The 288,358-nt window shown below is 37.4% G+C and overlaps 1 protein-coding gene across 7 annotated transcripts; it reads left to right on the top strand.

Moving 5' to 3' along the window:
* The first annotated feature begins 34,007 nt into the window (after positions 1–34,007).
* On the top strand, positions 34,008–197,970 carry CDH8 (cadherin 8). 7 transcript variants are annotated; one of them, XM_039327587.1, is made up of 13 exons: positions 34,008–34,566; positions 54,939–55,390; positions 102,993–103,287; positions 122,953–123,072; positions 132,393–132,560; positions 141,458–141,639; positions 145,380–145,633; positions 154,588–154,724; positions 171,512–171,633; positions 180,391–180,508; positions 192,148–192,399; positions 194,454–194,636; positions 197,312–197,970. In XM_039327587.1, exons 2-13 carry the CDS (start codon positions 55,139–55,141, stop codon positions 197,329–197,331), a joined length of 2,103 nt encoding a protein of 700 aa, XP_039183521.1. In that variant the 5' UTR covers positions 34,008–34,566; positions 54,939–55,138; the 3' UTR covers positions 197,332–197,970. The 7 variants fall into 7 exon arrangements, with proteins under 7 accessions (XP_039183521.1, XP_039183522.1, XP_039183520.1 ...); XM_039327588.1 differs by lacking the exon at positions 197,312–197,970 and adding an exon at positions 196,366–196,401; XM_039327586.1 differs by lacking the exon at positions 197,312–197,970 and adding an exon at positions 195,651–196,350.
* Positions 197,971–288,358: the final 90,388 nt, after the last annotated feature.

Below are 288,358 nucleotides of genomic sequence, written 5' to 3' on the forward strand. Positions count from 1 at the left end.
TTCTCTGCTGGAATGTAGTCCAGATTTTCAGGAGAAAGTAAACCACATCTTTAGTGGCAGTAAAAGAAGTGGCCATGCCATCACATAAGGGAGGCAACTTCCTCCAATCAGATGGCGCTCTGTGGGCTTAGTCCCACCTACCCCCTCGGCCATCAATCACTGTACTGAGGCGGCTTTCTGGGGCCTCTTGTGGCTCCAGCCGGATGAAAAATGGGTCATAGAAGGCGGCTTCAGTGGGACTGGCAGCATCCTTGGGACTGCGTGATCCTCCAGCACCAGGCAGCATCTAGGGCCTGCTTTGTTGCCATCCAGACGGCATCACGGGCCAGCAATATCCTCCTGCATCAGGGGGCATGGCAGCAGCATGTAAAGAACCCACACAGGCATGCCCTGGGCTTCGGAGGTTACCATTATTTTTTTGTGTATAAGATGCTGCACTTGTCTAAGAAGCACCTGATTTTTGAACAGGGCGTTTGCATGAAAAAATAGTGTCTTCTACACGTAAAAATTTGGTAATATCATATTAGCAACAAATGTCTAAAGAGCAACTGAGGAAAAGAAGACGCTTGGAAGTGCAGTGCCAAAGATTTTATAATTGCACTGATCAAACGTGTTCCTTTAAGGTGATAGTATAATAGTTCTGTGTTTCTCCTCCTTGACATTAATCCCTCAGTTTTATCACATCAGTATAACTTCCTTTTTTCCCTTGTCATGCCAAAGGAGTGTCAAAATTCCTAGAGTGTCTTGTTTTTTATTAATATTTCACTTGGTGAATTCTCTACTAAAGGCAGAAATTACGCACATGGTAAAATTAGTAGTGCCATAGGAGAAGATATCATTGCATACTTGTGATTAAGAGAATAGGAACATTAATGATACATTTCATACTTGGCAAATATTTGTCTGTATTTGCTTTTTGGCTGGAAGGGAAAAAGTGAAATGCAAGCCATGCATTTTTCTGGTCATTGTTCTACCTCTAAAACATTGGAGAGAATTTGGCATTTAATGATATGCAAAGTGTTGTTCCTGCTTGATTGTTGCTTAGTATGTATGCCTTCGAGCATGACTTGAAGTAATTTAACAACGGGAATAACAGGCATTTGAGAAGAAACTAATTTCATACAAAGGCAGACTGCAAGCACAAGCTTTGTTCATTAAAAGTTTCCTTATTCTATAAAATGTTGGGTATCAGCAGGATGGCCATGCAGTCTACTTTGTAGACGGTAATGTATTGACCTCTACAGATAATCTTCTTGTTAAGTGACCTCCAATCATTGGTTTGAAAGTTATAGTCAAACTTCTGTTGTGCTCCATCCTAAAAGTGCTGTTCCATTGTTACCTGAAGTCTAGTTCTTCCTTTCTGAAAGGATGTCACGGAACTCTCTGTTTTGGATTGACATTTTAACACTTTGACCAAACGAAAATCATTGTGACCATGTCACCAACTGAGATGTGCACTGCTGCCCTGATGGTCTTCCATGAAATTACTTGGATATTTTAAGGTGACATTATGGTACATTCCAATTGCAATGTAAAAAAAAAATCAGCCAAATAAGACTACAGATAATGACTGCATCCTACTGCTTTCCAAATTCATAATAGTGGAAATGTAGTGATGAGGGTTATCATTCCTGGACACCTTCCCCAAAAATACCTATTATAGTAGAACATGATGAGCCGAGGTGGCACAGCAGTTAGAGTGCAGTACTGCAGGCCACTTTAGCTGACTGTGTTCAGCAGGTCAGCGGTTCAAATCTCACCGGCTCAAGGTTGACTCAGCCTTCCATCCTTCCGAGGTAGGTAAAATGAGGACCCAGATTGTTATGACGAATGAGACTTCGTCGAAACGTTGCCAAGACACTTCCAATTTTACGCGGGAGAAAACCCGAACAACCAAAGACCTACATATATATATATATATATATATATATATATATATATATATATATATGTTTTCTGAGGTTTTCGCGGGTATTTGTATGTAGGTCTTTGGTTGTTCGGGTTTTCTCCCACGTAAAATTGGAAGTGTCTTGGCGACGTTTCGACGAAGTCCCATTCGTCATCTTCAGGCTGGTGCTTTCAGCTTCGTGCCTCGAGCAGCTTCGTGCTGCTCGAGGCACGAAGCTGAAAGCACCAGCCTGAAGATGACGAATGGGACTTCGTCGAAACGTCGCCAAGACACTTCCAATTTTACGTGGGAGAAAACCCGAACAACCAAAGACCTATATATATATATATACACATTGCTTACTGGTGTACACCACTTAGAGAGTGCTTGCACTTAAAGCGGTATATAAGTCTCATAAATAAATAAATAAATATGCAAACATAGATAGAATGTATAGATTCATCCTTCTGACTTCCTTGAGCAGAAGTCCTTAAATTCCTTTGTTACAATCCCTACTATATCACACCACTCTCCTGGAGACATCATTTTCAGTATTCTGCCATCAAACATTTTTCCAAAGCAAATCTCTCTGCAAATTACTCAGAGCAATATGAGTTCTTCTCCCCTTTTTCAGTTTTAGTAACTGAATCAACCAACCGATTAGAGTCCTTTCAGAGTGAAGGTGCTGACTCAATAGCAATTCAAACCTTTATTGTGTATATCAAGTGCCAGAAACTAAGCCAGAGATGAAAACTAAAAAATGTTTTGTTTTTTTGGACAGACATATCAAACTTTAGCTTTCCTACAACTCATTTCCATCTAAACATCTTGGGACAAAGTTTCTCCCTTTTTACTAAACTGGGGAACAGTGGGATGAGATTGGATGGCAGAGATTTCTAGCTATCTTGTGCTTTTTGTAAAATTTTAAGTTAGTCAGTGCTAGAATCAATATCCAAGACAGTCTCGAGCATCCAAAACTGAACATGAAAGTACATAGGAGTCTAGGATCATAGTTTTTTTTATAGACTTTTATATATTCTGGAATTCTCCATGATCTAGATTCTACATATAGTAGCATGAGATCTTATGATTTCTAATTCAAAGCTCTGTTTTCCTTCTGTATATAGTAAAATGGAGATTGATGAGTATGTTATGATCCAAGCCGATAGGAATATGTGATGCAGCTTTCACTGAAGTTTTATAAAGCCCAGCTATAGGGTTATTTATAAACTGGACTATTTAATCTCTAGCCAAGGTTAAAAACCTGTATCACAAGGATAATAATTTCTGTCTGAAGCCCATAATAATTAGCTAGCATACCATTGATTTAGTTATTTAATTAGATGATACATGAGCTACCTGTTTCTTTAATTCCTTGTTTTGCAAATATAAGACATCCAGCACTGTAAATATAATAGACAGGCAGCAAAAGATAGGCAAATGAATTACTTTTCGATAACGTTACAAACTGTGACAAAGAGAAACATTTCTTCAACTTGAGTGGCAGTTTTTTTTTTCCTACAACATGAGGCCCATCTACTGTATATTAAGTTTGACTTAAGTTTGACTAAGGTTATAGAACCTCAATCAACCACTAGACGTCAATAGAAGAAGAGAGAGCAATCTTGCCATCTCGTGTTTGCCTGGATTTTTACAATCCAGATCTGGTTCTTTAGTTTAAAATATTTATTTATTTTTATTATTACATTTATTTGCCACCCATCTCATTTCATATGACTCTGGGCAGCTTACAACAAAAATATTTGATTTAAATTAAATTTGTTTTGGGTATTGGGATAAATGTACATAATGAGAAGTTAATAAGAAAATATTTCAAAGATTATTTTTTTTAAATGAAGATCTTTATATTTAAGCTAGAAGAAAAATCTACAAGTTTTAAGAAGATGACTTAGAATTCAATTTATCCTTTTTCTTTTCTTTCTTTTTTCTTTTTCTTTTTTTTTTGAGTGCAACATTTTGCAGTCACTTAAACAATATCTGATTTGCTGGTAGTTTTCTTCTTTGTTCATTAAATTACCATCCTAGATCTTCAGCAACATGTCTGGATAATAGCTGGGAATAAAAAAAAAAAAGTGGCTCTACATAATTATAGTAATTCAGACAAAAAGTGTGTTATTCCCTCAAAACCAAATTAAGTTTAAAAAAATTAAGTAGGAAGTTCAACTGCAAAGCAGCAGTAGAAGTTACTGGACAGAATTTATACAGTATGATAGAGAAATGTTAACAGGAAGTAAACAGGATCTGTAGTGCTCAAATGGGAGGAAGGAAGGAAGGAAGGAAGGAAGGAGATAAAAATATAATCTTATCAATCAATAGTGCATATACCACTTTGGATTAAAATCGAATTCTTCCAAAGATGGGAACACAAAGGAATAATCAAGTAGAAAATCCAAGATCAATCCAGAGTTCACATGTACTATTCTATTCATTTGTTCATTCTACACACTGGATTGCCACCTCTGTGCAATGGGAGAAAGTACATTAAGAAAATTAAGTTTGGTATGCCACTGGCAGGCAACACATGGGAATCTCCTTGTCACATTCCACTGAACAAGAAAAACCAACTAGCAAACAAAAACATGCATAGGTTATTCTGAAGGACACAGATTAGAGACAATATAGTACGACATAATACACCAATTATAATGCTAGTATTCAACTTGCTAAAAAATCCATTAGATTTAGAAGACTGGGAAATTTGTGATCCCATATCAATTGCTTTAGCAGGACATTATTGTCTTTGCATACAACCACTAGTTGGGGAATATAGAAAGATAATCTCTTCATTTGTTTGTTTGTTGTATTACTTTTCAAAGTCATCTTCTCATTGCAAAAGCAATTTTAAGCAGCCTTGGGAAAAATATAGAACACAATCCTTCTTTTCAGGCAACAATTGCAAAGATCTCTTGATTTAATAAAAGCCACTCCCCATCTCCAGACTCTAAAGATTTCTTTACCCATAAGCCTCATACATCTGTGGCAAGTTTTTGGCAGGCATTATCCCCTTCACTGCCTGCAAACATAGTCTAACATAGAACATTGCCATGTAAACTATGTGTCCTCTTTGAATGAGGCTATCAGATTGATATAAATCAGACCGGATTGTTGTCAAAAGCAAAATGCCATAATGATACAAAAATGACAAGTAGGTCATAGCATTCTGATATTACAGTATTTTATTGTCTTCCCCCATTAACAGATGGCCACAAATCAGATTCTGAATAAGAATTTTGGATGGCATAGAGTGAGGAATAAATTGATCTATTTATGTAATAAGTCTTGCAAACCATTGGAAACGGTTCAAGCTTTTTTCATATATAGGACAGACATAATTGATTCAGTACTATTTGCCTATAAAACAATGCATATTTACGATATACCTAGAAGAAAGGTGTTGAAATAGTTGCCTCATCCCTGTATAAGTCTTGCTTTGTAAAATCCCACCCTCCTGCCTTTGCACCAATATTTGGCCTTTTAAGAAAGCATTGGAAAGCATTTATGAAAACCCTGAAATGATTTGTTCTTAACCTTCATATGAATTTTTATTTGACTGGTAATGTCCAAAATCTGTTGGGCAAAATATAAAGTCTAATGAATAAGTAAGTTAAGAATTGTTGCATGCAGAAAGTTGTGTATATTGTATTTTCAAATGCATAAATAAATGTGTTGAGTTCATACACACCCCAAGCTATAAATCAGTAAGTACAAATTTAGAGGTGCTTGTTTGTACGAGAAAGGGAGGCAGAGCTTGGGGTGGAGTCAAGAAAGTAATCAGCCTAGAGTCCTTACATTCCCACAAGCAGTCTAATCCAATGCCTCCTAAATTCTATTAACTCTTATCTAGTGCCATCAATTGACTAGATCCTTGTGTATAGGCATGAGTAATAAATCAACTTAACTACAACTTAATGTGGTCCTGATACTTTGCATCCAACATTGTTATTATTAAAGGTACTGAAATAAATTAAAGAAAGGGATTGGATTTCATTACAACTCCAATCATTGTTACAAACAGGGGCACGTGCATTTCACAGCAGAAAACAATAAAATTAATACAGTGAATACCAAGAATGACTCCTGCTCTTTATCTCTCAATAAACCATGCAATTCTTTGCAAATTCACTGATACATTTATTCCATTTTAAGTATTTATGTGGGTGAAGTTCTCTTATTAAAAGTTTGCCCCACCTTTTTTTTTTTAAAAAAGATAATACTTTAAAAATAAATGATATTTAAATAGGAATAGCATACCTCCTTGAAAACTGTCATAAGCTTGTTGTAAACCTACCTCCACTAGGGGGCAAGACTATCTCATTTTAGTATTGTAAGTAAACTATGAATACCATTTCTTAACTTACTAAGACTTTCCAATCCAGAGGCATGTGGACTAAGTTAATCAAAGGAATTATGTTGCTAGATGGAGGCCTGTTTTTGTTTTGATCTAGTAGCAGTTTCAAAAACTGTTGCTGTAGTACCAGAACAAAAACTTGTCTAGATGTGTCAGCTTCTACCAGTATCCTCCACTGTGAGCATGTAGATTCACTAGATGTTCCAGATATGCATGAAAAACATACATGTTGCTAATGTTGATACAAGGAAAATGAATTTGTTACTCCTTCTTTGTAGTTGTATTTAATTTTGTGCAAACTACTGCAAGGAACAGAGATTGCAAAATAAGTTTATGACTCAATAAGTAATATCTTTAACTGATTTATTCACTGTTTATTCTGTCTTTTGACAACCCCACCCACCCTCCACCATCAACAAGCAAAAATATGCAATTATTTGCCCTCTGATACGCTTCTGCTATTTTATTCTGATCCTTGGCTCCTGACCACAAAGAGGTTTGTGGCTGTGTTGTTTGGTTTCATCAATAAAACAACTCTGTAGTCCAACTCTGCTTCTGCTCATGAGCCTGAAGCAAAAAGATTCACAATATATATGTATCCAATTTTAGAAAAGCTTTAGAGGTGTACACAGACTCTTCATACGAGGGCTGGTCATGACTGGGACCTGTTTGTGCAGGATGCTGTTTTGATGTTGTGTTTATGGAGGATCTTGCTAATTCTGTCTGTGGTGCCTTTTATGTATGTCCTGTTGCTATAAATGTGAGCCAGTTGGCAAATGCCCAAAATGTGATCATGTGATCTGTCATAACTCTGAAGCAATTGGTTATAGGTTAAATACTACCTGAATTAATCATGCCAAGCAACAAAAACAAGGAAAGGAATTAAGGCCAAGTTGCACACATGGTCAGAAGGCCTCTTGTATATTTCCTTGAGCGGGGGAACCGAAGTAACATGAAGATTGGCAAGCTGCAGGATGTCTGTTTTGACTTATTTCAAATTTGATCATTTAGTTGTCTCCCTTCAATGTTTACTCGTGTAAAACAAACAAGCAAAACTGCTTTTCACAACGTCCCCAAGAGTCCCTCTGAATATATCCACACAGAAACATTTTCTATACTGCTGGAGCTGTCCAGAGGCACCATATGTTCTAACAATTGCTTACTACTCTCCAGTTTTCTTGCAGCAGTCCCAGGTTACTCACTGTTCCAAATTGTTTGTCTTCTGGGGATCACATTTTAAACGTTAACAGGCAAGTTCCTAATCTTATTTTTTTTTCCCATGCTTTTATGTTATTATTTTCAGTGAGTACTCTAAAAATTAAGGTTGTGGTCCTATATCAGGATTTTGAGGATGTTAGCTTTGCAGCAGCAGCATCACAGGTCCATGAGGATCTAGGAAAGAGAAATTCCCACCACTCCTGGTTCATTAGAGTTTCTCATGGTCCTTTCACTTGAGATAGTTGTGTTACCGCACTGTAACTCTTTAGGAGTAAGAGAAAGAGATACACATACTTTGCTACTATCAAGTCACACCATCAAATATGTTTGTAAGCATGGAAGATGACAAAAGCATGCATTGTTATACAGAGAGTGAGATAAAGCACCTCCTAAGTTAGCTGGCACTTTCTGGAAAATTGCAAGAAGTTAGTGGGAAGTAGAAAATGGGAAAAATGTGTTTATTTCATCTCTTAATAAAAAATTGAATTAGATTTACATATGCTAAATAACCACTTCAAAAGAAAGAACTGGCAAGTTTTCTGAAAGTTACAATTGCCTATTCTCTCCCTCCCTCCCTCCTTCCCTCCCTCCCTCCCTCCCTCCCTTTTTCTCTCTTGAAAAATTGGTGCATTCATGAAAATAAATTTTCAAAAGTATTGCATAAGAAGGGGGGGGAAGCCTTTTTTAAAAGATATTCTTGGGAGAAATGGATACCAAGACCCATAATAAATATATATAAATATATATTTATATAAATATATAAAGATAAAAGATAAATAAAAATAAAAAGAATTAAAAAAAAAAGACAACTGATGAAACAAACATTACAGACCTGCCAAAAACAGGGAAGGGGAGAGGCAGAACAGAACATTCACTCATTTCAACTAAGGGAAAGCATTTTTACTCTTTATGGTGACACCTATTGTATTGACAGACCAAATACAGTTCCATCTATTTTAGGACAATATTTTGAAACCCATTGTGTTGCATTATGAATACATATTCAGCAATTAGTACATGTATGTGTGTCTTCCTCCATTTAGAAATAGCAGACTACTGAATTTTACCTATAGGATAGAATTATATAAATCTACCCTTATGCCTCTATGCATTTTCTTATTCATAGAATGCAAAATATCTTTGTGTATTCTCCTTTCTCCTAAACCAAACTAATATATATTAAAAATTTGCTTTTAAAGTCCGAATAATATTTTTGCTTTGGATTTCCCTCTCTGAAAAAAAACACACCCATAAATAAAATTGAGTATTCATAGCAATAAGCCTTATTTACTGATCACCTGCTGTGATGAAAATAACCTTAATATCCTCTGCTGAAAAACGCATTTCCATTTTGTGATTATTTTTCTTCACCTGAATATTCCTGACTCTCTCAGACAAAACGCTTTATTTTGTACGATGGGACTTAGAAATCCAAAAAAATGATCAGAAGCTGCAGCATATAATTTTGAGTCCATTTTTATGTATATTTATGCTAAGCCTAAATCATGTTCTTGATTTCCATAAGCAGCCGGCATGAGATGGCCACCTTCTGCCACATTCCTTTTTTTTTTTTTTTAAATGTAGACAGCTTTGATGAACAAAATTGATAGGTACGGGATGAACAAAAGAATACTGAAGACATACGCACCAAATGATGTTTGATCAAAAAAAGTGGAGAGCATGTCAGGTGGTCAGTCCAAAACTTCAGCTGCTTTGCAAAAGTTTGCAGGATATTAAAAGGAAAAAATAAAAGAAAGAAAGAAAAAAATATGGGACGTGTGTGTATGAAGGAAATGTCCAGCCTTTTATATCTCATAAATTGGTTCTGATAAGTATCAATGGTGCTGGGCTTATACCTGCCTTTATTTGAGGAAGCAGGAGGATGGTCAGTAATTTTATCAATGGATTATGTGTTACAAAATTGTTGGTCCATTCACTAACTATGAATAGATCTTAGCTCCTTTCTCTGTTTCTCAGACTGTTCTATTAAACCAGACATGTCAAACACAAGGCCCGGGGGCCGGATGCGGCCTGCGAAGTGGTTTCATATGGCCCATGAAGCCATTCTGGAAACAGTGAGGGAACGGCCCCTGCTGCCTTGGCCCTGGCCCAGGTCAGCCGGGAGCCAATGTACAATTTTGTGGTGGCCATCTATGCTGAAATGCATTCAGTCTTAGCTCCACAAAGCCGTCTGGAAACAGCAAGGAATCAGCTCCTGCTGCGTTGGCCCCACCCCCTGGGTGCATGCTGGGGAGGTGTCACCCTTTGTGAGGAATGAAGAAATGGACCATGCCTTAGCGCTTCCCCCAGTCCCACCCCCTTCTGCCAGAGACCCCCAGATCTGTCCCACTCCTGCCCAGACCTTCACAGGCACCCTTGACACGAACAATATAGAGCTGGCCATGCCCACCCAGTAGGCCACATCCACTCCATCCATGCCCACCCAGTAGGCTGCCCCACCGTGGCCACCCCCACCCACCCACCCTCCAAGGGCAACCACAGTGCTGATGCGGCCCTCAATTAAATTGAGTTTGATACCCCTGTATTAAACGATCTCTTGAATTCACGTCTCAGAATGAACTTCCTATGACTTGGCCCAATACTGTAAACAGGCTTTGTAAGAATCCCTACAAGTCAGCTAACCAGGAGATCCACGCTCCTAATTGGCTACCTTACTGTCAACGCTGCTAACATAGGATGTTCTTGCTTTGACAACATATGAAGATGCAGCCTTTTTCTTATGCTTTACTCTTAGAATTAGATGATGCTGGGGGAAGAGGCAGAATGTGATGGGAGTTAGTTAGACATAACAATATTGTACTAGTGTGTGAATTCAGAGCTTGAAATAAGAAATGATAAGACTTGGCAGGTTGGAGAACAGAAGGGAAAACCTGCATTTCAAACTAATTGGAGAATGTGATTTATGACTGTTAATTAGAGGAGGGAATTGTGCTTTGATACTATCTGCTAAGGGGAGGGGAATCCAGATTTTGGCTTCCACTATGTATGTGCCACTGCTATGCTTCTCAAATAAAGATTCTTTAAGGTAAACAATGCCTCAAGTTCTTTGAAGAGTTTCATCTGTCAGAACCATGACACTTACATTTCCTTTCTTGGAAGCCACACCCATCCCACTTTGAAGACGTCTGTTGGGGGAGCTTCCTTGCCTTCAAAGGACAAATATAAGGGCTTCCTTTGGGGTTTGCGAATTCTCCTCTTATTCCTCTGAGCCAAGCTGAAATTTCATCACAGATGAGCAGAGATTATTGGAGATAGGCCAACCTTCAGATTAGAAGGGTGTTATTTCAGCACACACATTTTAGAATGTATACAAGAGAAATAAATTTGATTGATTTCAGAAACTTAAGGTAGTGCACAGAGCATTTCCTCTATTTCCTACCATAGATGATTGGCCTGAAAGAGAATGATGGGCTTAATAGTAAAAGCAACCAGACCTGCATGTCCTTGATATTAGGCCAACAGCTTAACCCCTATAATAGAATTCCTTCTGATTCTGTGCTGGGTTGATTGAAATGGATCTAGAATGCATGAGTTTGCTGTAGTTTTCACTTCCCTGCAGCATCAAATCTATTTCAAAAACTAGGGGAAGGGAGGGAAAAAGTTTGCTTTGCGATACCCCCTAAAGCGTTTTGTTTATTCGTTTAATCTTTTATTTTAATATAGGTTTTAGTGGATTGCAATCAGATTCATTAGTTGTATAGAATGTAACTCTAAAACTTTTTATAGATAGGGTTTTTTTTCCTTTTTTTAAACAACAGCATGTATGTGACTGCTATTTACTAACAGCAAAAATGTTTGCTTTCAAAAGTGTTGAGAAATCAAATTCCTCCCCACCCACCCAAGAAAGGGGTTGGCTTCTTTTTTGAAAGTGGGTGACTCAAATCAAAATTTATCTCCGAATCTAATCATTCATTTGGCTCAAAGTACCCAAGTGAATCAGTTGCTTTTAATAAATCTAATTGTTTTGGCACGTGTGAAGAAAATACTTTTTACAAATTGAATATTTTTATTCAAAAAAATTAAAAGTACTAAAAGAATTGAAATGTGACAATCTGGGTCAAACACCAGGAAAAGCAGAAAACCCAGGCACTTCAAATAGATATAAAGATTTATTGCAAGCTCAATCCCTCTACAAAAATCTGAACAACTGATGATCAAAGCATTTGGCAGTAGATAAGAGTCAAAGGAATTCAAGGTGGTCTGGACTTAGATCTCTTGTGAGTTGGAAGGGACTTGTGACAAATGACATGTTTGACCCCTCCCTCGAGCTCAGCCTGGTCATCTCCTACATGATTTGAAAAATCCATGTTTAATCTATTCTGATTTCCGCACCAATGTTCCAAATTTAATGTGATCTAACCTAATCTGTGCATTGCTGGTAATTTATTTTTATTTATTTTAAATGAGCAAAATGTTAAAAATAACACTGTACATTGTATATTTTAACACATAAAAATATACAAGAAAGTCTTTAATTTTAGTCTAGTTATTTTTCTGTCGACATCAAGAAAAGGTAATTATCAACCAATGACCTATAGAAACCTACAACTTTCCCATAGTTACAAAGGAATGGCTGCCATTTTCTAACACTTGTCATATTTAGCTATTTGAATATGTGATTAGGCCATGATAAATTAATCAGAATAGAGACCAGAAATGTACAGTTTGTATATAGATATATTATATGTAATTAATGTACAATATGGACTGAGATGTCAAAGACGATTTACCATGTTCAATGTTTTTAATCCTTTTTTTTCTTTGTACTCAATAAAAACGTATAAAAAATAAAAATAAAAAAATAAATTAATCAGAAGAGATGAAAACTCTATATCAACTAATATAGCATGTTCCAGTACACTATTTTTTTTATCAGTGAATAGTTTGCACATAGATCTTAATTTATCACAAATAGATTAATAAGATATTGATGGATGTTTTGAAATGATAGGATACAGAATCAAATTATGCTCCTTCAGAGCCTGAGAAAGAACAGACTTTAGCATCCAAATACAGCACTTATTACAAAATACATACGTATACATACATACATACATATATTTTATTTATTTATTTATTTATTTATCAGACTTATATACCGCTTTAAGTGCAAGCACTCTCTAAGCGGTGTACACCAGTAAGCAATGTATATATATATATATTTACATTGCCCCCAACAATCTGGGTCCTCATTTTACCTACCCCGGAAGGATGGAAGGCTGAGTCAACCTTGAGCCGGTGAGATTTGAACCGCTGACCTGCTGAACACAGTCAGCTAAAGTGGCCTGCAGGACTGCACTCTAACTGCTGCGCCATACATAATATATTCTACCTTAGATAGGATAATGGTTTCCCCCATCCTCTGAGAATGATAGCAGAGGGTAAAAAACATATTGTGTCCATATAATCTTCAATGAGTACCTATTTAAATCCACTTATAGATCATTCTGCTTATCCATTAAGAAATAAGGTATTGCATCTCCAGCCTTCAAGATTATGTATTAATGTGAGCTTTGCTTTCGCATTAATCGCATCTATTATGAATGAGACAACGCAGAAGTAGAGGGTGTGTAGCAAGCTGTGGCTTGGAGACTAAAGGTCTGTTTGAGGGCAACGTGGGAAGCTTTATGAGGCCATCCTGGAGCGATCAGTGTCAATCAGCCAACTGCATTTCTTTTCACTGAATTACAACAAGACAGTGAGAAAGATTATTCTCATTGATGCCAGCGTTATTTTTCTATGGGGAAAGGAGCTGGCAGCTATGTGTTGGATACACAAAGCCTCATAATGTGTGTCTGCATCATGAAGTTCTACCTGCATGAGAATAACAGTGCAGTCTCTTCTGGCTTAAATATATAAATATTACATATGTTAAGCCAAAGATCTGAAATGCATTAAATGTGCCCTCTGATTTTTTGCAATGTATGCCCTTCCTTCTTTTAGAGAAATAAAGACGTCAAGTTAAAGGGGCATTGATGAGAATAATTTCATTCCAACCAATCAGGAAGATATAAATGGAAACTAAAGTTTTGATTGTACTGTTAATACTTTGTTTTCCATTTATAGCCATCTAACCTGGTTGATTCGTATTCAAGGTTGATCATTTCCCCTGCTTATCCCATCTACTCAGTTACTGTGTATGCCATACAGTCAGGAGTGGGGGGGGGGGCGGGGAAAATAAATTTACAGTCCTCATTGTTGATTGAGTTCTATCCAGCCTCTGTTGCCCCTAGTTCAAATCACTGCAACCATGTGACTTCTCTCCAAGGTAATTACTTAAATTTAACAGCTTAATATACATTGAAGTTGTCCTTGGATGGTACCACAAGGAGGAGGCAAACACAAATCTAACACTTTTATAGTTAAGAATGCCTAATCGAGGTATTAATGTAATTTCTTCAGATGGTTTTAGCTGGATTAAACAGTTCGAAATACAAAGTAATATGAAAAGTCAAGAGAAACTAACAGGATGAGCATCTTTATTTTCCCTTATCGTTACAGTATAAGTCAACTTCCCAGCTTCTGACCACTCCTGTTCCATGGTCAGGATGGGGAAAAAAACATACATACTTTTAATACAACTCTCATACGTCTACATGTATGCCACAAAATCTGTGCACTTTGCAACATCACTTAAGGCATTATTATAATGCAACTGGGAAAGATGTTGTAGTAATAGCTAACCCTTGTTTCCTGTGAGAGCTTTCTTCCTGATATCATGGTTGTGATTTTGATCTTTCTGCTGATGAAAGCATACATTTCAGAATGATAGCCTTCTTGGGTTACTCTAACAAATGTAGATAGGCTATGCACTGATAAATTCCCGTAAATTGCTTCCTAGCTAAGCACTTAGCCTTTTCAAACCCCAAGCTCTAGATCACGTATGCTTTAATACTGGGACGCAACTACCTTTTGCACATTGTTCAACTATCTCACTATGTTAAAAATAAAGATTCCATCCCAGAGAAGGATTTAGTAAGACAGAGTGTACCTCCTCTTAACAACAAACCGTCCTGAAAATTCCTCCCTCCCTCCCTCCCTCCTTCCTTTCTCTTTCTTTCTGTTAGCATGCTTTCTTAGCATGATGAAGTTATTTTGCTTCATCTTATTTAACTATTGAATGGACATTTTTTTCTAGAATGATGGATATATATCCGTACGCAGAGAAATGAAATATTAAAGAACATATTCGATTACTATATTTCAGTCAAAGTAAAATATTTCTGTGGCTTTGTCTAGATGCATGAGACTCAGGGAAATTCATGAATAATCTCTTGCATAACACATCTTTACATATCGATATATCACCCTGTTCCATCTTAACCTAAACATGCACAAACTAATTTGTACATGAGGAACACTTATGTTTCTATCCTCTGTACCAAATAACAACAATGTAGAGATTACACAAGTTATTGGTCAGGCAAATAGTGTGGTTTAAAGAATTGATTTTTTTATTTATTTAGCAAATTAGAGAATTTAACGGGAATTATTTTTGTCAAATAGAAAAGAATACACCACTTGAAAATTTAAAAAGAGAAGGAGAGATGGGGGCAGCTTTAAACATGATGATGAGTCCTGTAGCTATGGAAGGTACAGGGGTTTTAGTGATACGTGCTAAGAGAGGAATTAAGACTGGGATTAAAACCATGTAACAAAATCTGGCTAGAATGCTACCAGACACAATAACACAACTATGATGGGAGTGAGGTAGAGTTGGGAAGGTCCTCCTTTGAACATGCAGTGTGAATGCATGCAAAAAATAATGCCTATCTTAATAAGGATCATGGAAGATGTACAAGAGGGTTTAATTCATGGGAATATTCATGGCTGGAATTTAAATAAAACTGTAAGAAAATAAAATAAAACCAGGAATATATAAATTATAAGGAATAGAATATATCCTTTTAATCTGGGTCCTTCAAAAAATTTGCAATATTACATTTATTCATAGGGTAATTTCTACTTCTGCTAAGTGGAAGCCGTTGTTTTTGTTGTCACTGTGTTTCAGGTGACAGTTGTCCAGTGTAAAACCCCTCCCTTTGCCCCCCCCAAAAAGAGGAAAGCAATATTCTTCTGCAGCACTCCAAAGAAAAAAGAAAAAAAAAAAGATTGGTTTAAGACAGCTGATTTGCAAGATACTTTAGTATTCCACACAGATCCTGCCGTGTATAATCAAAGCGCTCTCTGCAAGCCACCCTATTCATTTGTGAGCTGAGTGGGGAATAAAGTTTTCTGTGATCACAATAAATGAGATGAATCTGGGCAGGAAGGGAAGTATTTCAAGAAAAGAGGGAAGAGAGTCTCAAAAAGCAAGGTCAATGGAACAAAACTGGGGAGACACGGAGAGATTAAAAGGAGTTAGAAAAACATGGGGGAGGCATGAATAAGTCATACTAAGACCGATAAACATTGGGGGGGGGGTAAAATGAAAGGATGGTTGCCAGCTGATAGAGCAAAGTCTAGTCCACTGGTACATGCTCGCTTAGGGCATGATTTTATATTTCAAATAAAAATGGAATGACCGAGTGGCAATTGGTTTCAATGATACAAAGAAACAGGGACCGTGATATTATTTCTCTAATTTCCTTTTTTTTCTTCACATTTGCCCACAGGTGCAAGGTGATTAACAGTATTATGGTTAATAGCATTAAATATTTCTTTCTGAGAACATCATGAGTTCAATTACATCCTCCAGGAGAAAGAAAAAAGAAGGGGGGGGGGAACCCTTCCATTCAAAGGGAATTTAAAGATACTCACATTTTCTCAAAATCACAAGAAATGAGGGGTTTTTTTTCCCCCTGGTTATTTATTCCTTTCTTTGCTGTTACTTCATTATTTTTAAAACTCTCATCAATTTAGCTATTCAATCCTTAAAACCATTTTTAAGTATTTCATTTTCCCCCATTATTGCTTTCTTTTATGTGGTGGGGTGAGATGCACTCTGAAATGTGGTTTCATTTAAATACATTTTAAATAAATTACTGTGTTTCCTATTGTTCATGGCAGAGAATCCAGCTGTTCCTTCTGCCTAGGAATCCTGTGTTTCCTGTTCTTAATTTTTTTTTTTAAGCATTCTGCTTAGTGCCAGGTTGAAAAGTTCTCAAGCAATTTAAAGGAAGATTATTGCTTTCAAACTGTCTGTCAAAAGAGAAGACAATGTTAATAAAATGTGCATAGGTGTATTGGGGATATACTTGCATTTATTTCATCAATAGACATCAAGTAAGCGAGAGTCAGTTTATTGTAGTGATTAAGACATCCGGCTAGAAACAAAGAGACTGTGAGTTCTAGTCCCACATTTGACACAAGGCCAACTGGAAGACCTTGGACCAGTCACTTTCTCTCAGCCCTAGGAAGGAGGCAATGGCAAATCACTTCTGAAATTTGCTAAGAAAATAGCAGGGAATTGCCCAGGCAGTTGCATGCACATACAAGCATACACACACAAAGCCCTTAAATATCGATTCTGTATGTATAATGCACTTTTGCAAGGTATCCACAGAATTTAAGGAATGTTTTTTTTTTAAAAAACTGGGTTCAAAACAATGAATGAATGAATGATAAACACCTATTTAATGCATGGGAAAGCCAGTTTGGGGAAGTAGTTAAGGGCACCAGACTAGGAACTAGGAGACCATTTATGCCATTTAGTGTATATTCAAAGTGACAATAAACTTATTATTCTATTCTATTCTATTCTATTCTATTCTATTCTATTCTATTCTATTCTATTCTATTCTATTCTATTCTATTCTATTCTATTCTCCCCATTTTCATATTCTATTCTATTCTATTCTATTCTATTCTCCCCATTTTCATATTCTATTCTATTCTATTCTATTGTCCCCATTTTCATATTCTATTCTATTCTATTCTATTCTATTCTCCCCATTTTCATATTCTATTCTATTCTCCCCATTTTCATATTCTATTCTATTCTATTCTATTCTATTCTATTCTATTCTATTCTATTCTATTCTATTCTATTCTATTGTCCCCATTTTCATATTCTATTCTATTCTATTCTATTCTATTCTCCCCATTTTCATATTCTATTCTATTCTATTCTCCCCATTTTCATATTCTATTCTATTCTATTCTATTCTATTCTATTCTATTCTATTCTATTCTATTCTATTCTATTGTCCCCATTTTCATATTCTATTCTATTCTATTCTATTCTATTCTCCCCATTTTCATATTCTATTCTATTCTATTCTATTCTCCCCATTTTCATATTCTATTCTATTCTATTCTATTCTATTGTCCCCATTTTCATATTCTATTCTATTCTATTCTCCCCATTTTCATATTCTATTCTATTCTCCCCATTTTCATATTCTATTCTATTCTATTCTATTCTATTCTATTCTATTCTATTCTATTCTATTCTATTCTATTCTATTCTATTGTCCCCATTTTCATATTCTATTCTATTCTATTCTATTCTATTCTCCCCATTTTCATATTCTATTCTATTCTCCCCATTTTCATATTCTATTCTATTCTATTCTATTCTATTCTATTCTATTCTATTCTATTCTATTCTATTCTATTCTATTCTAATTCCTTAACCTTGCCTTAGGCACAAGCCAGAAAACTCTAAGGATTTGTCCAGACAGTCTCTAAGAATCAGCTGGTTTTGTGCCTAAGGTCCGCATAGAACTCAAGGGTCTCTCAATTTCTAGCCTAATGCCTTAATCACTACAATAAATTGGCTGTCACAGTGCAGATTAGTTGTAAATAGTGATGTAAACCCAGCAATCTTTCAAAGCATCTTTTCAATACAGATTACACAGCTAGATATGGAGGATACCCATGTAATTCTGACTAAAAAGATGGCTGTTTTAAGTTGTAGACAGGACCTGGGTCTGTTTCCCTGTGCATTCTAAAGCTCCTTTTTGGAACTGATTCGTAAACTTGGTAAAGTCCTAATAGTTAAGCAGGTCCGTTTGTCTACCACTTGTCTGAAACTAATCTCAGAATAATGTTGGTGGGCTCCAAAATAAACCTGAGGTTATTGAAATATAGGAGAAAGTGATAGAAGAACTAATTTATCATCTGTATAGCTTACATTTGTATTTATATTCCATGAAGTGGTTCATGGAAAAGCCTGATGTTTAGAACATTAAAATTAAAATCTTAATATGAGTAATTTTTTTATGAGAACATATAACAAATAATTGGAGAAAAACACTGCATAATAAAGATGAAAGGGGAAATTATCTTTGTGCATTTTAAAGCTGAAGAATAAAGAGTATTACATTAATAAGACTTAATTGTACCATTAAATATTTAGAATTACTTTTTCTAATAAATGTTCCTTTTACTTAACATATTTCTTTCCTTTTCATCTGTTACTTTGGAAAACCTGTTGCCAAATAAAAATTAAACAAAAAAAAAGCTGCAAGTTTTACTTAGAAAGCAAAGACAATACTTTCAATCTTTTCAGTGAATTTGAATCTTTCTGTTAGGATGAACAACAGACAAAGGAGAAGCTTTAGGCTTATAGATAAAGAGATACATTTTATGAGCAGATATAGGTTTTATGAGCAACAGTTTCAAGATTTTTTTTTTCTGGTGAGAATTTGAAGTTTACCTTTAATTATTTGTTTCTGCAACATGTAAAGTCAACAGTGAAAAAGCACATTATAACTTAGCATGTAGAGGGAGGTGTGTATTCAAACACAGCTGTTTATTAATATAGATCTTGGACTGAGCTGATATAGTTCAGCAAGCAGAAAAGAATGAGAGTTTCCATATCTCTTTGCTATGATCTAGTGCAGGAGTGTCAAATTGCCAGCCCGTTGGCCGGATGCATCATGCCAAAACTGCCCATCCCATTGCCGGAAAAAAAGTTGCGATACATCACAACACATCATGTGACATTGCGAGTTTAACACCCCTGATCTAGTGGTTATCTGGATGTATCTAATTCACACATGGAAGCCTTAAAAGAACATCCTTTGAATAGGAAAAAAGGCATGACTAACTAGTAATTACAGATTTTCTAGTCCTAACAGATCTCAAGAATGTGTGAAAAGGACTAATAAAGGTAATATAGGTAGTCCTCATTTAGTGGCTACTTCATTTAGCAACTTGTTTGATGAAAAAGTAACTTTGTGGCCAGTTGTGATATTTATAACCTCATCAGGTCTGTAAAGGAAAGGAAAGCTGAAATAAGTTTGTAAGCACCGTTGCGATTTAACTTAGGGACTGTTTCACTTAACAATCAAATTGCTGGTTCCAATTGTGGTTGCTAAATGAGGACTACCTGGACTCAGTTGGTAGGTCAATTGGCTGATTTAATACAAGGAAATTTCATCTTATTTCAAGGATAGCAATTGCTTTTCTTAATATTCCTTTACATGGAACTTTCCCGCCCAAGGCAGATAGGCCAATTATGTCTTTTCCTTCTCCCTGAATTATTTTTTCCTATAGGCAAAGAATTCCAAAATACATTTAGAGATATGGAGTAAAATGGGTTGGTGAGATGATAATTCATGGTTTAGCACAGAAAGTCTGCAGGCACAATCCTGAATATCTTCAGCTGAAATGAGACAGAAGCAAGAGAAGTGAGAAATGGAGTGCATCCACTGCATCAATCCATAATACATGGTTTGTTTGGTTGTAGCTTATCATGTTATGTCAAGACAGCTACTGTAAATTATCCAATAAACCATGATAAAACTAAATGTGATTTAATAAAATACGTGAATCACATCAAAGATTTTACCCTTTTAATATGGAGAGCCTCCATTAATCAGAAATGACATGGCTAAGTTAGCTGGACAAACAGAAGACACTCCCAAAAGGCAGATGGCTTTATAGTTATTGATCAGAACAAGGGAATAAAGGAAGACTGAGTTGAACTCTGTGGAGCAAAATACAAATCCTGGTCACATGCCTTAATATCTTAGAGCACTCCAGGAGCCTTTGGAAGTGACAGATTTGAAATGCCCCACTATCTTTTAACCCAATCCATCAACATAACATTTCCATGCCCTCTGACATCACACAGACTGAAAAGATGACATTCTTGGCTATAGCTCTCATACTAAGAGTACTCTTTCAACTGTATTACCATCAGTTATATCCTTCTATATCAGACCGTCGATAGCTCTTCTTAATATGCTGCGATGACATTTATAATGTCATTAGTTGACAGTGCAAAGAAGCTTAGCCCACAGTGAATAATTAAATTGGTTATTAATTTATTAAAAGTGCATCAGAGCAAAATACAATACCCTTACAATATATTGAATTTAAAAGAGGAATGAAGGAATTCTTACATAAAGTAATAATAATAATAATAATAATAATAATAATAATAGTAGTAGTAGTAGTAGTAGTAGTAGTAGTAGTAGTAGTAGCAGCAGCAGCAGCAGCAGCAGCAGCAGCAGTAGTAGTAGTAGTTGTTGGAAGGGACCTTGGAGGTCATCGAGTCCAACCCTCTGCTCAGGCAGGAAGCCCTACACCATTATGGACAAATGGCTGTCGAGTCTCTTCTTGAAAACTTCCAGTGTTGGAGCATTCACCGCTTCTGGAGGCAGGTTGTTCCACTGGTTAATTGTTCTAACTATCAAGAAGTTTCTCCTCAGTTCCAGGTTGCTTCTCTCCTTGATTAATTTCCATCCGTTGCTTCTTGTCCTGCCTTCAGGCGCTTTGGAAAATAGCTTGACTCCCTCTTCTCTGGGGCAGCCCTTGAGATACTGAACCACTGCTATCCTGTCCCTCCTCGTCCTTCTCTTCATTAAACTAGACATACCCAATTCCAGCAGCCTTTTCCTTATATGCTTTAGCCTCCAGTCCCCTGATCATCTTTGTTGCTCTTCTCTCCACTCTTTCTAGAGTCTCAACATCTTTTTTACATCGTAGCAAGACTGAGAGTTGAAAACCTCCTAGAACAGTGGTTCTCAACCTGTGGGTCGGGACCCCATTTGGGGTCGAACGACCATTTCACGGGGGTCGCCAAACAATGCAGTCCCCCATTTTTTCCCCCTTTTCCTTAGCTGTGCTACTCCCTTTTATTCTATTGGCTTTTGAAAGCCAATAGAATAGACTCTCTTGAATAGAGTCTAATTCTATTGACTTTCAAAAGCCAATAGGAATTGTCCAAGCTGTCTCTGCCCTGCTGAGCCCGCCAAAAGTCCCATTCTGCAAATGGTGCTGCACCAGTTGAGTGGTCCTCGACTTATGATCGGTTGAGTAGTCCTCGACTTACGACCGGTGGGGGGTCGCAGCATTAAAAAGGTTGAGAACCACTGTCCTAGAAAAAGATAGTAACACACCAGTTCCGTACTAATGAACATGTCTGAAAGATCATCAGAATCTGATCTTAACTTGGAGGAAACCTATCTTATGCATAACTAGAAATATACTTCTCCACCCAAATATACAACCAATTTGGCACTGCAAACTAATCTTAGCACGTTTACTTCCTACAGAAAAGTAATGCTATTTTTACATGCCTGCAAACAATTAAAATGGCAAAATATGGCATCGATATGGCTGGAGAAAAAAAAAATACATGTTACAGAGTGCTTTGGGATTTTAAAATCCTGGAATGGGAAAGAGGACGAAGATATATCAACCTGCTTAGTTATCACACACTAGAGGGCACTTGAAGCAGAGCAAAAGATGTATATTTGCAGCCAGGAAACTTTCCTCTAGACAAGATACATTGCAGACAATCAGCATAGGAGTAGATCTTTTATTTTTTTCCTTCTGATTTTGCATCCACCAAAATTAATGGGGAAGAATATGGTGGCAAAGCGTTTTGCTTGATCAATTGCTCTTTGGTTGAAAATGTTATGATTTCCCGTATTGTGTATTTCTTTGCTCTTAATACTCCACCTGACAGCAAGAAATCAAAATTGCAAATAGCACCTTAGGAATGCTATGGAGTTTTCATTACGCACCCACTGTTCTGGCACAGTGCCGCACAATATTAGCGAAAAGTAAGAAACCATCCTAATGTGTGAATGAATGTCATTCTTCATATTTCAAGAGAGCTTTCTTTTGGGACCTTGTTTCTGAGGGGTGTCAGTTTATAAAACAATGTTCCTGGTTAAAAAAAAAAATGGAGATTTTCCCTGCTCCATCAATCCAGCGGCCATCAACAAAGACATAAAAATTTTAAACAGATACCTTATTTTTATTCCTCGTTCTCTTTTCCTGCCTCTGGGGGGAAAGTAAGAACAATCCAAAGAAGTCAGTGGTGAGATTCAAAATGTGAACACAGCTGTGGCTGAAATATCACCCTGTCTTTTCCTAAGTGAAGAATAGCAGGAGAAACACTTTCTGCTCTTTTACCTTGTTTTCTCTTTGATGGCCTGGCCAATTAATTTTTTTAAAAAATTGATTCAGAATCCAAGCCATCAGCAAGCCATTACAAAGTTAGTTGAACTCAGTTTGATGCAGAGATATGTCCCAAATGTAAAATATAGGGGCTTAAGTTATACCTTTTGAATAGTACTACTTGAGAGCGACTTCAGATTAAATTAATATTCTTAAAAAATTCAGGAAAAAATGGATATTGATGGGGGTGTGTGGAAAACTAAGTAATTCTATACATAAAACCCATAAAATGTTTTACTGCTAATTTTTAACCAATAAGATGCTACAGAGTTCTAGCAAAAGCTATAATTCAGATTGTAAAGGAAGACAGTTTTCCGTAGTTCAAGAATCATTATTTCTCTTTTTTTATAGCACCTTGTGAAGTTGACAATGTTGAAGAAGAGGCAACTTGATATACCCAAATTATTGCTAAATATTCCAATAATTTATTGTTCATCACTTGGTTGACTATAATGATAATTGACTTTCTGCACCTCAGCCTTGTTCTGTCCTTTTTCCTTTTTGGAGAAGAAAATAACAGAATAACAGAGTTGAAAGGGACTTTGGAGGTCATCTAGTCCAACCCCCTGCTCAGACAAGAAACCCTACACCATTTCAGACAAATGGCTGTCCAGTCTCTTCTTAAAAACTTCCAGTGTTGGAGCATTCACAACTTCTGGAGGCAGGTTGTTCCACTGGTTAATTGTTCTAACTGTCAAGAAGTTTCTCCTTAGTTCTAGGTTGCTTCTCTCCTTGATTAGTTTCCATCCTTTGCTTCTTGTCCTGCCTTCAGGCGCTTTGGAGAATAGCTTGACTCCCTCTTCAAAAAAAGTTTATACATTCTTTCATGCACTCTGACTGACTTGAAGAAAAGGGAGGATTGGTACAGTATGAGAAAAAAAATATATCATGGTCAGTTCTGCCAGATCAAAATCTTTAAAGATTGAGACAGTTCTTAAATTTTAAAGTCTTAATAAGCTTGGAATGAGGAATGCACAAATCATCCAATATTCAGTTTTAATCACTGACTTGATTCAACAAGATGAGTCAATCTGAGTCACTGCTTTGATGTTATCTGTCATTTTCATTCAGTTCATTGGTCAGAGTCATCAAATCAAAGTGATTCACCTGGAGTACTGATTTGGTTAAAAGTATATCCGCACACGCACTTTAAATCTCTAAATTAATTCAAATGCATGCAATTCAATTTCACATCTTAAAGTGATTTAATGAATCACTTCAGAATTTTCATATTGAATCACCTTCTAATAAAGCCACTGAATCACTTTCCCACTAATAATTTTAATCAAAACTTTACATGGCATGACAGATAGTCCTCGACTTATGATTCACAATTGAGCCCAAAATTTATGTTGCTGAGTGAAGCATGTGTGAAGTGAGTTTTGCCCCATTTTACAACTTTTCTACCTGTACTTAGAACCAGGTGAGCTAACATACCTTTATGTGTTTGTGTATGTACACCTTACTATTCATCCCTCTTGTTTCAAGTGTCAAAGCCAGGTCAAGAAAGAAAATAGCAGATAATAATCTTTTTGGTGAGAGCATCAGAGCTGTGGAAAACAATTCCACCTTCACCATTTGTGCAACCTGCTGCATTGGCAACATTTCCTGGCTGGGAGTCTCCCCTGGAATGGAGACAGGAAGGAGCCATGGAGGGGATTGCTGGGAAATGTAGTCCTGAACAGGGGAAGAAAGAATCAGAGTTCTGGGGGCTGGATTTGAGCAGCTAAAGAGAAAAATCACCTGAGAGAGAGAGAGAGAGAGAGGAGAGAGAGAGAGAGAGAGAGAGAGAGAGAGAGAGAGAGAGAGAGAGAGAGAGAGAGAGAGAGAAGAATGAAACTATGAGAAAAAGAGAAAAAAAATCACCACAGAGAGAGAGAGACAGAGAAGAATGAAATATTTTACGTGGTGTTTTTTTTTTTGGTTTTTTTTTTACTTCCTTGTTCTGGAAGCTGTATCAGTTTGGGAAGACTCAGAATGATGCAAGGAGATGTAATAGAGAACAACATGAAAGAAAAACACTAACCACATCTCGCAATAGAATAAGTTTGGGTTCAGAATTTGAAAGACATTTTGAAAATAAAATACACAAAACCCACAACCTTATTTTGAAGGGGAAGAAAATCTATGAGAAATCTCAAGGCAGAATTTGGTATAGTATTATTAACTTCTGATCTTTATCCCTGTTTTCTTTACCTGCAATTTATTATTCCACTAAGTTATTTTTTGTTCTTTCTCTGAAAGTGAGAGATATTTATACTGCTATCCTTTCCTTTAACACTGCACTTTATTATTTTATTTCTTGGGAACTGACAGGTCAATATAACTTATTTTGGCCAGCCTAAATATATATGGAAATAAAATCAATAGGAAGGCAACTTTCTGAAAAACAGATGTTTCTACTGAAAATGGGTTTTGGGTTCAGTAAATGCATACTTGAAGGTCTATTTCTTTTTTCAAATATGTAACAATGGTGTCTTAAACATCAAAGATTGGATGTTTCAGAATTGCAGCTCAGTCACAACCATGGTTTGTTATTCTGTTTGATCACGGCAGGTTGGACTAGTTGACATTGGAAAATCACAGTTAGATTTTGTTTAATTAAATGACGGATCCTGTTCTAATGGCACAAAGGTTTAACTTGCGCTAGCAGACAAACCATTCAGGAGCAAATGAATAGTCCATTGTAAATTGGTTCTTAATCCAAATCAATATAAGACAATCTAAAGTAACTGCAGGTAAGTTTTTCTCAAAGCTCTACTGTCGTGATTCTATTTCCAGCAATAGTCTAACTCCAATTCCATAGCTTGATCTGCACTTTCTTTAAGCAGTAACTATATCTTCCTTATTTTTTTTATATAGATCATTCTTCTAACCTTTTAATCAGAAAAAGTCTTTAGCTCTAGTTTCAATTTCTCTTTAATTGCAAGATAGCTAGAGTGAACTTCTGCACTTCCATTTCCCATGACCACATTTCCTCTATTAAACAGGTGGGTGGGCAGAGTGAGGGTTGAGGGAATGGTCCAAGATACATTTACGTCCCTGGTGGAGAAATCACTTCTAGAGAATTGAGGACCCTGAGTATGTAGCTGTAAGTTGAGTTGGCCATAATGATTGTTCATACACCACACCAGAATATTCAGACTGTTTATTGCATGATAGTTAAAACTAAGCCACCAGAGTATCTTTTGAAGTAAAAAAAAAAGCATGCAGAATGCAAAGGAAAACTTTCACTAGAGTATCTACATCTCATTCTTATTCAGCAAGCGAAAGAATAAGTGCAGAGGGAGTTACACCAAAAGATTTTTTTTTTATTCCAATGCAAATCTAGCACTTTTTAAAAAAATATATAAAGGAAAGCCACATTCTCTGATGTTACCTGTTTCAATGTCTGATGCGTTCAGGATGGCCCAAGGGAATCAATTCAATCCTAGGAGATAATACAACATTGTCTAGTAAATATAACCACTGAACAGAAAATATATACTCTAGGTACAGATATAGAGATATACCTACATATACAGTTTTTAGAGTAGCAACAATATAAAAAATAAGAATGGAGTTTAAAAATCCAGTGGGAGATAATTAGAAAAAGAAAAAAATATTTTCTCATGTTCATAAGAAAATTTCTAATTCAGAATAATCTATTTTTTTTAGTTTCTTAAAATAGATGTTTAACTTTTTTACCTGATCTCCGTTGCTTTTATTTATTGATATGAAATATTAAGAATACATATGTTTATATTTCCAAGCATATTGCATAATAAAAGTGCTAAAACTGAACATCTGTTACAGGCAGTAAATCCATGATGTAGTTTGAAGACCTATATTTGAAGTGCAGTCATAAATTTTATATATATAAATATAAATATATAAATATATATATATATATATATATATATATATATATATATATATATATATAGAGAGAGAGAGAGAGAGAGAGAGAGAGAGAGAGAGAGAGAGAGAGAGAGAGAGATCCCTTGGTTCAGCTTTTGGTTGATTTGCATATATATTCAATGCTTTTGATATAAATAAAAGTTATTTGATTTTTTTAAAGCACATGGACCATGTAGTTCTCTTAGTTGCAGACATCTGAATTGTTATAACCAAAGACCAATCTATAAGCTGTAGCACAAAGTTAGACACTTTTCTGGAAAGTTCACTGAAATGATTGGTTGGTTCCGCATGCACTGGAAAAACTCAAAAGCTTCGGAAAAGTGTACAGGGAAAAAAAAATCTGAAAGTCTAAATTAAAAACATGCAACCAAACAATTAGGCAAACACCAAAAATAATCCCTGTTTTCTTTCTCCCGTGCTCTGCCCCTCATTCAAATAATCAACTGTCAGGTTAGATAAATTGTTCTCAATTGGAGAACACATAATTTTGAAATGTAAGCATTTGTTTTCTAAAGAAAGTACAAGCAAAAATACTTATTTTAAAAGAAAAAAAATATCTTTTAATTTTGTATGTAATTTTTTTTACTCTTCCTTGTCTGCTGCTTGTAATTTCTCTAAAAAGATATAAAAATAAAATGAAGTTGCTCTATTTTTGATAAATGTTTTGAAACTTCATTAGAGGAACCTGTTTAGTGGAAGGAAAGTTGGATAATTAATATATTATTATCATACCCAGGTTCATTGCAAGATAAAACATGTTTTTTTTAAAAAAAATTGTCTTATTGTTTGTCTATTTTTAAAAATTGTATTGTATTTTATTCTCTTTGTTTTAATAAAATTGGGAAATTAAATTTCCCAAAGGGCCACATCAGAAACTGGAACTGTTGTGGAGGATCATTGCTGCGCTGCCCCCTGATGCTGTCACCCCCCCCCCGATGGCAATGGCCCACCTCCCAACGCCACCAATGCTATGGGCCAGAGATAGCCAAAGGGCCAGATGTGGCCCATAAAATACCCAGGTTTGCTATATTGTCATCCTAGAGTCATTCAACTAGTGCAGTGGTTCTCAACCTTTTTAATGCCGCGACCCCCAATTGGTCGTAAGTCGAGGACTACTCAACCGGTCGTAAGTCGAGGACTACTCAACTGGTGCAGCACCGTTTGCAGAATGGGACTTTTGGCGGGCTCAGCAGGGCAGAGACAGCCTGGACAATTCCTATTGGCTTTTGAAAGCCAATAGAATTAGACTCTATTCAAGAGAGTCTATTCTATTGGCTTTCAAAAGCCAATAGAATAAAAGGGAGTAGCACAGCTAAGGAAAAGAGGAAAAAAATGGCGGACTGCATTGTTTGGCGACCCCCGTGAAATGGTCGTTCGACCCCAAATGGGGTCCCAACCCACAGGTTGAGAACCACTGAACTAGTGCCTAAATCGAATTAAAGTTACATTTCTTTTCTGTGTCTATGGAGATTCTCAGTGATCCAGGTCATAGATATCCCAAAGATGCTTTTTTTCATGAGGCAACTGGACTTTCTTATTTTTCTTTGGGATTTCTCTTCTTTGAAATTCATGGACTTTTATATACCATTCCCTGGCCTGAAGTGACCCAGTTGACTTCTGTGCCAATGGGAGGACATTCCTTATATAAAATCTTTGAATAAATCTGATCATACAAGAAGGACTCTTAGTAATATAAAATTATGGCAGCCCCACCCAAAGTTCCATGACTTGAAAAATCCTGATAGAATGTCAGCTCAATGGTAAGCAGGACGAAACAGAAAGAAAAGTGGAAGGGAATCGGAAGATCTAGGATATGTGAAGGTGAAACAATATGATAAGTTGGCTTTCGGCATTTTGAATGTACAGTACGTAGTCATCCATCTTATCCATCCATATCTTCTGAGATGCAAGCTCTATTAATCTTAGTGGGACTTATGCCAAGTAAGCATGAATTAGGATTTAGTCTTCACACAAGTTATGGCCAATTAATTTTTTTTACAGAACAATCCTATTCATGTTTATTTGAAAGTAGGTCTCATCAAGGTCTTTCCTAAAATTTTGAAAGGCCTAGAGGCAAAACATTTATTTTAGTCTTTTTCTTTCTTTACTATTCCTTGACTCCCACATCAATATATTTTCCATGTTTGTTCCTTCATCTTTCAGTCAGTTCCTGCCCCACGTGTTTATCCACTGTTCTTTTCATTCATTATAATATAGAATCTTAATCAATGGACATCACAAATTGGGGAAAATAAATATCAAACGGCACTTTGGTGTATGGCAAAACACTTAACAATGTTAAGCTCAACTTCTTCCAACTGAGTTGGAAGTGATTGCTTTTTAATCAGATTTCCTTCCTTCCTTCCTTTCCTTCCTTCCTTCCTTCCTTCGTTCCTTCCTTCCTTCCTTCCTTCCTTCCTTCCTCAGTGATCTGCATGTGCAATATTGCAAATTTGAGTTTCATCTTCTTCTGTTGCTGGAAAAGATATCAGTCACAAATTTTGGAGAGCCTCTGATTAGCAGTGAAACCAAAATTCAGCTAAACTCATCTCCCTTCCAGAGAATCTTTTGGACAGCCCACTTGATCCTTGCAGAAGAAAGATTTTGAAGTTACCTTCAATCAAGTTTCAATTACACACTCAAATATGATTGATATGGAGCTTAGCCATTTGCACAAAGTTGAAGAGATAACAGTAGAGAAGTAATGTAAACAAAACGGAGTCTGACAGAAGCTTGTTTCACTTCCAATAGAAACACCCCCAAAGAGAAGTCAAACCCAGTAAGAAGGTCAGATGGCCAAGTTGGATTTGTCAGCCAGTCCAAGGATAGAACACATGAGCATCACACAATAGCCAGAGATCAGATAATTGTTCCAGCAAAAGAACATGGGTCACGGCTGCCTCTTAAATCAGGCTGTAGCCAGCTGTCACTAATCAAGATTTGCAAACTTGTATGGCAAGGTGCCTCATAGAACGTCTTTGCTGTTTTCCTCTTTACCCTCCAATGGAAGGGAGAACTTACATTATTTTCATCTGAATCCACCAACTATTCAGGTGGCACCTATGACTGATCAGCCTCGTGTCATTCTTGGCTTTGTGTCCTGAGGCTGACATTTCACAAGTCCTGCTGGATCAGCTTCTTCATATTCAGAGTAATCATCTGGTTCTTGGATCATGACAAGATGGATGCTGATGAGGCAAGTCTCCAATTTTTTTCTCCCATTTTCCACACTATCCTATTACCTACGGAGGAAGTCAGATGATTGGAAGTGTCTGAAAACCGGCACAGTAGGAAACAGATATTGGCAATGGGAACCATCAATTTTCTGCTGGTATAACCTTCTGCTAACTGAGCAATGGATATATATCATTTTACTTAGTACCATAGAGCAGAGATCCCAAACTTTTCCAACTCTGCGGACCGGTGTGTGGGGGATGGCTCCGTGGGAGTGGCTTTCAAGCGCGTGTGCACAGACATCTCCATTTGTGTGAGTGGCATACACACACACTACTCACAGAAATGGAGTGTGCATGTTGCTCGCACAAGTGAAGATGTTTGTGCTCACCGGCCATTTCCAAGGCATGATTGCAAACACCTCAGGGCCCACTAGTGGGCCGTGACCCAGAGGTTTGGGAGCCCTGCTGTAGAGAAAAAAATATCTGTGAATGTGTGTAAATTGAATACATCAATGGACTTATTTAAACAGAACAAACTTTCTGTGAAATTTGTTGCCACAAGATATTGTGATAACCACAATTTAGAAAGTTTTAAAGAAGAAACTAGATAAATTCGTGAATATCAGCTCCATCAATGGCTACTCTTCAAATGGCTGTTGACAGCCTTAAAGTCAAGGCAAACATTTCTTTGAATTGAGTTTGAGTCCAGAATTATTATAATTATAATTTACAAGTTATAATGTCTGAGTTTATAAATATGCTAAGCCAAAATGAGGCAAAAATCACATCATATATCTTAGCTTGGCCCATGAGTACTACTATATTGAATATTCCAGGGAATATCCATTCCTTTTGTAATAATGGGGGGGGGGAAACTAATCCACAATAGAAAAACACATGACATAATCACAAAAAGGTTCCAAGGAATCCCTGAATTTCATGCTTTTGTTTGTTCTATTGTGTTTGGCAGCTTTGTGGTATCTGAGGCATTTAAAATAATAACAAAAAAAGATGCTAGACTGAAATTAATCTCTCTCTTTATACCTTAGAAGATATTCAAAAGAGAGTAACAATAAACTAAAAGAGGACAATGGATATTATACAACGCGCTTTTTTTTTTTAAAAAAAATAATAATTTCAGAAAGCAAGGAGATTTATCAAGGAACTCATATTCTTTTCTTTACTGGAAGCTGAATTGTATTACTTCGTGTCTCAGCAGGTGACAGAACTTGGTTATTGGAAGTGGGATCAGCCTTCTTAGTACTTGGATGGACTCATGAAATTCATTGATCCAAAAATAACATATGAATATATGAGTAAGAATAATACATATATGGGTGTATGGTTATTTGAACTTTTGTGCACTTTTTTTTCCTCTATCTCTTTTTTGCAAATGGTTATGAAGAAGGGGGGGAGGAAGAAGGGGAGGCATTGAGGGAAATGTATGCTCAATATAAGCTGGCTGACAGTTGCCTTTACAGGCAGAAGGGAAAACCTCATCAGAGCACTGATGATGTTACCCAGTTTGGGTAATGAAACATCTGCAAGAAAACAACCAAGCCCAGAGAGCACCAAGGACACTTCAAGTTAACCCTCAGCTACAAATATTCTCCTTTATGAGAAAATCTCTATCCGAACAACCCTCCTGAAAAAACTGGCACTCACTGAAAGTAAATGGCCAGATATGAAAACAAGAAGAATCACTTAAAAATAAACAAACTTTACTGAAGAGAACTTTCAGCTTATCAGAGGAGCGATTCCAGTACCAGTTTCAGGAGAAACTAGATTCATCCTATGGCCCTGCTGGGAGCCGAAAACTGAATTTTGATCAAGGCCTGAATGTTGCCCACCCATTCTGAAAATCTTTTTCCTGTAGATCAGTGGTTCTCGACCTTTTTAATGCCGCAACCCCCAACCGGTCGTAAGTCGAGGACTACTCAACTGGTGCAGCACCGTTTGAAGAATGGGACTTTTGGCGGGCTCAGCAGGGCAGAGATTTATTTTATTCTACTTGCTTTTGAAAGCCAATAGAATTAGACTCTATTCAAGAGAGTCTATTCTATTGGCTTTCAAAAGCCAATAGAATAAAAGGGAGTAGCACAGCTAAGGAAAAGGGGGAAAAGAATGGCAGACTGCGTTGTTTGGCGACCCCCGTGAAATGGTCGTTCGACCCCAAATGGGGTCCCGACCCACAGGTTGAGAACCACTGCTGTAGATGAAGTCAACAGGATGGTGATGACAAGCCATCCAGTTCTTGTTGACTCTTTGACAAAGTGTATCCATGACGATCTGCCTCTAATCTCCATCACCACTGAAGCCAGAGTCCATCCATCTTGCTACTGGTTGTCTTCTTTCCTTCCTTCTCACCCAGCATTAGAGCCTCCTCCAGAGATCCGAATCTCCAAGGTAGGACAGTCTGAGCTGGTCATTTGTGCCTCAAGTGAGAACATTGGATTGATTTGTTCAATGACCCATCTGTTGGTCTATGGAGATTCTCACTCATCCAGGTCATGGTTGTCCCAAAGGACAGCTGTTCAAAAGGCAGCTGTTTTTTTCCCCTTGAAGAGGTGTTGTTTCTCATCCAAGAAGCTTCTTGAATGAGAATAGTAATAGTAATAAAGTTGGAAGGGACCTTGGAGATCATTGAGTCCAACCCCCTGCTCAGGCAGGAAATCCTACACCATTTCGGACAAATGGCTGTCCAGTCTCTTCTTAAAGACTTCCACTGTTGGAGCATTCACCGCTTCTGGAGGCAGGTTGTTCCACTGGTTAATTGTTCTAACTGTCAGGAAATTTCTCCTTGGTTCTAGGTTGCTTCTCTCCTTGATTAGTTTCCATCCTTTGCTTCTTGTCCTGCCCTCAGGCGCTTTGGAGAAGAGCTTGACTCCCTCTTCTTTGTGGCAGCCCCTGAGATACTGGAACACTGCTATCATGTCCCCCCTCGTCCTTCTCTTCGTTAAACTAGACATCCTCAATTCCATCAACCAAAAGTCTTCCAGGGAAAATAAAGTCCACTTGCCTTTTGAAAAACCACCTTTGGGAACCCCCGGTTTGTTTCCTTGGCTGTGCACCTCAAGAGTCTTCTCCGACTCCAAAATTCAGATCCCAGATGAGAAAAAGGGGGGAAAAAACCAGCAAGCCCTAACCAGGTGTCCACACAACCCAGAGAAGAAAGCTCTCCTCCCTGTCCATCGCCGTCCTCTTGGCCTCAACTCCTTCCCCCTCTCTCTCTTTTCCGGTCCGTCCACCCCCTCCCCCACCCCTCCCCACGGCCTTCCCGAGGAAAGGGGATTCCCACCAGGCATTCCAGCAGGCGCAATTCGCCACCGAAGGGGGAAAAAAAACCTCTGCCAAGCCAGGTTGCGCGCGGCTTTCTGGCGGGGAAGAAGGTGTCTTGAAGCGCAAGCCAACCTACCCGCCATCCGCCACCAAGAGGACTAGAAAGTTGAGCGCCGGCTACACCGAGCGGAGAAGCGGGCGAGGGAAAACGGGGGTGCGGGGTGCGGGGTGCGGGAAAGCCCCCACCCCGCCTCCTCCCTCGTCCGTTCCCCCTCCCCACTTTCTCTCCCGCAGCCTTATAGACCGGCCTCCCAGGTCGGCCGAATGAGAAGTGTCAGGGGAGGAGGAGGAGAGGAGGAAGAGGAGGAGGAGGAAGAGGAGGAAGAGGAGGAAGAGAGGAGAAGTGTCAGGGGAGGAGGAGGAGAGGAGGAAGAGGAGGAGGAGGAAGAGAGGAGGAAGAAGAGGAGGAAGAAGAGGAGGAAGAGGAGGTGGAGGAGAGGAGGAAGAGGAGGAGGAGGAGGAGGAGGAAGAGGCGTCTCTCTCTCTCTCTCTCTCTCTCTCTCTCTCTCTCACTCACCCATTCACTCACTTTCCCGCCTCGCGCTTCGCCTTCGGCAGGCAGGCAGGCAGGCAGGAGCGTCGGGCGCGCGCGTCGCGGGGGCGCGGGCGCGCGGGCGCGCGCGCGGAGCCCGCCGGCGTCTGAATGAGCGGATTTATTTCGGAATCTCCCTCGCTCGCTCCCTCCCTCCCTCCCGCCAGCTCGCGTCGCCGGAGATGGGCTTTCGCAGCCGCGCTTGCTGCTGCTGCTGCTCCTGCCGCTGCACCCGCCGCCGCCGCCGGAAAGCCTCGCGCCGACAGACGAAGCAGCCGCTGCCCTGAGGAAAAGAAAAGCCGGGAAGGGGGGGCTTAAAGCCGCAACTCCGCCGCCCTTCGAGAGAGCCCGAGGCAGCCCCCGGCCAGGGAGCCTCCGAAAGTGAGGCGGGAGCGCCCGAGCCCCCGAAAGGAGAAGGAGGAGGAGGCGTCGGAGGCGTCCAGGGGAGAAGAGCAACACTTGGGCGTCCGCGAAGCCACCGCCGACGCCAAGAGGCAGGTGGGCTGGCAGCGCTCGGGCAAGCTCGCCCGGACTGGCCCCTGTTCGCCTCCCTTGGACCAAAGGAGCGGGGAAGGCGACGCCGGGTCGACGAGGCTTCCTTCCTCCCCCCCCCCCCACCTCTCCGCCGCCGTCCCAAGCTCGGGAAGCGAACCGGGTGATCCTGGGTTGAGCTGCCGTCTTTCTTTCCCCTCCCTCCGCCCCGGAGTGGGACTTAGCTGGAGGTTTTCCTCGCCTTCGAGCCGGGAAGCGAAGCAACCCCGTAAGTCCTGCTTTTGAGAAGGGTTATTGTGAGTGTTATCATCATCATCATCATCATCATCACCATCATCATCATCATGACCATCACCATCAAAGGAAGGTTCTCACGTCAGAACTAACACCCGGGAAAGAGGAAGACGGGGTGGGGGGTAAAGGGGGGGCTCCGTCGGGTGGGAAGGCGAAAGTGTATCTAACTCTGACCGCTCAGCTACGAATTTATTTTTTTTTCCCCTTGCCTCCTTCCTGGCTCTGACGTTCCTGGGCATCCTTGGGTTTCGGAGAAGATGGGGGAGAAACACCTGAAGGTGCCCGTTTTGCGGTGGGAGGTGCGCTTAGTGAAGGTGGAGGCTTTGGTCCTTGATGTTTCAAGCTAGTCTAGAGAGCACTAGCTTCTCTCTCTCCCTCTTCCCCCCCCCCCATCCCCATTTTCCACCACCTTGAAGATGGGGATTACAGTCAAATCTTGAAAGATATTGCCTGGTTGCCAGTCCTGAAATTAACCCTCCTTTCCCCCCCCCCTCACACACACACACACACATAGGAAAAGAATGAAGAAGAAAAAAAGGGGGAGGAAGCCCTCCATTCATCAGATCCATACATGTTGGAGGGAGAAAGGTGCAATGGATGGAAAGAGAGGAATTCTTTCCCTTTTCGAAATAGCAACATCTTCCTGACTACTCTGGAAGAAGAATCAGAAAATCGCAGAGAATCACAGGGACCTTGTAAGTCTTCTAGTTCAGCCTCTGCCCAAGGCAGGAGATGCAGGAGTCTTCATCCCGTTTCCGAACAAATGCGTCTCCAATATTTTCTTGAAAACCTCCAGCGATGGAGCCCCCCCCTGGCTTAATAGTTCTCACTGTCAGGAAATTCCTCCTTTTTTCCAGGATGGATCTCCTTCTGAGGAGCTTCCATCCCTTGCTTCTTGCCCAGGAGAATCCAAAACTAGCTGTCCAGTCTCCTCCGGATTTCCCAAAGCAGCATTGGAGTTATGCAACAGAGCAGCATCCCTGCAGAAAACCCTTATCTACAAGTTGTTTCTCTCCTCCTCTATTTATTCACTAGGCTGCCTACTTCAGAAGTGGAGCAGCTAATGCAAGATGAAACTTGCAGGAATCATCTTAGCTCCGGTCCCATATTAATGGCATCTTTGCCACAGAGCAAGCTCAGCAGACATTCAAATGCAGCTCTTCTTGATCTGTCTCCCTCTCTCTGCCCCCCCTCCCCTTTCAGCATTTCATTCAAGGAAGGATCAGGGCTTGGAAGAATAACATGTTCTTTTGCATTTCTGCTTAAATCTCACAGCTTTGGGAGGTAACATCCCCATCACGCTGTCAGTCTTCCCTGCAGAGTACAGCCAGCCACAGCAGAACATTTTGTTCAGTTGGGGAAATAGCAAATCAGATGACAGCTCAGAGGCTAGGGAGGGCTGCCTACAGATCTGCCCTTTCCTGTGGGTGATGATGGTGATGGTGAAAGACTAAAAAGGCTATTTAGTAGGAACACTTAAAAAAAAAAAATCCCTTGTGGACTGACAGCATTAGTAAATGCAGATTCCATGGTGATTTGAAGCTTACAGCTTCTATCTTAACTTGAACAGCTTGAAGAGCGAACAGGATGGAACCATTCCAAAGCCAAAAGAAACATGGATGCCAACAGGTACCAAACTCTGTTAAGTCTAAACCCATTTTTAAATTCCCTTTCCCTTGGCTAGACTAATGTGTGTGGTGCATGGTTAGCTTGAAAACTATTGATCCCTCAGAAGGGTCAGGAGGTCAAGAGAGATAGGAGGTTGACTGTTGATACCCAGGGATACCACTGCTTCTTTATAAGATGACCCCCCCGTACTGTTAATAGCTGGTGGTCTCAAAGCTTAACTGTGTTTGCATAAACAGAAATCTAACAGTTGTTCGCTTCAGTTGCAAGGAAACAGTGTGAGAGTTAATGAATGGAGCTGTGCCAAAACCTTTTAAAGTTCATTCACCCTTTAAAAAAAAAAATCCAAATGAATTTCTTGGGGGTGGAATAAGGCTCCTAGTTTTAACAAATGGATTGGGCTTCCTGAAAGCCTGTCTCCCTTGGCATTGTTGCAACTTCTTTGGAAGTAGACTTGCTCGGAACTGTCCTATGTGAGGCTTTGTTGAAGAGGCAAAGAATTCCACAAGGATTCTCTGCAAATTAAAATCAACAATGTGGACACTGGGAATGCCTTCCCCAGAAATGCAAGTTTGCTTAAAGTATCCAAGCCAGAATGATCCAACTGAAAGTAGTATCAGTTATGAGGCTGGTTAGGAAAGCTAATGTGAGAATGGATGAAAGATGAAGATTGTGATAGTGCTGTGCTGCAATGGCACTAAATCATCACTGATTATTCGCTAAATGAAAACACTATCAATAAATAAGCATAGATCAGTCTATGCTTATCATAACCGTTGTGTAAGCTTTTTGTTGACCACTTTGGTTTTACAGAACTAGAAGGGGGGAGGAATCATGTGGAGGAAACAAGGATAGCTAGGAAGTAGTTTAATCTTTGCATACCTATCTTGATCTATGCAGACCCAATATCAGAAAGCAGAGCCTTCCCTGTGAAATGCAGCTGATTCTCATCTTCCTTTTGCAATAAATATTGTCATCCTCTCTCCTTCCTTTGACAAGCTCAAAGTATATGTTGCATCATATCATATCAGACAAATACTTGGTTGAAACTCCGGGAGGGGCTTTTTCAGGTAGGAAATAAATAGCAGCTGTTGCCTGTCATCAACAGCTTGTTTATAGTGCTTATATTTTTTGTTTCCACCAAATGAAATCAGTTGATTCCTCAAAAGATGTTACAAGATAAATACACCTTTTAAATTAAAGGTCAGAGTTCTTGACAAGTAACAGTTTAAATAAATAAATCTCTCCAGTTCACATTTTGTCTGCATACAATCCACTTTTTTTCTGTTTCCATTAAAAAAAAATCTTTCCCTAACACCCTGGGCAAGGAGCTCTGCCATGATAACCTATAAAGGCTGTGGTCCAGGCTTATTTGAATTTCACTTTTAGATGCTATGAAAAGGTTGCCAATGTAGCTTCAGTTCAGTCTAGATCTATTTTTGGTTTGGTTTGGGTTTATATTCATATAAAATAGCCCCAACTGTATTTTATCACTGCAGTGGGTAGAATATTATCAGCATGATTGGCTTTTTCTATGAAATTGTTCTCTGCAAGTTTTATTTATTTGGAGAATCTAAGTAAAGATTTATACAGCTTTATATTATTCCAGGCATATATGTGTACAAACACATATGCATACACTAACGTTTATGTCTAGATGCTATTGATACATTTTTCTAGAACAAAGTAAATAGATCCATGCATTTTTATCACCTGGTTGGTAAAAATCTCAGTTTATTGCCTTTCTCAGAATAGACCTTTAACATAAAAAAAGTCAAAAGATTTCTGAGCGTTATATTTGTCCCATCAGAGTATTCCAGTTGGGCATCTTTGATCACAGGAGAAATTCTTCATATCAATGATCAAGTCTAGGATGTGTAAATCATGCGTAACATAGATTTAACATTTTAAGGGGGAAATAATATACAGTGTTGGTCAACCAAAATGTTATCATGACGAGAGACAAAGTCAACAAGGGAAGGAAAATCCATAAAAAGGGGATACTTTCAACGGAGTTGAGAAGATTGAAAACTGTTGCTGACACTGTAGTTACATGAATGCTTTGTTTTACAACACACCAGCACTGAAGTAGAAAACAAAACTCAGGCTGACCTTTAAGGAATGACAGCTACCTACAAAATGTTGATTGTGAGACTCGGATCTTACCTTTCTTCTTGTTAATGAACTCACTTATTTACATCAAATAGATGGTCTGGCATTGATAGTGTTCTAATCTTGCTATTTAATGTTTCAGATTTTTAAGCACAGAGAGATCATGAATGAATGAATGGAATGCGAAGAAATATAACTTGTGTTCCTCATATTCTAGTTATGTTTTTGCTTTGATCTTGAATAATTCAGGAAGATCTATCCTATCCTATCCTATCCTATCCTATCCTATTCTAGACCAGTAGTAAAAGTTGAGTGATAACAGTTTGTGTTTAGGGAGAATCCAGTTTAATAGTGACCTCAGAGCTCTCTAATCCTGTATAAGAGAAATATACATACTTATAACTTCTTTAAACACTTTGTTTTAAATACAGTGTTTAAAATGTGTATGTTTGCTTTACAGACAGTAGAATTTTAGACATGCATTTTCATGCTTTATTATTATCTATCAGAGTAATTTATGTTGAATTTTACTACTGAGAGTTTCTGTTATGTTGACAGTCTGCTTTCTTGATTTGATCGGATTTTTATTTGATTTCTTATGTTGTAAGCATTCTAGAAATTGAATAAATTTACTGTATAAATTTACTTATATAAAACTATATAAAGAAGTCATTGAACTTTTGAGCTGTTAAATTATCAGAATTTTATATGGTAATGAATTCTATATACCAATAGAAACAGCAGAGCAAATTTTGAGAATGAGGCTTGATTTGAAGGCGTTTGGAAGATGGAATAACATCTGTTAAACTATGGATATCTAAAAGTTCATTTCTATCTTTCTTCTTCTACTGCTTTACTGTGAATTTTTGGTTACTGTTTGCAGATTGATTTATTGTAGGCATTTGAATTTTATCAGAGAAAAACTCTGACTCAAATTGCATTGGAGTTTGTTTCTTGTGTTCAGGAATCCAATAATTAAATTTCTAGTGCTTAAATTTAGTTCTGGTGTTCAAATTTAACTGGGCTGAATTGGATTCTGTTTCTTTGTCTTTGCCATTGATGAGTGAATATTTCTCTGTTATATCAGCAGTAAGAATATTAAAGAGTTACTCCCACCAAAAGATAAGACATATGCCTCTGAGAAACCTAGAAGCAGATTATAAAGGGAAAGTGTTTTGTTTTTGTTTTTTTAACCATTTTGCAATTTCTGTAATTTGCAGAGCAAATTCATGCAGGACATTGATGTTGTCAGACAACGTTAAATACAGTAAAGGTTTAGAAGCCACCTACGACATACTTGTTTTGCAAACCACATTCTGTTCAAAGCTTTTCTTTCTGAGGAACCAATGTCCATTGTTCTTTACATTTTCATGCAGTTGAGATTTAGGATGTGACTGGAAGGTCACCAAGAGTTGTGATGAAGGTATATATAGGGGACAGAGAAAATGAGATCAGCCAGGAAACTAAAGAGGGAGAAACCAGTTAAAGGTCTTTCATCTATGATGTAAATCTTTTCAGAGATCACAGTCTGATCCAGAAACTGGGGGGGGGGCAATGGGGGAAAACACATTTTTCTCTCAATGAACCCTGAATAGATTTTCTGGAATCCTATATATAATAGATTTTGAAGAAATATGTATGTCTGAGCACAGACACACTCCTTGTTTCTTGAAGCAACAATGCAAAAACTTAATATATTTATACACTAGCCTGTTTGTCTTGCCTGCAATATCAGTCTCAGTATTTTTTTTTTTTAAAGCTCTGTTTCTAATCTGTGTGTTTAACACGGTCAGACGAGAGAGTTGTCTATCTCAGCTATAGAATGCATTTTTTTTAATGCAACTGGTTTAAGGCTGTTAAGTCTTCAAAACTGGACATTTGTTTCTTCTTGATCTATGGCAGAATCTGAAACCCTAAGGGAAGCTGAGACTATTTACCACCGTAATGCAGTGATACAAACTTTATTATGGATAACCTGCAATGTGTCTTGGCCTTAAAGAGAACTGAATTGTCAACCACCATCCATTTGGACTTTTCAGCAAGTAAAATCCCAGTTTCACTCATGTTAGTTTTGCAGAATGTGACGGAGATCTGTTCAATGGAGAAGAGGCAAAGCGTGGTGACTGGGAAAGATTCTTGTTGTCTTCAGTGAGCTTACCATACCCCACTTTCTAGCTTTCTCCATTTAAAATGACACACTTGTTTGGAACAATATGCTTCTGATAACGTCAGACATAGATGAGAGCGAACAGAGATTGCTAGATGCCTTGTTGCATTACTTTATGGGGAATGAAGATGGTCTATGCTTGGCCATAAAATAGGACTGCGATAATTGGATAAGGAGTGAAAGGAAGGGAAGAGGAAAACAAAGAGTTTAGCTGGATTCAGTTCATTCCAGACATTATTCAAGTGAAGCTTTTTTTCCGGCTTGATGTAGTCTATATATAATGCCTATATTTTCTGACTAGCATTAGCAACTCTAGTTAGAAATTGTAGGAGTGGTGGTCCAACAGATTTGGAAATGCTAATATGGGGAAAGCTGATGGAATGTACTATATGCATCCATTTGGAACATAAAATATCAGTGCGACAAATTTATATTTTGTGGCAACCATGGAGTTGTTATAACCATGGGACCTACTTTAAATATACAGTTATAAGCATGAACATGCTCCCAGCACTGTTTGATTGGTGACAGAATGTATGAGCGGACTGCATTTAGAAGCATTATGGCCTGATATAATGTAAGGTTCACCCACGTTAGATTTATAGTTGTAAATTCATACAATTTGTCACTTGATATTACAGTCATGCAATTGGCTGAGGTTTACTGAAGTCGGGAAGTCAATTTTTTGCTCGTGAACAAATCTGAAAGTGGGCCCTTTGACTGTGTAGGACAAAAGAACCCAGCTTGCCTTACATGTCTGGTTGAAGTGGCATAATTTGCTGAAAACCAAATTAAAATAATTCAATTTAATAATTTAATTTAATTATCGATTTAGTTGCCTCACAACTCCAGAATGACTCTGGTCAGCTCATAATATAGCAAACAGAATAAAACACAATTATTTGGAACAAATAGACCTGTTCAAAAGCTAAAAAGATACTTGGGATAAAAAATATATATATCTACAGTTGCTTTCAGCAGCTCACATAAGGTTTGCATGCCAGAAACAGCTTGCAGAACAATAGAAACAGTTGTTTTAGGTGGCACTTTCCACAAGAGGCACTGTTTCACTTGCTCCAAATGTCATATTCACTTATTTTAAAAGCAGTGGATGTTTGAGTGAAGCAGAGATGGACCTATCAATAATAGTTGTTGTCTATATCTTTTAAACGGCAAACATCATTACATAGAATATCACCCCCATAAAACTGATTGCTACCAGGCTCCTTCTGTTTTTAACACATACCTTTGTGATTCAGGTTGGAATAGCAATAGCACTTAGACTTATATACTGCTTCACTGTGCTTTATAGCTCTCTCTAAGCAGTTTACAGAGTCAGCATTTTGCCCTCCCCCCCCCAACAATCTGGGTCCTCATTTTACCGACCTCGGAAGGATAGAAGGCTGAGTCAATCTTGAACCGGTCAGGATTGAACTGTCAGTTGGCAGAGTTAGCCTGCAATACTGCCTTCTAGTCACTGCGCCACCACAGCTTTTAAATGAATATTTTTGCCAGTTACACATAAACATGTGTAATTCATTTTTTCACCAGTTACATAAAAAAAATCTCCTCCTCCTCCTCCTCCTCTTTAAAAAAACACAACAATTATGTGTGGTGGATGGAGTACATACAAACTGGATTTTTTTTTTTTTTTTTGCTTTTATTTTGGAAAGTGGACCATTACAACTTCAGTGAGAAAAATTATAAGTGACGTAGAATTGCTATGATAAGTTAAATGTTCAGATTAAAACCATCCTGAAGGACTGCCGTGGTACTTTTTCTGTAATCTGCAGAACCTATGCCATTCTCTAAAATTAGTAACATTTGTAGACTTCCTAAAGCATCCTCAGTCTCCCTTCTTCCTCCATAAATTATTAATTACAGGTAGCCCTTGGTTAATAATAATAATAATTGGGATCAGAATTTCTGTTGCTAAGCAACATGGTTTTAAAGCTCACCAACACATGATACACTGCTTATTGGTAATATGTCTGATATTTTCACTGTCATTTAAGCAAATCCTGTCCTATCATTAAGCGGGACATCACACAGTCACCGTTTACGAACTTCTGCTGTCTTCCCCATTGATTTTGCTTGTCAGTAGTGAAGCCAGCAGTGAAAGTTTCAAATGGAGATCACATGACTTCTGGGATGCTGTAATGTCTACAGCTGGGATTGGTTGAAAGATCAGTGCCGTCGTAAGTTCAAACAATTGCTGAATGAGTGGCTGCTAAGTATGGATTTCATCTTAGTTTGGGATTAACTGGTCAAACAGCATGTGGGGAAAACCAAACCCTATCAGTGAGTTTATCAATGTCTCTATATAAAAGCCAATGTCCCAATGGCGGGATGTTTATGTAAGTGCAGTTTCTCCAAAATTGTAGTTACAGATGGGGACATGTGAGCATCAAAAGGTTGAAAAAATAGTATAAGTCCTCCTCTATGGAAAACACTGTTCTCAAAGGTGAACTTTCGAAGGGCATTTTTTTTTTTTTAAAAAAAAGAGAAAAACCCATAGCTAAAAATAAGAATATTACTGCTTCCGGTAGCATCTTTTTGATAAATAAATTCTTTAATGTCTGTCCTTTGTGACCTTAAGCACTTGAGATTATCCATTTTCTTTAGTAATGGCTTCCTTTATCATAGTAAGTAGGACAGAGATGGAAAAATAACACTTTGTTGAATGAATAGTTTACATAGATATTGTGCCTTTATTCTTTGCATGCACACAAACATCCTTTCCACACACTTTTCCCTTATGTAGTAGATGGCTTCATACATAATATGAAGGACACTTGAAAGTAAAAGAACTAAGAAATAAAATAGGAGCTGGGAGGGGTTTTTTTCCCCCACACCATGCTGGGAAAGAGAAAAAAATAAAACAAGCAGCAACTTGTAACCTATCAAGCTGAACGCAGACCACCCAGCCATGCACTGTGCTTTACTAGAGCTTGACAGCCCCTGAATTTGAAGTCCCAAGTGTGTGTCAAAGCCCGGAATATATCAAGCCACTTGAGGCCATAAATGGCTGTCTACGCTGAGTTCTGGTGCATCACAGATTTCCTCTGAACTCGTCACCTGCCCACTGTCCCTCCCAGCCTTACGTTAGCCTGATCAGCATGACTAAAAAGTCCATGTTTTGATAAGAAAATGCTGAAAATGAAATTGCTTTTATATTCACTGCATTTGGCAAAGGCAACATCTGTTGCTGGCAGGCTGCAGAGTTAGAAAAAGTGGAGATGGGTGTCCAGTTTTGAGGGGTCCCTGGTGCTCTCTCAGCTTGGTTGCTTTCTTGCAATCATCTCATTATCCAACTAGGTAAATTTCTATGGAGATTCTCAGTCATCCAGGCCATAGTTATCCCAAGGATGCTTTTTCACGAAGCAACTGGACTTTCTTGTTTTTCTTTAAAGACATTTCTCCCCTTATCCATGAAGCTTCTTCAGCTCTGACTGGATGGTGGGGAATGGAAAGGAGTATAAAGCTTCTTGGATGGGAAGCGAAATATCTTCAAAGAAAAACAGTTGCCTCATGAAAAAGCATCTTTGGGATACCCAGCTAGGTAATATCAGTTGTAACAGCACTGATGATACTACCTGGTTTGGCTAACAAAACATCTGCAAGAAAACAACCAAGCTGAGAGAGTTACAAATATTCTCCTCCATCAGTGTCCAATTTGTTTTCAAGGGTCTGGATGAGTTGTGAAGCGGCTGAAGTCTGCTCAGAAAGTCCTTGTCTTTGTGGATTACCACTAATTTAATTTTATAAACACATGTATGCTTATTTATATTTTATTTAGAAAAATGTTAGGCCTTTTACCTGTTTAACAGTTCTGGACAGCTTGCAAAGATTTAGCAACATTATTAAAAAGGAAAAAAAAAACATATGTGTCATATAATAAATACTCAATGTTAAAAAAAATACAGCATTAAAAATCCTGCACTAATAAGTAAGACTTTAGTTTCTTCTTCAATTGTAACAAAGAAGATAATTAACTTGAAACCAAATAGCAATTTGTTGCATAAAATGTCCCTTTCTCGCAGAAAGAAGACATAACTAAAGGTGTCAAACTTGTTATTGGGAAGACTTGCAAAAGATCATGCCACTGATGGTCTAAGTCAGTGGTCTTCAAACTTGGCAACTTTAAGACTTGTGGACTACAACTCCCAGAATTCTTCAGCCAGCCCTGGGAGTTGAAGTCCACAAGTCTTAAAGTTGCCAAGTTTGAAGACCCCTGGTCTAAGTATATAGAGGAATTATAGGAGAGCGTGTATTCCTGTAAATAACTTGGATGAAAGCCATCTGGAGATTTATATATCATTATGGGCAGCTTGCATTGGACTTGGAAAATAACTGGCACCTAGGGAACTAGTTTCTGCATAGGAATTATGCAAGATATGGTTTACCACTCACACATTCTGGGCTATCTTCAAGGGCTGACTCACAAAGGATACATCACAACAATCCAGTCTTAAAATTATCAATTCATGAATCGCTAACCCACTTTTCTCTCCTTCTGGGTACATCTTCCTTGCAACTGATGTTAGGTAACTGTCCAGCATCAATATTGTGTCTAGGAGAACTTGTGGGCTGTAATTCTGATCCTTCGGGGAGAATACAATTCCATCCAGCACCGCGGTCTCTCGCAGGACCCCCCTCCCTTTAGAAACACTATCAACTCTGTCTTATCCACCTGGTTTTTCCACTTATGAATTGTATGCATATTTGTCTTCCTCATAAGTGGCAAAAAAAGTTAATTTACTTAATCTTTACTGCACTCCCCAATATATGACAAGTTGGAAGTTTGGAATTGCAGTTCAAATCTCACAAGTTGTATTCTTTTTTTCTCATTATTTAGAAAAACCAAAATGCCTTTCTATTTTTTCAGATCAAAGGTTGTGTTGCGTTTGTGTGTTGAGAGAGTAGGGAAAGAGGAAGGGAGAAAGACTGAACACAAAAGAGAATTCTTTCAGTGTAGCTTATCCGTCTAACACTCTTAAAAGAGAGTTATGTTTAAGTGTACCAAAGTTATTTTTTAAAAAAACATTTATTTAGGAATATGCTAATAATCTTTTACTTAGTGTTCCTTTCTCTGACTTGCATCCAAGAACAATATTGCCCTTATTTTTGCAGTCTCCAAACAATTGACAATAGGGGAAAAATGTTTTTGGGGAGAAGGGCCATCTGACCATGATACGTTTGGTCGTGGGTATCTTTGCTCTCACTCCATTGTGTTTGGTCTTCCAGCCATGGACAAAAATCAGGGATCAGCTCAAAAGCAAAAAAGTAGGAAAAAGAAGGAGAGGTTTAAAAGCATATAGTGGGGATTCCTGTGTGGTGAGGTTTTCAGCTGTGTGACTTTTTTTAACTGAACAAATAACTTGGTCAGGTAAAATTAATTAATGCACCATATATCCATTCATCTAGCATTATTTTTATCTATAACAATTTTGTTTCAACTTGAAAACACAACCAAGTCTTGTGGACTGGGATGGTGTTTGCTTTAATTGTCAATAATCCAGAAAATTCAATTGTTGCTGCTATTCTAGCACATAAACGTATACAATCTAAATGGTAATGATGGTGGTAAAAGAGACAACTTTTTTTTTTTTTCAAATCTCATCCAGCTTGTAAAAGTCCCTCTCCTTTTCTGGAGCTGTGCCCAAAAGGAGAAACATCGCTTCAGGTTACAAAAGACCTAGAGATGACTTGACTGATATTTTTTTTCTCTCCCAGCAATAAATTGCCATTGATTAGAATGGTGAAACTGTTCTGCCTTAGAGAGCTTGTGTCCATTTTCAATAGGTGTCTTGAAATCTTTTGTCTGGTGCCTTTCTTGATCTTACGACGACAATTACCCAGAATTCGGAGGTAGCATAGCCAAAAAGACCGTGCTGGATGGGCATTCTAAGTATTACAGCATAGTCCTGACACAACTGGAGGATAACAGATTGAGGAACATGGTTGTTTAGATCCTTTCAAGGAACAAAGATAACAAGTAACAGGGGGCATAGTTTGAATAAACTCTAGAAGTGAGAAGTGTAATAAGCTCATGTAATTACCGAGAGAAAGCACTTAGGTTCTTCCATTAAGGAAACTACTGAAAACATTTAAAGTTTTGCGTTTGTGTACGCATCAAATTAGCAGGCTTAATGCTGGATTGCTGCAATGAACAAGAACTATCCATTTCATCGCTCTTTAGTGTGTGTTTCTAATCTCTTCTGCTCTGGTATATACTGCCTGCACTGTTAGAAAAAGAAGGCTGGTCCAAATTCTTGAGAAGGAAGGGAGGAAGAAGAGGGAGGGAAGGAGGGGGGGGGAGAAAGGAAAAGAGGGAGGGAGAAAGGAAAGGAAGGAGAGGAGAGGAAGGAAAGGAAAGGAAAGCTATGGCTCAAATGTTCTCTTAAGGATGAGAAAAGAAAAGAATAAAAGGGAGTTCGTAAGACTTTGCACAGTGCCTGTGTATGATAATTTCTAGCAAAAGAGAGACATTGTGACTTTATTTCAGTAGCAATGCACAGTGTCTTGCCATTAGCAGGAGACACTGAGAGTTCCCTGTTTGCTGTTTAGACATGCCCAAACTATCTTCTTCATTATCCTCATCCCAATCAGTGGGTAAATTCCATGGAGGAAAACTCTTTTAAACAGAGGGCTTTTTTTGTCCAAAAGCCCTTTAAACCAATGAAGAAGGTGGCCCATTGGTTTTCAAAGTCTCAGAATAGGGAGACTTTGATTTATGGACACACTTGGAATTTGGAGAACAGAGCACATAGATGGGGGATGGATAGGAACTGAATATTCATATAAAGGTTGCCCTAATCTTCAGGACCAGCCAGAGAAAACTCAATTTGCCAGAGGATAAACTCGTAATATTATTCCCAAACACCCCCATCTCCCTTACGATATTTTCTCTGCCTGTTTACCTTATCTCCCAAGAAAATGCTGGCCTATAGCCACTCCCTGTATATGCAGATATGTAAGAATGTCTATGGGTTCAAATAGTACCACAGGCATTATTGCACATTAAAAAAAAATAATGTTATGGTTTTCCTTGTGGCGAGCCAGTTTCTTTTTTAATTTAAAATAATCTTTTGGGGGCAGAGGGCGGGAAGATTGGTGAATGAAAGAACATTTGGGTCTCAGTTTATGCATCCAGTTTGATTTCCTGCAATAACTGATATCAGAAGATATCCAAAGTGTTCAAGACAAAGAAAAGGCAAAGCCGTATGAAACGGAAGATAAGCAAAATCGCGAGCAATGATAAGCAAAGGGAGTCGGTATTTTTGTACTGTGTTCTGTGTGTGTGAGAGGATGACAGTGAAAATGACAAGGTCCTTTCAGGATAATCAAGAAACTCAAGGAGTACAATTAAGACTATGCCCAATTTTACCTAAGGAGTTGTCCAAACCTCCCATTAGAAAAAAAATCCAAGGACGGAAAAAGAAGAGAATGGCCATAGATTGTTGTCTTTCCTCTTCATTCCACCACTTGGAGTTTCCAGACACAATTTTTATTATTATGACAGCAAGATTTTCTCTAATAATTGACCAAAGAGAATTAAATGAACTACAGAATCACAAAATTGTAGAATTGGAAGCAGCCACAAGACTCTTCTAGTTCAACCATAGGCAACATGCAGAAAAAATGAATTTATACCTCTCTCCACGAAAGGTGACAGATATGGAGAGCTGTGGAAGAGTATCTTATTGCCTTCCCATGTTTTGACAAGGAAATAAAGGGTAACGAACTATAATATAATAACGGACAATCAAATGATCATGCAGAATTATAGCCCTGGTTTTAATAGCAACACTTTTAAAATATCAGACTGCCTATCCTGTAGGAACTTTGAATAACATAATAACAGAGTTGGAAGGGAGGCCTTCTAGTCTGACGCAGGAGACCTTATACCATTCTAGACAAGTGGCTGTCCAATCTCTTCTTAAAGGCTTCTAGTAATGGAGCACCCACAACTTCTGAAGGCAAACACTCCACTTAGTTAATTGTTCTCACTGTTAGAAAATGTCTCCTTAGTTCTAGGTTGCTTCTCTCTCTTCCATTTGAATCATAATCCCCTACACTCCTTCAGAACAAATAGCTCAAGTGACTCAGTTCAGAGGATATTTAATCTCTTGATTTCCTACCTCAACACTTGATAGATGTCACCTGAATATATAAACTCACTATACTTAACCGTACTGAAGTTTAAATGGTGTGAAGTATGACTCCTTATATATTTAATTTATCTAGATCTGTTTAATACCTATTAATCATTGCCTGTTCTAGAAGATACCTCATAAAGTACTTTACAACAAATAAACTTGCTTCTGAAGCACTGACAATGCCATCATTATTAATTAGTCAACTGATATTCAAGATCTCAAGGTTAAGGGCCAGGCTATTTAAAGGAATCTCTAACATTGCTTATAAACAATGTAATATAAAGATTAATTAACTATAATAATTTATGGCTATTTATATTGGCTATTTATATTGTATTCTAGCCCAAACACATATATGTAATTCTGTGTCAGTTCACAGCTATTATAAAAACATGGATGCAAATTTGCATGCATTTCCAAGCTTACATGCAGAAACAATACACTGTTTCAATATACATTTTTTCTAATAGTCACAATATTTGTGGGGGTGGGGGTGGGGGGAAATCAGCAATTTTCCCCACTCTGGCCATTTTGGACTCAGATTTCTTAAGGCATGCATTCAACATGCATTTTACATTGGAGAATTGCATTACTCAGTTTGGGACCTCAAACCCCAGTTTGGATATTAATTCCAGAATGTAAAATAGACGGATTCATATTATAATGAAGAGTATGTAAATTTCTTTCCATTCCTAGATTGTTGTTATTACTTCAAGAATGGTTTTTAAGAGAACATTGCTTTCTAAAATGTGAAAATACGGTATGCAAGTGCTCCCTTTTGTTTTAGGCTTCACATTGATTTTAATTTGAGCACTTTATATTTTAGTTTGCATGGTTAATACAAATTAAAATTCTTAAGGAGAATTCACTCCAGCTGCAAGGAATGCTGATTATACCTAGAAGGTAGATGGCTGAAAAAAACAAATCTCGGCATGAATTTTTTGTTCAGTGATATCTGGTGGGTCACAGGTCACCATCCATGCTGTAGATGACATTTTAATTCTTTGTAATGCTAAAGCATGTGGAAGCATGTGCTAACCAATGTTAAAGTGTGTGGAAGGCTCAGAATATCAGAATAGGCATAAGGTATTTAGAAATATAGGTAGCCCTTGACTTATGACCACAATTGAGCCCAAAATGTCTGTTGCTAAGTGAAATAGCTAGTTAAGTGATCGGTGTTTTACAACATTTCTTGCCACAGTTGTTAAGGGAATCACTGGAGTTGTGAAGTTAGTAATCCCATTGTTAAATGATTCTGGTTTTCCCATTGACTTTGTTTGTCAGAAGGCCGCAGAAAATACTCGCATGCCCCCGGGACACTGCAACCGTCATAAATATGAATCAGTGGCCAAGTTCCTGAATTTTGATCCTATGATCTTGGAGATGCTGCAAAGGTTGTAACTCTGAAAAATGGTCACAAGTCACTTTTTTTCAGTGTAGTTGTAACTTTGAACAGCCACTAAATGAACTGTTGCAAGCTGAGGACTACCTGTATATCATGGGAAAAAAGGTAATGATAAATTAAAACGATATTATTGCCAACAAAACTACATGGATCTAGCTTTCTAACTCCCGGAAATCAATCTAAACTCAAGAGAGAGTGTGAGTCTGGGTGTTTTGTGTGTGTGTGGGTGGGTGTGTTTGTATGTGTCTGTGACCCCCATGTGCACACATGCCTTCAAGTCAAATTTTGACTCCAGGCCAAGGCCTGAATTAGTCTCTGCAGTTATCTTGGTAAGGTTTTTTTGCATGTGGTTTTTCCAGTGCCCCCTTCCTAGAACTGAGAGAATATGACTGGCTCAAGATCGCCCAGCTGGCCTTGTGCCTACGGTAGAACTAGAACTCATTGTCTCCTGGTTTCTACCCTGATGTCTTAACCCTTTATACCAGAGGTCCCCAACCTTTTGGGCACCAGGGACTGGTTCCGTGGAAAAAGGTTTTTCCATGGACCGGAGGGTGCGTGGTTTTGTGTGCTGCCTGCATCCCACAAATGGGGCTTTGCTTGTTTGTGCAGATGGGTTGTTGGCATGCTGCAGCCCAGTACCGGTCCATGGTTGGGGACACCTGTACTAGTACATTGGTACTCAACTGCTTCAAAATTCATCATATTTGGCATTTGATGCATTTTGACACGAAAATGTTGTCCCAGTACTCGGCATTTATTTAGTACTCAATGCACTATGATAGGAAGAGGGGGAGGGTGGCTAGCTGTAGAGAATGGACAGGAGGTTGCCCATGCTGGTAAGGTCACTGCAAAAGGAGGGGAATGGACACAGAGGGCGGACAGGAACTCAGCCAAGCTGGGAAGGTTGCTGACATAGGAAAAGGGACAAACAGAAAGTTATTCTCAACCAAAAGAAAGAGTCACATGGTAAGTCACATGGTCTGTTTGGCCCTTGTCCTTTTTATTACTCGTCACATCTCCTGGATACAATTAATGGTGTGTATCAAGGTACCATTTTAATGCCCACTATTTATTTTTAAGCTAAACATTCCATGTTAAGTGTAATTCCTCCAATGTAATTATTCTGTTCATTTTCTACTTATAATTGTATGTTGGGGACCCCTGCTTTATACAGTCTCAACTCTTTATTCAGCTAAGGTAAATAAAAACCAGGGACCGAATTTGAGTAAGAATAAAGGAATCTGCCTGGAATGATGGTTCCTCCTCTTGACCTACCTTGAATGATGCTAAGCTGATGGTCACCTCAAACATAGGTCCTCTTGACCTACCTTGAATGATGCTCCTTACTGATGGTCACCTCAAACATAGTTTCTGCTCTAGCCCCATATGAAAAGAGCTATCAAACAAAGTTTTTAATTGTTTACCCTCGGCAATATAATTTATTTCAATAAAATCAATACTGCAGCATTAGAAATGTAACAACAAATGTCTGGGAATTGACCGATCACACCTTAATGAATTGTTGAGGTCAGAAGGCTTAACTATAACTTGTAATCACAATGATCGACAAGGCAGCAATGGATGTGAAATGGAATTAGCAATGGGTTACTCCTAAAGGAAGTGTTATGTGTAAACAGGTTCCAACTCCCAAGACGTAAAAACCCTGGGGAGTACAATGCAAATCAACGTGCAAATATGTGATGAATGCTTATTTGATAAAAAGGCATTTTGAAGTTTAAGACAGCCTTAAAAATGATTTTGTAGCTATTTATTAAAAGGGGTTATTCATTATGCATCTTAAAAATTACTTTATTTTTCTTTAAGTTTTTTTTTTGCAGTTCTTCCTTTTATGGAGTGAGTTTCTGAAATGATCCAAAGGAAGTTAATAATGGAATTTTTAAATGCATCACTTTTCTTATTACAACGGCCCATAAGTACAAAACTGCATTGTTTGTATATTACACCATAAAGATCAATGCACTTAAGTGCATTTTATATGACCATATGCATTGCCTTAACCTGGAAAATCAATTAGATGATATATGCAAGGACACTTAGTCATATTTCATCCTTGTGCTTATACCCTAAGCATGTTATGTAGATTTAAATCTCATTGATTGCAAGAGAACAACTACTTAAAAGAACCAAACACAGAAATAGCTTAATAGTGCCCACCTAATAGGTTTGGTCTTATAGCACAAACCTATATATGGTTATCTGAATGAAAGCCCTTTGATTTTATGAGATTATTGCTAAATAATAAATGTTCTGCACTATCACTTATGTATTCATAACCTGTGACTTATGTATGAGCATGGAAGAGATAAGATGCTGTCAATGAATATATATCTGAATGTTGACATCTGACTGGCAAATCTTTATTCTGGAATTTTGGAGATGATCCTACTGAGATCAGAATAGGACATCATCTAAGGTGGAGGTCTAGCAGAGGTAGGATAGTTAGTGACTTCCCATAGTTCTTCCCTCTAATTATATTAGGTTTACAAATTGGATACTCCTTTACCATAAATGTTTTTTGTTCTCATGTGAACTTACCAAAAAAATCTTATAACACAACTTTATAACCATTTGGATGGTATGTTTCTTTATCTCTGTCAACTGTCAGCCTGTAAACTGTCAACTGTCTTTGCTTCAAATAGAGTAGAGTAGAGTAGAGTAGAGTAGAGCAGAGCAGAGCAGAGCAGAGCAGAGTAGAGTAGAGTAGAGTAGAGTAGAGTAGAGTAGAGTAGAGTAGAGTAGAATAGAATAGAATAGGAGACCTTGGAGGTCTTCTAGTCCAGCCCCCTGCTCAAGCAGGAGAATCTGTACTATTTCAGACAAATGGTTGCCTGGCTACTGGGGGGAGGCAGGCTCTGGGGTTATGTTCAATTTGTCTTTTCGTGCACATTTGCTTCAGACTTTGCCTGGCTTTTGCTGCAATCAGTTCTTTCCTAGTAAAAGTACTTTTTTCTGAATCTATGGAGCCAAGGGTTTTCTTTCCTTGAGATTGATCGGAGGCAGTCCTGACATTGGTTACCTGGCATGTGCTGAATTAATTTCAGGTTCCTAATACTTTCTAATAACAGACCCATTTTCACATGCTTTTGCTACCAGAAAAAACAAACAGGGACCCCATTTCAGAAGCTCCTTACTATTGTTATCTGAAGAGAAATCACTCCCTCTTGCATGTGGTTGTTTGTTGTGTGCCTGAAATATAGGAAAAATGGAGTTTATAAAATAAATGAAGCAAGGACATTTCAGCCAAATGGGTTCCTTGGCATCAAAGCAAGCTAGCATCCAGACACTGTCATGTTGTGATGATAGCCCTTTACTGATACATTTTATGGTTCACGCTTGCCTAAAATAGCTCAAGAATCAAGTTAGGTTAAATGTAAAATCCATTTAAATCATGGCTGTTGTTTCTTCTCTGTTGTGGTTGATGCTGCTTTTTGTGAGTCTGGCAATACTACAGAGCTATTCCAAGACTGGATTCAATTGTGGCTAATGAATCTTGATGCATTAGTGATGGCTCAATGGAAACTTAATTGAACATTTCTGAGTTGAGAGAGAAAGAAGTCTAAATCTCCTGTCAAGTGCAGTTTGTGTGTATATGGATGCATGTGTGCCTTTAAAAGCACCTGATTAAGCATCATGTTTACAAAAATAGCACTTCTAGTTAGCTAATTCCCTTTAACTTTCTTCATCATGCTAACAAAAAACAAAAATAAATCAGGAAAAAAAAGAATACTATACTTGCGCTCCTGAACATGGCAGCTATATTTAAGTCACAACATTTTCAGTTTTCTAGTAAGGTTTGTGCTGACTTTTGTCAAGTGTCCTGGCAATACCCAGAGTTGCTGTGCAGTGTTAAAAATAAAGTTTCTGTGTCAGCTTTTCATCATTCTTAATTTGACTGGGGGGGGGGAGTTAGAGGAGAACAAAGGAGAACATTTCGATTATATTTCCATGGTGGGATGTGTAGAGCCATTCTCTTACCTCACTTATAAAGTGATTGAGAGTGTTGAAAGTGTTCTCTCTCTTCTTAGCAAATTCATCTTTCGTGTGTCTTTACACTGCAATTAAGCCCCAAGTAAAAATGTCACAAAGAAAATTGTAATGGTAATTTTCACACTGGAAGAAGGGCAGCTCAGAGGACGAGAGAGTGATGTAAAGGGATTTTAACAGACGGAAAGACAGTGATAAACCTCACTTTATGCAGTTTTCTCCCCAGAGATAGGATGTTCCCCAAACCAGCTGGTACTGCAAAACAGTTTTGTTGTGCGTGTTATCCTTAGATGTTGTTAGGATTACAGGATAGATTGGATAAATTGGATGGATGCTCCAGATTGAACATTTTCCTTTCTAAAATTATTATTATCATCACGGCCATCACTTTTAGTATCTTTTACAAGGACCAGTAACTTTTGTAGTTAGTTGCATTAAACAACAACAACAAAAGTTTAAATAATGATCATAATCAACATCATTGCTACAACCCGAAACTTATGTTCAACACCACTGAACAAATGGTATATGTGGATTGTGCAAATGCCAGCAGAGGGCTATGTGAATCCATTAAAAATTTAAAAGGGTTTAAAAAAAAATGGCAGCGCATATTGGTCAGTAAGAATGGGAAGGAAGGAAAGGTTTTCTATCCAAAGAAATGATAGAATGGTTTCCATTTTGCTTCAAAGATACAAATACTTATTTCCTGAAATACCTGGAAATGAATTGCTTCAACTGGATTGTTAAAACAGAATGTACAATCTTAGAATCTACAGATTTGAAAAAAAAAAAAAAACCAAATCACACATTCCCAATTATTTTACTGTTTTGCTAATTTCAGTTATTTCTCTCTGAATTTTTTTTTTTAGGCATCTTTGAAGATAATAAATTCCAATGGAGGGTGTTTCTACCATCTAATCAGTCTCTACTTATGCTTATATTGGTCTAAAAACATGACGGAACTGTAAGTAAATCTTCCTTGCCGCATGATGACTCGGATCACTATAATCTGGAAGGAAGCAGAATAATTGTGTCGTCTTCCGTGGTGATTTGCTTAGTGTGTGGAACAATGCCAGAAGGACTAGCAGAAATGCTTATGGATACATGGGCTCCATTAGTAATATTATGGATTACTGCATTTCCATCTATATACATGGCTCCAATGAATCATTCTCAAGTACTACCCAGTAGATCCAGCAGAGGACTAAGTGAACTCAATGAAGAACAAAGAGTGTTGAACCGTTCGAAGAGAGGCTGGGTATGGAATCAAATGTTTGTGTTAGAAGAATTTTCTGGACCTGAACCAATATTAGTTGGACGGGTAAGTCAATATTTTTTTAATCCTCTAATGAGGCTGATAACACATATTCATTCCTTAAAATTCTTCTCTCAAACTAGCCTCGTAATTCTATGTCCTGTGAATGTTTTGACATGCTACAAGTCAACTAGAAAAGGAACCCATCCCTAATTAGCTTTCTGCCTTTAGAAAGAGCTATAAAGGACAAGGCTGCAGTAAACTCTGATTATTGATTTTATGTGGTTAGCCTATTACAGTCAAGGAAAACGGTACGAGTATGTTGGGCTTGGATTTTGTTGATATGGATTGTTTGGCAGACAAGGCAGGCAGAACTTTCTTTCAGTCATTGACCAATAAGAGACCACTGAGTGGGTCTATTCAACTTATCTTGGTACTTCTTCACACTTTTGGTTTGCTTTGTGTAATATGTAGTGGAGCACATATACAATTAAACCTTTATTAGGCCTGGAAGATTAAATGCTTCTTTCTCTCTCTCTCTCTCTCTCTCTCTCTCACTCTCTCTCTCTCTCTCTCTCTCTCTCTCTCTCTCTCCTCCCTCCTCTCTCTCTCTCTCTCTCTCTCTCTCTCTCTCTCTCTCTCTCTCTCTCTCTCTCTCTCTCTCTCTCTCTGTGTGTGTGTAGGACAGACAACATGATGGATGAAAGCAGGGGTGGTTTTCTCCAGGTTGCATGAACATACTTTCAAGTTGGCTCTATGAATATTTGGAGGGGGAAAGATGTATCTCTTTGATTTAACTTCAAATCTGATAGAGAAGGATCAAATCTCAGTTAAAAAAAAAAAAAGTTTGAGACCAAAATCAAAGTACCCTACTGAAACAAACACAGAAGAGGATTAATTCAAAGGCAGGTTTAATTATCTGAAGAAGAGGTCCAAGATGAAGAAGCAAAAAAGACTGTCAAGGAGAAAAGAAAATGAGTAAGAGAAACATTTGGGGGGGGGTCTTAAATAGCGCAACAAAATGCGTCTCTCATCTTCCTCTCTCTTTGTTTGTATCTCTCTTTCTCACATACACTCTTTCTTTTCAAGCAAATAAGTATGTTTCAGAGCAACAGCTATTTAATACATGCCTTCTGCCTATAAAATAAAGATATTGTATTTGTGTTAATGGTACCTATTATGTTCCCATGGAATCGGAAGAAGACACCCCCTCCCCAAAACAAACCATCCTAATAGAAATTAATACAGGCTAAGCAGAAGACTTCATTTTATTGTCAATCACAATGTGGAATAACTACAAACCTATTATCAAGCATACTAGAAATCATAGCATAAATCGCCCAAGCAGTACAAATAGTACGCCAGACTTTCAGCATCTTCATACATCAAAACTTCCCTCATCTAAATAGCAGCTCAAATATGTATTGGTTTCCATGGGTTATTTATTTACTTGTGTTTAGATAAATACATTTTATTTGCTATAGCCCCCACTCCTTAAAAAAGACTCTAAGTGGTTTACATTAAATAAGTTTTACCGTTTGATTCTCTAGCGAAATGCAGAATGAGAAAAGTAGAAACAGCCCCTAGAAATGATGAGATTATCTGAACCACTCATCCCACAGCGTGCTTAATTCTTACTATTTCAACATTATCCTCTTTCTAATTCCTGTTTCATTCTAACTATTACCATGTAGCTACAAGGGCAGTCCCAATTAATTGGCAATGTGTTATTGAATAGGATTGCTTGAGTATCATTATGAAGGAAAAAAAAAATCCAAAAGGGGGATTCTTGGCGTTATTCTGCTGTTACCTAAAATAACAATCTGAGTTCCCTATTTATACAGTCCTGGGATTCTGGTGTTAGGTCTAGTTGTGAGGAATGGGACAACTCTCCATGGCCAATTTCCAAAGGACAGCTTGCTGTGACCGACTAGCCATGGCCAACTCATTGCAGCCAACTCACAGGAGAACTAGCTGCAGGACAATTCAACAAAAGTTAAATTAATTCCAATGGAACCATTGTCAATAATAATAAAATAAAGAAAGTCAGTCTGGAAATACAAGAGTTATAATAATTTTGATGAAAACATGGTCACCAGTAATAAAAGCATCTAAATGTAATGATTAATACAGCACTGAATTCTCCCCAGGTGACTTGTCCTGCAATGAGTTGTCTGTTGCGAATTGTCCTGTGGCAGGTTAGTTGGCCATGCTGAGTGGGTTGTGGCGAGTCCTCCTCAGTGTTTCTCAACCTTGTCAATTTTAAGGCATGTGGACTTCAACTCCCAGAATTCCACAGTCAGCAATGCTGTGACCAAGATCCTCTGTCGTGATGCTTAAAGTCAGTATCCACAATTTGTAAAGCGCTGTGTACCACAGGAGGTCAGTCCAAAAGAAGTAGAAAAAAATATTGAGGAGGTGAATCTGATGGTGAAGTTCATGGCGATAATTGAAAAACAGGCCTTTTGATTATCTATATTCTTTATTTATCTAAGAGCAGATTTTGAGTATATTGGAACTCACCTTTTTAATCTACCATTGAAAATACACAATGATGGAAATTGAAGGAGGTATGTTTTAATGACATCATATAAAACTTTTCATAGCTTGTGATTTCATAGATTGGAAAATAAGAGCATATTGAATAATCTTGAATCCTGATCTTGTTTAGAATTATAGATTTGTTGCAGGCCAAGCTGCTACTTAATTGTGCATGTTAACAAAGTTGGACCTACAATTAGGCCAGGTGAGACAGCTGTCTTAGGTAGCAGAATTTGGATAGCGAGAAGATAGCCAATTGTGAACCATTTTACTGCTGTATTGTCACTACTGGAGATAGAATGCTTTAGGGCTTTACTGTATACACATATAGGAAAAAGTTTTATGGCTCAGGGTATTAGGTTTCCTGATTTGGCTGGGTGGGATTATCATTTCCGTCTCTGCTTCAGGTAGCAAAATATTTTGAGCTAACCCTGTGAATTCATTTATCCCAAAGTCATGCATTTCTATCTTAAGTTGATGCAGAGTCTGGCAGTCACACACTTAGCAAAATCAAGACAAAGAAGACACACAATCCAATTTATTTGCAAATAATTATTTCCTTACTCAAATCCCTAAACTGCAATAAGACTACAGCCTTCATTACATCTTTTACATCCATTCAAATATTAGCCAAATCTTATAAACTGATGATGGATCCTCTATATCTATTCTAGATATAGAATTTATTGAAACACACACACTTAATTGCTTTTTATAGGTATGTATTCCCAACTGGATTTAAACTAGGAAAGATTATTATTATTATTTTCAATCAAACACACTGAAAAACAAAACAAAATGAATTGTGAGTTAAAACAGATCGCTGCCCCTGTCTTGATTCGTTCTGCATACCGCTGAGCTATTCGAAGGATGTGCTGTCTTACAGACCATATGTGTGCCAATTTTTCTGCTACAAATGAGGCAAGAGATGCACTGAAAGAAATCTCTAGGAGATTTCTTTCACCCCCAGATTAAATGACATAGCACTCTGCATTACAGCATCATTAAAGCAGTCTGCCTTCCTTTAATTTCCATCATTATTCAGTTGCACTAGTAAATACATGGGGGAAGAAAGAGGCAAGATAATGCCAACAGACATGCCCATTTTCTAGAAGTATTTCCCCACCACCAAAAAAAAAAAAAAAGCATTTGCTCTTCTGTGTTGCTGTTTTTCTTTTCTTTTAATTCATGAGAACACTTTATAGTTTCTGAACTCTGTAGAACAGATGGAACAGTGCAAAAACTGATTCGAGGGAAGAAGATGTTAGATCTGTTCCTGAATTCACAATTTTGGTACTCATTGTCTGCATATTCTTCCTTCATTATAACAATAATAATAATAATAATAATAATAGTAAAGTTGGAAGGGACCTTGGAGGTCATCTAGTCCAACCCCCTGCTCAGGCAGGAAACCCTACACCATTTCGGACAAATGGCTGTCCAGACTCTTCTTTAAAACTTCCAGTGTTGGAGCATTTACTGCTTCTGGAGGCAAGCTGTTCCACTGATTAATTGTTCTCACTGTCAGGAAGTTTCTCCTTAGTTCTAGGTTGCTTCTCTCCTTGATTAGTTTCCACCCGTTGCTTCTTGTCCTGCCTTCAGGTGCTTTGGAAAATAGCTTAATTCCCTCTTCTTTATGGCAGCCCCTGAGATATTGATTGTACAAAATTTGCTCTGTCTATGCATCTGTTTATGCGTGTGCACACAAACAACTAGCGCATTTAGAAAGAAACGATATCAAATGTGCAAAAACGAAGAAGCATTTAACTGAGACCAAATTCAGATATGCAAGTACCATGCCTGTCTATTTTGCAAACTGTTGTACAGCTGTTTGCAAGGAAAGAGGAGATCAGGCTCCCTTATGATGAATTTGCTTCAACTTTCACATGCTTAAAATATTATGACCGGTTCAGAGCATGTCAATAAACTCTTCATTTCCCAGGAAATGGAATGAAAATTCTATCCAAATTGAATGTTGATATGAATGGAGTTTTCCACGGCCCTTGTTTATGGAACTCTAGTTGATCCGTTCTAATTATTAATTGGTCTTCAGCCAAAGGATTTCATCTATCTAGATGTACAAACCACTGAGGGCAGGACCTGTATTTAGCTGGAAAATCTGTATAGAATTCTAGGAGTTTTGGCCACACAATTAAAAAAAAAAAATCCTAAAAACGTAGCAAAATTGCTCCATGTTTCATGAAAATGCTCACAAAGTCACAAGAGTGAGGTGCAATTGAAGAATTTACTGGTTTGTAAAGGTCCATCCACATACATGTTGATGAATGATCTGTGTGTCACATATAACATTAGGATAGTGATTTACAGTAAACTCTTTGCCTGATCACTTACTGAATTAAGTAGTGAAGTAAGTTCATAATGAACTACGAACTAAGATGGTTTGAATAAGGATGAACTTCTTTGTGTAATCCTTGAACTGATTAATATTTTCTACTTTTATATTGTGGCTTAAATCAGCACCAAAGAAACCTATGCTCCCAATTTGTCCGTACTAAGCCTCCAGCAGAATTGTGCCAGTTGTAATGATTATGTAATCAATAAGCCAAGATAGCAAGAAAAGAATAGATTTATTTACAGTTGTTCTGACTTTTTTTCAGCCCTGAAAAACCTTCAGTCTGTTTTATAAATAGGATCATTTATCCTTATGATCGAATTTTTTCTAGCTCTTTGAAATCTCAAAGGACTACAATGAAAGTTTTTGACTTTTATTTATTAATTTCCCACATTCTCATTTTCTTGTTATTCTAAAGATAGATACTATTCTTTGAGTAGCTTATATCAGATTAACAGATCAGCCTTCTTTGTATTGTATCCATAAGCAGATAATAGGGAAAAAAATCCCTGTGGTTCTTTAAGAAAATACATTTTGTCAGATTAACAGTAAGTACCACTGCCCCTGTTCATGATTGAGTCCAGTCACAAGGGCCTGTATGAAATAGTAAGTAAACTGAAACAAGTAAAATAAAATACCATTGAAATCTTGTGAAATTTAGAATTGTTAAGTCAGACCTTGCAAAAATTTGGCAAGTACAATGACATTTTTGGTTTGTTTGGGGCAATAGCCATTATGTAATCTCATTATTTGAAGTTGAAACTCAAGTACTTTGGCCACCTAAGGAGAAGGAAGGATTCACTGGAGAAGGGCCTGATGCTGGGAAAGATGGAAGGCAATAGAAGAAGGGGACGACAGAGAATGAGATGGCTGGATGGAGTCACTGAAGCAGTAGGCATGAGCTTAAATGGACTCCAGAAGATGGTAGAGGATGGGAAGGCCTGGAGGAACATTGTCCATGGGGTTGCGATGGGTCGGACATGACTTCGCAATTAACAACAACAACAACAACAATCTCATTATTAGTAGCACGGTGGCTCAAAGGGTTGAAATGGTGGGCAGGAGATTAGCAGGCCCGTGTTCGAGACCCAAGACATGCTGTGGGCAGGGTTGAGCTCCTGTCCTTCGCTCTACTTCCTACTAGGGACATGAAAGGAGCCCATAATTGGGCATCCCCAAAGTAACGGTGATGCCACTGGATAATCCTTTCCACCCTGAAGTGCCTCGGTGCTTCTGACATGGGTGCAAAAAAGAAAAATCTCATTATTGTTCGCATTGGGGAAGAATCCTTCCTCAGTATTGCTCTCTGTTTTTCTCCCACCACCGTCCGATCCAAAAATACACCTGTGTAAAGTGCGATATGGAGATTCAACTTAACACAGTTTCCATCGATTCTCCAAATCAAATCAGCTTTCCAAGCCAGATTGACATGATGTTTTTTGATCTTTATTAGATCATTTTAGCTGGGGCTGTCTGACTGATTTAATGTTTTTAGCTTTTTTTCCCCCTAGGTTTGTCCACTGAAGTTAGGTGGTCAATAAATGTAAATAAATGATAAAATAGTTTTAAAAACCAAAACAAAACTCTGAAATGATCTGAATCGCATTGGACTGGTTTTCTGAATTGCAGATAATCCTGGAGATATAATCACAACCGGGACTGGAACTTCCATTGCCAAGCAATGTAGTTATTAAGGAGATTTGCTTAATGACTGTGGTAAAAGGAGATTATAAAATTGAATATGAGTCATTTAATGACTGCGTCACTTAGTAAAAGAAGTTCCACTTCAAATTAGGTTCGTAAGTTAAGGGCTACCTACAATATACAGGAACATAACATTACAACAACAACTTACACATAAACTAATCTCAGTTGTAGCAGTTAACACTATTCTCAAGTTTTGCTGTTTTGTGCTGTAACATAACAGTGGGAGAAAAAAAAAAGCATCATGCTAAAGTAGTCAAAGGTGGAGTGATATTCAGCAATAAATAAATGCTTATTCTCATCCTAGTCAATCAGGAGAGCATTTAAATGGATTACAGAAGTTAGTTCTTTCATTCTTGCAAGATTCTATTTAATGTAGCCTTACAATAAAGTAGATTTAGGTCATCTAATTGTATGACTGTTTTATCTGGGAAAGCTGACACATGATTGCATAGCTGCTGAGAGAGTTTGATCTTTGAGGGCCACTCATTCAGCACCTTTGTAACTTTGAACAATCATTAAATTAGTGGCTGTTAATCAAGGACTACTTAGAGTCACCCCCCCCCCAGGCAAGATGGATCTCATATAAGTCATATAAATAAATAAACGTACCTGTAATGACTAGGTCAATATTCCTGAGAAACAATGGTTGGAAACTGATCAAAGAGAGAAGCAACCTGGAACTAAGGAGAAACTTCCTGACAGTGAGGACAATCAACCAGTGGAACAGCTTACCCACAGAAATCGTGGGTGCTCCATCACTGGAGGTTTTTAAGAAGAGGCTAGACAGTCACCTGTCTGAGATGGTATAGGTTCTCCTGCTTGAGCAGGGGGCTGGACTAGAAGACCTCCAAGGTCCCCTCCAGCTTCTATTCTATTCTATTCTATTCTATTCTATTCTATTCTATTCTATTCTATTCTATTCTATTCTATTCCTGTTCTGATTCTATTCTATTCTATTCTATTCTATGCTATGCTATGCTATGCTATGCTATGCTATGCTATGCTATGCTATGCTATGCTATGCTATGCTATTCTAATTCTAATTCTATTCTATTCTATTCTATTCTATTCTATTCTATTCTATTCTATTCTATATAGAGCCAAAGCTAAAAATAAGCAGGGACAATCATTTTCTCTCCTTCAGGTACTTTAAATTCCTATTTCTGACACCTCTTCGCTCTATGTCTCTATTTCCCTCCCTCCACTGCAGACATGGACGGATTGTGCCTGCCAGGATTCTAAACTGTTTTCTTGCAGATAGTTTTTGAAAGTAGGCCAAGGCCTGCATGGATTTTGTGTTTTAGGACTGCAACGCCCTCCCCTCCCAACCCCTCAAATGTGTAGCTGGCAGAGCACCTAAAGCTGTTCTGTGGCTCTCTCTCTTTTTTTTTTTTTTTACTTTGCCAAATACTTCACATTTATTTACGCATGTAAATTTGCTTCCTTGGTGGTGCACATTGAAGCTTTTAATTCCCTGATCTGCAGAGGCAACAGTGTGCTTGAACTTGCGAGGATTGTGCAATGACGAGAGCCAGTAACGTAAATAGATATCCACCTTTCTCTTCAAACAAATCAACCCAGCACAGGGACAGGTGAGAATGTCATGATCAGGTTGTTGTTGTTGTTGTTGTTGTTGTTGTTATTATTATTATTATTATTATTATTATTATTATTATTATTATTATTATTATTATTATTATTTTAGCCCAAATGCCTCCAGATGAGTAAACCTGATCCTAAAAAGGAAGAAGGTGGCTAGAATGTCTGAAAAAGAGAAAAATGTTTAAGTGTGAGATAGGAGAATACTATTCTGGAAAGTGGATTTGGAGTGCTTACCTCTTGAAGGTTTTAGTCTGACTTCTTGTATAATCAACCACAATTATGCATCTTCACTTCCCAGAATCTCCAGGGTGATTTTTGTTTTGTTTAGTTTTGTTTTTCTGTCTGCAACATAGAAAAGCAGCCTGAAGCCTTGGAGAATTGGTCTTTTTAATGCAAATCACTTGGCTTTTGTTCTTTGACACATACATTTCCAAGATGGCAGGATTTTTCAATGCAATTTTTCCTTAGGTACACTCTGCTTTTGAGTGTAAGTGCTATTGTTTACATACAACTTTCAGCAAAGCCCCGCTTTTAGACCCCTTTGTAGTGGATTTTTGTTAGAGGAAAGCCAAACACAAGTTGATTGTTTAATACTGCAGTTTACCTCATTGTGAAGCCTATGGAGAGTGAAGTGTTCTCCTCTGCTTTCAGACATTGCAGTGTTTTTTTTTTAAAAAAGAAACACTTCCATAAATCTAATGCTTATTTAGTTAAGAATCACCTTCATAACTGTTCCGAACTGCATGCTGTGGGATTTCATGGCAAGCATGCTGCCTTCTGCATGCTTTGGATTTAATCCAATTGAATTTATCAGTCTTTATTTACCGCAAGGACTTGTTCAGGATCCCGGTACGACCACCACGGAGCCCAAATTTTCTGTTGCTAAGTGAGACATTTGTTAAATGAGTTTTGCCCCATTTTACGACCTTTCTTGCCACAGTTATGAAGCGATTTGCTGCAGTTGATAAGTTACTGACCCAGTTGTTAAAGGAATCCGGCTTCCCCATTGAGTGTGCTTGTCAGAAGGTCGCAAAAAGTGATCACATGATCCTGGGACACTGCTGGGATCAGAAGTATGAAGCAGTTGCCCAACATCTGAATTTTGATCACATAACCTTGGGGATGCTGCAAAGGTCGTAACTCTGAAAAATGGTCATAAGTCATTTTTTTTCAGTGCCTTTGTAACTTTGAACTGTTTTATAAGTTGAGGACTACCTGTGTTGCCATTTTAAATGGAAGATTCCTTTTCAGGGATCTTTACAATCCATATTTCAGGTTGTTTTCCATACCTAAGGTATAGTAGTAGTAGTAGTAGTAGTAGTAATAATAATAATAATAATAATAATAATAATAATAATAATAATAATAATAATAAAGTTGAAAGGGACCTTGGAGGTCATCAAGTCCAACCCCCTATACCAGTGATGGCAAACCTTTTAGAGACCGAGTGGCCAAACTGCAACCCAAAACCCACTTATGCATCGTCGGGTGCTGGGTGGGTGTGGCCCATTGGGTGGGCGTGGCCCATTGAATGGGCGTAGCTGCGGTGGTAACAGCAGACTGGGTGGGACTAAAAAGTTCAAACAATCAATTCCAACTTGGCAAGATCTTTTTTTTTTCCCCACAAGAAGTTGAAATTGACTGATTGATTGAATCTTTTTTTTTTTTGTACACGGCAGCGGAGGCCTAAAGCAAAAAGGTTTTATAAAACCCAGCTGAAAGCCTGGAGCGACGGCAGCATGCCCATAGAGTGACGGCACGTGTGCCCACAGAGGTGATGCGTGCCCACAGAGAGCGTTACCACCACTGCCACCACTGCCCTATGCCCTTTTGAACAAATGGCTTTCCAGTTTCTTCTTAAAAACTTCCAGTGTTGGAGCATTCACCGCTTCTGGGGGCAGGTTGTTCCACTGATTAATTGTTCTAACTGTCAGGAAGTTTCTCCTTAGTTCTAGGTTGCTTCTCTCCTTGATTAGTTTCAATCCGTTGCTTCTCGTCCTGCCTTCAGGCGCTTTGGAGAACAGCTTAATTCCCTCTTCTTTGTGGCAGCCCCTGAGATTTTGGAACACTGCTATCATGTCCCCACTCATCCTTCTCTTTGTTAAACTAGACATATCCAATTCCAGCAACCGTTCCTTATATGCTTTAGCCTCCAGTCCCCTAATCATCTTTGTTGCTCTTCTCTGTACTCTTTCTAGAGTCTCAACATCTTTTTTACATCGTGGTGACCAAAACTGGATGCAGTATTCCAAATGTGGCCTTACCAAGGCATTGTAAAGTGGTATTAATACTTTACATGATCTTGATTCTATCCCTCTGTTAATGCAGCCTAATACTGTGAAAGCAAAACCTAAGATCTCTCTCTCTCTCTCTCTCTCTCTCTCTCTCTCTCTCTCTCAGCCTCCCTCCCTCTCTCACAAAATTTATTGGCCCAGAAACAGCAACCTAATTCTTCTGTGGAATGATATGTCTGGTGATGTATTCAGCTGCTTTTTCCTGCAGATCTAATCGGGTAGAGAGAGAGAGGTTGTCTCTCTTTTTCTCTCTGTGCTTTGATGTAGAACTGGTCTATATTTGGAGTCTCCTCAGCATGCATTTACAACTCAGCAGCAGATGTGAGAAGTCATCAGCAGTGCATCAAATGTCATCGCTCTCTCCATTGGTGACAAAAGCAGAATTCGGAGAGATTCCAGTGAAATAAAGAAAAGATGTTAGATGACTGCACATGGTGAATAACATTTACAGGCACGCCACTGCAGTTGCTCATTTGCTAATATTACGGAAGGCATAATTGGGTGGAGCAGTCAATGGCATAAGAACTAACCTGCAGTCTTGGTTTTTTTGTTTTTTTTTGTGGTTTTTTTTGGCAGAAATCATGGAGATTTAATGTATGCTTTACAGTTGTAATTGCTCGATTTGGGGGTGAGAGATGAAGACAGACTGATGTAAATACAATGAAGGTTTGAAAATGACAAAAATCATTTCTTTCTCCTTTTTTTTTTTTTAAAAAAAAAAATTCATTGAATTAATACTGAATAATTCAGGAGAAAACACCAAACTTGGTGACAGACTGATTCCCTTTGGATGGCATGCTTCTCCAGCGCCTATTGTTTTTCCTAATGGGATTCAGAGCTTCAACAATCTTCCTTCACTTTTGGAAAGTGTTTGCTGATTCTTCTTTCACTTGAATGAAAACAGGAGAAGTCCTTAAAATATAAAAAATGCTAATGTCTATTTTGTGTTGAGTGCATATCTTCATGACTTCATTTGCACATCTGTGCAGTTTTATGGGCAAAGTCACAGAACTTGTTGGCCATTGTCTTCTTCTGGGAAGTTTTTTTGGACCTCCCAGCCAATCAACTCCGTGAGGCAGGCCAGGCCATTAGTACACTCTGAAAGCTCAACTTGGAATCTACTTTATGGATGTAGGCTAAAGTAACAGAACCTGGAAAGCTGGATTGAGTTCTTCTAATCCTCTTATACCACAGTGAATTAGGGCAGAGACAGTCCTAGCTTGTTTCCAAGGCTTAATGAATGCTTTTATTTTTTGTAACTGTTTCTCCATAGTTTCTCAAAGAGTCTCTCTTCTAACCTACAGCCCTGGGCTCCTATCCAAGTATTAACTTGATTTGACCTTTGTTAACTTCCAAGTCAAGACAATATTAGCAGATGTTGCTGTGTGCTGAGGGACTCTAAAATATAGATTTGTAGACATACAATTGCTTTATGTAACAAATGGTTTTTGAAACTAGGACTCCAGTTCTAGTTCCAAATACTCTAGCAAAACAAGGTTAAGTTTGTTAGGTGAGTGTCACTCTTAGAGAGATATACATCACCAACTAAATAACATGAAAGACACTGGGTGACCTCTACTTGATGGATTTTTGACTTAGCTTAACCTGGAAAGGTTGTTTATTCTGTGTTTGTTCACTCATTGCGTTGTCATGGAGAGCTTTCATGTAACTCATTGCTAGGCCAGCCTATATATTCCACACTCTTCACCCCACAACATCTATTATGAAAGATTAGGAAGAACACAGAAGGATATAATGGAGTCCAAACTGTCTAATTAACAAGTCAATCACTCACTCATTTATTACGTGTAGGTGAGAAAGACTGCAAGAAGGGGGTCAAATAAATTGATGGTGGAGGAAAAGGTATTTATCTCTCTCTCCTGTGTGTGTGTGTGTGTGTGTGTGTGTGTGTGTGTGTCTTTGTCTTTGTGTATGACTGAACGAAAGATTCAAACAGATGGCTCTGTGGAATTATCCCATTTACTTGTAATATTGTAGTGCTAGGACCTAAGAAGCCTTTGCCTACTAATAGATCCCAAATATAATTTGGGAATGAAAGGAGAGGAGAGGAGAGGAGAAGAGAGGAGAGGGGAGAGGAGGGGAGGAGAGGGGAAAGGGAAAGGAGAGAAGAAAAGGAAAGGGAGGTCAGGACAGGTGAGGAAAGGTGAGGATAGGTGAGGTGAGGGGAGAGGAGAGGATTTTCCTTCCCATTTTCTCCTTGACAAGAGAAAAGAAAGATTTCTTTCTTTCTTTCTTTCTTTCTTTCTTTCTTTCTTTCTTTCTTTCTTTCTTTCTTTCTTATTCCCATTTCTCCCCTCCCCTCTTCTTACAGGATGGCATGAAGCAGAAGGAGCAGTTGCTACATTATACTCACTTTCTGACTTACTCTCCATCTGTTCATCTCTGTCTGCCTTTCAATGGCAGGCATTCAATAGCAAAGACTGACACTCTTCCATCGCAGTCTGCTGCCATTTCTAATCTCAGACATTTGCCTCCTTGTCATCATCATTATTTTTAACACGGTCCTTCCTTCACAGGAAGCAATAATACATTTATAAGGGGGGGGGAATCTCCTTTTTTTCTTCTTCTCTTTTTTCATTCCCCCTCGCTGCCCCAAAACCCTCCAGCAACATATCGGTGTAGGAAATCAAGACGACAAGGGTAAATGCCTGAAGCTTTGCTATACTACAACATAGCCATTTTTGGAAATATCTGCAAAGAAAAGGTGTTAAGCAACCACTGCAGCTCTTTTGAGGGTCACTGGGGTACAGTGGGGTACACTGTGCTCAATAGCACAGATTGTATAGCGTCAAATTTAAGCCATTGATGTTTACAAGTATAGGGTCTAAGAATTGAGTTTATGCTTTTCTTATAGAATTCCTAGAAAAATTGATTGCTTAAGAAGTTTTTATAGTACACGCTGTACCTGTTTCTTACTACACATTTAAGTTCCCAAAATCATATACAGTTGTCTTTCATCAAAACAACTATCTAAGGCGGTATAATGGAATAATAATTTGGAAAAAAATAATAGCACTAGCACTTAGACTGATATATTGCCCCATAGTGCTTAACAGCATTCGCTAAGTGGTTTACAGAGTCAGCATGTTGCCCCCAACAATCCATTTTATGAAGGAAGGAAGGAAAGAAGGAAGGAAGGAAGGAAGGAAGGAAGGAAGGAAGGAAGGAAGGAAGGAAGGAAGGAAGGAAGGAAGGAAGGAAGGAAGGCTAAATCAACTTTGAGCTGGTTAGGATTGAACTCCTGGCATTAGGCAGAATCAATACTGCCTTCTAATCACTGTGCCACCATTGCTCCGTTAATAAGCCAATAATACGATAGACTGTTAACGGGAGTAATACATATTGAAAAACAGGACATTTTCAATATTTCTCAGACATTGAATAATCAGAATAATTAAAAGAATCCCTACTTTAATTAACATTTTCAACGTTTTCTGCAACTTTAGAGGATAAAATCAAAGGCATTTGTTTTTCAACCAAACTGACTACGACCTTTAAAAAGCCCAGCAATGATCTGAAATAGAACTGCCAATATATTATTTCCCACTTCTGTAAGAATGTGTTATATCTATTAAGTTGGCTTTTTTCTAACTCACAGTTGACTCAAGCATTTAAATGTATTAGATTCCAGAACACTCTTTTGAGTAGCAAATATAGCATAACTCTCCCAGGGTTTCTCAGTCTTCAAGGCAAGACCTTGGGATTTTCAAGGAAATTCCTTCAATTCAATGGCTGAAATTGCACAACACGTTGAAATAAAATTAACTGGGTCATGTGATCAATTATGCTGTTGAACAATCCAGCTGTTACTACAGCATTTTGTGTAAACAGACTGTCCCATTAACCCACAACTTGACTTGTCTCTTTCAGCAAAGCATTTTATATGAACACAGCTACTCTGTTGACTTAAGGTTTAGGGCAGTGTTTCTCAACCTTGGCAACTTTACGATGTGTGGACTTCAACTCCCAAAATTCTCCAGCTAGCAACACTAGATGGAGAATTCTGGGAGTTGAAGTCCACACATCGTAAAGTTTGCCAAGGTTGAGAAACACTGGTTTAGGGTATGGTGCGTTGTATGAACACCTGTGGGCAACCTGCTAGCTTGTTTAAATTTGATTAAAACAATTCTTAAACCAGTGGTTTAATTGGGTGGGACCTCGTGAAGACCAAAGATCTAGTTGACAGCATAGTGGTTAGGAAGGCACCATACAGTGTCCCTTTTCACAGATCCCCCATGAAGTTCCATTCTTGAGTTATGTTTCAGTCTTTCTTTAGCAGGTTAACATATCCAGAATTATCAACCATGGACAGCATGAGCTGTTAACTAATCCCAATAATCCTTTCCTTATAAGCATCGTTAGTCTCTTGGAAGCTAAATTTGTTTTTTCATATGTCATGATCAAGGAAGTTCTGTGACTGACTGCTCACCAGGAAGTCCTACATTATTCACTGGTTTTTACTCCCAATAAGTGTCCTTCATTCTAATTGGCAACCTGATCCTAGTAGCAGCTTTATTTGGTGGTGGACATTTGGAATACTGAATCCTGGTCAGCAGGATGCAAAAAAGATGTTGAGACTCTGGAAAGAGTGCAGAGAAAAGCAACAAAGAGGATAAGGGGTCTGGAGGCTAAACTGTATGATGAATGATTGAGGGAACTGGGTATGTCTAATCCAGGACTAGGGGTGATATGACAGCACTCTTCCAATATATGAAGGGCTATCACAGAGAAGAAGAAATTGACTTATTCTTCAGGATAAGAAGTAACAGGTGAAAGAGAGATTAAAGAGAGATCCAACTTAGATCTAAGGATAAATTTTCTGATGGTGAGAACAATTAATCAATTGTGGATTGCCTTAAAAAGTTGTGGATACTCCATCATAAAGCTTTTCAAGAAGAAACTGGACAGCCAATTGCCCAGAATGGTATAGGGTCTCCTGTTTGAACAGGGCGTTGGACCAGAAGATCTCCAAGGTTCCTTCCAACCCTATTATTCTACCTTCTATGTCCTATATATGAAATGGATGCATTCTCTTGTTTACTTGAGGAATAAGGCATTAACATATTGCTCTCTTTGTATTATTGTCACCTTCTGGATGATTGAAAGGGTAGAGGCCTGCCAGAATTTAAGGAGAAGGGTGTTCCATAGGACAGAGGCTTCCAAGAAAAAAGGCATACTTCCAAGCCCCACAAGATGGCTACATTTAAGGAGAGTGACCTGGAGAAGACCTGCTCCATCTGGTCTGGAGGAATGGGCAGATATCCTTAGGCAGAGGCAGTCCTCTATATGTCCCAGTTTGTGGCTATATGATCTTCCCTTCTTCTTCTGCCATATTTTTCATTGTAGGATAGACCAACAATCTTGCCTGACTGCGGCATAAGCTATTATTTAGCTTCATGCTTTCTTTGATTCTTAAAAACAGAGGAAAAAAAAAACTCCTGCAGAAGCAAGGCACTTATGAATTTGCAAAGGATATTTTCCACAAGACTGCTTTTATCCCTCTCTTTCTTCTCTCTCTCTCTTTGTCTTTTAATGCTTCTGAAGGTTTTTCTTTCTTTCTTTCTTTTTTCCTTTTCACACCTTCTTAGCTCTGGAAATGTATCCCTCAAGTGGCACAGACTTTGCTGCCCAAAGATCTGGCTTTTCCCCCAGGAGGTAGATTAGGAAATGTGTGACGATGTGGGAATCTTATAATTTGTTTAATATGATTCCCACACACCCCACTCCAATTTTATCTCCTTCTATCCCTTGTATTCTATGGGCTGATGTTTTCTCTTGTATGTCATACGGAGTGACTATGAATTGGACAGCCTATCAGTTTGATTTGTCAACAAATAAATAAATCTCCTGCTCACCAGAGTTAAGAATGACTTTCGGTTTGAAATTTGATAATTAAAAAGAGACAGCCTCAATTTAATTCCTGATTAGACCATAGTTATTTTCAGTAAGAGCATCATGAACGATGGAAGGGCTGTGGAAAAAAAAATAGGACAATCATAGCTCTTTAAAATGCAGACAATGTAAAAATCATTCATCAAGGCAATTGCTACAGGAGAAAATAGCTGGGCATAGAATTTCAGACCTTAATCCCATTACTTATTGTTTGGAGCATTGAGTTGGAGCCAAATTGCACGGGAGTTAAATTTACTTTTATTTTTTCTCTGCTCATTGGACCTCATGTCTCTTCCCTGTGTCATGAAACTAGTGACAGTCCTATAATATAATGTAAAGACATTTATTTCCAATCCATCACATCCCAAGCAAAACATTTGAATATAAGCGGAAATACAATTTTGACAAGTGCGGGCTAAGGATTCCTTCCTGTCTGTTCCCTTGGGAACAAAGCCTGTTAAATTTATCAGATTTAACTCTGTCAAATAGATGTTTATGGAAAAATAAGATCCATATTGTCCAGTAGACCACCTAGGCCAACAGTGGCAGAATTATAAAAGATGGCTAACATCTCACAATGTTAGAATTCATGACTGGCTATTGACTCCTGAATATGATTCCAAACCAATAAAACAAATGATTTGGTTACACAGTGTAGAGTCCACAGTGTAGAATTTGTGAGACTGTCACAATTTTAATTTTAAAGGGGATAGGGCAGATTAATGGAATATTAGGATGCTGATGGCTAATATTCTTGAAGGCATATTGTTATTCCAATAGCATCCACCATGGAGAGGAGTCAGAATTGGCAAGATGGCAGGCAGAGCGTCACCCTACAAGCTCCACCCTTTTTGGATGTGTACAAAATTGCAAGCACAAGAAATCAGAAACCAGGGCTGTTTAAATGAGTACAAGTTTATTCCACACTAGCTCTCTACTAATGCTCAAGGAAAATTGGTGGTAGATAAGAGTCAGTGGAATTCCAGGAAGGCGGGACTTAGATATCTTGTGGATGAAGGGACCCCAAACTGATGATATGCTTGACCCCTCCCTCGGGCTCAGCCTGGTCATTTACTAGATCGTTGTTCCATCTATTATCAACTGTCACTGTGTTAATTGTGACAGTCCCCCCATCCATAAACTCTTCTGTCACTTCCCAAACCATAAATGATGTGCTTGAAAGAACAACAGCAAAAGAGCAGTTAGCTTCCTAATGTAATCGGTTGACCACCGTCTACACAACTGTTAGCCTGCTTATCATGTAAATGGGGGGGGGGAACCCTTCCTGCATTTGTTTAATGCTTCTCATTGTTGAATTTTAGTGTCAACATTCCAACTAATGGAACACATCAAGGAAATTCCAGGCATATTTATTCTGAAAAAGTCTTTAATCATGGACACATTGTCAGCTCATATTGAATGGATGCCAGAATCTGAATATCTCTTGCTTGCATCTAACTTTTCTTGCTAAACCCCTCCCTTATTTTGCAATCATAAGTCACATCTTCCAATTAGCCCAGAGGGCAAAGGTTCACTTCCATTCCTTTTCCTGGGCTTTCCTTATAAATCTTCTCCCTTTCTCTGTCATCTGAATTAACTCTAAAAATACCAGACAGTTCTGTATATCTTGTCAAAGCAATAGTATCCTATATTAACAGCATTGACATTTAGGAAATAAAGTGACTTTCAAAACATGTTTCGATGTCAATAGAACATCACCTCTCCATACAGCCATTCTGTTTTCCCATGCTTCAAAAGGAATTCACCCTTGCAATGAGGGAAAAAGTAGAAGTGGTTCTAGTACGCTATGGTTGGTTTCATTCAGCAGGCTAAAGCCGAATCTGCTATGCTTACCACGTTGTTGGAATTCAAATAGGTTTTAGTCATTGATAACTATGAAAGGCTTTAATTCCATACACAATAACTGAAGGGGGAAAAATATCCCTTCGTGATTGCTCTCAGTGCTTCATTTTAACCATTTCCCCCATTTTCTTTCTTTTCTCCCCCCCCCCTATAGTATAGTGGCATCTTCTCAAGTGCACAGCATTACCAGAGAGACATAATGACTTCAGTCTGCAAACACACTCGCTTTCTAGTTAATGGTCCAGAAGAGGCTGTACTGTTTAATCTTCAGATATGAAACAGTCAGCGATGCTCAACTGCGGAAATCAAACCTTGGCTGGCTGCAAAAGAGTAAAAACTCTATTTCATAAAAAAAAATGAGTTAAAATGAACTCAGCATTACTCCCCTCTGTTTGGAAGGAGGAAAAAAAAAACGCTATTTTAAAAGCATTATTTTAAAAGTCTTCAAAATGAAGCAAATCGTGTGATTGTACTGGTAAAAATAAGGCAATGCAATCTCTTTGAAAATTCTCGCCGTTGGTCTATTAATAATTATTTTTCAAATCAACTTAGCTTAGGTCAGTGATGGCAAACCTATGGCACGGGTGATGAATTTTAGAATATCCTGAGGCTACCACCAAGAATTTTAGTGGTGGCTGAAAGCATTATCTATCTATCTATCTATCTATCTATCTATCTATCTATCTATCTATCTATCTATCTATTCTTCCATAAATCAATGGTTCCTTCTCATCAATATTTGGTAAGTGAATGTTCACTTACCATAAACCTTGAGTGTTCTATTTTTAACAGTTGCAGCCAGTTAATGCTAAATCCATTTTCAAAGCCATCTATGCTAGCAGGGATCACAACATTCTGTTGCACTGTAATGAAGTCCATTAGCTAATTATACATTATATGAAGAAGATTTTTGTTCACTCTGAAACTACGACTGCTGAGTTAGTGCTGTTAGTCCTGAATATAATATTGAGAGAGAGAGGAAGTAGGTTTGGGATAATATATTTTATTATATTTTCCTCCATGCCAATTAGTGGTATATGATGATCTCATGGAAGACAGTTCACATACCTCTCTGTAAGGATAATGTGAAATGTTTTTGGATAACATTATATTAATAAATAAAAATAAGAATCTATGAATAATTTCAGAAGTATAGTACTGAAGTACAGTTTAGTTGTTTAGTAATGAACCATGCTGGGCACTTTAAATAAAGCTTGTTGGGACCAGGGGAAAAGCATTAAAAAGTTAATTATTCTGATTCTGAGTAAAATAGATTAATACAAAGATCACTAGTCTTGCATAAAGTCAGATGGTCTGGGATAAAGTAAAAGAATTTACTTTATAATCCACTTTCAATGGAAAAAAACATTAAATCAACATGCCAGCTAGATTGTTAGATGTTAATCCACAATTTGTTTAACACAGTTTGTTGGGTAAAGTTTGCTGAGCTAACATAACATGTCAAGATGTAAACCATGTTGGGAGCATGCAAAGTATTACACTCTCAAACCAAGTATGGCTTAGTGTGATGTATGAATTCAACCATTGCATAATGGTGTTGTTTCGGGATAGGTAATGAATTCTGAGGATAAGAGAGAAAAAAGGAAAAATTGGATTTACCAATGAGTAGTAAATGAATGTGTCAAAGAACAGCAGGACGGAAGAAAGCTGCATTTTTAACCCAACAAACATATCAGAATGGCAGCAAAAAAGAAACAGAAAAAACCCCAAACTTTCTGCTACCATCTAATAATTGTCCATATATTTTCAGCCTAGATATTATAACCCAAACAAACACCATCAACATTGACAAAATCTGTCAGTTGCAAAAGGCAGCTTTAGTTGGAACAGCTTACATTCTGTGAAGATAAGTTTTAACACCCTCAAACAATGACATCATGGGAAAGTGTAAACATCTGGTTGACTATGTGGGGAGCCATAATAAACCTGTGTCAACTGCACAAAGTCTAGTTTCAGAACAAGAAGGAAGATAGGAAGCAGGAAAGTATGATTGGCAAGCCCTGAGGTGGCGAACCTATGACACGGGTGCCAGAGGTGGCACTCAGAGTCCTCTCTGTGGGCACGCGCACCGTCTCCCCAGTCCTAGGCCTTCAGCTGGGTTTTATAAAACCTTTTTGCTTTAGGCCTCCACCGCCATGTGCAAAAAAAAAAAAAAAAGGTTCAATCAATCAGTCAATTTCAACTTCTCAAGGGAAAAAAAAGATCTCGCAAAGTTGGAATTGATTGATTGAACTCTTTAGTCCCACCCAGTCTGCCGTTACCACCGCAGCCATGCCCACCCAATGGGCCACACCCACCCAATGGGCCACACCCACCCAATGGGCCATGTCCACCCGGCACCCAATGATACATAAGTGGGTTTTGGGTTTCAGTTTGGGCACTCGGTCTCTAAAAGGTTCGCCATCACTGGGCTAGCCTAACAAATGATGGATTAGTCAGCTTCATTGCCTGACTAATCCAAATGCATCTTAGAGACAATATCTTTCTCCTTTAACTGCCAGCACATTTCTGTCTCCCATCAGCACGGCCATCCTGCTGAAGTTCAACAGCCTTGCAGATTCATTTCATTTGGTGTCAACTTGTCAGAGAGGCAGGAAAGAGCAGTGAGATCCTCTGAAATGCACACTCATTGGCTAATCTGGGTTTTGCAAGTGTGGAATGGGAATGAAGGACTCAGGCAGTGGAGACATAAGGAGAACAAATACTTGTTGCAAGCCCAAATCTGCTACATGTCACAAAGAATGTAAATCAGAACAAGACACTTGTGGGAAGGCAGAAGGGGGAAAAAAATTGCCCAGGATTTCCACATATTTGCTGAAGTCACATCTCAATGCAGAGTGTTGCTGCTTCCCAGAGACTCTCTCGCTTTTGTTTCTCTTTTCACAACAGGGATTCACTTACCTGCTATAGAGTTACATATCCAAGAAAGAGCAATTAACAGAAGCATCTAACATCCCTTATTGCTTCTTTTAGGATAATGGGCGCTCTTTAAACCAGAAGTTTAAAAAGATCAATAGGGGAAAAAAAAAACTGTCAAAAATGGAAACTAACAAAGCTTTTTAGAAAATCTTACCTGATTCCCCCAGATTAGAAGCCTGCTCTATTGAAGAGGGGCATGCACCCACCTTCAGCAGATCGTCCAGGCTTCTCTCCTATTCAAAGTATTGGAAGAAAGTGGAGGAGAAATCAGAAAGAAATCTTGCCACTTGAATATAAAATGTTCCTACTTGGGAAACAATGCCCTGGGTTTCATTATCACCAAGGTAACTGCCAGGTTAAAAATAAAATAAAACAGAGTCCGGCTCTCCACCAAGATCTTCCATCATCTTCTTCGCTGTCGTCCCTCATTAATTCCGAACTTTTCTCAGCTCACTGTGTTGAATGTTTAGAAGAATTAAATGTGACTTCCAAGAAAAAAGGGGGATCCTGCTCTCCAGATTAACCAGGAGAACTACCAGGGAGTGCCAGAGTCAGTTTGCCTTCTCCCAGGGCGTTAGAATTTTTTGTTCTCCATTCTTGTTAGCACATCCATTTGAGAAGCAGTTGCACCTTCAGCTTGGAGCCTTCAATATATTTTCCAGATTGCTTCTAGCTATCACCCCCACACATACCGTCCAAACTCCCCTCCCCCCTTTAAAACTCCATTTCCTATCTAATGAAACAAGGAGATCAGTCCTGGGTTGAAAAGAAAAATAATAATAATAATAAAACCAACAAATGGTACTTTATTTAAACAGACACTTCATAGCAGGAGACTGTGCTGTGGTTGTCATCTCCATTTTTATTTAGGGAACTGTCTCTTTTTATTGCTTTCAGAAAGAAATAAGCTGTGCACACAGTGTTCTCTTTTTCAAAAGAATTAAAACTCCCAGAAACTGTGAGGGTTTTTTTTTTCTCCACTTAAAATAAACCACAATTTCACCCTTGAAGGAAGTGGGGTAAGGCTGGGTAGGTAACTGACATATATATATATACTCCAAAAGTTGTGCTAATTTTATTTCATTCCACTGTATCCAACGATGACAAATATCATTGGCCCATCAGTGAAATAAGAATGTATATAACAGATATAGACAGATATATATCATTTACCCACTTGTGAGCCATCACACCATGCCACAAATAGATAAGTGTACATCAAATGTGTTAAATTTGATTTTTTTTTCTGGACTTTTCCAACCTTATTAGGAACAGTTCTCCTTTCAATCTGAAAAAAGGTTCCTTGACCTCAAAACAGAGTTGACTCAGATAGATTAGAATCTTTATTATACTCAAGAATGAAGCCATATATAGCAATGAATGGCAAAGAAAGAGACAACAGAATAAAAGAGTGGGGAGGGACCTTCAAGGTCTTCTAATCCAACCTCCTGTTCAAGCAGGAGACCCTAGACCATTCCAGACAAGTGGGTATCCAGTTTCTTCTTAAAAGCCTCCAATGATGGAACACTCACAACTTCTAAAAGCAAGCCATCCCACTGGTTAATTGTTCAGGAAATTCTCCCTGTGCTATCCAGGACATAGCACAGAAGCGCTGCTTGAGCAGGGTCCGTAAGATTATCTGGGACACTACACATCCTCTTCATGACCTGTTTTCCTTGTTACCTTCCGGAAGGAGGGGGCTTCGTGGTATCCGTAGCAGAACATCCAGATTCAGCCAGAGTTTCATTCCATACAGCATTAACCTTGTGAATTCTCAAGCTTTCTCCTTCCGTTATATATTCAAGATGGACAGTATTTAATATTTATTTGCTATGTACATGTAGGGATGTGGGTCTATGCATATGTTAGTAATAGTAGTAAAATTGGAAGGGACCTTGGAGGTCATCTAGTCCAACCCCCTGCTCAGGCAGGAAACCCTACACCATTTTGGACAAATGGCTGTCCAGTCTCTTCTTAAAAACATCCCGTGTTGGAGCATTCACTGCTTTTGGAGGCAAGTTGTTCCACTGGTTAATTGTTCTAACTGTCAGGAAGTTTCTCCTTAGTTCTAGGTTGCTTCTCTCCTTGATGAGTTTCCATCCGTTGCTTCTTGTCCTGCCTTCAGGTGTTTTGAAGAATAGCTTAATTCCCTCTTCTTTATGGCAGCCCCTGAGATATTGGAACACTGCTATCATGTCCCCCCTTGTCCTTCTCTTCGTTAAACTAGAGATACCCAATTCTAGCAACCGTTCCTTATATGTTTTAGCCTCCAGTCCCCTAATCATCTTTGTTGCTCTTCTCTGTACTATGTTGTTCATAGTATGTTTAGGTGTGCGTCAGGTGTGTGTGTTTCACTTTGAGAGCGGGCAACTAAATTTCATTTTTGATGTATGCCGTTGTGCCCACAGTAAAAAAAAAAATGTCAATAAAGGTTATCTTATTCTTATTCATCTATTGTTTCTTGTCTTGCCTTCTGGTGCTTTGGAAAATAGGTTGAGAACATAGAATATAGAATAATAGGGTTCCAGTCCAAATCCTTCCCCATGGCAGGAGAGCCATACAATGTCAGACAAATGGCTGTTCAGTCATTTGTGATTTGAAAACCTCTAAGAATGGAGCACCCACAACATCTGGAAGCAAGCTGTTCCACCAATTAATTGTTCTTATTGTCAGGAAATTTCTCCTTAGTTCTAGGTTTGATTTCTCTTTAATGATCTTCCACCCGTTATGTTTTGTCCTGTTCTCAGGTAATTTGGAGAATAAGTTGACCCAATTTTCTTTCTGACAGATCCTCAAGTACTGGAAGACTGTTATCATATCAAGTGTGTGGAAGAGATCCACTTAAGCGATCTGTTAAATATACTTAGGATGAATTGCAATAGATGACAAAAACTTGATTTGTTCCATTCTTTACAAAAAGAGTAAAAAAAGAAATAAAAGTCCTCTTTTGCATAGATAAAATTATGATAATGGCCAAATACCAGATATGAATAGTATTTATTGGGATAAAGAACACTTATTGGGTCTAATGCTTGCCTAAATACTAAATCCCTGCTATAAGAGAATAATATTTTATAGTTTGATATCATGGTAGTTTAGAAAATTAAACTAACTTAGATTATGGTTATCTCTGCAGTTTCACTTTACAGCACCAGTTGATTAAAGCCTGGAATTTAACAAAAAAGATGTGGCAGTTAACCTGCTATCGTTACATTTGAAAGTGAGCCCCATTGACCTCAATAGGATTTATTTTTCAAGTAATTATTTATACGATTACATTGTTCACTGCTAAAAGTGATCAGACACCTGCTTTCTGATTACTGAGGTACCTCTTGAATGCATGAAATAAATACTCCGATTTTGGATAATAAATTCTACTCTGGCCAGCTCTACAAAATAGGATTTATTTACACTGTAACTAGTTATGCTCACCACTATTTCTGAGAGTTGGGCAGTGTATAAGTTTAATGGATGATGGGGGTGGTGGTGATGGTGATGAAGATGATGAACATTCTAAAAAAAAGTTATTTAGAGTGGTTATTTAGTGTCAATTGAAGAATTTGGTTGTCTGGCTTTCCTAACCAGACTAGTTCCATTACCAGAGTCCTGGTTCTAGCCTGGGTTAATTTATATGGGGTGGTGGGGAGCTAAAGGAATTTTGATTCAGAACAAAAAACAGAATCTCCAGCATACCATGAATTCAGAAACCTATGTCTAAACATCTCTTGTAGAATGGTGGACTGCTTGCTTAATGGGTTACGTTTTACTTATATAGTGAAATGGAGCATACACTTAAAAAAAAACGATTGAACTAAGGGACTTCTCCTCCAGAAAGAACCAAAATACACAGAACAAAAACAGTGACACAAAATGTCCCACTGTTGAAAGAAAATGGTAAAGAAATTTCTACACTGGGCTAAACCATAATGTATTTTGTTTGCTTTGAGTGAATCTTGATCTCAAAGTAGAGTTGGTTGAGATAGTTTAGAATCTTTATTATAGTCAAGTATAAAGCCATGTATAGCAATGAATGGCAAAGAAAGAGATAACGGAATAACAGAATAACAGAATAACAAGTCATTCTATGTGGCAGGAAATTTCTAGATTGTTTCTGTCCTTGAAAACACAAGTCAGTCACTTGCGTTTTGTACAGTAAGCCATGATTAAACCAACTATGTCTTTATAGAAAGACAATCTTCAATTATCTTTTTGTGGCCTGTACTTGATTGTTCTCAGGGTTTTCAAATCTCTGGGCTGCTATGTTTTTTTGCATCTCCCAGTTCACTCTCTTCTAAAACTTTCTGTTGATTTGTCTGCTTATCGAAAGCTAATTTCTGTGATTTGCTTTCTGTGCATTGGAAAAATCTAGTGAGTCAGCAAAACAGTTTTTCCAAAGTGCCAGCAGGTTAGTTTAATATGAATCTCTGGAGTTCCAATATTGAGCTATCCTTCAAACACCTCCGAGAAAGTTGAAGGAAGAAACAAAATTGTAGTTTAGTTTTTTTTTCTTCTCCATTCTGTTTTACTAGTTTACTGGTTCTGATCAATATAATCTTAGCTTCACTAGATTGAATAGAAGTGGGACAGCTAATTTTTACCAATCTCATTTTGAGGGCTTTGTTCTTGACAAGAAGAAGGAAATCAAATCTTTTGATCAGATTAATAAATAGAACTTGTTTCTCTTGTTTTTCCAAGATTAAATGCACAATATTTTGCACCTAAGAAAAATCTATTTTCATGAAAATAGCATATTTCTGAATATTTCTCTCCTAATATTTCTTTCTTTTTTGTGTGTATGCTGTTCTCCTAATTGATGCAGTTTATATGCAATTTTCTCCAATATTTTGTCTCCATAACTATCTAATGTCCCCATTTTGTGGATGCTTCTTTCTAATGCATTCATTTTGTAAATTTCTTTTTCCCTCATCCTTGATGTCAAGTCATTAAAACATCATTATCGTTATCAACAATAGTGAATATATATTGTCAACACAATTGTGATTATACTTCTTCCCATAAACTGAATGGTGTTAGCCATAATAATAATGTTAATGGGATTATACAGATATTTAGAGTTCTTGAAATGCACCTGTTAAACTTCTAAATGTGACATGATTAAATGGTGATTTCTAAACAGTTGTATCCATCTTTACATGTATCTGCTTGTTTGTTCATTTGTCAGTTGGTTGAGGATAAGACAGTTTCATAAGTTCATGAAGAATTTAAGAAAGAACTTCTTAGACTTACAAGTAACCCATAAATCTGAACCAAAACTGACCCCCAAAATTTCCTTTGCTAAGTGAAACATTTGCTAAGTGAATTTTGCCCCATTTTATCACCTTTCTTGCCACAGTTGTTAAGTGAACCCCTGCAGTTGTTAAGTTAGTAACACGGTTGTTAAATGAATCTGGCTTCCCCAAGGTCACAAAAGGGGATCCCATGACCTTATGACCACAGTCATAAATTCAAGTCAGTTGCCAAGCATCTGAATGTTGATCACATGACCATGGGGATGCTGCAATGGTCATAAGTGTGAAAAATGGTCACAAGTCACTTCTTTTTTTCAATGATGTTGCCACTTTGGACAGACACTAAATGAACTGTTGTAAATTGCATATACTATATGTCAGCTTTTATTGCTGTAATGTAATTGTAATGCAACCATGTGGAAAAGTCAGGCCCAATTCCACTTTGTCTTCTTAGGACCTGAATTGTGCAAAAGATGTAAGAAAAAAAGGGGACGATGGGTCGTCAGGAATCGGGTCTCATCACTTTGAGTTGAAGCCCAAAGTGCTTGTTTTTAAAAGGAAAGCAAAGTGTCTCCTTATGATGGTTTTTTGTCCTGTGTTATTTTATTGGCACCTGAAGGGCTAAATTGGCATAGTCTTGATTGTAAAGCTTTCACCCCTGGTTTCTCAGGAAAGGGGTGGGGGGAAATAAAGATCTCCCCACCTAAATGCAGTTTTGTCTTTTTAAATTCTTCACCAAATGCAGAGAAACAGAATGGAGAATTTATCCAGGGAAAGAAGAAATTCCTCAACCACTTCTTAAAAGCAGGACTTTACCCTTAGTAGTGACAGCACCATCACTAGTGGAAAAGAAAAACTCATCAGGATGTTACCTGCTGATGTTTTCTCTTGGTTTTTAATGGAAGTGTAGGAAATCAGAGGAAGCAGCCGTACAACTTTGTCTGGTTGTCAGCTCTTCAAGCTGGGTTTCTAACACAGCTAAAGGACACATTGTGTTGTTCTGCATTCATTTCCTGGTTAAATGCTGCCTAATAGTTTTGGAACTTCTCTTGAACTTCCAAAGCTCACCTAAAAACTGGAAGATTCCTACCTTAAAACCCAAATGCTTTTAATTCATTTCATCAGGGGGATTTACATGTCCACAAACAGTTAGCTGGATCTGTGTAACCGCAGCCACCGTCTCAGATATTTTCCTGCTTAGGACCTTGATTCTTCAACATACTGATTGTTTCAGTAAAAGTCTGGAATGGACTTAATCACCCTTAGTACTCATTAAAATGTCTTAAAGCAGTGACGTCAGTTTTGGGACTCACATAGTAGTTTGGCGGGGGAAAGATAAAAGGTAAAGGAGTCCCTGCAGATTTTACTCCGTGGTGCTTATCTCTGGTTGAGAGACCATTGGGCCAGCACTGTCCAAAGACATTTCCATAGTCATGTGGCCAGCATGACATCACAGAATGCTATTACCTTCTTACTGAAGTGGTGCCTATTTATCTACTCACATTTGCATGCTTTCACACTGCTATGTTGGCAGGAGCTGGGGTGAGCCACCATGCTGCCCTTGGGTGGAAACAGCTATTTTAATTAATAGGAACGAGCTGTTTTTAACTGCTTGCATCAGTTAAAAAGCACTTTGCAGTGTCTCAGTTTCACAGCATTTTCAAGAATGATAAAGCAGAATTAAATGCAAGAATGATCTCATGCTAAAAATAGGGAATGTGATACTACGGGTATTATCCCGTAGAGACTTTTGTGTATATGTAATATTTATGTATGTATATGTGTGTATTCATGTATATGTGCGTGTGTGTATGTATATGTGTGCATGTGTGTGTGTGTAAGCAGTTACTTTGACATCTTTCACCATTATTATTATTGTTTTATATTTATATCCTTTCTTTCTTCCTGGGTTCACTCTCACCTGCTGTCACAGTAGTTTGAAGGTAGTATTACAGCTAATTCTGCCAACTGCCAGCAGTTCGATCCTGACTGGCCCAAGGTTGACTCAGTCTTTCACACTACCAAGGATGGTAAAATGAGGACCCAGATTATTGGGGTTAATATGCTCTCTAAGCTGCCTAGAGAGGGCTGTAAAGCACTGTGAAGCAGCATATAAGTCTAAGTGCTATTGCTATTTCTATAACATAGATGGGCATCCTATCTTTTTATCCTTCTGGCAAAATAACCTGAGAGAGAAGTTGGACTGAGGTAACTGGGCTAAAGAAGTGTAATGAGGTCTTCAAGTTGAGACTTGAAGTTGGAACTCCTTGGACTCAATTCCAACCCATTATACAGTACATTACTTTGATATTCCTGCGCACTCCATTTTAAAAAGGACCCAGAGGATTAAAATGTGGTTAAGGAACAAGCAGAGAAGTCTATCCGCACATGCACGCACTGACACACACATAGCCACTGAGACTGTGTAAGAGAGAATTACCGAGGGAGACTCTGAGTTCCTGACAGCTTGATGTTTTCCACTTGACTATTTTTGTCAGATGGCATATGTATAATTTATTCTTCTACATAGGCTACTTTGTCTTGAAAATGGCATTTCGAGCTCTCTAATTTTGATATTCCCTTATTTGATTTCAGCTGCAGATAGCAATTTCTATGGGTTTAGGGAATTGGTTTTCTCCTTTTGATACAGTGACTTCGAGCAGTGTTGACATAGAAATATGCTGCTGGCATTTAGTCAGGTAAAAAGAAAAAAAATCACTCCACCACAGTCTGCATTTCTACAGTCTTTCATAGGCAGCCATATGCATAGTTCCTTGCAATTAATTCCAACTAAATGGAGATGTAATAAGTGGAAATGTGAGATGGATTGGAAATGGTTTTTGAGTGCTCTTCATAATTATTCAGGGGCAACCAGGGGCAGGAGTACAGTTGTATCAGCTGTATCAGCTGACTTTGGCCAAGGCAGATGGTAGAGAATTCAAGTGTGTGTGTGTGCGCGCCTGTGTGTGTGCATCAAGTCAGTGTCTCTGCCTGCCTCAATGGTTGTAAGTGTGAAAAATGATCACTTTTATCAGTGCCGTTGTAACTTTGCCCAGTCACTAAATGAATCATTGTTAAGTCGAGAACTACCGTATTTTCTGGCGTATAAGACGACTTTCTAAACCATGCAAATCTTCTCCCAAGTCGGGGGTCGTCTTATACGCCGAGTCGTCTTATACGCCAGAAAATACGGTACCTGTATTTTAGCCTTTGTGGCTACCTGAACTTGGAACATTATGTAGTTTTTGCATTCTGTTGCTGCCCTGGAATAGTAAAACTATTTAATTGATAATATTTAATCCTTTTTTTAAAAAAAAAAAAACTCCTCTAACAAACAATTCCTATTATTAAGAAATGCTAGATAATCTCATTCCCGTCTCGCCCTTTCTGTCTTAATATAAACCCTTATTAAAATGTGTGGATTTCTTATTCAATGGGACACAGACAATTTGAACTGACACATTTATTCATTCAAAAAATTAATGGCTATAGAAATTGAGGCGTGGGATGCTATTATATAAATTTCATAGGTGCTTTTTCAAGGGGCAGATGAACTTTTTTTTTCTCCTTGAAGACATTTCACTTCTCATCAAAAAGCTTCTTTGTGAATGGTGAAGAATAGAAAAAAATATATACTCCTTGCAGTCATCTGGTTGTTAGTACTCTCTCTGAGAGTCATTGAGGCCACTTGGAGGTTTATCTTTGCCCTCAAGATTAGTTGAATAGTGCAAATGGGTGTGGAGCCTTCTTAGAATTGCTGAAAGGACTGTGTCGTAAACCATGACCTGGATGACTGAGAATCTCCATCAGACTATTATATAAATGTATATTCATTGAATCTTGCTGGGAATGAAGTGCCTAGATTCCAGTCTTGGATCTGAATTCTATACCTTTACTTGTGAGTAATTCTAACTGTGTACAAAGTAAATGTGTGTCTGCTTGGATTCAAGTTGCTAACCTAATCTGCTTTGTTTCAAAGAATGCACAACTGTGGCAGAGGCTTTGGTGCCTTTGTGGCTTATTATTCATCTGTGTTCATTATGTGAAACTTGTGTAGCATAAAAATGTGAAACGCTTGACTGCAAAAAAATTGGATAGAAGGGAATCAGAAATTTATAGCTGTTCTGTACTTAGCCAGAGATAAATACATTCTTTTCCCCTCTTTTTTTTTCCCATATGGCCGTGGCTAGTAGTAGTACTGGAGAGATGTTCTCTAATAATAAGAGTATATTTTATATGGGCAAAATCCCTCCTGCTGTTTAGAACTGGAAATCTGAATGAAAACCATAGGAGTCTGGGCTGTTTCTGATAGAAAGCAGTTTTTAACAGCATGAATTTATGAAAATACTTGCTTCAAATGAGAGTTTATTATTCTTAGTGCTAGAAATGATGCCTCATTTATTAAATTAAACCACACAGACAGATCTTCCTTTGATTATACAAGAATGAAGGCTAAAGTTTTATCTTGGGGACTCTTTGCTTTAATTTAAAGAGTTTGTTTGCACAGCTGACAATAGTTCAGCATGAACAATAGGGCAGAATAAAATATTCATTTTAACAGGTAGTGCTCAGGTGTCCTATATAACAGATATATGTTTGGGTGTTTAATGTAAGAATCTGAATATAAATTGGCTGGCCTGTTAAGTGGCCAAGAGTGATTGTGAGATTGTATAAACATATATCGAGGATGCTTAGTAATATTAGTTCTATATTTATTTATTTTAAAATTTCCATTAGCAACAAACCTCTTCCTTGTATATTTGTTAACAATAAGATAGAAACTTCTTGGAATACAATATGTCAGGGGTCTTCAAACTTGGTCCTTTTATGACTTGTGGACTTCAACTCCCAGAATTCCTCAGCCAGGCATATGTGCCTGGCTGAGGAATTCTGGGAGTTGAAGTCCACAAGTCATAAAAGGACCAAGTTTGAAGACCCCTAACATATGTAATAAGTAATAGAACAGCATATGAAGGTATTTCCTTGAGCTGTGGTGGTGCAATGGTTAGAATGCAGTACTGCAGGCTACTTCTGCTGACTGCCAGCTGCCTGCAGTTTGGCAGTTCGATTCTTATCTGCTCATGGTTGACTCAGCTTTCCATCCTTCCAAGGTCAGTAAAACGAGGACCCAGATTGTCAGGGGCCAGATGCTGACTCTGTAAACCGCTTAGAAAGGGCTATAAAGCACTGTGAAGCGGTATATAAGTCTAAGTGTTATTGCTATTCTACTGTAAAATTGTCTCACACAATAAGAGAAGTATGGATCTCCCTTACAAGATGCTTCTCTTTTCTAGCACATCCTGGTTTCACCATTGTAACCTCACTCCATTTTCCCATGTGTTGAGAATTTATGAACCTTACGTACATTAGGAAGCTGAATAAGGATTTTACAAAGCTGAAAAACATCATAATAAAACTACTGTGCCAGAATAAATAAATTACAAACAAAGGAGGATGACAGAAAGAGGGAGGAGAAGGAACGGGGGAAGATAATGATCCTGGAAAACAATCAAAAGTCGAAATAAACAAGAAATAGTCTATCCCCGAAGAGTAGCAATGAGGCTATCAAGGTAATGTGCCTAGAAGGTGAATTCCATAATTTGGGTGCTATCCCAGTAAATATATTCCTATCAATAAATAACGTGAGGGAACAAGAAATCAGCAAAGACTCTCCAGTTGGCAGGCAGGCACAAAGATTTCCAGCAAACTAAAGTATTCTGAGAAATCCTGCTTTATTTATTAATTTCCCCATTCATAGCATTAGTTTTTCCTTGCGTACTTTTGGCTAGAAGACATGCTTACGAATCCATGTGGTGCTTGTGTTCTTGGAAGGAATTACCCCACACACTTTAATGCATGACTGATTACTCATCCACAAAAATGCTTCCATTTTTCCACCTTAGCAGCCAAGGCAGAGCACTTGCTGTGCTCTGATGTGCACAATGAGGTTGTCGCTTCTACTCTTGCAACACATGTTGTGACAGGATGTCCTTGTTGCCTATCTGTCATTAGGGCACAGCATCGCAGTTTGTAACCCAGTCTTCTGTTGTACAAAAAGCGTTTTTTGTACCACAGCAATAAACTATGCCCCCTGCTAACCATAGGATGGGAGAAAAGGATGTGGCATTGAAGGATGAGTTGTGAGGGTGTGGCAGGAGCTCCTGTTGAATGTGGGGATGAATGTGTAGAATTGGCTACTGTCGGAGCTCTATAAAATTGATCAAGAATCACAGCAGTGGACACCAGTTTCATCTTTAGAAACGTCTCTAAGCTTTGCTGTAATTGATGTTTGCTACTTCAAAACACAGCTCTCGGCTTCATTGAGCAGTCAAAGCAAAGCACAAGTTGGCTTTTCAAGACACTTCCCCCCCCCCTTCTGTTCAGTCAATCCAATTCTCAGAGGAAAGTGCCTGCAGTTTTCTTGGAAAGAGTTTTCAGAAGTGGTTTGTCATTGCCTCCTTCCTGAGGCTGACTAAGATTACCTAGCTAGCTTTGTATCTAAGGTGGGACTCGTTTCCTGGTTTCTACACTGCTGCCTTAACTACTATGCCAAACTGACTCTCTTTCAAAGCATCATACTAGTTTATTTCATGCTAAGTATTAGAAACACACACACACACACACACACACACACACTGTATATATACTGCATATATACTGTGTGTCTGTGTATTGAACTAGATACTTATATCTATGTATATGTATGTTTGTGTGTGTATGTATGTGCTGATGCCTCTCTGTGTTGTCTATTTATTGAATTTGCATCCCACCTTTATTATTTTTTTTACAGATAACTCAAGGTAGCAAACACATCCAGCACATGTTCCTTCTATTTTCCCCACAACAGCAACCTTGTCAGGCGCATTATGTATGCATGCATGCATGCATGTATGTATGTATTGTTATTCATTTATTTTTATGGCATTTTTTACAAAGTGGAAATGCACCATTCTCATTTATTTTTGTGTATCACTTGAGACAAAGTGCTGTTTTCGTGAAGGTCCCTTTTAGGGGTGCAAGAGTTTGTAGGTAAAGAATTCTATTCTGAGTTTCCATAATAGGTCCTCTATAGAATAAGTATAGAATAAGGGTTGAAGGCTTATATACCTGGCAGCACAATCCTAGACTACATCAGAAACAAGTTATTATTTCTTTTGTTTAGATGATTGTTACTTATAACAAATAATGCAAAATAGGGGCATTTCCCCCCCATGTATCAAGTCTGTCTGTTGCAGACAATTTGGAGGGGAGGCATCTTTTCAAATTTATTGTGGTGTAAACAAGAAAATTGACATTCTACTCATGGATTTTGAGAAAATACCCATATTATTGAATGCTTTAAAGACCTTAAATGAAAGAGATAAGCAGCTCTTGTTGGCATTCATCTAGCATTTATTCTACATCTTTAAAATCCAATCTCAGATGGTGCTTCAGCATCACATAGATCAAGTTATCCGCCTGCTAATATATCTCACCCATGAAAAATAGGCATTGTGCTTCAGTGATAAGGGCTAACACATCTATAACTCAGAGGCTGACTGGACTGTGAGAATAAGTAATCACATCAAGATAAGTTAAGATTGGGCAGGAAAATCTACATTTAATAAGCACGTGGAGAATTCTGCTTAAATTATATGAAATTTAGATGTTTGTGTTTATTAATCAATATCTTTACAGCAATCAGATACCATAATGCATACACCATCAACACTAAGTCTGTGCAGAAAGTAACACAGATAACGTACTAAAAGAATAGAAACAACCATATTAAATGACAAGAAGGAATAGCAATTAAGGGAAAAAAATGGAAATTGCCCTTAAACTGCCTGCTAAGAGATAGATTATTTTATTGCAGCTGAAGGCCAGCTGCTTAAAATAACTTATAGGGAGAAAATATGCAGATCTCAATGCAATATAAAATAAATAAATGCCCACTAATAAAAACTAAAAAAAGGAACCCAGAAGGTAGGGTACTGTTTAACATTAGAAGAACACAGTAAAATATACATTTTATAGTATGTAAATTGCAATTAATGGCTATACAACAACTTTTAGCCATTTTTCTGAAGGCTCAACTGAACACTTAGATAACAAATGCACTGTTCTCTCTCGGTGCCAATTCAAGTATTTTGCAATTAAATGGAGTAAGAGTTCCACTGCCAGGAAGATACAACTAGCTGTTTGAGTTTCAGCATTGGAAAGATACACCCTTAATCTTGGAAGGAACATTGTTATATTTCCTGGGTCTGTTCATCAAAGCGAAGATGTCTTGCACTGCCAGTGAATGATCTTTAAGGTGATAGATTGGAAATAAATGCTGATATATTTGTAAGCCTTTAACTGCTCAATCAACAGAGTTGTTAATTTTCCATGTGTAAGGCAGATTAAAACATTGCTTTGTGAATATCACAAGCTTGGTTTTTGAATAGCTGATTTCTAGCATTTAGATCGTGCCAGTATATAAACACTTCATCTCAGCCCACTTGGGAAGCAGCGAATGACAGTATCATCAGCATATAATAGTATGGAAATTAGACTAAGGATTAAGGATGGAAGGTGGGATACAAGTACAGCGAGAGCTCTTGTAATCTCATTGGAAAGATAATGAGTATAAACTGGTTCAGCTCTTTGCCATTGGCACAGTAGACTTGCATCTAATGTTTTGAGTACCGTATATGCCGCCGTATTAGGCGACCCGGCGTATAAGATGACCCCCGTCTTTATAGCTGGGCCACATTCCTAGAACGTCGTCTCATACGCCAGAAACTACCAGTATTTCCGGCGTATAAGACGACTCGGCGTATAAGACGACCCCCATCTTTGGCACCGATTTCAGCGCTCGCAGAAGTCGTCTTATACGCCGGCATTTACGGTAAATTATCATTAAGTTAAGAAGACAACAATCCATAGAAGAAGCTGTCAATTTTTGCCATTACTTGATCTGGGAAACTAGTTGAAATCCATTCTCAAATCTATGGAAACAGTATGGACAGATTTCCTTGGTAGCGCTAGAATATTTTGCTGGCAGATGGTGCCAAATAATCCATTGGTCAACTATCAAAAAGCATGGTCAGAAGCTTCTGTATCCCCCAATAATTTGGAGGGAAATTATCAAATCAGAAAATTTTGGGAAGAGATTTTTTTGCATATAATTTACTGATTACAGCCAAGCATGATTAGATAATAGTTATCCAGGTGGTCTATTGGACTTCCTAAGGAGTTACTCTGGTTTTGGGGACTAAAAAAGAGGTGTCATTTTAGATAAAGAAGGAGGAAAAACAGAGCCACAATTTCCTGGAGCTTTGCTATTTTTTAACTGATGATGATGATGATGATGATGATGATTATAATAATGATGATAATGATGATGATGATAAAGTTGGAAGGGACCTTGGAGGTCATCTAGTCCAACCCCCTGCTCAGGCAGGAAACCCTATACCATTTCGGACAAATAACTGTCCAGTCTCTTCTTAAAACGTCCAGTGTTGGAGCATTCACCGCTTCTGGAGGCAGGTTGTTCCACTGGTTAATTGTTCTAACTGTCAGGAAGTTTCTCCTTAGTTCTAGGTTGCTTCTCTCTTTGGTTAGTTTCCACCCGTTGCTTCTTGTCCTGCCTTCAGTGCTTTGGAAAATAGCTTGACTCCCTCTTCTTTGTGGCAGCCCCTGAGATATTGGAACACTGCTATCATGTTCCCCCCTCGTCCTTCTCTTCGTTAAACTAGACATACCCAATTCCAGCAACCGTTCCTTATATGTTTTAGCCTCCAGTCCCCTAATCATCTTTGTTGCTCTTCTCTGCACTCTTTCTAGAGTCTCAACCTCTTTTTTACATCGTGGTGACCAAAACTGGATGCAGTATTCCAAGTGTGGCCTTACCAAGGCATTGTAAAGTGGTATTAATACTTCACATGATCTTGATTTTGTCCCTCTGTTAATGCAGCCTAGCACTGTGTTGGCTTTTTTGGCAGCTGCAGCACACTGCTGGCTCATATTTAAATGATTGTCCACTAGGACTCCGAGATCCCTCTCACAATTACTACTATTGAGCAAGGTACCCCCTATACTATGCCTGTACATTTGGTTTTTCTTGCCTAAATGTAGAAGGATTTAAGGATAGTTTTTTTTCAGACTCCGAAATGTCAGCGAAGAACTAAGAAGTATGAACTTGATTTGTATGTAAAATAAAGTTAACCAATATGCATTGCAAATTTTAGACTGCATTAAATTATCCTATCCAAGACAATGTCTCATGGCTTAAGAAATAGAGGAACAATGCACTGACTAGAACAAAGAGTCGTGTCTTGCGTGGGCACAGCAAATCATTCTGCCACATTCAACCAACTGGCTCATCATATTCTTATTTTACAGGAGGGACTCACATTTCTGTTCTAGAGAGAAAAAAATGCTGCCTGGGAATAAGGATTGTTGTTGATTTTAGCAACTTTGGATCTACTGATCACTAAAGCTTTGTTGTAGATGCATATCTTGTCAAACCAGAATTTGGAAAGTATAGTGTGAACATTTGAGGTTAGCCCAGGAGAAAAATTTAAACAGGACTGTCATGTTTTGATATATGTTTATTGCTATCTGTATCTTTTTTGTGTTGTGGATGTATCATTTTGCTGCATGGCATTAGATATGCTTAAGATGTGAACATGTGCATTCTGAAATGTTGATGTGAACTTTCTTACATGCAACATCTTCTCAAGAACTTTGTAATAACCTGCCATTATCCAAAGCATGGTGAAATATCTATTAAAAGTAGAAGATGACTATCATAGTGAGAGATGATACAAAAATCTGGAGAGCAGAGAGCCAATTCTTCAATAATTAGCGTAAAATTCATTTTCCTAAAACTAATCTTTTCTTTTTGGTGACCTGGAGAGACACCAGTATTGGTAGACCATCTTAAAAGTCAGCTGTACCATTCTCCACTCTTTGTATAAACACCCTTATCCTTTGAGCAATGTGAACTGAACAAGGAATCTCTCTCTTTATTTGCTCAGGAAATATTGGAAAAAAGTGTGTTGTCACCTGGGGCCATCCTTGTGACCTAAGAACAACAAAAGTGTAATTTTGTTGTTTAAGCTTCCATAAGTGTGATTAATCAATGAGTTAAAGCCTCCTGCTAGCTGATATATAAAGGACAGTAAAGGAGTGTATATATAACTAATCCTATATCTTTTCTGGTCAAGCTGTTGTTTGATTTGGGGTGGTGGTGATGATATAAGATTCTTTATTCTTAATCCCTGGGTTTCATTAGACTAGGTTTCTGTTGAGCATGAAATGGTATTTATAACAAGTATGCGGGAGAGAAAATAAAAATAAAAAGCTTTGTTTGTTCAAGCTACTATGTGTCAGAGAAAATTGACAATATTCTCTGTGCTTTGCTACTATTTTCCAATAAATTCCCAACTGCACATTCCTAGACAGTTTCAAAGCTGATACTATAGATCAACCTGAATTCAACATTGATGTAGCATTTGCCTTGCCGGTTATGGCAACTTTTGGGTGTGACTATATCAAATATTATTCTCTTGGCTTTACAGCATATTCTTTTCTAATCAGAATGCTACTATTCTCTTACAGATGCAGCTTTTTGTAGCCACACTGCTCATCAGGTCTATTGAGAGAACTAAATAAGAGTGACTGTTTCTAGAAATATGTGATTCACATCCCATTTTCTCTCTCTCTCTCTCTCTCTCTCTCTCCCTCCCTCCCTCTCTCTCTCCCTCCCTCCCTCTCCCTCCCTCCCTCCCCCCCTCTCTCTCTCTCCCTCCCTCTCCCCCTCCCTCCCTCCCTCCCTCTCTCTCTCTCCCTCCCTCCCTCCCTCTCTCTCCCTCCCTCCCTCCCTCCCTCTCTCTCTCCTGCAATCTTGCTGTTTTCCATATAGATAGCTAATTTGATGATTATTTTCCAAAGACAATTATTCCCAGATTGTTTCTGGCCATATTAAGCAAAATGTAAAGAGGTTCAAGCGATAACTTGGGTGCAAGTGAAAGAAAGATAAGCATAAGCTTGTCATAAGTTCGAAATCCTGTTATACGATACTATTTGAACAGAAGTGTCTTCTTTCCATTACTGTTATATCTATTTACCGTCACACAGAAGAGTATTTTTTTTTTAAAATCATGAAGGCACATTTCAATCTAATATCCCAGAGGACAAAGGATTCTTAGTAGCCAACTGTGACCAATTTGCTAGGCAACTTGTAGCTAGAATCGTTCATTTTCTTTCCAGTTTGATATCTGCTGGTCTCAGAGGATTATTTTAAGGGTCTCCTTATCTGGTTTTGATGAATATTGTTCATTTGCTTTTCCTGTTGAGATTATCAAGGATACAAGTGTGACTTTGGTAATTTGAGACCACTGTATGTTTGTTAAATTCTTGTCTGGTGTGCTTTGTAGAATCATCTCTATTGACTGCTTAATTGGTCACTAGTTTAAAAAGTGGTCAATACTTTTACTAGAGAGAAAGAGGGGAGAGGGAGGAAGGGATGGAGAGAAGGAGAGAGAGAGAGAGAGAGAGATATCTTTCAAGGAGGCAGTTATCTTTCCAATAGCTTGTTTTTGTGGACATGTATGCGCAAGTACACATGTGTGTATATTAAGCAAACTGGTTTAAATCAAGGGACCAAGCATGTGAGGAGAAGCAATTTGTAAGGAGTCTTGGATAATGTCAGTTTCTTGAAGCCATAGCAGCATAGAACAAGACAGGATTCCAGCCTCCTTCTTAGTTCCCTGTAGCATATATTTTGCATCTGTTGTTCTATAGCGGGAAAGAGCAGATTAGAGAATGGCGCGGCTATTCTATCTTGCAAGATCAGTTGATTGATTTATTGATTGGCTGTCTGAATTCACACAACTTTGGGCAAGTCACGTAAATAAAAGTAAAAACATATCCTACACCAACAGTTAAGTCAAATGACAGGGAAACATTTAATTAAAAATATGAATGAAATAAGAAACCTCCCCCTCCCAAAATTTTAAAAATAGCAGGATAAGCCTCAGATGCACAAAAGAAAACAAAAACTGCCCAAAGCACGTATTCCAGTAGAGAGAAATTCCCTGAAGACGGGCTTCAGCATGAGTCCGAAAGCTCAGAAGTGTAAATCTCTGATCCTGGTGGCCAACCCAGATTTGATCTTGCAACATTATCCTGGGACACATATATTTGCCTTCATTGCCTTCAAACACTTTCCCGTGGACTAACAAATGGGGACCATCTGATATGGAGAGAGAGGGCAGACAAAACAAAGAGTTTCTGAAGTTCCTTCTCCTTCACAAGTCTGGGCTTGAGAAATTTAAAACATTGGTTGACTGCACAGATGTCAAGGACCCAAAACATGGCGGGATTTATACATCAAAGCCAGTTCTTTGAGTTGTACTCAAGAGACATATTGGCAACCAGAGCAAAGTAGTATAATACACTGGCTTATCTGGCTGACATATTTAGTACCACCCAGAATTTTTGAGTGGTATTCAAAGTCAACCTCAGATACAATATGCTGCAATAAGACAGACTCCAAGTGATAAAGGTATGATTGCCACCAAGGCCTCTTGCTTCAAAAACCAGACAACAAGCAAGCATAATAACTTCTCCATACTAATTTCAATATTCGCCTCTTCATTTTGCACACCTTTATCACATATTCAGGATTCTGTTATATCATCCCTTGTCAACTTACATTCACAATTTTAAGGCTGATACTTAAAAAAGTTCACTATCCTTAACTTGGGCAGAAATTTTAGTATTTTGGTTTATTTTATTTGATCTATTTACATGATGCCTATCATATTAAGACACTCTGGGCAGCAAACAAGCAAAACCCGATTTGGTCTAGTGGTTAAGGCACCAGGCTAGAAAGCAAGAGACCGTGAGTTCAAGTCCCGCCTTCAGCCATGAAAGCCAGCTGGGTGGCTTTGAGGCAGTCACTTTCTTCTCAGCCCAACTCACCTAAGAGAGTTGTTGTTGAGGAGAAAATAGGAGGAACAAGGTATGTTGGATATGTTCACCACCTTCAGTTATTGTAAAGATATTAAAGGTAGAAAATAAACCAATGTTGCCGTTAAAAGAAAACAAAACAAGGTCCAGTGCAATCAACATCGTCACCAATCATAGACAACCTTACTACTAGCTTCCACAACTGAAGAGCAGGTCCTACTTGGCCTTCTGAAAAATTTCTAACAAGAATAAATAATATGCACACCCCATAGGAATAAACATGACGTACTGTGATTAATATTGGCTTCCAATTTAGCAATTATAATTAATAAGGGAACACTACGGTATAACAGTTAATGTACTGGATTAGGACTTGGGAGTTTGGATTCAAATCCAACATTATTTATGAAGTTCATTAGGTTTTGTGGTCCAGCCACTCTGTCTATGCCCAGCCTCGCTCATAAAGTTGTTATGGTTACAAGGGAGGAAGAAGAACATTTCTTGGAAGCAAAGCAAGATAAGCATAAATCTAGGAAGCAAATAAATAGAAACCTGATCATGGCTAATAATTACGGTTATTAATCTTCATGAAGCATTTCAAATCAATGGCTCAGTTTGGGCTAGATGCAGTCTCTTAATCCAGGGTGTTCACAACGGTCTGTTGGTTGTCTGTTTGCCCTAGGTGTAATAAATGTTTATTCTGTAGAGGAAACATAATATAAAATTAAAACAACTAAAATATCTGTAACGTAGGAGCTTTTGTTTAGCGAGAAAGCACAGCTGCCATGGCTGTGATAAGATCCTCTTGTCCCTTCAGCACATGGCAAAAATCGGTCTGCCAGATTCCTCCCTCCAAAAGTTCCATAATTCCTTTCTGTCTGTTCTGTTGTTTTCCAACGGCATGAAAGAAGAAGCAATACTGCAGCCTCCGGGGTCCACAAATGGCTCACTTTGGACATTGGCCCACATTTTAGGACCTTCTCTTTTCCTGTCCTTGATTTTATGTAACTGCTAGTTTAGAATGTCATCCTTGTAAATAAATAAATAAATAAATAAATAAATAAATAAATAAATAGGAAGGGATACCCTCTATGGCACTTTTCCCCTCCACCTGATTTACCCTCAGTCCCTCATCTGGCTCTCCAACCTGGCTTAAGAACCATTCTGCAGTTGTCAAATTTGGTCAGCTATGCCTTGTGTTTTCACTGGGGGGCAAAAAAAAAAAAAGGCTTTCAGCAAATGAAAATTTCTCAGGGCATGCTTAAAGTTAAAGTTATCTCAGTCAAGCATAACTTGCCATTTCTTGATGGACTTGTTTTGAGAACGTTGTCTTGGTTGTTTATAAAACCAGCTGTCATAAGTTGTAATCGGTAAATGGGGCATCTGGATGTTAAATAGCTCATGGTTGCATGTTTTTCATTCAAAACCTGATATGGCCTGCCAGTCTTGTAAGAGACTTACAATGCCTTGAGTGATGCCCTTCATGGCACATTTTTGAATCCTACAATGTTCTGTTCTTTTTTTTTTTTCCTTCATGTTTTAATACTCTACTAGAATATCTAGTGTGAGTTAATAACAATGAGGTAATCTAAGTATGAGCTTCCTTCCCCCGTGCTCATTTTTTTTTCATAAGATGTGAAAAAAAAAGATTGCATAAGTATTAGTTTCTTTGAATATTACACTTGAGTAGCTTAGAAGTGCCAATGAAAATTTCACCAAATATTTGAGATCTCTGCTTGGCACTTTCAAAACTGATTTCTCTCTTGAGAGTTTATAAAAAGTGAGAGATGAAATAAAAAGGAAATTACTCTTTCCAATTTCCCTGGGAATCCACACTAGGTAGAAGACTCAAAGTATATAGAGTGTAAGAAGTGGTAAGAATGTTCTTCTATTCCATGGAAGTGCTTTTCTGTGTCTGGGGCCAAGATGAGCACCTAAGCTCAAAGTGAAGTGAATCAGTTTTAGAAAATCCAGATAAGGCCTCCTGGGGCAGAGTGGGAAGTAACTGGAATACAAGGATGTGAAGAAAGAGATTTGCACCCATTTAAGTCTTACAGCCAATTCTCATCCATAATCTTTGGATCTATATCTGTATTCTTTAAATTCCTAAATATCCTATATGGATCTGTGCCCTCCTTTGTGTGTCAATCATAACTTTCTTTTATTTATTTTATTTTTCCTAGTTTTGATCTATGTGAATCTTTCTTTTTGGTCTATGTGTGCCATGGAGCCATTTTGTGAATGTTTATAAGGTTATCATATTAAGCACCAATGAATAGATAAGCATTGTCATAAAACTTCAAGAAACTGGAAGCTACTACTGTTTTTATCCTGGCTTATTACCACTTGAAAAACTAGTAAAAATGGATTATTGCTGCTTTCGGGTTTTTGATTTGTTTATCTAAGTGACAGTAATAAGATGTTTGGCTGTATAATTTATCCTGTTAAGATTATATCATAAATTGAATATGAGCTAGTAGATCTTTGAAGTATTGATCATAACTGATCTTGAATATTGTTTTTGTATAGAACTTATTCCCTTCTCTTCTGAATGTGAAGAAGGTATGTTGGAAGCATTGAAGTAGCTTCATGATTTGCATTCTGTTTAGGTTGTTCTCATCTGTCTTGTATTCTAATTTTTTATTTCATATGCTAGTCTGGGGGTGGGGATGGATGTAAATAGGGAGATTACATCTAAGGAGACCATGATTTCATCAGGAGCCACATTTAAGTCTTGTAATTTTGTCAGAAATTGTCTGGATGATGTGATTGTACTGTTCACAGCTTTGAACATGTGCCATTCAAACCATTGTTAAAACAAAATACGCAACTTCTCTGGACCAAACTTTAAACTCTGATAGTCTTTAAAAGCTTTAGAGCTCAAACTTGGCAGTTTGACATGGCATGACTTGATGCTAATCTTTATTGTATGCTAGAATGCTTTATGGAGTTGATTGCTCTCTCATCATAAAATATGGGACCTCCTTATACACATGGCAGTTTATTTAAGGCATTTTTTTTTCTTTTGTTAGTGTTTTAACACATATTTAGCCTTGTGCTTCTCAGCCTTAGACCTAGGGGACTGCAGGTTGTTGACATAACAAACATATCTGTCCTGAGAAATTTCATTCATTGGTGATGCTCAACAATTGTTACCATCACTTCTTCCTTTACCTCAATTTGCAAAATTGCTGTCCTAGGTACTGAATCCTACCACTGATATCTGAATTCATAACTATGCTTCTGTGCTTGGCATCCAAGTTAAGCTAGGATTTCTGGATTTATACTCTTTCATTTGGCCTATTTGATTTGGTCAGTAATGAAGCAGGATACTGATAGCTATAACTCAAAACCTGAACATGCCTATTTGTTTATTTTTATTTTGCAAAATGGAATTGCAGAACTACAGAGTGCAAAACTGACTAAAAAAAAAAAAGACAAAGCAGATCAAACTACCCCCCCACAACACTCCACAAAATAAAATTAACCAAGCCAAAGCAAAAAGAGAAAAAATGCAGATTATAATTAATCCCATGTTGGCCTGACATGCTTACATATTACATAAACTTATAGAAATTGTAAACCACATCATGCAATTTGAAGACCTTCTCGAACATAACAATATTTGTTGCAGTTTTACTCTCGTTATTTCAGCATTAACACAGAAGAGGAAAATAAATTCCGTTTAGGAGGAGTGCAAATTTCTTTTTTAATTGAGGAGGCTTCATCCTTTTGTCCAACAGTGCACAGAGATTTTCAAAATAAAAGTGGAATGGTTGAATCATGAGGCCCACTGCAGTTAGTCATTTGGCCTTTTTGAAAGAAATGAGAGAACCACAGGAATCACATTTTCAGAAATGGATTAGGAGACAGAAATATGGTTACAAATGGACAGCTTGTTCTCCAGCTGCATTCATGTAACATAAAGGATCCTTCTGAAAGGTTGCTCGTATGAATTTCTCCTAGGGTATAATTAGGTCAGTCCTAGCAACACAGAGGAAGAAGGAGCTGTGTAACTCCAATTCAATCCTCTGTTCAGTGCAGGAAACCAGGCACACATCCAGATTGTAGGTTTACAAACTCCAGTACTTATTTGTATTAACATGATGAGCATTTAATTCATAACCCACCCCATATAACAACCTTAAGTCAGGGGTGTCAAACTCAATTTCACTGACGGCCACATCAGCATTGCGATTGCCCTCGGGGGGGTGTGTGTGGCCAGAGTGGGGTGTGGCCAGAGTGGGTGTGACCTACTGGGTGGGCATGGCCAGCTCTACATCGTTCGCGTCAAGGGTGCCTGGGCAGGAATGAGATAGATCTGAGAGTCTCTGGCAGAAGGGGGTGGGACCAGGGCAAGTGCCAAGACATGGTCCACTGGGAGAGCCTCACTGTTCCTCTCAGGCTATGTGGGGGAGGGGCTTATGGAGCTAAGACTGAATGTGTTTCAGCATAGATGGCCACCACAAAATTGTACATTGGCTCCTGGCCAGGGCCAAGGCGGAGGGGGCCGTTCCTTCACTTTTTCCAGGATGGCTTCGCGGGCCACATAAAACTACTTCGTGGGCCGCATCCAGCCCCCGGGCCTTGTGTGTGACATGTTTGCCTTAGATACTTTTGTTGGAGACATGGTTTAGGACCCGAAGATAATGCTATAGATCAATGATGGCGAACCTTTCAGAGACTGGGTGCCCAAACTGCAACACAAAACCCACTTATGCATCATCGAGTGCTGAGTGGGTGTGGCCCATTGGCTGGGTGTGGCACATTGGCTGGGCATGGCTGCGGTAGTAACGGCAGGCTGGGTGGGACTAAAAAGTTCAACCAATCAATTCCAACTTTGCAAGATCTTTTTTTTCCCACGAGAAGTTGAAATTGACTGATTGAAACTTTTTTTTTTTTGCACACGGCACCAGAGGCCTAAAGTGAAAAGGTTTTATAAAACCCAGCTGAAGGCCTAGGACTGGGGCGACGGCGCTTGTGCCCACAGAGAGGGCTCTGCGTGCTACCTGTGGCACCCGTGCCATAGGCTCGCCACCACTGCTATAGATACAAATAATAGGTACATTTTTTAAAAAAAAGTGTATATCACCACCATAGCAGAAGTGGAAATTCATCCTAGGTTCTTTGTCTATTGTTCATTGTGGGCCCACATAATTATGAACCTAATTATCTTTAACTTTGACATGAGAAAAGAATTTTGAATCCTAACAATGACTTTACATCCTCATACATATTTTATGATACTTAAGAAATTACATCTTAGGAGATAAAATTAGCGCATTTAATGACTTTTAAAAAAAATGGGAAAAGTGACATAGATTTTGAATCATTCCTAAAAAGGGTTTTATAATTTTTATTATAATTAATTTATTATTTTTTTTAAAAAAATCACATGGGAATTTCAAATAGCTGCATTGATAATGCATTTAATTTCTTTGCCACATGTATTATTGATTTTAACAGGAGAAAATAATTACTGTCTTAGTGAATTACTAACATTAAGGAAGAAATGAATTAATAGATTAGCTTGTGTTTAGATCTCCAGCAGGAAAAGTGAAAATTTATTTTATTTTATTTTTTATTTTTATTTTTATTTTTTGAAAAGCTGGGTTTTCTTTCTGCTGTTATCTAATATCTCACATTTCAGGTGGCTGTTTGTGAGTAAACAAGATAAATATGCTTAAATTTAATAAGCTTCTCTAGAATTATCATGACATACATTGAAGAATTTAGCAACACCTAAAACCAGGGGTCAGCAGTGTGAAGCTCCTGTATCTGTATAGCCTACATAGCTTTTCCAGTGAAGAAAGAAAAGGTATTTCAACCAGACTGACTAGCTAGACTTTTAATATCTCCATATATTTATAATGCTGTTATTATTTTGGAATCATTAAATAGAAGCAGATTTCATTTATTGGTGATGCAAAGAGGTAGCTTTATTTAGTGTTTCTGTTTGTGTCTGTATCCTTGTGAGAACAAGAAGAGAGTCAGTGGTGGGAAAACATGACATAATGGTCCTCATATGTAATAATATATAAGCTGCTGTGAAATCTACAGTGTGCTGCTAGAAAATCAAAAGACCGCTTTGCAGAGATGAGTAAATCCTCAAGCTGCGGAAAGTACTTGAAAAGTGATTAATCACAATTCCAATGAAAATATATAATATCCAGAGAACAGAGAGTAACTTATTATTCAAGCAGCATACTCACAAAGAATCCTATCTTAGCTGATTTTCAGTTTGGCGGTTCGTCAGAAATAATACTTCTGTCTTTCCTTGTTATTCTAAATACCATCATTAGATTAAATAACCTTTTGCCAGGACTGCAAATTAAGCAAAACAAATAAGATCAAATCTGAATGTCTTCAGATATAATCCTTCCCTCCCCCCAAAAAACCTGAAACTCAAAACTTTCCCATGTAAATGTCTGAGTAACAAAGTTATTAATGAATACTACTTTCTTATAGTTTTATACTTCCATTAGAGGTGCTTAGAAATTTTGCTTATTTCCAAGGACTAACAGAAGACATTTATAGAACAGTTGGTTGGACTAAACAGAGCGATTTAAACCTTTGTAGAAACATATGTACGATTACTTTCAGCATGCATGCAAATTTTGTCAATTGTGGATTTTAAGACTGTTCAAGAGATCCGAGATGAAAATACCAAAACAGCATCACAGTCTGGTTTGGAAGCATCCCTGCTTCAGACAGGAAGGCAGTGTAGAGAGTGGTGAGGACAGCAGAAAAGATCATTGGCAGTTCCCTCCCTCCCATCCAGGACATAGCACAGAAGCGCTGCTTGAGCAGGGTCTGTAAGATCATCTGGGACACTACCCATCCTCTTCACGACCTGTTTTCCTTGTTACCTTCTGGGAGGAGGCTTCGTGGTATCCAAAGCAGAATATCCAGATTCAGCCATAGTTTCATTCTATACAGTATAAACCTTGTGAACTCTCAAGCTTCCTCCTTCCATTATATATTCAAAATGGACAGTGTTTAATATTTATTTGTTCTATATATGAAGGAGTGTGGGTCCATACATATGTTGTATATAGTATGTTTAGTTGTGTGTCACATATGTGTTTCACTTTGAGAGTGGGCAACTAAATTTCATTTTTGACGTGTGCCATGGTGCCCACAGTAAAAAAAAAATGATAATAAAGGTTATCTTATCTATCTTATCTTATATGCAGTGGGGATGGGAGAAAGATGGGTAGCTGAAGGAGTGCAATAAACAAATTGCTTATTTATAATTTCAGCTACACACGGATTTGGATCCAGGAAGTAGCAAGATCAAGTACATCTTGTCAGGTGATGGTGCTGGGACTATCTTCGTGATCAATGACAAGACAGGAGACATCCACGCTATGAAAAGACTTGACCGGGAAGAAAAAGCAGAGTACACGTTGACTGCTCAGGCAATCGATAGGGATACAAACAAACCACTGGAGCCTCCTTCGGAATTCATTATTAAGGTCCAAGATATCAATGACAACCCACCAGAATTTGTAGATGGCCCATATCATGCGACTGTTCCAGAAATGTCTCTTGTAGGTATGTATGACAGAAAGAGATTTCCACATTTCTTCACAAAGCATTTTATTCCTCCTTGCTTTTGCATTTCCAGATTTGTATTTGAGCAAGCTTTCTTTCCAAACAATTATTTCAGTCCCTCTGAAAGATGAATTGTTTGGTGAACAATTAGGTTGTTTTGCATTACAGTTCAGGTATTGTAAGAGTAGTGTTGCTGAAGCTGTTTATCAATATTTGTTCCAGCACATCTTTATGATACCATTAGCATTAGGTTAATATTTATCTAACTGGAGAATTTCTTTTTTCCTAGTTCATGTGCAGCACTTAGGATCTATGGTTACACGTTAACATCTCCTATATTTCTGTTGAGATATATTTAGCTCTCAGTGGTTATATGAAAAATGTGTATGAGAGCAAAAAGTCCATTTTATTCAATTAGCTGTTTGAACTAAGAGAAGTTAAAGCAAAATAAGCACTGAAAATATAGGAGAAATGTCTTGGGACTACTTTTGGGGACAAAAAAACAACTGGTAATGAAGCTTTGCATATTGGAATTTGTTGCACAAAGTTATGGTTAGTAGCACAGGCTCTATTGTTGGACACTTGCTAACTGGAGTGGAAGGCATACTAACACAATTAGAAAGTTGATAGATACATTGATCTACATATTTAGATGCAAATGTAAAGTTGGCTTTTTTAAAATAGAGGTAAACGCAAATATCACTTCAAATTTACAGATAAGAACATGTTAAACCACGTGGCATATCCAATTGGAACTGACCCATCAGTTTCTCCTATCAGTAAAAACTGCTTCACCGTGATCACTAATTAATTTGAAAATGCATTCTATGATCCTAAGCTTTCAGTTTAATCTATCTCCAGGAAGATAAAAGTGATGGTTTCAAATGCATCTTTGGGCTTTTGGTAGAAAAGGGATATTAATTAAACTACACAAATACAGTCTGCGGTATGCCGTATTTTATAGATCTTTTTTTGCATTATAATAAATGTGGACCAAACCAGCTTCAAATCCCCCACATTGTTGTGAAGGTAATGACATGATTTGGGCCATCAGGCTATTTTTTTTTTTTAATAGCCTGTTACTTCACAGAATTACTAGAATAAAGTACAGGATATATAATTATATAACATAATAACAATAACAGATTGCGACACTTCAAATGAGAAATGAAATCTCCCCACATTCCTCACCATACGCCAGGTTAACTAGGCCCTATTTATCATTTCTCATCTTGCTTTGCAAATTTCTCTCTTTTGCTCTGTATTCGTGCCCATAGGCATTCTGAGGGATCTTGCCTTATTTGAAGGTAGCCAACAATCTGACTTTCAGCAATTTCTATAAAGCTGTCAAGATGAGCTGCTCATAAATGTTTACTTGGAAAAATGCCTGGATGCTTTATTCTCAGTGTTGTGTCCTGTCTTGGAACTAAAAACAATAGACTGTCCTATTGCAGTTTTAAAACAGAAGTACAGCCATCCACGTTGAGTTTAAGAGGCCATAGTTGCTCTTTTTTTGGCAGCCAGCACAATCAACTCTAAAAAGCTATTGTCTGTACTAACTGGAGTGGGCCCAGAAGCATTTGTAAAGTTGAGATTGAGCTGGCTTGTCAATTCCATCTCTTCTGGAGGTTTGAATGCCTTTGCTCCTTTTAAATGTTTCTGCCGAAATTGGCATAGGAGTTCTCTATTATTGTGCCGGAATCCATGACTCAAATGTGTGCTTAATATGTTAAGCTCCTTTAATTATACCCCAGGGCAGCAAAGGCCTATGGCTTAGACATTTATATGTTTTTGCCAGCACGTTGGCGAGAGAATGCAAACACTTGGAATTAAAAAGAGAAAAGAACAAAGAAAATATGGAGTGTTGGGTGAATGTTAATAATGGCTACAATTCAAAGCAAAGCATATGAAAGATAGGTTCGTGAGCAAGATGTTCTTCATCAAATGAAAAGTGTATTGAGTTAAACTATACATTTCTATCAGCAGAAGAATAAGATGTTTCTTGAAGCTTGCAAAAAAAAAAAAAAAAGACTTGGCAGGAAGTCTATGGAATACATAACTATTTCTTCACCCTTTTCTAGTTTGACTTCCAGAGACTAGGATCTGGAGACTTATTGTATGGAGCAGGAATAGAGTTGTTAACAGCTCAGCTTTTGATTGAGATGTTTATAAAATAGTACGATGAGCTTTCCCAGATGGGGTGAAGGCAAATGGTGACTTGTATATGATTCTGCACTGATGGAAATGATGCAACCATTGATGCAATGAAGTTGTGATGATGTCACTTTGATGTCAGAATAGCTTGATATGGGTAACACTGACACAGCACAGTGGTTATTTGAGACTTACTTTCTTCTCATAGCAATCAAAATAACTGTAATTTTGGGCTTGTGTGTGTGTGTGTGTGTTTGTGTGTGTGTGCCAATGTGATTTTTTTCCCTTATAAAAGCAATGATTCAATGGATAGACAAAGAAGCCCAAACCACTATTAGATTTGAGTCCATGAACTTTACTAGCTTGAATAAAAAACATCCGTCCATCTAATCATTTCCATGAAGTAACCATTTGAATTATTTTTTTCCTATTGCCTAAAAGAAACCCATGTTTATTTTGCTATCATTTTATAATGCCACAGTGAAGTCTGTATGAGTTTTCTAAACAGTTTTCTAAAAATGTTTTTCTTTCCCCCAGTAAAAGAAATTTCTGTTTTTATACATTTTGTTCAGAGTGCTTGAGTATTTTCTTTTGAATTTCTTTACAATGCTTTTCAGTGTACTTGATCAAATGACATACTGTAATGGAGAAGACAATAGTTGGTGGTGTTTTCTGTTTATATATATCCATAGTTTACTCTGACTGCCCAATGAGATAGATTTCCTTCTGATTTCTTTCTTTGGAATTTTATTGAAATGCATGCCAGAACCTAATAAGGCTTTTGAAGGGGTGTGTGCAAAATGAAAAAGAGTGAAAAAAGACACACACTCAACCTTGTGCACTTATTTAGTAAGGAAGCCAACTTAACTCCTACCAATTTCAATGGTTTTCCCCCCTTATTTTTAAAGGAGACAAAATTAGAAAAATAAAATATTATTAGGACAAGAGAGCTATTTTCACTTGCATCAAACAATAGTAAAGTTATTGCAGTCCTTAAGAACTCTCCCAAATTAAGCCACAGACCGTTCTGCCTTAGAGTCTGTGGAACTCCTCATTCATCCAGGTCATAGTTGTCCCATAAGGGCTTTTTCAAACGGCAACTTGACTTTTTTTTCCTTTGAGGAAGCTTCATTCAAGAAGCTTCTTCGGTTCTGGGGGGAATGGTGGGTGTGATAGAAGGATTAGTTCTGAAAGGAGAGGGAGGGAGGGAGTGGAAGATTGTATTTCTTTGCGGTCATCTGGTTGTTAACACTCTCCCTGAGAACTCTTGAGGCCGCTTGGGCGTTTAGCTTTGATCTCAGGGTCACCTGAATCAAATGCGGGTAAAATCTTCTTGGAACTGCTGCAAGGGCTGCATTGTAGACAGGAGATAGGTAGTGTCTTATTCTCCCCCCTCTGTTGAGAGAGAGCTGCTCAGTGTTAACATAAATGGCCTCTTTTACCCCTCTTTCAGACCAATGGTCCTCTCTATCCAGAATAATCCAGAAGATCCTTCTTCTTCCTCAAGGGCAAAAAAAAACCCCAGTCCAATCGCCTTTTGAAAAAGCACCTTTGGGACATGTTAGCTTAGCAGTCCGGTTCCCATAGTAGCTGTCTCTCAACGTTGTTTCTCAGCAACTGATAATTCAGAGGCAAGACACTTTTGATCCAGGTGGTAACCTAATAGCCATTATGGCTAGCCATAAAATATTTTTTTAAAAAAAGAAATCTCCCCTGGGAAACATTTTCAAAGTGTCCTTTTCCCAACCTAATGCACAGTAGAAACTCAGAGTAGCCTCTTTCCTTTGCAAGTCCTCAATCTGAGATGATTGTTCTTAAGTATTGTGTGCATGTCTCACCGAATTACTCTAGCTGCAAATGGCTGTAAAGGCAGTTTGGTATAAACAGTTAATTCTGTCTTTTAACCTTTGATGTAGCAGAAAATTCAAGCTCAAAAGTTGAGTCTGTTACTACTCTGAATAGCTTTCCTGTTGATGCCACGTCCGCTGGCTTTCTTCATGCTTTTAGTCAATTGTAAGTACTTTCATGTAAGGGAAAAAAACTCAATGCAGTTGATGGCTGGAGGTGAAATGAGGAGAATCTTGAAAACAATTTTTAAAATGTTTTAAGTTGAGGATTCTACATGGGAAATGAGTTTAGCAGACATATTACAAGTTCTAGACACACAATGAATACCACACTCTCAAGCGACATACCAATAAAACATATATTCACTGAAGAATAACTAAATGTATGCAAAAACAAAAGTAACACTATCAATTGTTATTACGTTTTTAAACAATAAAAGAAATACATCTCTCCCAATTGATTATCTGCTAATAATTATTTGCATATATGTGTCAGTATAATAAAAATTAAAAGTGATTCGCAGAATAGGAAAAAGGGAAGATAATTTATAACGAAGAGAAAAATCCTCTTCTTTCATCCAAGTCATTTAGTGAATTTGGTGACAGATTTGGAAGAGATAAAAGAAATGCTCCAAGATAGGGGATTTAATAGCTTTAAGAGATTATGCTAAAGAAGACAAAATCATAGAAGCCAAAGTGGATTAGCCATGATAGCTAAAGGAAATCCATGGTACAGAGCTTTGAATATCAGAAGCTGGAGAAGAAAAAACAGCAGGAGGGAATCCTTGCTTTCATGTCCATTTTTGGAGCTTCTATAAAGCAACTGGGAGCCAATTTAGGATAGTTGTTAAGGCTCCAGGCTAGAAACTGAAACAAAACCAACTGGATGATCTTAGATCAGTCACCCTCTCTCAGCCTTACGAAGAAGAAATCAAGAAAAAGCCACTTCCAAGAAACCTTGCAAGAAAATGGCATGGACTAACCCAGGTAGTCACACTCCCTCCCTCCCTCCCTCCCTCCCTCCCTTCCTTCCTTCCTTCCCACATGAAAGCATACAGAAACAAAAAACAAAACAACAACAACGAAGCACCTATGTGGCCTAAGTTTGGAAAACAGAACAGATGGATGGTTTGTTTAAAGTCTGAAAAACTGTATAGAAAAAGGAAAGAAACAAATAAGCAATACTGCTCCTCTCTTTGTGTTTGTGTTTTACTACCACTTCTTATTCAAGCTGATGAACAGAATTGCTTTCAAATGTTCTTCCAAGAGGAAAAGAGCTTTTAAGAAATGTTCACGGGTGGAGAGTCGTGGCCTTCCATTTACCTTGTTACGAGTTGGCAAGGAGTTCAATTCCTTCTTCTGTGAACTGCAGACTCCTATGGTTATTGAGCTTTTATTAAATCCCAAGTGTTGTGCAATAGTCCTCTACTGGGGCTTTTTCCTATCTGAAAAATGGGGGCCTCAGAATGTGGAAGGATGAGAGCAGAAAACAACATTAACAATAATACTTTTATTGCCTCCAACCAAAAACTCAGCTCAAAAATACTACAAAAAAGAAATTTGAAAGAAATACTTGGGCAATCTAAGAAAATACCAAGAAATTCCTTCCTTCTTTCCTTCCTTCCTTCTTTCCTTCCTTCCTTCCTTCCTTCCTTCCTTCCTTCCTTCCTTCCTTCCTTCCTTCCTTCCTTCCTTCCTTCCCAGATGAAACATTCATGCCTTGAAATAATATTGCTGCATGATGCATGATGCCGTATGCCTGGACCTAGCAAACTTGTATCTGAAGCAAAGCCCTCAAGCAACAAAGATGTTGTACAAACCATTTCGTTTTTAGATAACGAGACAAAGTTATAAGCAAGATAGAAGGGTGAATGAATTAATCTCTGCAACACTCTGCAAAGAAAACCCAGGGAACTTGAGAAAAAGAAGCCTTTTATTTGCGGCATACTGGAAAGATTAATGCTCTCACTCTTTATCTTGCATATAACACTGTACTGTTATCTAAAAATGAAAATGCTTGTATTGTGTCTTCATAGTTTGAGGGCCTCCAAAGATTCCATCATGGACTATTCAGGGTAGAAATGGGTAGCAGTTCTTTCACAGAGGCACAAGTACAATTGTTTGGAAAGCTGTAGGGTGCAGTGGTTGGGACAGCAGTGACATATATGGATAGAGATAGGACTTCATAGTGAAGGAGCACAATGGCTCATGAGTTAGGAGGCTGGGCTGATGATCGGCAGACTTGGTGCTGCCATGGGGTAGGTGAGCTCCTGTCACATGCTTCAGCTCCGCTGTCCCAGCAGTTCGAAAGCAGGTGACTACAAAAGTATTAATGTTAGGACTTCATGCTTTTCAGGATGATATCTTTTTTTAAAAAAAAAAATCATTAAATACACTTAAGGGCATGTGTGTTTCTAAATTCAACGTAGTTGGAAATAATTTCATTGATTTTTGCAATACTAGGGGGCTCCAAAAATGGGTTGAATGGCTATGTGTGATTCTTTTCTTGGTTTTCTTGCTGTTTCTGATTCTAGAAATCAGAACTGCATAATCCTGATGGGAGGAAAACGTCCTCAAGAATAGTCTGTTCCCAGATCAGTAATGAATCAATATTCAGCATTTGTTGTAGAGAAGATGAAGAGAAATTGTCTGCTCCTCCTGTGCAGAAACTGTCAGGCAGACCTTCCTGCTTTCCGATCACCCAGTTCAGTGGAATGCAGAATCAACAGTAGGAGCCCCTTTGATGGACTGAACAATTGCTTTGTCAGTGGAGCAAAATCTTCTGTCTCTGACGTCATGGAGCTGTTGGTTCAATATACCTTTCTAACCACTTTTGATTGAATGATAAAGATGCTGCTGAGTTTTCATCAGCAATGCCAAGGAACATCTGAGAGAAGCTGTTCTGGTAAAGAAAACATGAACTCGGGTTTCTTTAGGGCTGACAGCTTGGGGTTGATTTACCAGATGCTTTAGGTGGCACTGTTGTGTCATGTTGAGAAGTAGCAATTTGTCTCAACAGGTGCACGCACCAAAGAGAGTTTCTGGGATTTTCCCCTGAAATACTAGGGGAGATTAGATGTTGTTCCTCACAGATACTTTAGCTGTCAGGCCTTTGTATCTTAGCAAGTTGTTGTAATCACAATATTAAATAATAATAATAAGAAGAAGGAGAAGAAGAAGAAGAAGAAGAAGAAGAAGAAGAAGAAGAAGAAGAAGAAGAAGAAGAAGAAGAAGAAGAAGAAGAAGAGGAAGAGGAAGAGGAAGAGGAAGAGGAAGAGGAAGAGGAAGAGGAAGAGGAAGAGGAAGAAGAAGAAGAAGACAGACTAATTTTGCCAGTTCTGGAAATCAGTTTGAATGCATTGCTTATTCTTCTCCTGCTTCCTTTGTACTTTCTAGAATTGCACTGATTTGTCTCATTTCTTTACATAAAGAATAAGAATGAATATCCAAGGTTCTTGGGATTTGATGCGGTAAAATACCAAATCCAGTCTAACCATCTGACTGACTGTGTAACCAACCATAACAAGAAAGATTATGGCATAAACCAGCCGTGGTGGTTTGGTCTCGGTTCCATTATCTTTGCCTGCAATCCAAGCATGTAGTAGTCCTCCTTGCATACAGATAAGACATTAAGGTAGATCCCAAATGGTGCTTTCTTCAAGAATCAGTCTTTAGAAACCAGTGGGTTTCACAACTAGATTGCATCTATTTCCTAAAGGACAAACAGTTTCTTTCCATTGTAAGCCTGGCAAAGGTTTCTGAATCTGCTCTGATACTCAACCAGTTCTGATCTTTGTGAAAGAGCTGGAAAGCTGAAGCACAACAGCAAACTGCAGACAGTATAATCATAGAGAGAAATATATACTTGTTTAGTTTTCTATTGTTTTTGAATGGGGAAAAGATAGAGAGCTGCAAAAGTATGTGTTAACTGTACAAAGTTGGATTGATCATTAGTCATCTATTTCACACCTATGGGACCTTATTTGTCTTGGCTTAAGTTTCCTTGCATTCAGTAATACTTTTGGATAATACACATACATTATCTTGCGGCTTAGAAAACAAATAATTTAACAGAATAGCAAAGCTAATTTTGCCACTGCTTTGGGTACTTCCCTAAAACTCTTCATTGCCTGCAGAATTTTTCTTTTCATTTTTATAAGCATAATAGCCACGTGTTAAAGACTTTGTTCAAGGTTCTTTGTGTTAATGCTGGTGAAATGGATAAGCAGCCTGCTTGGATATTTCCTGTTTGCTGTCTCCTCATACATATTATTATTTTTTCTCAAAGGAATTATGGATTTCTTTGGACCCGATACAAATTCAAAATAAGGAAAGAGTTCTTTCTTGGACAGAAATGATGGCTTTGAAACATTTCCTGTAGCTCTTGTGGAAAACGAAAGGACTCTTACGAATTCCAGAGGGTTTTTAGCAGAGAGATTTATTGCGCAGGTTCAGAAACTATAGCAACAAGCAATTCTGAACTCCAAGGGCGGGTTCAGACTTCAGTTTTATACTTTCCTTTCCTCAGGAGCAAAGGAATACACATTGAGATACACATTGTAATGCATTAGGATCGTTTCTCACGGGTATACAATGGAGAGTTTGCTACATACATTGTATCCTAATGCAATGCGCATTAGGTTAGTAGTATTCACATACTACTGACACAGCACTATTTCAGTAATTATGCAGACACATCATTATTCCAGTGATTGTTCATCATTCCACATTATAACCAACTTAAAATATTTTTTCTATTAATTTGGATTCCCCCTCCCTCTCTTCTTCCCCGAAGCATTCTTCCAGATTAGGAACATTCTTATAGGGCTTTGCATATTTGAGATACTCAAATTCAAATCTAGGGAGTTTGAAGACCATTTCCAAGTCTTTCTCGTTCTTTCCTGGTTTCTTGATTCATTTGGAAGTACTTTTCAGGTCACCGTCTTGCTGAAAGATTCAACTGTTCCATCATTTGAAATGAGAGATTTCTGGCCTCTGAATGTGAATATTTCATTCTGCTCACTCATTTCTATTTTGTTTTCCTGATACAACTCAACTTAGAAGTTTTTGTTTAGTGATCATCCGAAGTTATGACCGTTTGTCACACTTATGACCACTGCAATATCCCCATGGTCATGGGCTCAGAATTTGAACGCTTGGCAATTGTCTCATATTTATGATGGTCACAGTGTCCTGGGCTCAGGTAAACAACTTTTGTGACCTTCTGGCAGGCAGAGTCAATGAGGAAGTCACATGCACTTATCAACTGTCTTGTTTAACAAAGGAAAGGTTGGGCTTAATTGTAATCGTAAGTCAAGGATTACCTGTATTCTATTCTGTTTTTTTAAAATAAGTTTAAGGTAGAGTCAGAATGACTAAGCCCACACAGAATTTGTCTCTAATATTCTTCTCTCTCTCTCTCTCTCTCTCTCTTTTGACTCTTCCTGATTTTCTTTTGGAGATAGCTCCTTTTTTAACTCCCTCTCTTTCTTTTGCAAGAGGCTCCTAGAAAAAAACAAAACAAAACACAAAATGAAATTGTCTAGATAGAAGTGTGAATTGCTTACTTTTTGAAGCAAGGTAGAAAGGACCACATAAAATCAGCTAGGATGTTTTTATGAGACTATAGAGCAGCGATTTCTGATCTGAAGGATAAACCATTGCATGGATCAAATATATATTTTTAATGGAATAGAAGTGAATAGAACGTTCCTTTGAGTTATTTCAAAAGTTTTTTTGCATGTCAACAATCTAGACAGGTTTCTATAAGATTATAGTAACATTAGTCTAAGGAATTAAGTTACCATGACAACAGCTATCTATGAGATGATAAAAAAAGGAGAGAGAAGCTAAGCAAATATTATTGTGGACGGAAAACTTACATGATCTAAAACAGGAAATGGGTATTAGATATTCTCTAGTTCTCTTTTATAGATAAACATTATCACTTCTTCCTATTGATTTAAGGAGAATGTATTTATTATTTTACCAGTTTAAAAAAAACCTAGTTTTGTAAAGGGATACTACAGGTATGGTATTTCTTAAAATAGGCTTGTTGTATCAGGGAAAAATATTTTTTGCAACATTTCAGTACTTAATAAATCTTTCATTACCCAACTAGGTAAGATCAGCACTGCCGGTGAGTATGGGATTGTCTCCTTGTTTATATGCAGAAGGTGGCCCTGCCATATTGATGGAGGTATTTGTTGTGTCCTTGGTAGTTCCTTGATCAGGATATTGTTTTCTGATTGATTGTTTATCTAGTGTTTCTCCCTGCTTATCTGGGAGTACTGAAGATGGTGTGTTCTGTTTTTCTTTTTTCTTTTGTTTCCTTCTTAGTTTTTTTTTACTTTTTCTTTTCCGTGGTTTTCCCAAAGAGGCAACTGGACTTTCTTTGTTTTTCCTTGAATACATTTTGCTTCTTCAGCTCTTCAGAAAAAGTCTAGTTGCCTCTTGTAAAAGCACCTTTGGAACAACCACGACCTGGATGACTGACAATCTCCATAGATATTTTCAAGGGTGTGTAAAGGCAGTTTATTTGTATGCATCTGTTGATGGCTGATTTGTCTGAGTGCCAAGTTTCCAGGACTTCCCCAGCAATTTTGGATTCAGCTTGGTGTAGAATGCTCACATTTTCTCAGTTGAAATATGGTTGAAACTGTCCACCTGTTCTGAGATGTAAAGTGAAAATAGCTCCCTAGAGTTTATTTATGGGAGGAGGAAAAAGAAGTAGAACCCGAAAAAGCCATCCAAGGCTATATACTACGGACACATTTTTTTTCCTTTATTCTTATTTCTCAGTCATTACATATTTCAACAAAATTGTTTCTTCATTGAAAATAAAAGCATGAATATTTGAAATGCTGTGAGCAAATTCCTTTAGGGAATGTAAGGCTCCTTCCCCCTCTCTTGATATAGTATTCCCATTTCAGTGCCAAGTTGCCATCCATACTTTTTTACCTCCGAGATGTTTTGGGCATTTTTTTTTCTTGAATAATGTGCAGTTTTGGTCCCCTGGCTTCCATATTACAAAAAAAAAAAAAAAAAAAAAGTGAGAATAAAGCAGAGCAGAATAGCTGGTGATTCTATGCAGAATGACATGGATGAGATTTGCATTAACCCTCTGTCCCTGGTGTGAAATAAAATAAAAAATAAAGGATTTCAGAGTAAAATCTCAGCATGACACAAACAGAATAAAATGGTGAATTAAGGAGTTAGCATCTAGATGATATTACAAGTTATTAATTAATATACGTTCTTCTTCTTTGAAGTCTCCACTTACTGTGTGATTAGCACAGATTCAGCAGGCTGTTAAAAATAATGTGCTAAAAGTTCTGTATATATTTATCCCAAATGTGCTAATATTGAATGAAAGAGCATTAATTGTGTGGCTGAAAGGAAGAAAAAAAATAATTCAGATATTATTGCAGTCATCTTTTACAAATTATCTTACAAGCAAGATCAAGTGCAATTTAGATAATAACAGCCATTTCCTTTAAAATAGAAATGTGTCAACTGCAGAATGGGTTGCGTGAATAGGTCTGTGGTGACAATGGCAGAAGAATGCTGAGCTCAGAAAACAGCCTGAATTAAACAAATAAACAGTACACATAAATGCACACTGTCTCACAGACAGACCCCCACACACACATGTCTTAGCTTTTCATTCTTCTTGATGAAACAGGACCGACTGATTTGATTGTATTATTGTCATTGTTTTTTTTTAAACAGCCAAACACCTCTCTCCAGTCTTGTCAACAACATCTGTCCCTGGTAGTTTTCATACAATTAACTAAAAATTGCAGATGCCCTGTATAAATTGTGCTTGTTTTGGGGTCATCTAAACAGAGATACTGGTAACAGGCTTTGATGAGTCCTTGACCTAGGCTAGGAAAAGCAGAGTTAAGTGAAGCTGTCATAAAGTGCATTTACAGGTCTCCTTGCTGTAGAATCCTGATGCGGTGTGTATCTCTCTAGGGCAGATTAGAGGTCTTTGTTTTAAGTGTGAATTCAGGATAATTTGTGCTTCCATTATCCTTTTAATCATTTATCTTTTTCCTTTGTTCTGATATACTGTTCTTTTTAAAAAAAAATGAAAGAAAAAAGGAAGTAACATTTAATCAGTAATCCAATGATATATAACTTGGAATAAGTTGAGAGATTGGGTTGGAAATAAATCTGGAAAATTAGTTAATATTTCAAACTCCAGCATTTGCTATATATATATATATATATATATATATATATATATATATATATATATATATATATATATATATATATATATATATATATCAAAGGCTCTACTGAATGGCTAGATTTTATGGGTGGGCTTTATTTTATTTTTAATGAGCATTTAAAACCCACTCATGAATTCTTTTTCTTGCTCGATTACCTGAATAAAAAAGATAAGTAACTATTATAACTTATGTTAGAATTACTTATAAGTAAATTATAACCAATTATAATAAGCAATAAGTAAAATTGTAAGATATACCCATACATAAAACTATAAGCATGTTGGTTATAAGTAATTATAATAAAAGTAAAAGTACATATATGCACACATATATAGTACATATGCATATGCATACGCATACACATACACACACACACACATATCAGTATCCATTATAGGACATGTCTGAACACTGTCAAATACTGTGTTGAATCTCAAAAGCCTGTATCTGCCAGTTGTTTACAGATGCTAAATGGTCCATATAATGATGAAGTATGTTATAGATCAGAGGTTCCCAACCTTTTGGGTACCAGGGACCGGTTACACAGAGAGAGGTTTTTCCATGGACCGGAGGGTGTGTGGTTTTGTGTGCTGCCTGCATCCCGCAGATGGGGCTTTGCTTCTTTGTGCAGACCGGTTGGTGGCATGCCAAGGCCCTATACTGATCCACGGACCGGGGGTTGGGGACCCCTGTTACAGATGATATTAAATAGCATCCCTAGCAAGAGTAACAGAAGGGAAGGATGGTGAAACAGAGCTTCCAGTTTTACATATAAGAGTGGATTCACACATTTTAATTTAATTTTTTTTTATTTTGTATCACACTTTTATTATTTTTAACAAATAATTCAAAGTGGCAAACATATCAACACACCTTCTTCCTCCTCCTATTTTCTCACACTTTCCCCGTGAAGTGGGTTGGAGAGTAATAGGCCCAAAGTCATCCAACTGGCTTTCACGTCTAAGACGGGACTTGAACTCATGGTCTCCTGCTTTGTAGCCTGGTGTCTTAACCACCAGACCAAATAGGTTCTCAGTTTGGTTTATGCAATGTGCATGCATGCCATTCTCGGCAGTGATTTATTCAACACTTTCTTCCTTGCAATCCTCACAACAAGGTGATCACTAAGAAGTCTAAGCTGTCTCAAGAGAAGTTCTGGTTGTGGAGAGATGGCTAAACAATGACATGGCTTGGGACTTTGTAGGGAGGTGAAAGTGCTAGTGTTAGTTTACTCCAGTATGTTTTAATGCAACAGACAGATTATTGTGCTTGCAATACAAACCAATCTTAAAAATCGCAGTTTCAGTTGTGGAAGAAGCAATCCATTGTGTGAGATTTATGAAAGTTTAATAAGTCTTAATTATAGCAACAGATTTCCATGTGAATACAGTCTGTGAATAAAACACAAACTGTGGAGAGACATGAGGTGGACTCCGCTGATTACATGATTAAGCAAGAAAGGGACTCTCTTCCTTATATCTTAGCACATAAAGATTTGGTTCCAAACTGTGTAAGGAGTTTCAACATTATACAACAGTGTGAAATCATGCAATGAATATTTAATCTTCCAGCCTTCTAGATTTACCAATTGCAAGCATTTGTGCTGAACACAGACTGGCTGTGTGCTTATGAGATGGACAGGCTTATAAAAAGTAAGTGATGCTTGAATGGAACACATAAACTGAAACCTTAACCTTTAGTTGCTAAAGAGTAATATGGGCTATGAAAAGTGACACATTTACATTCAACATAAAAAAATAAGAGAGGAGAAAAAATTCAGGCATGAGATTCAGACAGGGAAATACTGTTTGAAGTGAGACTTCTTCAGCATCTGCTTAAAAATATCTAAGATAATATAATATTAAAAATGTAACATTGTATGGAAAGTATATCAATTAAAAAATAAATATAACTCAATTATATATAAATGATGTGTGTATGTAGGTAATGTACACACACATTACCTACATTATCCTCCTGCTGCACTCTGAAATCAATTACATTCTCCTACTTTATGCATCCAGAAATTTCTGCCTAGCTACTTCGTGAAGCATCAAGGGGATTTAGACAAGCTTTTTATTATTATTTGATTTCAGTTAGGCAATTCCTGTGACAATCAGGTTTATTCTGGAACTGGAATGACTGACTTGGAAGTGAAGAGGGAGTCAAGCTCTTCTCCAAAGCCCCTGAAGACAGGACAAGAAGCAACGGATGGAAACTAATCAAGGAGACAAGCAACCTAGAAGTAAGGAGAAACTTCCTGACAGTGAGAACAATTAACCAGTGGAACAACCTGCCTCCAGAAGTGGTGAATGCTCCAACACTGGAAATTTTTAAGAAGAGACTGGACAGCCATTTGTCCAAAATGGTGTAGGGTTTCCTGTCTGAGCAGGACTTTTGATGACCTCCAAAGTCCCTTCCAACTTATTATATTATTATTGTTGTTGTTGTTGTTGTTGTTGTTATTATTATTATTATTATTATTATTATTATTATTATTATTATTATTATTATTTTATCCCTGGAAATGGTGCTGAATCCCTGTGGAGAAGCCAAGTCTTAGTGAGATGCTAAACATGTCTGTTCAGACGTAAGCGCTGCGACTTGTGTCAAAGTTTGTTTGCCTAGGAATGCATATCAGCTTTCTTATTGATAGTTGTTTTTATCACATGCTAAGCAATGTCATCACTCCTTTTTTAACAGATAGATGTAAATGGTATCTTGTAAATGATATGTTGCTAACAGAACTGGGAAAATTGACTCAGATTTGATTGGTTTAGCTTTTCCTGCAATCAAAATCAAAAGTGACCTGAAAAAACTAAAGAAAGGGCTTTTATTTCATTTTCTTTTAAAAAAGAAGGGACTCTCTTAATGCAAAGTGAAAGAAACTGAGTGAAGTGATTGAAGAGAAAATAAATGATATTCAGAATCTGGCTGTGGCTACTTCAAGCTGTTGTACCTGAAAATAAGAGAAAGAAAATATATCACCTTCAAACCATTGGTTTTCTATACAGCAGCTGAACCACTGCCAAGTTCTTTGAAATCTCTTCCTGCAAAAACTTTAAATGGAATATAATATATTGCATTATTCATCTAGAGTTTTGTACCCCTTTGATATGATTATTTCCCAAATGCTTGGAAGTCCGTTTAATTCTCATAGCTAGCTTTGCATTCTACAAAGTATTAAAAAGATACCTCAAATAATGTAACTGTTCTAAAATAAAATCATATCATTTGCCCCTGAATTTTTTACACTGAAAACATAGAGCATCTTTGCCACTTTACGAATGGAAAAAAAAGTGTTGCAGCCTATGTCATATATTCATGATTCCTATGCTTATTCAGAAATCTTTACTATCCCCTTTTTCTGTGGTTCAGTCTTTTTGCAACGCGTACAGTCTCACCTTGCAATGTGTTTAAAATGCATCACTTTAAATTGAGAATTTCTGAAGAAAAATCTCTTTTTGGCTGAGCTTGCAGCGAATTATTAGACGTCTCTGAAGGCTGTTCTATCTTGGCTGAATTCCATTCTGCCTCTTATTCCAAGAAGTGTGGATCTCAGTGAAATGTACAAAATTCCTTATGTTAAATGAGGAATAATTTTTGATAGTTCAAAAACACTACAGGCCTAGGTTTCGTTAAAGAGTCTCTGCGCCCTATTTTTATTAATAGATTAAAAAAAATGATGCTTTTGGATATTCATAAATTATAGTTTAACTCAGTGGTTCTCAACCTTTTCTTCACCATGAACCCTAAGACTTAACTCAAAATTTAAATCATAACATTTCTTCAAACCTTTGCAGACACCCTGTGAGACTATTGTGCCCCCTCCCCAAGGGTTCACACACCACAGGTTGAAAACCACCAGTTTGCCATCCTAAGAGTACTTCCCGTATCTGGATTTCAGTGGTCATGTTGGTTACAGAATTCTGGAAGTTGATATCGATACAAGGATTTGGATTTTGGTTTAATTGATGACAAGGTGTTGGAACTAGGGTAACTCAGGAAATGTAGTTCTTGTCAGACCTTTCGCAGAACAGTCCAACTAAAGCAGATCGATTCAAACTGAACAGAGCACAAATGATTAATTAATAGGACTTGATTCACTGCAGAAAAAGTCAAGGAGCAAGAAAGAGGCCAGCAGAAATCAGTGGAGTAGTCCGAATTGGCTGAATTTCTCCAGTTATTTTACAATGTGATCTGGACAACGATAGAAAACCAACTGCTTGACATCTTGTAGCTGTAGTGTAATGAGCTCCACCCTCTGAAGATGCTATCCAAGCTGCTAAGAATTCTTGCCTGATTTTGTAGTTCCAGATTTCTGAGTTGCTAAGGAGATGGAGATTCTATTGTTCTCTGCTTTGAAGAATCTGGCATATAGTACGGTCTTTGGAGGTGAGCTTTCTGGTATACTTATAAATGTTAACCTTACCTAAAAAGCCAGCCTTCCTTCCTTCCTTCCTTCCTTCCTTCCTTCCTTCCTTCCTTCCTTCCTTCCTTCCTTCCTTCCTTCCTTCCTTCCTTCCTTCCTACCTACTTACCTACCTACTTACCTACCTTGTCCTTTTCTATTTTTTTATTATGATCATGATTGGTCGCATAGGACGCCTATTGTTTAGACTGGATTTGGCATTTTTATCCACCTATTAGGTCCTTTCCAAGAACCTGGGATAGGCAGATATTGTTATTTAATGGAGTTAAAGGTATTGTTTCAGGGTGTAAGCAATTCCCAAGTACACCTGTAATTTGTAATTGACTGATCTCGATTTTGTCAATGTCAGTAGTGTTCAAATGGTTTTCCAGATGATTTGGAATTGCACTCAAGCTGCCTGTGGCTATATATCCTGGTCATCATTGCATTTGGTCACTTCCTTGCATCAGAATTAGAGCCAAAACACAGACTGCTTTTTTCAAAACAAAGTTACCAGTGTTCCAAAATCCTTATCTTAGAAGATGCTATCATTTTCAATCGTAAAATGGATCTCAGTAGAGACAAAATTTTAATCATGATATTCCAGCTGATGTATTTGCTTGGTAACTTACTAGCCTGGATGTGTTAGTCACCCTTTCATTTTGTTCTACTTTTCGACCAACATTGTTTTTGGATTTGTACAGATCCATGTAGATTTCTGCTGCTCTAAGTCTACCCTTGTTGATGCTTAGTCTGTGTATTTCTTTAGATCTTCAGGAGAGAACTTTTTTGAACTTTATTTGTGTTATACGGTTTGATGGTCTGATGCAAAAGGCTCTCTCATTTTAATTCCCAAACTGTTCAGTGTGCTCTGTGGAACTGCAAGCAGTTATTACTGTCCGCTTTTAAACTTTTGACGCATTTTTCAGATTAGCCCTTTGATTGTGAAAGGGAGCGTGGCTTTAAAATATTTTATTTATATTGTTGAATTAACATTTTAGGATACAGCACCTCAATGTTATATATGTGGTGGATTTTTAAAAAAAAAATCCAAAGGATGGTACATAAATATTCGTGCTGCAGAAAGCCTCAAAGGGACACTTCACTTTGATCAAAGCAGACTTCTAAGCTCTTTTGAAAAGTGTCACAACACACTGCTTCTAATTGGCAGAGCAAAGTGAACACTGTGCTTTGCTTTGCCTGTCAAATCTGGTTTCTGGACTCACACACCACATGTGCAGAAGCCACTTTTCCTGAACCCCCATGATCAAGGCAGATTGGGCCTGTCTTGACACATCTAATGGAAGCATCAAGTCAGTGTGTGTTATTGCCTCGATGCAAAAGATCTCCTTGAGATAACACACAATAATTGTGTGCAGCCTAATAAATATAATTAAATGGATCAATGCTTGCATCATTGCACAAGGATAAACATTTTACTACTGAATCTACCGCCGTTAAAACAAGATTAATACAATATTTACCATGTACAGGACCATATTAGTATGATATTAAGAATGGATATTTATCTTTCAGGAAATGGTTATCCTGCTTTCTTATTCTATTAGTATAATTACTGGAAGAATTACATTCATATTTGAGCTTCTAATGGTTTGGGAGCTACCTGTGTGGATTTTTCTGTTTCTTCTTTGATGAGCTGATGATTTTTTTTTCTTTATTTTAGCTAACATTAGTTAATTCTATTATTAAAGACAACATGAAAGAAAACCACAAACTAGATTTTCCCTTACCAATTTGGGAGTTCCTTACAATTCTTCCTTGGACAGAAATGATGGCTTCGAAACATTTCCTGTAGCCAAATTAAATATTTTTTTCTATTAATTTGGATTACACATCCCTCCCTTCTTCCCTGGAGCACTCTTCCAGATTAGAATCATTCTTACATATCCTTACAGGCTTTGCATATTTGAGATACTGAAATTCAAATCTGGGAAATTTGGAAACCCTCCCCAAGTCTTTCTCATTCTTTCTGATTTCTTGGTTCATTTGGAAGTATGTTCCAGGTCACTGTCTTGCTGAAAGATTCAACTGTTCCATCATTTGAAATGAGAGATTTAGATAGATAGATAGATAGATAGATAGATAGATAGATAGATAGATAGATAGATTGAAAACTTTATTGTCATTTTTTTTCCTATGGGCACAATGGCACACATTAAAAATGAAATTTAGTTGCTTCCTCTCAAAGTGTACACATACATAACACATTTAAAACTTACTATATACAACAAATGTATAAACCTACACCCTTACATATAATTATTAATCACCGTCCATCGTGAATACATAACGGAAGGAGGAAGCTTTAGAGTTCACCAGGTTAATACTGTATGGAATAAAGTTGTGACTGAATCTGGATGTTCTGCTTCGGATACCACAAAGCCTCCTCCCAGTAGGTAACAAGGAAAACAGGTTGTGAAGAGGATGTGTAGTGTCCCCGACAATCATGCGGACCCTGCTCGAGCAATGCTTATGTGCTATGTCCTGGATGGGAGGGAGGGAACTGCCAATGATCTTTTCAGCCATTCTCACCACTCTCTGCACCGCCTTCCTGTCTGAAGCAGTGATGCTTCCAAACCAGACTGTGTTGCTGTATGACAGGATGCTCTCGATTGTCCGCCTGTAGAAAGTGGTCAGGACAGGGGAAGGAAGATGTGATCTTCTCATGCGATGCAGAAAATGCAGGTGCTGCTGTGCCTGCTTCACTAGTGTCTTGCTGTTGAGCGACCAAGCCAGCCTATTTGTTAACTGCACACCCAGTGAATTTGATGCTGGTAACCATCTCTACAGGTGATTTATTGTCTCTGAATGTGGATGTTTCATTCTGTTCACTCATTTCTGTTTTGTTTTCCTGATTCCAAGTAATCCTCACCTTACAATCTTTTGTTTAGAGACCATTCAAAGTTACAATAGCACTGATGTTTGGGAGTGACATATGAAATCAGGGCCTTGAACAAAATCCAATATTGTTTTGTTTTTTTTTTGTCCTTAGGTACATACGTTACTAAAGTGACAGCTACCGATGCAGATGATCCTGTTTATGGAAACAGTGCCAAGCTGGTGTACAGTATTTTGGAAGGACAACCTTATTTTTCAGTTGAGCCACACACAGGTAAGTGCTTCAGAATGTCAACTGACTGCGATATGGGGGGGGGGGAATGCATCCCCAATGCTGTTTTGTGTCCTGCATTTAAACGTAATGCGTAGGTGGGTGGCTGCTAACATTAGTCAATCTGTAGAGCAGAAATAGGTGGCTCATTATCTCACTCTTCCATCCAAAGGGACTAGCAAAATATAAACATTAAAATGAAAGAAAGATGTTTATAAATTTTGTTGAGGCAACCAAAGTGCTAAGAGGAAAAAAAAAGTGAACAGCTCATTGTAGTCAAATAGTCTGCGTTGTGAAGAACAGGTAGTGTTTGTGAATGCAAATTCTTTTCACAATCATAAAACCTAAGTTGTGTTACTTTTACGGAGGCAGAAAAGTTGTGTTACTTTTATGGAGGGAAAAAAAGTTGTGTGGACAGAGATAGGTTATTTGTTATTTTATTGAATTTTATGGCATTCTTATGTTATCACTTGTGATTACAAAAATAAACCAATTTACTAACTTACACACAGATGTAGACAAGAAGAGGTTACTGAGAAAATATGTGTTTGCACCCAAATTGGTTGTTGTGTGACCATTTATGAAAGAAAATATCAAACTGATATGGAGACAGGCTGTGATGAGTCTGTTTTCCTCCAGAGACAACGACTAACAGAATTTCTACATAAAACATCTCCCCTTTTCTGCTGGATACGGTTCCTCAGGTAGCTGGTTAGAGTTAGGGTGGTGGTGGTGGAGAAGGAGGAGGAAGAGGAGGAGGAGGAGGAAGAGGATGATTGGGTACCTAGGGAGCAATGGAATAAATTTACTTAGAAATATTTTCTTCATTATCAAATGGCATACAGTCACCAAGAAGCTGCCTCACACCAGACTCATTATTTTGATAAAATATCTGTCTAAGCCAGTGTTTCCCAAACTTGGCCATTTTAAGGCATGAGGACTTCAACTCCCAGAATTCCACAGCCAGCAACGCTGGCTGTGGAATTCTGGGAGTTGAAGTCCACATGCCTTAAAATGGTCAAGTTTGGGAAACACTGGTCTAAGCCATAGTGATGGAATGTAGTAGAATGAAGTAGAATGCGGTCTACTTCAAAATTGGGAGTCCTCTAGATTGAAACCTGAAAACATGACAACAATTTATAGCATCATATTTCTCTTGTTTAAAACAAACCAACCAACAAAAAATACCTTAGAAATTGGCCTATTAAAAATATGAATTAAATGCTAAGAATGTACTCATATTGAATAAACCAGGGGTATCAAACTGCCAGACCGCGGGCTGGTTTCATCATACCAGAACCGCACCCACCCCATTGCCGGCAATGGTGAAAAAGCTCCGATATGTTGTATGACGTCACGTGACTTTGCGAGTTTGACATGTCTGGAATAAACCATCCTTTACTAAAAGTATAAGCTATTTTTTTAAAAGAATTGTATACATCTCTTTATCACGTTGTGATCTACTTTTCCAGACAAAGTCCTTTAGAGTTTCAAGGCCAAGTATAGCTCATCGTGTGCTAAATGTAAGCCTTTTAACTGGATATGCCAGACACTGAATTTAGGGTTTTCTGCATGCTTAGCTGAAGCATCAGGCTTCAACCAGGAGCTTTTACTTTCATTCTGAAACTAACAGTGTAAAATGAAAGCTACGTTTACCTGTGGCTCAAGTTGTTTGCACTGTAGAAGGATAGCTTTCCAAGAAATGAAAGCTTTCCATTTCATTTCCTAAAGAGATTTGCCAATGAATATTAGTTCAGATCCAGAACTAATAATTCCTTAATCTCCTTGTTGCACATGGTTATAATGGTTATAATACCAGCTTTATCCAAAAGCTTCTTAAAACCCATTGATGGACTAGATCCTGAAAGTACCATTAGTTACTGGATTAAAAATAGTATCTTCCTCAAATGTTGTCTATCACTTAATTAGTTGTGGAGTTTATCCATGTTGGATTGTTTTGTACTTAAGGTGTCTGGTATTTTTCATAGCATTTCTAATTTGTCTCACTTGTATCTCTATTTATAATATTTTACACAGTTTGGGGAATTCCTGGAGCAGGAGTTCCTGTTCTTATTTTCTACCATAGTAATGGAAAATATATTTGAAAGCTATGTTTACCTGTGGCTCAAATTGTTTGCACTGTAGAAGGATAGATTGATAGAAAGATACCAATTTATATTTATATAGATTTACACAGATTTGATTCAAATTGTCAGTGACTCCAAACTTGAACTGTTAATTTAACAAATCAAATGGATTTGAATAGTTGAGTAAATTCAGATGGAATCACAATTTTGGTTTGGTTAAATTGCATAGCTCTGTGCAAAAGCCCAACAAACTGCTGATTTGTTCTAATCTACTTACATTCAGCCCATTAAGCTGAGTCAGCAATTGGATATGAAATTATTCAATTTAATAGGTTTCAGATCAAAATTCCACAGAAAAATTGTGTAATGTCTACTGTCTTAGGGTTTTTTTTTAAAAAAAGATGAATGAATTGATAATAGTTCTTTTCATGATTTTATCAAACCTTTCTATTAGTAAATTATGTAAATGATTATTAGAGAAGCTAAAGATGCAGGTTGTTATCTTGATCAAAATCTGATCAATCAGATTGAGATAAACTCTATTGGCTTTAATCTAATACAACAGAACTCATATCAGGGAGATCTAAATTGGCTTGATAGTAACCATATGGCCAAGACTTTAATGTGTATTATAGAAACTTGTGAGAAACTTATGTCAGGCAAACCTAGCTCATAATTTGGATGAATAATGTGGGTGTCATGAAACCAAACAGTTCACTCTTCAGGAAACATTATGCAAACATTAATTGGAAACAGACGTTATGCTATCAATTGAACTAAGTTTGATGTAAATGTCTTTACGGGCCTATGAACCCTCTATTGAAAAGTGTTTCCCTCCTCCCACATATAACCTATTAACATCTTTGCACCAGCAGGGTGACCTGAGAGACTAAACTGGTTTCTGTTGTGTTACATTTTATTTGGGTTAACCCCCCCCCAAAAAAATGTTTATAAGGTCATCTCTGTAATCTTATTAACTTCCAGCAATGCCCGTAGTAACATCTGAGCAAATCCATTAAGTGCTGTGTGATTGCACAGGTGGGCAATTGAGATCATATACCATGAGAGCAATCCAAACATAAAACTGGTACATAATGAGGAAGCCTGTTTATTAAACAGAGCACATTAGATTGAAGCTGTCCAATTTTCAGGAGTGGACATTTCCAGATAAAACTGGAGTTAACCCATAAACCTTAAAAAAGGTGAACCTCCAGACTTGCAGAAAATAACAGTGTTTTCTTGTACTTGACACCAGACCCACACTCACGAAAACCACACAGGATGTCACCACCACATATCCACGCAAAAAGCAAACCCAAACCCACACTGATGATGAAGCATGATCACAAACCAGAAGCCAGACCACAGCTGCATCATTAGCCACTTTAAACCCTTCTCATCCATACATAAAGCAAACTGACACCCACCATGAAGATGAGGCACGACCACGAACACGAAGCCAAACAACAGCAACGCAGCTCACCATCTCAAATTCCCCTGCAACTCAGACTAACCTGAGCACAACAAAGCCCCCACCCAAACAGAACACTCCCCCATCCAATCAGAGCACAGCCAAGTCCCTAACCAATCAGAACACACCTCCACCCAATCAGAACACAGCCAAGCTCCCACTCAATCAATTCATACCCCCACTGGCAGTTAAAAGGAAGAAACAGCTACGATCACACATTGCTCCTAGAAGCACGAAGCTGAAAACACCAGCCTGAAGATGACGAATGGGACTTCATCAAAAGGTCACCAAGACACTTCCAATTTTACGCAGGAGAAAATCCAAATAACCAAAGATCTACATACAAACACCCGCGAAAACCTCAGAAAACAAATATGTGTGTGTGTGTGTGTGTGTGTGTGTGTGTGTGACCCCTGAAGTGGGGCACACTCTAATTTCTAAAATGAAAATACGCATCTCTGGGGCAGACCAAACTCTTCACCACTTTAATAGGGAAGTTTAAATAGTTGACTTTGCTAACTTCCCAATTAGCTTTATCTCAATATTTCTTCTTAGGTTTGGAAAAAAAAACAAACCTATTTTTAAAAGTCAGCTAACAGCATACAGCGTTCTGTTTTTCTCTCTTTGCTCCATTACCCTTTTTCTTGTAACTGGCAGTAAATGATGTGAAGCATAATCCAGAATTTTCCACATAATTCCATTTGCCTCTGATGTTATCAGAGAGGTGCAAATAACCGCTGAACTGAAAGCAGTTTAGAACAGAAATGATTTTCCAAATTCCAATTCTCATTCTTTTTTTTAAAAAAAAGCTGTTTTTTTTCCCCCTTTCCCTGTGGCCATCTTCTGCATCTGTCACAGTACTGACAATTGTGTTTTGCCCTTTTCTAAACAGATATTTGATGGTGAAATGGTTTCTCTATGACAGTTTTATGATAAAGAAAAATAGGTTTGACAAAAGATAACTTCACGCCAGCTGGGAAACGGCTGCCTAATTATTCATTCACCTATTAGCATCTGCAGTGTAAAACAGAGCTGACAAGAGTGGATTGGTAAAATTGAGGTTTTTTTTAAAAAAAGCCGATAACAAAGAAAAGTTAATTCCATAACACAAGGTGGGAGTTGTGTTGTACACTCAAGGGCATGCAACATTTTGTATGTCTTCCCTGATGTTAAAAACCATTTGTGAAAGTCAGTTCACGAAACAACAGTTTTAAAAAGCGGAACTTCATGAAAAGATTGTAGATTGTTGCTTAGCCTGTATTTTTAAAGAAGCTAATTTTATTCCCAGATCCGGAGCTTCTCTGCAGATGGGTGCACAATTATTTATTAAATTGTCCTGTGCTTGAGATTTTGCAAAACATATGCAATACAGGTAGTCCTTGACTTACGATTGCAACTGAACCCAAAATTTCTGTTGCTAAGTGAGACATTTGTTAAGTGAGTTTTGCCTCATTTTACCGTCATAAATGTGACTCTGTTGCCAAGCGTCTGAATTGTATTCACATGACCATAGGGAGGCCGCATTTGTCATAAGGGTGAAGAAGAGTCATAAGTCACTTTTGTCAGTGCTGTTGTAACTTTGAATAGTCACTAAATGAACTGCTGTAAGTCAAGGACTACCTGTACAGCCATGTGGACAAAAGACATCCATTAAAATTACATACAGTATTGGGATGTTTTATGTGTAAGTAGAAAATTAGGCAAAAAACACGTTCTAGTGCTTGTGATTTTTCCTTTTTTTAAAAAAAAAATGAAGACGGGTAATACAACAGACGTCCAACTCAACTACAACTTAAAACTGATATGGAACAGATCTTGGAACAGTGACATATAACCCTACATTTCATGCCCAGGTGTCCCCTTACAACATTATTTATTTTTTATCTTAATTGGGTAAATAAACCACAGGCAGTTTAATGGATCAACACAATAATTATGAGTTATTTGGTCAATTTGTAATTTGCTTTCTGTACTATTTCAGTGAGTCTTCCTTAGCCTGGGGAGTGATTACAAGCTCAAGGGACATATAAAAACTAGGAATAAGCTAAAATACTCTAAATGAACCCTGTGTGCCTATTAACATATTACTCCGAGGCACATTTGTAATCAGTACATCAAAAACAAAACATAGCTTCAAACTAGGTTTTATTGCCTTATTATCATTTGCTCACTGACCCCATTTGCTTAACATTATAAGACAAAAATGAAAACATTGTGGCTTATCTAGACCACTCCCGCCCCCCCGCGCCCACCACCCCCATTTTTCACAGTTAACTAACAGATTACAGGTAGTTCCTTTTGTGACTATTTGAAATTACAACAGCACTGAAAAAAAGTGAGTTATAACCATTTTTCAATATTATGACCATTGCTACATCTCCATGGTTATCCCAAAGGTGTTTTTTCAGGAGGAAACTGGACTTTCTTGTTTTTCTTCGAAGACGTTTCGCTTCTCATCCAAGAAGATTCTTCAGCTCTAACTGGAATGGTGGGGAGTGGAAGGATTTATACTCCTTGCAGACAGCTGGTCGTTTGCATTCTTTTAGACAGTCGTTGGGGCCATTTGGAGGTTTACCTGTGTTCTCAGGATCACCTGAGTAGTGCAAATATATGTGGAGCCTTCTTGGTTGTTTTCTGCCTTGTGTCTCCATAGAACCTCCATAGACATCTCCATGGTTATGTGATACTTGGAAACTAACTCATATTTATGACGGTTGCAGTGTCCCGGGGCCATGTGATCATCTTTTGCGATCTTCTGACAAGCAAAGTCAGTTGGAGAAGCCAGATTCCGTTAACAACTGTGTTACTAACTTAACAGCTGCAGTGATTCGCTTAGCAACTGTGACAAGGAAGGTCGTAAAATGGGATAAAAGTCACTTAACAACTAAGTCACTTAGCAGCAGAAATGTTGAACTCAGTGTTGGTTGTAAGTTGAGGGACTTTCTGTATATAGGAAGCAAATAGATGAGAATGCTTCAGGGCTGAAAGGGCTGTTACCCTAAAGTAGAAAACTTCTATATTCTACAGGTATCCTTTGGTAGTCGTGTCAATCACAACATAAATATTACCAAATTGCAAAAGAAAAAGAAACTTACGTTGTTATTTCTACTTCTAAAAATCATTTCACTCTCCTGTTGGGTTAATCTGCTTTCCTTGTAGCTGTCCTTTTCCATGTGAATGTCTTGTTTTGCAGACCGTGCTTTTGTCACTGACATTTTTTAACTGACTCGTCAATGCATTTGCTTTTTTCTTTCCAGGAAGGCAATTAGCACATTTTTAAGAATATGTAAATAGATACATACATAAATAATATCTTCATGTATTTCCATTAAACTGCCAGATGTTCTAAGAATGGACACCACCAATCTCTTATTTAATAAGCAGAAAGAGAAATTTGAGTTTCCTCGCCGGAAATGGATAGTTTCTGCCACAAAAGCTGACAGTATTATCGTTTTTATCCCGGCTGCCTGGGGGGCTCCTAATCCATTATTATAGACTGCATGTTCAGTATGCAGAGAAAGTTTGAATAAATTCAGCTTGCTGCGATTGACTTGTGTGGTTTACATTTTCTTTTATAATGTCTATATTTTCTGTAATATTATTTTAAAAAATGAGATTGTGGGCAAACCTGATGGAAGGTTTGCTGATTTTCCCTCTCTAAGTTTCAGACCCAAAACCAGAGTTGTGTGCTCTAGGGAAATTCAAATGATGTCATAAAGTGGCAGGCACTTCTGACCAGTTTGCTGATGAGTAGCCTTCCAAGTCATCATGTAAAGACTGATTCTGATCTCACAGCCAGTTGGTCACATGCAGCCTTCCCAATCATTTTCTGATCCATAACAATATTTTGCAAGAGTTGAGGGTGCTGCTCAGCATGGCTAGAGTGTTGAACACCAGGCAAAAAAAAAAAAGATGGAGCATGGGATGTGCAAGTAAAAAACAGTAACTTGGTGGCAGCAGATAGAAATCCCTCACACAGAGCATTGACTAAATGCAGCTCCCATTCTGCATCCAGATGGGGTCTCACAACAACCAACTCACCACTACCATCTTGTGTGGCCAACTTGCCACTCCCATTTCACCACAGACAACCCACCACAGTCTTCTCACCACAGCCAACTCACAGCAGCACAACTTGCCATGGCCAGCTTGACACAGGACAAGTCACTGTGGACAATTCCACATGGAATAAGTCAACTCAATAAATGTTATTCTCCACTGTTTCTTTGTCGTTTCTAGTGATAAAAATGGAAATAATGTCAAAAAACCCCAGTGACAAATAGCATTTATCGTGTTGAGTTAGCTCACATAGAATTGTCTGTGGCGAGTTGGCTGTGGCTAATTGTCCCATGGTGTGTTGTTACAGCAAGATGACTGTGGTGAAATAGCCATGGCAAATTGGGCATGGCAAATTGCCCCATTCCATCCAGATGAGCTTTGGCATGGAAACATCAATGTTTCCAGGCTGTTTTGGGTATCTATGTGGGGCATTCTGTTTTCATTTTTTGCAGGGCAAGGCTGAGAATCAGAGAGAGTTAAGTCACCTAATTTACCCATTTAAGCCACCCAAATCCCCATGGTTTGTGCTACTCTTTAATGCTTCAAGATACCTATTTGTCCATTAAAACCTTTACTGGCCAGGCTGAAAGTAAATAGTATTGGCCATCCTGCACTGTATGGCATCCATCCAGGACTAAGTAGGCCATGCCTTGGTTGTGTATTGTTAGGAATGCATTGCTCTTCTAGCCTAATGGAAATCGTTAATAGAAACATTGGCTTGGTAATAAGGATAGCAACAATATTCATAGTTCCTTGATATCCAAAATATCTTTCCTCAGGTGAAGAGGGACGAAAACTGCCAGAGGCAATTATCTGGTTGAATTAAACATAGATGGAATCTAAAACTGAAGCATCTTAGAAGACTAACAGTTTATCATTAAAGATCAAAAGATAGTTTTTTTGTTTGTGTGCTCCCTGTTTTTAGGCAACTGTTTACCCATGCTCAACTATAGGTGTAAATAAATACATTCTGAAGGCATTAGTTCTCTTTTAATTTTGTTCCTTCCTTTCGTCTCCCTGCCTGCCTGTGGCTGCCTGAAGCAAACTAGCTCATCCAGCTGTGCAGGAGAGCCAAACGTGAAGAGAAGTAAAGTTAAACTACAAATTAATTGTGAATTTAGATGGTTTTAAAACTGAAATGAAAGGATTTGGGTAGGGTTGCACTATTAGTGGCTGTTATTTTTAATGCTGGTTTCTACTTCTGGAATCATTATTAGCATGCCTTGAACTCCACTTTCCAGGGTGCAGAGTGGAAGTTCTCCTTTTCGTAAACTTTCTGAATGCAGGTGGTTTGTCAGTGGATGAAATACGGCTCTGATACACCCTGCCCATAAAATGACACAATGCTAGATATTTCCCATTGAGCGTGCGGATTCTGGAGGGACAACCCTGGGGCAGTGAAGAAAGAAGTAGATATCTGCTTAGTCATTCAGATAAGCCAAATCAACTGGCAATTAATGAGGTGAGAGATTCCCAAGCTAGATCCCCAAATTTCATCATATATATTAAATATGTTACACCAGTTAAGTCCGTGGCCTGATCCACAGGTTTTTTCTGGTGTTGTTATATTTTAAATATTACCTTTGAACGAAGATAGTTTCAAGAAGATCATCTCAAATATTAAATCCAGCCTTGGTCACACTGCATGAAGTTCTCACTTCCCTTTCTGATGGTATTTCCTTCCTTCCTTTCTTTTCTTTTCCCAGCTATCATCAAAACTGCTCTTTCAAACATGGACCGGGAAGCCAAAGAGGAATATACTGTGGTCATCCAAGCAAAGGATATGGGTGGACACATGGGTGGACTCTCTGGAACCACCACAGTGACTATTACGCTGACTGATGTCAATGACAATCCTCCAAAGTTTGCACAAAGTAAGTTATGTTTCTGATGCATCCACTTCCTAATAATCAGACAACAGGCCAAGAAAGACAATAATTGAATACACATATCATTGGAAGGAACTAAGCGCCTTATGTGGTGTTACCTTGGCATATTGTGTGAATCTAACCACCATGATCTGTAATGATGGGCCTGTTCTTTAAAGTGGTATGTGAAACCCAACCATTGTATTTACTCCATAAGTAACCATCATGTGTAATTTATAAAGATTGCTATTTGCATAAAATAGAACAATAGAACAGTGAAGTGCTGTTGGTGTTAGGCTAGGGGTGAAGAGATTGTGATGGTGTGTAGGAATAACCTTGGAGACAGGAGCAAGACCTACAGCCAGGGCAATGGTCTGAGAAGACACCCTTCAGATCACAGGTAGGAGGAAAACATGGGGAGCATTTCAGAAGGGACCCTTTCTAATTTTCCAGAGACTAAAAAGAGAGGAGGAGATAAATATTTTCAGTCCTGCAAGATTGTTCAATGTAATCTTAAAATAAACATAGTGCTGCTGATCCTGGTTGTGCATCTTTCTGGACTACCTTGAAGGGCTAACAGAGACCCTTTGAGTATGGAGGTCAGCTTGTAATCCAAGACTAATCACTCCCTCTCAGCCCAAATAAGTGTCAGGTTACTAAAAACACAAGTTGCAAAAAAAAAAAAAAAAAAAAAAAAAAAAAAAAAACCAACCCACTGATCACATCATGGTTTGATATCCTTTTATTGTGAGACTTAGGCATGTTCAAGGCAAAGCAAATAGAGTTTGTAATCAAGCAGGACAAACACAGAGATGGAGAAATATGGCTATTGGGGGGAAACAAGACAGAGGGGGAAAAATGGTTGCATAATTCAGTATATCAGCAATGCAGAGATGTTAATCTCTTTCATCTTTTCATTGCCTTTCTTTCATTTCTTCATGTTCCTAATCCTTATGTTGTGGCGCCTCTTCTTGAGGCATCCTTTTGATTTCGATCTTCTCCACCTCTCCTTCTGTGCTTTCAGCTACTCTAGCTGCTTCCAACCCTCATATTTAAAGCTAGAAAAAAGCTCCCTTTAAAACATCTCCTCCCAATCTACAGGTAAAAAAAATTGGGTGAAAGATTTGTCCAGTTGATAAGCAGAAGAAAGTCACACAACAGTAAAAACCTATTGGAAACGTTTTCTTCCATGCAAGAAGCTTTAAAACATTTTTTTTTTCCCCCTGCTGGGACAAAGTGAGAATTCTCTGCCTGGCACTGATCACACATCCAATCTGTTGTTCATTGTTCTTCAAACTGTTTGTCTTTTGACCTTTTTTTAAAAAAACCTTAGTGTCCCCTTAAAATGCTTGTTATAAACACAGGAACTTGTTTTATATGGTGTTGCAAACAATCTCTGGAAGCCCATGGGTTACTGATTCCTGTAGCTATTTAAATTTGACCTGTGTAAAGGAGAAGGGTGGATGAGTATTGATTTGAAGTCAGGTCACCCTATTCCAACAAGTCATCCGATTGAGATGCCTACTTCAAACAGGCACTTTCTGTGTCTGACATACAGAGAATAAATGTTGATATATAGGTTCATATACAACAGTACTGGGAGTGAGTAATGCCACACAGCTTTAGGGTCCTGGCTTGAATTAATGAGAAGTTCAAAAATGTGAGCACTAGAAATCCTTAAGGGAAAAAAATGTAAATCTATTTATAATATTGACTTCCATACCCTCCTTTTCCCCTTTCCCCTTTTCTTTATCTATTTCTTAGCCTTGTGTTATTTTCAGTCCTCTCAAAGCCCTATTAGATTAGTGTTACATTAGTCAACGAGGGACAAGTCTAAAAATATGTGTATTGTTGTTGTTAAAAGCAAGAAATTGACCAAGACATAATTGGAGATAAGAACTGGAAAAACAATTCCAGGTCTAGTTAATTGCTGATCTTAAATTCAAAATCCATATTTGGAGCTATCATTTCTACATATGTATGCTTCACTGATCTGTTATAATAAGGGTTGATTTTATTAGGCATAGTTGCATTCTGCTGGAATTTTCTTATAAGCATCCTTAAGTGTTAGCTGGTTTTCCCTTTCATTTATTATAAGTAGATACTTAGTCTATGAAAGGGAAACAAAACAATTGGAAAAGAGGCAGTTTTTGTGTTTGCCCAATACACTTAGCTAGGTTAGTGAATGCTCTAGCAGGTACAGTCCCACATATTAAACATAGTTAGTGCTAATCTTAATTTTCATCTCTATCTTGATACACTTGCAGTTTTGTTTGATTAGTTTATAGTCAATGTATTGTATGCAACCAGAATATTCACTGGTTCAGTAAGCAAGTGAAGTGCTGTGTGCAAGCACAACTGGCTACCTCCTAACACTTAGTCATGCCCACTGCATTTTTTTCAGTATAGTAGCTGCCTACTGTGTTACAATTATACATTGGTTGCTGTTTTATATTGCAACCTAAAAGAACTCTGGTTAGCTTATAAGAGCAATCAGTCATAGCTAAAATCAAAAAGTTGAATGTTGAATCACTTATAATATTCTTTCAATATCTCTCAGTTGTTGAATCACATTAGATGAACAAGAAAAAAATGAATTGATAATAGGAATTAGAGCCAGTCTACAAATTTAGGAATCTACCTACTTGATCAGGCAATTAATATTCATTTCTTCCCTTCAAAATGAAAAGAATAAAGATTTCATTATAAACCGCTACACATAAATGATGTGTTATATATTAGCTAAAGCTAGAGTAATTATAAAGTGCTCTTCATTCAATAGTTATGCTGGATAGGCCAATCCTGTACATAATATTGGTTGAGAAGTGAGCCTTGAATCTATCATATTACAGTATATTGCCCCTTAAACCTTTTAAAACGAGACTGAACCACATTAAAAGTCACACTCAGATTGTGATAAATTACAATCTGTTTCCCCCAGGAAGTGTTTTGGTGCCATCAGTTAACTGCAATGGCTGTAATCCATTTGCTGCTCATTGTTTTAATCTAATTGGATATTTTATGGAATAAAAATTAACTCAGAAGCCGTTGGCTTGAAATCTTTGTGCAGTCTGAAACAGCTCTGGTTGTGTGTTTGAATTTACAGGAAATTGAATCTAGCTATATTAGCCATCAGGAAAGATTAATATCAGCAGCAACTCTATATATTTGCCAACAGAACCTTTATGATTTTCATGAAAATAAGAGTAATATAGTAGTTATTGTCTTGGTCTAGGGCAAGATTCAGGTTTGAATGTTCACTCAGTCATGGAATTTATTGAATAAATTTGATTCAGAGATTGGCAGGTAGCCTAATTAGTACTTAGTGATATCTACTTATATTGCCTTGAAGTCCTGGAGGAAAAATATAATAGATATATAGGAACACAAACATTGTTACATCTATTTTCTGGGAAAATAAAAATAAACAAGCATAAAAGCAGAATGTTCATAGCTATAATAGAGCCACACTGAACAAGAAGGTGATCAATATTCATAAGACGTAACACTTGACATATTCACAATAAATTTTAATGAACTCAGACAGTATTGAGAGAGTTATGTGTCTTTATTGTTTTTGAGCAGAACATACATGTGTATTTATGGCTAGATTTCAAATAAATAAAGCCCTCCTGAGCCTTTAAAATAAGAACAGTCAACTTTCACAACTACTGAGTTCTCTTGAAAATAATTTTAGGGGCACTTATAACAAATCATGTAAAACAAACCCAGTTGTTACAGATAGCTCTTGTTTTCACATGAACAGCAGATTTTTGGGGCTGGGCTGGCCATGAACTGGATCTGCTGGTCCAGGTTTCCGAAAGCAAATCATCTTGAACAGGTGTACCAGATGTCCCATTCCTGAAACAGTGAATTTTTCACATCGCTAGTGAGAGAAGAAAATAAATATTACATATATAAAAATCTACTGATATCTTTCCTGTGGCCTGTACATCAAATAAAGAAAAATGTTTTTCATATACCTGTCACTGGTGAAAACACAGTCAATACCATGTGCTAAATTATTTTTGGGGGGGAAGTCTTGATCGGTACATGTGGATATTATTAGACTGGTTCTGTAGATTATTTAGTGTCTTACAGGATTTATCTGGCAGGTGGAATTCTAACAGAATAACAGAATAAGAGAGTTGGAAGGGATCTTGGAGGTCTTCTAGTCCAATCTCCTGCTCAATCAGGATATCTTATACCATTCCAGTTAAGTGGCTGTCCAGATCTTTCTTAAAAACCTGCAGTGATGGGAGCACATAAAACTTCTGAAGGCAAGCTGTTCCACTGGTTAGGTGTTCTCACCGTCAGGAAATTTCTCCCTAGTTCTAAATTATTTCTCTCCTTGATTAGTTTCCATCTATTGTTTCTTGTCTTGTCTTCTGGTGCTTTGGAGAATAGGTTGGGCTCCTCTTCTTTCTGGCAGTCCCGCAAATAGTGAAACACTGCTATCATGTCACCCCTAGTTCTTCTTTTCACTAGACTAGACAGACCCAATTCCTGCAACCATTCTTTATATCTTTTAGCCTCCAGCCCTCTGTAAAATTGCTTCTTGAAATAACCTCACTTGTTTTCTATTCAGATTGTATCTATAATTATATATCAGACTATGGCATCATCTTGATTAAGAGTATAAACTGTGTCCAGTACTGGCATCTTAAATGGAATTTCTGATCCAACTGATTATATCCTTAAACTATGGAATTTTTTTTAAAAAGTGAAAAAAATGAGCAGGAATTGTGGGATGTATGTTTGATTTTATTAAAGAAATGCCTGATTAAATAATAGAACCCATCTGAAAAAAATCCTGTGATAACCTTTTATTATAATTCCATTTCTTGCTTATATGTTAAGAATTATTTTAGCAGTTGCCAGTGAGATCCCTATCTATGTTTCAACCTTGGAAATACTAAGAAAGAATCTAGTACATAATTAACTGCCATTCTGTTTTTATAGCCCATAAGGCATTATTTTAGGCAATAAGCATAAGATATAATGGGCACAGAATCTGAATGTAGGGAACAAAGAAATCAATTCTATCTTAAGGCTACAAATGAACATTTCCAGGGTATGGTTTTATTTTCATCTATATACTTATTTTTACATGAAGGCTCTTGAATCACCACAAATGGTGATTTTCAAGGAGATGTATGAAACAGAGTATATTATATTTGTTTCTGCTCATATTGGCAGAGAGAAAAGTTGCATGCAGCTATTTTCTCATTTTCTTCCCAGAGACGGGCAAGATATTGGTTTGAATCACAGTTTAATGTCAGCTAACCTCTTTGCCCTTCTCAAACCAAAGCTTGCAACATTAATCTGATACGTCTGAATTTTTTGCCAGTAATGCTATAATAGAGCAAGATATAAAATACATTTATTACATTTATTTATCACCTTTATAAGGCTGTCTGACTCGCACGGCAAATTTACAGCAACAACAACAAGAAAAGAAATTAATGCACATTCATAAGAAATAAAAGTAGCGCCTTTTGAAATACACAGCCTTCTCACTGGTACTCCATTTCCCCATCTAACCCTTGGGGAACACCCTGGTTAGAGTTTTGGCTACAAGAAATAACATTTTTATTGCATTAAGTACATTGTGGTATAACCTTTTCCACACTGTTTAGGCAGGTATGCAGTCATTTTCCAGAATTCTCAGCAGAGGTCATGCGGAGAAGTGAATTCTGGAAGTTTAGTATCCTATACCTGCAAAAAAGACTATGCTAAAGAGTGGTGAGTCATCCTCTGTAGCTCAGACTGGCAAATCTGTTGGGCCAAGAAGACCCAATGTTGAATGTTGGGGTGGAATGTTGAAAACATGTCATGGTTGGTCTCATGAAATAGCTGCCACTAAGCTGCTTAGCCATCTCCAACATGCTTGTCATGGTAGATGTGGTAGATGTGAGCAATCTTAAAGCATTCATGTATCAACAGGGAAACTGATAATTTCATTTTATCCTCTAAGGATGTTCCTTACCACTCCAAATATGCTTCATTTAATTCAGTCTTACCTCACTTTTCCTTATTTTTCTGGGGATCTGGATTTATGTTCAACGAACATTGGGGTATCACCATCTTCTATTTTTTAACAATGACTATCAAATAATCTTACATTTCCAGCTTTGATTAAAGGCTGATCCATACTTTGTATTTGTCCAGCAAGAACATTCAGGAGACAAATGTCCTCCTTATATCAGTTAACCTACAGCCCACTGGAAAGGAAATGTTCATTCATGTTTTCTGGCTCCAGAATAGTTTTTTTTTTATTCCCTCCAAATCTGAATATCCCCTATATCATTATTTTCTAACCCTCTCTAGCCTGAACCCAGAAATGGAGTTGCTATCTCCTAAAGTTAGGAATTCTGGTGCCAAATTATGACTTCTCTTCTTCATCAGCCCCAGTCCAATGGTAAAAAATCCAAAACAACTGGAAGGCCTCAGGTTGCCTGCCACTGTTCTAACTGAGATAAATCAAAATCTTTCAGTAAATCTCTTTTTGATGGTTAAACTCCATCAACAGCATAAAACAATAAAACAAGACTCTCTCTCTTTCTTTTTTAGCAGTTTGCCATTTCACCACCAAGCAACATTATTTTTTAAAACTAAATGTGTGTCCCTAAAACAGGGCTTCTTGGGTACGTATATTTATAGCTGTTCTGAGACATACTGTGGATAATAATCTGTGCAAATAGTTATGACAATTATATTATGACACCAGCAAATTCTTCCTGTGAAAGGAACCAAAAAATGAGAAGGTGAGGTCCTGGTGTTTCTATTTAAGACTGTCTGACTCATTGGGTATGCATGAATTGTATCTGATTGGTTTCAGAGATAGGTAGTTCCTGAAATGGATAATTTCACCTCTTACCCAGAGCTGAAACAAGTGAATTACTAAGAAGCATGCATAATTAGGCCATCTGTAGACACGTTCAGGAGGCAGAGATTACCCATCCTTTGCCTGCTTCCAGATCATTACTAAAAGTCAGAGATGTCATTAGAATGAACAATTTCATTTTTTTCTCTAAGTAATGAGAAACTGATAGGTGATGTAAAATACTCTGTTGGAAACCAGTTTAAGCAGGTAAGAAATATTAGCCTGTGTTTTGAATTAGGAATGGGTGAAACCATTAGAATGTTCCACCAGCCTTAGTTTAATGAAAAGGGTCTTGGAGGAAACTTCTGCAATTCTCAGTTTAATGTTCTTTGAAAGTTTAGGATTCTTAATCTCCCTTTTTTAATGTTTGAATGATCTCAGACAATTTGAAACAATTATGGATATTTTACATCGATATGATAAACGGCACGGTACGTTATTTCATAAATCTTAAACTTTTATTAGTGATTATATTTCTGAAAGTTGCTAAAAATGGGAAGCTTTTCAGAGGACTTATGGTAATTGAGATGGTACCTATGAATGACTGATGGCTTTATTATTATTGACTTTATTACATTTAGCATGAATGATTTATTATATTATTGTTGGTGCAAAATGCTTGATTCAAGCTACAAGCTGAATGACTGAGTAAAATAAATAAAGAGGGTAAACAAAGGATACATTCTAATTAAAATAGCCAGTTGGAAGGAGCAAATTCCAGCTAATGTAATAGTTCATTGTTTTAGTTTACATTTATACTCTTCCTTTGATATTTTGCCAAACGTCTCCAAAGAGATACAGTCTTCCAGATCTTATTCATCTTCTTGGCAATACTTGCTCTCTCTGCTCAGCTCCATAATTAAACATTAATTAATTTGCAGCAATTAGTACACCAATATATAAGTTCCCCACGGTTTTTTTTTTCCTGTGATACCATGGAGGGGTGAGACTAATATGTTGTTTTGCTCTCCAGTTATACAGGAAAGGCTATGAATTAAGATTCTTAGCAAGAGTGGAGTTTTATCTGCTTCTGTAGAAAAATCTCTTGTCTGGAAATTAGAATTAGGGAGTCACTTGTAGAGCTTGGCACCAAGACTAGAATAGATCCATGCCATTGTATACCAAGAGTTTGGGGTTGGGTGAAGATTAAAGGGCATCTCCTTCTATGGCCACTAGGTCTGGTCAACCCAGAGGTTTCATATTTTATAACATTTTCTTGACTCTCTCTATGTTTCCATGAATCACTAAAAAAATGTTCTAAGCTTCTGCATAGCCAACCTCCCTCCCCTTATTTCATTAGAATTTTTAATTCGTCCTATCCTTGAGTCACCTGAATGTATTTCTGAAATCAGTAACAGAAAACAGAGAATTTCTTCTAGAAATGCCCAACTAAATATGCTATATTTTAATGAGGATTTGCCTTAACTTCATTTTAAAAGTATTTTTTTTTCTAATTATACCTTGGTTTTACACCATTCTTTGAAACCTGCTTTGACATTTCCTACTTTTTGTTGTTGTTGTTGTTGTTCTAACTGAACATGTTAAAAGCATCAAACTCTGTGCTTCTGTCATCCTGCTATAATGGAATTTACTTTGGTGCACCATAGGATTTAAAAATAAAAGAAATATGTGCTAGATTTCTTTTGTATTCTTAGCAGCTTATCTATAAATAAGTAGACAGTTTTCAAAACATCTGGAAAGTTGCATGTTTTCTTTTTCCTTTTCGTTTTGTGGCTGAAAATAGATGAATGTTTTGCATTAGCAGTACCTGTTATAAGTGGGCTAACACAATGAATCATTCTCAGACCTAGTTATTTGTCATCCTGTTGCAGAGTGTACTGTATATGACATGACATATAGCCCAAGAAAGCTGCAAAAAATATGACTGCATCCTTAACTGCCACATTTAAGAAATAGAGAACAGGAAGAAAATGGGTGATGCAATAAGTTTGACTGTTCTTCAGGTTGTTGGTATATGGTTGTGCTTTTCATCTCTCTTACTCTCACTTTCACTCAGGTTTGTATCATTTCTCAGTATTGGAAGACATTGCTGTCGGCGAAGCAATAGGAAGGGTCAAAGCGAATGACCTGGACATTGGTGAGAATGCAAAGTCATCCTATGACATTATTGAAGGAGATGGAATGGATATCTTTGAGATCACCTCTGACTCTCTGGAAGGAATTATTAGATTAAGAAAGGTAAATGGCATGGGGACTGGAGAAAATATGGGTTTCTGGATCCTATCAATGCCCAAAACAGTTCTTAAAGCAGAGGTGCGCAGTTTTGGGTGGGGACGGGAGAAGGTATGGACCAGCTCAAGAAATATATTTGATTTCATAGCTACCATAGTTGATATCAAAAAGACTAAGCAGCAGGATTGGACCTGTTTAACAGATTTTTTTAGGAGATCACCAAGAAATCCATGCACTGTAAATTGAGTTGAGAAGTCAAAAATACATCCCAGAAGAGAATAATGGAAAAAATAGAACTACATGAATGTGCCAGGTATAAGTCCTAGGAGCTGTGTTCAACTTATGGAAAGTCGACCCTTTTTGTTTTTTCCATCACTTGAGGGATATGGTCTCTAATAAACCTGGAGATGCACAGAGAAGCAATGACCATAAGTATCCCATATCCCATATATGCACATTTTAGTAATTCTCTTGAAAGCCATCACCGAATCCAGTGTTTGTAGATTCCAGTATGCTTATCCTATGTCCTTCTCTTGTTCCCAATGTCCATCCAACACGTTTCACTGCAGGACCATAGTCATGATATCACACAAAGTAAGTGGGTACTATTTTACAATAATCTGTTAAGTTCCTTTAAAAAAAACCCATCTGAACAACAATATACTCTTTCCTAATTCTCTCCAGCTCCTGCTGGGGACAAGAATGGACCCCCCAGGGCAGCAGTGATGTCATTGGCAAATCCTTTCAACCAGAAACTCCTTGGTGCTTTTGACATGAGTGCAAAATTATCATGATTATCACTGTGATTTGTTCCTCTTTGATACAGAGGACCAGTGGGCTGCCAGATAGCGCTCCTTTCCAATTCCACTGCTGAATTTTCATCTTTTGTCATTTTGAAGTGGGAAATGCATGGAGGCCATAAGATAAGCCTAAGATTAATGATTTTTTTTATAAAACAAAATCTCTCAAAAGAACTCCATTTGAAAAATGTGACTCAGCCTACTTGCAGCAGCATCCTGCCCAGGCAAAAATTAAACACCAGTCAATGTTGCCTTTCTCTATTTGCTTCTCATATAGATTCAGGAAGGGTGATTTATTCTAGAGATGTTAAGTTTCCACTCATTCGTAGAACTCCGGTTTCAATCAAGCCCATAGTTTTCACCTAGCACACACCGTAATAGATGCCTATCTGTTATTGTTTTTAATTTCAAATATACTTTAAATAATAATAACATTGTGCATTTAAAGCACTAAGCTGACAAACGCTTTGGACTGGCATGATTTATTACTGTGGAATTTGCAACGGTTCAAATGATACCGTTGTGTGATTGGCAAATTGTGTATATGCTGATTTCCAGCAACCTATTCATCGGCACAAAGACATAGTAATTTCTGAGTTGGCAGAGAGGCAATGCTTGTCGTGTTTATCAAAAATGGCAAAGTTACATTAGAACTAGATTCAAAAAGTGTGCTGATTTTTTAAAAAAGATATGAATATATACTTAAGCTTTCCGAGACTTTCTGAAAGAGTTCTGGAATTTTTATTTGTGCTCTTTATATTTGCATTGCAGATTTAAGCTTCTCTATGATTCTTTTCTCCTTCTCTTTCTTCCGTTCTATGGGACATTGTGATGCAAATTTTTATATCTTTCTAAAGCTTGACAAATCTGCAGATTTGAAATGTTAATCATTGTGAGGCATCAAAGGGTTGGGTTGTGAATCCGTACATGTCAATGTTCTTGAAGTTACAGCAGATATTAATCTTGGGTGGTCATAAAATTGGTGATGCCTCTTTTTTTTTTAAAAGTGTCTTGTAACTCTTATTATTGTTATTATTATTTCTTATTTGCATGTTTCAAATATTTATGAGCAAAACCAATCAGAAGTGCTTCTCTCCAAGGCCTATTGAAATGATTGGCAAATTGTGAATATGAATATCCAATCACTCTTGCTGTATAGAGGTGCTGTGAATTTGATGTTTTTATTTTTCTTTTCTTTCTTTTGGGCACTCCTGATACAAAGATCGTTTTGCATATAGCATGTACAATTGACTTAATTACGTATCAGGTGCTATATCCAGCCATTGTTTGAGGGCTGTCTCTCTCATCTCGTAATACTATCTCTTGGAATCCTTATATATAAAATAATAATAAAAATAATAACAGTAACAGTAACTAACAGTAACAATAACAATAACAATAACAAGCATTGACAAAATCACCATCCATCAATTGCAAAAGGCAACTTTATCTGGAACAGTTTATATCCTACAATGATAACTTTAGCCCCATCAAACAACATCTTCCTATCCCAGGTCCTTGGGAAGTTGATAGGTAGATAAAAATGCCAAATCCAATCTAAACATCTGGCTGACTTGTTACCAAAGAGTTCAGACCTGTACTCTAGTGTTTCAGGAGCAAATGTGAAGAGACAGGTTATGGATCACTTAACTTACTAACAACAATATATCATAATTATTCAGATCTTCAGTTCACTTAGGCACTTAACAACTCTTTTCTTCAAGGTAAGTCTCCAAAACCTGTGATTCTAATGAGAAGAAGGCCTAAGCCTTTATGAAAACAAAGGATCAATACATTGCTTAACCCTCTAAAGCTGTACCCCATCAGTTTCTCAATAATTAAAATTATATTTATCTTCTTAATTCTTTGAGCTTCAACCACAGATATTCCTTGCAAGCTGTGCTATCAATGACCAACTATAAAGTCTTATTAAACCAATAGTGGGATCTCCTTAAGCCAGTAGAAAAGAATACGGGATATGTTTAAATGTGGGCTTTAAATGTAATTTTGAAATTCACTTATGCCATTAAGATAAAATTCTAAGCTAAGATTTGTTGTTGTTTTTACTTGTAGGGATTATCAGCAGAGATCTTTCCCATTATATGTACTACTTGTTCTTGCCTTTTTGAATTGGAATTATTATGATTTGTATCTGAATGTAGTTAGCCTCTCAGACATGAATGCTTCCATTTTTGCTAATACTAATGTGTTAAATCCCGAACAAAGCTAAATATGTGTTACACACCTTGAAAATTTTTCCATTCTTCCAATGCTGCTTTGTTTAACAGCATCAGAAGGTTAAGCTTCAAGAGAATATTGTAAAAAAATCTCTTGATGGTTATGATACACAACTATTCTTATAAATTTTGATACCACAATGTTCATCTCTCCATATAACTAGATCTCAATTCTTCTTACTTGTTCAATCTGAATCAAAGAACAATATCTTCAGTCCATTTTTTTCACACATTTCTTTAAACAATAGAATTCTTATGCCACATGAAACGTGCTCATTTCTCTCTCTTTGCTCCTTAACTACAACGAACAGAATGACAATTAGCTGAGTGATTAATATTCAGTCTAGGTCATTAGCAATAAAAATCTTTCCATAGCAAAAAGAAAAAGAAAAAAAGAAAGAAAGAAATGGCAAAATTCCAAGTGAAAAACCTTTATATGTGTTGCTTTCTTTTTTAAAAAAAAAAAAAACACACACTTTTAAACAGAGACAGCAAATCTCCAATTTGGTGGGGTTTCATTGAAGCTTACCAAATAAATGAGACATTAATAAACACTCATGAAGTTTGCAGCCATGATAAAAGAAAGGGAAAAGGGATTGCATTAAAAGTCAAGAAAAGGAGGGGAAGCAGATGTGTCAGCATTGCATTGTCTTGTTCTTGCTGTTGTGATTATTTAGAAAAAGCTTTTTGTGTTTTTCGTTTTTAACAGCCCTTGGATTTTGAGACCAAAAATTCATATACACTGAAGGTAGAAGCAACTAATGCCTATATTGATCCACGTTTCATCAGCATGGGACCCTTCAAGGATACGGCAACATTAAAAATTGTAGTGGAAGATGCTGATGAACCCCCAATTTTTTCATCACCAACGTATCTACTGGAAGTGCATGAAAATGCTGCTATTAACTCCGTGATTGGTCAGGTGACCGCCCACGATCCAGATGGATCTTCAAGCTCTATAAGGTACTCCTGCTTTAAAACAGTTGTATTCCTGCTGCACAAAGGCCTTAATATGTATGATCTCTGGGAGACCATCTCCAATCTCCAGTTGTGTTCGACTTTTTTCCCTCCTGTGGAGAACTTAGGAATTAAATTTAGTCAGATCATTTCTCCATCTAGTAAAGTCAACTCAGTCCATAGTTAAAAAGTAATTAGAATCCCAGAGTCAAGCTTGAAAGACCAGGCCCACATGTGAAAATCCAACTTTATTGATTTATTGCTACTTGAGTCTATGCAGGAATCTTCTCAATTAAGGGTTAGCACCAGCTTCGAGTTAGATAAGAGTCAATGTGATTCAAGGAAGGCTGGACTTAGTCCACTTGTGACTATGTAGGGATACTAGGCTGTTCCTTCTTTTAACTCCAGTCCCAGGTTCTGCATTTCTCCTACACCCAGCTTCTTTAGGACTACTGAGCATGCTGTAAAACCTAAGAACAAACAATAAAAAAACAACTGCCATAAAGATTTCTGCCAGAATCAGATTGTTCCATATTTTATAGCTTCCCTGGATACTCATTATTTGTACTTTTATCCTCCTGCCCACCCCCACTACCCAGCTAGTGGGCACATTTACAAATAAAATGGAAATATGTAGTCCTACAATTTTTATTTCCTAACTGTACTACTGTTGGAAAATGCAGCTGCTGTAATCCATTTGTTTGTTTTGCCTTAAGAGGGGTTGTTGTTTTTTTCCTTAGAAATAATTTAAATAATATCTGGTAGGTCTTTTATTGTATTGTTCTTTTGGTCATACTGTGAACTGCCAAGAAACTTTTGATTGCAGGAAATAATAAGTCTAACAGAACAAATACACACCCAAGGGTACACTTTGGTATAAAAATGATTCTGGAGGCTGGTGTTTTGCTTTGCAGTATGCTAACTTAAATGTTAAATATAATTAAAAGAATGTGTGTGTGTGTGTGTGTGTGTATACACACACACACACACACACACACACACACACACACACACACACACATATATATATATATATATATATATATATATATATATATATATATATATATATATATATATATATATATATTAAAAAGTGGTTTAATGTCCATGGGCATTGTGTTGAAGATCCACCTACTCCATTTTTCTCTCTTTCTCCTTTTTCTCCTTATCTGAAATCTATATATAATGGCTATCAACTGCACCTGATCCAAGAACATTTTTTGGCTTAAGAAAATATATGCCACAGATAGAATTTGCTGGTCTTCAAGGTGCTGCTTTTTTTAAAAAAAAAATTCTGCATAAACATTCAGGATGATCAGAAAATGTCGCAAGGAAAAGTTCTGAAATCCATCACCTTTAGGCACTTCTTCATTTTTAATTGCTTTGGAAATGTTTCTTTGCCTCATAAGTGCAGGCCTACACCAAATTCTTTGAAGCCGCCATCTGTGCAAAAGGATTATACAGGGCTGGTGGTTAATCAGATAAGAAATTTCAAGTTATTAAGTCACAAGAGGAAAAAAAAATTGGAGGCAGAAATTCCCGACTGGTTATTGAAAATATATATCTTCCTGTGCCAATAACCCTATTTAAGCCATGTGAGTATTTCCTGCCCCACAAAATCCGCCATGTATGAAGGCATTTCACATGTTTTAATTAAATATGCAAAATTTGCATTTGTGTCTCCCCTTTCTCATCTGGATTCTGTCTAATATGCATACTGATTCAGCCTTTCTAATGCTTATGATGCTTGTAGCCTGCATTTCTTTAGGTTTTTTTTTTTTTTTTCCTGTTTGCTGATCTGTGGTCTTTGAGCAAGCCAATGCTTTAAGTTCAATTTTGTCAGGCACAAAAAAATCAGGAGACAGGACTGGGTCCAAAGTGAATACATGTTTATTTCAAGCTATCTGTAAATAAGAATCTGAACTACTAACAGTCAGGGCAAAAGGCTGGTAGAATTCCTAGTGGAATTCAAGTGGGGCTGAACCTGGCTCTCTTGTGGGTGCAAAGTGACCCTAAAATGATGACATTCTTGAGCCCCCCCCTTTTCAGGCTTTTCCTGGTAATCTCCTACAAATTCATTTTAATTAATAGATTCCTTTAAAGCAGTGAGGTCTTTCCCCACCCCAGGCTCACCTGGAACCCTGTGAAAAGTCAGAGTATTTTAGGGGCTTGTACAAGAGATTGTCCTTGTACAAGATCCAAAACACGTGTTTCAAATAATTTTTGAAGCATGTACATTATGCTATTACAGACTCCTTATATTATTAAGTAGAGCCCAATCTTGTGATTGTTTATTTTTAGTGCAGATTTGGCATTCCATACATTTTAGGACAAATGTTAAGGGCGCTGTTTTTAGATATGATATTGTTTTCTTAACATGCCAAGTTTTCTTCTGGATAATTTAGCTGCTCTGTAGCCTTCGTTAATATTGTTAAATCATCCCCAATGACTCTTCATGATTTTCAAAGTACTATCAAGGGATATGATGAGAGATGGATAGCACAGCTAGATGAGTGAGCTAAAAAAACTGACATGAGGAGAATGAATGAAAGAGATCAAGAAAGGGGAAACAAATTGTCCAAAAATCAATTTCCATATGCAGCTTTGCTTCTAAAGAAATTTTACATGGAGCATCCCAAAATATGTAGTTATCAATGTAACCTATTGTAAGTCATTTTACTTTCATAACTTTGCTTTAGTAGACAAATCTAGACATGGGTTATTGAAAAAGCTTTATAAATCACAAGCCAACAAATAACAGCAATAGCTTGGAAAATTGAATGCTATGAGGCACAAATCATCCAATTTAAATAAAATCAGCTATTTCAATCAGACTAGAGGCAATTGTACCAATGTGTTTGATTCATTACCGCGTAGTTCAGTCATCAAATATTTGGAAACAACTGGTGTCAATAAAAACATTAAACTGGAAGCAGTGGAAGACAGAATTGCTGGCTAGAAATGAAAAATATGGGCTTATCAATATTAGGAGAGGCATCTACCAGGTGACTCATTACCACCCTTATTATTTGTAATTGCTTTTGCTGTGATTGTACTTTCAGTGATTGTGAAGAAAACAAAAGTTAATTTGTTAAATGCTAATAAAATCTCACATTTGCTTTATATGTGTAATCTGAAGCTTTTTGGAAAATCTAAAATTGAAATCCAATCATTGACAAGCACTGGGAGAATTTTTAGCACAGATATAGCAATGGAATTTGGCCTAGAGAATTTTGCTACAGTAGCAATAAATCAGTGTGAAATCACAAACAGTAATGGAATTGAAATGCCAATGACCAAACCAACAGGCGCCATCAGGACAAAACCTACAATTATCTGCACATTTCATAGTTGGATAATATCAAGCATGAACAAATTAAAAATCTGATTAGCAAAGATACTTTTTGAGTACATGAAGAGTGAGAACATTGTTAAAGACAAAAATGAATGTCAGAAATAACATCCAAGTTGTCAATATTACATTAAAGCCATAGATTCATGTCAATCAGTTTAATTTTTGGAAATATTATATTCTCCGTGTTGTTTGAATATTATACCTTCCCACACTTCTTTGTGAAATCCAAAGGGGGGGATATTCTCCACACTTCTGAACTTGTGCTTGGTTTCTTTCAACACTTTGGCGACTAATGGTTCTTGGATCTTGTCTTTCTGCGTTCTTTTTTTTTTCTTTAAGGAAAAAAAAAGTTTGTGTATGCATACGTACACATCCTCCACACATAGAGTCCTGAAGGGTATTTCATCTTTGGCAAAAGTAAATCATTTTCTTAATACTCAGCAGGCTCTAAAATCCTAGATAAAATATTTTATGCCTTCCCGAACTGTAGCTGTTTATCTCAGTCACCTAGTAGCATGCCCCCTCTGGTTGGCATTGCTGAGATATAGTGATTTACAGTATCAACATTGTAATTCACGTCTCAGCGGGAGAAAACTAAAAGGCTGGAAAGGTTCAGATTTGGTTGTAAAACTTTAATTTACATCAATACAAAACAGCGTTTTGGTAAAAATGAATAAAAAAAAGCAAGTTACATTCAAATCCATATTTGCACTGAGGTGGTGCAGTGGTTAGAATGCAGTACTGCAGCTACTTCTGCTGACTGCCTGCAGTTCAGCAGTTCGAGTCTCACCGGCTCAAGGTTGAGTTAGCCTTCCATCATTCCAACGTGGGTAAAATGAGGACCCAGATTGTTGGTGGCAAGCATGCTGACTCTATAAACCAGTGTTTCTCAACCTTGACAATTTTAAGGCATGTGGACTTCAACTCCCAGAATTCCACAACCAGCATTGCTGGCTGTAGAATTCTGGGAGTTGAAGTCCACATGCCTTAAAATTGTCAAGGTTGAGAAACACTGCTATAAACAGTGCTGTAAAGCACTGTGAAGTGGTATATAAGTCTAAGTCAGTGGTGGCGAATTTATGGCACACGTGCCAGAGGCGGCACTTGGAGCCCTCGCCCCAGCCCCGCCTCCTCCCCTGGTCCCCTCACCAGCAGCCCCCCAGAGGAAAGTCACCCACAGGCGCGGTCCATGTGAAGCAGCGCAGTCAAGGACATGGTAGCCAGGCAGCGGGGACAAGACTCTGCTCTTGCACCCCGTCACACGCAGATGATGCTGTGGGGCATGGGCGGAGGGCGTGGCCACCATGGCACTGCTGGGCCATGGGTGATCTGTGGCAGGCCGTGTAGGTGTGAGTGGCCCAGCAGGCAGGGCAGAGCAGGGACGGGGTGGGGGGGCATCTTTTGGGCACTCAGTCTCTAAAAGGTTCGCCATCACTGGTCTAAGTGCTACAGCTAGCACTATATTTCTGAACCATTAACCGAAGAAATATATCTCACCATCCACTTCCTCCAAACTCAGTTTACACACACAGCCACCACTCCTCAATAAATTGTGGCATTACTGAAGCAATTTCAAAAGTTTCTAATTACTAAATTACTATTTCCATTCCTCTCCCTCCATTTGATAAAGAAAATACCTTCATACATTGCTTAGATGTTTGACAATATCCTCATTAAAAAGAATAATACTATCATATAATTACCAAATCTGTTGTATATGATATATACTGGTCTGAAGTCAGAGAAAGGAAGCTTTTTCTTCTGGGCAATCTGTAAACTTTTTTTTTTCTTGGGGGGAGGGGAATTCTACTTTTTAATACATTTTGACCTTATGAAGAGCTTGTTGAAAATCAATGCAGAAAACCTCACAAATCTCCAGTTTTGTTTTTATATTTAAAGAGCTACAGGGGTTATACCTTGAAATCTGCCCAGGGACACATTTCTTTCTGTTACTAAATAAAATGGATTGAAAATATGACTTTTTCTTCCAGCTGTAAATTGGAGTTTATCATTTTAATGGAAGAATTGCCTATTTAGCGTTCATTTGTTCCTGTGATCTTTCTAAATACGCATTATTTAATCGTTCTAAAATGTATCCGATGGGGCTTAAACTGAACTGAAAAGTGAGCAGAAGAGAACCTTGTTCTGTTTTGTCTTCAGAAAGCTTGCAGTTTAACTGGTATATTTACAATGAAATCCCAGTTTCATAAATGTTTGGAAATTTCATCCATCCATCACTCCTTACAGCAGTGGTTCTCAACCTGTGGGGTCGGGACCCCGTTTGGGGTCGAACGACCATTTCACGGGGGTCGCCAAACAACGCAGTCCGCCATTTTTTCCCCCTTTTCCTTAGCTGTGCTACTCCCTTTTATTCTATTGTCTTTTGAAAGCCAATAGAATAGACTCTCTTGAATAGAGTCTAATTCTATTGGCTTTCAAAAGCCAACAGGAATTGTCCAGGCTGTCTCTGCCCTGCTGAGCCCGCCAAAAGTCCCCTTCTGCAAACGGTGCTGCACCAGTTGAGTAGTCCTTGACCTACGACCGGTTGAGTAGTCCTCGACTTACGACCGGTAGGGGGTCACGGCATTAAAAAGGTTGAGAACCACTGCCTTACAGAAAGTTCAGGACAAAGCCAAATTCCTTATATGTGGATAGGCTCAGGGATGGTAAGACGCAGGGGCCACCTCGTTATTTCATTGAGCCTCTCCGATTTCATGAAATGGTTTAATCCTCTAATCTTTTCCATTATTCCTGGGGATTCCTCAGGTTTATTGTTAGGACCCTTATTGTTTTCTCTACACACTTTTCTGCCAGGATCCTTGATTTCATCTTCCCAGTTCAATTATTGCATCTATATTGACGGTTTTCAGATTTATTCTTTTGTCCCTGCTCTGAATGATATAGCATAGGCATCTCTTTTCAACCTCTAAAGCCATGAAAGCCAACAGAAGACCGACCTTATTGTAGTCCATCTTGGCTGGGTCATCTCCCTCCCTCCATTTTTCTTTCTTCTTCCTTCAAGGCTTCAGCTAGAGGTTTCTTTTAAAGTGTTCCATTAAAAAAAAACGAAAAGCGCTAATTTCCATTTCATAAATATTCAAAGGAGCCATACTTCTGAACTACCAAGATGGGTAAGCAGTTGGTTCATGCCCTGGTTATGTCTCTCTTGAATTATTATGGAAGCTGTTGGCTAGGTTACCCAAGACTCATGCCAGCATTTGATCTCTGTACAGATTGCTGCTATTTGTACAGCAATCTGTACAAGAAGGAAGCCTGGACCTTCCGTCTTTCATGTCTCCCTCACCTTATTGCCTGGCAAAACACTGCTGCAGTTGACACAATGAATTCTGCATAAGGGTCCACCCAGCAATTTAAAAGAGCTTCTGGTGGTTCACAAATTCACAAATTTAATCCAAATATCAGACCATGTGTTTTCTTTAGAGTCATAAGGATGGAAGAGACCTTAAAGGTCTTTTAGTCCAATCCCCTCCCCCAACCAGGACAGGAGTCTTTATTCTATCCTGGACAAAGATTGTCTAATCTTTTCTTGGAAACCTCCAGCAATGCAATATTTCTGTACCAGAAGAGGCAGATTGTGGTTGCAACACTTTTCATGTCTGTCTCCATTTTTTAAAATAATAATAATAATACCAAAAATAATAGGCGCCCTGGGTGCAATCCCAAAACAACTGGAGCACCACTTGAACACCATTGGCATTGACAAATTCGCTATTAGTCAATTGCAAAAGGCAGCCTTACTAGGAACCACCTCCATCCTGTGACGATATCTGTAATACCATCAAACATCCACATCTGCCTATTCCAGGTCCTTGAGAAGGACTTGATAGGTAGACAAAATGCCAAATCCAGTCTGAACATCTGGCTGACTGTGCGATGATCCATAATAATAATAATAATAATAATAATAATAATAATAATAATAATAATAATAATAATAATAATAATAATAATAAAAAAAATAAAAAATATCTGTAATACCATCAAACATCCACATCTGCCTATCCCAGGTCCTGGGTAAGGACTCGATAGGTAGACAAAATGCCAAATCCAGTCTGAACATCTGGCTGACTATGCGATGATCGATAATAATAATAATCTAAAACTGTATTTTTTCTTGAGATGCTGTGAAACCATTTAAATTAATTAATTAATGTTTATTAGTTTGTAGTTCAGATCTTATTATTGTTGTTGTTGTTGAAGGCTCTTATGGCTTTGGAGCCCCATATTTTATACCCTAAGTTTACCATGTTTACAGGGATGAATTGTGGATTTTATCCTGCGTGGTATTTAGTTATAGGGGGATACATTTACGATTGCTGCTGCTCCTTTTCCTTTTCTTCCTTTGAGTTGTGTATGACAAAATGTAGTTTGACTGTATAACCAAGTTGTGATACAATGCATTTTCTTGAAATCAGGTCAGAACAAAATCTGAAGAGAAAACCTTGTCCAAAGATCCCTCGTTTACTCAACAGTCTGAGTCATGGCATGAGATAACTAATATTAATTAATAGTTGCATCGTAAGGAAGAATACTGGATAGATGCAAAAGATATTAGTGTGATGTTTTGAGATGTCACACTTGAGAATGATACTAAATATGCTTCTGTATTTAATTTCTCCCTTAGGATTTAATGGAACCATAAAAGCTGTAGTTGCTGTATTATGTCATTTTTCTTCTTGCTTTCTCTTTCTTTCTCTGCACAGCCTGTCAGAAATCCAAAGGTTTAATTTCCCAGTTTGGTTTCTTTTACAAGTAATGCATTAATAAAACAACTCCATGAAAATGGACCGGCATAAAAGCTTTCTTGAAGAATTTGCAAGGAGTTCTAAATCACCATTTTGTTTAATGCACCGTTTGAACAATTTACTATCGAGATTTCTAGCTTTGTCAAATTGGCTTTCTGTGTTTAGGCTGCATAATGCACCTGTACCTTCTTCATTTGCTCTGCTATCAGATCAAAGTTGTTTTGCGAGACACCAATGAAATCAGTTCAAAAAAAAATGGTCATTTTTCAGCTTTTAAAAGTAGTTTACCCGAAAAGGTGTTTTTTTTTTTTTTAGGCTATTGTCTTCAGAATTGGTTTACAGCATAAAGAGATGACATATTTACCTAATTACCGTAAAGCCGTTTTTTGTTGGAGTGCTTGCTTCATCTTTAAAACACACAGACATGTACAAAACAACCTTCCCCCTTATTGTATTGACAGAATTATCAGCAGTGGCGATGAAATACAACAGGAGCTGTCCAATAAAAGTGATGGATCATCTAATTAACTCTTGATTCTGCAGTAGTTTTTAAAAGACTGCTATCAACTGATCTTAGTGACAACCTTCACGCTGAGAACATATAGCTAATTACTCCGTGGACTATAATTCTGCTTCCTGATCCCCACTTCTTGTTTGTTTGTTTGTTTATTTTATTGGACCTTATGAATTATACCATTATTATGCTCAGTGAATCCACAGAGGCTACAAAGCTGCTATTCAGCCAAACATGGATTCGTCAGTTTATGAGAGCAGTGCTATTCAGATCAGGCAAAAGTATTTAAGCGAATAATTTAATAAGAATCTTTATCCCCTAGGTTTTCCATCGATCGGAACACTGACCTTGAGAGACAATTCAACATTAACACCCAAGATGGAAAGATAACCTTGGCCACACCGCTGGACAGAGAAACGAGCACATGGCATAATATAACCATTGTAGCAATGGAAGAAAGTAAGTGGTTGTCCTTTTTCTTTTTTTCTTTTTTTCCTATTTGGTCTTTGACCACTCTGTTGTGTGTTTCCTACTTTCTTGGAATGAATGAAATAAAGATATCAGCAATTGTAATTTATCAGTCTCCTGAAAAGCTGGGTGGGAAGAGAGAGAAAGAGAGGGGGGGGGATAATTGTTTATGGTGAGTAATCTGCATGCATTCTTGTTTATTGTGGTTGTTTTTAATCAGATATGCCACCAGAGTAAAATTATGCCAGCCGGGAATGGAATAACATGGGAAAAGCTCCAAGTAATGTTTTTAATGAATACACTGCAGCAGCATGTGAGAGATGACATTTTTATGGCATGTAGATCTCTCTCTCTCTCTCTCTCTCCCTCTCCCTCCTTCCCTCCCTCCCTCTCTCTCTCTCTTTGAAATAACACCTAGATGCTTGGACTAGCATCATTTTCCTTTCAAATCTCGCGATATAAACATTATACAAAATTTATTACTTTCCTAAAAAAGCATTGGCTATCTGTTTCCTGCCTTCTCGCTATATATATCTCTTTGGTTTCAAAATACTGGCTTCAATATTAGTGAAGCACATGGGAAATCCCACTCTCACTTGGTCTGATTACGTTACCTAGTTGGGTGATAAAACATCTAAACAATCAACCTCAGAGAGCACCAAAAACTTCACTGAATTGTTCAAAATGTATTTATTGAATTTTAAAAATGCACGTTCGGATACAAAATTAATTTAAGGGAATGAAGGGCAATGGTTCTGCTAAAACAATTCCAGGCCAAAAATATAACAAATAATTCAGCTGATGATGTAGGAGATACATAATGAATTGTAACTGTCGCAGAATGTTTGACTGAGATGGGCAGCTATAAAAATTGAACAAATAAATAATTGAAAGAAATCTGATTGATACATTAATGGACACAATACAATATATCCAGTTTACACAGTAAAACTCAGTAAATATTAGTACTTCTGGCAACAGGCACTGAACAGACCTAATTCCAGCTAAATGGACTTGATGTTTGTTACACAGTTCTGAGCCATTAAATAACATAAGGTAGATTTTTGGTGTGGTTTGTTTTCATGGCAGAAAGAAGTCCTGAAACTGGTTCCTTGGTTTGCAACATTTAAACACACTTTGTGTCATAAAAGACCCATTTGTATGCACTTAGATTTGTTTGTAACCTCATAAGGCTGCAGTTAGGAATGTGCAGTGTATTCTGGCAGAACTGTAATATGCAAGTCCAGAAGAATCTGTTTTTCAACAAAAAATGCTAAATAGTGAATCCCTGGTACAAGTTAGATCTGCTCTGGGAAAGGTAGTAGTTTGTGATCTTTGAGATATAGTGAACAAGCCTATTGCAAGGCCAGCTTATATCCAGAAAACATCTCCTGTTCTGTGGGACACTTTCCTGCTTTTTAAATTGCAAGTCTACTAGTGTTGTGTGTTACCTCTATTAATTAAAGGATCTTCACTAAAAAAGAAATATGAGTAATGTGAAAGAAATTAAGAATTGCAAATGTAAATGAGTATTGTCCAATGAATCAATATACAGAATCAATGTCTCTTATGATCTTAAAAGATTATTTCATAAAATGGATGGATCGATGGATAGATGATAGCTAGCTAGCTAGATAGATAGCTAGATAGATGATAGATAGATAGATAGATAGATAGATAGATAGATAGATAGATAGATAGATAGATAGATAGATAGGTGGATGTGTGGGTGGGTGGATAAGAGAGAAAGTAGATAGATGATAGATAAATAGATATCTATTGGATACAGATTCCTTAATGAATTTTTTAAATAGCAAAATATAGATTGTGGACTTACGTTTGTTGCAGAACTAAAAAGTCTAAAGATATATTAGTGCATACATTTTGATTGTGCCTCTTAGTAGCCTCTTACTATAGTGAGTTCAGGTTCTTGGAAGAGAGTTAAGTATCAAAATTTTGTTTAAAAATTTGAGACATGCCCATTTATCAAGAACTTTGGATTCACCATGCTGGGATTGTTGCCAAAAAGTGGTTCTGTAAAAGTTGCATGTATACCAGGTATGAAAGGTTAAGTAGCTGAAACGTATCAGCTTCCAAACTTTGAACTGGCTTTTTATTAAGGTCAGGAAAGATTACACAATATGGTCAAGGTTTAATTTATTTAAAATTGAGTCATAGCATCTCATATATATATATATATATATATATATATATATATATATATATATATATATATGCAGTTATCATTCCATTCTTATATTTGGTTTAGGATTTATAGGGGATACAGCTTGCTCTGACTTTTTTGTAATTTGTTTTGTTTTGATTCACATGTTTTGCTTTGTTTTCTTTTTATGGTTGTATAAGAGCAATTAAAACTAATTAAAAACTCACACTATTATATATATTATAGTACATCCCGCAAACACATCATATTCTCTCCTTTTCACAAAGGAGATTAATCTGATTTTTGGCACAAGAAATCATAGCCTTCTAGAAACTGAGAATTCAAACCCAGAGGGAGAAGAACATTTACAAATGCTTCTGGCAAATGAGGTCATAGAAGGATCTTACAGAACAGGCAAAACATGAAAGTTTATTTTCAGTTGGAAAAATTGTGACCTTTGCAGAACAGAAGCAAAATGAACTGTGTAGACCTTTTCAACATTAAGGAAATAGCAGTTTGAAGAGATGCCATCACCTTCCTGATTTTTTTCTGCACGAAACAAAATTTTGTTCTACTGAGCTGTGAATGGATCACAATTCTACACTCCCCAATTTTACCCCCACACACAATAAACCCAACCTCTACAATCCATATTGGTGCCAATAAAGTCAATCTATTTACAGCTTACAACACTTCACTCAGTGACAGTTCAGTGTTACAACAGCACTGAAAAAAGTGACTTATGACCATCGCAGCATCCCATGGTCATCTGATTTACATTCTGATGCTTGACAACTAACTCACATTTATGACGGTTGCAATGTCCCAGAGTCATGTGATCTCTTGATGCGACTTTCTCACAAGCAAAGCCAGTGGGAAATCCAGATTCACCTAACAATCATATTACTAATTTAACAAGTGCAGTGATTCATTTAACAAATGTGGCAGGAGAAGTCGTAAAACGGGGCAAAACTCGCTTAACAAGTTTCTCACTTAGCAACATAAATTTTGGACTCCGTTGTGGTCGTAAGTTGAGGACTACCTGTATTTAAGTTATTAAAACTATAAACTACCAATGTGACCAGGCAATTTTATCTTTTCTTGGTATTTCTGGTGGGTTTTTTTAAAAAAATATTTACTTATTGCAAACATGTAAAATAAAACAACAGCGGTACTAATAATTAAAGCCAACGGTTCAAAACAAAAAAATCACTCAGATACATAAAGCAAAAGCACATTAGCAACAGCAGGGGTTGTTAACAAAGAAACACAAAGCAGGAGGGGAAAAAATCCTGTTTCATTAAAGTAAAATAGGCATCATGTATTTCTTTTAAAGGCTTTCGTAAATTAAAATAAATGTCCAAGTGCTACTGAAAAGATGACAACTTCATTACTGAATGAATTTTCTCTAGCAAGGAGGCTGCAATGACACTTTTATTGAAAGAGACACTTTCTACTTAAGATGGAAGACCTGAAATTAAAGTCAAGATTAGCTATTGAAAGTAAGCATAGATACATTTTTTGTCAGGCGCAAGAAACCAGGAGCTATTATAGAATTCAGAAAGCACTGTCAGTTTATTCCATGCAATCTATACACAAGAATCTGATCTACTAACAGTCAAGGCAAATTGGTGCCAGATAAGAATCAATGGATTTAAAGGGGGACTGGACTTTGGTCTCTTTCAGGGGCATAGGGACTTCAGACTGATGATGCATTTGACTCCACCCTCAGGCTCAGCCTGGTCGTCTCCTTTGTCTTCTCCCACCTTTTACTTTGCTTATTAAAATCCAAACCTATTTTCAGTGTTTCCTCTAACTGTAAATGTGTGACTCAGAAGTAACAACTCATATAGAAATTTGAACATGAAGACTTTGTAGCTGTTTCATACTTTATCCAGAATAACAAGTGCTTTGCAAAATGGATTGCCTATTTTTGTGCTCTAACATGTAATATAGAACTTGAATGAAAGTCAACTTTATCCTAGAAGCCAATTTTACTGCAGGAAGATTCAAAGCCAAATCAATATGTTTATAACACCAGAGATGGTGAGTGTCCTGCTGTAGCATCTTGTGAAAACATAACGGTGCTTCCCGCAATTTATTTTCCTTGCATTGTGTGAGAAAGATGCAAAAGAAAAAGGTTGGCCCATTATTTATACAGCTACGCAACAGGATTAAGGCTGTGCAAGGAAGGGATCAACATTTAGCCTTCAATTTTGATGTTACATCAGTGTGGTCAGAGCCCTTCATCCAAATGATAAAAAGTGTCCTATATGCATGACATCACAGTAACACCAATGGGACCAAGCTTAAAGCAAGATGCTGCTTTTGTCATTTTCTCCAGATGCCTCCACCCTCAGTCTAAATTTAAAGACTGAGGAAAAAGAAAAATTCAAATACATCTAGCAATCCTTTCTCTGCAACTTGGAGGAAGAAAGATGCAGACCTCCGAAGGGAAAGAAGAAAGAATAGGTGAGAATACTTCAAGCCTGCCAACTGTGTGGCTTCCAGGGGATTATACTTCAGGCTTTTAAGGCTTTTGACAGAAAAAAAAATAGATTGTGCAACAGTGCTATACAAGCTCCTCTGGAAATTGATCTCATCCAGTTCAGTGGCATTTTCTTGCCATGATCTCCCTGGACCATCTCCAAGAAGAAGACTTGTCAGAAGATGAACACAGGAATTCTGTGAATTGAATTATGCCTGAAGCATGTAATTCTGTCTCATGGGACATAGTCTAGGAAGAAGTCAGTCTCTTTCATGTCTTAGAACCTGCACTCCTCAATCCTGAAGGCATCTCCTAACTTGTGATTCCCAAAAGAATGTCACTGCAACTTGGTTAAAGGACAGAAAACCAAGAGAAGGAAATGCCAGATTGCAGGGCCAGGTTCATAAGGAATCGTGGCCTTTTTCAGAATCAGAATTGTAACTGGGATAGGTCTGTCTACTTTGAGTTTAAAAAAAAAAGCCATTCTCGAGTGAATGGGCTATGAGAAACCTCTTTTATAGATTCTGTCTTTATTCACGTGGCCAAAACTCTGTTTTGACTTTGTTCGACTAAATTTCTCCGTCTCAGCCTCAAGTTCAATTTCACTTTTTGACTGAACCCTTGGAATTGTTACATTATTTTCACCATTACAAACATGGATTGGACTTGTTCCAAAGATGCTTTTCAAAAGACAACTGGCGGAAATGGCAAAGATTTCGGCTTTTTTAAAGGAACAAATGCAAGAGAAATTTCTTGCTGTTTGGGATAAGTGGATAAAATTTATACAATTTAAACTGGATATAAAAAAATATTATATAGCCTTTTTATAATCTTCATTTATATATATATATATATATATATGTTTTAATGTTATATTTTCCTTTTTTATAAATATATTTTTTATAAATATAATTTTTTAATTGTTTTTTAATTAAGCCTATATTCTGCTCTGGGGCTCTGGGGGGGGGGAAGGGGGGATGTTTGGGTGGGGGGTGGGGAAAGGGGGTTTTGTTATGTAATGTTTAGTTTTTTTTGTATATGTTGTTTTTTGTCTTTGTATGGTTTTGTTCTTTTTGTAAAACTTGTAAAACTTTTTAATAAAAAAAAAAAAAAAAGACAACTGGATTTACTTGACTCTTTTCCTTGGGAAAAAAAATGCTTCTCATCCAAGAAGCTTCTTCAGGAGAACTTCTTCAGTTCTCCTGGATGAGAAGCAAAATGTTTTCAAAGGGAAAACAAACAAAAAAAAACTAAGAAAGTCCAGTTGCATTTTTAAAAGCCCCTTTAGGACAACCATGACCTGGACGATTGAGAATCTCCGTAGACATGGACTGGACTTCAGTTTACTGTCACCTCACCATTATAAGGACTTAGATATTCTTCTATGGACTTGTTAAATTATGCTCTGCTGCTTACTTGCTTTTTCAATAGTATACTTACTTATGAGCATCAGTGAACAGTTTTTTTTTGCTGTAAATTTACTCTCAGACTGTATTATGAGCATACAAAACCCAAAACAAGTCCAAACGTAGGTTTCAGATCCGCTGATTTTAATGAACTCTATTACACTTCTCTCTCTGGGTTGAATTGCAGTAATTGCTGTGGAAAATCCTAACAAAACAACCAAAACGTGGCAGTTATTAGCAGTTTGAATTTCTCCTGTTTTTCCTCAGGCTTGACAAATAAAACACATTAGTGGGTTTTATGATTCTGCTTTAAGTGCACAATTAATATGGTTATTGATGGCTGTTTTAAGGTTATAACAAAATCAAATGTGGTGAGTATTTAAATTTATTTTTAACTTCCATAACATCCACTTCACTATGCTTGCTCTCTGTAATATATGGAGAACAATAGGATTCCATAAGACAAGATTGGATTATTCAAGTTTACACAGTACTATGCAGTTATCCCCATATCACAATTAAAATGCTTCCTTCCCTGCTTATACTGCATAGATGCCATTTCAATCTTTTTAGTGCAAGGCAAAAACCTTACTACATCCATTCTTTTCCAACTTGGCATTAATACTACTGTGGTGTCCTCACCTTCAGTCATGATTAATTAATTGATGTGAACAACAGTGGATACAAATGGGGATTTAATATTGTTCAGAATCACATGAATAGATTATAATAGTGTCAACCAGATAACTATACTGAGGCAGGCAGGCAGAATTTAAAGGATGATAATTACACTCACCGAATGTATGTTTGACCTGTTAAAAGCTACTTAAATTGTAGAGCTGAGATACATCTTAAAGGAATTCATTATTTTACTGATACACATAGATAAATTATCCTGGTAAAGTGATGTAATTTTCTTTGAACTGAGCTCGTATTGCCTCCACGAATACATCTATATACATTTCCTAATAAAAATGCAGAAGTGTGGTTTCAAGGGTGTTTTTGTTTGCTTTGTTTTGTTTTGTTTTTTGTAATTTCTCCCTCTTGCTTGGGACTTCATATTCATTTACAAAAATTAACTCTATTAACTCTATTCAAATAAGCTCAGTCTGGTATTGTCACAGACTTACTCAATCACTGAAAATACAATTTTAGCAATCTACCAAACTTGGTCATTTTTTTTTTCAACTTTGCTATTTTTAAAAATGTGTTTTTGGTGTGATCCCACGGTTTTTCATTACCTCATTGGGCCAATGCAAGGAATGGATCGTTTCAGGAAGCAGATTATGAAATGTAGGTGGTGTTAACAAAGAGATGGGTCTTAAATCCTTCCCCAGGATTTCTTCTGCCATTCCCAAGGTGGGTTACCAGGAAGGTGAAGATAAGATTTGGTGATATGGTTTGACTGATCAAATGAACCAGATTTTTGGGGAAGAGGAAAGGTATGGAAATTAATTTGACTTTATTCAAATATCATCATTTAACAATATTAAGCCTTGACATGTCTCCCAAGCCATGCTTTGAGCGCCTAAATTTCACATAATCATTATCACCATCATCATCAACATCATCACCACCACCACCACCACCATAACCATCATCATCACCATCATCATCCATCTTCACTTCCACTACCACCATCAAGAACTAAACTAAATAATAAGTGAAATATATTCCCAGGTATCCATAGAAAAACCTCAAGTTTGAGTTTCTCAGGAAATAGGACAGGAAGGATAAGTGATATCTCCTGAATCACCCGATGTTATCTACTCTGTTACACAACTGATACAAAATGTGCTATTCATTTCCGTTGAGTGCTGATGACATGAGATGACATGAGTGACATCATTATAGTCTCTGCCAGATGCTGTTGCTGACAAGCAGGTCATTGGCACTGCCACAAACCACAGATTTGAAACTTGGTATAGATATTTTCACAAATCAGCTGTCCTTTGGGATTGGGCGGCATATAAATAAAATTAAATAAATAAATAAATAAATAGGACTCCTCGCATGTTAAAGAATGACGGTCATAATTGCAGTGGCTGATCATAAGTCATCCATGTATCAGAAGACATGGAAGTTTGTTTTCCATGTATTCTGGTTCACATGCACACTTTTCTGGAGCCAGGTGATCAGCTGGCATGCTTCAATAAACAGCATGCTCTATAGTTCCTACACAGGACTCAGGGATATTGGGAAAAAAGGGAGAGAGAGAGAGAGAGAGAGAGAGAGAGATGACAGTGATGACATTTTTTTACTTTTTTATTACTATTATTATTCTGAGTGTCAGAGAGACAGAAAAATGTAGATATACATACACATACACATGTTGAGATAGGGAGTTTTCCAAAGTTGGGCAATTAAGTGAAATGCTTTCCCCAGAAATGACTTTTTTCTACCCACTGAGAAAGAATTGGAATTCTGTGATTCATGTCACCAAGGTTAGAGAATTCCTCTAAAAAGGTAGTGGGAAATATATATATATATATATTCTTTCATTTGGTTTTCCTGAAGCAGAAAGGATAGGGATAGCACACTGTAGATAGCTGCCATTTGCCCAGTACAAAAAGGTTTAGTTGGCCTTAAAATTAAATTGGTCAAAATTCATGAAGGAGACATAAAACATGTTAATGCTCCATAAAAAACCTTCAATTTCTCAAAAGACTTCTTCCCATGCAAAGGGTGCTCTTAAAATTATACCATTATGGAGCTGAAAGAAGCCATGTAGGCCAGCCCTTGCTAATGGATTCATTTAACAACTGCCTCATTTAATGACTATTTGCAGTTGTGACCATGATGAAAAAGTAATTTTGCATTTATGATCTTCAGTGGTCTGTAAATCAAAGGAAAGCTGAAGTAAGATCATAAACACAGTTGTAGTTTCACTTAACAATGTTTTGCTTAATGACTTAAGTTGCTGGTCCCAGTTGTGATCACTAAATGAGGACTTCCTGTACATTATCGCTATCATGGTTTAAAATATCTGTTCAACTTGGAGCAGTTGACGTTGTTAGTGCTCTTTGTGTTTTTAGAACATGCTCCAATATCATTCAGTACCTGTTCCTAGAGCCTTAATTGAAAAAAAAAAAAAATATGGGAAAATCTAGCTTTCTTTGAAAATTTATTGAAGTAGGGGAAGTGGGGAGGAGATTGTACCATGAAATACATCTTTATCATTTTTAACTTAGTCCATAAAATAACTGCAAGAACACCACACCCATATTAACAGAGTTTTCTTCTCTTTCAGGGGAAAAAATAGGAAATAATATAAGAAAAAAAATGTTAAAAACAATGCAGAAGGAATTTTTGGTCCAGCACTCTTTATAATCAGCTACTAGACTGCTGAATAGCTCCACAATGTATTTCTAGCTGTCGAGAAAAGTGTATGGGGAAACATTTGCCCATATCTTTTGAATTATGGACTTCACTAATTCATCACAAAGAAAAGTAGGATGCTGGAATCAAATTGTAAAATCTAATCCAATGTCTTATTTCAATGAACCCCAGCACCCAAAAGAAAACCCCTCCTGTTTTATTATTGTATGTGATTGCAGACAATCACTTTAGCAATAACAAGGAAAGAATCTGAATATTCAGGGGATCCCTCTATAAAAAAAATGCAAGCAGCTAATGGCAGATAAGGTTAATAATTCATCCATCCAACTGTTTCCCACTGTCTCTTGGCACCAATGTCAGGAAGCAAATAGGCAGCAAAGGACATGTTGAGGAATTGGCTTAGCATTCTGGTCAGTCTCAAGAAATGACAATATACAGACCATAAACAATAACAGAACTTGGAGGTCTTCTAGTCCAGCCACCTGCTCAAGCAGGAGACCCTATACCAGGGGTAGGCAACCTTGGCTCTTTTATGACTCATGGACTTCAACTTCCAGAATTCCTGAGCCAGCCATGCTGAGGGGATAGGGAGAGGTTTCCAAGCTGAGCCATGCTGGCTCAGGAATTCTGGGAGTTGAAGTCCTGAAGTCATAAAAGAGCCAAGGTTGCCTACCCCTGCCTTATACCAATTTAGACAAATGATTGTCCAATCCGTTCTTAAAAGCCTCCAGCAATGGGGAACCCACAACTTCTGAAGGCAAAGCATTCCACTGTTAATTGTGGATTAACAATGGGTTATTCAAAAATCAAATATGTTGAAAATTATTTTTAGGCTCTAAAAAAGGGAAGGGGGAGGGAGAGGGGAGAGGACAGGAGTATTTTTACTGAATTAATAATAAATGGGGTTTTTTTTAATGATGAAAACCAATGGAATAACAAGAGGAGGAAAAATAGGTATTTTGTAATACCATTATCATCTTTATTACTTTTTTTCCCTTGAAAAACAATATCAACTATTTATATCATATTCTTGAATAGGTAGTTAGACATTTGAAGCGGTGTTTCCAGATTCAAAGCTAGCACTTAATCCATTGCATCTGAATTCAGATAAATAAAACATTATATAACCATTCAATCACACACATATCTACTAAACACAACTGGTTGTGCTATAAATCCATCAGTTATTTTAGGTAATAGGCATGGACAATGGCTATTTCTGATTAAAGCAAAGATTTTTTTTTTTCAAATCAAAGTAATTGTTCTTTTATTACCTTCAAACTAAATCACTAGATTAAAAAGAAATAAGAGCTTCGCTTTCTTGTCACTATTTATTTTCCCAATTTGAGGGGGGTGAAGGAGAGGAGGTAATACCAATATGTTTGAGCTATGACTCTAATGCTTTCTGACATTTTGTAGTGTATTAAGCAATCATTTTTATTTTTTTTGGGGGGGAATAAAAGTTTCAGGGAAGCAAAGCTGTATATTGTGTGATCTTTTTAAGTGTGAAACCGTCTAAATGCCATTGATTTCAGTGGGAGAATTAGGTGTTTCTCCTTCTTTCTTCTTTTGAGATCAATAGATACTGTATAAAAATGTTCAGTTCTTAGAGCCCAGGAAGAAGAGACAATAAAGGATGCATTCAACAGATATAGTACTTCACTTTCCAATCAATTTGTCTGTGGAACACTTTACCCTTGTCTTGGATTTAACATCTTGGATTTATTTATTTTTTTTACCGTTAATGCATTTTTTTTAATCCAACATTTTTACATTTTTAGATTATTTCAAAATCTGCTTTGCTTTCTAATATTGTCCCAAAATGTTTGTTTGTTTTTCTCCAAAAGGCAAATGGAGTTTTCGGTGTTTTCTTTGAAAATGTTTCTCTTCTCATTTCAAGGAGTTCCTTCAGTACTTCAGTAGAGATTATCCTTCTAGATTTTTGTGATATAAATCTCCACTTCTCTTGTGCATCATAATCGTGCCCATTTGATAGCTCTCTATCTATGCCAACAAGCAAATCAGTTAAGGAATATTAACCACCCAGAGAACTGGAAAGTTCCAGTCATCTAGCATTTCAGCAGTGGTCAGAATAAAGCTAAGAAATGTGAAACTGAGTTGATACAAGCACTTCTGTGTTGGCAGATGTGAGATTCTTTATCCAGCTAGTAGCATTTGTGCATGCAACCACCACCTGAGTCAGCAGGATAGATAGATATAAAAGCAGGAATATCACCTGTACTAAGAAGCTGAACTACTGAACTACTTAAACTTTGCAACAGCTTCTTTGGTTTGATGTGTCTCCAGAAAGCTGCATAAGGATGATTGCTTTACATGCCTTACATGCTCTGTACTTCATATCTGGTGGGGAAACTTCGGCCCGGACCTGATAAGATTTTTTTTTTTAATGAAGCCTCAGCTTTGATGTGATTATAAATCTTAAATTCTTTGTGAGTCAGTAAATGAAGAATGAAAATTCATCTTTGCCTGTGCATCTCCAGATCCCCTATTGATCCCTCACATAGTAAACGACCTTGGCAGATATATGTCACCTCATGAAGGTGAAGCAAGAAAAACTCGGAGAGTCACTAATCAGACTTGTAGATTGCTCGGCTGCCACTGTTTATAGATTTTCAGCTGCTTGTCCTTTGAAAGCTATCCAAAATCATTTACACTGGAGGCAGTAGGCCCGCTGAGCGCTTATTAAATGAAGTAGGTGTTAAATGTCAGAAATGCAATAACCATTCTTTTAAATTCCACCTATTCTGGTCCCAAATGACGTCTGTATTAGTGCATTTTAAATACAATTTCAGTATTCGGATAGGTTACAATTTGGCCACAAATGCAATCAGGCACTGAGTTTTTGGTGAATATGCATAGGATTGATTTGACGTGTAGCTAGCTATAATCATCTATGCGGATCCCGGAATGTGTAGGAATGAGAAACTGTCTTTGCTCTTTTCCTCTGCTTGACAATTTCACTGTGACCTCTGCCTCATTCTTTGTGCATTCTAAGATCAATGGCATAATCTCTAGAATGCTAGTTTTTAGTGTTTTTAGATTTTTAGTTTTGGTTTTCAACTCTGTCATTTTCAACACTGTGCACTCATTTGCTTTTCCCATCACTGTTTGCATTACCATAGCCCAGGGATGCATTCAATGCTGCTGCCCTCGTGCAAAAGACATTTGTAGAAATATACAAGTTTTTCCCTCTGTACAAGTGCAGTTCTGTGCATTGTTAAAATGGCTTAAGAAAGAGAATTTGATGGATAAAAACCTGTCAGTGCATCTAGCCTTGTATTGTTTTCTTGTATAAATGAGAAGAAGGATAATAGGGGTGTTAAGTTCACCGAAGCAAATAAATGTAGGAAATGCTGAATGAAGAGTGCTTTTCCTAAGGCATGAAAATATATTATAATTTTATCTATTTTTATATGTTTTTTAAAGAAAATAATGTTGTCCCTAAAGACAGTTTATCATTGTTAGTAAACTCTACCACCACACATTATAATGAAAAATATCTCCTGAAACAATCAGAAATAGCAAGCATGACCACTTGTGACAATACTCAGAAGTTGCTTGCCATTGTCTGTTTCTGTTTTGTTTTACCTTAAAATAAGAGCAAAAATGAACAGGTAAGCAAGGATAGTGCTTAAAATACCATATAGGATACATTGCCAAGCAGTCTTAACCTCACCCCATGTTCTAGTTCGTACAGGTCCACTTCAGAGGTGTCCTCAAGATTGCAACTTCTATTCAAAGGGCAAAAGCAGCATTGTGTAATTGCAATACGGGCACTTTTATAGGTGTGTGTGTGTGTGATATTATATGGTGGTGGAACTTATGGTGAAAAGCTGCTTTCCTCAATTGCTCATATTTATCTCTCTTGGTGTGTAGCAGTATTGACATGAGTTGGTGTTGTCTACTGGCAACTTCCTGAACAACTCCATGTAGTTTTCTTAGCAGGTTTTTCAGGAGTGCTTTGCCATTACTTTCTTCTATGGTTCAGAGAAAGTGACTGGCCCAATGCCCCCCCCCCAGCTAGCTTTGTACCTAAGGCCGGACTATATCTCATACTCTCCCATTTCTAGCCTGGTGCTTTCACCACTACACCAAACTGGCTCTCAGAATGTATTTCTCTAATTACCAAGCTATTCAAAACTGGAAGTGTGTAAGCTTTCGCATTTCTTCTTCCCGCTACATTGCACAGTGTTATATCGAACATTAAAGATAACAACGAGAGAAGCAGGAGGAAGGAGGAGAAAAGGAATGAAAACAAGTGATTGGGGAAACAGATTGTCTTGATACAGCTAGATACAATTTTCACCAGTGTGAGCCACGTGGATATAGATGTGAAAGGCTTTAGCTTTGCAGACTTTGGGTTGGGGGGGGGAGTATGATACGAAGCCAAATAAATGGATATAATTACACTGTGTTTGTTTTCAATACTTTAATAAAATCAGGTTTTGCCCATGTCATCTTGCCTTGATTGATTTAATGTGGCATAGTCGCATTTGCTGTTGAAATTCCAGAACAGAACAGTAACAGAAAGTAATCCCCACTGTTCTCCAGGCGGTGTAAAGAGGAGTTGTTCTGTCTCTTGGGATAAGAGTACCTCTGCAGGCTTGTGTAAATCAGTGGAAAGGAAGTTGCCTGTCAAGGATGGGCCCAAATGAAATAGGCACTAGGGAGTGCCCACTCTTAGGAGCCAGCAATACAACACTAAATTTTCACCTCATGGTCCCACTCTGTGTATCACATTTGTTCAGAGGCTGCAAAATGCAAAATTTTAACAAATCTGAAACGAGAAGACAGTTTAGCGTTAAAGAGGTTTAGGTAGGACTAATCTATCATGGTCTTTTTCTTCTTTTACATTCTTATTAATTGATGTTTAAAATCTATATTCTTTCCTTCAAAACCAGGTTTTCCTTTTCCAGGAGTAGCTCATAATGCACTACTAGATAGATAGATAGATAGATAGATAGATAGATAGATAGATAGATAGATAGATAGATAGATAGATAGATAGACAGACAGACATAGATAGATAGATAGATGATAGATAGATAGATAGAGATTAGATAGATAGATAGAGATAGATAGATAGATAGATAGATAGATGGATAGATAGATATTAGATAGATAGATAGATAGATAGATAGATAGATAGATAGATAGATAGATAGATAGATAGATAGACAGACAGAGATAGATGGATGGATAGATAGATAGATATTAGATAGATAGATAGACAGACAGACAGAAATAGACAGACAGACAGACAGACAGACAGATAGATAGAGATAGAAATATAAAGATTCTAATATAAGTGCACAGTTAAATATCCTAATTAAAATACATGCTACAACCTTTGCAGGCAAGAACTAGAGTAGCTCAGAAATTTCTAAATAGTATGCATGCTTAAAATTAGTTCATGTATTGAATAAACTGTCTAAGGAAATGAAATAAATTTGGCTGACACCAAAAAGAAAATCAACTCAACTCTGAATATAATGTCAGGGGTGACATTAACAAATCAGAAGGCTATCAATGAAAGGACTGGTTCTAGTTAGCATCTTACAACTTCTCATCATGGGAAGACAGCCAGTGTATCTTTCACTCTGAAATAAAAATAATTTCATTTCATGAACAACACTTAGACTTAGATCCTCCCATGCTATGTAACATATCAGGGAGCTATGAACCAAACCTTCATGAGCAAAAGGAGCAAACCAATTAAAAAATCAATTTTCAGCTGTGTTTTAAGTAATCGTCTTGGTGTGTTCATCCTGACAATTTCTCTACTCAATAAGTTTTTCTCTAGTGGGTTTAGCAAATTATATACATTGTGGAATGAATGATTTCCCAGTTTCTAAGAATAATAACTATAGGTTTCATGTTTGTGGTTCAGATGAAAGACAAACATTTGGGATCAGCCATAAGAGACATAAATAATTTCTTCAGACGCTTATCTAATGAATTGCATTTCAGTTTAACGTCTCTAAAATTTGAACTGCCATTTTTCTGTTAATTTAGATAAAAGGAAATCTTGAGTGCTTAAATGTGACACTTGGCACTGAAAATTCAATGCTCTCTGTCTTTCTGTGTATGCGCATATTTGTGATGTTCTGAATATTCAGCTTGCATATAACTGAATCTCACCCTGATAAGAAATTACATTGCTTTTTTCATGTTCAATGTATATCTGTCATTGGTGAATGACAAAGTGATCCTCACTGTTCTCCTTTATGTAAATTCTGGTAGCTAGTGAGCAGTTGACATATTGACAAAGGCTGGCTGGTTTATTCTTACGGAATTTCACAATAAAATCTTAAATTACAGCCAAATATGTGAAGCAAATGTATATCATTCTGTTCTATCTTCAGCAAAACGTCACCTTCAAAGCCTGATATTTCAAGGGCAAGAGCCCGAATCTTCTAAGCAACAATTATAAACTAAAATAAACTGATTAGGTCTCTGCTTTGAAAATTAACTCTATGAAACAAAACAAGAGATATATAAGCAAACACACTTAGGAACCAGGCAATGAATTAAGGGAAGTGTGATAAATTGTAGCTATAAATGTGGGTCAGACATTTGCCCCCTCTGTGCATAATTTTCATGAGTTCAAAAGCCCATATCTGTATCAAAGAAAATCAACCTGAGAATATTCCAATTATCTTGAATAAGGAGAAATATTCTTTGTCCTTTTCTTTTTAATGATTCTCCACTTCTATTATTTATGCTTTCCATCTTTTAGAACCCTTCTGTTGGATTTTTTTTAACCCTTCTCTCTCTTTCGCTCTCTCTCTCTCTCTCTCTCTCGCTCCCTCTCTTTCTCTCTCCCTCTCCCTCCCTCTCTTTTTTCTCTCCCCATCCCTCTCCCCTTTTTCCTTTTCCACTTTTCTTTTAACTAACATGAAATAATAGATGTGCAGAGTAAATTGAGAAAGATAAGAATGAAAATAAATCTTGGTTGTTTACATCCTCTTCCCCCCCCCATGCAGAATGCCCTTTATCAATAAAACAATGCAAACTTCATCTGAAAGAAGGCATCTACCAATTTAATCCACAATCTTCATCAGCCTAAATCTCCAGCAAAAGCTGTTTTCAGTAGCAATTTATTTGCTTTCTCTCTTTTTCTCTTCTTTGTTAAATACTACCCCTTTTCTTTATCTTCATTTCTTTCCCCTTCCAATTTGGACTCAATCAGCCCTATTATTAGAAATGGAAAAGACTGATTGAGCTTTCAGCATAAAAAAAAAATGCACATATACAAACCTTGGGCCCTGGATGTCATTAGTATGGTATGAAGTGTGCTTACCTTTCTCTTTTCTCTTTCCTTTTTATCCTCCCCTCTGCTGTGTTTTTCTTCTCTTAGGAAATCCCAGTCAAATATCTCGAGTGCCTGTTGCTATCAAAGTTCTCGATGTAAATGACAACCCTCCTGAAGTTGTGTCCGGGAATGAAGCCTATTTATGCGAAAATGGAAAAACTGGAAAAGTAAATATGCCTTGGTTATCCACCCTGTGTAGTTTCCCCCCCCCCTCAAGTCTCTTGATCGCCTGTCTGTTGATCTGATTTGATGTGAAACTGGCCCTGTTCAAAGTTGTGCTCTATTTAGTAACATCAAGTCCTGGCCATTTGTCTCACTCAATGTTATAGAGCAGGGGTCTCCAGCCCTTTGGCCACGGCCCACTAGTGGGCTATGAGATGGTCAAACCCAGGCCACCCAAAGCAGCAGGCAAACATGCATGCACAAGCATCCTCCCTTGCGTGAGTGGCAGGTATGCCCGTAGTCCACTTGCGCAAATGGAACTGTATGCATGCGCTTGCACACTGCTCGTGCAGAACCATCCCCTTTCCTCCTCACCCGCACCCAGTCTGTAAAGCCAGAAAGGCTGGGGAACTCTGGTATAGAGAGCCAATGTGGAATATCTGTGGAGATTCTCAGTCGTCCAGGTCATGGTTGTCCCAAAGGTCCCAAAGAACTTCAGAACTGTAGAAGTTTTTTGGACGAGAAGCAAAACATCTTCAAGGAAAAGCAAAGTCCAGTTGACTTTTGAAAAAACACCTTTGGGCCAACATGGAACCTGAGAGATTCAATATTCATCCTTCAGTCAGGAAAGCTGAACAGGGTGACTTTATCCCACCCCACAGAGGACTTGTGAAACACTTGGAGATGTGATTTCTCTGTAGGCCACTTTATACTCCTAGAGGAAAACCAGGCTATAAATCTAATAAATAAACTCTATATAACAGTTTTCCCAGCTTGTAACTGCCTTGGAATTATGGAAGTTCATGTTCAGCATAAGTGGTGAGTTACATGTTGGAGACTATTGTTCTTTCAAGATGAATTGGTTGATCAGATGGCCATGCAAACTCTCACCAAATGTCTATAAGGGCCATCATTCATGTTGGAGTGTGTTGAACGTTGGAGTGTATTGAATGATGAAGCAGATCCTTATCTCCAAGAAAGTAACATAGAACAAATAATTTTATAATCCAGCTTGTGTAAACAATGGGTGATAGAAATCCACAGCTCTCTATATACCTGCTTTATTTTTCAGCAGTGACATTTCAGTTTAAATAAACAGCAACTGACAGCATGTCACTTAAGTTGTTAATCCAACTAATTTTACGCCTTGTGGGGTTTGGCATTAAAATCACCTTTTACCAAAACAGCTTGCTTTATAATATAGTCTAAATTTCCAGGCATTTAAAACAAACAAACAAACAACCACTCCATTGAATAATAAGAGTAATGCAATATGGCTTACACAGTGATCTGAATTATATAACGAGGGGCGCTTGGTTTTTATCCCTGTGGAATCCATCCTTCCTTCCTTCCTTCCTTCCTTCCTTCCTTCCTTCCTTCCTTCCTTCCTTCCTTCCTTCCTTCCTTCCTTCCTTCCTTCCTTCCTTCTAGTAGAAAGTGTGTGAGAGAGCATCCTTTAGCCTGTGGTGATTATTAAATAAGCCCTCTATTGTGTAATTATTTGTAACATGGTGATGTAACATGGTGGTGATGGAAATCCCCCTATTGATATAAATATGACAGGAAAAAATAAACCTCAGGTTCCTGAGTTTTACCATTCCTCCCTCACTTTAATCCAAAGCTGCTCATGATCATCATAGTCCATAGTATCTGATGGTAGTATACTATTTTTTGGGACAAGGGAGGCAGGGAATGAAACCTTACTACTATTTCACACTGCTCCTGACATTGGGCTAGTAAGGTGCAAAAAAATGTTATTTCCTATGTTAAAAAAAATGCTTACACACATGGGATTACCCCTCCCAATGATCTTGCATGTATTCAGAAAGCAAGAAACTCCCTCCCACTGGAATTTAACATTTAGCACAATTGTCTATGGAAATTCTCAACTCATCCAGGTCATGGTTGTCCCAAAGGTGCTTAGTAAAAGGCAGCCAGACTTTCTTGGGGTTTTTTTCCCTGAAAGCATTTTGCTTCTCATCCAAGAATCTTCTTCAGAACTCACACTCGCATTCATGTCAGAAATACCAAGGCACTTCCGGTTGAAAGGGTTTGCCAGGGACATCACCATCCCCCAGGAAATGCCTGATTGGGGGCTCCTTCCATGTCCCTTTTAATGTGCCCATGGAAGTGGTACCTATTTATCTACTCGTGCTTGCATGCTTTCAGACTGATAGGCTGGCAGGAGTTGGAGCAAACGCGGAGGGCTTACCCCATCGCACAGCAGCACTGGGGTCTCAAACACGGGCTTGGAGAGTGTCAATTCAGTGTTCTAATCATGCAAGCGCCCACACTCTTTTTTCTCCAGAACTGAAGAAGCTTTTTGGATGAGAAGCAAAATGTTGTCAAGGAAAAAAAAAACCAAGAAAGTCCAGATGCTTTTTGAAAAATGCCTTTGGGACAATTTAGCACACTTCTTTTTTAAAAATTTCCTATTTAGCATGCATTATCTGGGAGAAATCATCATTGGTTGATCTTTCATTTCACTCTGAACAATTGAGGAAGTGCTTGAGCTTTCTAGTGATCCCAAAATGAGGACTTTTCAAAGAATTCTCTTTAGCATGTGAAGAAATACTGTAAGTGAGAAGAATCAGCTGCCCTATTAGGGCAAGCAGCCAATCCCATTCCAGTCCCCCCCCCCCCCGATTATACTTTCTGATCAGAAACCTACAACAAATTGTGATATTCTGTCAGCTACATTGATAAAAGACTGTCCATGGACATGCTTGGTGAGTTGCCTTAGGATGAAATATTTGTGATGGTTCTAACTGCTTAAAGAGTTAGAAGTAATGGTAACAGGATGTTGACAAACAATGTATGTTACCAATAGAAGAGGATATATATATATATAACTCAGGGTTGAACTGTGGGTGTTTGGTTGTTTTCTTGCAGACGTTTCATTACCCAACAAGGTAACATCATTAATATTAGAAGGGAGTGGGGAGAGAGCAAACCCCATTCCCTTCTAGCACAGATGATGATACCTAGTTGGGTAATAAAATGTCTGCAAGAAAACAACCTAGTTCAGCGAGCACCAAGGACCACCACAAGTAACGGTTTTGGAAGGAAGGAAATAACTTCAATTGGTGATAATAGGCTGAAAATTTCAGTGTATTATTTTATGTAGCGTGATGAAAGGAAAGAAAAACATAGCTGAGTCAAGAAGACAGAGAATGGACAGAAGATAAGATACTACACTAGGTCTTCCCAAAACGTTTACTTCATTATCCATTACATACATCAGAAAATACTTTTATTTAGACATCTCTGTTGTGATTGGGTTTGGATTAAGTGTATTGATACCCCAAGAAAAAACACTTTTACCCTATTCAGGTTTAAGAAGCGCTGCATTAGGCTAAAAAGAAAAGGTGAAACTCACAGAAAATGGATGAAAAAAGCAGATGGAGGTGGATGGGAACTAAAAAGAAAACCACGCAACTTATTAAGATAGAACACATCTCGGTAAACCACTTAATATTTAATTGTGCGTGCCAATTTCAATAAATCTCAGAATGTCCATGTTGGCTTTACAAGGCCAGAATCCCTTCTAAACCTGTCTCAATGAATTAGAACCACAACACTGATAACTGTAACCAGCAACCTAAAATGCAGTTGAAATTATGTACATTCAGTATTTTAAAAAATCAACTTCCATGCAAAAGAAGTAAAAATATTGAACTTCCTAACCCATCTCTTCTTCACTATAATTAACCCTGCCCTCTTTTGCAGTTTTCCTGCTGCTCTTTTGGATCATGGGGAAAACAAAAAGAATTGGGTCACGATTACTAGCAACCAGGATGAAACCATTTACATTTCAGCCTCATGAATCGTGAACCCAGGCTATACATATCTGAGATTCAATACTGAAGAATAATTCAGAATGACAAGAGTTTTTCAGGAGGATGAATGTGTTTCTGAGGGCTTTTATTTTAAAAAAAAATGTCAATTTGATATGCAGATATACATAACAAATTACCCTTGGAAAATACTTATTCAATTCTAGGAGGCTTTCCTTTAGTCTAAATCTGAATTCCCCCGGTTCTTTGAATTAAATCTCTATTGTATAGCATAAAGGACAAATGCACTCAATGAATACATTTACACATTTGCAGGTTAACTTACAGTTAAGTTAAATTGAGTTTGAATCACCTCAGGGGAGCTGATTACATCTCAACCTCTTAGAAAACCTGCTTTGCAGTGTGTAAATATATGGGGTAAACTATCTTATGCAGTTCATTTCCCCATGTGTTCTATTTTGCTATAAGTGAGACTGGCAACAACGGCTGCCAGTGATATGAAGGAATACATTAAAAACAGTTGATATACAGCATTGCAAGATAAACTCTTCATGCTTTTATTCCAAATTTGTAAGAGTAGACTGCTAAACTTAAACCTGCTGAAAAAGCATATTGCATTGCATTGGGTGTTGTTTACACAACTTTGCTGACTTAGACATCACCCACCCCCATCCGTGTTTCTACTCATCAGTCTAATATTAATTATTTTAATTAGTCACCAGTTTGGAAAGAAAACTCCTACAGAAGAGTTATCATACCCATCGTCTGAATACGGAGAGAAATTGGATTGAGCCAAAAATATCCTTTATTCAAGAACGCTCACTTGTACAAAATATTGTTTCTTATCTCCTGGGGCATTGTACTCTATCCCAACTAAATTCTGTTTTAAAGGATGTCAACTAGTATGTATTGCGGAATTCCTTTAAACATATAAAATGTTTTCATTTCACAATAAAGAGGAAGATGGGTTCTGCACATGCTCATTCTGGTGTCTACAGGTTTATTTATTATTTATTAAATTTATACACCACCCGTCTTGCTGTTGTAGCAAGTCTTGGCAGAAAAGACAATTACAGATCCTCTAATGTCCCTTTCAGTTACTTGCTATATCATATTTTGCCTTTGAGCAGCATGAGGGCTTGACTTCCCCAAAGTGGGTGATAGAAGACAAGGAATTGAACTATATTGTTTTTTTTTTTGTTAATTGCGAAGTCATGTCCGACCCATCGTGACCCCATGGACAACGTTCCTCCAGGTCTTCCTGTCCTCTACCATCTTCTGGAGTCCATTTAAGTTCACACCTACTGCTTCAGTGACTCCATCCAGCCATCTCATTCTCTGTCGTCCCTTCTTCTATTGCCCTCAATCTTTCCCAGCATTAGGCTCTTCTCCAGTGAGTCCTTCCTTCTCATTAGGTGGCCAAAGTATTTGAGTTTCAACTTCAGGATCTGGCCTTCTAAAGAGCAGTCAGGGTTGATCTCCTCTAGGACTGTCCGGTTTGATCGCCTTGCAGTCCAGAGGATTTGCAGGAGTCTTCTCCAGCACTATAGTTCAAAGGCCTCAATGTATTTTGCTGAATTAAAAAGTTTTTCCGTATGTTTTTCAAGGCTCATACAGCCATTAAAATGTGCTATTATAAACAGAGTGATAGGCTGGGATCAGGGAAACCCAACTTTAAACCAACATTTGGCCATAAAGAATGCTGGGTGACAGCCATTCTAGTTTCTCAGCCTAAAATGTTTCACCAGAATGTTGTTAGGATAAAATTGTGTGAGTTCTCCCTTCCCACCAACTTCATTCTTACAGGGAATGGCTAGGACAATTCTCAAGCCACAAAAAAGTTTCATAGCCCAGCCTTTTACAGATCTTTGAGGCAGTTTAAAACAGCAAAAAGCAATTAATATTGAAAAACGGGAAAAAATAGATCTATCAAGAAAAGACTTCTCCTTCCATTTCTAATGTTATGATTTCCAAGGTTAAGAAGTGAGAATATTTTTTATACTGTAATTATGGTCAGTTATTAAGCAATCCCTCAGTACTGGGGCAAGTGAGAGGGAAGATGTAATAATGAGAACTTGATAGCATAGTGAGAACTGGGCAATGAAAAATCATTAGGAAGTTGTAAGTTCAAAATACAAACAGTTCCTGTTGTTTACTTATTTTACATATGGCAATGCTTTGTGCAAAGACACAAGTGAGGTGACAGGTGCTATGGGAACCCACACGCTTAATTTATTGATTTAGTTATGTGAAACAGCAGAGTGATATGTTCTTATGTACTGAGAATATGAGGGTGTTTATAGAGGATAAAACGGATTAATGAAAGCAACTGTGAAGGTGAAGATGAGTGTCTTATGGCGCAAGTTCAGTAGAAGTGCACATGGGAGCTAGATAGCAGGTTTGGAGAAAAAGACATCCATTCTGCTGCTTTAATTTGAGACAGATTAAGGCAGCAGTTCTCTGTTCCACAGATATATCTCAGGGATAAAGGATAAAACAAAAAAATCTCTCCCAAAGCTGAAATAGAAAAGTTCTACCTCATGGCTTTAGAACTTCAATATAAACCCTCAAATGCAATCACAAATTCATCCTCTTTGTCTCACAGAAAGATCCATCAGAATCGTTCTGAGTGGGAAATGGAAAAAAAGGCAGGTTGAATGTCTGTGGAGATTCTCAGTCATCCAGATCATAGTTGTCTTCAAGGTGCTTTTCAAAAGGCAACTGGACTTTTTTTGTTTTTTTTTTCTCCTTGAGGAAGAAGTTTTGCTTCTCATCCAAGAAACTTCATCAGTTCTGGCAGGATGGTGGCGGCTGTGAAGTAATCAAAACAAATCCCTCCTTGGCCCCATCATCCTACCAGAACCAACAAAGCTTCTTATAGTATATTGCTGGATGACCAACGAAAAATCTTCTTCCTTTTCAAGGAAAAAGCAATCTAGTTATCTTTTGAAAAAGCCCCTTTGAGACAAGGCAGGTTGAGGAATTCCACAGGCAGATCATGTGTTGAATTGTGAGTCTGTCCGGGCTCTAGATAAACCAGTGGTTCTCAACCTGTGGGTCGGGACCCCATTTGGGGTCGAACGACCATTTCACGGGGGTCACCAAACAAGCCTGTCCGCCATTTTTCCCCCTTTTCTTTGGACACGGCCCTGGCAACCGGTGATGTATAAGTGGTTGGGGGTCACCACAACATGGGGAACTGTATTATGGGGTCGTGGCATTAGAAAGGTTGAGAACCACTGAGATAAACTCATAATGACACAAATTTTAAACCAATCTTGGTATAGAGCTAAATGAATTTTTTTCCTGTCCTTCACAACGTTAGAGAACACTGAAAAGGGGAAATAAGATCTCCTTGAAGTTGGGGAAAACATATTCAGGTTCATGTTGTGGACAATCTGGAGGGAAATCAATTTTCTCTCACTTACAAAATTTATATCTGATAAAAATTCCAGGATGGTTCGGATATATTTCTATTTTATATTCCATTGAAGCTATTAAAAATAATTTTGCTCTGTTTTTTTAAAATTCTCTGTCATTATTTTACGTGCCCCACGAGTCAAATTAGCATTGCAGTAGCAATGTATTGATTTCCAATTTTTTTCCTTTAAAAAGATCACTAGATCACTAGATATCTGAGGCCCTGTAGATAAGCCAAATATTGGTCATGCAGCATCTAGGATACTAATGCACATGTGAACCTCCTACATGTGCTGTGCCCCATAATTAAACAGAAGCCTTTACATGGCCCCAAAATAATGAAATCAACCAGTGTTTGGTTTTCTCACCTAAATTATTAAGAAGCTTTGAACAAGAATGATAAAAGCTTGCAATTTAGTAATCTTGTGAGATTTTGACATCTACAACCCCTAAGAAATCAAAATAAAACCAATATAAAATTCAATTAAAAATCCAGTTGTGGAAAGATAGCTAAAATAAGTGTTAAGCAATGAAACAATGTAATATAGTTTCAGTTTTTCCTATTTCTGGAATAGGTCCATATCAACTAATGTTATGCTTAACTAGCAAAATTCCACTTACTGGTGTAGCCAACTCATGTTGTGCTGTTTTTGTTTGTTTTATTTTTCCGTTTTTTGTACGTTATTGTACATTGCAAAGTGAGCATGAGAAATTCACCTATACTGGAAAACACACGCAACCATCTTTTGCTGATCAGTACAAAGTGTTATAAACAGTGGGATTAAAGTGTTGCCAGAGTGAAACTTAATCTCTGATGTTTCTGTAGACACACAAAATCTGCAGTTTAAATATTCACAGTAGTATAATTGGTAGCAAGATTATAGTCCTCACTTTTCAGTGCTAATTTAGCATGGACAAAAATTTGATAAGTGCTTCATTTCTGAGCAGGAAGAGAGCACCAGCAGAATTTAACTAAATATATTCTAACATGCAACGTAACATAGCTCAAATTACACATCCTAAGTATAGTCTTAAAAACACTTTTAAAAAGTTCTATTTATATCTAAAGGAATTACTTTGAAGTCAAAGAGTAAAACTGAGAATCATTTAATTCCATAGGATAATTAAGCATCTGCATACCTTTCTCCATTGAAATCAAGATCAATTAGTGTCACTATTTCCTTGTCTCCTTCATTCTCCAAAGCTTGGGAAAATAACACCTTAAAGTAATTTCATTTTAATCCCCAAAAGAACTAGTGTGACCCTTGCATATTAAATATTTAACATATTTTTCTTAGGAAAAGAAATTCCCTGATCCCTAGGACAATGTTATACCCCTTGAATGTTAATAAGAGAAAGTTAGAGGAGATAAACTGTCTTGTATTCCTTTACTGCACCATGGAATAGAGCAACATTGGATCCTTGTGTTTAGTTATTTACTCTACAATGAAAACCAATATCTCTTCTCACACAAATTTTGGTTTCTCACCAGTATTATATTGAACATTTCCGATTTATGGAAATATGTTTGTTTTTCTATTTTAGGTCATTCATACCATGAGAGTAATTGACAAAGATGACCCCAAAAATGGACACTATTTTGTTTATAACCTTCCATCTGAAATGGCCAACAACCCTAATTTTACAATTAAGGAAAATGAAGGTAAATATATTTACTTATACCCCATCTTTAATGATATCATTAATAATAATGTGGGGTAAAGTTAGAAGTTTTACTTTTTACTGTGTTCATTGCTTCATTTTGCTAATGTTCTTAAAGTCCTTCTCTGTTTTTCCAGAGAATTTGCCTTCGATTTTTATGACATGGTCAATGTTTGTTTTCAAGGTATCTGGTATTGGTGCTATATAAGATAGATAGATAGATAGATAGATAGATAGATAGATAGATAGATAGATAGATAGATAGATAGATAGATAGATAGATAGATAGATTATGTGAGAAAGAGAGACGATTAGAGACAGATATACAGAAATATATATAATTCATTGGATTACAGCAAATATAGACACAATGATTATTAGCAAAATATTTCAGCAGATTTTTATATCATAGTACATTTGTTGCTCTTTTTGATGCAACAGTGATTATTTGTATACATTAGTGGTATATATCTTCATGGACAAAGCAATATTGACTTTACATTTAACAAGGAGTAAATTGTTTACAGTTGTACATTTTACTGCTGTGTAGGTTTTCTTTGTCCTACAGTACACAACCAATTATCTGGAGAGATCAAAGATCTTGGCAAAAAAGGTATAGGACAGCCATTTTTATTCATGCTTTACTTCCGACTTTCTTGCATCAAACACGGATGAGACTCCTCCTCCCTTTAATTATTCAAAGTGCCATTAAAAATGGCAATAATAACTTGTAACTGTGTGAAAGCAACATGACTTTGCATTTTTAAAGCTTAGGCATGCTAAATAATCCTCAGCTCTCTCCTCCAATCAATTTCTTTCCTGAAACTTCCTGCCCCTTTAAATTAACTTGCATAGGAACATTTTATCCTCAAATAGATATGATGCTATTTTTGTATGACTTGATGACATTGCATTAAGTAAATAACCTTTATTCTGGGGAAGCAATGCCAAGATTTGCTTGCAATTTTTTAAGTAATCATTATCTCCTATCTAATAGACTTTGAAATACATACATTCAAACGTACTCATTAAATCAGCACCCTGGTAACTGAGTTATTATGGAATCTTTTCACTTCAAGTAAATAATAAATTATTGGTAACACAGGCAACAGCAAGCTAACCATTTGTTCAAGTTTTGTGATATGAGATCTTATAAAGGGTCCAGTTAATTATAGAGCTAAAGTGTAATGATCATACAAAGGCCTTCCTTACATTGCCTTGTAATACTGTTCCAATCGTGAAAGGCACAGCCATTAACATTTCTTTTCCTGCTCTTAATATCCTAAAAAGATTGATGATGATGGCGATTTTGCTGTTCTGCTCAAAGAAACCCTGAATAGTATACAAGGTGAAAGGAACAGTTAAAAAAAGCCTACTGCAAAAAATAAAACAGTAATATAGCAATCACCCATGAAGTAAAAACAAATCAGAACAACATTCTGAAAGTGCCAAACTTAAGTTCATTTGAAAAGGCAGTCTAAAAAAGTAAAGTTAGTTGCTGTAGAACATACATCTGGGAAACAGGGCAGGATCAAACTGACAAAAGCAATATTGTACTGTTGCAACACAAATCCATTTCTTTATCCATGCTTAAGTGACCCACATAGTAAAAAAAAACAAAAACAAAACAGTACCAGCATCATATTACTGTGGTGCTGCTTTCATAATTTAACTGCCCACATACACATCCCTTGTTATCTTTGTGTTTCAAAAAATACAAGGAGGAGGAGGAGGAGGAGGAGGAGGAGGAGGAGGAGGAGGAGGAGGAGGAGGAGGAGGAGAGGAGGAGGAAGAGGTGGGACATATCTTTTTTTTTTAAAGTAAAATAGGGGAAAACATGTTTTTCATTGGAATACGACCCACTTCATGATAATATCTATCCTGTTGGAAAACTGTACTTGTTCACCCAATTCTCCCACTGTGTTCTGCATGATTGTCTTCACTTTTTTTTGTTTTGATAACCACAAGATTATTGTGGTCCATGTTTGCATGGTTTATTCATTTTATTTTTTGTTGTATTAAGCATGAACATTTTAATGGAGCTTATGCTTTCCAGGATTTTATGTTCATTTTTCTCAACATTCATATTTTATTGGTACAGAAACATTTGGGTATGTTTGGATTTTGGCTTGGAAACATCTCAAACCTCACTCTGGATATACATTAGCAATAGTGGTATAAACTGCAGAAATTCATGTTAAAATTCAATGAGAAGAAAATATTACCTTCATCATCAACCACATTGATATTCCACAGCATAATTCCCTAAATTTAGTCAACAATGTATTTAAAATAAGAACAATTACACAGAAGAATAAATTTTAGGAATAAAAATTGCATTAGGTAATAGTGGTTGCATAACAGAGGCAAATATTTACTCACAAGAAAACACACATGATATACATTTGCATTTGCTTTCCTTTTTTTTTTAAAGGATTTTACTAACTGAAAATGAATCTTTTGCTTGGAAAAGGAGTGTGCTGCATAGAGAAAGAAAGAGGGGGAAAGAAAAGAAACTGTTAAATGTGCCAGTTTTATATCATTCATATCTATGTGCCAATCATTTGTTCTTCCTCTGGAGTGTTGCTGTATTTAATATTCTCCAGCTGTGGGTTGCTGGTGAGAATATGAATTAATTTCTCCTCAACCTATCCAGCTGTACTTCTTCTTTTTTATTATTAACCATTGGGGTCTGATAGATGATAAATCAATGGATATTCCTGTAGATAAGCCTTCATTTGAAGTCATGGAAAGCTAGCAAACATTCTTTTGATATAGCTATTATCCAACTTGAGAGGAAGAACGTGTGATCTAAAGACATTTAAATTGGTCACCTGCCTTGTCACCTTTCAGCCATTAAAAATCCCCCTCCACAGCGAAGTTCTTTGGTGAATGATTTAATCCGTTTCTCATGGCTTTTATGAAGAGATGGATGCTTGCAACCCTGAAGATAGAATTGCCAAGGAAGCTGGTCATTATGTGGGGTGGACTTTGACAGATTTTATTCAATAGCTGAATGGCAAATTAAATCAATGTAAATGTCTCAAGAATACTAAATTCAAGCTTTACTAAAGGACTTTAGTTGGAAATAATTTTCTCTTTCAAGCACACTTTTTCCGGTATTGAACTCAGAAATAACTTTTCTTCAGGGAAGGGAAAATTCATTTCTATGGTTCTAAATATTTTCCTTCTCCTTTCCATAATTATTAAGTATAGCTCTCACCTTATGGCATGAAAAGTACAATTAAATGAGAAGATCCGATTGACTCATGTCCAAATATTCTGATGCCTTCAAGTTGAGTCCAGTTCCTAGTGGTCCTATGGACTGAGGCTTAACCTACTTTTAATTGTTACTCATAGTTTTCCAGTAATCTCTTTAATCCTATTCATTTTATTCGTTGTTTTCTCCTTCTGCTTGCCTCAAGCTTAATCATTTCTAGCCCATTTTCTATTTACATCATATGAACAAAACATATCAGGTTTTTGTCCCTCTCAGTATAAGGTAGTTTTAACTCAATTTCCAAAACCATAATGTGAATGCTTCTCTCTTTCTGTCACTTCAACTAAAAATCTAGAATATCAGTTGGCCAAGTGCCTCTAGAAAGCTCACAAAATCAAATAAATGTTATATTTGTCATCTCATCAGAAACACTTAGTATTTATTAACATACTACCTCTATTACGTGATTTTATAAAAAAACATGAGTAATAGTCATTTCCTTTAATCACCTTTTCATTAAAATTGTTGCTATAGAAAGCTATTTCAAAGGCTTTCAATTTTACTTCGTTTGATAGTTTTATCTGAATTATTGATCCAGTTCAGGAGGTCAATTTCATTTGAAGATTCAATTGAATGATCTTTGAATCAAACCACCAAAACAAAATTTTGCAAAGCTTTAGAATCTTCTCATGAGTTACAAGAAATCAAAGCAGCAGCCCTTGGCATAAAACTGTTTTTGTTTTTATTTATGGGGGGGTTAGGATCACAAAGGGTTGGAAATAACTGAACAGCATTTACCATGGACAATATCTGGCCTCACCTTTCTTCTCAGGAGTTTGGATACTGCAACCTTCTTTCTAAAGCAGTTTCCGTTTTGTTTATTCCTGGCTCGGACTGAACCTGGATGAAGATTTTTCTTTCAAAATTATTTTAGATTTACATAGCTGCTGAAATTATGAAATCCAACCCAGAGTGGATCACAAAACTATGCCAACATCAAAAATAAAGTTTAAAAGGAAACTATCTCCATCAGAATAGCAATAGCACTTAGAATGATACTTTACAGCATTCTCTGGGCAGTTTACAATGTCAGCATATGAGCCTCCAACAGTCTGGGTCATAATTTTACCAACCTCAAAAGGATGGAAAGCTGAGTCAACCTTGAGACTGTCAGGATCAAATTCCAGAATCCAGTTTCTCAACAAAAAATTCTGTGTAGAAATTGTAGATTCTTAAATGTTTCTACTATTAAATCATCAGTGTCATATTTCAGATCAAATGGTTCCAAGGAAACAAATCAAGGTGATTCTTTGACTGAGTTCAGGATACTTGTAGTAATATTTGTTTCCTGTGTGGCAGATGATGTTACAAGATGCAAAACGAAATGAGTAAACTGGAATTATAAAACAGTTTCTACATCTGTGTTGTTCTATAAGATTTCTAATATAAAATGTTATGGCTGCCATCAATTTGATTTTCCCAGAACATACATTGTAAATTTTTGATGTTTACTGAAAATATATCATTTTATATTAATGGATATGTCTACATGTATAGAGCTTGGTTACCATAACATTACCCTTTAAAACAGCCTGAAAAAGTGATAACATCAAGTAGCATAATTTATTTTAATCAGCCTTCTGGCTAAATAGGACAATTCTGTCTTTATTGTCAAGCTCATATAAAGAGTCTTTCTCATAAAAAAGAATGTATTATGCATGGTCTCTGTGATCTACTGCATTGCATTCTTTAAAACATGTGATTCTTTCTAAGCTATTTGATCAACCGAAGTTTTTTTTCCCCTCTCTGCTTCTGCTGTTAGTTGCTCTAGATTCCTTGAAACTGTATCCAAACTCCCGAAAGGAAAGGTGAGGCCAGATAGACGTCCAATAAAAAGGCTCAAAGGTGTTTAACTATGGGATTGCAAGAAAGAGCTATAATTTACTTTTGAGTCATTGTATTCTTTTTGGGTTATATGCATGTCATCTGGAAGCAAGTCAGTGCTGAAAACGAAATTCATATGCTGTTGTTAGAATAGCAAGATACCTTGAACTCTACCATAGAGCCCTGGTATTATTATTATTATTATTTTGAATCTGAACTGGTTTGTACTTAGGGTTTCTCATACTTTCCTGCTAAATCTTTTTGGATTGGTTAACTATTCGGCTGCCTCCATTACCTGACCAATTCTCTGGTTACACACTATTTAGGAAATGCTTCAGCCCGTTCCACTCAATGTATCTTGATTTAGAAGCCTTACATTATTTTTGTGGCTAAATCTGGATAGTATAGGCTGAAGCCTTGCCAATGATTCCAAATTTTGTTGGGGAAAACTGGCAATAATCTAAGATGGTGGAATACAACCTACAAAAAACCTAGAGAAAATGCTAGGCTGTAACTCAGGATCCTTTAGTTTTAATGATGTGTGCAAAGAAAAAAATGTATGGAATGATAAAATTGAGAAACAGTACGGCATAGTTAAAGGTGCCCCCAAATTAATCTGAAGATCTAAAATATTCCAACTGCTGTCTATTATTATGCAATTCCCAAAAAAAACACCTCCTGCTTCAAATCCCATGTAATGCCCCTCTTAGTAATAGCATATTGTAATTCCTAACCAAGTACACAGAAGGACTCTGAACATCACAATTTCATTTCAGGCTGGCTAACTTTTATCTAAACATAAAGAAATGTGCTTTTACTAAAGCTTCTCAAGTCTCCAGCTGTAAAAGTTCCCAATTAAAAATTCTTTTCTTTCCCTTCAAAGGCAACATATCCACAGCTCAGATAACCTATAATACAGTCTTTCATGCTGTTAATGATTTGATATTTCTAAACAGTTATTTTAAAAAAAATGGAAAGAAGAAAAAGAGAGAAGGAGCTGGCTAGCTGGAAAGTTGCACAGCAGGGAGACTTACAGATGTCTACTTACTAAAGAAAGTTTCGTGAAGTAAAGGAACATCAAGTGCTTTTCATAAAAGCCTGGCTGTAGCTGTTTGTCGTCTTCCTCATTTTTTAAATCAACCTGGAAATGTAACCTGCCATTAAGGTACTTTTGTTGTACTTTTCTATAGAGGCTCAAGTCTATATAAAATCTTCCTTCATATGACACACAAACCAACTAGTTTGTTTTTAATATTATACACTACTCAATAACCAAGAAATCCCACGGCTGGTCACCTAACAAAGGGATGAAAGATTATTTCAATGATTGTTGAATATAGTTTTTGAAGAGGAAAAAAAATCACCCATCTCAGTCATGGAGAACTTTTGGACAAGTTCTTACACTGCTGAAAATTAGAAGTAAGAAGGTTTTTTTGTTGTTGTTGTTGAAGCAGGAGAATCAGACCTTTGACAGGAGTTCTGAAATAAACAAGTTTTGAAGAAGGACGAATGACTTGTCCCCAAAAGACCTGACTTCCACAAAAATATGATTTAGCTCTGTCCACTTTGCTTCATCCATTACATTACATTAAACAGAGAAGCAACCTGGAATTAAGGAGAAACTTCCTAATAGTGAGGACAATTAACCAGAAGTGGGTGCTCCATCACTGGAGGTTTTTAAGAAGAGACTGGACAATCACTTGTCTGAGATGGAATACATTCTCCTGCTTGAGCGGGGAGCTGGACTAGGTCCCTTCCAGCTTCTATTCTAGAAGCCTTAACTAAGAAAAGATCTTTTTTACATATAACTAAGGATGGTGTAACCAACTCAGAGAGAAGAAAGGAGAATATAGGAAGTCCTTTGTCAGAGAACACATTATCTTTCTTTAAACATTTCCCTGAACTACAAAATCCAAGTCTAAATACAGGTAGTCCTTGACTTACGACCACAATTGAGCCCAAAATTTTTGTTGCCAAGTGAGACATATGTTAAGTGAGTTTTGTCTCATTTAACAACCTTTCTTACCACAATCACTGCCCTTGTTAAGTTAGTCACATGGCTGTTAAGTGAATCTGGCTCCCTCATGGACTTTGCTTCTCAGAAGATCACAAAAAGGGATCACATGACCCCGGAGCACTGCAACCATCATAAATACAAGCCAGTTGCCAACCATCTGAATTTTGACCATGTGACCGTGGGGATTCTGCAACGGTCGTAAGTGTGAAAAATGGCCATAAGACACTTTTTTCCGTGCCGTTGTAACTTTGAATGGCCCCTAAATGAAGCATTGTAAATGGAGGATTATATGTACAATCCCAAACTGTGAAGGCCTTCAAATTATCTTTCCAAATTATAAGTTTTTAATGTATCTGGAGAAGAAAATTTTGGGTATGTGGGAAGTAAATAGCATTAACTGCATCTGATTGTTTGGGATGAAATCCAATTTCATTTTTGTCCTGACTCTATCTATTGTTTTTAAAAGTGTGGCTCTTGCCATATCCCTTAAAGATAGATGGAGCTGTTGGCCTAGGGCAGTGGTGGCGAACTATGGCACGGGTGCCAGAAATGGCACTCAGAGCCCTCTCTGTGGGCACACATGCCATTGCCCCAGCCCCACCCCCCGTGGCCCACTCCTGACCATCAGCTCCCCTGGAGGAGCATCACCCCAGGTTCAGCCTGCGTGGAGCAGTGCAGCCAAGGACACAACAGCTGGGCAGAGGGGACAAGACTCCACCCTCATGCCCCATCGCGTACAGATGATGCTGTGGGGCACCGACAGAGGGTGTGGCCACCTTGATGCTGCTGGGCCGCCTGGGTGAACTGCTGTGGCAGGCTGTGGAGATGGTGGATGGCCCTGTGGGCAGGAGAGGTGGGGGCAGGGCAGAGATGAGGCGGTTTTGGGCCATCACTGACCTAGGGAAAAAGAAAATCCCTTTTCAGAACACTAGAGAAAGAAAAGCAAAAAAAAGTAAGGATACAAGTATTTCTCTCCTCCCAGTATGTTGACTCTTCTATTATTGCTGAGTTTTGTCTAAATAAATGTATTGAAGAACATAGCAATACATAGAAGCAGTTTTAATCGCTGACTTATTTCCACATGGAAAGTGCTTCACTTTGTTAAGGGAGGCATGGGTAAATAAAATACATGAAAAGCAAGATAATGAAGGATGAGGAGGCTAATTGGGAAGATGAGTGGCCAGCAAGACACCCACTATCCTCTTGAACACCTGTTTCCAAGCTAATTCATGCAGTAGCCTTGGTGTCTACAATTCAAGAAGCCACCTGCTGTTTTCTCAGCTTTGGAGTGCTATTTTTAAAGTGTTTGCCAGGAAGGGGAAAGTCAGTCAGATAAAGTGATTTTTATTACTAGTCAGGAAGACAGGTGGCCTGTAAGTTTCAGGTTGGAGAAACTCAATAAAAGTGCCTAAATCCCTTGGTAGCACCCTCAAGGCAACATGCCAAGCAAAGGATACATGAATCTGTCAATTTTGCTTTCTCCTGTACTTGGTCTTTCTTCTTGCTGATGCTTTAAATCTATTTGATGAAAACATTTGTTAATTTTGGCCATTAAACTCCTCTGAATTCTTACCTACTTGCACTGGTCCAGCTTAATCAATAAAACTATCCTCGATGAAAATAATCAAGTTGTAATCACCAAGGATTTCCAATCGCTGTTGAACATAGAGACAGATTCAGAACTAGAGCCCAAGAACTGAATACTGGAAACCGTTGCCTTTATGGATCAATCTGACAGTCTCTACTCCCTTCAATATTTTTTTTTTTTTGCCAATTCTGTCATTATTTATATTCCATTTATAAATGAAATTTAAATTTGTTTCTAAATCTTTGGTTTGGACAAAACTCCGCAGCACTTTTTCGTACGGCTGCTGATAAAAACAGGATCGCCAACATGATCGCCAGCATCTGATAACGGATATGGCACAAGAAGAAGAAGAAGAAATCTATGTTTTAAATAACCAAGTAAAACATTTGCGGATCAATAAATTTCTTTACCCGAGTGCTTGGTGTTCTCTGAGCTTAGTCTGAAGCAGCACCTTCACTATTTGCTGAAGATATTACCTAGTTAGGTAATAAAACATTTGCAAAAAAAACAAAAACAAATTCCAGGGGCTCCAATGACTCTACAGTTCAGTCCTAAGCTATAAATAGTCTCTTCTATTAATATGCTTATTAGCATGAGAATATTGCACAAAAGATATGGTAGAGAAGGATTTAAAAACCCAACCACAGGCCATTTTTATATGATACTCTGAACTACAATTTAACATATTTTAGAATGTTACATCTGAATTTAATTAATGGTTTAGCTTGCCTTGAGATCTCATGGAATTCAAGATTAGTGAGAGAGTGGATCTGGTCCATGACTGCAATAAAAAAAATTGAAGGATTCAACCTGGAAAAAAAATTACCCTCAAATAGAAGATTCCATAGAAGTCTCAGTAGATTTAAGATTGCAATGGGTCGGCTTTATGTCAAACCATTTCGGTATTCACCAGATTTTTTTAATTTTTTAATCTTCAGAAATCTATGAACTGCTATAGATCTGGCAAATTAAATTATGCTACTTGATGTTATCACTGACCCATAACCTAAGAACCATTGATGCTGGATAATATAAATAATAGAATATCACCCAAGTGGCTTTATCCATGTGTGTGTGGCTGAATGGAGAAACTTGGGAATAGCTTGGTATTTCCTGAAATTAAAGAAAATCTAGATTCTAGACAAAACCTATAGTGCCTATTGAGGGGGAAAATGTTACTAAACAAACTTAGTTGGATAGTACATGCAAATTCTGAAAAAAAATGAAAAATTGTGTTGAGTGGGGGGGGGGCAACCAAAATGAAGCCTGTGGACTTCTGAGTAGGAACATTCCAACATTTGTTATTGTGTTGTTTATAATTCTGCAACCGAAAGCAATAAAGAGCTAATGTGAAATACATCAAATAATGTTGCATTTTTGAAATGTTTCCTGCTTCTCCCAGAGATGCTACCAGGTGGGAAATAGTGGGTGAGCTGTTGCCTGCCAATAATGTAGAGTTTCCTAATGGAATAGAAAAATCTCATGCATTCAGGAGTAAAATGAATTCAATAATTACTTAAGGGATCCTTAGCTATTTGATTTAAGATACTCATAATGCCTGCTACTAAATAAAGCCACCAATTACTTCACCTGAGCATGGACTATATTTTACATGTTAAATGAAAGAGAAGACTAAATTCAGCAAATATACAAGTTAAATGACCATTGCTTTATTGATGACAACTAGGCCATAGCTGTGAAAAATAAAAATAATATCACTTTGGGAAAACAGAATAATTTGTACTAAGGTGATGGCTTGTCTCATGTCTCTTATCCAAATGAATGCAATGGGTAAGGGGTCCTTGGTGCTCTCTGAGCTTGGCTGTTTTTTGCGGATGTTTCATTACCCATCTAGGCACTATCACTGATGATGTTACTTGGTTTGGGTAATGTTTTCTGCAAGAAAACAACCAAGCTTAGAGAGAGCCAAGAAACATTCATTTTAGCTCTGAGCAACAAATATTCTCCTCTAATGGAATACAGTGGATATTCTGGATCCACGGTCAATTTTTGCCTTTCTTCCTTGTGTGCCTTTTCTATGTTTATCACCAGGACCTATATGGGACATATTATCCATAGACTAAAACAGGGATCCCCAATCCCTGCGCTGCGACCCATTCCCGGGCCATGTCGATTCGCAACTGGACCACACAAGCAGTGAGCCTGTGTGCACACAGGCACTTGACTTGCATGAACGGTGGGCTGGCATGCGTGCACACATGTGTGCAGCTGAATTTGTGCAAGTCAAGCTGAGCACGCATGTGTGCCAGCCTGCTGCTCACGCAAGTCGAGCTACGAGCACGCACGATGGCCCGCCACTCACACAGCCCAGTTCACCTCTCTCTCTCTCTCTCCATCAGGATGCCGAACTGCAAAGGTTGGGGACCGCTGAACTAAAAGGAATAATAGACATTAATACTAGTGTTTAATTATTTCACTTTTTGATTAAGAGATGTCTCCTATTGAAAGTTTGTTGAAAAGAGGGCTGCAGTCTGAATGAATGAATTTTCATGCTGCCACTGTGAAGCTATAAATTTAAGGTAGAGGTTCAGGATTACATTACGTTACCCAAGTAATGTAACCCATGATCAAATCAGGGAATAAATAAAAAGCATCAGAAACTTACATTATATTACCCAAAGAGTAAAGAAAGACCACAAGAACTTGATTTTAAAGGGGGAACTAACTCTTACACATGCAAATGTCTCCCAAAAGAAGGGAGATCAAGCAAGGTAAGTAAAACCATATATTGGGTAAATGAACATAAAAAAGAAATAGGCAACATGTATTATAGCACTACCATTTTGGCTGTTTTCTTAATAATAAATATTTAGAATATTTCAGAGAAATAAAACCAGGAAGGTACCACAAGGCTAATACTTTTTGGAGAACTGAAAACTCTATTCTCTCTCTCTGTCTTATCCCTTCCAGATAATACGTTCAACATTTTGACCAAACGCAACGGATTCAGCCGGCAAAAACAAGAAGTCTATTTTTTACCCATCATCATCAGTGACAGTGGGAATCCTCCAATGAGTAGCACTAGTACTCTTACCATCAAGGTCTGTGGCTGCAGCAATGAAGGCATTGCCCAGTCCTGCAATGCTGAAGCTTATGTTCTCCCTATTGGTCTCAGCATGGGTGCTTTAATAGCAATTCTGGCCTGCATCATTTTGCTTTTAGGTACGTATGAATATTTTGCTGGGAAAGACACAGTGATTAGGTTGTTCAACTGGGATGATGGGGATGTGCATTGAAATCCATTTTTGGACATAGATGTTCATATGGTGACTTGGGTCTGGCCTCTCTTTGGGTGTTCCCACTTCAAAAATGATTCAGAAGAAAGACATCTCACTTATGTTCCCTAAACTATGCACATCTTTTTTCAGGTTTCTGCGTGAGCTTTAAAAGTGTCTCACAACTCATTAACTGAATCCTTGAAGCGAGACTCTTAAAGCAGCCACATCTTTTATTCAAGCTCTCAAGCTGTATCTCTTTTAATGAAAGCAGAGGGGTGCTGTGGTTAGACTTATGTGAGATTCAAAGTATTTCCTCAAAATCATATTCAGATCCCTACCATACCAAAGGTTAATTATGATAGAAGAAGAAAAAAAGTCAACAGACGGAAATGTATGCTGCCTTGATTATCTGGATCAGAAAGATACAAATCTCATGAATAAAAAAATGCACAGTCTCAGGAAGAACTTCTGGGAAAGAAATCTGAGTATAGATTGATTCAACCTAACTAACCCCTGCTGTTTTTTTATGTGCCAATTCAAGTCATTCATTCATTTAATTTCTTCCATTGATGTCCACTTTTCCATCAGTGGCAACCCAGATGCCTAACAGCATTAATACAAATTTAACCCAATGCGAGAGATGCAAAGAACATGAAATAGTCACATAAAAAGCAAGTAAAACATTCTTGAAAATGAGTCAACATTCCATTAAAATATATTTATCAGACAAACTCTTGGGCTTAAATACTCGTCTCTGTCTAGTTGCAAAACATCTACAGTATAAATAAAGTAAAAGAAGAAGAAGACCTGAGTCTGTAGGTGCAAAGCTTAAAAACAGAACTAAAGTAATGATACCATAAAGTTAAAATCCTAGAATTCCCCAGTCAGCAAGAGGCCATTGCTAGGAACTCTGGGAACTGAAGTTCATACATCTGGAGAGAATCCACGTTGGGGAAATCTGATTTAGCAGATAGGTGAACACTGGTCTTTTTCATTCTTTACCCTCCATGTATGATTTTTTTAAAAAATATATAAAAACACACATCTTGTAGTTTATAAGTTCCCTGGCTCTCAGATTTCAAGCAGACTTTTGCAGAGCAGGACTTGAAGGAACCAACAGAAGCTCAGAAATAAATTTGGTTAAAAATATGAAAGAAATATATTGAAAAAGCATTCTTAGTAATGATTGAAATAAATCTACGCTAACAGAAACCAGGTAAAAAGTGTTAGTGTCCTCCGGGTATTTTAAGCACCAACTCTCAAGTGGCATAGAAATATTTAGAACTTATAATTAAAATAATTAGAACTAATAATAATTAAATCAGAACTTCGTAATGGCCAAAGGCCACTCTTGATACAGTGGGATAGAATCATGTGAGCTGGACTACAATTTCTTGGAGTTTGTAAAGAGAGTGTGGGATTTATTCCTCTGGGTGTTCTTGTACCTATATTAACATTTCTAGTAAGTATTGCATCACGATTTCTATGCGTAATAGAGAAAATAGCTTAAAGTTGGGCTATTGATTTCAGCAATTGTGGTTGAAGGGCTATAATAAGTTTTAAAGAAGTACAAGTATAAACCTAAATCTTATGCAGGGAAGTTAAAGTGAAAACCTGAAGAATTATCATCCTCTCCAGAATATAGGATGTAGAGTGATCAGAGGCAAATTCCAGAGGATCACGTATAAACCTAAGTCCTATGAAGAGAAGTTAAAGAGGAATCATGAAGAACTTTCAGCCTTTCCAGAATATAGAATGTAGGTTGATCCAGAGGAAGGCAAAGATTAGGAGGGAGGAATAAGAGGTACAGTATTTGCAGAGGAACCAATTATTTAGAGCGGAAAAAAGCTCATTTTCACTTGATGGATTCAAATGGAGGGTCGACAGTTCTGTGCTCGGGGTGTTTTAATTTCTTCTTGCTTCTGTTTATTTATGATTCCGGATCTTGTATTAGGAGCTGTTGTCTGGGCTCACCATTTTGTGATATTTCCTTTGCAGTCATTGTGGTGCTTTTTGTAACATTACGGAGACATAAGAATGAGCCTCTGATTATCAAAGACGATGAAGACGTGAGAGAAAACATCATCCGATACGATGACGAAGGGGGCGGCGAAGAGGACACCGAAGCGTTCGATATCGCGACGCTGCAGAACCCAGACGGAATAAATGGATTTTTACCCCGTAAGGATATTAAACCTGATCTTCAATTTATGCCCAGGCAGGGCCTGGCACCAGTCCCTAATGGGGTTGATGTTGATGAATTTATCAACGTTAGACTCCACGAGGCTGATAATGACCCCACAGCTCCTCCGTATGACTCAATTCAGATATATGGTTATGAGGGAAGAGGATCGGTGGCTGGTTCCTTAAGTTCTTTAGAGTCATCAACTTCAGACTCAGATCAGAATTTTGACTACCTCAGTGAATGGGGACCCCGTTTTAAAAGACTTGGGGAATTATATTCACTGGGGGAAAGTGACAAAGAAACTTGACAGTGGATTACAAACGTTCACTTTTTTTTCCCAGTCTTGACTTAAAACTCTCATGTAATATTCTAGGGCCACCACAGTTCATTATGACTAATGTGGCTTTTTGTTTAGGGGCAACTTTAGCACCAGTCATCTTTTAAAATCAACTACATCGTAATGTTGAACCAAAAAAAAAGTACATAAATCAAAAAATATATATGTTAGGAGGTCCGAGTCTCGTGGAGTGTGGCGTTAAGTATGTAGAGTGTCTAGAAGTCTTTGGATATTCTATATTCACATGACCACTCTGAAGATGGGGTTTAGAGCTTGATCGTCTTTGGCAACAGGAACCAGTAATGCAATGGAGAAGGTCTTTCCCTTCCTAATGGACTTCTGTAGGACTTTTTTTTTTGGTAAAGATTATCTTCTGAGAGTCCATTAAGAATAAAGGATTTATCTCCCCACTGTCCACCAAGATTCCACAAGGAAAAAAGAAAAAAAAAACATAAAAATTTAAAGCAATATCTGTCGTCTTTCCAATGCTGATTTTTTTTTTTCTTAAAGACAGGATTAATAAAAAAAACCCTCTTGGCCTCAACTGTGCAGTGTCTCAAAGTTGTACATAGGATAATTGTTGGCTGCAAAAAAACCACCACAGACCGAACAATAACATCTTTAAATATTGTGTCAAGCCTTAAAATATTCACATGTTCTTAATCCATTCCAGGGACAGGATTCAAAATCCACAGTTGTGGGGAGGAAATCTGACATTATGGATTATTTTCTAGAAGGATTGATTCTTCTTTGACTTTCATAAGGAAAAAAAAAAAGGAGAAGAATCAATGAAGGAGGATGGACTCACATATATGAAATTGAAGCTGGTTTTATTGCTAAAGAATGCATTTATTTGTTTAATCCTTGAAATAAATATTTTATTGATGTCCATTACTGCTTTTATTTATTAAGGTTGGTTTTTAGAAGTGTATAAGGAAAAAAAAAAAGAACCATCTAAAGTATTGTATTCAGTCCCACTGATAAAAGTTTTAGAATGGTTTCTTCTATATATAGTGAATGTTAATTAAAACATGTTTTTTCAAAAAAAAAAAAACCCACAAGGATTGTTAGCTGTAGAGGAGTAAAAAATGAATGCTCGTGAGTGAAAAAATGTCCCTAGAGGAAATTAACTTTGGATGTTTTTCTATTTATACCATAAACCTACTAACTATGTTCAGTACAAGCACAAACTGCTGGAAGTAAACCAGTTCATGTGAATATTAAAACAACAATAATAACAACAAAAGTCTCTACATTTTAAAAATTCCACACCAAATACCGTAAGGTTTTTCTGCTGTGCTAGAAAAGGATCCAGTGTGTGTGTATATATATTTATATATATATATTTTCTGCTAATGTTCTTAGCTTTTATTTCTTTTCTTCCTTAGAATATTCATAGTTCTGTATGGAAATCTTGTTCAGAGACAACCATCTATGGAAGCTGTCAGCAGCCTCAATTTGTAATGGAAACTTATCATTTAGAAGTAGCGTCTCTATAATAAAATTAAATGGTATATAAAAATCATTTTACTTTTTTTCCCTATTTCTGTTTGGAAGATTTCTTTTTTTAAAAAAAAATTCTCAATGTTGTATTCAGAAAAAAAGAAAGGGGAAAAAAAACAAAGCAAAATACCTGTATTGTTTCCTACTTTGTGGAAATATATATATATTTTTATAAATACCTTCTTTGTGATCACGGTTTCTTTTGGTGTTACCTGCATCTTGCAGAGAGTTGTAATTTCTTTTGAAGTCTTTTAAGGAATCAGTACCTTATGTGGATGTCAGCCAATATATGAATATCCTGGCCTGCAAATAGAAGTAGAATGACTGTGACAAGAGAAACCAAAGGGAGAATTTGTATACCATCCGCACTGACAAAATCACCATCAGTCAATTGCAAAAGGCAGCTTTACTTGGAATACCTTACATCTTGTGATAATACCTTTAAGATTATTATACAACAACATCTGCTTATCCCAGGTCCTTGAGAAGGACTTGATAGATGGACAAATGGCAAATCCAGTCTAAACAACTGACTGACTGTGTGATCAACCATAATAATAAAAGATTCAGAGATGAATTAGATTTTATGAAGACTTGTACACATTCCAAATTCACCCTGTCTAGAATTGCTATGTTGATGCAATGCCAAAACAATTAAACCATAATGTGATTTGACACAATGGCCCAATTTACACACACGCACACACACACAAACATGGTTTGATTGTTTGATTATGTGCCATCAAGTCATTTTCAACTTTTAACAACCACATAGATAGTTTTTCTTCATGTTGATTTCTCCCTAACCTAGTCTTTCTCGTCTTCCAACAGTGCACCCATCGCTACTGTAACTGAGTCCATCCAACTTCCTGCTGGTCATCCTCTTATTCTCTTTCCTTCTACTTTTCCCAGCATTACAGCCTTCTTCAGAGAGTTGGGACTTCACATAATGTGTCCGAAGTAGGATAATTTGAGACTGGTCATCTGTGCCTTGAGTGAGAACTCTTGGGTTGACTTGTTTAATGATTCACTGGTTTGTTTTCTTCAGTGTCCATGTTAACCTCAGGAATCATCTTCAACACCAAAGTTCAAAAGCATTAATACTCTTCCTATCTTACCTTTTCTAAGTCCAGTTCACAAGCATGCACACGTGCATAAAATACAAAGACAGAACATGCCAGACCAAGAGCTTTTGCACCAGAGACAAATTCCTTGTGTGTCTAATAATCTGATCTGTAATTTGCAGATCAGTCACTAAGCATTAGTACTCATAAAATAAATGTGGGAAGGAGGTTTTCCTTAAGGTTCATTTCTCTGATATCTTTGAAGGCCACTAAATAAAGTTGAATTATTCATCTCAAAACATTCTGTTCGATGTATTAAAATGAGTATACATTGCTATACAGTATCGACATGAGTGAGCAACTGTCTATGTGATATGAACAATAACAGTGATGTTAAAATTTATTTTAAAATGCCACTTCCCTCCCACATCCCTAAGAACATAAATAAACTGAAAAGTGGACTATAAGCAGGATCATTTATAGCTGTTTAGTCAAATTAACCGAAACAACATGAAGGGTGTGTTTCAGAAGGGTGAAATAGTATTCCAGCACTGCACTTCAATCTTTTCATGCTTGCTTCAAAAGAAGATTGTTTTGTTATTTAACAAGCAGTCATTATTTCATGGAGTGGAGAGTTCCATATGGTGGCATTATGTTAAAATCTCTCACCTAGATAACTAACAAAAATGTTGCAATATAAAGTGTTCCTCTTGAATGTTCCACTCCACATCTGTGCCCTCTTCTTGGACCTTATATATATTTTTCCACAAATCCCATTTTCCCCTACTGCTCCTTAGAGTTAGCATTCAATGCTCAATGAACGAATTCATTCCAATGTTTACTTTTTCTGAAAGACCCCATTTCTTCAGAGAATTTTCTTTTCCTTCTTTCCATCCTTCAAGAGCTGTGATGGCCCAGTAGTTAGAATGCAGTACTTCAGACTAACTCTGCCCACAGCCACAAGTTCAATCCTAACCAGCTCAAGGTTGACTCAGCCTTCCCTCCTTCCGAGGTTGGTAAAACGAGGACCCAAATTGTTGGTGGCAATGTGCTGACTCTATAAACCGCTTAGAGAGTATTGTAAAGCACCACTGTGAATCGGTATATAAGTCTAAGTGCTATTGCTATCCTCCCTTTGATTTTTTTTAATTTATTTTAATTTTTTTTTTGTACTTCATAAAAATAGCACCTGGAGAACTGAATCTAGTGTTAGTATCTATAACGGTCATATGGTTATGGATATTGGAAGCTCTCACAAGTGATTTTCATTCATGTTTTTTTTCTCTCAGCAGATTGGGATCTCAAAAACATATGAAACCACACAAGTGATTGTTAATCCCATTTTTCCCCCTGCCACAAGAAAGTAAATAAATAACAACACCTATTTTTAATATAGTTCTCCATAAACTATATGCAAATATTTAATCTGGAAAAATCCATACAAATTTCCTTTCCGTGAGAAAGTGCTTTTTTTTAATCTCCTTTTGTTTCTGTATTTGGGGGTTGTGATAATTTGGAGCTTATTCCTTACTGTTGTCAATGTCGAGTAATAACATTAATTGTTAATTATAATAATAAGATAATTAATCAATTGTCAAGGGATCCTGGAGAGATTCATTTTGACTGGCTTGTTTTTCAGTTACTCAACTTTCCTTTGCTCTGTAAGTTCTAAGTAGAGAAAGCCTAATAGGAGTTCTATTTTCATGGTTTCTTCCCTAGAGACTGAATATAGGCCTGCGAGATTGCAGGCCACTGGAGAAATAATTTTGCCATGAAAGATACAGAAGCCACCTTGGTCACCTCCTACTTCAGGAAAACAAGAGAGAATGGAAGTGACATCTTTGTACTTTGTGAAAATGAATAAGAACAGTTGTAAAATGCAAAATGAATGTAAAACTACCTCCAAAGCATTGATAGTAAGTTGGCTTAGAGAAAGTATAGGTTTGTTTTAACTATGGATGAGTTTCACATCCTTGAAAGAGCAAATATGGTGCCTGAATGCCTTCATTGCTCAATGTCCAACCATCCATCACCTAGGACAGGATCACCAACCCCCAAGCTGTGTTCCACTACCAGGCTGTGCTTATTCACAACTGGGCCATGCAAGCGGCGAGCTGAAGGGCCGATGCATGCATGCAGCTGTACTTGTGTGAGTGGTGGGCTGTTGCCCGTGCACACATGTGCACAGCTGAACTTGCAGAAGTTGAGCTGCATGCACCTGCACACCAACTCATTGCTCAAGCAAGTTGACCTGGCGCATCACCAGCCCACCACTCACATTGCCCATTTCCCATCTGCTCCCAACCCCAGGCCACCAAGCTGCAAAAGTTGGGAACCGCTGACCTAGGAGATTCTCTGTATGGGGAAGCTGGGACACAGTAATATTCTTGTAATCTCCCAGGTAGACTATTGCAATGGTGTTTTTATGGATAACAAAAAAACTTAAAAGTAAGGCAGAATGTAGTAGAAGTAAGACCGTAGGCTGGACTAATATTTACGGATCATAAAGCAAGAGGAACTGCATTGTATCCTTGTATATTTAGGACTGGGTTATTGAATAAGTCCTGTCCTAGTATGTTTAGCCAAACTTTCTTTCATTTCTTTGGAATCTCATCTTCTGGATGTTCTGACTATCGTCGCTTGCATTTGGACGTAATAACTATAAACCTGGCCACCTGTTATTTTTCCTTTCTAAAAAAAATCTTTACTTCTTTATTACCATGGGTCGTGAAATATGGTTTCTTTTTATTTCATTTCAGGATGTTATCCTGTGGATTTTATGGCTTATAATTGGCCCTGAGATTCTCAGGGCAGGTGGCAGGCTATAAATGGTTTAATATTGCAAGCCATGTTGGGTACTTCAATAAGCTGAAAGACACAGGATGGATTGAATAGTAAATAAGAGACAATAAAATATTTTAATGAGTGAATAAAATAGTTATGCCCAATGGAAAATCTGGGTGATGTAGAGATAATTTGAGCTTCAGCTGACTAATGGAAGTATGATTTGCAATTTAATTTTTATGCACACGCGCACGCACACTCACACACTTTTAGATATGGTGTGCTTTTATAGATGAAATTTGGGATTTATGTCAATGTTCCAATCCAAAATACAAGTACTCCAATATGTGGATCGAATTACCTTTCTAAGTCGCCCAGAAATTTAAGTCAAGTAGTTCCTCCATGTGATTACATTCCTCCATGTAATGCCTAACAGGTTTCTTTGCAGAGAAACTCTCAAATATATGACTTTCCAATTGCCTTTTTTGATTGAAACTGCAACAGAGACCACAGTAGTAATAAGATTCCCTCCCTCCTTTCCTAAAATGCTATTGTCTCCTCTAAAGGAGGATCAAAGCATGTCACAAAACTCATTGGCATCAGTCAAAAAGATACCCACAACCTATATCATGCGGTGTTACTTTAAATTATGTGTCTGTGCAATTTTAAAGTACAAAATGAATCTGAAGAAAGATGGGAACTAATCACGGTTCTATCTCTGCACAATGTTAAGGTGCCTGTGAAAACGGTCTTATCTAACAGCATTTAGCGGATGAAATCAAACTGAAATTCTGCTGTGGAATGGAAAGGGTTCAAAGTGAATACCTTTTTTTATTATTATTTAGCTATTCCACATTTCAAGGATCAGTAACCATTTCAGAGCTAGATACCATTGCACAATATCCTCCAAATTACATTTGCTAATCTTCCATGCAGAAGCACCAAATGCTCCAGAGAATTCATAAGTGGTCACAAAACCTCTGCATTCTTCTGAAGTCTGGATATTCTGGGATATTTGAGAGAGATCTAAATGAGGGCTTATTTTGGGGGTAGGGCTTATATTAGGCCCACCCCCCAAAAAAATCAAACTAGGGCTTATTTTGGGGGTAGTCTTACTTTTGGGAAAACACGGTAGTTTCTTAAGCAACAGTGTAGAAGTCATTTGCCTTTGGCGTTCTCGGGATGTTTTTTTTCTCCTCTCCTGACTTCTAGTACACTATTAGCAATAAATCCCTGGTCCAAGTTCTCACCAATCATTAACTATTTTGGTCAGATTGTCCAGGGACTGTCATCTACTGAGCAGAAGTAGCACCAAGAAAATGAAAAGATATAAGACCCATAATTTGTATCCATTTCCATCTTTTTTTGGCCACTTTTCTTCATGATCTTTCTCCCTCCTTCTCTCCATAGTCTTTTCCTTTGTATGCCATCACTTTCAGAATTGGCAAAGGATGAAGTTTGTAAGATGCTGTGAGAGGGTTGGAGAAAAGGACAAAGGAAAGGTTTTTTTCAAGCAAGTAACTCATTGTGTTTCAGTGCAAACAAAGAGACAGACTCAATATTCTCTCTCTAGATAACTTGTTTATTCAGCACTGAGCAAAGGTGGGCTGTCCCATAAAGCTGGAAGAACCCTGAATGCAATTTCAATCAAGTCTATATACGTTTTTGCAGTTACATAAACAGGAATATGGTCATACTATTTAAGATAGTTACGAAACTATTTTTACAGACTCCCATTTGTTTTTTAGCCTTGCTAGTAATTTCTCATCAGAGTTTCCATTTCCTTTAAGAACTGGTCTTCCTCCCCTTCATTTCCATCATTTTGACCGTGTGACCAAAGTTTTCAGAATCCTGATCAACAATTTGAAATCAATAATAAATTCATTCATTCATTTATTCATTCGTTTGTTTGTTCATTAAATTTGTCACCCAGCTTGCCACAAGATGACTCTGGGCAACTTGAGTGAAATCATAAACATACAAAATAAATGTGTAAAATCACATTAAAATTGCAATAAAATACAAGTTATTTTTTATACTGAATAGGCAAAGGGGAAGCATTGTAGGAATCTGTTGCCTCCCAGATATCACCCTTGCTTTCTTTCTCTGTAAAAAGCAGAAGAAAAAAGAGTGATATCTTTAGGAAGAGGGTAGCAGTTACAGCATTTCCAATATTCTCCCGAGTAACAACTCAAACAGGCAGTGGATTGAAACCACTGACACTAATGGGTAATGGGGATTAACCATCTCTGTGTTGGATTATAGCCAGGATTTCTTGGTACAAATAAGAATGATTAGCATAAATTTCACAAGAGTTATATATGGTGCCTAGACAGCCTGCCAAGAAGCATTTCCAGGAACTCTGGCAGCCTGAAAAAGATGAATGTCTTCCAAGAAATATTCATCATTCTTTTGAAGAGCAGTCCATAATGTGGAGAATGCCTTCAAAGGTTGGAAAAAGCAAAGGAAGCCATTCACCACATTAAGAGCTTATTTCCATATGAGAGCAGATGTCACGAGCAGCCAGCCTGCTAGTGATGAAACACCAGAGACTAGAGAATAGATTTCCATAGTTATGACCCTGATAAGCTGGATGTGCTGTACATTATTTCTACATGTGTACACTTTTTGTGAATGATAATATTCTGGCTTTGTGGACAATGGAAGCCAATTTAGTCCACCATATAATTCACTATGATGGAGTTTGTAATCACACTGTAAAATGAGAGAAACTGTTCTGTTATAGGATGCTGAAAGAGGTTGCAATGCCGGGGCGTCTGTGTATGTTGTGTTTAATGCTACTCCAAAACCCATCACACGATTCACTATGAAAATTTATTAAAAAAACCTTTGGCTGCTCTTTTTGTCACCCTGCAACAAAGATATTTTCCAAATGTCTTCATAAAGGCAAACTAAGCCATTTTGGTCTAGTTGGGTCTAGTGTTTAATGCACCAGCTAGAAACAAGGAGAATGTGATTCTAGTCATACCTTAGGTATGAAAGTCAGTTAGTTGACGTTGGTCTAATCATCAGGAGATGGTGGGTTTTAGTCCCACCTAAAGCATGAAAGCTGACTGGGTGACTTTGGATCCATCCATTTCTCTCAGCCCACTCCAGCCCACAGGGTTGTTGTTGTAGAGAAATAGGAGGAGGAAGGAGTATTAGGCATGTTCATTGCCTTGAGTTATTTATAAGAATAATTAAGATGGGAAATAAATGAATAAATAAACACATAAATAAATGTGATGCGTGGCAATAGCTGGGTAACGTGCTCATTAATATTGCAGAACATCACACTAATGCCTGATATTGTTTTGTTCCATTTGCAGGAAACCCCTTGGGGAATGACCAACAAATCCAACTAGGAATTGATTCAATTACAAACTTTTTAATTTCCACCCCCAGAATGATGGCTAATTGAAGGTTAAGAGCTATTGTTCTCCTTAAAAATCAATTCATAAAATCAGTCCCACAGAAGAATTCAGGCTGCATCCACAAGGAAGGACCACAATTTGGCATTTCTTTCGGGTTGGGCTTAATGAGTTGTGTTTATCTAGCTTCACAAGCCAGATTTTATAGCTGAGCACAGGTGGGCCTATCTTAAGGTAGGGGATTTAATGAACAATGATGGCTAAGTACAATATGTGAATCTATCTGGAAAAGCTGTCAATACCTGTCCCCCCCCCCCCAATTTAATATATCCATTTATTTTTCTTTGAAAGTGAGGAAAGCAAACTTCCTAATCTGGAAAAGGGGAAAACAAACAACAGGAAGCAGAAGAAATTTGTACTTCACTCAGGAGAATTGCAGGGAAGGAAGGAAGGAAGGAAGGAAGGAAGGAAGGAAGGAAGGAAGGAAGGAAGGAAGGAAGGAAGGAAGGAAGGAAGGAAGGCTCAATAAAAAACAGGTACAATATATATAGAATATGTTTTCTCTTTTAAAATACTAAAAATGTGAATCCTGGGCATTATGCTAACAGATAAAAGAAAAAATGAACACCAGGATATAATAAACCAGCCTGTTTAATATAAACAAGCCTATGGTTAAAAGGAGTTACTAAGTTTTCGTCCGGCCAAAAATATGTTTTCTGTATTACATTACTGTTATGCATAAATGTTAATGTTAAGATTTTTCCTTGTACCTGTCACTTTATTTCAGCCATTAGAATGATAACTATTTGAGGAGTGGGCTGAAAATACCTGGAAATAAATCAGTGTAGAAATAGAATAAAAATGATTAACTATGTTTGCTTGTTTTTCTAACAAAAAGAGTGGCATTATTTTAATACAAATTTTTCTATGCACCTCAAGTGAATGTAAGATTAGCAGTCATTATTCTACTAGGGGAGCATTAGCCTGCTCAATCATGTAGATGCCATTCATGTTTTCAGAGAACTTGAGATTTGTTTGTTTGTTTACTGGTTTGCCCCACCCACCTAAAGTAGTTCAAAGCATTCTGTACAGCTACCTCGAAGCCAAACCAATTTGCCAAGAATAACTTCTCGATTCCAACAGGCAATACTGTATATGAATCGACTGATAACTCCATATATACTATGTTTGATAAATCGTACCTAAGAGATTCCAAAGCTTCTTTATATAATAAAATGTAGAATCACATAACCTTAATTATAGCATAAACCAGAGGTTGGGCACCAGGAACCGGTTCTGTGGAGAGAAGTTTTTCCGCAGACCGAAGAGTGCATATTTTGTGTGCTGCCTGCATCTTGTGGATGGGGCTTTGCTTGTTTGTGCAGACCAGTTGCACAAAGCAAGTACTTCAAGGACCATTCAACAATAACCTTTTAAAAATGCTTACTAGGAACAGGAGAGAAAGAGAAATAGAAGGAGGAACAAAAAACTTTGGTTCACTTTACTATTTCCTATCAGTTCGTGTAGAGGAAGATTTGGTAGGTAATTTGATTTATCCTTTTTAAAAGCTATATTTTTTTAAAAAAAATAAATTTATTTCATTTATTGGAAGAGAAAATTTGTGAACAGGATAGTTCATGTATAATCTGCATCAGATTATGTTTGTGTGTGGGGGTATATGCAGATTATACATGAAGATTAGATAAATAGAGAAAGAGATGAGAGAAATAGAGAGATGATAGATAAACAGACAGACAGACGGATGGATAGATAATAGGAATTTCTCTACAAGACACAATCAATATTTTCATAGAGGAAACCCAACTGATTACACACACACACTTCGCCATCTTTAGACAATCTGATTATAAATTACCTAGGATATATAAACATTTCTTGGTTTTGAGGATCATTGAAACAAATTCTAGCATCCTCCTAACTGACCTTGTCTCAAAGATACCAAACATTTAAAAGAGGCAAGAGATTCAGAGAGATGCAAAATCTGAAGCTGTACGAATGTAATAATTTGAAAAGAAATGTCAGTTCTTTAAATTATTTAATGCACTACATCAGACCTTGTTTTAACTTGTTTTCAACACTAGTGTGACCTTGGACTAAAGAGAGAGAGGTGATTGCTAAAAAGAAAACTAATTCTTTTGTACAAGGAACTTTATCTGCCTAGATTATAGCCTCTTTTAAGGATTGGTGCCATATGCATGTGAATCTTTGTCTATTCAACCAAAGACAATTCTGTTTTAAATTAAAATGGAACATTCAGGTCAATTAATATCTGGCTCCTGTTTCATCAATAATAGAATGTGTGAAGCATTGTTGCTTTTATGGCATCATAACCTCCCACATATTTAAAAGAAATGAAAGAGGAAACGACTGCATTTTAAGAAGTAAGTCTACCTTGCAGATAAAATTCTGTTGAGTAAAGTGGGTTTCATGTTTGTGTTTCATAGGCTGGAATATACAAAATGCAACACTGAATATGAAAATAAGTGAAATTATTCTTAGTTTTGTTTCATAAATTAGCTCTTGGTAGCCGCCGCTTCCACTAGCATCCCATTTTCAGCACCCAGAAACTCCCTTGTATATAAAAAATCCATCCTTCCTTCCTTCCTTCCTTCCTTCCTTCCTTCCTTCCTTCCTTCCTTCCTTCCTTCCTCCCTCCCTCCCTCCCTCCCTCCCTCCCTCCCTCCCTCCCTCCTTCCTTCCCTCCTTCTCTGGTTATGGTTTTAGAGTGCAAAATGGGTTTATTTGTACCTTAAATATTCTGAAATTCCCAAATTAGTATGGGAGGAAAAGAGACACTAGACAATGAGTCTTCTGATTCATGTCATACAACTTGGCTACCCTTGATAAAGTAATGAACTTCTGACTGTACTGTCTCCAGTGAGCCCTTAAATAGTATTGGATTAAAGTTTGCCACACAGAGACAGACTACGTGGCTAATATGTGTCTTCATATCATTTTAAAACTGTGTAAACCATGGTTGAATTAAACATGAACAAGCATCCCATATATGTATAGTCTGTGTGCCTGTTTGTTCACATTTTGTCCTTTGGATAATGCAGCCAAAAGTATTTGAATGTGAATATATATAATGTGAACATGATACGTCTTAGTTTTAATGAATGTGCCAATTTTAGTCACCTGCACATAATAGGATTATCTTGAAAGATGAGTCACTGAGATCAATGATTTTCCAAGAATTGCATTTATCCTAAGAAAATATTCCTTTAGTTCGCCATTAAAAAGTGAGTTAGTTTATTTTCTATTGGGGTATATTCCTGAGTTCCGTTAGATAAAGTAAAAATAAACAGATCCCAAAATGAAAACAATATCGTCTACAATAAGCCTAATGTTCTTTAAACCTTTCTTTATGGCCATTGTTCCTGCCCACCCATCTTCTGCCAGCATCTGCTCTGTTCATTTACCTAAATACTCCATCTGCCTCCTTTGAGGTGTTTTAGGAGATAACAATGGCTATCTATCACTTGGAACCATGCTGATGTTTCCATGGCAGATTTGTAATTAAGTTAGCTCACCAGAGATCAAGATGGGCCCAATAAACACTTTCAGCACAATGCTTTCAGACAGAATGTTACACTGTGTTGCCAGAGCCGTACTAAAATACAACTGGTCAAAATGTGGGGAGCTCATTCTCTCTTCCGAATTAACAATATTTAGAGTCTTTCTGCAATGATCTGCTGTGGACAAAACAGACAATTGTTTCCTGAGCAAAATCTGCATGGTTGTGAATCTTTTGATATATTGATGGGGGGGGGGAGAGAGAGAGAGATGAACATTTGAGAATTTTCAGAATAGCATTAGTGTAAACCATGAAGCTTGGTAATGGGAAGAACACACTTCTTTAATAGCAAAGAGCTCTTGGCTGACCTAAGCTATGCATTTCACTAGCATGCTAAGAAGAAAATAGCAAAGATGACCTGGAAATTGCTTTTAATGTAATTGGTTTGCCATCAGCCAAGGCATCTCGGTAAAGATTTTCAGGGATGTCAGAAAAGGAGAGGCACAAGTGGAAATTGGAAACCTCACGGGGGGGGGGGGTTTCAGTCTAGGAAGAAATGGAGGAACTAAGTGAAATTACACTTTTGACAGAGCTAAAGGAATGATAGATGGGTCATCTCCATCTGTATGGAGGCAAGTGACAAATCCCAGATCTATTCTTCCTACAATTGCTATTGTCCTGATTGAAGAAGCAGGGGGAAAGGATGGCAGATTATAATCAAATTTCTTTAAAATATAGGTGCCCAGACTTTGTCCCTAGGGCCATTTCAACCTCCAAAAGTTTTAACTGTAGCCCCCAGAATGTTTACAGAAGTTGCCACCAACTTGTAATTCAGAGTATAACCAAATAGGGACATTATTGAATGTAGGCGGATTTTCCCATTAACTGTATCAAATTCATGAGGCTAATTGGCCTATGTGGGATAGAATCAAAGTTGGAAGGGGTGTCCAAGATCATCAAACTGAGATCCTTGCTCAGTGACAGAATGGAGTGATTTGATTGAAAGGAATTCATTGAATTACCCTTTGGAAACTGATCTGTAAAGCAAAGTGATCAGCTGTGCCACTTGACTTTGGGTCTTTGTGCCCTTGTGTAATTTGGTAAAATTGTGAGAAAGTGAGGATAAACTGGCTTTATCAGCCCCTGCTGGCTGTCTCTCAAGACTCCTGCTGTCATCAAAATTGCCAAAGAGATGTACAAAAAAATCTCCCAGGCATCTTTTCCCTCAACTCTCTACATTAAAAAAAAAAAAGTATTAAAAGTCAGTTACTAGACAAATATTTTATACATTTCTGTTTATCATGACATGAGGACCGAGAGGGCAGTAAGTCCTCATCACCCATTTAGCACTGCCCAGGATCCATGTTTAGCTTAAGGAATGCTACGGACGTGGGTGACTATTGTTCTCCTGTGTGGTCTTTGTCCTTCAGGTATAGGGCCACTGCCTTCCCCTATAGAAGTATAAATATGTGGATTGTGTGTATATGTTTACTTGAAGGGTATGATGGCTTAGGGCACAAAGAAAAAAATATCTGCTGCGAACTCCACATTTTGTCAGGAAGGGCATCCAGCCAGTAAATGCTCAGCTCTATCCAGTTGTCCCAACTCTACGCCAAGTCAAGTTGTACATTTCTTTGTCTTCTGTCATGTTCTAATCATACTCTAAAAAAACTAGGCAGAAATAAGGTACCCTAAAATAGTTGCAGAATTAAACCTAAATAAAGCAAGGATACGAATATCATAGCAAAAGTAGCCAGTGTTTTACTGAAACACTTAAAATAAAACTGATTGAAAGAGAGAGAGAATATGATTTCCCCTCTTTAGTACTATAGGAGGCCAACATGGAAAAGTAGTAGTAGTAGTAGTAGTAGTAGTAGTAGTAGTACTACTACTACTACTAGTAGTAGTAGTAGTAGTAGTACAAATAGTGTTCCAGCTTGTGTTCTTCAAACAGGCTGTCTCTATCATTTTTAACTATTACTAGAACTGCTACTAGAAATGTTTCTCTAATCTGACATCATTGCTTCATGTGCATGCATATATGAAGCCAACTTACAGAACAATGAGCTGTAAAAAGATATAATTAATGCTCCTATTTAAAGGACAGAAATACCTGACCCAGCAACTGGTTACATTCATTTGGATTCACAGCACAAATCTTCCAACTGTGCATTAGATGTGATACATCAGCACATTATACTGTGTGTGTGTGTGTGATATATATATATATATCAGTGGTTCTCAATCTTTCTAATGCCGTGACCCCATAATACAGTTCCCCATGTTGTGGTGACCCCCAAGTGTGTGTGTGTGTGTGTGTGTGTGTGTATATATATATATATATATATATATATATATGCCAGTGAGTATAGTTACATGGAGAGCAAAAATATAACAGCTAGCCTTGTAAGTACAATTTTGAATCCTTTAATTCGAACAGTTGAGAGAGAGAGAGAGAGAGAGAGAGAGAGGGAGGGAGGGAGGGAGGGAGAGAGAGAGAAAGAAAACATTGTCAGGTGATATAAGTTTTCAGTAACTACTTCTGCTAAATCTGCAACCTTGCAAAAACTTTAAATTTCCCGTTAAATAATCTGTCCTGCAACTCAGTATATTGCCGATTGTAGAAACTATGCAATGTGGATTTATCTTGAAAGTAGAAGACAAAAATTTCATAGGCACTAATAAAATAGGATAACTATTCCTAAACATGGAAAAAGCTTATAAGGCTAATTAAAAGTATGCCACAAGCAAAATGCAATTTCCTTTCATTTTTCCATACAATATTTTATTTTGGATAAACATATATGTTGACAGTGGTGGTAATGGTTTAATGCTGCTACCTTTAGGTCTCTACTTACACAATATGTATCCTCTGGTGCGCCCTATGCTTATTGGGTATTTGCATGCTTGTTGCTAAACTTTAGCATACCCCATGCACAATATAATTCTATGTTGCAAGTCTGATTTTATTAACCATTAAAAGCAAATAAACTCTTGGCTAATAGTTATACTTGGCCTTTGGTGCTCAGAACTCGATCTCATGCCCCGTAATACAAGCGGAGATATATAAGCTTATATAGTTATGGCTAAGGGAATACAAACCAGAATATCTCTGTAGATTATCACATGTCAAAAAACAGTGTGAAGATTATCTGACTGTCAGTCTGAAAGAATGAATAGCATAAACTTCTCCTTTAAGATTTTGCGCATGTAAAATGTAAATAGAAATGTACATTTTGCATTCCTCTAGGGTTACTTTTTCTCTTCCCTCTTTGTTTTTTCTCCCATTAAGGCTTAAAGGGAACAGCTATTTTCACCAATCAAAGAATATTCTTCTGATTAGGATTGTGCAGTTATTATTGAGGCATCCACCCACATTCTATAATTGCTCCAGCAACAGATTTATGTTAAATTGCAAGCGGTTTCCTCCTGACATATAGTATGTTTAGCATGAGTTGATTATCACTAAGTTACCACAATGTGTATTTTACATGTTTCATGTATCCTTCCCTACCCCACCTTCCTATACTTAATGTTGCTCTTAAAAACACAAAAGAGGAGGAGAGAGAGCTATTTTCATTGGCTGCAAAGAAAGGCTTCAGGTTTTCAGGATCCACTTTGTGATCCTGAGGTGTTTTTATGCAGGAGAAAATTATGTATATAAAATTATGGAGCAGAGTCTCTTTGCTTTTGTCATCAAGAACTAGAACAGAGCTCAATTGTCTTCCATTGGAGGCAAATCTAACCCACCACCCTGCCTGACCAAAGCTCCTCAGTTAGATCAGACTGAAGATACAATGAATTCAGAATATTATTCTCCCACGGTAAACAAGTTTCCTATGAGAGATTCTCAAGCACACTATTGGTATAATGGCCTTTTCCTGCTCATGTTATCCAGCTATTGACAACCATATTCTCCTCCACTCTGTGTGTATATGTGTGTGTGTGTACCTCCATCATCTCCATCTCTCTATAACATAGTTTTAACCAACATGACTTGCCCTAATGAACTAGACAGATTAAATTGTGCATTCTGTCATAATCCTCCCTTTTATCTCCTTCTTTATGATCATTTTACCTTTACTGGAATCTGCTATTTGGAGAAAGAAAGAAAGAAAGAAAGAAAGAAAGAAAGAAAGAAAGAAAGAAAGAAAGAAAGAAAGAAAGAAAGAAAGAAAGAAAGAAAGAAAGAAAGAACAATCTTCCATGCCCACATTTTCCATATCATGCATAATTCTGTATGCTCCACCATCCCCTCCTTCCATCTTTTCTTAAACTACCCCAGTCTGAATATTCTTGATGAACAATTGCTCCAATAATGTATTTGCAGTAGTCTGCAAGCAAACATGGACCACAGGTGTGAGCGTGTGCATAATGCAAGGCGTATTGGTTTTAACGGAGTAAACATTATTTTTCCCACTGGTCATGAGCAGATGAAACTGAGTCCTTAGGGGGCTGCTTATTACGTATCGTAATGGACAATCATGAAAACAAAGTACTCTGAATATGTGAAAAAGTGGCCTTTTTTTTCAACTTCTTGTCCAGGAAAAGTGGCAGGCAAAATCTACTTCTACTTAATAGCTAAGGCTGACCTTGACTGGACCTTGGTTCTTGGTGACTTCACAGCTATAGCAGTAAGGAAGAAGGTTGGTAATGCTGTCTTTTGGAACTGTTTTTTTTTTTTTTTTTTAATCAGTCTGGCCTGCAGGTCTGAAATTTCTTGGTATTCTTCATCCAGGTCTTCTTAACTTTTAAAGATCATCCAGAATTACATAGGTTCTGCTGAGAAGGCAGAAGCAATGGAAAATTGAGAAGTGATTTGGGGGAAAGAGATCTAGTAACCCACTTTGCAAAATATGTGAGGGAGCTGCCACAAAGAAGAGGGGGTCAACCTATTCTCCAAACCTCCTGAAGGCAGGACAAGAAGTAACATTTTGAAACTCATCAAAGAGAGATCCAATGTAGAACTAACAAGAAATTTCCTGATTGCAAGAACAATTAATCAATGGAATGGCTGGCCTCCAGAAGGTGTGGCTGCTCCATCACAGGAGGTTGATAAGAGATTGGAAGTCCATTTGTCTGAAATAGTATAATGTCTCTTGCTTGAACAGAAAGATGGACTAGAAGACCTCCACAACTCTATTATTCTGTTCAGTTCTTTAACCTGAGCAATCTCTATTCTTCTTAAACATATAATAGGAACAGCAACCCTATGTTGAACTTAAGCAAAATAATGCATATTGCTATCTTGAAGGCATTCCTACTTAAATGTGCTGCTGAGTTACTACTGTCTTACTTCTCGAAAATGAATAAGAAATGCATTTTTCCCTTTATAAACTTGTTTTTCCTCCTGCGTTTATATACAGATGTTATTATTCCTATTTATGCATATCTACACTGATGTTTTCCTACTCATGTTTAGCAATATGCAGATTGGTGTAAATCCAATCTGCTTTATTTTCCTCTTTGCTGAAAATATGTAGATATGTTTTTGGAATATCAACATTCATAGGTCTAGCATCCCAATATATTTTTGCCTGCCTGCCTACTTTTAGGATGAAAAAAAAAAAACAGATGAACAGTGAATGCTATGTACTGTAGCCCAAAGTCTTACCCTAACCAGCAGATTCTCATCAATTTTTGAAAGAGAGGAGTCTGATAGAAAGGAAAAACAAAAGATATTATTCTATGAATCTGACACAGCCTGCTTCGATGGATAAAGATGCAAAAAGAAGGATATGGGAAGAACCAGCAGACAATCTCAATTTTAATATCATATTCAGTACACTATGAGGGAATATTCACCTGCAGGAGCAGCGGGAGAGGCTTCTGGCAACACAGAAAAAGACAATTGTGCAGTCCTGAGCTGGATTGGGGTGGGGGGGTGGGGGATGAAGTTGAGGGTAAGCACACTCTAGAATCTCTCATATTGTACCACTAACTTAGAAAATTATAGCTTTAGTCTGGCAAGATTCTGTCCATTAGATGAAAGCAAATAAAAGATTGAATCTCACTATCTCATCTCTGGGCTTCTGTGAGGCATCACTAAGAATCCCTCTCCATTTCCCATTAATCAATACATATTCTACCTGCCAAATCTTTAAGTACAATTGTTTCGTTTGTCGTGAAATTTGGGGAACCATGGAGCATTGGTTCAAGGGTTTGGAGAAAATTGTGTGTTGTTTCATTTGGTAGAGGAGTGGGTTGCTCAGGACTGGACCGCACGCTGGATCATCTAAATTGCATGTTTTAGATTCCTTTCAGATTGTTGGCTATAAGGGGGGTTTCCATGAATTCTCAGCTGTGGTGGGAGCTCTATAGAGGTCACATTGAAGGTGGTTAGCAATGGGGGTTTGCCATTGTTTTACTGCCCCTATGTGGATGCATGACTGAGGGTTGAGCTGAGGTGGATGTGATTCTGGATGAGACCACAGAAAACTTTGATAGCAGTTGAGAATGTGTTTTGCCATCTGATGGATAGAGACTGGATAAGTTCTTGCTTTGTGCTGAGAACAGCAATGAAGTCCTATCTCCTATAATAGCCTACGAAAGGGCCATAATAACCTATAATCTGGCAAATTTCCAGGGGATTTATTATATTTTCTTGTATTTTTTTTTCTTGTTAAATTCTTATATGGAAAAAAAAATCTTATTATAAAGAAGATTCTTTCCTATTGGTTATGCAGCTCCAGACAAAAAGCAAAAATCCAAGCAGTCGCAATTGTGCAAGCTTCACTTCTAATGAATGTTCAAATACATTATCTTTATCTCTGCTAATTGTTTCATTTGGTTTTTAAAATATTGCAAATGGAACGTGGCTCTGAAGTTCATTCAGTTTCTCCATTGTAAAACTTCTTTTATTACATTAAAAAAAAAACAATTCAGAGACTCTCAGAAAATGATCATTATTTTGTATATATTTCTACTCCACACCGAATTATAAATCACGCTAGCTATAATTACGACCAACTTGTTCCATGGAAATATGTAAGATGGATGTTAAGACCTTGCATAGGGTGCCAAAGACAATTAAGAAGTAATTGCGAAGATCAAGAGACGTGAATGCAAACACCCAGGCTCCAATCTGCCAATAGCATTGTCTTGTAGACTTAATAACAGCCATAAGAGGGAGCAATGTTGAATTTATTCAGAGAAGTGGTGTTACAGGAAAGTGTTAACCACCAACACTCATAGCCTATACTGACAGGAACACTATAGGAATACACAAGAGCCATTATGGTATAATAATAGTCATTGGACAAAAATTCAAGAGAGCCTGGTTCACTCACTAGGAGACTTTGGGGTAGATATATACTTTCAGACTCACAAGACCCTGTTACTGTAAACTTACACCCGAAGTAGTGTTGATATTCATGGTTGTTGCTTCTCCCCCCTCACCTTTACAATCCAAGAAACTAGGGAGAGTTTCTTCTGAAAAAAAATGCCACTTCCAATTTCTTCTGTGAATGCTGCCTCTTATCTGATTATTGTCTAGACCAGGGGTAGGCAACCTTGGCTCTTTTATGACTCGTGGACTTCAACTCCCAGAATTCCTGAGCCAGTCTCATGACAGACTTACTAAATGACTGTGCACAAAACCTCTGAAGTTCACAATATGCAGAATTTGTTGAGATTTCAGTTTTCTTTCTGATGAACTGAAAATATCTCCTTCAGAGGCCTTGAATGCCTTTGGTCAGCCCTATTGACTCCACAATACCTTGTTCTGAAAAATCGTCTTTGGAGAAAAAGGGAATAAACAGCTGGAATATTCAAAGTGGATAATTGATTCTCCTGGACAGAAAGAGTCCATTCATTTTGTCAATGCTTGCTGATGATTTATTTCAGACTTTGTCCCATCAGTTTCCTTGACAAAAACAGCATGGTTCAGTCCTACCTTAGTACAGTCCACCTATTTTCTACATCCCTCTATATTTATTTTACTCCAGCTGTTTGGTCATCTAGGAAAGCCTTATCAGACTCAAAAGCTTTGTGACATTGCCTTTCACTGCCAGCTTTCCATTCTTGCCCGCAAGTATTTCCACAATTGGCTCAACTCAGCAAAATGGCCTCTGGTCTTCATTTCAAATTTATGAGGGCAAAGTCTTACCACTTTCAATCACTTTTCCTCCCTCTGCTAGGCTGCCAGATTAATTTAAAGCAGGTCAAATGGATAAAATCATAGATCAAGAGGTCAGAACAAAAAGAAAAAAAAGCAAATCAATAGCTTGCAAATTCCAGTGTGGCATTTCAAATATGTCCTTACGTTGTGTTGGCTTTCTTCCACTCTTTTAGCTAGTAATCAAAAGTATATTTTTCTTTAATAAGAAATAGTCCAGTAGCATCTGGAAGTCCCTTAAGACCTAGTTATGTCACCTGGCCTGGAGGGGCCCCAGAGAATCAGGGGCATATTTAGACAGCTGCAATAAAGAGATGGAAAAAGTCACTGTCTCTTTGCCTGGGATTTGTGTATTTTGCTTTTAATAGTATTTAATTTTTAATACGATGTTTAAATTTTTATGTGCGTTTTACATGTGTCTTGTTTTTATCCGATTCTTGTACACTGTCCCAAATCACTTTTCCTGAGATGGATGTCCATATTTTGATAATAAATAAAATAGATTAATAAATAAATTAGATTACCAATTAGACCAGAGGTCCCCAACCCCTGATCTGTGAACTGGCAGAAACTGGGCCATGCAAACAAGCAAAGCTCCATCCACGGGATGCAGGCAGCACACGAAACCACGCTGCCCTCCCGTCTGCAGAAAAAACTGTCTCCACGAAACCGTCCTTGGTGCCCAAAAGGTTAGAGAGGACACTGGATTAGACCAAAGTGACAACATTATTGTTCTTGTCCTTATTATTGCTTTGATTTGATTAGCACTATCATAATTTGCTGCTAAGCTTTATAGTTTTAAGAGAACTTCGAGGGACCATTGAAAGTCAATGAAGTTTTGAATTTATCACTCAAGAGGGAGATATCGCTTCCATATTCATGACCCATATTCTTTGCCAAGACTCCCTCATTGTAATCCTATTCTTGGTTGTAGGAGTAGTGGAGGCTGGAAAGGATGGGAGGAGGCTTTTGAGTTTTGGCTGCAGTAAGTTCATTAGACTGCTGAGTATGCTGAATGAGCTTCCTGGTGAAGACGGTCTACAGAAGAATGTAGGAAGCTGTTTACAATGATCTGCAGCAACTTTCTGAGTTTTTTTTTAAGCCATACTACAGGTACTTGGGATTGTAAGACACTTGGGACTTTTGCATTCAACAGAAGGAAATCATAAAGCCTCTTCTTACTCCAGCACTTCAGATGTCTTTTTGGAACACCTTGCACAGGCAGAATCTGTGCTTGCATGAAATGCTTCTTCATTTTAGTTATGATTTATTACATTAACATGAGCTGATTAGTTTGTAGCTCCGTGCCTTCTGTGAACACAATTAAAACAAAAATGTAAACTCATCCGAGAGTTTGATAGACTTGTTGATTTAGCTTTCATTTGCATAAGGATAATACTGGCTAACCCTGACCTTTAATATTCTCACAGAGTTATATCCTTTTCATAGTGTAAAACAGGCTTCTGATCTGAAAACACAGCTCCTTTGCACAAGTAAGTGAGGGCTAACAAAGAGTGACTGGCCCAAGGTCACCCTGTTGGCCTAAGGTAGGATTAAAACTCACGGTCTCCTGCCTGATGCCTTAACCACCACACCAGACAGACTCACAGTCAAACTGATACCATCTTATTTCTGTAAATTTGTTTCCTGGCTCTCTAAACATGCATTATGATTTCAGATGTAATTCTCTCTTTGGCCCAGACTTTTGCATTGGTTCACTTTCTCATCACCTCTTCCTCCTGCAGCTCTATTCCTTTTGTCACAATCTCTTTTTTTAAAAAACAAAAACTGGAGCCACAATTTAAACTGGCAGGTTCTCTCTCACTTTCCCGCCTAACCGTCTCCTTTCCTCAGACTGTGAGTGGAAGGATATTACTTTATGATCAGGCTTGGAGCAGCTGATAGACAAGAAGAGGTGGCTGAGGCGTTGAGCTGCAAAGAGAAGCATGTTTGTTTACTAGAGTTCACATCAGGAGGTGAGAAGGCAGAACAAGGAAAGTTTGGCTGTTCACTCAATATTGGGATTTTGTTTTTCATTAATGTGAGATGTAAACTGTAAAAGCAGAGCAGGTTTTTTATTATTATTATTTGTCTGTTTCAAACACCTCTGCTCCTAACTTTGAGATGCAGCATTGATTAGCTGCTCTCCAGTCATTTTTGACTCCTAGCAACTGCTGGCCATTCTCTATAGATCCCAAAGTGTGACACATAGAAGAGAGCAACATCTGTTTTTGTTTGTTTGTCTGTTTATTGAATTCCAGAGTGTTCAGAATCAATGGATGTATTTAAGTTATAGGAAGGTAGATTCCTATTATATGCAGGTATCACTTCCTAATAGTAACAGCAACTTAGAACTATAGTGACCTTCCTTCTTTAAATATATTCATACTGACGCTGGTCAGACAACTGTGTGAAATGTTTTCATTTGGCTACTTATGCTGAGCTTCTGAGCTTCTCAGGGAGTTGATTCTAAATTTATTTCTAAGCCTGCCCATGGAACCTTCGAAATGTAGCAAACAGATGACTTGAAAATTAAAAAAAACCTTTCAGTATTTCAGTTTTCTTTTTATTAGTTTAAATTAGAAAAAATAGAATTCCAGGGGAGATCTGACAGCTTACACTTGGGAATCTCTATGCATATAGGTATCAATAAGCTTCTAGTATCAAATACCCCAGCATGATGCATTTGTTTCTGTATTTAGATTCATTTATTACTAGCGTTAAATTGTCCCATCCTTCAGATGCTACAGAAAAATATCCTGATCTCAAGAAACTGCCACTAGGGTAAGATAGGGAGGACACTGTTGTGTTGTGGTAGTTTATTGCTCTTGCTGAACTAATTATCCCCAGTGGGACAGTAAGGCAGCTCAAACTTTATACACTGGATCTTACTATTAGCTTTTCTTTTGACAAGTTGATCCTTATGGATCATTAGTTTACACCTGACTCACCAGCAGTGCCGTTTGTCTATTTTTGCTTTTGTTTTTGAATACAAAAAGAAGTATCCGTTCTAAAGCTGAACACAGACTAGATGCAATAATGGTTTCCCATAAGAGACTGCTATTTTATTCACGCCAATTATGAATGCCCTGGCTTCCTCCATTCGACTTGCATAAAATTGCATTATCCTATAACCTGTTCTGCAGTTCTGGTTAAAGTAGACATTTTTTTTTTTAAAAAAATGTGCTTTAGTAACATTTAGCAACATTTAAAGGCAGTAAAGTATTACCTATAGCAATAGCACTTATATACCACTCTATATGCTTTAGATTAATCTGAGTGGTTTAGAAATCCCAGCACATTGCCCCAACAATCTGGGTCTTCATTTTACTAACCTCAGAAGGATGGAAGACTGAGTCAGCCTTGAGCTGGTCAGGATTGAACTCCTGGTGTGGGAATGCAAAGTTAGCCTGCAATACTGCATTTAAACATTGCCACCATGGCTCCTTTATTATTTCTTCCTGAAGTGTATCTCTTAGAAGAGAATGTGTACATATATGTGTGTATACATGTGGAAGGAAAGAGAAGAGGTAGACCAACAGCAAGGTGGATAAATTCAGTAATAATGGTAACGGGTACACCATTGGAAGATCTGAATAACCAGTATAAAGAGATATTGTCATGGAGAAAAATCTATAAATGTATTTGTTGAGAGTTCATGATATGTAATCAATCAGCAATATGCACATACCATACCATTTTACATTATCTATCATATATCATCCATCCATCTATCTTCATCTTTGTTAGAACAATTGCTACATATATATAATTGCTATTTAGATATAGCAGTAATATAAACTTAATTACAGTAAGCCAAAGTCAGATCCTTACAATAAAAAAAACCCCTATCTTGTTTGCTAAAATTACTGCTTACACTCATCATTGATCGCTAGTGGAAAAACATATATTAAGGAGGAGGTGTGGATGAAGCAATGGATGGAATTATGATGCTAATCAACATTGATTGGTTAGACTCAGAAGCCAATACAGCAGCCTATGAGAAATTATTTACAATGAAATATAAATCTAATCTCTTTAACTGTCAATATTAGTAATCCAGTTTTAGGCATTTTTAGATGGATAATAGGAATTCTCTAAAAGAAAGAGATGATGATATATAGAGATGGTTAGATGATAGATAGATAGATAGATAGATAGATAGATAGATAGATAGATAGATAATAGGAGTTATCTAAAACAAAGAGAAGATATATAGAGATGGTTAGATAATAGATAGATAGATAGATAGATAGATAGATAGATAGATAGATAGATAGATAGATAGATAATAGATAGATAGATAGAAGCTGACATTGAAAACTTATGGAAGGAGATGACCACGATGAGCCCAAGGAAGAGGTCAAACACATCAATAGTCATGAGTCCCTTTGCTCCCACAAGAGAACTATGTCCAGACCACCTTGAATTCCTTCTACTCTTATCTACTGCCAATTTCCTTTGGCGGTTAGAAGTTCAGATTCTCATACAAGCTTGTAATAAATCTTTATACCCATTCGAACTGCCTGGATCCCCTGATTACCCTGGCACTTGACATCTTCTGGATTCAATACTCTTAGTGTACAGAACATGAAACTGGAGGAAACTTATATGTCTCTAGTCAGATTGTTTTGCTTTATCTATTTAATATGTTCTCCATTTATTCAATTACTATTGTACAATTTTGTTTTGTATCTTGTTGAATATCAGTGGGAAATTGTGCCTCAATGGTTCAGCCATTTACAAGTGAATTTCTCATTTCTGGTTGCTTCTTATGTCCTTCAAAAGGGGGTCAGATGTTCCCCATCCCTGCAATCCTGTAAGCAAACCGCATTCACTTTGAAACCTATTTCTGAACCAACACAGGTAGAACTGCAGCCTTTCAGTTAGCACAAGTTGTCCAGGATAAGTCAAGCAAAAAAGTAATAATCATAAAACTTCATTAGGTTCTCCTGGAATGGAAGTGGTGGTTTCTTTGCACTGGGAACTGGAGGACTAATCACACATTTGGCTGTCCCTGCAGGCTTTCCTTGTGTGAGCCTGACTGTCCTTATCAGACTTTCTGCAGCTGGCTCCATCACTTGGAGAATTCTCCCACCTCCATTAATTATTTGTTATATGACACCCTGGTGCTGTATGTAGAAAATAAAACTGTGGCAAAATCTGTGCTCCAATTTCCCAATTGGAGCACAGAAGCAGTTTTTAGTGTCTCTACCTCATTCCTTAGAGTTTGTTATGGTGCGTTTTTGAGCTGATTTTATGTCTGTCAGGTACTGCGGATAGCACAATTTTAATCTCACACATTTTTCCCATCCCTCTCCAGCTTTCCAGCTTTCCCTTCTCTTCTTTCCTGATTATGAGATATCCCATAATATTTTCCCTTGGGATTGATCTGAAGCCTAAAAGATCAGGGAGGAGGCTGACTGGTGGAATGATGGACATCTGGACAACTTGTATTTGAGTTATATGTTCCTCTAATATGAACATCTCAGCTCTAGAAAACATCCCATCCTACTGTCTCTGGAGATTCTCAGTCATCCAGGTATGGTTTTCCCAAAGGCAACTGGACTTTCTTGTGTTTCTTTTGAAGATGTTTCACTTCTCATCCAAGAAGCTTCTTCAGCTCTGACTAGATAAACTTCCATTCCCCACCATCCAGTCAGAGCTGACGAAGCTTCTCGGATGAGGTGAAATGTCTTCAAAAGAAACACAAGAAAGTCCAGTTGCATTGAAAAATGCACCTTTGGGATCCCATCCTACTAATAGTCTTTTAGTTCCTAAACCTCAATCCTTTGAAGAGAAGTTTTGGAATCCTTCGTAGAATTTATTTTCCAACTTTATGCGACTAGTCACAAAATGTAAGAGCTTTAGTGCCCATGGAGGACACAGGAGGCTCAGCGTCTTATTCCAATTTAGTCACGAAGCCCAACGTATGATTTTTCATCACATTTCCATTCCTTTTTTGCTATTTAATTGTTATAGAATTGAGAAGATGGACTCTCTGTATCATTCTTAAGATCCCTGGAGGAGGGAAGGAAATAGGATTTAAGCATTATGCAAAAAAAAAAAAAATCATTATTCCACAATGCTTCTTGAGGGATTACTTTCTGTTGATAATTTTCTTTGGCAAAGATGGAATGAGTCTGACATCCGATTCAGTTTTAGGATCCTGGTTAGTAATTTGTCCTTTAGAAGCTCAGACAATGAAACAGCACAGAATGAAATAAGATTCAAGCTGCTATATCAGTTTGCAAAAATAGATAAATAAATAAATAATAAAACCCACCTCCCCCTGTCTTTCTCTGCCATTTAATTGCAAGGAAGTTTTCAACTGAAAGGGGTAGTTTAAATAATAAGAAGCTTAAACATAAATACCACTTTTGTTCTTGAAACACCTTAATTATTTCCATAAACAATTAAAGGCAGCTAGTCATTTATCAGGCATTAAGATAAAATGCATTTGCACATCTAAGTGTGACAAAAGACAAACAATGACAAACATCAATCATTATATTTAATCATTCAACTGCTGCTCTATTAAGCTGGCTTTAAGTACAAAGTACAATAATCAAGAGCTCCTAATGACTCAGTCTTTAATATTCTAACCCCGTTTCTTAAAACATGATAATGCCAGATTAGGTAAGGGAGGGGAGGAAAGACTCCTCTGAGTTCATTTTGATTCTTGCTTTCTTGGCAATAATATGCAACTGATTTGTAACTGTCTTATTTTCAGACTCTTTTGGTTTCCCACTCTGAGCTTTATCTCCCAATCCCTAGTCCCTGAACTACATGTGGACCTAAAGTCTATTTTCCTTAGCTCCAAAGCAGCTTAAACCACTCTTGTTCAAACCTGAGCCTAAATAGCTTAAAGTACAAAAAGGGAAAAAAGGAAAACTCAGAAGGTCAGTGAGTGAGTGAGTGAGTGAGTCAGTGAAGAAAGAAAAGAAAGGAAGGAAGGAAGGAAGGAAGGCAGGAAGGAAAGATGAGATTGGGAAGGAAGGAAGGAAGGAAGGAAGGAAGGAAGGAAGGAAGGAAGGAAGGAAGGAGGGAGGGAGGGAGGGAGGGAGGGAGGGAGGGAGGGAAGGAAGGGAAGGAAGGAAGGATGAGATTGGGAAGGAAGGAAGGAAGGAAGGAAGGAAGGAAGGAAGGAAGGAAGGAAGGAAGAAAGAAAGGATCCAGTCTTATTGAGCAATTCTGCTCACTTCTGGCATCCCCTAGTTCAGTGGTTCTCAACGTTTGTGTGACAGCGACCCCCGTCACACAAACGTTCTGCGCATGCGCGGTGCAGCGCGCATGCACAGCGGTGCCCCCATGCATGGTGCGCATGCACGGCATGCATGCGCAGCGCGCATGCACGGTGCCGCCCCCTGAGGGGAGAAAATGGCGGATCGCCTTCTTTGGCGACCCCCGAAAAATGGTCAATCGACCCCAAATGGGGTCGCGACCCATAGGTTGAGAACCGCTGCCCTAGTTGATTCTCTATTAAAATTTCACTCACTCTGATTTAGTCCTAGATTGGCCATTACAGAACACTAAGTTAATGGTTCTTTATGGTCATTTTTTTAGCAGATGATGATATCTCTATTGACCATATTTATAGCTGCCCATCTTTAACTCTATGACTCTGAGTGACAAACAATTAAATAAAACTACAGCTACATATAAATACATTAACATAGGAATAAATTATTACTTTACTAATAAACATGGAATATTATCAAATAGTAAAAATAAAAATGGAAAACCAGATGAAGAGAATAATGGAGCTATCTAAGTATATCTCTGGTTCTCTGTGATTCCCCTGATGACATCTAAAAATATAGTAGGGACAGAGCTAACCTCATTTTTTTTGGGGGGGGGGGGAGAATGCTGTATAAGGCATGTCAGGTGCAAAGAATCAAAACCGTACATTACATTGCAGTTAAGCTAATTTATTACTTATGCTTATACACAAGGAACTAGTCAACCATTGTTCAGCATTAACAGAATTGGGGGGGGGCTGGACTTGTGGGAACTTAACGATTCCAGGCTAATTCCTGTTTTGGCTCCACCCCCACACTTTGCCTCTTCTTCTCCTACAGGTGAGTGCCATAGCAACAGTGTAGATTAGCTATATTAAATACTGTGAATTTTATCATGGAAGGCATGCAGTAACACTTCACAGGTTTCTTCCATTTCCCCTTTTGAAAAATCACTTGACTAATATTGTATATTAAAATAGCTTATAAAACATATATAGGTGTGTATAAAAAGGGAACTAAACTTCCTCTTTTGTAAGAAATGGAGTGTTTAAATTATTGTTTTCCCTCTTGATATCAAAGTCAACTTTAAGAAGCATCAACTCTTTGTGAGGAAAAAAGGGGAAGTAAAAAGAGTGCTGAAATGTGGATGATTGACATTCTCTATAAAAACAAAACTTGATGGTGTCAGGCTTTTCAGGCTGAAGACAGAGCTGTGAGAATCCCTCAGAGAGCTCACAGGGAAAATATATTATCTGATCTGTTTTTCAGTCAAATCTGATGACAAACAGTCTTTGCTAGGCCATCTTCCACTGTAGATATTCCCAGTAATTGCATCATGGAGTCATAAATGAATATCAACCAACTTAATTCTGACTTCAGGTGGGTCGTTTGCTGTGTATTCAGCATACCTGACAATGCAGTATATTCAGAAAAAATGAAAACCTGTGCCATCTCTCTGCTATTTACATTATAGTACATGACAGGGTATTCTCTATAGGAAAGCTTTTTGATAAAGTCAGATGGCTGTAAAGAGAAATACTGGATGCATTGGTGGATGTGACCAACATCCCCACATTGGATGCTGGACTATTGTCAGACAAGTGACTATCCAGTCTCTTCTTAAAAACCTCTAGCGATGAAGCACCTACAACTTCTCACAGCAAGCTGTTCCACTGGTTAATTGTCCTCATTGTTAGGACATGAGGCCGCTGGTTGAATCATCCATCACCATGGGGTGAGGTATCATTAGTGTGCTGATGATGATACCCAATTATATATTTCCACCCCCTGACAATTTAAGCGATGCTATGGATATCTTATCCTGGTGTCTGGATGGGAAAAAAACAGGATCCAGCTGAATGCTGGCAAGACAGAGTGGCTTTGGATTGGAGGGGTCCAGAGTTGCACAAGCCCAGATAGATGCGGTGTTGCAATCTGACAGTCCTCCTAGACTCACAACTCCTGTCAAGGAGCAGGTGGCAGTCACGACTAGGAGGACCTTTGCACAGCTTTGTCTTGTGCTCCAGTTTTGGATGTTTTGGGATCAGCAAGCCCTGCTTTTAGTCACTTATGCTCTGATCACCTCCAGGTTGGACTACAGCAATGCTCTCTACAAAGGGCCATCCTTGAAGAATACCCTGAAGCTACGATTGGTACAGAATGCAGCAACAGGTGCAGTTATACACACTCCTAGAACAGCGCATTGCAAGTTTGAAACCCCTGATTTGGGGAATCTTTTTTTTTTTTTAAAGAAATGTCAGTGGTTCTTTTGCAAGCATGTATATATTGGATACCCACTTTTAAAACAAAGCCAGAAACCCAAGAGGAAATATAATGACAAGGGCATTCATTATTTAAATAATTCCGACTGTAACTGTAAATATTTCCCCTGCAGTACTTTATATGTGGTATATCGTGCTTCTACACTATCTATTTTTCTCTCTCCTTTCCCCGACCCCCCCCCCAGAAAGTGCTATTCATCCATGCGATCAAAGATTGGCACTTTGAGTTAGATGTCTAAGGAGCAGAAAGCAAACACAGACAGTCTCTCTCTACATATCGTTCCCTGAGCTCTGCATCTGTCTTTCTCAAAAAAGTACAGATTTCTTTCCTATAGGCATCCCTATGATGTATCCCATTTTCAGAAAACTCAAATCCCATTTTTTTAAAAAAAGATGTCTCATAAAGTTTTTTTTTTAAAAAAAAAAAGAAAGAAAAGAAAAAAGAAAAAACCTTCCCTTGTTTGTACATACAAACCATTTTTTTTCACTAAGCTTCATTAGAGGAGTAAAGATTCCTTCAAGGCAAGCTCAGCTCCTGGTAACTACACAAACCCAACCGTGCATTTTTTTTTCTTCTTCTTGTCAATAGAACAGGAAGTGTTAGTCATTGCCTTCTTCTGGGAACAACATTGCAAATTTCATTCTGTCTTGCCAAGATGTAAATGTGGTTGTAAGCTTCTCCCATAAAAAACAAAACAAAACTTTAAATACGCACCTAGAGCAAAAAAAAACACGGTGGTTCTAAATTTGTATTTAGAAATTACGAATCGCCTTTGGTGCTGTTCAGAAAAGCAATTTACAGCCATTTGTTTGTTTTCTCATGTTAATTAATGCTCAAGCATATGATACTTTCACTTTCCAAGAGGAGGATCCACTTCAGATGTGTGTGGTGTTTGTGTCATTATTTTCAATTTGCAACTTAGTCCTTCTGTGATCTCTTAGAGTGTCACGCCGTGTGTATACTCATAAATACCATGTAGGTATAGATAATGATTCAGTAGGAATTCAATCATTCCTATTATGTTTTTAAAAGTATGATGAACCTAAAACAGTGCAATACACAAAGTGTGGAATATTCACAGCTTTCTGAGCTGTTGAACTATCAGTAACGATTGAAGAGGGAGCTCCATTTTTATAGATAAATAGCAATAATGTTTAGATATTGCTTCATAGTGCATTACAGCCCTCTTTAAGTAGTTTACAGAGTCAGCATAGTGGTTTCAACAATCTGGGTCCTCATTTTACTGAACCTGGAAGGATGTGAGGCTGAGTCAACCTTGAGCCTGGTCATGATTGAACTCTAGGCTATGGGCAGAGTTAGCCTGCAATACTGCATTTTAATCACTGTACCGCCAGATCATCAGGGTTTTTTTTTCTTTCTGAAAAGCTGCTACAATACAATATATATGCAACTCAAGTTTGAATATGTAAAGGAAATTTGTAAAAGATTTTATGGCACGCTGGTGGGTATCTTCCTATTTCTGTTTGGCCTTTGACTTGTCACCTCATTCATTGCCTTTTGCATGTGAAGTTTGGAGAGAGTTGCTGATTATTTAATCCAGGATAGAACAGGCAGCTGTTATGCCCAGTTTTATGCATTGTTCTAACTTGGCAGGTCATTGTCTTATTTAAACAAAAGCTCCCATTTGGCTGATTTAGGAGAGGGGGAAAAACACCATGCACATGCTCTGCAGGAAAATTCTATATTTTTCCTAGCAGATTTCATTGGATTCGATAAAAGATAATTGGTTTTTGATGATTAGTTACAAGGAAATATTCTTTTCTTGAACCTAGGTGGTGTTTTTACAACTGTTTACTTTTAGGAGATCACCAACTTCTTGGTGTGCAGGAATGCTTTTTTACTTCAAGATATGATTACTTCTCCAACAGTCTCCAGTCTCAATAATTTCTCACACGTCAATTAAAAGGAAACATCATTAAGAAACTCCTCCAATTAAGGCTTTTACAGATTGGAAAGTGTGGAAAGCCAAGGGCAATGGGTGAGAGATAACAGGTAAGGCATGAGTATTGTTTTTAACCTCTAAAAATATAGTATGCTTCAATGTACCATCAAGACGTTTCCAAAGACATTAGAACATAGAGTAACAGAGATGGAAGGGACTTTGGAGGTCCTCTAGTCGAAGCCTCTGCTCAAGCAGTAGACCCTTTACCAGGGGTATCAAACTGCCGGCCCACGGGCCTGACACGTCATCGGGAAACCACGCCCACCCCATTGCCAGCAATGGCGAAAAAGCTCCGATATGTTGCTCGACGGCATGTGACATCGCGAGTTTGACATGTCTGCCCTATACCATTTCAGACAAGTGGCTGTCCAGAATCTTCTTAAAAGTCTCCAGCAATGGGGTACCCACAACTTCCGAAGGCAACTCGTTCCACTGGTTAATTGTTCTCACCATCAGAAAATTTCTCCTTAGTTATAGGCTGCTCCTTGATGAGTTTCTATTCACTGTTTCTTGTCTTGCCTTCTGGTGCTTTGACAAATAGGTTGACCCCTCTTCTTTGTGGCAGCCCTTCAAATATTGGAATAGTACTATCATGTCACCCCTAATCCTTCTTTTCACTATACTAGACACACCCAATTCCTACGTTTTAGCCTCTAGCTCCCTAATCATCCTTGCTGCTCTTCTCTATACTCTTACCAGTGTCTCATTGTTAAGTACCCTGAGAATAAGGGAGGAAAACCAGAAGCTGATTGGAAGGGAAGGGGATGCTTCCCTAGATCAAACTAATAATCTTTCCAGCTCAGCACTTTTAATTTCAACATCTAATTGAACCTCCTGGGAAGTTTAAATGCAGCATACAGTGCAGAAGACTATTATCAGTTGCTTGCACCTTCATTGAGTAGACAAATGATACTGCTTTTGAATGTGTATTCTCAGTTCTTCACTACCATAGCCAAGGGCTACAGATAGATCCATCACTTAGTGATTTTAGCTAATCCCCTCCCAAAAGCCACCTGTAGTGGCCATTGCAGCATTCTGAGATAGCTTTCAAACTAGTTCTCAGGCTGGTCTGTTTAATCTATCAATTTAGTTCTCATTAAAGCCAGAAATGACAGAGACGGCAATAAATGACTTTCCCCCCCTCCCTCTGCAATTACTTAAAGCTCAAGCAGACAGCTGTTTAGTTGCAGGATATTTCCTTGAAAATGTCAGACTAGCAGAAAACTGACAGAAGAAATACAAATCCCCATAAAAACATTAAATAGACAGAGTAAGCTGGTGTACTAGTGACATAATAAGCAGCTTCTCCACACATCAAATACTCATTGTGCCTAGCTGGAGTTCAATGCAAATGTGTTTGTTTGAGAAGAGTTCCAATTCCGAACAACAATAATGAAAAAGCTGTTTAGATCCTTAAAATATTACAGGTATTAATGCTGCTTTTCTTTCCTTGAAATTCCTGAGATGTTGCCTTAATCAGGAATTTCTGAATGCCCTGAGACATTTCGTGTTCAGCTCTTCTGTTCCAAATTTAGATCCAGTCACTTATAAGTTGGGTTGTATGAGAAAAATTATCTGCTATCAAGATTTAATAATCTGAGTTTGGTTAAGTTAAGCCTTGGCTTGTTTTTTGTTTTGTTTTTGCAGATGGGCATCTTGTGTGAACCTGATTACATTATTTAGGTTGGAACCTCAAAATATGTGTATTTAGTAGCCAAGATCAAAAAATCGTGGGAAGGCAAGTACAAAGTAGACTTGCTGAAGTCAATGTGGCTAGTTTAAAATGAGTTGGTTATGTTCCCACATCATACATACAGTATTATCCCTTGGATCCCACCTGCATGCCAACTATGAGAGGTAAGCCCAGAACTAATGATTCTCTGGACAAAGATATCAGTTATGTTAACAACCATTCAGGTTCGAAGCAGAGGGCAAAGAGTTGTTAAAAGATGGGAAGAAGAAACAAAAGGGTTAAACCAACATAAAGATATAAGAGAGAACTGCATCCTCATGCTGACACAGGACAACTAACTTGTGGCTTCATTCTAATTTACAATAAAGATTCTTATCTAGTGCCACCAAATTGTGTGTTTGAGAGTGTTCAAGCCTAGCAGTCAAGTTCAGTTGTGTAAAATAGTCAGATAGAGATTTATCACTGAGCCCAGCGGGTCTGACACCATCCTTACTTATAACTTGAATTACAAGTTGTATGGATGTTTGTAGTTTTGGAAGGCAGCTTATTCTCCAGCACTAAAGAAAGTATCCAGCTATACAGGATCTCTCAAGGTTTTGGAAACAATGTTGTCAAACCCTCCAGATATTATTTTATGAAGCACTGATTCAACAAAGACCACAGAGGGTTTCAGTTGCTCAGGATAAGATACCAGCAAAAACATTTCCACTTAAAAAGAAATAATTAAAGTAGAGATAGACAGATAGAAAAATATATAGAAAGATATATGAGAGATGATTAATAGATGAATGAGTAATAGAAAAATGATAGATGATGAGAGAGAGAGAGAGAGAGAGAGAGAGAGAGAGATGACAAAAACTATATGTGTACAAAACACATATACTTTTCTTTATGAATATGTTGATTAACCACATACAACTGATAGACCCCCCCCCATATAATGAGCCAGATATGCAAAGGAAACCACAATGTTATGTTACTTGACAAATACCTTTAATGTGTCTGTAAGATACTGCCAGATGAACTCCTTGAATTCTTGGGGCTTTGAATGCAGGCAGACTTCCCTTCCCATGTGACACATTCTATTTTTTTCTGAAAAGGAATATATTTAGAGTATTCTTTTTTTTTCAGAAAAGAAATGAAATAAGTGCCCCAATAAATTACAATGCAACAGGGCTTCTTCTTAGTTTGTTAAATACCATTTTACTTATGACACACTACCTGACTACAGATGCTCCATGATATCCAATCATTTCTCTTTATATTATTGCTAGAAGCATTCTTTTCTAGTTTGATTTTCACAAGCCTGTATGGAAGTTTCAATTCTGCAAATAGCTCCCTAAATAAGAGGAGAGTAGAAACCACCCAAGGTCCATTTTGAATTTCAAATTTGATTTGAGTTTGATTTGAATTGCTAATTCAAGTCAAACCAATTGGAATTGAACTATCAATTCAAGTCATGCTGGATCATCACTTTGAAAGTACCCCAAGATACACTAAATCATTGAATTGACATGAAAATTTTTGATTCATCTCATCAAAGTGACGTGGCAATTCAGTTCAATTTTTAAAAGCCAATTGAATCGCCTTTTTAAATCAAATTTTCTAAATGTATTGTTCTAATGAATAGTTAGTTCCTATACATTGATTATTTTATCTTAATATAGAGCCCTGTCCTTTCATAAATGGTGAGATTTTATTATATCCGTGTCAAAGCCAGCATATCAATCGTATAAAATCTAAATAAGTGTACAACACATCATACAATCTCTTGTGTACATACTTTTGAAAGCAATTGCTTTTCAGCCCTTCCTCTTTTTTTTTTCCTGGGGAAAATCCTAATGCAGTATAAATAAAGTTTAGGGAGTTTGAAAGAATTTAAAACCTGTTATCATATTCCTGTTAGTTGTCCACGTCTGGTCTAAGAAAATTGCTTATCTTCTGGACAGGCTGCTGAGTTTGAGTGAGGTAGGGGGAGGGGGACAGGAAAGTGGAAAGGAGATGGAAGGCAACTTTGCAATTGATTACAACAATGACTTATGTCTGTCTGAAGAGGCAAACATTCCCTGGCATGTTTATAATGAATTATTTACCAAGTTCTTCTTTGCAGGGGTGGTAAAGTATGTATCTCTCTCAGCATTAAAAGCGCCATATAAAAAAGAAAGAAAAAAGCCCACCTTGACAGTCCATCTGTAGCTGGACATATTCATCATCAAGAATAAAGTACCTGTGGTCTTCCTGATTATGGATTTTCTAAGTACACACATTTCAGAGCATGCATTAAACCCCAAACACTTGCTGTGCTCTGAGGATTCCATAGTGTTGAAGAGGAAGAAAGTAACATGTGAACTAATAGAGTAGTACCTTCCTCTTCATTGACAAAGTCATAAATGATGCATTTCCAAGATTCCTTAGGGGGGGGGAGAAAAGTGTTCAGTGATTGAAAAAAAAGGCTTATTGTCTTGTCCTTGGACTTTATGGTTGGTGTTACATAAACAGTGTCATAGCATAAGCCTTAGCATTGACACCCAGTTGTTTTGATGCCTGCTTCCCACCTCTCCAGGTTTTTTAAAAATCAATTTTTTAAAGAAAGTTAGTGAATGCAACATGTTGTGAAGTTCTACCTCCAGTCCTAACTTCATTTCTAAGAATATTTTGAACCCCAGTGGAAAATGGGAATTTTACAAACTTGTTTTTGAACTTTGGAATTCAGTTTCACTGTGGAGCAAGTCATCCACGCTTTGCTTTTAAGATACATACATACATACATACATACATACATACATACATACATACATACATACATATATTTCCTGGAAAGAAATATCTTGCTAGTATATTGGGCCTAAAGTTATTTAATAATTTCAATAGTTAATTTATGGAAATAATTACCAACAGAAGGGATGCCAGCAACAAATTTACATACCTTTAAAAATAGAAGTTATCAATATCTGAGAATTATTTGAGACATATGGAATTTCCTCACATAACTATAGAGCATAAAATAACAATTGCAATGGACCTTGGAGGTCATCTAGTCCAACTCTCTGCTCAAGCAGGAGAGTCTATACCATTTCAGACAAATAGCTGTCCAGTCTCTTCTACACATTTCTTTATTTTACACATTCTCAAATGTTTTCTTTAAACTGCTAAACTGTGCTATGAAATTGAGGGGAAAAAAATCTGTATTTTAACATAGTCTTATGGTTTGCTTAATATATTTGACTAAACATTTGATCTGCGGAAAAAATTGCATTAAAATGTGTACCAAGTTAATTTTCTCTGATCCTTAATTACAACTTATATACCTTATTAAGGTTAATTATTTTCTCATTTTCACACTTCAGGAAAATGCTTTTTTTGTTTTTAATAAGGAAAGATTAGCTCTTCAAAATCTTGGGGAAAAAAGGCATGTAGAACAGCTGAGAGCTGTCATTTTAGCAATTTGTACTTTTAAAAAGGAAAGGAAAAGTGGAACCTGCTGTTTACAGCACATTTTTAGTTTGTACATGATGTGAGGATTGGGACAAATTGAGAGGGCTGGCAAAATATCTTTCGATTTGACCTCCGTGGTTCTCCAGGTGGCCTCATTTGGCCTTTTCAAGAAAAAATAAATAAATAAATAAAAAACAGAGATTTCTTTTCCTACTAATGAATTTTCCACGAGTTAAGCAATTCAGAACAGAATATGACGACTTGTAGACATGCACAGAAACGCTTGCTGATTTAATTAGCACTCCAGCTGTTGAAAACTGTACATACAAATATGTGGGTAGAACACTTGCAGCAAATGTTCCATACATATTTTCTGCAATTAACAAAACCGCTTCTAGCCGTACAATGTTGTTGTAGGCTCTGATTCGTAGTCCTGGGACTGGGGGAAAATCTGCATTTGGAAAATTCATTTCTAACAGAACAGCGGTAGTGATCCGTGTACATCTTCAAATGTTTCTCAGCCGCAAATTATTGTGGCACCTCGATCCTCATTTAGAAGATCATTCCTTTCCATACCAGATGTTGATGAGAACTGTCCTAGAACTCACCCTGTGATGTTTTTAAAAAAAGTCTTCAAGGGATCATCACTCCCTTCTAGAGATAAAGACACAACAGCAGCAACAAAACAAAACAAATCTGTTTGGCATTTTCAGTGCATCCCAGAAAAAAATTTAAATGAAAAATTAAAGAAGATAACGAATAATGTCAAGACTTTTGAAGTTCATTATGGAATTGGATGACCTTGTACATGGAGAGAGGGAGAGACGCGGGAAAGAGGCATACTCAATTATAAAGGTAAATTCTTAAATTAGGACCAGACAGATTAAAGGTTCACTTAACAACCACATTACTAATTTAACATGTGTAGTGATTCACTTAACAACTGTGGCAAGAAAGATCATAAAATGGGCCACAACCTACTTAACTGTCTCGCTCAGCAACAAAAATAATAGGCTTAACTGACATCATAACTTGAGGACTACCTGTAAACTGTTTCCCAAATGACCATTTAAAGAAATGGCTTCCGACCTCTCGGGCAATGAAGTGCCCTTTGAACGAGCTAAAATGTGCAATTGCTAGAAAAAAAAAACATTGGTTTAAATTATTTATGATCTAAATAATACTTCTATTTACAATTTTGAATATTAAAATAAAGGACAAGATTGCCCCCCGGGAGTAGCAAGATATGATAATCAGTTATCCCTATGAGAAACGAAAAAAGAAATGACCACTAGGAATAAATGATGCTGGGAAAAGTCAGGAGGGAAGAGGCAAAATTACTCCTGGAAGACCAGACTCTCCTGCTTGTAATACCCAAGTTGGAGAAATTGGTGGGGGAAGACACGAGTTCCCAGACCTTATAAATTCTTCCTCTGCCTGGCATGCCAAATTAGGTCATTAGGAGCTGGGATAGGCTGATTTATTGCTTGCTTGAGCTTTGCTCATCCGACTAAGCACTCAAAGCCAACGCCGAGAAACTGATTGTTTAAGTCTTTACTCTCAATGAAACTGTCATTGATGAAACAAGCTGGAGCTTTTTGAAACAATTGGTCAAATTCAAAAATAGTCATGAACAATGCAGGGCTTCTATTAGTTCCTTTTTAAAGTTACCTGCTTTTCTCCAGCCTCAGCAGTTGCCATTTGAAACATAGGAGGCCGATTCTACTTTCAGAACAGAACAGAACAGTCTGTGCTGATGGACAAGCGGCTTTCCAAAGATTCTAGAAAAGGCTTCTCATCATCCCCAACTTTTCATGCTAAACATATTTTAGATAACATCTAGAGCTTCTAAGTTAAGAAAGTCTACTATTTTTTGGATAGATAGATATAAGGTGACCAACTGTCCTCATTTAGGGAGGACAGTCCTTCTTTTGTAAGTTCTGTCCTCTCTCGAAAAGCGTCCTCCTACATGTCCTCCTTTTCGATATTTGAAGACTAATCTGTAAATCTCAGTATTCGATCGATGCCAAGCCAATCCGTTGCGTGTGATGTGATGTATTTGTATTTGACATGACAATTTGTACAGTGCGGCGAGACGCGATTATGAGATGCATGCGCTCTGCACAGGAGAATTGTTTTGAGAGAGTGCGCCACACGCAAGTGGCTTTGTTTACTTCTTACCGAAACACGACATGGCACACACGCACGCATTAGACTCACTTTTTTTCTTCAATTTATTTGTGTCCTCCTTCTCATTGTAAAAAAGTTGGTCACCTTAATAGATAGATAGATAGATAGATAGATAGATAGATAGATAGATAGATAGATAGTTAGATAGATAGATAACATTTATTGTCATTTTTTACTGTGGGCACAACAGCACACATTACAAATGAAATTTAGTTGCTTGTTCTCAAAGTGTACACCTACATAACCCAAATTTAAACATACTGCAGCTGTAGGATTATCAGAAAATACCCATTGAAAATATATAAAGACTGAAAACCTAGAAATAATGATCTGTTATTAACAATGGTGGTAAAAGAAAGCAAAGATAGCATTGATATTAACAGGTGCATTGGATGTAATCCCAAAACATCTGGAGCACAACTTGAATATCATCAGCATTGGCAAATCACTGCCGGTCAATGGTAAGAAGCAGCTTCATTTGGAACAGCTTACATCCTGTAATAATAGCTTTAATACTATTTTTAAAAAATCTGCCTATCTCAGGTCCCTGGGAAGGACTAAATGGGTGGACAAAAAAGTGAAATCCAGTCTAGACATCTGACTGACTGTGTGCAACCAAATATAAAAATGCAAACTCTTTGTTTTCTCTGGAGGAATTGGTAATTCACCCCCTTGAATTAGAAGGCTGTGGTCAAGATATGCCCACAGGTTTAAAAGATTGGATCCATTGCACATTACTGTTGTTAGAAACTTCTGATTTATAAGGTTTAGGAATATAATAGCTACTAAGTAAATTTCAGAAGTACAAAGCACACAAATAAGCCATGCATCAAGCTTGAAGTGCGCACATGATATTGCCACCCTTACTGTTTCTTAGCTTGCCAACGCACTAGGGGCGAGGGGAGGGGGAAAATGGAATGCAGGCTCCAGACAACAAGAAATCTGATTGTGTGAACCAACGATGTTTCAGCAGGTGTTTACCAACCCACAAAGACACTTTCTCATATCAAACAGTTGACACTTGATTGGACAATGTGACATGCACTAATAGGGGGAGGGAGAATTGTGTGTTTTAATTATAGTGGTTCGTGTGGGAAATAACCAGATCTGGTTTTGCTTTCAGTCGTGCTGAAATGATATACTCAATAAAGTTTTGCATAAAGGGATTGGATCATTTGTCGGTGCTTACTTGATTGGGTTGTTAGTCAGAACCTTGACACCATGCTTGAATCAAGGCTTCCACGTGGACTCTTAATGTCCATAGAAAGAACCATTCTTTCCTCTTACTGTATTCTATATATGATCCAGTCCTATCACAGTAGAAAACATTCAGAGATATGCAAAATCTTCTCCCCACCCTTGGAGATCCAAACTATTGAATCCCCCCCCCCCCATATTATCACCCATTATGTTAAGAGTGAGGTGGAAACAGCATAATGGCTTCATGTAGTATTAATGTGCTAATGGATGCTAGATGGCATATTCTATCATTCAGACAATATAGTGCACCATTTCATCTTTAATGGGATAGAATGTGCATTATGGGGAAGCTCCAATTTGTAGATTGGTACTTATGGGAGAGGATGCTCTGCGCTTCTGGGTTACACAGTCTAGTCGTGTTATATAAAAGTAGCAAGGCGGGAGAAAGGATTTATCATTCGTCTCTTTGAAAGTTTGCAATTTCAGCTCTAATTGTTTAGGATTTGTAAGATGGGAAGAGTTAGGGGTGGAAAAGCTTTCATTAATGATTGTTTTGAAATAGCATACAATTGATATTTGTCACAACAACGCCCAAGCATGGTAATTTTTTTCTCCATCTTCAAACCAGCTTTCTCCATCAGTTCCAGTTGATCTTATAATTTCATATTTCTGTTAATATTGTCTTCTTCTTATTAGCCTTAAAATATGAGAACCTGCCAAATTCTATACTTTCTATTGGATCTTTTAAAACTAATAGCAAATCATCAGAATATGCCCTTAATTTCATGAACATGACTTATTGTTATAAATCCATTGAAAAAAATGTCTCTAATTATCTGTAATCTTCCATAAATTACATATATATGATCAGTGCTGGGATTCAGACGGTTCGCACCAGTTAGGTAGAACTGATAGCTAAATTTTGTCCAGTTTGCTGAACATGCTGCTTCTGGAAGTCTATTCTAGGCCTTGGAGGATTAGAGGATGCCTCCAGGCCTAGGACAGCCCACAGGAAGTGCATGGATGTCACTTTCGGAAGCCCAGGCCTGCATCCATGCAGAGAACCGGATGTTCAGGTATTTGAATCCCACCACTGTATATGGTATATATTCATTGCTTTTTCAAAAGCTTTTGACCTTTATATAAAATAATACAATACTGATGAAACACTTTTCACCTGTTTACATTATCTCTTATCACAGCATTTCCTTCTTGTAATTTTAATATTGTTTTCTTTTTCACTTTGCAACTTGTTTGCCAACCAACTTCCTGGTTTATTTGCAAATTCAACATTCCTAGTCTTTAGCTAGGTTTGAATTTTGAATAGGAAGGTCTTCTTTCCATCTCAGTCCAAAAATATATTTGTATATAATTGAGAGAAAAATGTTTTTTTTAAATGTAAAGTTGTTCTAGAGCTGGGGTCTTCAAACTTGGCCCTTTTATGACTTGTGGACTTCAACTCCCAGAATTCCTCAGCCAAACAAGTCATAAAAGGGCCAAGTTTGAAGACCCCTGTTCTATAGGAACAACCCATTAGAAATTTCCCACATTAATTTATAAATTATGAGATTATTCTATACTTTCGTATTTAAATTATTTTATGCAGATTTCTATGTACAAATTAACCCTATGTATACCAATACATAATATTAAATAATAATAAGTAAAATAATACTAAAATATTTTATTGGAGTTATGATACTCTAGAGCAGATTAAAATGCCTTAGAAAATTATATAACTTTTCTTTCAGAACAAAATCAAGTTAGGTTTTAAACCAGACTGTCTTGTGAGCGAAATTCCAAAGCCAATTGCAGATTTGTCTATTAGTGAATAAAAGATGAAAGGTGAAAGAAAAAATGAGAAGGGGACATCTCGCTAGCATTTCATAAATGGATCTAAATGCGCTTTTAGCAAAGTTTATTTTCCTTTCCCAGACCTTGCCCTAAGGCTTATTTTTAGATCTATGGTTTTACTGATTTTTCATGCTAGTTTGCAGTAACCCAGCACCTGCCACATTTTTTTAAAAAAGAAAAAAACCCAACATCTTTTTGGTTAAAATGTATTAATAAGTAAACATCCAGCCTGCTCACCTATTTTTTTCCCTAAGTACCAAAATATCACCAGAGGCATTTCATTTCTGGGAATCTCCTATTTATTACATAATGTCTCAGTTGGTAACAGACATTTTTTTTGCCCAAGGAATTTAATTCATCGATCAGCATCATCAAAGTTTCAGGCATATATAGTCCTCTGTACAGGTTGGTCCTCAACTTACAGCAGTTCATTCAGTGACCGTTCGTAGTTCCAGTGGCACTGAAAAGTGACGTATGATCGTTTTTCACACTTAACGACTGATGCAGCGTGGTCACGTGATCCAAAGCCAGACGCTTGGGAGCTAACTCACATTTGTGGCGGTTGCAGTATCCCAGGGTCACGCGGTCACTTTTTCGCATCTTTCTAACAGGCAAAGTCAAGGGAGGGGGGGAAGCCAAATTCACTTGACTGTGTTACTAACTTAACAATTGCAGTGATTCATTTAACAACCACTCCAAGAAAGATCATAAAATGGTACAAAACTCACTTGACAAATGTCTCTGCAACATAAATTTTAGGCTCAGTTCCGTTTGTACAGGACTACCTGTAAATATTGGGATGGACTGGAGTGCCTAGATACCTGTTGATACCCAAACCAACTGAAAATGTATTAAACATCTTCCTTGCCCCACTTTTTCTTTTGAATATATGGATTAATGAGAAACAATTAGAAAAGAACAGAGCTGGAAGGGACCTTGGAGGTCTTCTAGTCCAGCCCACTGCTCAAGCAGGAGAACCTATACCATCTCAGACAAGTGACTGTCTAGCCTCTTCTTAAAAATCTCCAGTGATGGAGCACCCACGATTTCTGTGGGTAAGCTGTTCCACTGGTTGATTGTCCTCACTGTCAGGGAGTTTCTCCTTAATTCCAGGTTGCTTCTCTCCTTGATGAGTTTCCATCCATGGTTTCTTGTCCTACCTTCAGGTTCTTTGGAGAATAGCTTGACCCCCCTCTTCTTTGTGGCAGCCCCTCAGATACTGGATTACTGCTATCATGTCTCCCCTATTTCTTCTTTTCTTTAGACTAGCCAGACCCAAGTCCTGCAGCCGTTCTTCGTATGTTTTAGTCTCCAGGCCTTTGATCATCTTAGTTGCTCTTCTCTGAATTTTTTTCCAAACTCTCAACGTCTTTTTTGTGATATGGTGACAAAAATTGGCTGAAGTATTCCAGGTGTGGTCTTACTAGGGTTTTATAAAGCGGTACTAATACTCCGTGTGATCTTGATTCTATGCCTCTGTTTACACATTAGTATCAGTAGCTTTGCAATGTGTATGTATTTTAAAGAAATATATCCTGTAAACCTTAATGGTGTTAAATCAATAATATCACTATTACAAGTAAAATGCTCTTACATATATTATTAAGGCCGTTCGGAGGACTGAAGACCTCGGTCTCAGAATGGATGACTGATCGGTGAACCATCCCTGTAGTAAAATTACTAATGGAAGCAAGTTTCCAAAAACAGAACATGGGTAGCCTTGTTTATCTTTTAAAGCATTCTGTGTCTTTAGAAAGAGAGAAGGGAGATTTATGCACCAATAGATTTATGACTGGACACTCATCCTAGTCCCCAGCAAGTGCAAGTCAGCAAAATTCATGGAAACATCTCTGCTGCCCAGGGACTAGCAGCATGGGAATAGAGAAGAACTAGAATCCATAGTTATTAGAAGGTGTAATTCACTAAGACTTTAGGCAGTTGCTCAATAGCTATTTAGAACTGCAAGGTTTTCCTGTGGAATTTTCTGTGACTCAATGAGTTACCCAAGAAACATAATGATAGCTTGGAGAACTAGTTAGAGGAATGCCTAAAGGGATCCTTTAATGATTCTTTATCTACCTTATTGCATTTAAAGTAGATTGTGAGCCAACCCGGAAAAGCAGATAGGATATAAATACTTCAGATAAGTCACATGTATAAAACATTGGAATTATTGTTTTGTTGAAAAAACATCTATGCAGTGTCATGTTCAATTAAGCCAATCTCCAGTTGAACGTTAAAGGTGGACCAGTGAAAGGATATCAAGCTGAGCCTACCTGTCACCTTGCATTATATTAAAAAATTCCCAAAATAAAATTAAAAAAAAATGCTGAAAGAAGGCAGTTGCACATTATACATCACTTTCAATGCCAACGATAACACTTTTCTATGGCTGCTAAAAAGCCCATGAGGGACATGTCAACTGAGCTGAGAGAACTGGAGCTTGACTTGAAGTCTTTACTTTTAAATAAAATGAACTTTTAATTTGACTCTCATCTATTTTTCTTCCCAAATGCTATGACTGCATAATCTCATGATTGAATAATTCTAATGTGCTACGATGTGCTCTGTGTGCCTTTGAATCAGTGTTAATCCCTAGTGACTTTAGAATAGAGTAGAGTAGAGTAGAATAGAATAGAGTAGAGTAGAGTAGAATAGAATAGAATAGAATAGAATAGAATAGAATAGAATAGAATAGAATAGAATAGAATAGAATAGAATAGAATAGAATAACAGAGTTGGAAGGGATCTTGGAGGTCTTCTAGTCCAACCCCCTGCTCAGCAGGAAACCCTATACCATTTTGACAAATGGCTGTCCAGTCTCTTCTTAAAAATCTCCAGTGTTGGAGCATTCACCGCTTCTGGAGCAGGTTGTTCCACTGGTTAATTGTTCTAACTGTCAGGAAGTTTCTCCTTAGTTCTAGGTTTCTTCTCTCCTTGATTAGTTTCCATCCGTTGCTTCTTGTCCTGCCTTCAGGCACTTTGGAAAATAGCTTGACTCCCTCTTCTTTGTGGCAGCCCCTGAGATATTGGAACACTGCTATCATGTCCCCCCTCGTCACACATGCATCCAACTGGAAATATGGAATACGGAAAAGGATTTAATTTGCACAAATGCAAACACAACTGCTCAAGAATTTGGTATCTGTGCTTCATCTTCATACATACAAGCATACACAGCAAAACTATTAAGAAATCTGTCTCTTCTCCTGATTATAATATATTTCTGAAATATACCTTGGGGTTTGAAGTGAACCCAAACAAGTACAAAATAGTAACGAAAGTTTTTACCACACACACACACACACACACACACACACACACACACACACACTCACTGTCAAAACCTCTTCTTCTTCTTTTCCTTCAGTAAAGTTCCCAGGCATTTGTAAAATGTGTTATGAGCTCAGTGAAGGAATCAATACGATAGAACAGGACACAAATATTTAACATCCTGAATCATGAGATTTGTGCTAAACCTACATTTTGCAGAGGCACAAATATTGTTAATGAGCTGGAAATTATCCAGCTGTTTCTAAAATCTGCCCGCACTCCTTGATTCAATAGCTTGTTGCAGAAATGAATTCCAGGAGGTGATTCTGCACAGTCTAAAATTATCTCTGTTATTTATTCTGTTTGCTGGCAACTTACTCTGCCAATTTGTATTTTCAATACAAGACAAAGTCAAAAGGAAGCAAGCAGCCTTGATGTCTTAAACAGCTCTACTTCTAGAAAGTAAAGTTCACAGCATAATTCAGAATGTATGATACCAATGCAAGGCTAAAAGCTCTTTTCTTGGGCATCTCTCTCTCTCTCTCTCTCTCTCTCTCTCTCTCTCTCTCTCTCTCTCTCTCTCTCTCTCTCTCTCTCTGTGTGTGTGTGTGTGTGTGTGTGTGTGTGTGTGTAGGGTACTGGGTAAATCCAAGCATTCATTATCTGTAATATAGTTTATTGGATGATTGTTCTTTTAAAAAAAAGTACATAATGGCTTTTAAAATCTTTGAATGAAGTTTTGATCTATCAACTGCAGTTTTGAAAATTTATTTATTCATTGATTTCCATATATGGCCTCAGAGAACTCTTGGCAGTTTAATAAGTACACAGATTTAAACATTCTATAGTATTACAAAGCTTGACCCAAAATAAGCTTATCTAATGTCCAGCAGAAAACCCTTCTTAGCAGGCTGGTGCTAAGAAAAAGTAGAAATTTTTTTTTATTGATTAAGGAGAATTTTGTGAATATTCCTCAATTCAACGCTGGTCTCCTTGGCTTTTGAGTGTGATTGCTATAGGCTTCTGAAAGGTGTACATATTTGTTCGTGTGAATGTGGGTGCATATATAAATTCAGTTTTTGAGAGTTTTCTGCCAACTGTCTAGTAGGGTTTTTAATACTATTTCTTTAAATCAGTGCAAAAATATTTTCAAAAGGGCAGTTGGGAAAAAAAATAAACACTTTAGCTGAAAGAAAGCAAAATAAATAAATAAATAAAGTGATAACAACCTTTGGACTGGAACATTAACTAATAGTCATAGAAAGAACTGCTAAAGTTTCAACAACTTTGTTTTTATTTTTCCTCTGCAATATGTCACAATGTACTGATTTCTATGACTTGTGGAAACTGCCACAATGTACGTACCTTCTTGACTGTTGCATAGAAAATAGAATATCATGGCCTAAGTTAGCGATGCTTGTGTATCTTGCATGTGTCAAGGCCTAAACAGACAGAGAGGGGAAAACATAATTTCCTACAGATTTAGCTTCATGACTATGATTTAGCTGCAAGCCACAATATAGAGCCATAGAGTGAACTGAATGAGAAGTGGAAAGTTTGAAGTCAATTGTCTTAAGATGTAGACATTTCCCCCTACTTGTTTTTCCTTAGAAACTCTTCAGAAAAAAAAAAATTGCTTAAGATATTTTCTGCATGGAAATATCCATATTTTATAACACATTGAAAGGGTAGGATGGGATTAACTGTACGCAAAGATTTGCCTATGAAAGGCAGCTCTGGAGATTTCAGAGTGGAACATTGTTTTTGTAGTCCCTGTCAGTTTTTTGGGCCCTCCCCCCCAAAAAATATGATCCACTATTGGTTTAAGAGTATTCCCCTTCACATTCATGCCATAGATCATGCCAGACAAATCTTATTGCATTCTTTGACCAAGTGACAAAATTAGTGGATCAGAGGAATGCTGTGGACATAATTTACTTGGACTTCAGTAAGGCATTTGATAAAGTAGATCACAACCTACTACTTGACAAGATAGAAAAATGTGGGGTAGACAGAACCACCACCAGATGGATCCGTAGCTGGCTGACCGGCCGTACTCATCGAGTGGTCCTCAATGGAACTGCATCTATATGGAGGGAAGTGTGTAGTGGGGTGCCCCAGGGCTCTGTTCTGGGCCCAGTACTCTTCAACATCTTCATCAACGATTTGGATGAAGGGATAGATGGGGAACTCATCAAATTTGCAGATGACACCAAGCTGGCAGGAATAGCCAACACTCCAGAAGACAGGCTTCAGATACAGAAGGATCTGGACAGACTTGAACACTGGGCACTAACTAACAAAATGAAATTCAATGGTGAAAAAAGCAAGGTTCTACATTTAGGCAAGAAAAACCAAATGCACAAGTACAGCATAGGTGGCACCATGCTCAATAGTAGTAACTGTGAGAGGGACCTCGGAGTCCTAGTAGACAATCACCTAAATATGAGCCAGCAGTGTGCTGCAGCTGCCAAAAAGGCCAACACAGTGCTAGGCTGCATTAACAGAGGGATAGAATCAAGATCACGTGAAGTATTAATACCACTCTTCAATGCCTTGGTAAGGCCACACTTGGAATACTGCATCCAGTTTTGGTCACCACGATGTAAAAAAGATGTTGAGACTCTAGAAAGAGTACAGAGAAGAGCAACAAAGATGATTAGGGGACTGGAGGCTAAAACATATAAGGAACGGTTGCGAGAATTGGGTATGTCTAGTTTAACGAAGAGAAGGACAAGGGGGGACATGATAGCAGTATTCCAATATCTCAGGGGCTGCCATAAAGAAGAGGGAATTAAGCTATTTTCCAAAGCACCTGAAGGCAGGACAAGAAGCAACGGGTGGAAACTAATCAAGGAGAGAAGCAACCTAGAACTAAGGAGAAACTTCCTGACAGTGAGAACAATTAATCAGTGGAACAGCTTGCCTCCAGAAGCAGTAAATGCTCCAACACTGGAAGTTTTTAAGAAGAGACTGGACAGCCATTTGTCCGAAATAGCGTAGGGTTTCCTGCCCGAGCAGGGGGTTGGACTAGATGACCTCCAAGGTCCCTTCCAACTTTACTACTATTACTATTACATTCAAGAGTTTGTGTCTTTTTATTTATTATTCTTTTAACCCTCTTTCCTTTTTCAGCAGTTCATAGTGGTTTGCAAGTTGGTCTGCAAGCAGTTTGCTGCTTAAGTAGCTGGCAGGGCCAACTCATCACTCATTGCTACAATATGGTATGTTCATATGGCAGAAAAGTATTCTTTATTCCATGAAGGCTCAATTGCATAGAAGGAGGCAGAAAGAGTTATTCAGACAAAATAATATTCCCAATGTTCTCTTTACTCATTTGGTTAAAATAATTACTTTTCTGATGGAAAACACTTGTCTATCCAAAGACACCCTTGACTTACAGGAATGAGGAATAATACTGTATGAAGAGATTCTTCTTCTTCTTCTTCTTCTTCTTCTTCTTCTTCTTCTTCTTCTTCTTCTTCTTCTTCTTCTTCTTCTTCTTCTTCTTCTTCTTCTTCTTCTTCTTCTTCTTCTTCTTCTTCTTCTTCTTCTTCTTCTTCTTCTTCTTCTTCTTCTCCTCACATGGAGTACTTATGTAAATAAAAACTGCACTTCAAAAGAAGTGGGTGCATTTTAATAGTCACGTCTCCAAAACGGAGTGGAAATGTTTTCTCATCCATCTGCAGCAGCTCAACTCAACAGATGCACCTATTTCCACCAAGAATAAAATTATATTATATTTAGACCTATCTGCCTACCAGGTACTGTAGCTGTTATAGACAACATTTCACCCACAAGACAGTGTGGCAAACATAGTTATACACAGGGACTGAGTATAAGACTTCTAAGAGCAAAATGTTTCATACGCTCTTATCTAGATGGATAACACTTTTAAATGTTCTTCCTATATGGATTTTGCTTCCCATTTTCAAATATCAAATAGAATATCTTTATTGTGGTCTTTGACCAGCCAGAGATGAGCAACAAGGATAATTAGGGGGCTTGAGGCTAAAACATACAAAAAACAGTTGCAGGAATTGGGTATGTCTACTCTAGTGAAAAAAAGGACTAGGGGAGACATGATAGCAGTGTTCCAATATCTAAAGAGCTGCCACAAAGAAGGGGAAGGGGCAACCTATTTTCCAAAGCACCAGAAGGCAAGACAGGAAGCAATGGATGGAAACTAACCAAGGAGAGAAGCAACCTAGAACTAAGGGGAAATTTCAACCAATGGAATGGCTTGTCTCTTAGAATTCTGGGTGCCCCATCCCTGGAGGCTTTCAAGAACAGACTGGACAGCCATTTGTCTGGAATTGCACAGAGTCTCCTGCTTGAGTAGGGGGTTGGACTAGATGACCTCCATGGTCCCTTCCAACTCTGTTATTTTATTCTATTTGGCCTTTAAAGTAAAAAAGAGAAATAGTTTGATGCAACAAATTGGTCTTGGGAAATAACAAAAAGGAGACTAAAATGGCATATCTAATTAAAAGTTTTGAACAACTGTATAACTTGGCAAAGATATTTATTTCAGTTGATATGTGTGTATGGGGTTAGCATCCCTTAAAAATAATCAATGTAAAATGTATCAATGTGGCCCTCATATTTGGAAATGAATAGGGCAACCTTGGCACATTATAAAAAGGACATTGCATGAGGACAAGAGATTTTCAAATATCATATTTGCTGGTGGGTCATCATCATGATCTTTATGAAGAACTCTAAGTTTCAATAGGTTGGAATGAGAACAGACAACAAATAAACAAAAAAAGAGGTTTATTTTTTTCCAAATAAGGCGGGTTGTGAACTTTCTTCTTAGTGGAAGAATGGAATGAAGCACTAGATCATTCCGAGTGGATCTGAAATATATCAGACAGATAATAGAAAAGAGAAAAGCCTTATTCTCCCCAAGACACACAATTGTCAATATAGCACAGCCACCAAATCCCTCTAGAAAAAGAGGATTTATGGGGATAATTCATAGAATCATAAAATGTAAGAGTTGGAATGACTTTGGAGATCGCTTAATCCGAATCCATTCTTAATCAGATTACAAGGCTCAGTTCAAACCCTGTGCTAAAGCATAATGTGGCTGGTTTGGTTTTGGCTTAAGCTACTACCATGAGAAATGAGAAGTAAAGAGGAATCCCGTTCTAGGAAGAGAGGCATTTGAGGTCAGGAAGGATAAGGATATTTCAGGGAGAACAAAAAGCAAGAGAGTTAAAGCATTGATCCTTTCAGCAATAAACTGTACCTGTGAAAGCTGACAGTGAGGGGGGAAATGGAGAAAAAGATTTTTTTTTTCAAATTATAGATTTGGAGATGGTTACCAAGACTACCAGAGATTGCTGGAAGATCCTAGACTAATAAAATCCTGAGCCATGGTTTACTGTTCTCATAAGAGAGTAAGTAGTAAGCAGAAATGCAGATACTTAGGAAATGTAATGTTTGTGTTTGGTCTGTTTAAAAAAATGACGACGTTGGAGGAGGAGGAGGAAATGATTGTGATTAATTTGTAGTGTGCCCTTGGAAATACTACAAATTAGGAATTGGGTATGTCTAGTTTAACGAAGAGAAGGACGAGGGGGGACATGATAGCAGTGTTCCAGTATCTCAGGGGTTGCCCCAAAGAAGAGAGAGTCAAACTATTTTCCAAAGCCCCTGAAGGCAGGACAAGAAGTAACGGATGAAAACTAAGCAAGGAAAGAAGCAACCTAGAACTAAGGAGAAACTTCCTGACAGTTAGAACAATTAACCAATGGAACAACCTGCCTCCAGAAGCGGTGAATGCTCCAACATTGGAGGTTTTTAAGAAGAGACTAGACAGCCATTTGTCCATCATCTGTTACTTGATCCATTTCACTGGCAAAGACAGGGATCGTATGGTGCATACTTACATTCTGCATTAGAATGGTAGGAAGAGTAAGCAAAAGAGCAAACAATTGGTTTGGACAGTGAGTTCCAAAATGGACAGAAATCCAGAAGTCTCAACTGTTAGTACCTATCCTTCCATCAACTGATGAAGCTTCTTGGATGAGAAGCGAGCTGTCTTGTTCTTCCTCAAGGAGAAAAAAAAATACAGTCCAGTTGCCTTTTAAAAAAAGCACCCATGAGACAACTATGGCATGGACGATTGAGAATCTCCATCGCCAGGTATTCTACAGAACAGAACTAAACCTGCAACTGCATCCACAGTCATCACTACATTACATGACAGGCACATTTAAATTTAGAACTTTAAAAGCAAAGCAAATCCATTTTAAGAAACAGGAAATCTAAAAATAACCCCCCCCCCCAAAAAAAAGTTGCATCTCTTTCAGGAAGAGATCATTCAATATATCTGACTTTCTTTTCAAGGTTGACAGAGGTCTACGGTCACAATTTAATTATATTTAAAGTCATTCTCAAATGCACTCCGTCTATATAACAATCCCAAAGAAACTATTTGTTATCCAAAATTAATAAGCACACTGTGAATTAAATGTCAGCTGGAGTAAGAGACCATTTAAAAGTAATCTTTCCTGTTGCTTAAAGCATCAGCCTTTAATGCTAAACATGTAGTAAAGTATGGCTGAGTGTTCCTGGAAAGCACATATGTCGCCAGTGTTCCAGCAGCAGACTTAACCCTTAGAGCTCGCATTTTAAGTAAGGCTGAGTTTGAGAAAATGCAGACAGTGTTTGATTGCACATTTCATCTCCACAAACCTCATTTTGCAATTTGGTATGGAGACCTATTGGAAAAAGGTCAGGAAATGCTAAAATAATGAACCTGCTCAAAGCAGAAACCCCAAATATAACCTTTGGAGTTAGCTCCATCATTCTCTTGGTGATCACAAGAAACATTGCAGGTTTTTCAAAATAATAATAATAAGAAAATGATTTAGTTCTGTTTATGCTAATGGTTAGTGATTGAGTGTGTACAGTTTTCTAAGTGGAGAAATGGAAGATAGTATTTCCTTATTCCCTTGGGGAGGAAAAATATTTTTCTTTAATTTTATACAGTAGGGAGGGACATTAAGAGCAGCCAATTTGTCCCCTTGTTCAAATTTATTCAAGGAGAACACTTCAAGAGTAGCCAAACCACAGGAAGAACAATAAAAACCCAAAGCCAGGTAAAGGTACTGACCTAGAAATCAGGAAACTGTGGGTTCCAGTCCTGCCTTAGATAGTAAAACTGGCTGGGTGACTTTGGGCCAATTACTAGGACATTGTGAATTCTAGTTCTGACTTGAGCATGCAAGCTGGCTGGGCGACTTTGGGCCAGTCACTCTCTGTCAGCCCAGCTCACCTCACAGGATTGTTGTTGTGGGGAAAAGAGGAGAAGGAAGATTTAGGTATGCTTGTTGCTTTGAATTACTTATAAAGCAATAAAGATGAGATAATATATATATTCATAAATATATACAGCAGAGCAAGTGCATCATTAGTTATTTTATATTTGCTTGTATCTATCTATCTATCTATCTATCTATCTATCTATCTATCTATCTATCTATCTATCATCTATCTATCCATCCATCCATCCATCCATCCATCCATCCATCCATCCATTAAATAAATATATGCAGCAGAGCAAGTGCATCATTAGTTATTTTATATTTGCTTCTATCTATCTATCATCTATCTATCCATCCATCCCTCCCTCCCTCCCTCCCTCCCTCCATCCATCCATCCATCCAATCATCCATCCCTCCCTCCATCCCTCCCTCCCTCCCTCCATCCATCCATCCAATCATCCATCCCTCCATCCATTAATTTATCTGGCTTACACTAAACTGTGAAGCCATATTTATCAGTGTAAATTTTCAACAGATTTTCTGTAGGCAGGTAGCAGACATATGTTGTATCAAACTGAACCTCTGAATCACCTTAATTTAAATGGCAAAGTTGAGTAGCAAATTTGACTCAGATTTTTTGAATAATATTGCAGAGTTGAATCAAACCTTGACATGACTTTTCTCACATAGATAACACTAAGCTTGAGAAAGTAAGACTCTTGTTCACTGTCTGGAATCATAACTTGTATAAGCTGTAATATGTCTTATTTGGATTTGGCTTAGCATATTGTATGAAGGTAGGCATTGTGTTCAGTGAACTGTAGCTTGTGGCTTAGCATGCTATATTCTGGGGCTTATTCAGCAAACTTAAACAAATTTAATCAAAGTATGTAAAAGCATTATGGTGAACTGGGAAAAAAATAAAATAGGTTCCTATGCTAGAATATCTACAGATTAAATGCAAATGGAACCCATTACAAGTTATTAGCCTATGTTCCCCGAGGGAGTTATTTTAAAAATGCAATTAAATCAGTTTAATTGATTTAACATGTTTTTATATCTAAAAGATGCAGGCGGCTGCTTAAAATACAGCAAGTAAGCACACATTTCTGGGAAATCAAAAATAATATGGTTGAGATCATGTTATCCAGGTCTAATTTAAAGGACACAATGGTTTCTCATACATTCCTAGAGTATTTTTTTTCCTGCAATCTGTGTCCTTGACCTGTATTTTTATTTGTTTGTTTGTTTGGACAGGTAAGTCCCTTTTCTCCATCAATTCCTTTCTTTGCAGAGAGATTCTTAGACTAGATGAATCCAAGTTCTAATCATCAGCTGTTGCTATCTGCTGCTTTGAGCCACAGCTCAGAAAAAACAATTTCTCAGCATGCAGTGATTAGCATGAATTTTGACAAGTTATTTGCCGTTTGCATATCAATGATCGAGTGATTGTTGTCAGGAGAGGCTCAAACATTCAAGATGCTTAGTTGTCCACTCTGGCTCCTGTAAAAACACTTGATATACTCAAATTTCAACTGTATTAGAAATGATCTCTTTCCTCTTCATTCTGATATGAACAAGTAATATTGCGTGCCTAAGTAGCTCAGACAGCAAATGCCACTGTGAAATATTAGATGTCTGGAAGATCATTTAAGTGTCAGAATTCACCATCTAATGTTAGTTGCCAAGTGTGCGGCTTGCAGACACATGCAAATTGACAAGTATTTAATGTGCAACCAGATGGCATTTCTAGTGGGAAGATTAAGATGCTAGAGAGAGAGAGATTGACAGAGGGAGGGAGGGAGGGAGGGAGGGAGGGAGAGAGAGAGAGAGAGAGAGAGAGAGAGAGAGAGAGAGAGAGAGAGAGAGAGATTCAATTACTCTTTTGTGGTTTATTTGCCTTCATCGTTTTGTCTCAGAGACAACCTTTTGAAAAAGAGAGAGAGAAAGAGAGAGCACAAAAAGAAAGAGGAGGAAATGTTGAGAGGATTAATATGGACATATTTTCATCTGTATACATCTGCACATTTCTGGCCTGTCATTGATGAAAAGGGTTCAAAAGAGGAGAACTGACTCAAGTTGTATCAACAGAGGGATAGCATCAAGATCACATAAGTGACAATACTGCCTTGGTGAGACCACACTTGGAATACTGCATCCAGTCCTGGTCACCATGATAAAAAAAAAAAAAAAAGATGTTGAGACCCTAGAAAGAGTGCAGAGAAGAGCAACAAAGATGATAAGGAGCCTGGAGGCTAAATTGTATGATAAATGGTTAAGGAAACTAGGTACGTTTAGTTTAATGAACAGAAAGAATAGAGGTGATATGGTAACTGTTTTCCAGTACTTGAGTGGCTATCACAGAAAAGAGGGAGTCAACCTATTCTCCAAAGCACTTGAGGACAGGACAAGGAGTAATGGGTGGAAGACCATTAAAGACAGATCCAGCCTAGAACTAGGGAAAAATTTGCTATCCTGAGAACAATCAATCAATGTCCTACCTCTGGAAATTAAAGGTGCTCCATCACAGCCATTTGTCTGGAATAATATAGGGTCTCCTGTTTGAGCAGAGGATCAGACTAGTAGACTTCCAAGGTTCCTTCCAACCTATTATTCTATTTTCTATGTTCTGGGCCAGAGCAGCAAAACAATCAGAAGGAATCTGGTAGCACTTTTTCCAACAAACAGGTTTTGGGTTTTTTTTTTATTATTAAACGGCATAAGCTTTCATTTGAGAGTTAGAGAAAGTATTGTGGATTTAAAATGGAATACAAATTTTATTGGGGAAAGAGAGGAAAATGATTTTCTACAAATGTTCCTACAAACCTACTCAGTTCTCTCTTTCTGGGACACATGCAGCTTCCCTAGCATGATAGATGCCTTTTGGAATTTTGTTGTGGATCTCAGATTTTTATTTTTTTTAAAAAAAGGATTAAAATGGGACATATCTTATTGCTCTTTTACTTCTAAATCTAAAGCAGGTGTCTCATTTTTATTTTTATTTTTTGGAAGAGTAGCCATATTTTAATTTTGTGAATTAAATCAGACTAACAATTTAGTTACTATCATGTGTGTGGCCAATTACAAAATACACATACTGGAAGACAGACAAAACAGCAAGCTGTTTAAAAGACACCTCTGCCTTCTATAGTAGTACTTTATCTTTAAGATCAATCATTTTTTTTAAGTTCTTTTAATTGCAAGATTTTAAAGAACGGAGATTGCTGGGAATTTTTTTTTTTTTTTTAAAAAAGGAGTCAGCAGGACATACATCCTGGAAGCCCAGGGGTAAGACTTAGGATCCTGTGTGGTCTCTGTGTTTTTCCTTTGATTCTGAAGCAGGTTGGCAATAACATATAGTGCATGTTCAATCTTTGGCATTTACTGCTGAAAGATCGTTTTGGGTAGATATGTAAGAAGTGAAAAAAATGGGATAGAATGTAATTAGATAGAGATTGTGTGGGAATCTTGCACACACAAACACAGAGACACTTTACAACATATTTGCATTAGACATGTGGAAAATTTAATGCTAGGCATAGCATTAATTTTTAAGATAACTTATATTCTGAATGTCTTCTCCAGAAGCTTGCCTAGTTTTCCTATTCTTCTTGAGTAGCAACTAGTGTGTTGGTTGCACTAAAAATAATCTGCTAGATATTGAGTGTTGAAAGGCTGAGTCTGAAGCTTTAAACTTCTCTAGTGATGGTCTTGGGGCCATTTGAGTAGTTTAGTTCTTATATATTCTCTTGGATGTGAATTTGAAAATGATTCCATCAAGTATAGCCTTTCAAGCATATCTTAAAATATTTATTATTCTAAAAGCTTTGCTATCTTCAAGTACATGCTCATGGTTAAATGCAATATTCTATTGTAAAGTAGGACAAAACTTTAAATGTACTGTTCACTGTTTAATCTAGCAGAAAAACGTCCCTCCAAGTATACTTCCACAGTATAGTTAATTCAATTTTCCTCCTTACAAATTATCATAAAAACCTAGTAAATCATGAACTGAATCAAGATATTGGCTGTTTCCATATTTTTTGCATTGTTATGAATCAGCATGTTTGTGTTAGCCCTAATCATCTGAATTTCAAATGATAAATCTATATTTAATACTGTATTAAGGCACATAAGAAATTACAAAAAGGTTGCACGGTGTATAGTGTAAGGAAATATGAAAATCCATAAGTCCTGCAATTTGATGTTTAACAAAATGTATATGGGGTTGAAGGTGTACTTGTCCCTTTTGCAAAGCATGGTCAAAAGTAAGTCAAAAGTTTTTACTTACTGTTCTAAATTTTACAACTATTCATTTGAATTGGCTTTTTTAACCTTCTCATCACTCAAAACGCTTTCCAAACCTATCACTTTCTCTGTATATGCACATTTGTGCATGTATGTGTACATCAAAGTATTCATTAGCTTCAGTTCTACAAAGGCCTTATTTACAGTTCAACATAATCTACCTGGATGTCTGGCTCTGACTTAGCATGATTTTTGCCCTTGTGATTTGTATCCATGTTTATGATGGTGTTTCAGAAACATATGCAAACATCAAATTCACAAGTACCTTTTATTAGCCCTTAGAGATTCTACCATGACCACTGAAAGGTATATTACAACAGGCACATCATGAATGATCAATCTCACCATCCTCACTAGCCCCCACCAAGTATCCATCTCTTCTGTTGATGTAGACTACACACATTAAGACCTCAAAAGTGTTAAGGAAAGTCCTGGGCTTCCCAATATGTTTCTATTCCTAGGAGGTGGGATCTTTATCTACTCTAGAACAGAACAGAATAACAGAGTTGGAAGGACTTTGGAGGTCTTTTAGTCCAATCCCCTGTTCAGGCAGGAAACCCTATACCATTTCAGAGAAATGATGGTCCAGTCTCTTCTTAAAAACGTCCAGTGTTGCAGCATCCACAACTTCTGAAGGCAAATTGTTCCACTGATTAATTGTTCTAACTGTCAGGAAAACTCTCCTTAGTTCTAGGTTGCTTCCATCCTTGAGAATCTCTCCTTAATATACTCTTTGCTCCCTAATCTACTAACCACCTTTAGAATGGGATAACTTCATCAAGACTCACGATGGGGAAATGATTGTATTTTAGAATTTCTTTGAAACAGTTAGGAGTCTAGGACAACTTCCAATTCTAGGTCACCTCTCAGCAAGGGAGTAAGACCTTGTTCAGAGTCAAAGATGGGATTTATCTAGAAATGTTAAGACACAATTCCCAACCATTCCATTTTAGAGAGATTAGGTGATGAGGTGGTGCAGTGGTTAGAATGCAGTACTGCAGCTGATTCTGCTGATTGCTGGCTACCAGTAGTTTGACAGTCTGAGTCTCACCGGCTCATTGGTTGACTCAGCTTTCCATCCTTCCAAGGTGGGTCAAATGAGGACCCAGGTTGTTGGGGGCAATAGGCTGACTCTGTAAACTGCTTAGAGAGGGCTGTAAAACACTGTGAAGTGGTATATAAATCTAAGTGCTATTGCTATTACTCAAAGGCTATTCCAAACTGTCCAGGGCCACTCCTTGCCACTGCATAACGGCTTGGCTCATTAATGTCAAACACAACTGGGTGTCATTAACAGTTCGAGAAGATGGGCTTTTAGATGATCTCCAATGCTCCATCTAAATGTGAAAAAGGAATGGAGATACAGAAAATATAATAATATTCAGAACAAGCACACACAGCTGCTAACCATAGGCACACAATTATCTTTTTTTAAAAAAAACAACAACAACCTTTTTAATATTAAAATGAGAAGATGACTTTTTTTCCCTATTGCCACACAAATAAATGACTAAGATCAGACAGTCATCTATCAAAACCAAACAAAAGAATGTAGTCATTATTAATTGCAAGGAGAAAGCAACGGTAAAATAAACATCTGTTGCTGAAGACTTTATTAAATTGGAACAACTTTAGCAGTGCAATCAAGCACATTGCATTAATTTGATACCTCAGCTTGTTCAGTCTAGCTGAATGCTTATTAAAGGATATAAACATTGCTTACAGCTATAAGGAGGGACTCTATTGTTATTTAGATAATCACAGATTAACTGTTAGTGTGGAAGAGTTTACTCTTGTACTCTAAAGCAACGTCTTGATGAGCTTAATATGAGCAGAACATAAATATTTTAACATGCTAGACCAAAATATAAATGATAGGATTTGTGTGATGCATGTGATGTTACATTATAATAATGCTGATTTAATAATAATAATAATAATAATAATAATAATAATAATAATAATAATAATAATAATGTTTGATATTACCCACAATGAAGGAAAGATTGGTGCCTTGGTAAGGCCACACTTGGAATACTGCATCCAGTTGTGGTCACCACGATGTAAAAAGATGCTGATACTCTAGAAAGAGTACAGAGAAGAGCAACAAAGATGATTAGGGGACTGGAGGTTGCTGGAATTGGGTATGTCTAGTTTTACGAAGAGAAGGACGAGGGGCGACATGATAGCAGTGTTCTAATATCTCAGGGGCTGCCACAAAGAAGAGGGAGTCAAGCTATTCTCCAAAGCGCCTGAGGGCAGGACAAGAAGCAACGAATGGAAACTAATCAAGGAGAGAAGCAATCTAGACTAAGGAGAAACTTCCTGACAGTGAGAACAATTAATCAGTGGAACAACCTGCCTCCAGAAGCAGTAAATGCTCCAACACTGGAAATTTTTAAGAAGAGACTGGATAGCCATTTGTCCGAAATGGTGTAAGGTTTCCTGCCTGAGCAGGGGGTTGGACTCGATGACCTCCAAAGTCCCTTCCAACTTTATTATTATTATCATCATCATCATCATCATCATCATCATCATCATCATCATCCTATTGAAACTCTGCACAACCTTAGTATAAAGGAAGTCTAGCCGGGATGTCCTTCAGCCAAGTACTTAATTTTGCAAAAATCTATCTGTAATTAAAGAAACTGCTAGTACAAACTGTTACAGTACCAACCATATTTAATTGAGAATTAATAAAGCAGTTGAAGGGAAATTAAATCCCAATTGATCATTGGAGGAGTACCTATTGAGGTATAAGTTATAAAAGATAAATCTACTTGCCATGTAATTAATTCAAATTTGCAGAACCAAATGAGTGTGCAACTCAGTTCCTATTATTTCACTGCACTTGTGAGGAATGTTTAGCAATTTAATTACCATTTAGCCACACAACTAAAGGAAATTAGATATTAAGCATACTATCTAATTAACTTGGTATAGATTGCTTGCTAAACAAATATTACACATATCTAAACAATTTGTGTCAATTACAGGTCTCAACATTCTTAAGGTTTAAAGCATTAATACCAAAATTAATTATGCATGTCTGTAATATGCAAGGAAAATTCCCTCCTTTTTTCATTTAGTTGTAAGTAGACCATACACAGGATCCTTTCCCCCAAACTATTATGGTTTTTCAGATTATCCATCTTTAATGACTGTTATTTAATCAGCAAAGTCTGTGTTTGCTTCTTGGGAAGACACAAAGGTCCATAGTTTTGTGTTGGACTTAACTTACCCTCCCAAATTCTAAAAGTCTGTCCAATCAACATTTCCAATAATGAGGACAGGACAATAAACAATGGATAGAAACTAATCAAGGAGAGAAGTAACCTGTAATTAAGGAAAAACCTCCTAACAGTGAGAACAATCAATCAGTGGAATGGCTTGCCTTCAGACATTGTGGTGCTTCGTCACTGAAGGTTTTGAAGAAGAGACTGGACAGCCACTTGTCTGAAATGGTATGGGTCTCCTGCTTGAGCAGGGGGCTGGACTAGAAAATCTTCAAGGTCCCTTCCAGATTCTATTCTATTCCATTCCATTCCATTCCATATACTCCACTGCACTTCATTCCATTCCATTCTATTCTATATACTCCACTGCACTCCATTCCGTTCCGTTCTGTTCTATTCTATTCTGTTCTGTTCTGTTCTGTTCTATTTTTGAGTTATCCTTTTCAAAAGGCTTTGGTGTCATTTTATTACCTTCTCATAATAGAAATCACCTTTTCTTTTTCTAAAGTTTTGCAACGACTTACCAAATTATTAAAAGTAAAGATAATAATCTTCTAATCTTGAGTAACATACTTAATGGATGCTCTGCCTCAATAATAGTGAGAAAGAAGTCATTTTGTTCCCCTAAGAAATAGACTGCCACAATGTGTGAGTCACCAAACCAAAGATAAGCCATAAACTCTCAAACAGCTTTGGTGTTGCCAAGCTGTTTCTCTCCATTGACATCTCTAGCTTGAGTTGTTCCAAGAATAGAGAAACTCGGGTAGCAAAGCAGATTGGAAAAAGGATTAAACTTCAGCTTGAAAGGGGAAAAAAAATCATCCTGATCATCTAAGCAATGGAAAATAGGGGTGGATATTTATACTTATGCAGTTGCAATACCGTTTCTTCCAAAAAGGAGAAACAGAAGATCAAGTTCAAGAGAATTATATTTTCTAATAGAATGTGTTCCAAAATATTTCCCAAAAAGGATTGGTCTTTTTTTTTTCCTAAGAACAACAAAGTCTCTACTGATTTTGAAACCTAGGAAGCAGGGGATTCCACCAGAAGAACAGAAGGTCAAACAGTCTCAAATCTGCAGGCATGATGGCATAATCAAAGCCCCACACTTTTCAAAAACATGTTATATATATATAGACAGGTCTTGGCGTATTCGGGTCTTTTCCCGTGTAAGATTGAGAGTGTCTTGGCGATGTTTCGACGAGGTCCCACTCGTCATCTTCAGGCTGGGGTCTTCGGCTTCGTGCTTGTGTGAGCAAAGTGTGATCGGAGCTGCCGTCTCTCTATAAATATTGGTGGGGGTGTGTGGAGTGCTGGCTTAGTTGCTGTAGGTGGATTGGTTGGCTGTGTTGGAGTTATTGTTTGTGGATTGTTTAGCTGTTTCGTAACATCCTGAGTAGCTGAGGTGCTGGCTGTGTGCACTATCCTGAGTGGTAGGCTGTGTTGGTGTTGCAGGATGATGCAACACAGAACTCAGGATATCACTACACTAGATTTCAGGATGTCACCACACAGCCCATTACCCAGGTCGTTACAACACAAAAGACTAATGGGCATATAGCCAGCACCTCAACTACTCAGGATGTTACGAAACAGCCAAACAATCCACAAACAATAACTCCAACACAGCCAACCAACCCTCCTACAGCAACTAAGCCAGCACTCTACACACCCTCACCAATATTTATAGAGAGACGGCAGCTCTGATCACACTTTGCTTGCACAAGCATGAAGCCGAAGATCTCACCTGAAGATGATGAGTGGGACCTCGTCGAAACGTCGCCAAGATACTCTCAATCTTACTCAGGAAAAGACCCGAATACACCAAGACCTGCATACCTATACCCGTGAAAATCTACAAAAACAAACAAACACACACACACACACACACAAACACACACATATATGGATGGCATGGGACTTCAATTGCCCAGTCATTCTCCTGTCCCTTCGACACTGCTGCTAGGAAGTGTTCACCTTTGACTTAAGGAGGACAACTGTGAAGTTAATTTAACATGTCTGGAGTGTTCCACTCAATTATCTTTCAAGTTCCCCTGATTTCTTTTTTTTTTTATAGTGCCCAGGCAGGATTGGAATTTTGATTAACTGTCTTTTGATTAATTGTTGGGGTTATTAGTCCCTATCAAGTTGAAGCATGGCTTGCTTTTCCTGAATAGCACACAATTAACTCTCCATCCATAGCAGATGTCCTAAAACCAGTGGTGGGATTCAGCTAGTTTGCAACCCTTCAGCAGAACCGGTAGCTAATTTTTTTGTTGCCCAAGCCCAGAATGGACTTCTGGAAACATTATCCACACAGAGAACTGGTTGTTCACATATTTGAATCCCACCACTGCCTAAAACCCCTCATATCTGGCAGGTCACCAAGTTCTACGTATAGGAGTGTTTGCACATGTGATAAAGTTAAAGATTCTGAAAACACTACAGCATAGTGCTGTTTTATAGACAGTTCAGTGGGATTAGATAACGGGGATATTCATTTTATTCCATTTATCCTCTGAAGCACAGTCTGAATTCTTCATTTTCCTTTCAGGAAATACACACTCTCCAAAGTAATTTCTGGATAAGAGCTCTTGTTTGGTGTCTTGTGTGAAGACTAATAACAACACAAAATTGCATCGTTCTTTTTTTATGTTTGCTGCTTGAAAGACTGTTGGAAAGCTTCAATAGCATTTTTTTAAAAGTAGTAATACAGTGCATCTGTACCAAGACAATACCTTTGAGCCTTGTATAGTAGTAATTAGGCTATGTCACAAGAAACAGTTTAACTTGCAGCTTTTCTCTGTCAATCGATCCCATACTTTTTCAATGTTCTGCACGCACACACAAACACACACACGTGCACAGACACACCAAATGACATTAGTCAAGATGTATAAAGCCTTAGTCAGACCACACTTAGAATTCTGCATCCAGTTTTGGTCACCATAATATAACAAAGAGTAGAGACTCTAGAAAGATTTCAAAGATGATTCTGGAGAACAGTTGCAGGAATTGGTTATATCTAGTCTAGTGAAAAGAAGCGCTAGGCATGACATTAGAGCAGTGTTCCAATATTTGAGGGGTTGCCACAGAGAAAAGGGGGTCAAACTATTTTCCAAAGTACCTGAAGGCAAGTCAAGAAACAATGGATGGGAGCTAATCAATCATGAAAGCAACCTAGAATTGGGGGGAATTTTCTAACAATGAGAATGATTAATCAGTGAAATGGCTTGCCTTCAGAAATTGTGGGTGCTTCATTACTGGAGTCTTTTAAGAAGATAGATAAGATTAAGATAAGATAAGATAAGGTAAGATAAGATAACCTTTATTGACATTTTTTTACTGTGGGCACAATGGCACACATCAAAAATGAAATTTAGTTGCCCGCTCTCAAAGTGAAACACATACATGACGCACACCTAAACATACTATGAACAACATATGCATAGACCCACATATATGCAGCAAATAAATATTAAACACTGTCCATCTTGAATATATAATGGAAGGAGGAAGCTTGAGAGTTCACAAGGTTAATGCTATATGGAATGAAACTATGGCTGAATCTGGATGTTCTGCTATGGATACCACGAAGCCCCCTCCTTCCGGAAGGTAACAAAGAAAACAAGAGACTGGACAGCCACATGTCTGGAAGAGTATAGGGTTTCCTGCTTGAGTAGGGAGTTGGACTAGAAGACCTCCAAGATCCCTTCTAACACTGTTATTCTGTTAATGCTGATGACTTTCCTGCACATCTTTATCTTCTTTTGCACCAACATTTCATACTGCTATATTATATTTTTTAAACATGTGACTCTAATAGAAGAAAATATTTCTGATGGGTATAATGTTTTGTGCATGTCATCTTGCGTCTGCTGTAAATATTGGGATTCAGGCCACCCTAAACCTATTTTTACACAGTGTAGCTTGGGTGGTATTTTCATTTGCATTGTCCCCCATGAGGAAGGGAATGTATGACTGGTTTCATCCCATTTGGGGCTGGTCAGATGTTGCTAGTCCTGTGTTATTCTAAGGGACTCAAACCTTCTACTGGGAAATTAACTTTGCCCTTTGATGACTACCGTTAGCAGCTGCCAGGACCTGGTGCTCAGTAGTTCCAGGAACAAAGACACTCTTTATTGTACATTTGTACAAACTGTACATTTCCCATCCCTGATCAAATCTCTAACCTGGCCCATGCTTGTTTATATTTTCAAGATTTTCCAAGATCACGTTTAATTTCAAAGCTGTGAAGCTTTCATTCCTGTATTCTCTGGAAAACTGCCAAGAGGCAAAAAAAAAATCATCCCGCCCAAAAATTGGGCCTGTTTGTCTTAACAAAATTTGTCTTTCAAGAAAGCACCCAATAATTAATCGAGCTCCAATCGAAAATCTGTTTCGTTTTTCTTCTTCAAAGTGAAGCAAGAGAGCTGACCTGTAATTTGTACCTAAAGAGGAGACGTACTTTTTTTTTTATTCCAATTCAAGTTGTGCTGTTGACAAAGCAAAAGAATAAGCTGACTTCAAATGAATTTAAGCATAAGCCTTTTCTTTCATGCGGGTCTATAGAGTATAGAACTTGGCCTGATGTATGACACTGTTCAAATCAAAAATAAAGGGAAGAAATGTATAAAAGGTAGGACTCTCAGGAATAGCTGCCAAATGCGAACAACAGCGTCAGTGTTGAATGCGAAGGGAGGTAAGCTTTGCAGCCTGCATGGTGAATTATGGTAGAGACTAACAGACACCTCTAAAAGCAGATTAAAAATTTATGGTAAACAAAATCAAATTTTCTTTTGTGACTGATATGCCTTCACCTGGAAATAACTATAGAAAGCCAAGAAAGAAACTGATGTTTCTATCATTTAAACTGATGTGACTTTACTAAAAGGAAGCTAATCATTAATATCCTAATGACTGGTGTTTTTTGACAATTCCAATTTTCACAAGTAGTTAGAAAGAGCTGCCATGTTTGATTATCGATCCCAATTTTGTAAATTTAGTTGTTTAAAAAAATGTACACCCTGGGTTTATGCAAATAAAACTGTAGCTTTTAAAAGTCAAACTGTAGAAGGAAGGAAGGAAGGAAGGAAGGAAGGAAGGAAGGAAGGAAGGAAGGAAGGAAGGAAGGAAGGTCCATGGCCCCAAAAGGTATTTAAATGGGATCCGTCATGAAGAAAAGATTGATAGTATGCTTTAGAGCAGTGGTTCTCAACTTGTGGGTCAGGACCCCATTTGGGGTCGAACGACCATTTCACAGGGGTCGCCAAACAAGGCAGTCCACCATTTCCCCCCCCCTTTTCTTTGGCCACGCCCCTGGCACCCGGTGATGTATAAGTGGTTGGGGGTCACCACAACATGGGGAACTGTATTATGGGATCACGGCATTAGAAAGGTTGAGAACCACTGCTTTAGAGTATGCTTGAAACATTTATGACTATCATGAATGCTGCTGAATATATCTAAACTTGTTTTCTTCATCTTTCCTAGCAAAATATGAAATTATGAAGTTACATAATATTATATTTCATAATACTTGTGTTTATCATAAAATTCTAGTCATGTACTCTTGGGAAAATATTATACAAGTTTTTAATTTACATTGATGGCAATATTACTTGAAGAACTGAGGCACTTAGCAAAGCACAAGAAACATGGGATAAGCGCTGTCTCCAAAATTAAATTATTTTTTAAGACATATGTATACTCATTCGTTATAGACTTCAGAAGTGATGAATTTCGGTTTGTGATCCGACCATAAATCCTTTTATTTCCATACATTACGGTTAGGATTTTGAATTGCTTATGGCATCTTTATTCTTCCTGTATCTTTTCTTCCTCTCTATATTTCTTGTATTTTGATTTGTTTTAAAGCATAAAAAACGTTATCACAAAATCAGGGGCAGCCTCAGGGATGAGAAGGTTGGCCACTGATGGTTTATATAATGTACATCTCTGTATGCTGTAAAAAAAAATTACAACATTAGGCTCTTCTCCAGTGAGTCCTACCTAATGAGAAGGAGGAAGAGCCTAATGCTGGGAAAGATGGAAGGCAATAGAAGAAGGGGACCACAGAGAATGAGGTGGCTGGACGAAGTCACTGAAGCAGTAGGTGTGAGCTTAAAGGGACTCCAGAAGATGGTAAAGGACAGGAAGACCTGGAAGAACGTTGTCCATGGGGTCACGATGGGTTGGGCACAACTTTGCAACTAACAACAACAAAAAAAAAATCAGAGGATTCTACACTGTGAAAAAAGGGGAGGCTTTGAGCATGATGCTCAACGAAAATATGAGTATATTTTACCACTCATGGAACTGCCTTTAACTAGTGCCCAGGCCACAAGCCAAAAGATCCCAAACAATGAAAGCAATCTGTATAAGCAATCCAAAGGAGAAATATGAGCAGAAAAAGCCCATGCAGATGTACAAGCCAAGCAATATGGAAGATATCCTACAAGGACAGGATGATCCCCTTCTTAAAAAGAAAAAGCTTCCAAGACTGGACCATACTATCTATTTGCAACAGAGGACTGTAGGGTCAAGATTTCTCTTGGAAATTCATAAGCTGTTAGTGGGTGTGACAACAACTTTAGTATGTAGCAATAGCATTATATGGGGCTTATATACCACCCCATAGCGCTTTACAGCACTCTCTGCCGGCAGTTTACAATGGAGAGCACTATTTGCGTATTGCCCTCAACAATTTGGGTCCTCATTTTACCAACCTCGGAAGGATGGAAGGCTGAGTCAACTTTGAATCCCTTCAGGATGGAACTCCAGGCTGCTGACAGAGTTAGCCTGCAATACTGCACATTAACCACTGCACCACCAGGGCTCCTTATATATGTATTATATATGTATGTGTGTATGAATGTACAGGGTGTATGTATGTACACATGTATGTGTTGCATCTGAATCAAAAAATTTATTTAAAGTGTTTTATTGCCTGCTTTAGATTATGAAACATTAGATTGGCAGTCATACCCAGAATAAGCACCTGCACTAAAGCAAAAGTAGCAAGATATACCTTGACTGACACTGGTCGGTATAGCCTTCTTGATCATTTTACTCTCATGGAAAAGTAAATGGTTAGAGAATCTCTCTGTCTAGGCCCATGTACATAAACACTCCATAAAAAATAATAATGCTTACTTCCAAAGTTGCATATTTCAGAAAGAAACTAATACACCTAGTCTAAGAAAGTTAGGAAATGGATAATATCATTAAACAGATGAATCATTTTACAGTTTCTCGACTACAAGCAGATTTATACAGGTTTGTGCTTTCATATTTTAAATTCTGAAAGATTAATTTTAATCCACTTTTCCTTTTTTTAAAAAAGCAAGTCTTTCATCTCCCTTTATGTTTTCTGACTTCTCGGCAAGTATTTATGAAATGTATTTTTCTTGTTATTCTTTTTTTTTCCCTTCTGATTTTGTTAGGGACCATTTTAAAGCTGTTATGCTGCAGGGATGTCAGTGATTAAATTATAGATCACATGCAACTGTTTTATTCAGCATATCAAAAAGATGTCAATTTAGAATGGTGCAGGAAATTTTAACCATCTGCCTTAGTTATATTTGCCACATAAGTAGTGATTTATCACTTATATTAGCTTAATCATTCCAACTGGCAATTCCATAAGAACCTAAATTTAAGCAACTCCACTGGGAAAAGCAATTGCTTAGTGATGGAATAGATGTAACATATGCCAAAGGTTCTCACTTCGTGGTATAATGCAATAAAAACAACAAAATAACAAAGCAATAGAATTGTGGAAGGACAAAAAGAAACAAGACTAATAATGTAGATAGATCATTATTTATTAATGTGGTTCGTTTGAGTGTCACTCAGCAGGATGTAAACCTTGTTGGTGGCATGCAAGCCATGATTTGTCTTAATGGAATGTATGAATAATGATTGATGCATAAGCATTGCTTGATCCAATCAATCTGATCAATTTATAGCAACGTTTAATTTTCATCTTAAATAAATACGATAATGCTACTTTTTAAACAGCTGATCTTGCTAGCTTATTTTAGGACTTTGTTCCTTATAGAAAAACAAATTATACAATGGAGTCTCCAGGATTTTTTCTCTAGGACCCTAAATATTTAGACTTGTTAATGTGGACTAGACTCTTCATTATCATAAACTGGATGAGAGGAAGCCAAATATTACTGACATGTATTTCTCAGAATCCCTGACAATTGGCCATTTGAACAAATATAATTTATGGAGATAAGACAGATGATAGGCTTACCACTCTTATCAGAGGTATTTCCAATATAAAAACATGTAGTGTCACCAACTGTTTCAAAGTGCCTGATATTGTTCCATTCTTAAAGCTAACAGAACTGAATCTGTCAGTATCTAGATAGGAAATGGTTTGAAAAATTCCACACAGCCTTTCAGCGTCCCAGTGATGTATATTTTCTGTCAAGGCATAATGTTTTCACATTTGGAGCAAGTAAAAACAGAATTTGATGGTGGATTATGTCCGTTATTGAAATGTGCCTATTTCTAGAAGATTAAGAAAATAGGGAAATTGTTTTCAAACTGAAAGAAGCCTTACATTTTGGTCAAGTCTGCTTTCAACAAACAAGAATATTCCCCATTTAAAAGAGGAAAACTAGGGCACAGTGACAGGAACAAAAAACAGACCTTAAAAAAGATTTTGGAAAACAATTCAAGGGCCACACATTTATTTCTGTTTCTAAATAAATATGGATTTCTGGACTAAGAAACCGGAAAACAGAGTGCCATGGAAGACACTTTCATTGACACCAGGAGTATAATAGCTAAACATACCTGCTGAGGCAATTATTCCCGGTATTAAAGCAGCAGTGTCATTTCTTGTCAACTGCAGTTGCCAACATGATCCTGAGAAAAGGGACATGTGTTTTAAGGAATTCCAGATAAGATCTATATATCTGCAGTCCTGAATGGTATAAACTGAATGGATTCTAATTTTGGAATTGAATCCAAAGCACTGACTGGCTTCAGTGTTAAAGCAACAAGGATTTTCCTCCCAGTTCATTGTTTGTAAAGTTAGTGTTTCACACTGACAGTATAGATTTTATTTAAATAATTGGGATGAAATAACAGAATAATAGAGGTGGAAAGGACCTTGGAGATCTTCTTATCCAACTCTACACCACAAGAAACTCTACACCATTTCAGACAAATGATTGTCTGATTTCTTCTTAAAAACCTCCGGTGCTGGAGCACTCACAACTTCTGGAGGCAAGATGTTCCATTTATACATTGTTCCAGCTGTAAGGAAATTTTTCCTGAGTTCTAGGTTGGTTCTCTCCTTGATTAGTTTTCATTGCTTCTTGCCCTACCATTCTTATTTTTGGCAGCCCCTTAAATATTGTTACACTGCTATTATATCAGCCCAGTCCTTCTTTTCACCAGACTAGATATACTGAATTCCTTCAACTTTTCTTTGTATGTATGGAGAAATGGATGTGTCTTATAGAGAAGAATCAAATTATATATCCTGCAATTTCCCCACCCACATTTTTAGATCTGTTAGCAAAATTTCAGCACAAGTATTCAACTGGGTAGATGATATTCTATACAGCATTACATTTTGGACTTCCACTTTTTTGAAAGTGAGATAAGAATTGAAACATGCATTTCTATTCCTAACTGCCTACCACAGCTCAAAGATTATTAAAGAATAAGCTCCCCACTTTATCTGGAGACGTTGACATCAAATGTAATATAGGTTATCACCATCACAAGCAAATACAGCTGGTCTATAAAGCACTTTTCTTTTTAGCTCTTCACTGCTGCAGTGAATATAGTGAATTCACTCCTACACATGATCACACTGGAAAAATTCAATTTCTAGCACCCAAAGGACAGATATTGATGGATGCAATTCCACTTGATAGGTCCATAAAAGCCTGGCTCACTTATAAATAAGGTAGCATATTCTCACAAAAATACCTATATACTCCTCGGATGGAGGACAAAGCCATAATTATGGAATCTGAGGAAAGGGGAGCTAAGTTACACAAGACATACAGAAATCCCATTGTCTGCATCTGACTGGAGTTTATTACTGAATTTTTCCCCAGGCCTCGCGATGAATGACAGCGTGGTTTGTAAATGTATTGTGCACCAGATGAGTCATTTTTCTGAACATCGTTTCTGAATAGAGATATGAGTTAAAGTTGCCTCCCATCATCTTTGATTTGCTTGTGTGTGTTGAACACTATTGCATTTCCTGGTAAACACATAACAGTAGGGATACAATTATTTTGCTCATCCTGGTCTATGACCACAATAAAAACTTACTCAACACTCTCTCTATGGACCTAGGTATAATCATTTTTAGATTGAAGCACTAAACTCTTAAAAGCATGCTGATATTTCATAGTTGCTTTGAGGGATCTGTGTTTTTGGAATCTCTATGTGTGTATAAGAAAGAATTAAGTAGCCCTGGGTGTTCCTTTTTAGTTCCTCAGAGAACTATTGCAATTGGAGAAGATATCTATTAGTAAAAAATAAGCTCCTTATGAAGAATTTTGGCAAAATGTATAAATAATTTCCAGCATCCTTACCAGAAACAATAATACATAATCACATTGGGAAATTATATTTTAAAGTACCTGCAAGAGGAAAATTGAACAATGTGGCTAACAATGGCTAACTGGCAAGTATGGACATTCTCACCACCAGGGATGAATAAAAGAATAAGCCAAGAGCGTTTGTCAACTAGCTTGCAGTTCCAACTGGCTGCATCACCCCACAATTATGTGATTGCCATTCGCAACCTTCTCTTCTGGCTTCCGTAGAAAGTCAACAAGGAAGATTGCAAGGTGTTTGTAAGTCTTCCCACCCATCCTGAACCTTCTCCCTCGCCTTTATTTGTCATCCCCATTTCTTGTCCCAAAGGTGCTTTTTCAAGAGACATCTTTTTTTTTTGAAGATGTTTTCTTCTGAAGAACTGAAGAAGCTTTTTGGATGAGAAGCGAAACGTCTTCAAAGAAAAACAGAGAAAGTCCAGTCGCCACTTGAAAAAGCACCTCTGGAACAACCATGACCTGGATGACTGAGAATCTCCTAGACATCCCCATCTCTTACAATCCACATCAACATCCAAGAAAAGACAATATGAACTTTGCTTTGTTGCTTCACTTATTTAGAGGATGCAAATAAAAATGTTTAGCAGTAAAGAAAGCACCATGTCCAAGAGACTCTGTGGTTCAGAATATACCACCCCAAAGGTGGTACCAACCTTTGCCAAGGACTTCAGACATTGATTCTAACTCTGCTTTACATTGCAGTGGAAATTTCCTTTTCTTTCCCCTCTGTTACTCCTCAATTATATTTTCTGCACCCAGCCTCTATTTGTAGCATCAGACAAGTCAATCTCTCCCTAGACCATTTTTCCAAGTATTCATCCATAAATTGTTTGTAAGAGGAAGTTTGATAATATGCAAATGCACTTGATTTTAATCATTCCATTAAAACATTGTGGATTAATTGCCTAAAATTAAAAATTGAAATGGCTGAGAACCCTACTTTTAATGTAAGTATAAATACTTGTTCCCTGCAAATAGCTGAACTGTTAATAAATTGGGCTGTTTCACAGATTTCCGTATAGCAGACATGAAAATGTATGTTCTCTATTTAAAAGAGGAAATGGAGCGTATATCTAACATTTCAGACACACAGTTTTTATGCACCATAAAACTATTCTTCCAATTAATGTTCTAAGGGAAAAAAGTTAATTGATGCTTGTTTCTATTCCCTTGTGAGTTCCCATTATCATAGAAGACCATAGGGCTTCTTTCAGAAAGATTTCGGTCTAATAAGGAAAATTTTTTTTTTATAATTGTCTTTTCATGTACAGATGCAAGATTATATATTTTTCAGGCCACAATATTAAAGAAGTAAAGGAAGAGGAACAAGATGTAACATAACAAAGAAAAATCATAGGGGTTCAACCAAATAGACTTGATGGTCCAAATTTCCATGTCCTATTCAGGTAGCCCCCAATTTAGATGGCAATTGAGACTGGAATTTCTGTCACTAAGTCTCAGGTGTTGTTGTTAATAGCAGTAGCAGTAGCACTTAGACTTATATACCACTTCACAGTGCTTTACAGCCCTCTCTAAGCGGTCTACAGAGTCAGCATTTTGCTCCCAACAATCTTGGTCCTCATTTTACCAACGACGGAAGGATGGCAGGCTGAGTCAACCTTAAGCCCCGTCAAGATAGAACCCCTGGCAGTGAGCAGTGAGTTAGCCTGCAATACTGCATTCTAACCACTGTGACACCACATTAACCAAATTCCATACTTGTTAAATGAGAAACTTCCTGCCAGCTTCCCATAACCAAAGTCAGTGGGGAGGCTGGCAAGAAGTTGCAAGTCCTGGGCTGGCAGGTAAATAAGTAACTGTTTCCAGATGGGGGAGGACTGAAGGGGTTTGTGAGGAGATAAGGGGATGAATCAAGAATGCAGGAGGGTTCAAGAGGTATGCAAGAGAACGTGTGACAGAGGTGAGGAAAGGATTGGGGCGGGTGCATGAGGTTCCCAAGTGGCTGGCATAGCATGAGCATAGATAGGAGGATGCACAGGTGAGGAGACTTACCCAAACAATTTAAGAATCTCCATAGACAGATAGTATACAGTATGCGGCTGATACCAGTTGACTTTTTGGCTCATTTTATCCACCACCTACACACTTCACACAAAGACATAAAAGGTTCAAATCTTCTTCCATTTACTTTCCCTTCCTATCATATAGAACAGGCTATTTGTTCCCCTCTTTTGAATGGTTTATTTCTGTCTTTTGTTTTTGCAGGGATCAAATTTGCTTTCATCTTGAACTTAGTCTTTCACTGTTATAGAAACAAAACAATTAACCTATGCTACTATCTATCCACGTGTATTGGAGATGACTCATGAGAGACCAGATAATCCATAAAAAAAATTACCATTTTTTTCTCTGTTCGTGACATTGAGAAATAAGAGCCCAAAGGTGCTGTCCCAATGATGCAACTGGAGTTCTGATAAGTGAATGACAGATCATCCTGGAGAAAGGCTGTATAATAGGGTGATCCCAAAGATCCTTTTCAAAAGATAACTGGACTTGGATTTTGCGTGCGTGATGGCGGCTACTTTGTAGCCGTCCTCCTGGGTAAGTGTAAGAACCGCTATGAACAGCAGACACCAGCTGTTCAGCGGTTCAAAATCCCCCTCCCGGGCAAAGGGGGGGGGGTAGAGAGTGTCTGAATAGTGGTAGAGCCTCTTTCGCACCCCCCAAGTTTTTTTTTTGGGGGGGTGAAAGGAGTGCTCCCACGGAGTTCAGACTTGTCTCCGCTTCCCAGCTGTTTTTGTCCTCAGGGACAAAACGAGCCGCTGCAAACACCTCCGTGCTTAAAGAGAACTGGTGAGTTTTTTTTTTTAAATGGACAGAGCTGAGTAGAGGATTTAGTTTTTGCTTTCTTTGACTTATTTGGATTTTAAGTTTTAAGATTTGTTTCTATTTTTATTCTCTCTTTTTATTTTTTTTCTTTGTTGAAAGGGAAAGTAAAATGGCGATCGGCAAACTCCTCGGTGTTTTTTTTTTCTGGAAGTTAGAATGCTGACCGGCAGGCTTTTTGGTGTTTTTCTTTCTTTCCTTTCCCTTTCTCTTTTTATTTCCTTATGATTGGAATGGTTGTTTTTGGTATCTCTAAGTATTTTTTTTGGAACGGACTTTTTTTATTTAATTATTATTTTTTTTTTTCTTCTCCCTTTTTTTTTCCTTTGAACTCCCTTTTTTTTTATTGTAATGACCCTTTTTTGAAGGACTTTTTTTTTGTTTAATTTTTTGTAATTTTTAAGAAGGAGTAAAACTTTTTTTTAATTCTTTTTCTCTTCCTTTTTTTCCCTTTTTTCTTTTTATTATAATGACCTTCTTTGGAGGGAGTTATGATTTTTGAAGGAATTTTTATAATTTCTTAAGAAGGACTAAAGGTTTTTCTTTAAGATGGCTCCAAAGCGTCCAGGGATTTCTACAGCTTCTAAATCAACAGTTTCACCCTCTTCTGGGGGTCAGCTAATAACTATGAAGGACTTGCAAGACATGATGGGAGATGTTATAATTCAAATTAGGGCAGAAATGAAAAAGATTTTAGAGGAAAACAATAAGATCTTGAGACAAGATTTTGTTTTGGCTTTAGAAGGTGTTGCTTCTGTTCTTGAAAAGGTGAACTCCCATGTGGAAGAGGTAGATGAAAAAGTGGACATAATGGAGGGGAAAATTGAAAGTATGGAAAAAGAAATGGAAAATGAGATTCTTATGCTTCAATATGGACAAATGGAATATGCCTTAAGAATTAGAGGCCTGGGAGAGTCTTTGCAAGGAGATCTGAAGGAGATGGTTGCAAAGGACTTTGCATTGATTTTGAATAAAGAAAAAGAGGGAATACTTAATGAAATTGAAAAATTATTTAGGGTTAACTCTGTGGTGGCAGCACAGAAGAATCTGCCAAGAGATGTGGTAATTTACTTTGGTAAAAGATCTTTACGCAATGAAATTGTGCAAGCCTATTATAAGAAGAGATTTCAAATTGCTTCACAAGATGTTATAATTTTTAAAGAGATCCCATCTAAAATTTTAAGAAGAAGAAAGGAGTTTGCTTTTTTAGCAAATGAACTTAAAAAGAGAAAAATTTCATTCAGATGGGATGTTCCGATTGGAATGGTGGTGAATTACCTGGGGACATGTTATAGACTTAATACTGTTTTTCAAGCAAAAGATTTTTATACTTCGGTCCTGGGGGTATGTGCATCGCCATCAATTAAGTTTAAAGCTTTGGAAGAAAAGAATGTAGAATCACAGTTTGAAGAGCCTATATTTATGAAAACTGGAGAATCTTTGTGTGAGAGGCCTCAACAAGTCCAGGTTGAGGAGCAGAAGACAACTTGTGCAGTATATAATCCCAAAGAAAAGCAGCAACAGAAGAAGGTTAAGGAAGTTTCATATTTAGTGGTTTCTGAATCTCTGGGAGATGTTAGACCTACAAAGTCTTTGGAGCAATCTTTAAGGGTGGAATTGTTGCCTGAAATGGAAACTGGGAAATCTCAGTCTGAGGGGCATCAACAAGAGAGGAATGGGCAGAGGATAACTTGTACAACTTACAATTGTAAAGATCAATACAAGGAGGAATTTAAGGAACCCTTATTGGCTTCGGAGTCGATGGGAGATTCAGGAATTTTGGAGCAGTCTCCTAAGGCAGAACTTGCAGCATTTCTTACGAGTTTGATACAAGAATGGAGAAGGGAAATGGAAGAATGGAAGAATGGAGAATGGAAAAAACTGGAATGTGAATAATTAATAATACTAATATAATTGAGATTGATAAGGATGTAGTTTTTTATGGATGGAATTAGTTATTGGTGAAGATTGAAATGTTTAATGTGTTTATTAACTTTGTTGTTTTAAGTTTTGAACCTTTAATGATAATATTGTTTAAATTTGTGTTTTGAAGGGATTATAATTTGCTTATTTTAGTGAGTGGATTCTAATGTTTTAAATTTTAAAAATTTGTGGTTTTGGAGGGAGTTTATATAGAGTGATGATTGTATTTAGATTTGTTTAGGATTTAAAAGTGTTTTTAGTTTTTAAATATTATTATTAATATTTTTAAGACAAAATAATTTGTTTAATTAAATGTGCTTAGATTTGTTTAGGACTTATAGGTTTTTTAAGTTTTTGTTTTTTTTTTTTTTCTTTTTGGATAGGAGAGAAGATTATGAAGATTGAAGGAAATATGTACTTACTTTAAGTTCTTTAAGAGTATTTAGCTTTAATGGTATAACAAAGATTTGTATGTTTATTTTTTCGTTTTAGGATAAAGAAAGAGGGAGAAATTAGATTTTATATTATAGATATAGATATTCAAAGAAAGTAATGTTTAAATTTGTGTTTTTGGAGGGAGCTTATATAGAATGATGATTGTATTTAAATTTGTTTAGGTTTTAAAAGTGTTTTAAGTTTTTTTTTTTTTTTAATTAAGCCTGTACTCAGCTCTGGGAAGTCCAGGGGAGGGTTTGGGAGCTTGGGAAGGGGGGGGGGTGAGGTAGGGGGGGGTATGGGAAGGGGATTTGTTTTTGTAAAATGTAAAAATTTTCAATAAAAGATAACTGGACTTTCTTGAGGTTTTTTTCCCCTTGAAAAAGTTTCGTTTCTCATCTAAGAACTGAAGATTTAAAGATCTGAAGAAGTTTCTTGGGTGAGAAGGGAAATATTTTCACCCCCCCCCCAAAAAAAATCAGGAAAGTCCACTTGCTTTTTGAAAAAGCACCTTTGGGATGACCACATTATACAGGTTTTTCTATGTAATTTACTTATCAGAAGTTTTGGACTTCTTATGAATATCCCTTCTCCCAATTCAAATCTGCTTGATTGGGTGAACTCTAACAGGTCTAGTTCTCATGGCTTCTCACCAAAGTTCTCTTCAAGTAACCAGTGAATTCTTTAAAAAGAAATATGGGATCACCACCCATTCTCCTTCCCACTTGTACAAAATATCAATATAAATAAATATGCAAATTACACAATCTGTCTTATTTTCTACGCGGAATATCATTTGAAAGATGAATGTTGAGAGTTGAGGGTCCCATTCATTTTTTTTAGTATAAGTTTCTTATATGAGGCACAATTTTTTTTCTTTTCTCCCATTATGTGGACATGCTGAAACTGGGCACAAGGATTTCCCGTTGCGCATGGTCAGTGTAGCTTTCTTACAGAAGAGAACCACTTCCACGTGCAATGGCTCTGTGATCACAGCTGGAGCCTTTGGATTGCAGCCAATTTATAAAACAGATTTTCAAGAGCCATCAGCTTTTTTAATGCAACTCATTAGTTATTGATATTATTCAGTACTTATGGAAGATGAATAAATCAATCATTGTGTTGCCTCCTAATTCTGTAGCCACAGTTCTCTCAAAAGGCACATCATTAGATCAAAAATGTTGAGTGAAATGTATACATGAAACTGGTATTTAGAGTTTCAATGCAGACAGTAATTAGTGTACTCCTTGTCATTTCCAGCGTGGCATGAAATATTATGTCATGTTGTGACTTTATTTTATGGGACTTGTTACATACCTGTCACTTTAACTCATGTAAAAAGGCTTCTGTATGAGAATTCATACACTATCATAAAGTCAGTTTATATTTATTATATGAGCGTTGTACATCTTTGGGTTGACATTAAACTGGGAAAGAGAACAGAAATCAGTCACCGGCATAAATAGCATTCAACTAAAACGCCGTAAAAAGCAGGAAAATAGAAAAAGAAAATCATCATCTATTTTCTCTCAGATGTAAGTGTCCCTTCTGCCAAGCAGAACGAACAAAGGTTATTGAAGAAATAAACTTGGGATTGCTGCAGTGAAGAAAACAGAGGGGAAGAAGTAGAAGCAGCAGCGGGAATATACTGTATATATATAAAATAGCAGAATAATCTTACCAATCACACCGTGCAGAAAGCTCCCTTGAAATTTCTCAAATGTTTTTTAATCCTGCGAGGGACACTCCTGTTTTTCAATATTATTTTCAGAGATTTTCTTTTACATTTCTTTAGGCCATATTTTTTAAAGATTTTTGTAGACAATAGAAGGTGTTACTCCTGATTTTACTATTTTCTATGGAAGGAAGGAAGGAAGGAAGGAAGGAAGGAAGGAAGGAAGGAAGGAAGGAAGGAAGGAAGGAAGGAAGGAAGGAAGGGAAAATCATATACAATATAAGTTTGAGCACCAATTAAGCACAAATGAAGGGACATACACGCACACACACATACATTGAATGAAGAGATAATTGCAAAAATTAATGTGTTATATGTTTTGTTCCTCATGGATCCATTTAAGTATGAGTAAATATAGTTTCAATTTATACTTCCCCACCAATATGAGAGCAGGCAGTGCTTGTGCTTATATTAAATATATAGATCTATCATTGTCTGTGATAAATATATGAATGATATATGAATGATATGTTCAAATATTTTATTTTGAACTTTTAAAATGCCTGACTTTCTTATAGAAATGAGCTTTTAGCAAATAAGTGTGTTTTTCCGGGTCATTCCTGGAAGGATCATCTGACCATAAAATAATATATTCAGTACAACAAAAGCCAAACACTTCTGTAACATACCTTTAACAATGTCAAATAAAGCTGGAACAAATTTCACGGCCACTTGATTTAATTTATAAAATAAGCTGCTATTTGTTGTTTCCATCTGTTATTTTCTTAATCTGGTGAATAAGTTTGCAATTGGTACTTTTAAAATTGCAGCATGATCCACATCAACAAAACAGAAATGTGTCTGAAAAAAGTGAAGAGATAGACAGAATAGATCCATGCTGGACAACATTTTTTATGTTGTGGACAAACTTTATTGGGTTTAAGATAATTATAAAATTGCTATACTTCCTATGGAGACAATGCCGAGGCAATCCAGCCAGATTGCCATATGAAAATGACTTTCTGAATCAGGGATTCAAATTGAATGAAATGCCTTTCATCACTTTTATGGATTGGGACACTTTGGCATATGCGCTGATATTGTGTTTTGTGTATATGCGTATGTGTTTAGAACTCTGAATCAAACCAACCACTGGTTAATTCATTTGGGCACCTGAATCAAATGAGAATGATCTTCTGAATTGGTTCTTTGGAACATTCTGGCATAAGAGGTGAGCCCACTCCCCTACATCTTCTTGGTCTTCAAGAGCTGACTTGAGGCCCCAATGGGAACACTCTAGACCGGAGGTGGTTGATGGAATAAAAGAGAAAAGCCCACACCTGTGCTGTCCCTCCCCTTGATTATCCGTCTCTATTTAATTTATAGTTTAATTCTTCTGGAGCACAACGGTTCAACAGTTAAAGATGCTGAGCTTGTCAGATGAGAGTTGACAAGTTGGGTTCAAGATCTGTTATTCTATTCTGTTCTGCACACTTAGCAGTTTGAAAGCATGCAAATGCAAGTAGATAAATAGATGCCACTTCAGTGAGAAAGTCACAGCATTTCATGTGTCTTAGGCATATAGCCATCCTGGCCACATGATCACGGAAATAGTTTTCAGACAACACTGGCTCCCTCAGCCAGGAAACGGAGACCTGCACCATGCCCTAGAGTTGGACACGGCGGGAAATTTTTACCTTTTTTTTCCTATTTAATTCTTACTAATTTTAACTGTTTTCATATTTATCCTTCTGCAGTAAGAAAGCTTTCAACAGTAATACGGGCAATGTATAAATGTATTAAATAAATAAACCAACCAGAAACATTGCATTAAAGGGATTTCATTTCCTAAAGTACAAACATTTCCTATTAAGTTCTCCAGTGTAAATTTCACCCCAGGCCCAATTATGTGAAATCTGTTTTCCTCTCTGCTGGTTTTTAACGGTGCTTAGGTCTGTCAAATTGGCGAGACCTCCAGCCTACCAGAGCTTGGGCAATGTTATTCTCACTTCTCAGAGTTGTATCTTCTTCACGATGACTAAGAGCTATGTAACAACAGTTCCAATGAGACCCACGAGGAAGCATGCTCTTGTTCTGAAACACACTTATCACAATAATTTTGGAGCCTCCTTGTGGTTTCTCTGATTTGCTACGTTGATTCACAGCGCCGTGTTTTCTTTTTGCCAATTCCCCAGCCAGCCATGTATTCTTCCCCCTCTTCAATGGCAGACGTTTCGTTTCATTCTTTTATTTGTTCTTTTAAACTCCATCCATATATACAGTATCAATGTGGGGAGATAGTGAAGCAACATAGATGCTCATGATGCTTTTAAGCTAATTTGTTCACTGGGCAAAATGAAACAAAAACAACAACAAAATTACCAATGGTGAAATAATAATTCTGTGTCAGAAAAACACGCAAGCTCAAAAGCTGTCAACAAGCTTTGTGAAGCTTAAAAATTCACCATTTTGGTCTATAAATGGTCTATGCTTTATGGGATGAATACACACATAAATACAAACATTTGAGTTCTGTTCGATCCAATAAGGTTCTCGTAAATAATGATAAAATCAAACAAAGAATTGCTATTATTTCTGAAATTTCCAAAATGGATTTCATAGCACCCAAACCGTAACATATTGCACTGAGGTAAACACATACACTGTGAGAAATCGTGTACTTTATTCAGTTTTGATTTAGTTACTATCACTTACCATCAAGAGACAAAAGAAGAGGTATTAACCATTTAATATAACCAATATTAATATTAATATTACAAACAAAGAAAGCTCATTCTTGCTTTTACAATTCTATAGCAGGAACAGGGCTATGAATGGGAGCATAACTGGAAAATATGTTTCAATAGAGCTGGAAAGTGTAGACACTCTCCATGTGACTTATTACCTTAGACAATTTCATATTAACAGAGGACTATTGATGTCCTTTGTAACTGAACATTAGATCTGACCATTGTTGAATAGTTATTCTTTTATTTGGGTCCAATGCAATAAAATTTCCATTTCAATCTGGAAAACTCTATTCCAAACCATAAAAGTAGTTGCAATAAACAGATTGAAGTGAAATAGATTTTACCTCACAGGAAGAGCTGTGCAGTATTTTATACCAATTTAAAGGAATTTCTGCAGTAGATTAATTTGATGAGTTTTAACAGCATACACAGGGTTTGAATTACCTGATGTTATTCCAAAATTTGTGCCGCCGGATCACCTTAGAGCTGTTACAAGGTAGTTATTTCATCCATAAATGTATAGCGGAGTAATCAACGTATCTTCAGTGAATGTGTTTGTGTTGCAATTTGTTTTTTATTAACATGGGATAATGTGTTAGAGTCTGTGAACATGAAATATTGTTTATTTTTTTATAAGAATGAAGCTGGTGGGCTTAGTACCTGAATAAACACCAGGTTTTACTAAACTAACCTAATGTGATTTTATTGGTTTATTTCGGTTCATAATATGAAATGCATCTAGTGAATTCCTTCAAAATTAAATGGCAGAGTTTTGAATAATTATTTTGAATTCATTTGCATAATTCAGCCCTCCTTTTCTAAATGTATTTAAGAAAATAACATATTTTGTTCATATAGATAACTACATCAAAGTTGGTTTTTTTAAAAGACATTTTTCTCCAGTTTTACAAGTTTAACACGGATGAATATTTCTCCCATTTCTATAGCTGACTTCATGCATCCTGTATGAACAAGTCATAACAGCTGGTCACCTTTCTTGGACTTAGAACATAAGCAGGAAACTATGTTCAGGTAATACAAATACATGAGATGCCATTACTGACTATTGAATGAAAGTACCTGAGTCACAATATTTTCTTCCTTTGCATCTTGCAAGGTTTTATTTTATTTCTATCCATAGCAGTAACATCTTGACAGAATCAGCACATAGTGGGATATACTAATCTGTAGTATTCAGGTTCTCCATTAGACATAGTCAAAATATCATTTCTATGTTAGGTGATCTGGCCCTTAAAAACTGCCTCAGTGAAATGAAAAGATGAGAAAAGAGATACATAGACCTCAAGAGAAGAGATAAACTTCTTAAAATTAAATACTGCAATGGGGGAGGCGAGGAGGCTCCTACTTTTTTTTTTACCAATTCTCTGATGAAAGACAAAATGCTTTTGAAATGAAGATGAGAAAATATGTGATTATATTCTCAAGATATGCTCACTACATTCTACAGTGTGGCATTCTTTTGCTTATATACTGATAAGGTGATCAAAGATGTGGATGTCCCTCTATTTCCGTGTATAAAAAATCTCTCTAACAAACCGTAGTCTTCTTGTTCCTTATGCTTCAGTGAAAGTCGCAAAGACTACACATGCAGACACATGTATGCATGCATGTGTGTGTGCACACACACGCATACACAGCAGAACTGAACACCTATTCAAATGCTTCAGTTCAAAAGTCTTGTGTGCATATCTCAGTAGAGAACCATACAATTAAAATTCAGGATCTTTTCTCCATTTACCTCTTAGTCTAATTGGTTTCAAGGTGGCAATGCTCTGTTAGGGACTTTTTCCTTCTAACATTTTGTCTAACACTCGGTCAAGAAGCTCTTCAGATCCATTCATATGGACTCTCTGAAAAGAGGAGAAAAACGTTGAACTCCAATTCAATTTTATGCATTTCCATTTTAGATTTGGCAGGTGCACTGAATTAATGGAGGGATAAGCAAGCACATATTGTAAAGGGAACGTGAAATTAAAAGTATTTCACATAGATCTTCTCATTGGCATTGAAGAGATTTTCATTTTATTGTGTAACTTTTGATTTATTGTTGATTATAATGATGGATTAATATGCAACAGCTGTTGCAACTTCGTAATTGTTTCCTAAGTACATAGGTAGGATTGGATTATTTCTTTTTAATTGTGCTATTCACACTGTAACTGCTAATATTTCCCCCATTCAAGATTAGTCACATATTGAATTGGCTTTCCTAATAAATGTGATGTGAGCCATGCAAATTTGGATACACCTGGCTGCTTGAAAAAAAAAATGCATGCACACCGAATGAGCTCTTAATATGAACTCTTATTACCCAAGTGAAAATGCTGAATCCAGAATTTCTGTAACATGAAATGTCATATTCTGCAAACTAAAGGTTTCCTGATGATTTGAGTACATTACTATAATACACTCTTCTGCCACAAATTTTCTTATAATCTTTTCTTACACTATGTCCCTTAGCTCTGATGTCTGCGTTTGTGCACCATAAGGGTTGTGGTGTTTTAAAATTAGCTGTAGTGAAAAAAAATGAAAAAGCTAATAATAATTTTGAATACCAGTTTGGTCTAGTGATTAAGGCATCAGACTGGAAAGTGGGAGACTGTAAGTTCTAGTCCCACCTTAGCCATGAAAGCCAGTTGAGTCTAAAAAATAAGAACCAAATATTTTGCCCTGGAGATAAAAATATGATTGGTTAATAGCAAAGAAAGCCGTGTGTGGAACACTTCCATAATTTCCAGAGATGACATTACTGACAATTGAATGAGAGTATCTGAGTCACAATCTTTTCTTCCTTTGCATCTTGCAAGGTTTTATTTTATTTCTATCGATAGCAGTAACATCTTGACAGAATCAGCACGTGGTGGGATATACTAATCTGTAGTATTCAGGTTCTCCATTTTTTTTTCATTTTGAAATTATCCATTTCCTATCAATTAGGGATGAAGCAGTGACTGTTAAATAACCAAGAGGTTCCATCAGTGCTCTGTGCCCAGCCCATTTGCATCCCTCTAAAAAAGATCATTTCCCCAAAAAATAAATCTTGAAAGAACTGGATGCATAAGGTTCTATGAGCTCATTCCTCAACAATTAATGTGACAATGGCTTTCATTTCCTAAAATCAAAAAGAACTTTCCTAACCTATCCTTCTGTAAATAAAGGAACTGATTTCTAAATAATTATAATGGACCAATTATTTCTTTTTTCCCCTTTTTTTCCTTTTTTAAACGCATACTTGTTGCACAAAATGTTGTTCAATTAAAGCAATGGCACCCAATGGAGAAGGAATTGGATGCATCTTTTGGGCACAGCTTGACACCATTCACTCTAGGAAACTGGTCAGTTGTTGGAAAAGGAACACACAAAGAGCCTTTTGTCGTAACAAGCATCATAGTCAAGGGCAGGCATCTTGAAAGAGAGCCAGGGCCAGGATGTGGGCAAAGAACTTTTTTTTAAAAAAAACTAGGCAATTTTGAACTAAATTTCTTAAAGAACAGTCTACATTGCAAAGAAAGTCCAAGCGTTTACACCAGTCTTGCTAAATGTTAATATTCAGGCTGGCAATCAGAAAACATGAAAACCTTTCCTGGTGGCTTTCTTTAGCCATAGTTGGTTTCATGTCCGTTCTGTTTTCTTTTACACAGCCCCTAAATATAGCTTTATTTGAATCTATTTTATAAATGGATATTTCTGCAATGCCACATAAGTTGCACGCTGTCTTAAATGTCATGATAGCTAATGTGAATTGGCTCATTTTTTTTCCCATGGGGGAAAATATGTTTTAAATGTTAATTTAGGTGCTTGATCTAAAACACTCAAGGTATTGCTAGTAAGAGCCTTTGATGAGTAAAACGTTGTGCAAGGTGACTTTCCTTGAGCCTAAATACTTAAATATATTTCCCAAGACTGGAAATTTGGTGTTGACATAAATACACCTGTTCAAAATTAAATTTTACTGAATTCAATAACAGATAAAGTAGAAAGGTTGACCTTAAAGTCTTATAATTTCTTTGTTCCTTCCCTTTGTTTCCTTTATTATCTAGTGAATAAAGTCCCCTTTATTTGAAGACATGTTATATTATTGTTAGACTCTCTGCTAACCACAATTTGTGAATTTGCCAAAGTACAATTTGTAATTGTACTTTAATTCACCTCTAATAAGAGGCACAGTTAATTGTATGTGGTTTTTCCCCCCCTGCTTGATTACTATATTGGAATATGTTGTGGATCTAATTAGATTTTGCACTTAATAAATACAGCTTCAATTGAACCTTGAGGTAGCATTGCCATTTGAGACTATTTTTCCATTGTCATTTGAGACTATTTTTCAATTATCATGGCAACCTCCATTCATCACTATAGAAAATGCAACAAACAATTTGTCCTCTAGTCATATTATAATCTTTTCTCCCATTCTTTTAGCCTCTTCTAATTAACATGACCACATAAAGAGCTATTATGGCAATCTCAAGAACATAACCTATATTTGACTTCTTCCATGCATCTTTTTATATTTCTCTAAGCCTATAATGAAAATGTTCTGTATTAACTTTATGATGAGTTTATTCCCTTTCAGCTAATTATATTTTTGCATTGCAAAGTTCCCTGCACATTTTCCCGATTCCCTATATCTTCTTAATTTTCCTCTGCAGATAATATTGTTCTTGAAGACTTTTCTTACTTTCCAGAAGAATTAATGTGTCAGATGGCACGTAAAATCATTTTAAAAGATCTTTGTCAAAGTTAGATAATAGAGAATCATGACACCCTTGGACAATTTTTTGTGAAGACAATAAGAGGAAAAGATATGGAGTCATTTCTAAATCTGGAGAAGGACCTTTTCTTTCAGATCTGAAAACCATCTGGGATCTCAGAGATCCAGGAAACACTTTTCACCTCTTCAGGACTTGCACATCTGTTTTTAAGATATGACAGGCCCCAAGTCTCTCAAACTGATGTCAGATAAATACTCCAACTCTGTAACTACAAGATTTCAAAGCTATACTCCTTGGGAATGAAGTCTTATTTAGGAATCAGGGCTTTCTCCTGCATTAATGTCTCAGAAGATAATTTAAATTAGCAGAATGCCAAAATAGGTTTGAAAAATATCTGGGAGACTTACGCTCTTGTGTAAATGAAGTAATACAGAAAGGACAATCAATATCAGATGAACATTTACAGAGGAAATTTCACAGGTGGCAGAAAACAACAACATCATATCTTTCCTGTGTTGGTCATGTCCATAAAGTTGCTCCTCATGGAGCACCAAGACATGAAGAATGCAAGACAATGACTAGAATACATGGATATACCTGAAAAGTACAATATTTTTTTTCCAGCATTGTTAGCCAATTTGTATCTGCCCCTAATGCTATGGAACATTTTAATCCCAATCTTCACCATGTAGAGTTAATAATTTTCATAACAGCATCTCAGAAGTTACTTCTACAAAACATATTAAATTAATATGTGTCTGTTCTTTATATTTTTTTCACTACTTTTTTTTAGAGAAACTAACAACGAAATGGCGAGAGTTCCAAATACGCCAAGTATATGCATTATTTTATTACATTTTATTACCCACTGCAAATGACTATAGCAATAAATACTTTAACGAAACCAACTTTTAAAAAGTGGATTTTATATAGATTCATGTAGTTGTATGAGGGCTTAATATTTTAAAAGCATTTCTTTAAAAAAATGGAATTGTTAATTCATCAGATCATGCTGGAGAAGAAATCAGAGTAGAGCTGTATAAATTATGGCACAGGTCCTGATTAAACATCGTGCTGTATAAGATATAGCATATAGCCCCAGATAAATCAGCACCTCTGCCTGCCAGTAAATGATTGGGGTTCCACTTGAATGGTGGAAAATGATAATAATTCACCGTGAGGAACGGTGACTTCAAGAAGTATTCTTGTAGCTCATGGTGCATCATCAGTCTTACATGCAGAAGGCCCCAGTTTCAGTCTTAAGCATCCTGAGAAAACCTGAGTTTAAAATATTGGAAAGGCTTTACTAATGGATGACAAGAGGTAGATACACAATGAAGCCTTAACAAACTCAGCATTTTAGTTCTTTTCTTTTTTTAAATCAGAGAGGAGATTCTATTCTCCACCATCTTCCCTAAAAAGCAGGGTAGGCTGCCTTTTCTGTGCCTTGATACCTCTCTTTTTCGGAGGTTAAAATGGCCACCTCTGTCACTTTTGGACCATGAGAAATGTAATATCTGTTTCAGTCCCCATGTGTGTAAGAACAGAACTTTGCCTGGGGTATACCATCATGGAGGTAGTCTACACTTCATATCCGTTAACGTTGTATATCAATGATTTTGTGATTCCTGTAGATGCCATATGCTAAATAAATAAAGACGAGGATGGAAATTGCCCTGATAAAGATGGAGTGCCAAAGTATGGGTGCACATTCTTCCCAGAAGTTAACTTCTCCAGACAATCTTCAACTCTTCACTCTAGCTGAAGCAAGAAAAAGAATCTGTTGCCCCGCCTAAAACAAAGGAGGTATAAATGCAAGAAATAATTTTTAAAAAATGACTTTATAAAACTCAGCGTATTTTCAGTCCCCCCCCCATGTAGCAGTTAAAGAAATGAAAATGAAAGGAATGTGTCAAGAAAACTCTCAGAATAAAACTTCAATTAAAACTACTTGACATTATAAATGTCTAAATTACATCTATATTAAAAAGAGGAGATCATAAGGAGACATGAAGGGATTATAAATGAGAAGACAAATGAATTCTGTTTATCAGCTCTAAGGCAAAAGAGTTTTACATTTCAAATGTGTGATGCAAATGTAGGGGAGATAAGGGTTTCCCTCCACAGCTTATTTTGTTCTGAAGTTTTGCATAAAATGGAAATAAGATCCTATTTCCTGCAATTTAAGACCATTATGCCATATCTTGAATTATGAGATAAGAGTTTTCAGCTACCTTCTGTATTATCAGCCTTTCAGATAGTATGAGGGACTATTTCATGTTGCTGCTCTTTAATAATTATAACAAAGTTGGAAGGGACCTTAGAGGTCATCTAGTCCAACCCCCTGCTCAGGCAGGAAACCCTATACCATTTCAGACAAATGGTTGTCCAGTCTCTTCTTAAAAACCTCCACTGTTGGAGCATTCACAACTTCTGGAGGCAAGTTGTTCCACTGGTTAATTGTTTTGACTGTCAGGAAATTTCTCTTTAATTCCAAGTTGCTTCTCTCCTTGATTAGTTTCCATCCATTGCTTCTTGTCCTGCCTTCAGGTGCTTTGGAGAATAGCTTGACTGAGTGGTGGGATTCAGGCAGTTCGCCCCAGTTCAGCAGAACTGATAGCTAATTTTTTGTTGCCCAGGCCCAGAATGGATTTCCAGGAGCAGCATCCACACAGAGGACCAGTTGTTCACATATTTGAATCCCACCACTGGCTTGACTCCTTCTTCTTTGTGGCAACCCCTGAGACATTGGAAGACTGCTATCATGTCACCCCCTAGTCCTTCTCTTCATTAAACTAGACATACCCAATTCCAGGAACCGTTCCTTATATTGGACATCAACACAACTGTTCCCTATATCTTTGGTTATTTGTATAATTGAACTAAATAACATCAAACCCTCACTTCAAGCTAGACCATCAGAGTAATCGGCCTTGAGGCAGAGTCTCAACTTGGCAAACTGAGACACTGATTGAAGTGGACAGGCCTGATCAGCTTTTGTATCGCAGGAGATAGTCTGTCACACACAGAAATCCCTCACAGTGAATCATAATTTCAAGAAGGACAAATCTTATCCATGCAATGAAAAGGCTGACAAACACACCAAAATGACCAACAACAGATAGAAACAATGTGTTTTGTACCACAACTGAAATCCGGAAGTTTGTTTTAAAATTGAACATGCCAAATGGCTGTTTTTTTGCTCGTCACATTTTGCACACTCCTTCTGCTTCTGCTGGCAAATCATATTTTATTCATGTGAAGAGGGATAAATGAATGGTCAAACCAAACCAGTTTTCCATAGGAGCTTTCCATATCAATGGAAAACTTTCTTCTTTAAAAAAGAAAAAGAAGAATTTAAATTATGGAATCTTGCTTTCTTCAAAGCAATTCTAAGCACACACGACATTTGAGTAGTAGATTATTTAAGAAATCTGAATTTTATTGAACCATTTTTAAAAATAACTGCATAATATACAGCATACACATTTAAAAGATCTTCCCCACATTACTTGGTCTCTAGGGTAAAAGAAAAAAGAAAAAAAGGTTGGGCTAAACATTTAAAGAGATTTTTATTTTTCACAAATTCTCTTTTATCTTTGCTCACATCGCCTGACTCATTTTCAGAGAGAATTTGGCTTAGCTATAAATTAATAGGTGTTTGATTGAAATCAATGACTCACTCGCACTTAATTTATTGAGACAAAGCTTAGGCTGAATAAACCTTTTGGTTATTGTTTTCCTAAAGCAACTCTGTTTTAATTTGCATGCATTAATGCTTCTAAAATAAAAGCAGAGAAGCTTGGCGTTCTTTCCAACGTCCTTTGTCTTTGAACACAGATTAAATGTATGAAGGTACGGCACATGAAACAACATGTGAAAAAATTTATTTGTGTACTATGCGATTGTGAGCGTGTGTGTGTGTGTATATAAATAAATAAATTATAAATAAATATGCAGTAGCAGCTGATCATTCTTTTCTAGCTCTCCTTGGCAAGTTCCTCAAGCAGCTGTGCTAGCAATTGTGATAGGCTGCATTATTTGAAGGCTCCTAAAAGGCTTTCAGAGTTTTCTCATTATTTCCTTTGTGATTTAGAAAATCTGCAGGTTTTATGAATGAATTCACACCCAAATCCCATGAGACATCTCCAAAAGAGGAGACGGACTCTTTGTGGTGATGGTGGTTATTGTAGAAACAAACAATAACCAGGCTAGGCTGGCTGAATAGCAGTTTTCAACAGAAAGGTCTTTTCAGTAAGTGAATAGGATTTCTTTCTTGCTCCTAGCTGGCTAACGTTCACTGGGGGGGGGGGGGCAGGCTCTTACCTGTAGTGGAACCCTATGAGTTTCCACTACTACAGGAATAAATATTTATTAAAGTCCCAGACTACTTTCTGATTAGGTCGACAGGATGCAGCAGAATAAACATGGGCCCAAAATGTCTGCCCACCCACATGCCACCATTCAAAATTAATGTCCTTTCACTTCAGCTATAACTTCATTTCAAATATTATCCAGAACAAAAAAAAATGAATGAAAATTTTAAAAATAGGTTAATGGCATCCATGTAAACATAGCCTTCACCACTTTTGCATTTTTTAGATCAGGGGTGTCAAACTGGCGGCCCACAAGCTGGATGCGTCATGCTGAAACCGCACCCACCCCATTGCCGGCAATGGAAAAAAAAAGTCACGATATGTTGCAACACATCACGTGACCTTGAGAGTTTGACACCCCTGTTTTAGATCTCAGATTTCAATAACTATTTACTTAATATTGACTCCCCGACTTTTGATTTTTTTTAAGACAAAATATGCAGCTGAGTTCTTGAAAGTTTCCATTCTATCATCTGTATATTTTTTTCCCTCTCCATAGTTTCTTGTCTATCAAAATCAGACAGAAAAGAAAACCTAGGAGTGGAAACACAAAATTGACCTAGCTGACCTCCTCAAACATGTTCAATTTCCTTTTTTTATAAATTTCCCATTAATTATTAATTCCTCCTTAATTCCTAGTCTTTAATTATCCTTGTTGCCCTTCCTGGTCCCTATTCTAGTTTCTCTCAATATTAGTTACTGTGTATTTCAAGATCTGGGTTCAGGATTTGATATAGGATCCTCCAAGAAACAATGAATGGAAACTAATCAAGAAGAAAAGCCACTAAGGAGAAATTTCCTGACAGTGAGAACAATTAACCAGTGGAACAAGTTGCCTTAAGAAGTTATGGGTGCTCCATCACTGGAGGTTTTTAAGAAGAGATTGGACAACTATTTGTCCAGCATGATGTAGGACTTCCTACTTGTACAGAGGGTTGAGCAAGAAAACCTCCAAGATCCCTTCCAACTCTGTTATTCTGTTAATCTGTTATTTCATTTACTTAATTAGGAGTAAGCTGAACATTTATTCTGCATTATCTCAGACTCTTCTTCAATATAAACTACATTTAAAGCTCTGTTAATCTTGGTTAAAAGAATTTTACTTTGGAATTCTCATGGGTAGAAGTGAAACTCTCATATTTACAAGTTGTCTGAGAGGCTGTATGTGTGTCTTATCTTTTGTGATGCAATTATGTCTCCAGTGATCTGTAGCCTTCTGACTTCTCATATATATCAAAACCTCAAAGGAAGACATCAGGACACATGCGTACCTATGTGCATGTTTTCAGGTCAAGAGCCCTGGATCTCCAGAGAAATTACAGAGTAATAGAAAACTATGTGGCGTAAAGAAAAAATAAAATAGAAGCTGTATTCATCACTCATGGCAATAGTGTAAAGTCTTAAACAAAATGTCCTTGGGAATGAATCACTTCCGTGTGTAAATAAGCTGTGAAAATGAAATAGAAAAATAGAAGCCTTGTTTTTAACAGAAACAAAGCTTCAGGAAACTGAAAGATAAATTCCAGTGAGCCAATTCTAACTCCTAGCAACATAAATGGTAGTTAGAATTGCAACTTCCCTTAATTTTGTTGAATGATTCCCCCTCCCCCAATACCCGAATGATGTTATATAGGTGCACTATTGCAAGACATCACTCTGCCAACAAAAGAACGTATAGTCAAAGCCATGGTTTTCCCAGTTGCAATGTAGGGCTGTGAAAGTTGGACCATAAGAAAGGCTGAGCGCCAAAGAATTGAGGCCTTTGAAGTCTGGTGCTGGAGAAGACTCCTGCGAGTTCCTTGGACTGCAAGGCGATCCAACCGGTCAGTCCTAGAGGAGATCAACCCTGATTGCTCTTTAGAAGGCCAGATCCTGAAGTTGAAACTCAAGTACTTTGGCCACCTAATGAGAAGGAAGGACTCACTGGAGAAGAGCCTGATGCTGGGAAAGATTGAGGCAATAGAAGAAGGGGACGACAGAGAATGAGGCGGCTGGATGGAGTCACTGAAGCAGCAGACATGAGCGTAAATGGACTCCAGAAGATGGTAGAGGACAGGAAGGCCTGGAGGAACATTGTCCATGGGATCGCAATGGCTCGGACACTACTATGCAACTAACAACAACATTGCAATAGACAGTCACAGGTGAATTCTACTTTCCTTGCCTCAAAGGTGCTTTTTCAAAAGGCAACTGGATTGTTTTTTTACTTGAGGAAGAAGAGGTTTCACTTCTTATCCAAGAAGCTTCATTGATTCTGACAGGATGGTGGGGGCTATGGAAGGATTAATTTTGTGGCCTCAAGAGCTCTGAGGGAGAGAGCTAAAATCAGATAACTCCAAAGAAATATGATCCATCCAAACCCCCCTTCCCAATCCTGTCAAAACTAATCCCTCCATAGCCCTTACCATTCTGCCAGAACCGGTGAAGCTTTTTGGATAAGAAGTGAAACATCTTTTTCCTCAAGGAAAAAACAACCCAACTGCCTTTGATAGAACTATGACCTGAATGACGGAGAATCTCCACAGACATTTTACTTTCCTTGTTTTCTATCCATTCGTAAAACAGTTTGAGTCTGATTTTATGTGCATATATGAATAAAAGACACGTTTACTACTTACAATAGACCACAGCACCTTTCAGTGCAAGCACGGATACATTTGACTATATTAATTTTGTAGGAGCATTTTTCCCCTTTCTAAGTATTTTTAAAATGTTTTTTTAAAAAAATGTTTTTAGTTTTGTAAAATTCCTTGCTTTGAAATCATCAGTTCATGTTAAGATTGCTCTGTTTTTTTTAATAATATGCCACCATTATTTGGCACATGATCATAGATCAAACAGTATTACATAATGCTGTAACACAGTGGTTGTCAACCTTTTCTTTACCACAGTCCCTCCTTTAAATAGCTTTTAGTGCCGTGGTGGCACAATGATTAGAATGCAGTATTGTAAATTAATTCTAATGACTGCCAGGAATTTGATCCTGACTGGCTCAAAGTTGACTCAGCCTTCCATCCTTCCATGGTTGGTAAAATGAGGAGTCAGATCGTTGGGGGGACAATGTGCTGACTCTGTAAACTGCTCAGAGAGTGCTATAAAGCAGGGGTCCCCAACCCATGGTCCGTGGACTGGCAGCAGGCCGTGTCATGCCAGAAACTGGGCCACACAAACAAGCAAAGCCCCATTCATGCAATGCAGGCAGCACGTGAAACCACACCCCCTCTGGTCCATGGAAAAACCTGTCTCCACAGAACGAGTCCTATGCAATATATATATAAGTCTAACAGCTATTGCTATTACTATTTTGTGGCCACGGACCATGGCCATGGACCACCAAGATTTAACTCAAGTTTTAAATAATAACCAATCAATTTCTTTTGCCAATTGGTCCCACGATGCAAGCTGATATTGTCGATCCATCTTATTTTAGGTCTCTTTTGTGGACGCTTTTTATTAAGCAGAATCCATTCTATAACTGCCTTAGTCCACCTGCATTAAATACATTAATATGCAATTATATCTACAATTCCTTTCCATGAAGTCTGCAGTCTCAACTGCAATCTGCACTCATTTCTCAGATAACCCAAGAAAGGAGAAAATGCTATGCAATCTTTTATTTTTTTAAAAAAATGGTAAAATGGATTCTTCAATGAACGTGCAAGAAGCATTTACAAAACCGTCAGGTGATTATCTCTCCTGGCATTTACTG

The sequence above is a fragment of the Crotalus tigris genome, unplaced genomic scaffold, assembly GCF_016545835.1.
Source record: "Crotalus tigris isolate CLP2741 ecotype Arizona unplaced genomic scaffold, ASM1654583v1 scf7180000024362.2655971311:6658466, whole genome shotgun sequence".
NCBI lineage: Eukaryota > Metazoa > Chordata > Lepidosauria > Squamata > Viperidae > Crotalus > Crotalus tigris.

Excerpts from the sequence above, each read along its gene's own strand:
- CDH8 (XM_039327585.1), top strand. The coding sequence starts at position 55,139 with ATGCCAGAAGGACTAGCAGAAATGCTTATGGATACATGGGCTCCATTA. Across the intron at positions 180,509-192,147 it reads TACAATTAAGGAAAATGAAG|ATAATACGTTCAACATTTTG; the intron begins GTAAATATATTT and ends TATCCCTTCCAG. Across the intron at positions 192,400-194,453 it reads CTGCATCATTTTGCTTTTAG|TCATTGTGGTGCTTTTTGTA; the intron begins GTACGTATGAAT and ends TTTCCTTTGCAG.